At 41.3% G+C, this 259704-nt stretch overlaps 1 protein-coding gene and 1 long non-coding RNA gene across 2 annotated transcripts; one reads left to right on the top strand and one right to left on the bottom strand.

The window, feature by feature from the left end:
- Nucleotides 1–16357: 16357 nt before the first annotated feature.
- On the top strand, nucleotides 16358–127429 carry LOC124613076. Its single transcript, XM_047141660.1, has 12 exons — nucleotides 16358–16488; nucleotides 29550–29611; nucleotides 37030–37059; nucleotides 52113–52264; nucleotides 62275–62360; nucleotides 62495–62608; nucleotides 70660–70761; nucleotides 76750–76824; nucleotides 85362–85473; nucleotides 100280–100335; nucleotides 101580–101658; nucleotides 126630–127429. The coding sequence occupies exons 1-12, from the start codon at nucleotides 16452–16454 to the stop codon at nucleotides 127096–127098; spliced, it is 1374 nt and encodes a 457-aa protein (XP_046997616.1). The 5' UTR covers nucleotides 16358–16451; the 3' UTR covers nucleotides 127099–127429.
- A 116750-nt stretch (nucleotides 127430–244179) lies between these two features.
- Nucleotides 244180–256430, bottom strand: LOC124613931. Its single transcript, XR_006979658.1, has 3 exons — nucleotides 256363–256430; nucleotides 253665–253815; nucleotides 244180–244344 (listed from the first exon to the last, which is right to left on the bottom strand). It is a non-coding gene; the product is annotated as an uncharacterized LOC124613931 (long non-coding RNA).
- Nucleotides 256431–259704: the final 3274 nt, after the last annotated feature.

Raw genomic sequence — 259704 nt, 5'->3', positions numbered from 1 at the left:
GATTTTCGGAAACGTAGTCTTATTCTAACATTGAAATGTCAAGATCAGTTGGGGTGTCTACTTGAAATGAAATTTGTTGTACAGTCCCTTGAATATTGTTGTACAGCCCCCTTGAATAGTGAAGACAATGTCTATTATAGTACGTTGATACACTATTCACTCAGGAGTTTTAACAGTCAACATGCAAGAATACAACTATGTAGCCATTGTAAAAGGAACATGGATAATTTTTGTTAATACAATTGTCTTCTTCTATAACAATAATGGTTTGTTGAAAGTAGTTCAGTAAACCAGTATGGTAAGGAATGAGTTCTGCGTCATGATGTTCATGCAAATGTTAATGGAGTTTACTGCAGAGTAGCAGTGGGCAAGTATTTCTCTGCTAGATGTTGGTGGCGGAGGTGGCAAAGAAGGCAACCAGTCAGCTGATACAACACTTCATTAATGAACACAAACAAATATCTTTCAGCACATCTGAAATAGACAGACTTCAGATGACAGGAGGTGATCCTTGGACTCCATCACACCAGTATAGTCATGCTGATGCCGGCATTTCATGTGGACAGTAGAGGTGTCCCAGCTACCACAGCATGCTGGCAGATGGTGGCTGATGGCTGACAGCTATGAGATAGTGGCATGGCAGCAAGATGATGTTCCAGTGCCTGGGTTGGACAGTCAGACAGCAGTCATTGGTTTGTAGCTCAGGGGAGGCAGTGTCATAGATAGGGTGACAACAGAGACAGCCTGTGCATCATCAGATGGCATAGCTGTGATGACTTGCTGATGGGCTGGTTGTGGTAGTTTAGGTCCTGTTTTCACATGCTGACAGTTGCAGAAGGTCTCCTGTATTGAGACCACATCGGAACAACTGGAGCAATGTCGATCTCCTGGTGGGATGTAGTCGGCAGGTTGGTCAATCATGTGGCAGGAGTGCATGTGACATCCCTCACATGGAAGTGCTGGCTGCAGAAGCTGTGTTGGCTGATGCAGCTGACGTGGCAGGGATTCATACTTTCTTGATGCACAACAGTCCACACAGCTGCTTAAACAATTCAGACATTAAGTTTGTGCCTTGGTCTGTCTTTATGGCTTCTGATGTGTCGAATTTCAATAGCCAACCATTAACAAAAGCTTGAGCACTGTGTCTGCTTGATGGTTTGATATGGCTTTAAATGATGATTGAAAATACTACAGTCCTCTATGTTTCATGCACATAAGGATCATGAGAATAACATAAGAATAATTACCACATGCATAGAAGCATTCAAACAATCATTCTTTCCACACACCATATGTGAATGGAACATGAAGAAACCCTAATAACTGGTGCATTGGGATGGACCCTCTGCCATGCACCTCATGGTGGTTTGCTGAGAATAGATGTGATGTAGATGGCCAGGTAACGTGAAAAAGATCAGTTATGGTTAGTACAAATCAGTTTCCCACTGGTGTTTGGGCAAAAGGGCCAAGGACATTGAGGTCGATTAATTGAAAAGGTTTCTCTGCCTCAGGTAGTCTGTTCAGTGGTATTCGCTAATGACTCAGTTTGGCTCTTTGAGTGTAAGGAATGCAAAGTTCTTTATGAGCATTCAACATATTGCTTCCTCTGTGGCCACCAGTAATTTTCCACAATGTGGCAGTCCCGTGGTTCATTGTCCATTATGCCCAGCTAGATGGAATCATGGGCTTGGTTCAACACTTCATCCACAATGATATGACGGCTGCATCATCTTTGCTTGTAAAGCAGTATGTCCTCAGAGCTGAACTGCCCACTTTGCATATCGCTGATAATTGGGGTCAGTGGCCTGAGCTCTGCGCCTCTCTTCTGTGCTTATTTGATGCATTCTATGGTGTGTACCTTGGACTTAATCCGTCAGCACAGCCATGAGACTTCCCTGAACAATACACTACATAAAGATCAAATTTACCAAGTCCTAAGGTCTAGTGGATTAGCCTACTGGTTTGATCCTTTAATTCTGAAAGCCATTTTAATGCAGTGTGATCTTTTATGACCTTAAAATGCCTCCCATACAGATAGCAATGAAAATACATGATCCCAAAAGTTAGTGCCAGCATTTTCTTTTCTGTTCCCCCAGCGGTATCCTTACCTTGTTGTTATGGTGGGGCTTGGGTGGTCAAATGATCGTGAGAGCTATGCCAGCAGTAGCTTAGCTACCGGTAGGGCCTCCCAAGCTGGACAGGGCAAAGGTGATGATACAGACTAATTGGGATACCCTGGTTCTCCAGGTTGGGGGTTGGGTGTGGGGCTAACAATATCACCTCGTAAAACCAGTTGTGTTACAAAAGTCAGAGAGAAGCCTCGGGTACAGAACAGACAGCCAATACAACGAATCAAGCATAGAAAAGGACTACGATTTGGAACATGGAACATACAGTCTCTGAACAAACCGGGGGTGGAAATAACTTTAGTTAGAGAATTAGAAAAGCAGAAAACACTGGTGGTTGCCTTGCAGGAAGTTCAGTGGGAAGGTACAAGGACAATAGATTTTGAAAATTACATAATATTCTTTGGGGATGAAGTCAAGCGCAGTTTTGAAACTGGTTTCTGTTTTAAATAAGGCATTTTACCAATGGTAAAGAATTTTATGGCAGTGAACACATGAATCTCAGTTCTAACTTTATCAGTGAAAAACCAACAACTTTGTGAACTGTCATGCACCAACAGAGGAAAGTGAAGATCAAGTAAAGGATATATTCCATGAAGAGCTGGAAGATGTTATGGATTCCATCCCTAAAAACAGCTGCAGAATTCTCATCAGGGATTTTAATGCCAAGATTGGAAAGGAGACCAGCTATACTCCCAAATTAGGTCTTCATTGTTGTTGTTGTTGTTGTTGTGGTCTTCAGTCCTGAGACTGGTTTGATGCAGCTCTCCATGCTAGTCCATCCTGTGCAAGCTTCTTCATCTCCCAGTACTTACTGCAACCTACATCCTTCTGAATCTGCTTAGTGTATTCATCTCTTGGTCTCCCTCTATGATTTTTACCTTCCACACTGCCCTCCAATGCTAAATTTGTGATACCTTGATGCCTGAGAACATGTTCTACCAACTGGTCACTTCTTCTTGTCACATTGTGCCACAAACTCCTCTTCTCCCCAATTCTATTCAATACCTCCTCATTAGTTATGTGATCTAACCATCTAATCTTCAGCATTCTTCTGTAGCACCACATTTCGAAAACTTCTATTCTCTTCTTGTCCAAACTATTTATCGTCCATGTTTCACTTCCATACATGGCTACACTCCATACAAATACTTTCAGAAACAACTTCCTGACACTTAAATCTATACTTGATGTTAACAAATTACTATTCTTCAGAAATGCTTTCCTTGCCATTGCCAGTCTACATTTTATGTCCTCCCTACTTTGACCATCATCAGTTATTTTGCTCCCCAAATAGCAAAACTCCTTTACTACTATAAGTGTCTCATTTCCTAATCTAATTCCCTCAGCATCACCCGGCTTAATTCGACTACATTCCATTATCCTCGTTTTGCTTGTGTTGATGTTCATCTTATATCCTCCATTAAAGACACTTTCCATTCTGTTCAACTGCTCTTCCAAGTCCTTTGCTGTCTCTGACAGAATTACAATGTCATCGATGAACCTCAAAGTTTTTATTTCTTCTTTGTGGATTGTAATACCTACTCCAAATTTTTCTTTTGTTTCCTTAATATACAGATTGAATAACATCGCGGATAGGCTACAACCCTGTCTCACTCCCTTCCCAACCACTGGTTCCCTTTCATGCCCCTCGACTCTTACAACTGCCATCTGGTTTCTGCTGTACAAATTGTAAACAGCCTTTCGCTCCCTGTATTTTACCCCCGCCACCTTTAGAATTTGAAAGAGAGTATTCCAGTCAACATTGTCAAAAGCTTTCTCTAAGTCTACAAATGCTAGAAATGTAGGTTTGCCTTTCCTTAATCTTTCTTCTAAGATAAGTCAGAGTCAGTATTGCCTCACATGTTTCAATATTTCTACGGAATCCAAACTGATCTTCTCCGAGGTCAGTTTCTACCAGTTTTTCCATACGTCTGTAAAGAATTTGCGTTAGTATTTTGTAGCTGTGACTTATTAAACTGATAGTTTGGTAATTTTCAGATCTGTCAACACCTGCCTTCTTTGGGATTGGAATTATTATATTCTTTTTGAAGTCTGAAGTTTTTTTGCCTGTCTCATACGTCTTGCTCAACAGATGGTAGAGTTTTGTCAGGACTGGCTCTCCTAAGGCCGTCAGTAGTTCTAATGAAATATTGTCTACTCCCGGGGCCTTGTCTCAAATCAGGTCTTTCAGTGCTCTGTCAAACTCTTCACGCAATATCATATCTCCCATTTCATCTTCATCTACATCCTCTTCCATTTCCATAATATTGTCCTCAAGTACATCGCCCTTGTATAGACCCTCTATATACCCCTTCCACCTTTCTGCTTTCCCTTCTTTGCTTAGAACTGGGTTTCCATCTGAGGTCTTGATATTCATCCCTGCTTAGCCATTTTGCTCTTCCTGTCGATCTCATTTTTGAGACGTTTGTATTCCTTTTTGCCTGTTGCATTTACTGTGTTTTTATATTTTCTCCTTATCAATTAAATTCAATATTTCTTCTGTTACCCAAGGATTTCTACTAGCCCTCGTCTTTTTACGTACTTGTTCCTCTGCTGCCTTCACTACTTCATTCCTCAAAGCTACCCATTCTTCTTCTACTGTATTTCTTTGCCCCATTCCTGTCAATTGTTCCCTTATGCTCTCCCTGAAACTCTGTACAACCTCTGGTTTAGTCAGTTTATACAGGTCTCATCTCCTTAAATTCCCACCTTTTTCCAGTTTCTTCAGTTTTAATCTACAGTTCATAACCAATACATTGTGGTCAGAGTCCACATCTGCCCCTAGGAATGTCTTACAATTTAATACCTGGTTCCTAAATCTCTGTCTTACCATTACATAATCTATCTGACACCTAGTATCTCCAAGATTCTTCCATGCGTACAACCTTCTTTTATGATTCTTGAACCAAGTGTTAGCTATGATTAAGTTGTGCTCTGTGCAAAATTCTACCAGACAGCTTCCTCTTTCATTTCTTACCCCCAATCCATATTCACCTGCCATGTTTCCTTCTCTCCCTTTTCCTACTCTCGAATTCCAGTCACCCATGACTATTAAATTTTTGTCTCCCTTCACTACCTGAATAATTTATTTTATCTCATCATACATTTCAACAATTTCTTCATCATCTGCAGGGCTAGTCGGCATATAAACTTGTACTACTGTAGTAGGCATGGGCTTTGTGTCTATCTTGGCCACAATAATGCGTTCACTATGCTGTTTGTAGTAGCTTACCCGCACTCCTATTTTTTTATTCATTATTAAACCTACTCCTGTATTACGCCTGTAGGCCTTCATAGTCTGCACGAAAATAATGACGACAATAGAATAAGGCTAATTATCTTTGCTACGTCCAAGGGCATGTTTATCACTAGCACCAACTTCCCACACAGACAGGTGCACAAAGGAACATGGGTATCCCCAGATGGGAAAACAGTCCACCAAATAGACTACATAACACTTAACACAGAAGCCAGGCATTGGATTATGGAAGTAAGAAATTCCTTTGGGGCTGAGTGTGGTTCCGACCATTTCTTGGTTAAAAGTCAACTTAGGAGTCGCTCTGAAACCAAACAAAGAAGTAAACTAAAGAAGGTGGCATGCTTAGAAATAGAAAAAGTAGCACAGGAAGAAACCAGAAATAAACTTCAAGTTGAGATCAGGAATCATTATATAGTACTGCTGGAAAGAGAGGACTCAAATGTAAATCAGCAATGGGAATAAATTGGAAATGTGGTTACAAAGGCTGCAGGAGCAGTCATTAGAAAAAGAGTGGCGAGGAAGAAGCAATGGTTCAATGTGGTCTTTGAAGAGGCGGTCAACAGGAGAAAAGAAGCCCGTGACAAGTGGTTACAGTCAGCAACTGATCAGGGCACTGAGACAGAATTTGACAGAGTCTGAAAACAAACACAAGCAGTATTGTGGAGAGAAAAGAGGAAGTTCATGAGTGGGGTTATTACAGAAGCAGAAGAAGACTTCCAGGGAAGGATGGTGAAGAACATGTACAGAAACATCAACTATCTGAGGAAATCCTATAAACCCACTGAGAAATTCATAAAAAATGCCAAAGGAGAGATGCTAACTAATGAATATCAAATTGCAAAGAGATGGGAAGAATATTTCAGTGACTTCTTAAATTGTGAAGATCCAACGACACTCTTTAACTTTCCCCTACCACAGACAGCAGACCCTGAATACCTACCTCCAACTATAGAAGAGATCAGGGAGCAGATAAAAGGCTTCAAAAGGACAGAAGCCCAGGATAAGATGGGATCCACACTGAAATAATTCAGGAAGCGAGTGAATACCTTGTTGCGAGGATTCACAAATTAATAGAGACCATTTGGAACACTGAAAACATTCCAGAAGACTAGAGGAATGTACTAATCTTTACCACCCACAAGAAGAATGACTGAATGGCATGTGAAAACTACCGTGGTATCGCTCTGCTCAATATCTGTTATAAGATCTTCTCAAATTGTCTTCTAGATCGAATCCAACCAGTGGCAGACACCATTATTGGAGAATATCAAGTAGGATTTCATCACAGGAGATCCACTATTGACAAAATCTTTGTCCTATGCCAGATCATAGAAAGAAGGTGGGAGTTTGGCCAAGAACTATACATGCTGTTTGTCGACTTCAGAAAAACATACGATTGCATTCATCAGGAAAGTATGATGAGGTGTCTGGAAGAGACATTAGAGAAGGTAATGTGAGAGATGTCATCTGATGAACTCTGAGGAGCCCACACCAGGGATGTGAACATCAAGTACCTCAGATTTGCTGATGATATAGTGCTGCTGTCTTGGTCACAAGAAGAATCAGGGGAAACGGCTGACATCCTGGAAACAACAGTGAGGAAAATTGGACTTCAAATTAATTGTGACAAGGCGGAACACATGGTTCTGCACTGTAGACATAATGAAAGTCAAGAACCACTTCCACCCTTACAGACAACTGAAGGTTCTTATTGTCAAGTCAGGGAGTTCAAATATCTGGGTGCAGTATTCAGAGATGAACCATCCAGTAAAATGGAAATACAGGCAAGACTACGGGCAGGTAATAACTGTTACCACAGCCTTAATGCTCCCCTCAAAACCGGAAGTTTGTCAAGATGTTTCAAAATAAACATCTACAAAACACTCCTACAGCCAGTAGTATATGGATGTGCCACCTGGAGTACAACCAAGGAAGATTTGAACAGACTGATGATATTTGAAAGGAAAGTACTTGGAAGATTTTTGGACCAGTTTATGACAATGAGAGTGAACAATGGAGGATTTGTCACAATACGGAGTTGTATGATATTTACAAAGAGACGAACATCGTGGCTATAGTGAAGACATGACGACTCCAGTGGGCAGGGCATGTTGCTTGAATGCAGGACAATAAATGGCTGAAAACTGTACTCAACACCAAGCCGACCAGCAGAAGGTCTGTAGAAAGACCTAGAACTCGATGGAGTGACTGCGTATCCAAAGATCTTCAGAGAGTGGGACTGCTGGAAGGATGGCAGAAAGAAGCTGAAACAGGCCGAAATGGAGGCAATCTCTCAAAGCAGCACGAGGTCCATTGGGCCTGATAGTGTAAAGTAAGTAAGTAATTCCTTTCTGTAGCTGAGTAGTTTTCTTCTGCTTTATTAGATGCCTGGAGGCATGGGCTATTGGGTGTTCCTTCCTATCCACCTCTTGGGTCAGGACACAGCTGAGGGCATGGTTGCTCAAATCACAGGACAAGATAAACAGTTTTTGATACAATGGAAAAATGAGAACAGGATTCAGGTCAATAAACCCTTTAACTGTTGAGAAGCTTCTTGACAGTCTGGAGTCTAACTGAATTTTACACCTTCTTACAGCAAAATCGTAGACGGAGACCAAGAGATGAATACACTAAGCAGATTCAGAAGGATGTAGGCTGCTGTACATACTGCAGCAAAATCGTAGACGGAGACCAAGAGATGAATACACTAAGCAGATTCAGAAGGATGTAGGCTGCTGTACATACTGGGAGATGAAGCAGCTTGCACAGGATAGAGTAGCATGGAGAGCGGCATCAAACCAGTCTCAGGACTGAAGACAACAACAACAACAACAACAACAACAACAACAGCAAATGTATAAGAGGTCTTGCTACCTCTGCAAAGAAATTTGTGATCCCAAGACGTGACTGAACTTCTTTTACTGTGCTAGTCATTGGTATACTTTTACCACTTACACAAGCCAAGGGTTGGTGCATACTCCATCCTGGCCAATAATGTGACCCAAATAGCGGAGCACCTGCAGTACGAAGTGACACTTTTCTAAGCTGAGAGTCAGCCACGCCACACGCAACTATTCAAATACTTCATGTTCCGCTGGATGTTCTTGGATTGTACTGTTATTTTACCTAGATACACTAGTCACTGCTTCAGTTTCAGGCCACATAGAACTCCATCTAACAAGCACTGGAAAGATGCCAGCACATTTTTCAGACTGAAAGGCAGGTGGATTAGGTGGTGGTGGGTGTTGTCCCAGGTGGGATGCGTAGAAGGAGAGAGTGGCGGGAGACAGAGGGGGGGCTTGGGGCTGAGTGGCTAGTGACCCAGTGGGGTGGCAGCCAGTTTTCCTGCTATGAATGGGGGAGGAAGGGGTGGCAGGAGCGCAGGCTAGACTTGAGATGCACAGGTGTTGGAGAAAGTAGGGAGTGGTGTATGCTAAAGGTGACATCAGGACATGCATTTGGGAAGGAGTTACAGGATGGAGGAAGGGGAAACCAGTGGGTGGAGGATGTGGGGACAGTGGGTAACTGGACACTGATACCAGGATGATTACAGGAATCAAGGATGTGTTGCAGTGATAACTTCCATCTGCATAGTTCAGAGAAGCTGGCGGTGGAGTGCATATTATTTGAGATTTTCTTTCCTGAGGTGCTTCTCCATGATTTTCTTCTTCTTCACTTTCAGTGACAACTTAATTACTTGTTCCATAAATCTCATCATAAAGGAGTATCTTCAAGAACATGGAAAAAGTCAAGTTATACATGAATAAGCAGCAGCAGCCACTACAGGCAACTTCTGTACAGCATGCTAACAACAAATTATGACTATTATAAATCTGCTCATACTGAAGATCATGGCAATTACTTCTAGGTTACTTTATAAACGTATTTGTGGTGAAAAAATGTATCACCATTGTTATTCAATCTTTACAATGAGCAAACTGTGAAGGAAACCTAGGGGAAAATTGGGAAGTGAATTAAAGTTCAGAGAGAAGATATAAAGAAATTGAGGTTTAATTGTGACATTGTAATTCTATCAGGGATGGCAAAGAACTTGGAAGATTAACTGATCTGAATGGACAGGGTCTTGAAAAGAGGTTAGAAAGGGAACATCAACAGAAGTAAATCAAGTGTGATGAAATGTAATCGAATTATATCAGGGGAAGTTGAGAGAATCATATTAGGAAATGAGACACTAAAAGTAGAAGATGAGTTTTGCTGTTTGTTAAAGTGACCTTTTGGTTTTTGGTGATAAGATACAACTCCATCCACTCAATGGAACTACCTTTAACAGCATATTATTTCAGTTTCCCTAGTAGGAGTTTGTGATCTACTTAACCAAAGGCCTTGGTAAGGTCACAGAAAATGGCAACAGAGTAATTTTTCTTATTAGTTCTATGGGAACTGAATTCATTAGATCATATATTGTTTTCTGTAGAAAAACCTCCATGAAAGTCAAACTGGGCTTTGTTAAAAGTTTATTGTCAGACAAGGCAGTTCAATAACTATTGTAAGTTACATTCTCAAAAATCCTGACAACATGAGAAGGAAGAAGATGGGTCTGTAATGAGACGCTTTTGTAAATTAATGTTACTACCACATACAACAGTCTTTCAGGACTCAATTCATTAAAAGATTGCAAAGGTAACTAAAGAGGGGAAGAGGGGTGGAGGCAAAAGATTTTAGTACTTTGGCTGAAGTACCATCATAGCCAGAGGAGCTACTACTGTTCAGTGACTTAATGATTTTTGTACTCTTTTACAACTGATATAGTAAATCTGTTGTTTGGTGGTGGAGTACACAATATCTGTTTAAGTAATTCTAATGGATCTGATTTTGATAGTTGGTTCTTTTCCCTTGTATTTTCAGCTACTATTAGAAAGAAGTCCTTGGTTTTAGTGCCTGATCATTTTGATTTAACATTACGTCTTGCTACTACTGTCAGCAGGAAGTTTTATATTATTTTCCTTACCAAGCTTGTTTGTTTGTTTCGTGTCTGATTATGCTCCAAATTGCATTTCCTTTACTCTCAGAATTTTCTTTATCTTTTTTGTGCACAATACTTGGTATTACTTTTTGAAGACACAGTGAAAAATTTTGCTATACCATTTGTAGAGTATTTTTAAGTACTGTTTAGAGATAATCCTCCATGATCCCAGATGTTAGCAACTCTTTCTCTTGGCCTCCACTGTAGTTGCCATTGACCATTAAAAAAGGACAATTGGACTCATAATGGTGTAAGAATATTTTTAAGAGAGAATTAAATTTCCTATTTTTTATATGTCCTTGGTAAAACTGTTCCCCCTCCATCCCTCTCCCATCCCCCTTTTTCTTTCCAACTGTCACTACAGATATTCAGTAACTTTGTCTCTCAGAAATATTTACCTCAAAAAGTTATAATCTTGCAACTTACAAGGATAGGACAGACAGTTTCATAATGAATGCTTCTGGAATCTACTCATGCAAGTAAATTCTTATCAGAAACATTCAGAGGTAAGTAAAACTGATGAAGTTTTAAATGTTTCGATGTAAACTTTCTCTTGTTTTTTGCATTGTAATTTCCTTAGATGCTGGGCCATTTCTACCACTAGGCAAGACTAGGTGGCCACATAGGGCAGCAAAATATTAGGATAAAAAAAATATTGAACAAAAAGTGAAAACATTGACAAATGAGGAGAACAAATGAAAAAGAGGAACAATTAAAACACCAAATTGTTTTCAAAAGTGTACAAAACAGTTACTTAATAAGTCTTCATTTACTTTGAAGAAAATAAACACATTGCCTCTACCTAACTCAAAACTAAAGCAGCCACTACTGAGTACAAAATGGAAACAAATATGACACTGATTCATCTATGATGAGAGTTGGAGTGGGGCAATGTGCCTGCTCGCGATCATGTTGTGACTTGATACTATACCTCCCTCAGTCCCTCTTTCTGTTTTTGTCCCTGCAGATCATTTGTCATAGATCAGTTGAATTAAGGAGTCTCCAGAAAAGGAGGACACCTGGTCACATTAGTTTAATGAGTAAAAGTATTGAGGTTTGCATAGTTGTGCCTTTGTGTTGTTGTTGTTGTGGTCTTCAGTCCTGAGACTGGTTTGATGCAGCTCTCGATGCTACTCTATCCTGTGCAAGCTTCTTCATCTCCCAGTACTTACTGCAACCTACATCCTTCTGAATCTGCTTAGTGTATTCATCTCTTGGTCTCCCTCTACGATTTTTACCCTCCACGCTGCCGTCCAATGCTAAATTTGTGATCCCGTGATGCCTCAAAACATGTCCTACCAACCGATCCCTTCTTCTAGTCACGTTGTGCCACAAACTCCTCTTCTCCCCAATCCTATTCAATACCTCCTCATTAGTTACGTGATCTACTCACCTTATCTTCAGCATTCTTCTGTAGCACCACATTTCGAAAGCTTCTATTCTCTTCTTGTCCAAACTAGTTATCGTGCATGTTTCACTTCCATACATGGCTACACTCCATACAAATACTTTCAGAAACGACTTCCTGACACTTAAATCTATACTCAATGTTAACAAATTTTTCTTCTTCAGAAACGCTTTCCTTGCCATTGCCAGTCTACATTTTGTATCCTCTCTACTTCGACCATCATCAGTTACTTTACTTCCTAAATAGCAAAACTCCTTTACAACTTTAAGTGTCTCATTTCCTAATCTAATTCCCTCAGCATCACCCAATTTAATTTGACTACATTCCATTATCCTCGTTTTGCTTTTGTTGATGTTCATCTTATATCCTCCTTTCAAGACACTGTCCATTCCGTTCAACAGCTCTTCCAAGTCCTTTGCTGTCTCTGACAGAATTACAATGTCATCAGCGAACCTCAAGGTTTTTACTTCTTCTCCATGAATTTTAATACCTACTACGAATTTTTCTTTTGTTTCCTTTACTGCTTGCTCAATATACAGATTGAATAACATCGGGGAGAGGCTACAACCCTGTCTCACTCCTTTCCCAATCACTGCTTCCCTTTCATGCCCCTCGACTCTTATAACTGCCATCTGGTTTCTGTACAATTTGTAAATAGCCTTTCGCTCCCTGTATTTTACCCCTGCCACCTTCAGAATTTGAAAGAGAGTATTCCAGTTAACATTGTCAAAAGCTTTCTCTAAGTCTACAAATGTTAGAAACGTAGGTTTGCCTTTTCTTAATCTTTCTTCTAAGATAAGTTGTAAGGTTAGTATTGCCTCACGTGTTCCAACATTTCTACGGAATCCAAACTGATCTTCCCCGAGGTCCGCTTCTACCAGTTTTTCCATTCGTCTGTAAAGAATTTGCGTTAGTATTTTGCAGCTGTGACATATTAAACTGATAGTTCGGTAATTTTCACATCTGTCAACACCTGCTTTCTTTGGGATTGGAATTATTATATTCTTCTTTGTATGTAGTGGAAAATGGGGGAGATATTGGGGAGACTGATGTTAGTAAAAAAGAGGGGGTGTAACTTTTCAGTTCTCCCCTAAGGCGGCAAATCACCTAGCAACTGTGTTTAGAAGGAATAAAAGTAATTACCTAATACATGTAAATCACATTTCTCCATGAACAGATTTTTTTAATTTTTTTAACTCCCCCCCCCCCCCCCCCCTCCTCCGCAACATAAAAAATCACTTGGTGGCACATATCAGTCTTACACTTTTTAAAACAATCGGTGGAAAATTTGGGATGAAATAAAGATATGCATATTAAAGTAGAATGCTACTCATTGCTTGGGGAAGACAATGAACAGCAGACAAGCACTTATATAATAATAGAGTTTTCTGTTATATATTATATTACTGAGTTATATGTGGTGTAAACTCAAGAACATCCTTCAGAAGCCTATTTAGGGAACTAGGGATGCTAACTACTGCTTCCCAATATATTTACTCCTTAATGAAATTTGTCATTAAAAATATCACTTTTTCAAACCAACAGCTCAATTCATGGAATCAATACTAGAAATAAGAATAATCTTCACAAGGATTTAAAGTCACTTAGTCTTGTACAAAAAGGTGTGTATTATTCAGGAACACAGATTTTCAAGAACTTGCCAGCAGCCATAAAAAGCTTAACAACCAATGAAATTCAGTTTAAGAGAAGCCTAAAAGATTTATTGGTGGCCAACTCCTAATCCATTGATGAATTTCTCAGTAGAAGCAACAATTTCAGTGCAGTAATGTGTTCATTGTAAATAAGTTTTATAGTAGTTGTATTACATGTTGATTACCTTATAAATAAATAAAAACTTTTTTATTTTAAATTCAGTGCATTAGTATTTGTAAAATGACTCTTTCATATAGTGTTCATTAAAAAATGACGATCATTCCACTTGGAACCTGTGGAATGGTACATTAGCTTATTTGTTTTAGTTGTAAATATTTGTCATGTATTGTTGTTTTTCTGACATGTTCTACATCCTGGAGGATCTCCTCACTACGGATCAGTTGGAATGAAAGAAATCTAACCTAATCTACATTGATGGGAGTTATCCTTTCAACACATCCTTTGCTCACATAACCTTCCTGTTCTCAGTCTCTGGTAATCAGTGTCCCCACATGCTCTACTCAACAGTTTCCCTTGCCTCTATCGTGTCACCCCTTCCTAATCCATGCCTCCACATCATCTTCATTGTGCACTGCATCTCACTGGCTATGGTACCCATATATCACATGCCTAGCCCATACACCTGCCACCCCTCTCTCCCACATTACCAGCCAGGAAACCAGGTTTTTGCTGCCTCCCTCTGTGCCTCTAGCTTCCCAGTCCCAACCCCTCTTTCTGCTCTCAACTCTCTCATCCTCTGCCCACCATACCCGACACAACTCCCATTCCCACCCTAGTCCATCTGTCAAAATGAATCACGGCACTGTGTGTCAGGTATATGGATATGAAAGATGAGGAGCAGTTCATGGTGCCTGTTGTGAGCTTCACGTAGTATACTAAATACGTGATGACCCACATTAGCTGACTGCTAAGAGTTGTTTGAGGAATTTTAGGGTGTTAGTTGATTGGACAGGATGGTTTTAAGTGGTGTGGCAGAAGTCATGAAAGTGGAAACTGTGGATGATTATGACCTCTCAGTTTTACTTCGCGGGATTGCTGTTTTATATCTTGATTGTTTTCAAATTCCCGCAGTGGTCGCTGAGGCACAGCTGACTTAGGCAATCAGATGTTCTGTAGAGAGGCTCACTGATCAAGTGTTAGGGTGATGTTGATTTTAAATTTCCGTATGTGTTTAGTTTTCTTCATGAGGCAGAGTCTTTGGTCCGTTGTGCTTCCACCTGATTACAGTTTCCCAGATTAAGAATAAAGACACTGTAGTATTCCAGCAAGTCGGTTTCCAGTGGGATTGTGTAACTAGGAATTCAAGCCTGGAGCGAAGCGTATGATGCTTTTGGCTGGTTAGTATGGCCTGAAGACACACACAATTTTTTCTCGTGCGGTGCCCCGCTATTACTCACTGAACGCAGTTGCACAGATTTTATCCTTTCATTTGTTTGCCCTTGTGTGCGTTGCCATTTCCAAGCGTCCTTGATTTCGCTGTTTGGCGCTTAGTTGCGCTGAATTGGGTTGAAGCCGAAGTCGCTTCGTGAGTGGGTGTTGTAGACTGAATAGCTTTTGGCGGGAAAGTAGTTCCGTCGCGGGCGTCATACCACAGTTGTAATTGCCCTGTGGACACGAGAAAAGACGAAACGAGGTGTTCGCAGTATTTTCCGAAGAATGTAGCCAATGTTAGTTGTAGAGCCTAGTATTTGCTTCAAACTTCGAAATACAGCAAAATGTACAACCAAAACTATTCGTAACTCAAAATTACACAGTGAGCAGAATTTTGAAAACTACTACATAACTGTAGATATTGTTGTTCAGGTCTTTAATGATGCAAATAGGTGACGCAACTCGGACAAAAAAATCTAGATGTGTTGTTTTAGCATAAGACATATTATTTGTAAAAAGAACTTTGAACAAGATTTTATGTTTCACATTTCAGACGAAAGAAAGCGACAACAAGAACTGAATCTAGAAGCTCTACTACTGTACCTATACGGTTGACGTTTAGTAGAATATGTTACCTCACCATTTTTTCATAAATCGTAAGAATAATAAGACATAACAAAAACTGTTTATGTGCTTCTTAGTAAGCCATTTTTTGAGAGTAGCCAGGACTGTGGTTGCAAATAATGGTCCTGACGGACCTTGTGATTTATTACATTGCAAGGAAGCTCTGTCGCACTAGCAACATTTATTCAGAAGAAATGTTTATATTTCTTATCCACGAAGATTGTCTCTTTTAGAAAACGTGGAACTTACTCGTCACACTCCAAGTTCAGATTACAGTGCATATTAACCTGCAAAACTATTTTTTAACTTCGACTGGAATGTCTCATGAAAGAATTTCTGCACTCGAATATAAATATATTTAAAATAGTATTCAGCAAAAGCCAATTGTTCTTCTGCATTCTCCAATTCCAATGTGGATAGGGAGGTGACGCAGCTCCACGTAGGGTTATCCCACACGGGTTCTCAGAGAGCGCAGCACTAGCCACTTTAACTTAAGAAAAATCCACACGAAAAAGTTTTTGTATTTATATCTCTGTAATTAATTAAATTTATTTCAATGCGTCTTTTGGCCTCAAAGTGGAAAGTTAACAGGGTTGCAGTTACGCAGCTGTAGCGTCCATTATGTCTCGACCATTTGGCGTACTAGCAACCATGGCTACGACAGGCTCAGACTTGCCCGGCGGTCCGTCGCTTGAGCATAGCGCCGATTGGCTTCTGCAGAAGTGGTAGTGTAGTGCTACCGTAGTGACGGGAAGTGCATATTCTTACGCGTTGCATCAGAAATTAGGTAAGCTGATGTAATACATTTGTGTTGTGAATGTGTTATATGTAATACTGTTCCCGCACAGTGTTTGCCGCCGCATCTGTTTGTTAATAAGACAACACGTACATGAATTCAAAATCATTTGCTTAACATACACATATACCTCTTCTGGGAATAAATGTAGTGATGAGGTTTGCGTCTACGAAATTCAGAAGTTGGAAGCCTCATCTTGTCATTTTATGTTACTTGTTTCGATGGAGAGAACTTTTGTAAACGGTACGTAGATTTTGTAAAATTATGATCAACATGGTTTTTCACTATATACGAAATAATCTTTTGCCTCATTGCTTGGATTTGGACATGCATGCATTGCTAATCAAGATTCTTGTAACTATATTGCTGTACGAATGTACAGTTAATTTGCAGTGAAGAATTTGGGACTCGGATATTAAAGATGCCAACACCTTTTTTCGCAATGTTTGAAGGTGGTCTCTTTTACTGTTCGGTGAACTTTGTATTGCTCTATGCTCATTATATCAGTTTTAAGTCATATGTAGCTGTTTTCTCGAAACCGAACGACTTGGCGGAAAGACACTAGATTCACGTGTGGGATAAGCGCTGTGCAGATTCCCCGTTCAATCGTTTAGACTTAGTAGTTTTCTAATTCAATTATGGCGAATGCTAGGATGATTCCATTTCCTTCACATCTTTGTCCAATTGTAGCTGGTACTTCTTCATGAAAACGCTTAGCGTACACAAAACCTAATCTTGTTTACCCAGTTTCCTTTCTTTCCGCGAATCATCTATCAGGTGGTTTCCGGGTGAAGCCGTTTCCCTTCTGTAACTAACCGCAGATAATCTCTATCAGGCTAGACAGTTGTTATTTTTGTGTCTCGTTCTGTAAATGCAGTGTGCTATGTGTATTAACAGGCAGAACTTTAAAAAAAATTGTGTCATTTGCTAGTTCATTACAAGTCCGTGAAAGGACTTTTTTTCTACATTCTTCCATTGTTGTTGATAGTCTGGGTTGTTTTGCCTCATCGGGGAAAAACTGAGAATGCACGCATACACGATTCTGTTTGATTTTAAATGGTTTGTTTCTTTCTTTTTCGATAGAGAAAGAACTATTGAATCAAAAGATGTCGATCCCGTAATACAATTTGCACAGTTTCCCCAAAAGTTGACTATCACTATCATTGTGATAATTAGAGCCCGGATTTTCATCACTACCAAATCGAAAAACCTGCATGCATTCAGGCAGTGTCATATATTTAAATATACACAGTGATATACAAGAACAATTTAAATAAGCGGTATCAAAATTCATTTCTGTAATTACTTCTATTTCATTCTACAACAGCACACAACAAACAATTTTATTAGACAAAAATTTTTGTACATGAAAAAGACCTTTCTACATCACAAGACATGAAAGGTGCATATTTAACTGAAGAAATGTTGGAAAAATCAGATAAAGTCTTTTTATATTTTCGCTAAAAAATATTTTTGTCAACTTAATAAGCTCAAAATCAGGATTTCATCAGATAATTTTATTTATCTTATTTTTTGCTGCAATCATGGCTGCAACACCCACCACTAGAAATAAGGATGATTGCAAAGATTTTTCGCCTCTTCAATAATTGCCAGATTCCATCTGTTACCTGTGGTTCCTACGCTGTTACTGCCGCAGACAAATGCGCAAAATTTGATTTGATACAAATGTGGTTTTTTTTCAGTCTGTTTTCCTAAATGCCACTTCCGCAATCTACATTAGTGGCTTAGAAAGTGTCTACAACCCAAAACCGGAAAAAAGAGCTAGTGAGCGGTAACTTGAGGCTTTTCCATAGAACGAAGCAAACAGATGATAACGTCTATAATACTACGGTAATTTGCAGTCTTTTGCCGATTTAACTTCATCAAAATTACTACAGTAGAAGATGGCAGCATTTGTCCAGGTACAATATCTGGCTAAAATAAATCTGGCAGTATATCTCTGAATTTGGCAGCACGGACATTTCCTTTATAGAATACGTTAGGTAAAAAAGATGCATGACAACTAATCGTAACAGAGTTATCAAATCTTTGTACTTTGTGCGTCCATTTACCTTGTTTGTAGAGGATATCAGCGTCCCTATTTCAGCTACACGATGTAGAGCAGGAGTTAATATGTAACGTGCCTCAGGCTATGATAAATTATTTTCTGCCCCAGCCTTCATCCTATACGGGGATAGCATCGCCTAACAACAATAGGAATTTAGTAATTCTGTTGGCACGAAGTACTGTATATTGATCGGAGCATTGCTTTATTGAGTGCGCTATGAAGTTTACAGACTGTAACAAAATTATTCATGTTATGCACTTTTGGCAATTACATATAAAAAACCTCAGTAAAAGGTGATCTCATGGAAGATATTGCAATATATGCACTGATGCCACAAAATGATATAATATGCGTTGTAAACATCTAAAATGAAATCTTCGAAATATGCATTTATTCCCCAAATGGCAAACACGCATTTGCATGGAAATCCGGGCTCATGTGATAATATTTCGCTTTGCACGGAGGAAAAGTGGTTATGCTCCTAATGTGGCTGATAAGAAATAATCATGACATTAAGCAACTACCTTGCACAACCGTTGAGGCAATAACTGGTTTTTAAATCATATATGAGTATAGGGACTTAATTGGCAGTTCACTCAAGTAGAACAAATTGCTTATAACTTTTTCTGTCTGTAGTACTTTGCACCAATTGTTGGGTAAGGCGAGAGCGGATCAATGCGATATGTGCTGTTTCCAAATTGTATTATAGAAGTTTGAATAATATTCGAAAAATCGAGAACGCCACTATAGTAGTGCACAAAGGGAGGGTTGAAGGTAGCACCAGACGCACAAAAAACAGTGATTAACGGTGGGTGGTTTCACTCACAAAAACCTTAATTTATATGAATTGATTAAATGAATCGAATATAGTATCACATTTCAAGGTTTCGTTGTGTTGGGCCTACAGTAGACGAGACGAAGACTAAATTCAAGTACCTCCTCGCAATGTTGGAAAAACAGTTTGTTGAGCCGTGAGAGCTGATATTGGTCCACGGATTTCTTTTCGAACACAGTGTGTTATTTCTTTTGCCTTATTGTTTGCTATGGCTATTACAGTAACTACAGCGACATCTTTATTGCAGCCATCTCGTGATCACATTAGTCTCATACATTCACTTACACATAAAAAATAAATGATTAAAGAGACTGGAAGCTCATGCATGTGAACTTTTCTGGTGCGCAGATCATTCCTCTTATTTCTGAACGTTGTGATATTTGTGTATTGGAAAGAGACAACACAGCTGGGTTTTTAGGTGCAAATTTGTGCATTTATATTGTGTATACTGGTTCAAGAATACTGCTTCAAGTTGAGATTGCTGCACCAGGAAGGATAGCAAATAACGAAATGTTTGCTTATTGTGCGTATACAATATAGTAGGAAATAAGCATTATTAAATTTTTGGTCAGTATGAGGGTGTGCAAGGTGCAAAAATTTGCAGCACAAAACTGCCCCTATGGCAGCAACAATATGACGAAGAGAATGCGATCAATGGCAACTTTCTTTCTCCTCGGAACTTCTACAGACAAATGGTCGGCTGTCGGTCGGTGTTGCTCACAAATAGATGTTGTCCACCGTCTTGGTGCAAACAAGCCTGTTTCCCTCCTGAAGTAAGCGATGTCGCTGTACGGACACTGCACGGTCGAGCAAACGTCTGTCCACTCTTGAGCTAATCGCGTGAGAGCATCGAGAGAGCCTTCATGCCATTAAGTATGGTCCTCCAGAACCCGGTGATTCCATATTCAATATACCAGCAGTATCACGGAACGGTAAATCGCAGTCTCGATAATTTATATGATGTTACTCTTGCCAATTTTGTGAGATTGTGCTGAAAAGCTAATCATTTGCATATCCAGGCATGATGTTGCAATTTTGATGGCTAGGATTACCACAAAGTTATATAAGACGTGCTTAATCACATTTTTTCATGTTTAGGGAGTTAAAATTATTCTGAAAAGTGATTCATCACCTGTGCCATAATTCTTGTTTCTAAATTACGACCACATTTATCTTCTACACTGTTCTCTAAAGACTTCTGTCTTACCTTGAAATTAGCATCTGGAAAGGTATGCAACGAACAAAACGTGCTTGTCATATCATATGTAAAAAATTACTCTGTGAAGTAACTCGCGAAATCGTAACTTTGTAAAGATTTCTCGTATCTTAAAAGGAATGGCTGAGAAATTTGTCTATATTTCTATCAGTTGTGCGTTAGGGGTATTGGTTAAATGCTGAGAGTATACCCACAAGCGTGTGGCTTTACACTAGCGCTAGAAGCGGCAGCGGCATAACGTTACTGACAGTCAGCTGTCGCATACGCTACTGCCGGAGCTACCAACATTCAACCTCGTACCACACAGCTACTAGTAAAAATAAGATGATGATGTTTGCCTCTAGGACTTCCACTCGCAATGCTCATGAGCGCAAGGCACTTTCCTCTTCCATGACCCCTGCCCCTGCGACAGCTGACATATCATTGGTGCGACAACAGCTTTTAATTTCCTGTACGAACTCGAAGTATCCTCTGCACCGGTAAAAGTCTTACGGTAGAAAGAATAGGGTATAATATCACGACGACGGCGACGAGGTTGTTAAGGCAGTGCTAGGATGTGCTAGAAAACATGAAATTTCCATTTAATCCTTTCCGTCGCGGCATTCGCCTTCGTAAACTTGCAGAAGCCACGGAAATATCAGTTCCGAATGGCCGTACCGTGATTTGAAACACGTTCCATCTGAATGCGTGTAGTGTCTAAAACCACTGTGCAACCTATCTCGGTAAAACTCAGCGGAGGCCAGTGGGTCCATTATGTATGAATTTTTTCTTCTCTTGGTAACAGAGAAAGGCTTTGCTCTGTAACCGACGCTGGATTTTGTTTTTTGAAAGCAACTAAGAAAGCTCTTTTAGTCGCAATTGAATTCGTAGAAATTAGCCACGCATAATTATTATCATAGAGCCAAAGTGACTGCCCTTAATTTCGCAATCGTTAAATTTACAATTTGTACAGAAACCAGATGGCAGTTATAAGAGTCGAGGGACACGGAAGGGAAGCAGTGGTTGGGAAGGGAGTGAGACATGGTTGTAGCCTATCCCCGGTGTTATTTAATCTGTATATTGAGCAAGCAGTAAAGGAAACAAAAGAAAAAATCCATGTCGAAGAAATAAAAACTTGGAGGTTCACCGATGACTTTGTAATTCTATCAGAGACAGCAAAGGACTTGGAAGAGCAGTTGAACGCAATGGACAGTGTCTTGAAAGGAGGATATAAGATGAACATCAACAAAAGCAGAACGAGGATAATGGAATGTAGTCGAGTTAACTCGGTTGATGCTGAGGGAATTAGATTAGGAAATGAGACACTTGTAGTAGTAAAGTAGTTTTTCTATTTGGGGAGCAAAATAACTGATGATGGTCGAAGTAGAGGGGATATAAAATGTAGACTGGCAGTAGCAAGGAAAGTGTTTCTGAAGAAGAGAAGTTCGTTAACGTCGAGTATGGATTGAAGTGTCAGGAAGTCGTTTCTGAAAGTATTTGTATGGAATGTAGCCATGTATGGAAGTGAAACATGGATGATAAATATTTTGGACAAGAAGAGAATAGAAGCTTTCGAAATGTGGTGCTACAGAAGAATGCTGAAGATTAGATGGGTAGATCACATAACTAATGAGGAGGTACTGAATAGAATTGGGGAGAAGAGGAGTTTGTGGCACAACTTGACAAGAAGAAGGGACCGGTTGGTAGGACATGTTCTGAGGCATCAAGGGATCACCAATTTAGTATTGGAGGGCAGCGTGGAGGGTAAAAATCGTAGAGGGAGACCAAGAGATGAATACACTAAGCAGATTCAGAAGGATGTAGATGGCAGTAGGTACTGGGAGATAAAGCAGCTTGTACAGGATAGACTAGCATGGAGAGCTGTATCAAACCTGTCTCAGGACTGAAGACCACAACAATAACAACAACAACAACATGAAAGTGACTGTAGCTGTAAATAACGAAATCGTCCCTGTCGACACGAACATCCCGGTTTTCGTTTCGAACTCGCATGTGAGCTTGGATACGGTAGTGCCTCACCAAGTCATTTATGAGGACTTGACACTGAACTTCATCTCAGCAACCGCCTCCTGTTTTTCCAAGAAGCCTAAAAGGCCCTTTTTTTAATTCTTCGACCTTCCATGAATAGCTAGTTTGCAAATACCGGTGCTGAAGTGGTGTTTAAGTTGAAAGATGTTGTCACTAATTCCGCCGCATAAAATTAGCGTGGCAAAAATGCAAAGCTGTAGAAAAATTCTCCAGTTGAAATTACATGGTTTTCTGATACCGTGCTGCGTGTGAAACAACTGGGTAAGATTGCTCCAAACTAAAGAAATGCTTTTGCAATGATGAAGAAATGCTTTTGAAATTATGATTTACATCATTCCAGAAGCACCCCATTTTTAGTTTACCGTACGGAATGTATGAGAACCGTTCTGAGAGTTTAGTCTGACTAGATAAGCCCCCTCCCGCGGAGTCTAATATAAATAAGACCATATTTCAAGTCAAGTAATCGAGAAAGCCTTTTACTTGCTTTTGCGATCATAGATAATCTGCAATAAATTTCAAGGTATTGTATGATTGAGACTGTTAAGGTCCGAGGGAAAGTGTGCATAAGACACTCAGCAAATATTTTAGAGGCGAAAAATCACTAAAACCAATTATTTCTTATAAAACCAAAATGTGTCGCAGAACCTCTTAGTGAATACCAAATAACAACCAAAAAATTCGCTCCTGCGAACTGCTTCAAAAATTTCTGATGTCAGGGAACGGCAACTTTTAATGACAATGCGCGTTAACTGGTTGTCTAGTACCTATTTATCCGTAATTGTATGAAAAAATTTAAGAGAAATTTGCACTTACTACTTGGCCAGGGGCTTAACCAAAGTGACAATGGCTACACTCCATTCGTATTGTGTACATTGGGAAACAATTCCTGTACAAATCTGTACTGATGTTCTGTGTGTTCAGTTCTAATATAAGATGTCTACTCCTCGATATTGATTATTGTTATTTAGAACAAATATTCACCACAGCTTAAGGAAACCAACAAATTGCTTATGAAACCAAAGCATTTTTTTGGAACTGAAATGTAAGCTGTAGATTATTCTTTCAAGACGTGGTTGATGGTAGATCAAACCTTGTCCGAAAGTCATAACCGCAAATTGACACGCCGCATGGAGTTTTCGGGATAACCGAGCACTTGAAAAGGTGTTAGAAGAGAACGTCTAATGTCTCAACTGTGGCAACAGCGTAGGAAGTGCGTACAGGATCCCACGCGAAGCCATTGAACTTTATGACCTTGACTTAAATACAGTGGGTTTCCCCGCTATAGTGAGTCATGTCACTAGTTCCGTGCAAGACGACGCAGAGATTTTTAGGTCGTAAACTTCAGTGCCAATGTGATGGGAAATCACGCCATACTGGATTAGGAAATCCCACGCCGCAAGGCGGGGTTTGCTGTTGCATCATCCATAGATCCTAGTTACTGCGCGTATCAAAATGTTCTATACGAAAAAAATTTCCGTATTCTAGCTTAGACTAGGATAGTTGGTATCGTTTAAGTCTTCCGTTTTCCAAAGTCATTCAGCTAATATTTCATGACGTATTTAACGATAGTCAGAACGATTCTGTTTGTACCCGTAAATAGTTTATAACGTCGACATATTTGAAGTAATTTAACTGGGTAAACACTAATATCGCACTGTCACTGACTGCTAATTTACTTGATACATTTCAGTAAATCAGATTTTGTACCATACAAAAAGTCACCTTCCCCATACGCTGTGTGGACGTTTTGTGCCCCATAGACATACTGCAGTTGCGAACTTAGTGAAGAGAAAGAAGATGCTTGGCTTGCAGCAGGTGTGAACTATGGAGGGTGTATTATAATCAGTGGCCTAAACGCATACTGTTGGAAGTACACGCTACTAGAAATGAAAAGGTCTAGTAAACATATGCTCCAGAACGCATACCTGAATAGTTGTGGCCACTTCTTCATCTTAAATACTGTGAAATAAATCTCTATTACTGCAAACTCTTTGCTTTCCATACTTTCCATATTTTGAGAGGTATTAGTGACCACCAAAACAGGAAAAAAATCCAATAAGCATGGGTCCTAGAATGCATACCTTAAGATCTATGCGCTCTTGTTCAGTAGAGGGGATGGGTTTCACATAGCTCTTAAGGTGTGGATATTAGAGCCCATATTTTTTAGATATTTTATTCTTGCCTTGGTCCATACTATGTATTCCCAAAATATAGAAAACAAGAGGCTTGCAGTGGAAGAGGTTTGTTTTACACTATCAAAGATGAAGTGCCCATTGCTCTTCAGGTATGCATTTTAGATCCCAAATTTGCTATACCTTTCTTCTAGTAGTATCATGTGTTTGCAGTTGTATGCATTTATGCCATTAATTGCATAATCACAACAACTAAAAAAAAATAACAGTGCTGAGACAGATTTGCTCAGATAATCTTCTAACATAACACACAGCTTTCTATCTTGCGAGATCAGAATGTAAGCCAGCCCGGGATTGATTGTATCTGGGTGGTGAATGACAGTGGCTGGTGCACTGGCCACACTGAGGGTTGTTTTTAGGTGGTTTCCCATGCTCATTTAGGTAAATGCTGAGCTGGTCCCGAATTTCTGCTTCATAAAATATGACATGCAGAATTCCCCTCCCCACCCCCCCCCCACCCCCCCCACAGACAGATGGGGGGTACAACTTCTCACTTCACATGTTACATCAAGTAGCAACAGTAAGGGCATTTGTCTGTAAAGTTTAATAAAATGTGTTTACCAAATCTTGAGTACAGCGGTCCTCATACCAGAGGGAGTTAATGCTGAGAAGAATAAGTTACAAATGCATATGTTAGTATATTTTCTGAACTAAGAGAACTTGGTCAAAAATTCCTGCTTGGGGCTAGCCAGCTACATGCAATACTGAAGTAAAGATATGGCTCCTCACCTCCCAGTTCTCTAACACAATGAATAGTTCTTTTGTCTTTCGATCACATATTTTATTGATTTAAACAATTATTGGAAGTTTAAATGACAAAATTTTATTGTAAGTAGATGTGGAAATACGTTTTATTATATTTCGATTTTATGTAATGTTTATGGTTTGGAATTGGGAAAGTAGTAGGATTTAGTATGTTAAGGCATTCTTTCTATGAAAATACTTACTAATCAGATCATAGAAAACCCAGATAATATCTTCTGCATGAAAATGTGACTCTTGGCACTTTGGGTCGTAACTGTCAATACAGTTTTGTATTGGAATGAATATTACTGGATAATAGGAAAAACGTAATAGTTCTGTTTTTATATGCCCCAAGCTTTCCTTATAAGTCAGCCAAAGCTTTAATGAATGAATTAATAAATGTCCACAATACAAATATTCGAATGGAGTGGCACTGTGAAAAATCAAGCACTGTTACGGTACCACCTTTCAGCGTCTGTATCATTGGAAAGGTGTATTATATAGCAACAAACCTTAGGCATAGTGAAAAACAACAAGAACCACCAAAACTCAAACAAGTGCTAAGGCACAATGAACTCCCCATCAGTTTTTGTGCCAAAATTGCAAATGAATGGGCTTCACTTCAAACTAAATTTGAAGCAGACACCTAGGTCAGAGATCTGTTAGAAACAACTTGAAAAGATAACAAGAAAGTCAGCATAATTGACACATGGAATTAATTTTCCCATTCATCTCTATCTGTAGCAAAAAGTGGAGAATGTTGTGTTGAGGCAAAATATGATTATCATGGGAGAAAACTACATGAAAATGGAAATACTTATGAATTGAGTCTGGGAAACCAAAATACTTCATACTTTATATCCTGAGAGGCAGGCAGAACTAAATTTTCTGAGGAGACTGGAATATTAAGACTGAGTTCATTATTTTACTAAAAGAGGTTAATGAATGTACAATGGGTAGGACATTGTTGTAGGAAGAAAAAAGCATTATTTGTCAGGAGAAAAGGACAGGCTCATTTTGTTGCAGAAAACTTCATCACATCTGTTTGAAGAGATGAGAGAGTTAGAATCATTTGAAGACACTGGCTGCAAATTCAGAAGTAGATTATTGAGCTTGACAGAGCTACTATATATGGTGATGCAAAATAGTAATAAAAAAAGAACTTTCCCTAGGCACAACAACAAAATTTTTTGTTGAGAAGATTGGCAAAACATTTATGTTCATAACAATGTTGACAGCATATTTTTCAGAACATCTGTACTACTTTAATGTAGCATTTCCTACATAATTAAAAATGTTAAACCTAATGACATAAGCAGTAGCTAACTAAAAACATAAACATTTCCAGTGGGAGAAACAGACTTATGCACCATTGTTGTAAAAAATATAAATTTACCTAAGGAATTTGCAGAGTATTCTATAAAGCCTGCAAAACAATCTGTGTTAGGGTACTCAAATAGGTAAAATTATGTGGAATAATAATTTGATAAGACACTCATCAAACAAAATGAGATCAATGTTGAGAGTAGCTCAGTACCAGAAAGAAAGGATGTGTGATTTAAACTAGAGAGCTCAAAAGGCACAGACTCAAATTCGCTTGTGAAAAAATTAAACGAATTTCATGTTATGGAGCACAGCAATCAGTTGTCCTTTACTTTTAGGCTTTATGAAAGCAAATCTAAATTTCAGCTAGTGCCTAGCCATTATCAATGCACTATTTCGTAGTCTCAATACGTGTCCTCATATGTTCTAGACTGACATACTAGGACATGTATTGAGACTATGAAATAGTGCATCAATAATGGCTAGGCGCTATCTGCAATCTAGATTTGCTTTAATAAAGCCTGAAAGGAAAGCACAACCGATTGCTAAGTCATATCACAGTTGTTGAGTGCATTCCACATTCCTAATGGAAGGTAACTTGATGAATTCAATGAATTCTTCACTTCACTAATTGAAGATCTCATTCAGGTAAACATATAGGACCAGTCATCTGTTTTTCCAGTAAGATGGTGATCTTGGATGCCTCTATGAATAAGAAAGATTGGCAAAGCATTTATATTCATAACAATGTTGACAGCATAGTTTTCAGGACATCTTTCTGTACCATTTTAATGTAGCATTTCCTACATAAATAAAAACATTATATCCTAACAGTAAGCAATGTCTAACTAAAAACATAAAAATTTCTAGTGAAAGAAACATTTCTGCAACATTGTTGTAAAAAAATGTAAATTTACCCAAGGAATTTGCGGATTATTCTAAAGCCTACAAAAGAATCTTATGTTAAACGGGCTAAAATTACATAGATTAACAATTTGATAAGAAACTCATCAAAGAAAATGAGATCCGTATTAAGAGTTATAAAGAAAGAAACCTGTACCTCGGTACCAAAAAGAAAGAATGTACCATTTACACTAGAGAGCTCAAAAGCAACAGACTCAAATTCAATTGTGAAAAACTTCAATGAATTCTTCACATTGCTAGCTGAAGATCTCATTCAAGTAAACATATAGGACCAGACCCTGTTTCTCCAGTAAACTGGTGATCTCAGATACCTCTATGAAAAAATGGTTGTGCGGCATTGATGGGTGGGAGACCTCTTCTGGGGTTGTTTGCCTGATGCAACTCTGTCTATTTGGAATCATTTTAACAGCTTCCACAATTTTGTGGCGAAGATGAGACAAGATGATTAGGACAACACAAACACCTAGTCCCCAAGCAAAGAAAATCTCAAAAGCCAGCTGGCAATCATACGCAGGACTCAGTGATCAAGAAGCAGCAAAAATGAACTGTGGACAGGATGCCTCTATGCATGTTCATAAAACAAATTTCCATGAAATTATAAGTAAAATTGAATCATTAAGTTATAAATGTGTAGTGGCCATGATGAAGTACCTGACTTCATGTTAAATACTTGGGCTTATTGCATAAAAATGCCATTTGCAAAAATGTTCAGCTTTTCTGTAGAAACAGATGTCTTTTCTGATGTTCTGTAAATAGCAAAAGTTTTACCACTGCTAAAAAGGTTTTTCTGATACAATACAATCTATTGACCTGTGTCACGATAAAGTCTCATTTCAAAAATTGTGGAAAAACATTTTTATCAAAGACTCATCAATTTCATAAATAAATATTCACCTCTCATCATACAATGTCATGGGTATGGAAAGATCAAATCTATACAAACAACAATTTTTGAATTCTTTTAACGTGCTATAAAATCTTTTGATCAACATAATTATCTGCAGGTATTTTCCTAGATTTTTCAAAAGCCTTCGATGTCCTAAACCATAAAACCTTGCTTGAAAAATTAGAAAGACAAAGTGTAAGAAGCACACGCATTACTTGTAGTGTTAATAGCTGAAAATTGCAAGCAGAAGGCATCAACAAACCCATTATAAAAACTGAAAAAAACTTGTGTGTGCCAGCTTTCACTTATTTCCACCATCTAAGTAAGTTCGAGTGAGATTAAAAAAGATCCTCTAGAAAATTTTTTCGTATGTAGATTAAGAGGACTTAAAATGGGATATGCATGTAAATAACTTATCAAAGAAGCTCTCCTCACCCTTATTCTATGGTCTAAGAATACTGATGACTACAACAAGAAAAAACTGTACTAGAAGCATACTGTGCACAGTTCTACTCATTGCTCCATTATAGGATAATTTTCTGGGGACATTCAACTCATAGCATAAATACTTTTAGAATGCAAGTTATTTATGGCCCTAAAATCATGAAATTTTTGCAAATTTGTAAATCGGATATATACCAGAAATATTCCAGAACAACCTCCTATTAAAGGGCTAATTAATATTAGTATCATACTTCACAATAACATACCATAGGAAACAGAAATTGCTGTGTATTCAATAAAATGAAACTAGAGGCATTTATAATAAAGCTCTGTTTTTATTCTATAAAATTATTTTTGAATATTTGAAAATGCATATTACTTAAACAATTGTAAGAATGGGGGCCTAATTTTATTTTTAACCACTTTATTGCTGATTTTATGTATTACTGTGTCCTTATTCTGACCTGTCCTTAAAGAGTATATGATAAACTTACAGAGATGTCTAATAAAACTGGACCAATAAAAAAATCAATCAATCAATCAAAGACATATGTAGGCCTGCAAAACAAAACACATTTTACTTTGTTTGAAAGGAAATAGGTAGCAACTTAACAATTAAATTTTATGATTTTATTGTGTTGCAGTTGACAAGAACATGGAATCTGCCAAAATCTTACCACTGCTTCTGGTCTCCGCGACACTATCAGTAAGTAGACGTATCACTTTTAAATACCACCAAAACGTTACATCTCCCAGAATAATGAACTGCTTTAATACTATAAAAGAACTGTAACAGTGTCCCAAGCATTACTTAATTAAGCAATAAACACACTTGTCTGTTATTGCATGTAGTACACGATAGTGAACTGGTGTCCTTCCAGGTTTGTGTATTCTGTGAGTTCTGCATGATACTCTGATCAACACTACTCAACTTTCACTTTCATTTGTTTGTTTTTGAAGCTCATTTTGCTAATCTACATCTACATCTACATCTATACTCTGCGAGCCACCTTACGGTGTGTGGCGGAGGGTACTTATTGTACCACTATCTGATCCCCCCTTCCCTGTTCCATTCACGAATTGTGCGTGGGAAGAACGACTGCTTGTAAGTCTCCGTATTTGCTCTAATTTCTCGGATCTTTTCGTTGTGATCATTACGCGAGATATATGTGGGCGGTAGTAATATGTTGCCCATCTCTTCCCGGAATGTGCTCTCTCGTAATTTCGATAATAAACCTCTCCGTATTGCGTAACGCCTTTCTTGAAGTGTCCGCCACTGGAGCTTGTTCAGCATCTCCGTAACGCTCTCGCGCTGACTAAATGTCCCCATGACGAATCGCGCTGCTTTTCGCTGGATCATGTCTATCTCTTCTATTAATCCAACCTGGTAAGGGTCCCATACTGATGAGCAATACTCAAGAATCGGACGAACAAGCGTTTTGTAAGCTACTTCTTTCGTCGATGAGTAACATTTTCTTAGAATTCTTCCTATGAATCTCAACCTGGCGCCTGCTTTTCCCACTATTTGTTTTATGTGATCATTCCACTTCAGATCGCTCCGGATAGTAACTCCTAAGTATTTTACGGTCGTTACCGCTTCCAATGATTTACCACCTGTGGCATAATCGTACTGGAATGGATTTCTGCCCCTATGTATGCGCATTATATTACATTTATCTACGTTTAGGGAAAGCTGCCAGCTGTCGCACCATGCATTAATCCTCTGCAGGTCCTCCTGGAGTATGTACGAGTCTTCTGATGTTGCTACTTTCTTGTAGACAACCGTGTCATCTGCAAATAGCCTCACGGAGCTACCGATGTTGTCAACTAAGTCATTTATGTATATTGTAAACAATAAAGGTCCTATCACGCTTCCCTGCGGTACTCCCGAAATTACCTCTACATCTGCAGATTTTGAACCGTTAAGAATGACATGTTGTGTTCTTTCTTCTAGGAAATCCTGAATCCAATCAAAAACTTGGTCCGATATTCCGTAAGCTCGTATTTTTTTCACTAAACGTAAGTGCGGAACCGTATCAAATGCCTTCCTGAAGTCCAGGAATACGGCATCAATCTGCTCGCCAGTGTCTACGGCACTGTGAATTTCTTGGGCAAATAGGGCGAGCTGAGTTTCACATGATCTCTGTTTGCGGAATCCATGTTGGTTATGATGAAGGAGATTTGTATTATCTAAGAACGTCATAATACGAGAACACAAAACATGTTCCATTATTCTACAACAGATTGACGTAAGCGAAATAGGCCTATAATTATTCGCATCTGATTTATGACCCTTCTTGAAAATGGGAACTACCTGCGCTTTCTTCCAGTCGCTAGGTACTTTACGTTCTTCCAGCGATCTACGATAAATTGCTGATAGAAAGGGGGCAAGTTCTTTAGCATAATCACTGTAGAATCTTAAGGGTATCTCGTCTGGTCTGGATGCTTTTCCGCTACTAAGTGATAGCAGTTGTTTTTCAATTCCGATATCGTTTATTTCAATATTTTCCATTTTGGCGTCCGTGCGACGGCTGAAGCCAGGGACCGTGTTACGATTTTCCGCAGTGAAACAGTTTCGGAACACTGAATTCAGTATTTCTGCCTTTCTTCGGTCGTCCTCTGTTTCGGTGCCATCGTGGTCAACGAGTGACTGAATAGGGGATTTAGATCCGCTTACCGATTTTACATATGACCAAAACTTTTTAGGGTTCTTGTTTAGATTGTTTGCCAATGTTTTATGTTCGAATTCGTTGAATGCTTCTCTCATTGCTCTCTTTACGCTCTTTTTCGCTTCGTTCAGCTTTTCCTTATCAGCTATGATTCGACTACTCTTAAACCTATGATGATGCTTTCTTTGTTTCCGTAGTACCTTTCGTACATGATTGTTATACCACGGTGGATCTTTCCCCTCGCTTTGGACCTTAGTCGGTACGAACTTATCTAAGGCGTACTGGACGATGTTCCTGAATTTTTTCCATTTTTGTTCCACATCCTCTTCCTCAGAAATGAACGTTTGATGGTGGTCACTCAGATATTCTGCGATTTGTGCCCTATCACTCTTGTTAAGCAAATATATTTTCCTTCCTTTCTTGGCATTTCTTATTACACTTGTAGTCATTGATGCAACCACTGACTTATGATCACTGATACCCTCTTCTACGTTCACGGAGTCGAAAAGTTCCGGTCTATTTGTTGCTATGAGGTCTAAAACGTTAGCTTCACGAGTTGGTTCTCTATCTATCTGCTCGAAGTAATTCTCGGACGAGGCAGTCAGGATAATGTCACAAGAGTCTCTGTCCCTGGCTCCAGTTCTGATTGTGTGACTATCCCATTCTATACCTGGTAGATTGAAGTCTCCCCCTATTACAATAGTATGATCACGAAACTTCTTCACGACGTTCTGCAGGTTCTCTCTGAGGCGCTCAACTACTACGGTTGCTGATGCAGGTGGTCTATAGAAGCATCCGACTATCATATCTGACCCACCTTTGATACTTAACTTAACCCAGATTATTTCACATTCGCATTCGCTAATAACTTCACTGGATATTATTGAATTCTTTACTGCTATAAATACTCCTCCACTATTGGCGTTTATCCTATCCTTGCGGTATATATTCCATTCTGTGTCTAGGATTTCGTTACTGTTCACTTCCGGTTTTAACCAACTTTCCGTTCCTAATACTATGTGCGCACTATTTCCTTCAATAAGAGATACTAATTCAGGAACCTTGCCCTGGATACTCCTGCAGTTTACCAATATTACGTTAACTTTTCCTGTTTTTGGTCTCTGAGGACGGACGTTCTTTATCAACGATGATAATGTCCTCTCTGGTAAGCCGTCAGGTATTTTATCGTTTCGCCCAAGGGGGGGTCCCTCTAACCTAAAAAACCCCTGTGTGCACGCCACACGTACTCTGCTACCCTAGTAGCTGCTTCCGGTGTGTAGTGCACGCCTGACCTGTCTAGGGGGGCCCTACAGTTCTCCACCCAATAACGGAGGTCGATGAATTTGCAACCATTATAGTCGCAGAGTCGTCTGAGCCTCTGGTTTAGACCCTCCACACGGCTCCAAACCAGAGGACCGCGATCGACTCTGGGCACTATGCTGCAGATATTAAGCTCAGCTTGCACTCCGCGTGCGATGCTGGTTGTCTTCACCAAATCAGCCAGCCGCCGGAAGGAACCAAGGATGGCCTCAGAACCCAAGCGGCAGGCGTCATTCGTAGCTCATTATATATATAGTATGGTGTCAGAGTTGCGAAGTTTTGTTTTGCAAGTAATGCACTTTTCTGTGCTGAGTACTAATTCTAAAAGTTTTTTATTTATGTGTCCACTTCAGTAGTATCTTGCAGTTTTTTTATTTTCTTCATTAAATTTTAATTTGTAGTTAGTTTACAAATGAAATCCATCCCACATCCTATCTATAAAAACAGGAAGTTGTCTTTGCAGTGGCACGTAGATTCTTCAAGCTATAACTTGTGAAATAACTCATTCATAACACAGCTATGTGGGATGAGTATTAGTTGAAATTTTGATTGGACTGTTCACTGTCCATTTTTCCGACTATGTTGTCGTACTTACTTTTATAATACTATTGTGTATATGTGGTTCTTCTTGTCTTTTATGATAAATAGCTCAAACATTACTGACATACTAATGTATGTTGTGCATTTCACTGATATAATGCGTTTAACTCCAAATAAAATCCAAGCAATCAAATTTTTCTCCGAGATACTTTTCTTAGCCCCCTTTTTTGTGCAACACTTGCTGTTATTCTCCCCCCCCACCCCATACCCCTCCCTCCCACTCCTTCAGATGTTTTGCAGAAGATGTTTTTGGTTGGTTGGTTGGTTTGTGGGGGTTGAAGGGACCAGACTACAAAGGCCATCAGTCCCGCAGATGTTTTTAAACACATGATTTGGAAAATAGATGTAGGTCTTTGATGTTGGCTTCATACCCTTCATGCTACTTCCCTACAAGATGTGTACCCCATGATATTAATGATTTTAACTCTAGCAAATGGTTATAGTATACTAGCATTGTGCTTAAAATTTCTACAATCTGTTATTTACTTATTTTGTTAAGTCCTTTTCAGATTTGTGGGGAGCAACGGTAGCACAAATGTGCTACAACAAAAATATTAAGAGATGAGAAATCATATTGAGGAAAAAACAATAATAATGCTAAGAAATAAAATTTTGTTTTGTGAAGACAAGTACTCTGCTGCATGCCCCTAGAACTGATTTAGGTGCCAAACCATGGAGAAAGTCTTTCAAACATACATTAGTAGATGGCACATAGTCTTTGAGCCAAGCTGTGCTTCTTTCTTCAAGGAGTTCTTCTGGTTAAAAATATAATGCTGTATTTCTGTACTTGTATTACCACAAAGAAAATGTCGTGCCTCGATGTTAATGGCACTTGGAGCAAAAACTTACTCCTACTATTCTGTTGAGAAGTGAAATTTTTGAGACTATATGTACAAAATACAAGTGGATTCTTACAAAGAAGAAAACAACAACTAACTCCTGTTAATAATGCTACTTATCTACACAAATGGTGCTGTTACCTCCTTTGAATTGACAGGTTCATTGTCAGATGGCTCTTAATGTTTTTATTACATTTCAAGACCAGTAATGGTGCTATTTGAGTAAATAAATAGCATTATTAATAGTGCTGTTTGCTGTTTTCTTCTTTGCAAGAATTAACATGTAAAACTTTCTCATTGGCACTTAAAACCAGTCAGCTTCCTGGTATGGCACTTTGAATGTTTTTAATAAAGCATTTATTTTATAAATTTTCTCATTATTTTTTGATGTGGTGGGCCGTTTGGTACAAGCAGAGATACACTGCATTTTCATGCTCCTGAAACAAATGTTCAAACTGGTACCTAAACATCTTACATTTCCATTATTCATATGTAGTTATAGAGACTGTTTGTTGTACTGTGAATACTAGATTCTAGTCCGTCTAACAATCTGCCTGGTGATTTTACACATATCGTATTTCAATATGTGCATTCAATTTTGCCTTCTAAGTTCTAAATTCTCTTCTGCCTCCTATTTAATAATGAGTGTACTAATTTTGAGCTGGCCGGAGTGGCCGTGTGGTTCTAGGCGCTACAGTCTGGAGCCGAGCGACCGCTCCGGTCGCAGCTTCGAATCCTGCCTCAGGCATGGATGTGTGTGATGTCCTTAGGTTAGTTAGGTTTAATTAGTTCTAAGTTCTAGGTGACTGATGACCTCAGAAATTAAATCGCATAGTGCTCAGAGCCATTTGAACTAATTTTGAACTTAGTTAATTGAACTAACTGAAGTGCGATATAATATCAGTACGCAAAGGTTAATGGCTTCCTTTTTGATACAAACCAGTGAAGAATCCATGGGTCAATCTCAATATTCACATCCTTTACTTTATTCCGTCTGCTGTATTCATATTTTAGTGCTTTCATATTTCAATGCTTATCGGAATCCTAAAATGAACAGCTACAGCAAAAGGTGGTGGGTAGGAATTAGTAACTTACATCTGTACATAAAAAAAAAAAAAAAAAAGGAACCTTAGACATGTTCAGCATTTAGCCATATTTACAAATTAATTTGCGATGTGGTTTTAAAATGACTCATTCCACATCTATGATTTATTGTGCATAGAACGCGAAACTAAGTAACACTTTCCTTCTTTTAATAGTAGATTATTTTTAATTTCCCTGGACATAAATAGCTAACATAATGTTAACTGAAAATGGATTGTAAAATATTTTCAAGTTGTTTCTATTGAGGTAGTTAGCATTTGTCTCAAAACATTAGCTAATTTGAATGTGTGTCTTTTGTTTCAACCTTTCTGTACATGTTTAATAATTATAAATCATTGTCTATGCTCTCATTTTCTTACTGTATGCACTAATCATATTTAGTATAGATTCTACACACTGATTTTGTTGGTGGTCTTCTTCTTGGATAAACCACACTATCTTTCAAAATAACTGAAACCTGTGACAAGCCTTCCATGCACTTTAGATTATATTATCTCATCCTATCATTAGTCATAGATATTGCCTTTCTGTGCTGTGAGTCACCTACATTTGAAATTATCAGTGAAAATTGTCCATAATTTTGTGATCTGAGTTGGGAAATATACCTTCATGTCTTGAGAGAGAGAGAGAGAGAGAGAGAGAGAGAGAGAGAGAGAGAGAGAGAGTCCAGACATTAAAAACTATGGAAAGATACTTTGTCTGTTGTAGTTTGATGTGATACTGAATCAAATGTTTTAGGGTATATTAAAGATGTTGTAGAATCTGCATCAGTACACCACATAGTAACTATATTCAGCCTGATGTACTCTGTGCAAAGTTCCTTGCAAAATTCTAAAATACATAATTATTAATATCATAGGTTTATAACTTTGATCTAACTTTTTGGGGTCTTTACAGGCTTTTAATTTTCAACAACTGCCAGTCAGAAATTAGTGTAGAATGTAGCAGAGATGGCAGCTGTTTCAATGGTCTAGTCTTTTTTAGTGTATTGATGTTTATATTAGTTTGTATTCTTTTTTTTACAGCTTCACAAGGAATATCTTTCATGTTGTATGTTATGTTTCAACTAAATGTTATAATTGTGATATGTTGCTTACTGTTATCAAAATGACCAATGGATAAATAAATAAGTAAATAAATAAATATATGCAGTCCTGCACTGTATTTGGAGCTCACTACCTTTTCTTTGTAGTTAATGTGGTTTTATAATGTTGGAACTGTGTCATATTTAAATATTCTTCTATGTTCAGTTTCTCCTAGAGGGTGACTAGCTTTGTTCTAGATGAGCCTGTAAAATTTCTCTTCATTTGCCTTACCTGTATAGGCTAAAGTATTCAATACAAAGTACATTCTATTGATTTTTAAACTACTTTGCTGTTGATCTGAAGATGCAGAGCTTAGGTCTTTGCTGTAGCATAAAAACAACTGAACAAAATCGAGTTTGATCCTGGTAATGTAAACACAGTACATCTGTATTCTTTGATAAACATGTAGATCAGCATTGGTGTATTTTGAGCAAGGATCAGTGGATGAATCGTATCTGTAAACCACACTTTTGGTATGAAATACAGTGATTATTTCTTCTGTTTCAGGAAGTGGGAGGAAAAAATCTTATTATTGAGGTGAGTAATCCTAGTGCATCCATCCTATTATTATATAAGTATGGATTCCTAGCATTAGTTTTTACACATATTGTAATACATAGCGTGCTGGGTCTATCAGCTCATGTGGAACTTATCCAACACAATATATGGTAAATCACAGTAGTTTTGCAAACTTTATTTTTTTCTGAACTCTGTTGTATTTGGATAAGCATAAAATCATTTTTTGTGGAAATTGTGAGTCTTCTAAAATTTTAATAAAATAAATGCTTTAAGGTGTAGATCCAAGCAAATATCTCTCACAAGAAGGCTGTTTACTTGGAATCAGCAGCAACAAATAACAATCTGTGTCAGTCACCTCTTCTATCAAACCTACCACTATAATCTCACCTCATCTATGCAGTACAACTACTAATAACTACCTAGACCATTAGTTGCATCCCAAAGTTCGTCACCTGAGTGCTTCTCCCTTCCTGTACCTACTTTTACCAGCTCCCAGCCTCAACAAACCTGTCTCCTCTTCCTGTGGGCTGCCCCATTATGGATGGTTAGTGCATAGAAAGATTCTCTGCTTGGGCTCACTAGTGAATGTTTACAGATTGCACAGGATGGTGGACAGTGACCATCTCAGCTATATTACTTTATTCCTGTTTATTATATTCACTCGTCCATGCTGGTGGTTGTCAGGGTCATGTGAACTAGGCAGGGTAGGGGTCTTGGTTGGCACTGCACTTGAGAGCTCTTTTATTGGTGGCCTCTAGAAGATGGGGATTTAAGTATCAAAAATCAGTTGCATGTGGGGTAGGAAAATTTTCAAGGGATACAGGAGCATGGGCAAGTGAATTTAATAAACAGAAGTCACTTTTGAGAGTAATCTATTCATGCAGCAGTTGTTGTACAGGGTTCCATGTGCATATTACTTATATGCTGTCTGCCCTCGTGAATGACCAGTCTAAACTGTGGCTAACTGCAAAAATGACAACATAATTGATGAACAAGCGACATACATTATTTGAAACCTGACCCCCTCTACCCTTCTCTCTGTCTCCAGTACATTCCTGTTTCTGCAGTCCCCCTGGCCTAAACTTCATCTAGTCATCATCCTTACTGTTTCCTTTCCACTCCCTGGTATACCAATGCCTCTTCCATAGTCTTCTTCTTGTTTCTTCTCTATCCCGGCTTCTTGAGATCTCTTGTGAAGAGACACAATACAACATGTTCAGTAGTGGTGAGGGACAGTCAATGAAGTTACACAACAGTTAGTAATTTAACTTTTATTGGCATTTCTGGAAATAAAATCACTCATATTCTCGTGCGGTCAGCAAATTTTGTGTAACAGTTGTTGCCCTCCGTGAATGCTAAATGCCGACTCACTCGGGCTTTGTGTGCAACACTCATTTAAAGACGCATGTAAGACAGAAATTACAAAATGTTGAAAGCTATTACATTTTAAATATTAACTTGAGACGGAAAATAATATAGAATAGATTCACTTTAAACACAGTTGTTATTGGGGTTCACATTTGGCATGCACTCAGATCTACAACAGTCTGCCAAAAATTTTTTGGAAACGTAATTTTATTAATTTGCATATTTCATAAACTAACCTGTTATTTTAGTAAAAGCATCAATTTTTGGGAACAGAAAAAAACTAGTAACACTGGTATTTCAAAGGGCTAATATTTAAACATACTGATTTTGAATAAAGATTACTTTTGAAATACAAAGTTATTTGGAAAAAGTAAAGAGTTTATTTGAAAGAGGAGAACAGATTCATTTAAATAGGGAATGTAAATGCTAAAACAAATAATTATTAGTGAGGTCTGACTCTGAAGTGCATGTGGTTTGTGTGACTCCAAAACTGTGAATATTTCTTTAACTAAAATGTTTAAATATAAAATAATTAACACTGTTATTTCCAGTGGTCTGCAAACTACACATTTAATGGTAAAAGTCAGCAAAATACATCTTGACAAGAATCTAGCAATGGTATGTTAATATAGTTTATGCCTTTTAGTTGAGTATGAGCACTGATGACCACACTGTTGAGTGTGCCCTATACATACCACCACAAACACCATCTTATTTGTAGAAGAGGTGGACCGAGTGAGCTGGCACAGTGGTTAGCACACTGAACTCGCATTCGTGACCAGCCATCCAGATTTAGATCTTCCATTATTTCCCTAAATTGCTACAGGCAAATGCCAGGATGGTTCCTTTGAAATGGCATGGCCAATTTTCTTCCCCATCGTTGCACAATCCGAGTTTGTGCTCTGTCTCTAATGACCTCTATGTTGATGGGACATTAAACTCAATCTTCCTTCCTCCTTCCTTCTGTAGAAAAGTTATCCGAAAAACAAAAGAAAAGCGTTTATTTAAGAAATGGGATTATAATAATTGGAGTCACTGCACCTTGCTAGGTTTCATAATGTTCTATGAGTCAGGACATGGGATGTCAGAAGCTTGAATGTGGTAGGGAGGCTAGAAAATCTGAAAAGGGAGATGCAGAGGCTCAATCTACATATAGTAGGGGTCAGTGAACTGAAATGGAAAGAAGACAACGATTTGTGGTCAGAAGAGTGTAGGGTAATACCAACAGCAGCAGACAGTGGTATAATGGGAGTAGGATTCGTTATAAATAGGAAGGTAGGGAAGCCAGTGTGTTACTGTGAACAGTTCAGTGATAGGGTTGTTCTTGTCAAAATTGACAGCAAACCAACACTGAATGATAGTTCAAGTATACATGCCGACATCACAAGCTGAAGATGAAGAGATAGAGAAAGTATATGAGGATATTGAAAGGGTAATACAGCACGGAAAGTGAGATGAAAATCTAATAGTCATGGGGGACTGGAATGCAGTTGTAGGGGAAGGAGTAGAAGAAAAGATTACAGGAGAATATGGGCTTGGGCCAAGGAATGAGAGAGGAGAAAGGCTAATTGAGTTCTGTAACAAACTTCAGCTGGTAATACAAAATACTTAGTTCAAGAATCATAAGAGGAGGGGGTATGATTGGAAAAGACTGGATGACACGGGAAGATTTCAGTTACATTACATCGTGGTCAGACAGAGATTCCAAAATCAGATACTGGATCATAAGACGTACCCAGGAGCAGATATAGATTCAGATCGCAATAGAGTAATGATGAAGAGTAGGCTGAAGTTTAAAACATTAGTCAGGAAGAATCAATATGCAAAGAACTGGGAGTACTAAAGAATGACGAGATACGGTTGAAGTTCTCTAAGGCTATAGGTACAGCAATAAGGAATAGCTCAGTAGGCAGTAAAGTTGAAGAAGAATGGACATCTCTAAAAAGGGCCATCACAGAAGTTGGAAAGAAAAACATAAGTATAAAGAAGGTAACTGCAGAGAAACCATGGGTAAAAAAGAAATACTTTAGTTGATCGATGGAAGGGGAAAATACAAAAGTGTTCAGGGAAACTCAGGAATAAAGAAATTCGAGTTGCTGAGGAATGAAATAAACAAGAAGTGCAGGGAAACTTAAGACAAAATGGCTGTATGAAAAATGTGAAGAAATCGAAAAAGAAATGATTGTTGGAAAGACAGACTCAGCATACAGGAAAGTCAAAACATTTGTTGGTGACATTAAAAGCAAGGGTGGTAACATTAAGAGTGCAATGGGAATTCCTCTGTTAATGCAGTGGAGAATGGATAGATGGAAAGAATACATTGAAAGTCTCTGTGAGGGAGAAGATTTGTCTGATGTAATAGAACAAGAAACAGGAGTTGATATAGAAGAGATAGGAGATCCAGTATTAGAATCAGAATTTAAGAGAGCTTTAGAGGACTTAAGATCAATTAAGGCAGAGGGGATAGATAAGAACATCCCATCAGAATTTATAAAATCATTGGGTGAAGTGGCAACTAAATGAGTATTCGCATTGGTGTATAGAATATGAGTCTGGTGATATACCATCTGACTTTCAGAAAAATACTATCTACACAATTCCAAAGACTGCAAGAGCCAACAAGTGTGATAATAATTGCACAATCAGCTTAACAGCTCATGCATCCAAGTTGCTGACAAGAATAATATACAGAAGCCTGGAAAAGAAAATTGAGAATGTGCTAGATGATGATCAGTTTGGCTTTAGAAAAGGTAAAAGCACCAGAGAGGCAATTCTGATGTTGCGGTTGATAATGAAAGCAAGACTAAAGAGAAATCAGGACACATTCATAGGATTTTTTGACCTGGAAAAAGCATTTGATAATTTAAAATGGTCCAAGATGTTTGAAATTCTGAGAAAAATAGGGTAAGCTATAGGGAGAGACGGGTAATATACAAAATGTACAAGAGCCAGGAGGGAATAATAAGAGTGGATGATTAAGAATGAAGTGCTTGAATTAAAAACGTGTAAGACAGGGATGTAGTCTTTCTCCCCTAGTGTTCAATCTGTATATCAAAGAAACAATGATGGAAATAAAAGAAAGGTTCAGAAGTGGAATTAAAACTCAAGGTGAAAGGATATCAGTGATAAGATTCACTGATGACACTACTATCCTGAGTGAAAGTGAAGATGAGTTATATGATCTGCTGAATGGAATGAACAATCTTATGAGTGCAGAATATGGACTGAGAGTATATCAAAGAAAGTAATGAGAAGTAACAGAAATGAGAACAGGAAGAAACTTAGCATCAGTATTGATGGTTACGAAGTAGATGAAGTTACGGAATTCTGCTACAGAGGCAGTAAAATAACCGATGACAGATGGAATGAGGAGGACATCAAAAGCAGACTAGCAACGGTGAAAGGGCATTCCTGGCAAAGAGAAGTCTACTAGTATCAAACATTTCTGAGAATGTATGTGTGGAGTACAGCATTGTATGGTAGTGAAACATAGACTGTGGGAAAACCGGAACAGAAGAGAATTGAAGCATTTGAGAAATGTATGTGTGGAGTGCAGCATTGTATGGTAGTGAAACATAGACTGTGGGAAAACCGGAACAGAAGAGAATTGAAGCATTTGAGATATGGTGCTACAGACAAATGTTGAAAATTAGCTGGACTGATAAGGCAAGGAATGAGGAGGTTCTGTACAGCACTGGAGAGGAAAGGAATGTATGGAAAACAGTGATGATATGACATCTGTTAAGACATGAGGGAATGACTATCATGGTACTAGAGGGAACTGTAGGGGGCAAAAAGCGTAGAGGAAGACAGAGATTTGAATACATACAGCAAATAATTGAGGACGAAGGTTGCATGTGCTACTCTGAGATGAAGAGGTTGGCACAGGAGAGGAATTATGGTAGGCTGCATCAAACCAGTCAGAAGACTGATGATCCAAACAAAAGGACCCTTTTGTAAATTGCTGGATATTGATGTTACTGTGAATTTGGGTGTTGAATTGACAAATAACTTTAACTAATTTTAGTTAAAGTTAATTTAATTTTGTTGTGTCTAAATATTTCAGAACTAAATTTTGTGATTATTTTCAGCTAGCTTTTAAAAATCCTTTCTCATCTGCGTTCTCATATGTTGGTATTATGCGCGCGCACACACACACACACACACACACACACACACACACACACACACACACACACACTCTACACATATTTTGCTGATTTTCACTTGTAAATAACACTTTTGCACTTTGCAAAACACAATGTTATTGTTGCTGGTATGTTTCCAGTCCCTGTTGATGCTCACTTGCTCTGATGGCAGATTGGTGCCAAATTGCTTCAGCTATGCTGTCCTCCATCAGCTGACGTAGATTCCATTTCTGGACAGTTTCTTACCAATTGAACATTGACATGAAATTGTAAAGTTTCATTCACCTATCTTAGCAACCTCCTTAAAGTAATCTCATGTGACACAACTTTTACACTTTGGGAACATAACAGAAAAACGTAATTTCTCTAATGAATTTTCTTTGGGATGTGGCAAGTAAATTTTCTTGAATGTGTGCTGTGGTTGTCCCATGGCTAAGCGTCAGACTACTAACACAAAAATTCTGTGTTTTATCTGCAGTTGGCCTTAGAAAGTTCTCACACAAATGAGAACTTTCTAAGGCCAACTGCAGATAAAACACAGAATTTTTGTGTTAGTAGTCTGACGCCTAGCCATGGGACAACCACAGCACACATTCAAGAAAATTTACTTGCCGCATCCCAAAGAGAATTCATTAGAGAAATTACGTTTTTCTGTTATGTTCCCAAAGTGTAAAAGTTGTGTCACATGAGATTACTTTAAGGAGGTTGCTAACAAGGGAACATCCCCATCGCACCCCCCTCAGATTTAGTTATAAGTTGGCACAGTGGATAGGCCTTGAAAAACTGAACACAGATCAATCGAGAAAACAGGAAGAAGTTGTGTGGAACTATGAAAAAATAAGCAAAATATACAAACTGGGTCGTCCATGTCTAAGATAGGCAATATTAAGGGCGATGTGAGGCGAGGAGCGCCGTGGTCCTGTGGTTAGTGTGAACAGCTGCGGAATGAGAGGTCTTTAGTTCGAGTTTGCCCTCGACTGAAAATTTTGCTTTATTTATTTTCGCAAAGCTATGATCTGTCCGTTCGTTCATTGATGTCTCTGTTCACTGTAATAAGTTTAGTGTCTGTGTTTTGCGACAGCACCGCAAAACCGTGCGATTAGTTGACGAAAGGACGTGCCTCTCCAATGGGAACTGAAAACATTTGATCGCAAGGTCATAGGTCAACCGATTCCTCCACAGGAAAACACGTCTGATATATTCTATACGACACTGGTGACATGACAGGAGTATGTTGTCGACCCACCTAACTAGCACACTTGGCGAATGGGTAAAAAGATTCTTCTACCTTGCCCGATTTAGGTTTTCTTGTGGATGTAATAATCACTCCAAAAAAAGTGATGAAAACATAAGGGTTTGTCACATGAACTGAAAATAAAAAGTTAAAATTTTCGGTCGAGGGAAGATTTGAACCAATGATCTCTAGTTCCGCAGCTGTTCACGCTAACCACAGGACCACGGCTCTCCTCGTCTTAGATCGCCCATAATATTGCTTATATTACACATGGACGACCCAGTTTGTATACTTTGCTTATTTTTTCATAGTTCCACACAACTTCTTCCTGTTTTCTCGATCGATCTGTGTTCAGTTTTTCAAGGCCTATCCACTGTGCCAACTTATAACTAAATCTGAGGGGGGTGCGATGGGGAGGTTCCCTTGTAAGATAGGTGAATGAAACTTTACAATTTCATGTCAATGTTCAATTGGTAATAAACTGTCCAGAAATGGAATCTATGTCAGCTGGATACAGCTGAGGGAGGACAGCATAGCTGAAGCAATTTGGCACCAATCTGTCATCAGAGCAAGTGAGCGTCAACAGGGACTGGAAACATACCAGCAACAATAACATTGTGTTTTGCAAAGTGCAAAAGTGTTATTTACAAGTGAAAATCAGCAAAATATGTGTAGTGTTTGTGTGTGTGTGCATTGTAGTTTGAATACCATGTCAAACTTTGCCCCGCAGCATCTGATTGGGTCCAGTTTTATATTGCTTCTGTTAGGATCACAACTAGTTAACCAGCTTACTTTTTTTTAAAAGTAGAAGATTAGTTTGTTGATTTTCAAGCAAGCAAGCACTCACTGTCTAATCTTATAATCTGTGGTACAAATAATGGGTACTCTCTAACACCATTACAGAGTTTGCATTGACAGTATGAGAGACTGAGACAATGTGCCATCTTCAAGAAACTGGAGCATGTTTTAGAGAAATGTGAAAGACCCTTGTTTAAAATAAATGTATGTGAGAAGTTGTCATTAAGTTTTAATTATCACTTTGCAAAAATAAAGTTATTTAATTAATCTTTTGTTTGAAATTTCCTGGCAGAATAAAACAGAGCACTGGACTGAGAGCTGAACTCGGAACCTCTGCCTCTGCTCTTTCCACCGAGCTATACATGCACAAGTCAGGATCCATCCTCACAGCTTACTTCCATCAATATTTCATGTCAAATCTTCCTCTTTACAGCTGTCCTGCGAAACTCTCAGGAAAGCGCTCCTGGTAGAAAGGATATTGTGGAGACATGGCTTGACCACAGCCTAGAGAATGTTTCCAGAACGAAATTTTTCCTCTGCAGTGGAGCATGAATTGATGTGAAACTACCTGGCACATTAAAACTGCATTCCAGTAAGATTCCGACTCAAGACCTTTGACACTTGGAAGGTAGGCGATGAGTTACTGTTGGAAATTGGCCTGGGAGTCATGCTTGGGTAACTCAGTTGGTAGAGCACTTGCCCACAAAAGGCGAAGGTCCCAAGTTTGAGTATTGGTCCATCACACAGTTTTAATCTGCCAGGAAGTTTCATATCAGTGCAGACTCCACTGCAGAGTGAAAATTTTGTTCTGGAAACAACCCCAAGGCTGCGGCTAAGCCACTTCTCCACAACATCCAACATCCTTTATTCCAGGAATGATAATCCTGCAAATTTCACAGGAGAGCTTCTGTGAAGTTCAAAAGGTAGGAGGTGAAGTACTGGCAGCAGTAAAGCTTTGAGAATGGGTCATGACTTGCACTTGGGGTGATCAGTTGGTACAGCAATTTTCCCATGAAAGGGAAAGGTCCCGAGTTCAAGTCTTGTCCTGGCACATAGTTTTAATTTGCCACAAAGTTTCATATCAAGCACACTCCACTGCGGAGTGAAAATTTCATTCTGGAATCTCTTGTTTGTTACCACATACAATGTCTGCAGTCCTGGTACAAATGGAAATCCCCACATTACAGTGTCTTAGCATTCTGCTTGGGGAGCCAATGCTAAATGTTGCAGCCCATCTCCATTCTACCAATGGGCTATGCCATTTTGCTTTGGCTCCCCAAGCAGCTTGCTGAGAAACTGTGGTGTGGGGATTTCAGTATGTCCAGGACTGCAGACGTGTGCTTGCAAACAAACAAAAGTGAATTATGTAACTTTATTTTTTTTTTAATTGTTAGTTAACACTTTATCTACCCCTCTTATTTCATCCTCTGTCATGTATCAGTGCAACCTTTGCGAAAGCTTGTCCCGTTGCCTTCCACTAAAGGAGTGAAGTGCTGTTGTGTCATCTTTAATTGGCAATTTTATCTGTTATAATTTTACAGAAATTACCACTACTGTACATGGATGAGCGTGCTTCCTGGCTGTGTTGTCACATCCAGTTAATCTTCAAATGCATATTTGGGATGCTGGTGTTATATTTGATACTGTTCTGACTTCCTCCTTGAATTGTGTATTATTGTTGAATGGTTGTGGATAAGTACCACTATTCTTTGTGTCCCTTAAGTCAAAAGTGGTTCTACGTGCTACTAGCGACAGTAAAACCACATTTTTATGTTCCCACACTTAAAATTTTCCTGTTTTTTATGTTAATTTTTGTCTGTCCTAACAGAAGTCATATTCTCTCAATACAATGATTTCCTGTCATTTGACAATTCCGTGCTACAACATTCCTGCATTTTAAGCTTTCTTTGACATTGTCTCGACCTTTAATGTTGATTTCATTCAAATTTCTGCAAAAAGTGCATCATATTCATGCTCAACGTCAGTCTTGGAACAAAGTGAAAAGTGCAAAATATACGCAAAGTTATTGATCCTGTAACTGAATGTTAGTATGGTACTCAAGATTTTCATTGTCAGCATGTTGAATCATGGTTGCCTGTGTTACAAGTTCACAGTGTTGGAAAGGGTGGGAAAGTATGCTGAGTTACTGCTTCAGTGATAATCACGATCTGATGATAGTGACTGTTGTAGCAACCTTCTTTCTGCTCATTGCATTGTATTAAAACAGCTTTAATTTAATTTTACAGTCATCTATACTAATAAAAACTGCTTTTGAAGATGGCTGTCTCTATAATGGGCTTTCAGGAATTATTGTGACTTCCACGTGAAACATGTTAATTCTAGGTTCTCAGTTTAGATTGGTATGACCTGATGTCAGATGTAAACATTCCTCTTCAAGATTCTCCATAACATGACGGCAATTTCCACCCTCTTTGTCACCTAGAACGTCCCTGAACCGAGTGACCACCTTGTAACCATCAAGTTGTAGGTTTTGTGCCTGTTCTTCTCCATTTACAAAGACTGCCAACTTTGGTGTTTGAATCAGTATTGTGTTACAATTATTTACCATAATTTTTATTGATTATCAGTAAAAAGTCTCACATTAGAGTATGCATAGCTTTTTAATGTGGTATCAAGTAAGACTTTTGCTTCTGTGTTTTATTTACACATTGGCCATGATTGGAACAGTTCAAGCCATTGCACTGGTAGTGCATGAGGTGATGATTGTGTCTGATGCATTGGATACTGTGGAGAGACAAGTAGTGCTAACTGCTATTAGAAAGAAACAAAAACAATTAATTATTTCAGATTTTTTTAAATAGCCAAAATTTAAATTGTTTTAATTTCATATTTTGAACAATATAAAGAGAATGACAGTAAGTGTAATTTATTAATTTTTGTTGTTGTTTCCTTTGCCTTCCTGTGTTTAACACTTCCCTGCATTTTACACTCTTTAGGGTCGGTCCACTGAAAATTATAAAAAGGGGGTTTTACTGTAACTTAAATGCTCAATTAGCTATTTATTTTTTGAGATTGTTTACATAAAACATATTAACCCTGCTGGGTACTAGTATACATCTTGCTGGTAATAGTAGTAGTAAATGAAAAAAAAGGTGGTGACAACAAATACTCAAGAGAATAAATTTGAAGGCTGTAGAATTTAATTCTTAATGAAATTGATTTGAACAGCTTTTTGAATAATGTGTCATAGCAGTGAATTTGACAACATGAGTCAGTAGCAGTTAGCATCTTATTTTCTCATAGTAGCTGATTGAACATGATTTGTTGGCTCTGTGGTAAAGTGTCCGACTACAAATCCAAAGGTCTCAGGTTTGATCCCCGCTTAATTTTGGGAGTTTTATCTGCCATTCACCACTTCTTTCACCTCTGGCAATGTTTGTTGATGTGAAAAATGCTTAGTTGCACCATGGTTCAGAATCCACGTTAATTTGAAGGTTCCCCAATAGCTGGCTCGGTAGGTCACTTCAGAGGTCGGAGGAAGACAAGCACATTCCACGTCCAACATTGTTATGCCCAGTAAAGTACTATGGTGTTCAAAACAATCTTCAGCTTGATGATTGCTTTACATACATTATTAATAGTGTCATGGTGCCTACACAATGAATAAGTTGTACTGGAGCTGGTAGTTGTGCAGTGTAAACATTGTAAATAAGAAGAAAGTTTGGTGTTTATCGGCGAACTATAAAAGTATAATAGCTTGAATAAAATAATTTTATGATTGAAAGACCGCAGTGGTGAGGGACAGCATAGCTGGCATGCAGCTGGATGTGCTTGACAGTGCTCTGCATTTACCTACAAAAGAGGCAATACAGCAACCATGTGCTTTTCTATAAAAAATAAGATTGGCTAGCAGTGGCCCCTACCATTTGACTCACTTAAACATCAATCAGATTTTTTAATAGGTTGTCAAAATGTGATACATGCCTTCCAGGAGAGGAGGGGTCTTGTAGTTCTGTTGAACGTATCAATGGATCAGTTGATATAATCATCCATATGTTCAGCGAGCGAGATCCAGTGGAGTATAAACCAACCGATGCCAGATCATGAGGATAAACAGCAGCAGCTGATTTAAGGACTACCTTGGACCATCTTGGTTGTACTTGGCTCAGCTTGCCAATGTATACCACCTGCTCTCTTGTGGAAAATCACCTTATGGTAATTGAATATCCTGTGGAGACTGATTTGTGCTGTTTTATTCCACACCATAGACATTTGGCTTCCATATGGACAGGCATGGTATGGGCATGTTAAGAGGATGCATGGGCAGAGACTCCCCAAAATTATGGAAGAACTAAAAATGGATGGGAAAAGACCTAGAGGGCGCCCAAGAACACGGTGGAAAATGGGAGTGAAAATATCTGTGGAAAGGAGAGGTGTGACCTGACAGCAAGTGGAGGAAGAAAAGTGGTGGGAGGATCAAGCCAAATGGAGAGGACTCGGCAGCATGCAGACCCGGCAATAGCTGGAGTGGGATCTGGATATAGATAGATAGATGGACAGGCCTTGTTTCCTACTGAGGTACTGTCATTGTTCTCTATTTGACCGCATGTTGTGCCTATTATGAGTACTTACATTTGAGTTATTCAGGAAATTTCCAGAGTAGTTTTTACTGCCACGATGTATTCACCGCTAGAAGTCTTGGTTTTTGTTTATTTCAGTAAGAGTCATGATTTATTATTGCCTGTGGTTTGTTTATACTTAATTGGTATGCAACAAAACTGGCATTCTTCAAGAAGCAGACTTGTAACAGAGGGAAAAAGAGGGGGGGGGGGGGAGTTGAAAATATTCATATAATTAAAAATTACAAGTCATTCTGAGTTTATAAACTACCTATAATACATATTGGATATTTATTTAGATTTAAAAAATATCCATTTGATGGCATATATTTGTTTTGCTGATAATAGCAGTGTGCAAGAATTTTCTGCTTGTCATGGAAATGACTACCCCCAAAAGGATTTTTGGTGTCATCAATATTTTCATTGCTGAAAGTGCAATTGCTTGCGATAAATGTAAGGGAAAATGTGAGGGACTGTACTGGATTATGATAAAGTCAAAGCTCCCACTCAAGAAGCATTATGAACCCACTGTATGATCCACCAAGAGCAAAGTATAGTGAATGAACTAATGTAATGTAAAAAATCTATTCACCAAGTGGTGGCAGGAGAACGTGCTTATAAAAGATATTACAATTTGCAAGCTTTCAGAGCCAGTGGCTCCTCCTCCTGGCAGAAGGGTTGAAGGGGAAGGAAGGCTGGGGTATAAAAGGACTGATGAGGTTTAGGTAAAGGGGTAGAGTTCGGAAAAGTCTCCCAGAAACCCGGGTCAGGGGAGACTTAGCAGATGGGATTAGAAGAAAAGACATTGTTGGGGACTGCACTGGAAGAGATTTGCAAACCTGTGTGAAGCAAAGGTGGAAGATTGGGTATTATGCCAGAAAGAGATTAGTGCAGGAGTTAATAAGAGCAACAAGCTATATGCATTGTATGTGATAGAGGTAAGAGGGTGACAGTGAAAAATGGCAGGTCAGAAAATGAAAGATTTAGAAAATTAAAAGACAGTGAGGAAAGGAATAGTTCTCCGAAGAAATGCTTAGACCAAAGAAAATAACATGAATTAAGGCCAGGTGGGTGGCGTAAACTAAGGACATGTAGCACCAGTTTCCACCTATGGAGTTCTCAAAAATTGGCATCTGGGGGAAGAAACCAGATGACACATGTGATAAAACAGGCACCAAGGTCATGACTGTCATGTTGTAGAACATGCTCTGCAACAAGATATTCTGTTGCCAGAATACACCCTCTACTTACGCCTATTCATCCTAACTTGGGGGTAGTCATGCTGATGGAAAAGACCGAACAGTGTTTACGTAACAGCTGGTATATGACATGTCATTTCACAGGTGACCCTTTCTTTGATAATATTTGTTTTTCCAGTTACAAGGCTGATATAGGTGGTGCTAGGAGGGCGCATAGGGCAAGTCACAGGAGTAGGAACCATAGGGTAGTAAGATGGGTGCAGAAGGAGCATAGAGTCTGACAAAGATACTGTGGAGATTGGGAGAGTGACAAAAAACTATTCTAGGTGTGGTTGGCAAAAATCTCACAGAATGGATCTCATTTCAGGGCATGATTTGAGGAAGTCATAATTTTGTCGAAATAGCTAATCAGCTATCAAGACCAGGATAATACCGAGCGACAAGTGGTGTACTCCTAAGTTGGTTTTTGGAGGGACCAGCAGTACCAGAATTGGATGTGATGGCCTGAGAAATTGGGTTTTGAACTAGGCTAGTGGGATAACTACATCCAGTGAAGCTGAGGTGAGAACGGTGGTGTGTTGCTTTAAAGAATCTGCATCTGAACAAATATGTTTGCCTCAGATGCAGAGACTGTGTGGGATAGAATGTTTGACAGGGAAAGGATGGCAGCTGCAAATATGAAAATACTGTTGTTTGTTAGCAGGTTTAATGTGAACAGAAGTATGTAGCTGACCTTTGGTGAGGATGAGATCAACATTGAGAGAGGTGGCATGAAATTTGGAATAGAACCATGTGAAATTTAATTTGGAGAATTTATTTAGAGATTCCAGGAATTTTAACAGGTCAGCCTGACCATTTGTATTTATCCAGTACATTATATTCTCAAAAAATTATTATTTTTGTTGATATATTAGCCTGAGTAAATGAACTAAGTGTGAGTCTTACATAACGAAATGTCGTTTTGATGTTATGTTGCAACCAGTTTCGGTGACTCAGTACACCATCGTCAGGCTTCAATGACACTGAGGGGATGAACTCCAATTGTATGTATGATCCCATCAGTAGCCACCATCTGTGAACTGGCTTACATAGAATACTGTAAATCAATGTTGTGTTTGCATCCATCAGCCGTGGAAGCCAGTTCATAGGTGTTGGCCACTTATAGAATCATGCATACTATTGGAGTTCACCTTCTCAGTGTCAATTAAATCCTGAAGATGGTGTTTCGAGTCACTGAAATGGTTTGCAATATAATAAAATAACATAAGAATGACAGCTGCAGGTGTTCCATTTTATTATGTAAGTGAACGGCTGAAGTCCCACACAAAAAAAGTGTGACTCGCTCTGCTGTTGTACTTCTTAACTCATTTCACAACCTTGAAGGTTCTTTCTCACCGTGGCGCCTCTGGTATACCGATATGTGTTTCACATTTGAAACGGTGACCAATTTCATTTGCCAGAAAATATTTTGTTAAAAAACATATTGTCTTCAATCTGAATGCTGCAGTTATAATGTGATCTGCTATATTTGCATTTAACATGATGTATTGCAACATTTGTGAAAAGAACGTATTGTACATCTTAACAGATAGAAACCGTAAATCTTATTGTTTACTTTCTAAAGTCATAAAATGGCGTGTGAAGTGTTTGATACCATATCATTGTCATGTTTGTCATAAAAGTTTATCTTTTGATAATGTAAAATTATAAATTAATCAATTCAAATATGTTCATTGTTTTTCAGTGTGAAGAGGATCATGAATGTGGAGAAAAGAAATTCTGCTATCAAACTGGCCTATGTGCCCCCTGCACAAACTGTTCCACCTATTTTAGGATGCCACATGAGTGGAAATACTGTTCAAAATCTCCAAATGAATGTGGACCGTGTCTCCCTGGGTAAGTTAATGCAACATTGCAATGAGTTAATTTAATGAAAAATATCTGAAACCTAAACTGATTATGGAAATTAGGAGTGGGGGCAACAAGTTTGAACTTACTTAATTCTCTTCTTCATTTCCTCCTATCTCTTCATCTGTTCACTGCGGTTTCTCTTGCATTCCTTGGTCTGTCTTGTATTTCATTCAGCAGGCATCACAGCAACTCATCATCATTCATCCTCATTACCGGCATGCAAGTCACCCACTGTGGCGTTGACTGCAATAAGGCTTGCACTTGGCAGTCGAACTTCCCCGGGGGGTCCTCCCGGCCAACAATGCCATACGCTCATTTCCATTTATTAGATAAGAGTTTTCAGTTTTGATCTCTTCATCAATGATTTCGTGACAAGTGCAGTTTTTTTATGTCTTTGTGTTGCTATTAGCTATTTATTGATAATTTTCATTATAAGGCAAGCCTTAAATTTTTGATGAGTCTATTTGTAACCCTTCTAAATGGGTGACTTTAAAACTGCTGTCATCCATTCATGAAGGTATCTATCAAGGGCCCTAGTTGGGTTTGATAGCCTGAAACATTACTTGTACACTCGTGTGCAAAACTTAAGGACAAAAGTAATTTTTGCATGGTGTGACACTGCCAAGTAACATAGCTCAATTAAACTTAGACCATACATACAAAGAACTGCTATGGTATAGTGCAGAAGGTAAATGAAAAAAATATGCAATGAAATGAACAGAAATAACACTTTTCTTCAAAGACAATAATTATGCTGGGGTCTCTGTGATTTATTATGTCCCCCTGGACATTATAAAAGGTGAGACATGGTTCTTAATAGCTTATGTGAGCACAACAGATGGCACATTATTCTCTGCAACATGTTCCCATGCTGGTCATGAGGTTGGTAAGGAGTTCTTGTTGTAGGGTGTTCCATTCTATCACCAGTACACTTGACAACTGCTGGAAGGTCATTTGTGCATGTGGAAGTGCTGCAGTACAGCTCCACAGTGCATCCCACATACACCCAAAGTGGTATATTTATTTTTATTTAGTTATTGGTTTATTTAACCTGGCAAGATAAGGGGCATCAGGTCCCCTCTTGAAAGTAACTGGGGATTGTACATATTTTACATTACATGTATTTCAGTAAGCATGTTATACTACATTTAAATATTACATTGATACAAATAAAAAATGCATACACACAGATATATCAACAAAAATAATTAAATATACTCACCAACTGGCTGCAGGAGGACACACATATCAAGGTATTTAAATTTGCAGGCTTTTGGAACAAGTGGCTCCTTCTTCTGGCTGAAGGGTTATAGAAGAAGGAAGAGGGATGTAGGAAAAGGACTGGTGAGGTTTAGGAAATGGATAGAGTCTGGAAAAATCGCCCAGAACCCTGGGTCAGAGTAGACTTACCAGACGGGATGAGAAGGAAAGACTTGATTGTTGGGGACTGCACTGGACGAGCCTCCAACAATCAGTCTTTCCTTCCCACCCTGTCTGGTAAGTCTTCCCTGACCCAGGGTTCTGGGCGACTTTTCTGAACTCCCTCCCATTTCCTAAACCTCACTGGTCTTTTTCCTTCTCCTCCAACCCTTCTGCCAGAAGAAGGAGCCACTGACTCCGAAAGCTTGCAGAGTTAAATACCTTTGTATGTGTGTGCTCCTGCCATTGCTTGGTGAGTAGACTTTTTTATGAATCCAATTACATTATACAGGCACAAAGTTAATATTCATACATGATAAGTACAGCAGTACTTAGCAATTAGGGTAAGGAGGGTTTTTAGTAATGTGCACTAACAGCAGTGGACACAAGAAAAAGTTGTGTAGAGGGGAGGGAAAGACGAATATGGTGACACACAGTTAAAGAATGTAAGCAAAAAGAAGATAGGGTGACTCAGAGAGGAAGGAAAAGAGAAAGGAGAACAACTGAGAGAAGACAGGAGCATTGGCTTTGCTATTTGACATCGGGGAAGCTGGCTTTATATGTTAAATTTTGAGGGAAAACATTATTACAATAGGACACCCTTCAACTTCTGTAATAGCAACAGTGCATTGAATTGCTCAGAATGCCCTCTACTTCTTAATAGCAACAGTGTGCCAAATTGTGTGCAGAGTGCAGGACAATTTGTTCCAAGAGTGTTACGAATGTTTCTGTCATGTCAGTGGGCACAGGTAGGATACTAGATAAATGGTATCTTGGATTAAGATTCTGATTACGTGAAAGTTGTTTAATCTCAGATGCGAGGTAATTGGGTGCTTGTGCTCTGAGGAGCTAGTGAAGTAGACACAGCATGTGATAGCTACATAATTTGAGAGAAGCAGAAGTCTTCCAAGATATTGCAACACTATTCTCTATCCAGGACTGGTGACCTTGCCATTTTGGTTCCATAACCCCTCTAAATTAACCAATCAATCAATATTATCTATCCAGTTGAGATGCTCATTCAATGTTACGGCCAAGTTCTCCACAGTTTTTGTATGATATTGGAATACTATCAAGCTGAACAGGACTCAGTTGTTCACAGAATTCTGGACTTAATTTCTGATGGAATACTAAGCTTCTGTGTGATTTTTTTGCATTTAGTTTAAGGCCTAGGTTTATCACATCATTCATCTAAATGATCACAGTATTTATATCGTCAGGTGTGGCACTTTGTCAAAATTGGAGATCATTAGTATGAAAATGATTTTGCAGAAGGACAGAACCAGTGAAAGGTCATTGACATATAAGGAAACAAAAGAAGGCCTAAGCCTGATCCCTATGGTACTCCTGAGGCATGTTTCCAGGAAGATTTTCATTCCCGTAGACAACACATTGCTGTCTGTTTTTCAAGCAGCTTTCAAACCACTTCATCACACTATCTGAGAAATTTAGCTGTTGCATTTTTCTGAGAAGTATGTCAAAGTTGACAGTAACAAAAGCTTTGCTAAAATCTAATACTGTCAGTATTGATGCCTCATGGTTGTTGGTGACATAGTTCAAGGCTTCAGTTACCTTAATTAGTGCAATTTTTGTGGTGCGGTGTTTACAAAAGCGGGACTGATATTTGTGACATAGGTTGAATCTGCACAAATGTTTGGTGAGAAATATATTCCAGGGCATTGGAAACAGCAGGTAACGTGCTAATTGGTCAGTAACCAATTGCAGGTTTTTGATCTTAAGGATGTGTCGGACTATACTTTTTTTTCCGCAAAGTAGTATATATTCTATTATCGAAGGAAAAATTAAATGTCAGTTGATGCAGGTACTAAGCTATTGGTGACATTATTCAAGAATGAATTTTCACTTTTCAGTGGAGTGTGAACTAATATGAAACTTCCTGGCAGATTAAAACTATGTGCCAGACTGAGACTCGAACTTGGGATCTTTGCCTGTTGCGGGTAAGTGCTCTACCATCTGAGCTAAGCAAGCACAATTCATTACCCGTCCTCACAGCTTTACTCATCTCATCTCCTCCCTTCCAGATTGGAAGATTGTGGCCATGCTGATACCATTGTTGCATGATGCTTCAGAAGAGATTTTAATTATTGCATTTCTTGTTGTATTAATTGTTGCTTGTTTGAGATGGAAAGCATTTTGGATAGTTTTGTAGTTTGGGGATTCTTTTGGGTGATAGTTCTTTGCCGCAAAGGGTTTAAGAGTTGCAGAGAAGAATTCATTCAATTTGTCAGCTGAGCCTTGAAAAGCAGTTTCTGATATCACCTTTCCAACACCCATGCTATCGAGATACTTCCACAGAGTTGTGTGTGTCGTATGCAAGGTAACGAGTGTGCCTGATTTTGGCATTACAAACGCATTGCTTTACCCTGTTTTGTAGCTTTCTGTATTTTTCGTAATGGTCTAATTTTGGATTTGCCTTGAAAGTCTATGGGAACTATCCCTATTGCTCATTATTTGAAATAATTCAATTTTCAGCCATGATGAAGGAGGATTTTTTACATGGTTTGTGCTTGTAGATACATATTTGTCATAGAGAGAAGCAAGTTTATTAGCAAGTTCATTGATTTTGCTGTCAGGCTTTCTGGTTATTTGATGCCATGAAGTTTCTGAGCAATCAGCTGTTAGAGCATCACAATTAATGTGTTCCTACAAGTTACGTAACATGATGCGAGTTCTGGGGGCTGTGCAGAGTATACTGGGAATATTACTTCATCTGCTGAGAAACCTGGAGCTGGACTTTGACCAATATCTCTTACTTTGTCAATCTTTTTCATTGCATTTACTTCTTTCAGAACGTGACTGTGTGCCACATGATGTGTAGCTTGTAATGGAAGAATGATCATGTTGTTTTAAGTAAACAATCTTCTTAGGATTTACGTCAAGGAAATGATCAGGCCAGTCAGTGTGCCAAATATCTTCTCATTCCAAGAGCTGGTCCACCAGTGCAGTTCAGTGTGGTTGCATATTGTCATACATAAAAATGAAGTCAGGGCTGAATGCACCTCTGAAAAGATGCACAGAGTAGTGTGTCTCAATAATGCTGACAGGTGAGTGTACAGTATTCAAACATTTGGAGGTCAGAATGCCCATGTGCTCCCATACTATAACACCTGGGCCACCAGAATGATCATGTTCAACAGTATTCCTGGGTGCATTAGGTGTCTGCATCCCTCACCAAATGAGGGTATGTAATGCACCCAGGAATATTTTCAAACGTAATCATTTTGGTTGTCCAGGGGTTGTGGTGTGTGGAGGCATAATGTTGCATGGGTGTACTGACCTCTAAATCAAAATTATTTTAACACTATACTCCAGCCACATGTGCTTTTTTTTTCAGGGATACAGTCAGCCTTGAATTCATTTTTATGGATGACAATGTGTGATCGCATTGAGCTGTGCAGGTAGAGGTGCTCTCGGAATGAGGGAATATTCACTGAATGGCCTGGCCTGCCCATTCCCCTGACTTAAATCCCCTTGAGTCTATGTGGGATGCATTTTAGAGACATATTTCAGCATGTTTACATGCACCAGCAACCATCCAGGAGCTGTCAGCCATGCTGGTGGAGGAATGAAATTACCTATCACAAGAACCCCCTTAACAATTTTGTGGCTAGCATGTGAGCACATTGCAGTGCATGTATTGCTGTCCATGGTATCGCACACCCTATTAAAAACCATGTCACACTTATTTAATGTCCAGGTGACCCCCATGAATTGTGGTGACTGCAGTGTAAATATTGTCTTTCAATAAAAGTGTCATTACTGATGTCAGTCTTATAATATTTTCATGTGATTTTGTAGGTGTTGGGTATAGTCTCACTGTTCTCTTTATTTTCCATACCAACTTGTGCCTTGAAGTCTCTCAGTAATATTATGATGTGTACAGGAATTTTGTTACTTCTTCTAGAAGTTCCTAGAAGTCATACAGTTTTCGTGAGTTTTTCATTTTGAGATGGTTTTTGGAAAGAGCAAATTGATTACTGTGTATGTCTTGTTTCCTCATTTGATGTGAAAATGTGAAAATTAACACTGAACTGGTGAAATTTTCTTTAAGCACAAACACTTGTCTCAAACCAGTGGTTCATTGGAAGCATTTGTGGCTGGCTTTCTTGTATAGATCCTGTAAATCTCCTGATCCAGAATAATTTTTTATGCCTATAGCAGCTTTCCTGATGTGTTAAAATTTGAATGTCAAGTATATTTAGCACATCCATTAATAACTTTACTTTGTTATTTTGAGTATTGACTTTGATAATTAACGCTTGAGCAGGTGCGCCTATGTATAAAATGCGCCAACCGCAAATAACAATGTCTTGTACTGTTTCATTGTTGTTGTACAGTCATGATCCCATATCTATTCCTTCATTATTGCTTCAGCTAACACATTGATGTGCTGTATTGTCATACGTCCAAGAGAGCACCAGTAATATAAAATAAACATTGACATCCACATTTATACTCTGCACACCACTGTGAAGTACATGGCAGAGAGTACATCCCATTTTACCAGTTATTAGGTTTTCTTTTTACCATTCCATTTACATATCAAGCATGGGAAGAATGATTGTTTGAATGCCTATGTGCATGCTTTAATTATTCTAATCATAGCCTTATGATCCATATCTGCACCATACATAGGGGATTGTAGTACATTTCCGTAGTCATCATTTAAAGCCAGTTCTTGAAACTTTGTTAGTAGACTTTCTAAGGATAGTTTACGTCTACCTCCAAGAGTCTGCTAGTTTAGTTCCTTCAGTATCTCTGTGACATTCTCGCATGGATCAAATGAAAGCTGTGACCATTCATGGTGCCCTTCTCTGTATATGTTCAATAGCTCCTGTTAGTCCTATTTGGTATGCATCCCACACACTTGAGCAATGTTGTAGAACCGGTCACATGAGTGATTTGTAAGCAATCTCCTTTGCAGATTGATAGCACTTCTCCAGTATTCTACCAGTAAACTGAAGCCTACCATCAACTTTACCAATGATTGAGCCTGTGTGATCATTACATTTCATGTCACCACAAAGTGTTTTACCCAGGTATTTGTTTGAGTTGGCTGATTCCAACAGGGACTCATTGATATTATCGTCATAGGATACTATGTTTTTTTTTTTTTTTCTTTTTCATTTAGCTTCTTTCAGACAGTACATCATTATAGATAATTGCATCATCTGCAAAAAGACTCAGGTTACTATTAGTATTGTCTGCCAAGTCTTTAATATACAACATGAACAGCAAGGGTCCTGACAAACATTCTCGGAGCACACCCAAACTTACTTCTGCATCTGATGATGACTATCCATCCAAGATAACATGCTGCATCCTCCCTGCCTAAAAGTCCTCAACCCAGTTACATGTTTTATAACAATGAAAACAATCAATTATTGACAAAATTATTTAATTGGATGGATAAAAAATCTATTCACCAAGTGGCGGCAGAACACTCGCATAAAAGGCAGTTGTAATGGGCAAGCTTTCAGAGCCATTGGCTCTTTCTTCAGGCAGAAAGGTTGAAGGGGAAGGAAGAGGGGTGAAGGAAAAGGACTGGGAAGGTCTAGAAAAAGGGGTAGATTTCGGGAAAGTCACCCAGAACTGTGGGTGAGGAGAGACTTACCATACAGGATGAGAAGGAAAGACTGATTGTTGGGGAATGCATTGGATGAGATTTGAAAACCGGAGAGCTTAAAGGTGGAAGACAGGGTAATATGCAGACAGAGATTACTGCTTAAACATCATGCATGAGTTAATAAGAGTGAAAAGCTAAGTGCATTGTATGTAACAGGGATGGGAGGGGGGTGGTGAAAAATAGATGGGAAAGACAATGAAAGATGTAAAAAACTAAGGTGAAGCAGTTGCTGCACCCATTTCCCTACCCTTTGTGTCCTACCCCCTTGACCGTCCCTTCTGCAAGATTTGCTCTATCCACCCTTCTACCACCACCTATAATAGCCCTGTAACTGGCAAAACAAATACTATCAACAGGAGAGCCACCTGCAAATTGACACGTTGTATACTAGCTGTTATGTAAACACTGTTTGACCTATTACATCAGCATGACTACCACCAAATTATCAATTAGGATGAATGGGCATAGGCAGTAGGTGTATACTGGGAACTCGCAATATCCTGTTGCAAAGCATGCTCTACAACATAACATTCATGACCTCGGTGCCTGTTTCACCTCACGCACCATCTGGATTCTTCCCCCAGACACCAGTTTCTCAGAACTCCACAGATGGGAACAAGCACTACGACACGTCCTTGGTCCTCGCCACCCACCTGGCCTTAATTTATGTTAATTTCTTCTGTCTCAGCATTTATTCACTGTATATATATTCTTTGCTTCACTTCATTTTAGTTTTATACGTCTTTCATTGTCTTTCCCGTCTATTTTTCACCGCCCCCGTCCCAACTCTGTTACGTACAATGCACTTAGCTTTTCACTCTTATTAATTCATGCTTGATGTTTAAGCAGTAATCTCTGTCTGCGTATTACCCTGTCTTCTACTATTAAGCTCTCAGGTTTTCAAATCTCATCCGATGCAGTTCCCAAAAATCAGTCTTTCCTTCTCATTCTGTATGGTAAGTCTCCCCTGACCCGCAGTTCTGGGTGCTTTTCCCAAAATCTACCCCTTATCCCGGACCTCTTCAGTCTTTTCCCTTCATCCTTCTTCCTTTTCCCTTCAACCCTTCTGCCTGAAGAAGGAGCTACTGGTTCCGAAAACTTGCCAATTACAACAGTTTTTTATGTGTGTGTTCTGCTGCCGCTTAGAGAGTAGATTTTTTTTATGTATCTTGTTACATATTTTGTCTGATATACCATAGGATTGTATTTTTGATAATAAGCACAGGTTTGGTACTGGGTCAAAAGCTTTTCAGAAATCAAGAAATATTGCATATATCTAACTGCCTTGATCCTTAGCTTTCAGTATGTCATGTGAGAAATGTGCAAGTTTCATATGATTGATGTTTTCGGAATCTGTGCTGGTTGGCATAGATGATGTCATTCTGCTCGAGCTATGTGAAAAAATGAGGCAGGTGTCTATGAGATAATATGTGATTGAATAAGTAGTTGGGGCTGGGATCTGATGCAACTGTATGATTTAACACTTCAAGTGGGTCATTACTGTGAGATAATACTTGTAACAGCAGCAGAGTCATATAATAAAAGTTTATTTTATCAGTGTTGAATTAAACTAAGATTGAACTGTGATTTTGCTCACACATGTTTACCTTGGTAACACAGACAGCTATTCTTCACTTGTGTACAAAGTACGCCATGCGCCCACTCATGTTTTGATAAAGGCATGCCTGCTTGAGGGCTAAGTACCTGTGAAGCACTTGCATTACAGAGCTTTGGGAAACAAAGATGCATTTTTACGTGATGGTCCTGGTCTCCTAGTATTTAATGATGGAAATGGCGTAGTATGTCTTCGGAGTCTGAGATAGTTGCATCATTTGCAAACATATCCTTTATGCTAATAGGTTCAAGATGATGAAGAAAATTTCAATCAAACATAAAATGCGTACACATGCACACATATACAGATATGCCTCCCTTCTTCCGTGCACACACACACACACACACACACACACACACATACACACACACACGGAAAGACTAACAATTCTGTTAATAAGTTGTTGTCTGGATAGACACATGTGAGGGGCAGAGGAAAGTATTGGGCAACTCTGTGATGGGAACACACTTGGGGCAAGGTGAGTACAGTGAAGGATATAAAGCAAAGAGAGGGTATAGAGCAGAAGAGAGGTGGCTGTCAGCAGCAGTTGCTGAAAGGCCCTCCCCTACACCATTGACACTAGTTGGAGTCTAGACTCTTATATTTTGCATACCACTGCTTTTTTTTAAAAAAAAATTTAAGGTCAGTCATTAAATTTCTTTTGTAAAGTTGAAGTAACATCCTCTATCTTACTTCCAAAAAGGAAATCCTTGGTGCTAGTCATATTCAAACTGGAACTTTTGTTGTAGGTTATTTTAAATTTAGGTGAATATAGTTCATTTCTACTTAAGTTAGCTGTTTTTTGCTGTTTCTGTCCCATTCCATTTTTTGTTGCCCTTGAATGTTTGTCTGTACCTGTAACATTATCGGCTTTGGGCACAAAGTAAGCCTTTCCAAAAGGGCTAAAGTACATTGTAATCAGTCATCATCTTTATATTCCATTTCAACTTTGTGCTCCATATCCATTGCTTGAGAGAAACTTTTGAAAGATTTAGTCTTCAATTTCCAGCTTTTAACAGTAAGCTAATGGACACATTTTGTAATGTCTAGTATTTGCATGTATAATAAAGTGAATTTGATTATTTACAGTTTTATTCAATACACATAAGTATTAAACTTACTTGTATTACATATTCTTATTCCTCATTACATTATTGATTACATATGGCAATTATCAGGCTTTAAGCAGATGCAATTTTGGAATGGGTTTAGATACTTTAGTTTTTGAACTGTTTGTCTTCCTAGTATCTGATTGTAGAAATACTGCATGTGAGGGATTAATGAAAGTTTTCACTGCTTATTTCATTCTTTCAGTTATGCAGCAGATCCCCTGACAGATGGCAGGGAGAGAGAGCTCTGCACGCAAGTACAACAATCAGACGGCAGCCGAAGTATTCCAGGTATGACATTTGTAATTCACTGTCATCATTTGTCAAGGCCATTAAAAAAGTTCAGATATAATGTTAAAAATTTACATTGAAAAAATTGTTTCATTGCATAGTATAACAGAATTATATAACAATATTTGTTTTAGGTGACCAGTGGTCTCACTGGCTTTCTGGAATCATGGTGATAGGAATTCCATTAGCAGTGTTATGTGTCATCCTGCTGATCTGTTGGAAAACTGGCGCATGTCGAATCAATAGAGGTAACGTACTTTTATTTTATGGAGAGATAGACTTTGAGATGTCTAAAAGTGGTTCCTTTTATAACTGGCAGAGAGCTCAGTAGAGAGAAACAGAATGAATAAATATATTTTTAACACAAGTAGGAAATGTAGTCCACTCCAGACTGGAGTACAGTGTAATGGTGGCCATTATCGTGGTTAATCTTCACTTAGTATCAGCCCATTTTTCAGCAATGTGACACATCACAGGATAGAAAAGTAAGTGATTTAATGTGTACTTCAGTACTCAACTCTTTATTTTGATAATCAAAACATTATTATTATTATTTACATTGAAAAGCTTAGTATTACCTCTTCTGGCATAGTTCCTTAGTTTCACAAATGAATGGTTCACTCAGCTAGGATATTTTGATGGTGCACTTCTTTATACTCTTTAAATGCTTGGAAGTTGCTGTAACCATTAACTTCCACCAGGAGACTTATTGCTGCCCATAGAGATTGTAGTGACACACAGGATAAATCCTGGCCTTTCTTGTTTGTCAGTTTGAAAGTGTAAAGTTAAAAAAATGTATGTTTTGTTGCATTACTGTCATTATCATTATCATCATCATTAAAAATGCCTTGATATCATCCTTTTAACACATCTTCACCAGAACACTGTGCACCAATGTCCATGTATATTGTACTACATGCTGATTTTCTAAAGGTTGCATCATATATACAGGTAACCGTCAAAGTTTGGCGAGAATGGGCAAAAACCCAAGGATTTCTGCTTCACCTGTGGGGAAGTCCTGCAGGATAGAGGTTGTCTATACAGAGCATAAAATCAGAATCAGAAAACAGCCTACTGACCCAAACAGTGCAGTCCAAACACATTGTGTGTGCCAAAATTTCTGTTGGTGTTTGGCTCTAGGATGTATCTTCCTGCTGCCAGTGAATTGTGTAATTTTCTGACAAATCTTATGTAAGAATTTATTAACTGTTCCCGAGGATGAGCTCTGGTTTGGGCAGATAGAGAATAGAGAATGCCAGGACAGAAATAAAAAGAACAGATAGAAGGCTGACAGTGAGACTGAGAGCAAGATTGATTCAGATACCTGGAAAGATGAAGTAGTCAGTAAAATTAGTAATACCATGAATGACTACCAGAGTAAAAAGACAGTAAGGACCTTTTCAAATCAGGAGTGACCTCTGACAGTAGTAACTGTGGTTCTGTTAAGATAACACTTGTAGTGTCTCTCAGTGTTCCCTTTCTTGTTTTTAATTTGTCCTCATTACTCCTAGTTCATGGGGAGAAATTAGTGCCTGTATACTAACTTGACCAATGAAAGCTAAAGACAAATTAAGACCAGGGTCAGCTTAAGGTCCAAATGACTCAGACATCTGCTTGTGACACCAAGCTGAAAGGCGTATCAGAGGTGCAAATTTTATGTGCAGACTGTATTGTAATTAATACTAAAAACAGACACAGGTGAAAGTATATGATAACAGATTTAAAAATGTTCAGTAAACAAGGGTCCACAAATGAGACAACTAAAGTCTGAGGTAGGAAAGGGCAGGATGTGAAATGGATATGCCATTTGTGTGAAAAAAATGTTCTCAAACCAATCCTGGTAAACACATTCTTTTCATGTGTTAATTAAGAGAGAGAGAGAGAGAGAGAGAGAGAGAGAGGTAATTTTCCGGACAAGATTTAATGCACATTGTCAACTGGCAACAGTTTTTCTTGGGGACTGTCTGTTTGTATTTAGTGATAAGTTTCATGACAAATGTGGCAGCACATGGTTTTGAATTTGACACGCTTCGTCGATAGCACAAATACTATTTGTGGGAGTTTTTGCTTAGGCTGTATATGGACAGAATGTTTATTTTAGGTGTGATTAGCTCTGCCATACTAGTATAACATGCTTACTTATCTCTCTTAATGATGAAAATTGTTACAAAAAAGTTGTTTCCTGTGGTATTTTTGTTCTGCCTGCATCTACACTATGGTGTAACATGTTTGTTAGTTATTTGCCTTGTTCTATATATTATATTTGAGGAGTAATTGCTCCTGTTATAATGTGGAATGAGTTCATTTACCACTGTAATACATTTTTTAGGAAAAAATGCAAACATGTTGACCATTTACATGATAGAACACATTTCAGAAATTCTTGAGCACAGTGGGAAGTGATGTTAAGCAGGACATTATTTCAGTTTGTATTTGAAATTAATTTGTATTATCTGTTAGATAAAGCTCGGTTACCGCTCGGTATGTGGTCAGAGTTTTGTTCACTAAATTGCTTACTCCTTTCTGTGCAACACTAATGCTGGGTGCTGGATGGTTTTTAAATTTTTCCTCTTTCTAGAATTATTTTTATGAGAATTTCTGTGAGTGTTATCAGTACACCCAACTATTTAGAGTTGTACACAAGAACACCACATACCATCTTCAGTACGTGCTTCTGTACCACAAACCGTTTCTTCTCAATGAAAAGTTACACGAGAAAAAGATGCCATAGCTGATTAATGAATGAAAATTGGATAAATAAGTCAATTCTACATTCAGATCTATGGAGTCAGTTATCTGTAATGCAGAAATGACAATCTATAACCTATGGCTTGCAGTTCAGGTTTTTTTATTATACAGGGTGAGGCAGTGAAACGGCACGATTTTGTAAAACCACCAAAGATTTATTTACAAGTAAAATCATAATAGTTGAACATGGATCTCAAGTACAAGAGTGGAAATTAAAGATTTAACTTAAAAACAATCATTTTTTAAATATGGTGTCAGTGAGGTGTCGTCCTTGGTTTTGCACACATTGTCTAAGCCTGAGATGAAATTGTCCCATGACGTTTCGTAGCATCTGTACTGGAATGTTGTTAATTTCCTGTCGAATTCGCTCCTCCAGGTCTTCTTTTGTTCTTGGTGGATTTTCCTGGAAGACTTTGCACTTGAGGTAGCCCCAAAGAAAAAAGTCTGGTGCCGTCAGATCTGGTGAACGGGCAGGCCAGGGGAAATCGCCATTCCTGCTGATTAGACGTCGTGGAAATGCAAGTCTGAGCAATTCCATTGAGACATTAGCAGTATGGCTTGTTGCACCATCTTGCTGGAAGAGTGTTTCAGCATCTGGATCATGTCGATCAATTCCAGGCAGACCAAAAATGGTCAACATGTCAGCATAACGTCCAGAGTTTACCGTCACTGTGTTGCCATCTTCATCTTCAAAAAAATAGGGCCCCACGATTCCACGAGATGACATTGCGCACCAGACTGTTACTTTTTCAGAATGGAGAGGTTTTTTCATGAAGATCGTGCGGGTTATCTGAGGACCAATATCTGAAGTTTTGCTTATTTACGTACCCACTAAGATGAAAGTGGGCTTCATCACTCATCCATAAGTTATGCACTCTTTCTTCATTTCGTTCAATAACGTTAAGCATTGACTGGCAAAAGCGTATACGGTTATTGTAGTCATTAGGTTTAAGGGCTTGCACTACCTGAATTTTGTATGGATGATAGTGAAGGTCACTCTTCAAAATCCGTCTTACTGATCGATTGCTGAGACAAAGTTCTGCGCTGTGCCGTCTCGCGGATTTTCGCGGACTTCGTCCCAACGCTTCGCGCACACGATTAATGTTCTCGGGTGTCCGGATTGTTTTTGTGCTGCCGCCTCTTTTCTTTGTTGTGCTAGCAGTAGCTTCAAAGGTTTTAACCCAAAGGAGAATGGCTTTCCTTGATGGCATGGGAGCCCGTGGCGGCAGGTTGAATTCACGACGAAAGGCGCGTTGAGCACCAACCACACTATCCGCGTTTTTGTAATATGCCTTTACGGCATATGCACGTTGCGCACTCGACCAACGCTCCATGGCTACTGAAACTTCCACCACTCTAGACGCCCAAGGTCACTTCCCCAACTCTCGCAACCCCCCTCCGCGCCCGACAACCACTATCGAAATCGTGCCGTTTCACTGCCTCACCCTGTACTTTAAAAACGCTTTCCATGTTGCACTGAGGCATCATTTAGTTCCTGTATGATGGATGTAGAAGATTTATGGGCAAGATTTAAACAGTTTGTAAATTGTGCTCTGGAGAAGTATGTACTGAGTAAGTAGATTGTGGATGGAAAAGATCCACTGTGATTTAACAACGAAATTCAGAAAATGCTGAGGAAGCAAAGGTGTTGCACTCTCAGTTCAAAAGGGAAAGCACAAATGACGACAGGCAAAAGTTAGTAGTAATTCGTGCATCTCTAAAAAAATTTATGCACAAAGTATGCAACATCGGATACCTTCATACCTTGGCAAAAGATCTTGCCAAGAATCTGAGAAAATTCTGGTCCTTCCTAAAACTGCTTAGTGGGTCTTAAGGCCTCTATCCAGTTATTTGTTGACCAGTCTGGTGTTGCAATAGAAGATAGCAAACAGAAAGCTGAAGTTTTCGGTTTTGTATTTAAGATAATGTTCATACAAGAGGAGAATCTTAACAGACATACTGTCATTTGACTATCTCACAGACTCCCTTATGGGGGACATAATAGTAAGCATCTCCAGCTTAGAGAAGCAACTGAAAGGGTTAAAAGCAAATATGTCTCCAGGTCTATAGGGAATTCTAATTTGCTTTTACAAAGAGTTCTCTATGGCATTGGCCCCTTACGAAGCTTACATTTATTACTAATCTTTTACCAAGCACGAAATCTCGAGCTATTGGAAAAAAAGCATAGATGACTCCGGTATATAAGAAGGACAAAAGAATGGACCCACAAAATTACAGATTAGTATCCTTAACATCAGTTTGCTTGAAAATTATTGAACATATTCTCAGTTCAAATATAATAAATTTCCTTGAGATGGAAAAACTTCTGTCATGAATCAGCACAGGTTTAGAAAGCATCACTTGCGCGAAACTCATCTTAACCTTTTCTCATGAGATACCCTGCGCACTATGGATGAAGGGCAACAGGCAGATTCCATCTTCATAGATTTCCGACAAGCATTCAACATGGTGCCCCAACATGGTGCCCCACTGCAGACTGTTACCAAAGGTATGAACACATGGAATAGGTTCCCAAATACATGAGTATGGCTCGAAGACTTCTCAAGTAACAGAGCCCAGTATGTTGTATTCGACAGTGAACAAGGGTGTTGTCAGGAGTGCCCATGCAAGTGTGATAGGTCCACTATCATTTTATATCTACTTAAATATAAATGATCTGTTGGACAGGGTCAGCACCAATCTGTGATCATTTGCTGATAATGCTGTGGTGTGCGGGAAGATGTCATTGTTGAGTGACCAAAGGAGGATAGAAGATGACTTAGACAAGATTTCTAGTTGGTGTGATGAACAGCAGCTAGATTTAAATGTAGAACAAACCTGTAATGGTTGAAAACAGCATTAGTAGTGTGCTGCTTGACACAGCCATGTCAATCGAGTATTGAGGCATAATGTTGCAAAGTGATATGAAATAGAATGGGCATATAAGGATTGTAGTAAGGAAAGTGAGTGGTTGACTTGGGTTCATGGGGAGAATTTTAGGAAACTGTGGTTCATCTGTAAAGGGGACCACATATAGGACACTAGTGTGACTGATTCTTGAGTACTGTTTGGCTGTTTGGGATCCACAACAGGTCAGATTGAAGGAAGACATTGAAGCTATTCAGAGGCGAGCTGCTAGATTTATTACTAGTAGATTCGAACAACATGCAAGTATTATGGAGGTGCTTTGAGAACTCAAATGGGAAACTCTGTAGGGAAGGCAATGTTCTTTTTGAGGAACACTGTTGAGAAAATTTAGAGAACTGGCATTTGGAGCTGACTGCAGAACAGTTCTACTGCCACCAACATATGTTTAGCATAACTTATGAATATAAGATAAGAGAAGTTAGGGCTCCTATTAAGGCATATAGAAACTTGTTTTACCCTCATTCTGCAAGTACACACCGTATGGTGGCTTATGGAGTAGATATATAGATGCAGAAGCAAGAGACTATAATATAAAGTGAATATTATGAACCTTCAGAAGACAGATATTTTTGTTTAAAAATTACAAGGAAAATCAGTACCGACATGGTTATGGAAAAGTGTGAATGGCAGGACATGTAAAAAGTGGCTGTAAAGCTAAACTGAGGGACTAGTATATATATTTTATGTGCACTCATGAGCAGTAAACAAATAACATTTAACTGGAGCTATTGTCTTGCCACCCTTGATCTTATAGATTGGTGTGTTGAAGTTTTTGGCTTTTCTTTTTGGTGTGTTTCTTATTCCTTCTTTGGAAACTTACCCTTACAGTTGTGATTACAGTGAAACCCTTATTTTACGTTTTTGTGTGGTTCAGACTTAAAAAACGCAAATCAAAATTGATGAAAAAGTTAAAATCCCCAAAATATTAGTAAAAACAGATGTAACTGCCATATATGATTAAAACTTATTATCATCTCCAATACATTGTACAAAATCTGTGTAAGTGAAGAAAACTAAATGTTCAATACAATCTTTATATAGTAATTCGTGATAATGAATGTCATCAGTTCTTAAAAAATCACAGACATGTAACGGCAAGTAAAAACTCATCAAAAAATTGAAATTGGTACCTGGGTACAAGATAATTGAGCTATTTACGAACATGCGGACTACAAATCATACGTTAAAATTGTTTTTGAGAGACCTTTTCATTGTGCTCACCCAGAAAAAAGCAAATATTGATGAACATGGTGAATTAAACTGGAAACTGTGAAGTACAGTGAAAGGCATCAGAATCTAACATGTGGGAGTGTTTGTTTTTTGTTGTATAGCCAATAGCAGTGCAGCATGCTCTGGTGATGTTAATGCATTGACCCCTAGTGTATCCAGCATGCGAGCTCACTTTACATGTGTTAAAAACCCCTTTTATACAGTCAACTTCCTTGTCTCAATTCCCATGAAAAGTTCGTTCTACAACTGAAATTCTCCTGTCATTAACACATCCATAAACATCAACTCAGCACTATAGCAATTGGCAAATTGATAGTCTTGTTTCTGGTCACCTTCAAGGTGCCACTATGTCACGATTACATCAGTTCCTGCAAAAAGTAGTGTGAAATATACTTGATATGACCTATCACATTCTTCGAGACTGAGTGTTTGAATTTAAAAGATTGATGATTGAAATTGTTGCTGAATACAGTACATTGGAAATACACGCAAAAAGACAAGACTGCATTATAACTGACACAATAAAAAGTGGTAGCTGGGCAGTCCAAAACACTTCACATTGACTGTCCTGTTTTTTCATTGCTGCTACCGCCTAGCAGTAGTTGTATCATAATTGCACAGTAAAGCTAAATGTTGCAAGTTTGAACCATCTGTCTTTTGTGCCACTTATAACTCCTTCAGTCACATCAAATGTCAATAGGATGAAGTAAAGTGAGGTGTCAAGTAAGAACATAGAATTGAGGTAAACTTTATTAGGAAGACACGCAAAATTGTGTAATTTTCAGCATTGATCTTATGGGTTTTCCACAGGTGATATGAATTTATGGTGTAGACTCACAAAAAACCTAAAATTGGAGAATGTAAAATCGAAGTTCCACTGTAATGTGTGTTGAGTTTGCCACCTAGATGTTCCCATAGTGACTGAGGTCGATATCCCCATTCATAATTTGTCATATTTTAAAAATTGTTTTAGTGTATGGTACAATATATGTACTTAAGACTCTTGTCAAAGTGGCTGATGAGAGTTGCAGAGTAAAAGAAACTCAGATGACATCAATCACTGTTTGGCTGATTTCTTCCAATCTTTAGCAACCAGAGAACAGTCTGTTTGATGCATCTATGTCTATGAAAGAACAAGTGACAGGAATTACCTATCATTGAAATGACAGGAGGGGCTTTGAAAGCATCTTGTAAATGATACATTAGATACTTTAAATATTACATAATCCACAACTAACACTTATTGCAATCAGAAACTGGGCGGTACCAGTCAACATCATTTGCTTTCTATTGACTCAGCCACTTCCATCAAGAGTCTTCTTGGAGTGCAAGATTAATGTATGATGTACTTATTTCCTGTAATCATACTTGGTTATACAAATCTTGTTAACAGGTGAAGTTCTGAAAACTGAGCGACCTTTATCAGGGCCTGTTAACATGCGGCCACCACCTTATAGCAGTTGTGGAGGATCACCACTTCTAACAAGACATACAGGTAATGAATTATATTTGTGAATGAATCTGAGCTTACTTGAACAGTTTTATTTTATGACTAGAGAAACCCCGCATTGCTCGGGTTATTTATTTATTCCAATCTTCTATTAGTGTATCTCCTGCTCTCCCCTTTCTCTGTTTATCTCTTCCTCTTCCCTTTCTCCATCCTTTTCCTTCTCTGTCTGTTTATCTCCTCCTCCCTTTTGTAGTGTGTGGAGTAAGTTGAGAATGTGAGTCTGCTGAGGCCTGCTTGGAGTAAGACTGCACAGCCACATTAATTTCTGTGTTCTTGGTTGCTTAGGGGTTAGAATGACTTCCTAGTAAGCAGGAGATCCTGTGTTCAAATCCTGGTCGGGCACAAATTTTCAACTCTCCCTGTTGATTCTGTCCATCTCCCATACATAGCTGATGTTTGTAATTCTTTGAAATTTCATTCTTCACAGCTGTCATGCTCCACCATTTTGTCTGTTCTTTCTGACATGTCTGAAAGAACAGGTACCATACACATATATAGATGCAGACTCAGACATACCTCACTGCCTGTTTCCTCCTCCTCCTGTCTTTGCCCATCTTCTCCTCTTCTCTTTCTCTGTCTATTTCCTCCTCCCCTCTCTCCTCATTTGTTCACTTCCTCCTCCTGAATCTCTCTGCCTGTCTCCTCCCTCCGCTGTCTCTGCCCATTTCCTTCTCTTCTCATCTCCCTGTCTATTCCCTCCTCCCCTAACACTGTCCACTCTTCCTTCTCCTGTCTGTGTTTATCTCCTCCTTCTCCTTGTTGTTTCTTTGTCCTCTTATCTTCCTTTTCTCTCCACATTATCACACTCATCCCAATCGGAGGCTGGTGGTTCTTACTTCTACAGTATTTCTTTCCAAACTGTAACAAGTATGTGTGCTGAATTTGCTTGAAATCATTCCAGGGCATTAGGATAAGCTTTTTGCCTCTGGCTTTGCTTGTTGCATATTTGTGCACGTATTTCAATTGTATGTCTAGTGAATTCCATCCTGCACTTTCATGCAGCTTAATGTTTGCGATGTCATATCTGCTGAACTATGCTGTACAATGATATAATTTTGCAGGTATACCCAGTGATATATGTGCCTACTGCCTGCAAAATGTGTTTATTTAGAGTTAATAATAAAGAAGTAATAAATTAAAACATAATGCTTGTTGCAACAGTTTCTCATGCATCTCTGTGTTTTTGACGCTACATCTCCTGAACTGTGCCAAAAATATATATTTGTGTAGGAACCCCCATGAACCATGGACCTTGCCGTTGGTGGGGAGGCTTGTGTGCCTCAGCAATACAGATGGCCGTACCGTAGGTGCAACCACAATGGAGGGGTATCTGTTGAGAGGCCAGACAAATGTGTGGTTCCTGAAGAGGGGCAGCAGCCTTTTAAGTAGTTGCAGGAGCAACAGTCTGGATAATTGAATGATGTGGCCTTGCAACACTAATCAATACGGCCTTGCTGTGTTGGTACTGTGAATGGCTGAAAGCAAGGGGAAACTACAGCCGTAATTTTTCCCGAGGGCGTGCAGCTTTACTGTATGATTAAATGATGATGGCGTCCTCTTGGGTAAAATATTCCGGAGGTAAAACAGTCCCCCATTCGGATCTCCAGGCGGGGACTACTCAGGAGGACGTTGTTATCAAGAGAAAAAAACTGGCGTTCTACGGATCAGAGCGTGGAATGTCAGATCCCTTAATCGGGCAGGTAGGTAGAAAATTTAAAAAGGGAAATGGATAGGTTGAAGTTAGATATAGTAGGAATTAGTGAAGTTCGGTGGCAGGAGGAACAAGACTTCTGGTCAGGTGACTACAGGGTTATAAACACAAAATCAAATAGGGGTAATGCAGGAGTAGGTTTAATAATGAATAGGAAAATAGGAATGCGGGTAAGCTACTACAAACAGCATAGTGAACGCATTATTGTGGCCAAGATAGACACAAAGCCCACGCCTACTACAGTAGTACAAGTTTATATGCCAACTAGCTCTGCAGATGACGAAGAAATTGAAGAAATGTATGATGAGATAAAAGAAATTATTCAGGTAGTTAAGGGAAATGTAAATTTAATAGTCATGGGTGACTGGAATTCGAGAGTAGGAAAAGGGGGAGAGGGAAACATAGTGGGTGAATATGGATTGGGGGAGAGAAATGAAAGAGGAAGCCGTCTGGTAGAATTTTGCACAGAGCATAACTTAATTATAACTAACACTTGGTTCAAGAATCATAAAAGAAGGTTGTATACGTGGAAGAATCCTGGAGATACTAGATATCAGATAGATTATATAATGGTAAGACAGAGATTTAGGAACCAGGTTTTAAATTGTAAACATTTCCAGGGGCAGATGTGGACTCTGACCACAGTCTATTGGTTATGAACTGTAGATTAAAACTGAAGAAACTGCAAAAAGGTAGGAATTTAAGGAGATGGGACCTGGATAAACTGACTAAACCAGAGGTTGTACAGAGTTTCAGGGAGAGCATAAGGAAACAATTGACAGGAATTGGGGAAAGAAATACAGTAGAAGAAGAATGGGTAGCTCTGAGGGATGAAGTAGTAAAGGCAGCAGAGGATCAAGTAGGTAAAAAGACGAGGGCTAGTAGAAATCCTTGGGTAACAGAAGAAATATTGAATTTAATTGATGAAAGGAGAAAATAAAAAAACGCAGTAAATGAAGCAGGCAAAAGGGAATACAAACATCTCAAAAATGAGATCGACAGGAAGTGCAAAATGGCTAAGCAGGGATGGCTAGAGGACAAATGTAAGGATGTAGAGGCTTATCTCACTAGGGGTAAGATAGATGCAGCATACAGGAAAATTAAAGAGATCTTTGGAGAAAATAAAGCCACTTGTATGAATATCAAGAGCTCAGATGGAAACCCAGTTCTTAGCAAAGAAGGGAAAGCAGAAAGGTGGAAGGAGTATATAGAGGGTCTATACAAAGGTGATGTACTTGAGGACAATATTATGGAAATGGAAGAGGATGTAGAATAAGATGAAATGGGAGATACGATACTGCGTGAAGAGTTTGACAGAGCACTGAAAGACCTGAGTTGAAACAAGGCCCCGGGAGTAGACAATATTTCATTAGAACTACCGATGGCCTTAGGAGAGCCAGTCCTGACAAAACTCTACCATCTGGTGAGCAAGATGTATGAGACAGGCGAAATACCCTCAGAGTTCAAGAAGAATATAATAATTCCAATCCCAAAGAAAGCAGGCGTTGACAGATGTGAAAATTACCGAACTATCAGTTTAATAAGTCACAGCTGCAAAATACTAACGCGCATTCTTTACAGACGAATGGAAAAACTGGTAGAAGCTGACCTCGGCGAAGATCAGTTTGGATTCCGCAGAAATGTTGGAACACGTGAGGCAATACTGACCCTACGACTTAACTTAGAACATAGATTAAGGAAAGGAAAACCTACGTTTCTAGCATTTGTAGACTTAGAGAAAGCTTTTGACAGTGTTGACTAGAATACTCTCTTTCAAATTCTGAAGGTGGCAGGGGTAAAATACAGGGAGCGAAAGGCTATTTACAATTTGTACAGAAACCAGATGGCAGTTGTAAGAGTCGAGGGGCATGAAAGCGAAGCAGTGGTTGGGAAGGGAGTGAGACAGGGTTGTAGCCTCTCCCCGATGCTATTCAATCTGTATATTGAGCAAGCAGTAAAGGAAACAAAAGAAAATTCGGAGTGGGTATTAAAGTCAATGGAGAAGAAATAAAAACTTTGAGGTTCGACGATGACATTGTAATTCTGTCAGAGACAGCAAAGGACTTGGAAGAGCAGTTGAATGGAATGGACAGTGTCTTGAAAGGAGGATATAAGATGAACATCAACAAAAGCAAAACGAGGATAATGGAAAGTAGTCAAATTAAGTCGGGTGACGCTGAGGGAATTAGATTAGGAAATGAGACGCTTAAAGTAGTAAAGGAGTTTTGCTATTTGGGAAGCAAAATAACTGATGATGGTCGAAGTAGAGAGGATATAAAATGTAGACTGGCAATGGCAAGGAAAGCGTTTCTGAAGAAGAGAAATTTGTTAACATCGAGTATAGACTTAAGTGTCAGGGAGTCATTTCTGAAAGTATTTGTATGGAAGTGAAACATGGACGATAAATAGTTTGGACAAGCAGAGAATAGAAGCTTTCGAAATGTGGTACTACAGACGAATGCTGAAGATTAGATGGGTAGATCACATAACTAATGAGGAGGTATTGAATAGAATTGGGGAGAAGAGGAGTTTGTGGCACAACTTGACGAGAAGAAGGGATCAGTTGGTAGGACATGTTCTGAGGTATCAAGGGATCACAAATTTAGCATTGGAGGGCAGCGTGGAGGGTAAAAATCGTAGAGGGAGACCAAGAGATGAATACGCTAAGCAGATTCAGAAGGATGTAGGTTGCAGTAAGTACTGGGAGATGATGAAGCTTGCACAGGATAGAGTAGCATGGAGAGCTGCATTAAACCAGTCTCAGGACTGAAGACAACAACAGCAACAACAACAACAACAGGAACATTCAGCAGCATACGTGGATGCTGTCTGCAAAATGTGTTGTCAGTTGAGTTAGTAGCAACAGGATAATATATGTAAACATATTGCATGATGTGGTAGTTTTTCACACAGTTAGTGTTTATTATGTTGTTATCTCCTGAAGTAAATGCTGTACAGTGAAGTACCTTTTGTGGTACATTCAGTGGTATATGTGAATACTGTCTGCAAAATGTGTAACAAGTACAGCTAGTAGTAAAGAAGCAATAAATTGAAACGTCACACTTCTTGTGGCAGTTTTACTGCATGAACAGTGAAAACATAGTAGATGATAAACATTATTCCATTGATCATTTTGTGGGTGTTGTCAGGGAGGAAAAGTTACATAATGGTTTGAAATTATGTGTAAAGTTTGTTGCTTGTCCCTAATGCTCTTACTTTCAAATACTGGATGACTAAAGTATGGATATTCTCGTGTTGTGGGCTACACTGTTTCTTCACCCCTAACCACCCCTTTGATAGGTGGGTGGTTTTTACCCCCACAGTGACTCTTTACAGAGAGAGTAAATGATACGTGATCCAAGTTTGGTTGAAACTGATCCAGTGGTTTAGGTGGTGCTGTGGAACTTACATACATATACATTTGTGTGTTCAACGATTTTTATAATTTGTATGGATTTTACTGGCCAATGGAACAGATCTTTCCTGGATTAGTGGATCTAGCTTCTTTTAATCAATGTATACTGATTTAATCACCTAGTTCTTCTTCGTATCATGTGTAACGGAACAAAATATAACAGTCCAGCTCTCTGGTAGAACTGGACTGTGCTTACGAATAACATGCTGTGGAGATGGGCTGATACGTGCTTCACAACTTGAAGCTAGATTCCTAAATATAAAAATAAGAAGTAAGATTAAGAGAAGACAAGTACTAGAAATAATGAAATCTGTTAAAAGGCCTTCACTAAGGGAGACACATGATGTGGAAATGAACATGAAATAATAATGGCAGACTAGCAAAACACACATGTTTGGAGTGTTGGTACATGAAAACTACAAATAAACTTTCTGCACTGGAAGAACACAACGTGTCTGCTTATGAGCATACTATGAAACATATCTTGGGTGTTGAATTAACCGCTCGTGGTATTTGGGTGCATCTTCCCCTTTACCACAACACGATTACTGGACTCTACACCTGGGAACCAGCACTCCTGTATACACTTGACTCTTGCCATCTGTGTGGTCTGAAGTTTCACTGGCTTCTGGTCTGAAGTTCCATTGGCTTTTCTTTCCCATCATCATTCTCTTTCACAACCTTCCTTCATCCTTTGTGCTATTTATCAGCAGTATTTCTCTGTATTTCATTTTCTGTATTGCACTAATGAATGTTTTTACTTAAATTTTTGCCACAAATTTGTGTTTAGCTTCATACCTTACAGAACAGTTACAACATTCCTATTAGAAATCATTAACTTTTGTAGGTGAATCAGAGTACTATTGTGGCAGCGTGTGGCATACTGATCACAAGATGAGCGGCAGCAGCTACCATGATAAAGGTGTGTATGTTTGAAATGAACTAAAACAATAAACAGGTTTATTTTGATGAGTCATTTACTATTCCAAGTTTTCAATTATGATTTTTATTTGTTGATACTAAGATTTCACAATTTTAGTTGTAAAATTTTTTAGTAATTGCATACTAAGCATGGGAAAGGGGGTGGGTGGGGGAGGGAGAGAGAGAGAGAGAGAGAGAGAGAGAGAGAGAGATATTGGTGGGGCTGTATAAAGTAAGTATATGAATTTTTTACTTTTACATTGTGTGATTAGCAAATGAACCGCTTACTTCAAAGTTGTCATCCTCTGTTATGCCGCAGGTCTATCAATTTTTGTTCAGGACAATGAAATTGCTGGTACTCAATAAAGGTATGAGAAATTTGATACCTATAATGGCATTATAATTTTTTCTGACAGCAGTTTGGTTACAGTTAACTGCATGACCTTGTTGTTTCTAGCCCTAAATCATGGTTAATAAATCCCATACCTATTGTAAATGTGGTGCAAATCAAGAAGCTGACATTTTCTGAAATTAAGCAAGTTAAATAGTCACTTAATGTAATCTGTGTTAAATCACCATGATGGACATATACTAAGTAGTAGTTTAAGCAGGTGTATTGTGTGAAAGTATTCTCTTACAGACTCATTCTTTTCTAATTTAGTTTCATTTCTGAAGGGTGCATCATAACTGTAGCATGAAGTGTAACTAATTATCTCCAGAATTCATGTTGGATGTTAACAATTGATTGGTCTTATATGTCACAAGTATTGAAAAAAAAAAAAAAATGACCATACATCTGTTCCTATTGTAAAACTATGTTCCCTCATTCGCAACTTCAAAAAGATTTTTTCTATTTATTGTTATTACTTTCCTGTGCTTGATTATTTAGACTGTGAGTTGTTTCACTGTGTTCACCATGTCTCTTATGTAGTTTTGATGCTGAAGTAAACTTGCAATTTTGCAGAAGTGATAGGAATCAATTACGTTTGGGGGAAAATGAAATAAGAGAGATTTGTATGAAAACAACTTGGAAAAGAACCAAAGTATTTGAGATAAACAGGACTGTCGGATGACATGGGGAAGGTAAGAGGCGGTTACACTAAGGAAGAAAGGGAGAAGGAAAGGAAAGAAAAGGAAAAAATCCAGATAAGTGTGAGTAGAACAGGAATCAAGTATCTCTAAGATCTCTGCTTGTTACTGGTATTGAAACTGGCAAGATGTCAGTCCCAGGAATTCCAAGACTTTCAAGAATGACAAAAAACATTTCTTTTGTGGGATACAATTACAAATTAACAGTCTTCATATTTTTTCCTCTGCTTTTACTGTGAAAGCTTACTGCTTGCCAAATTTGATGGTTCTAGGTTAATGGGAAGTATACTACAGGTTTTGATGAGCAAGTTTGTGAGTATCGAGATATGTGACAACAGGGTAACAATTATTGAACTATATGAAATAAAATCGTCATAACTTCTGAATGGTTTGTGTTAGAATGTTCAAACTGCACAGTTAGCTGGGGGACATGATGGAAATTAGGATGCGCATGTATTGTTTGGTTTAGCTATGAAGCCCATTTTCATTTGGATGGTTTCATCAAAAAGCAAAATTCGCATATTTGGTGGGACACATTTCGTGATTGAGAAGTCTTTTCACCCTCAATGGGTGGCTGTGTGGTGTGCAATGTTCAGTCATGGAATAACTGGTGCAATATTCCTTGAGTGACCACCAAACAGAATGTGAAGGTTTTGGAAGATGATTTTATCCCCATTATCCAAAGTGACCCTAATTTTGACAAGATGTGTTTCAAGAAAGATGTAGCTTGACCCTATTGAAGCAGGAGTGTTTGATGATGTCTTGGAGGAGCACTTTGGGAACCAGGTTCTGGCTCTGGGGTACGCAGAAGCCACTGGCATGGGCCTCGATTGGCTGCCACGTTCTCCAAATCTGAACACAGATGACTCCTTTTTGTGGGACTATATTGAAGACATGGTGTACAGCAATAATTCCAAAACCATTGCTGAGCTGAAAAGAGCCATTCAGGAGGTCATCGGCAGCATCGATGTTCTGACACTTCCCTGGCTCATGCAGAATTTTACTTTTTGTCCGTGCCACATCACTGCCAATGATGGCAGGCATATCGAACATGTCATAACCTAAATCTGAATATCTGTAGTGACATTTACATATTGAATAAAGTGTGTGCATGTTGTAGTTTATAACTAATTTACATTTTTTCATATAGTTCAGTAATTTTCATCCTGTAAATGGCTTTATCTTTTGAATATATTGACCTGGAAGCTTAAAATTATTTCACTGCAGAGAGACCATAGTTCTCCATATGTGACATAAATCTTGACTTAATACATCTTCCAGTTCATAAGAAAAAGGTATGGAACCTAAAAAGAGGGCAACGTATGCAGTGAAATATATATATATATATATTTTTTTTTTTTTTTTTAATGATTCACTGCTTAGATTTTCCTTCCATTTTCTTTTTTTACAGTCTTCACTCATTATCCATCCATGATGGAGAACAACCAAAATGTGTTTACTCTTCACTTCTTTATCTCCTTTCATCATATATTTTCTTGAAACTGTATCACTTTTAGACCTATGTGTATTTATAGGTATGTTTATCCTTTTGACTGCTTTAGATGAGTTAACTCCTCATACTCCGCCAGCTCCTGCACTTCCCAGGAGCTGTTGATGAGTTTAAATGCAACCTCAGAATTTTCATGGAGAGCAGTTGATGAATTAACATGGGCACCATTGCCAATCCCTGAGCCACCATTCAGGCACCTGTGTGTTGTTGAAGAATTCAACCATACAGCAGATTTTCCACCTCATATCTCAGTATCTCTTTCTCCCCCTCAGATCTCAGTGTCTCTTCACAGTTCTGGTCACTAAGCGTTGTTTGAGTACTTCATCTATTGTGATCGTGTTTTTCTACATCTACGTCTACATGATTACTCTGCAATTTACAATTAAGTGTCTGACAGAGCTTTCATCAAACCATCTTCAAGCTATTTCTGTATCGTTCACTCTTGAACAACGTGCAGGAAAAACGAGCACTTAAATCTTTCTGTGCATGGTCTGATTTCTCTTATTTTATTATTATGATGTTTTCTCCGTATGTAGGAGGGCGCCAATGAAATATTTTCGCAATCGGAGGAGAAAGTTGGTGATTGAAATTTCATGAGAAGGTGCTGCCACAACAAAAAACACCTTTGCTTTAATGATTGTCACTCAGATTCATGTATCATGTCTGTGGCACCCTCTCTACATCTACATCTACATCTACATTGATACTCCGCAAGCCACCCAACGGTGTGTGGCGGAGGGCACTTTACGTGCCACTGTCATTACCTCCCTTTCCTGTTCCAGTCGCGTATGGTTCGCGGGAAGAACGACTGTCTGAAAGCCTCCGTGCGCGCTCTAATCTCTCTAATTTTACATTCGTTATCTCCTCGGGAGGTATAAGTAGGGGGAAGCAATATATTCGATACCTTATCCAGAAACGCACCCTCTCGAAACCTGGCGAGCAAGCTACACCGCGATGCAGAGCGCCTCTCTTGCAGAGTCTGCCACTTGAGTTTATTAAACATCTCCGTAACGCTATCACGGTTACCAAATAACCCTGTGACGAAACGCGCCGCTCTTCTTTGGATCTTCTCTATCTCCTCCGTCAGACCGATCTGGTACGGATCCCACACTGATGAGCAATACTCAAGTATAGGTCGAACGAGTGTTTTGTAAGCCACCTCCTTTGTTGATGGACTACATTTTCTAAGCACTCTCCCAATGAATCTCAACCTGGTACCCGCCTTACCAACAATTAATTTTATATGATCATTCCACTTCAAATCGTTTGGCACGCATACTCCCAGATATTTTACAGAAGTAACTGCTACCAGTGTATGTTCCGCTATCATATAATCATACAATAAAGGATCCTTCTTTCTATGTATTTGCAATACATTACATGTGGTACTACAGAAGAATGCTGAAGATTAGATGGGTAGAACACATAACTAATGAGGAGGTATTGAATAGAATTGGGGAGAAGTGGAGTTTGTGGCACAACTTGACGAGAAGAAGGGATCGGTTGGTAGGACATGTTCTGAGGTATCAAGGGATCACAAATTTAGCATTGGAGGGCAGCCCTTCTTTGAACTTTTTCGATGTCTTGTGTTAGTCCCATCTGAAGCTGATCCCACATTGCACAGCAAAATTCCAGAAGAGGGTGGACAAACATGGTGTAAGCCATACCTTTAGTAGAACTGTTGCACTTTCTAAGTGTTCTGCCAATAAATTGCAGTCTTTTACATTATCTATGTGAACATGATTGAAATCCCTAAATACTTAGTTGAATTTACAGCCTTTAGATTTTTGTGACTTATAGCGTAACAGAAATTTAGCAGATTTCTTTTACTACTCATATGGGTGTTTTTTCACACTTTTCATTATTTAGAATCAATTGCCACTTTTTGCGCCATGCAGATATCCACTTCTTGCACTATACAGATATCTTGTTGAAATAATTTTGCAGTTGGTTTTGATCATCTGATGACTTCACAAGGCGATAATTGACAGCATCATTTGCAAACAATCTAAGAGGGCTGCTTAGTGTGTACCCTACATCATTTATGTAAATCAAGAACAGCAGAGGGCCTATAAAGTTTCTTTGGGGAACACATGGTATTACTTCTGTTTTACTCAATGACTTTCCATCAGTTACTACAAGCTGTGACCTTCCTGGCAGAAAGTCATGAATCCAGTTGCACAACTGAGGCAATACCCCACAGACATGCTATGTGATTAGAAGTCACTTGTGAGGAATGGTGTCAAAAGCATTCTGGAAATCTGAAAATATGGAATCAGTTTGACATCCCCTGTTGATACGACTCATTACTTTGTGAGAATAAAGAGCTAGTTTGTTTCACAAGAATCATATTTTCTGACTCCATCCTGATTATTTGTCAATAAATCATTTTCTATGAGGTAATTCATAATGTTTGAACACAGCACATGCTCCACAAGCCTACTGAAAATCGATGTTAGTGATATGGGTTTGTACTTCAGCAAATTACTCCTACTTTCTTTTTGGGTATTGGTATGACTTATGGAACTTTTCATTCTATAGGTATGGATATTTCGATGAGTGAGTGGTTGTATTTGATTGTTAAGTATGGAACTATGGTATTAGCAAACTCTGAACAGAATCTGCTTATATACAATGTGGATGAGACACCTTGCCTTTATTAAGTGATTTAAACTGCTTTGCTACACCTGAAATAGTAACTTCTAACACGTAAGTTAACATAAGTTGGCAGTTGTTCTAGATTTGAATTCTGGAATATTTACGTTGTCTTCCTTTGTGCACTTTACTTAGGTTTCTACCTCACTGCTTATCAGGATTGGCATCAGTGTTTTTCTCATCATATTTTCCATCAATAAAAATGATAAGTGGTTGCACTGAGCGAAAGATCATGGAATTATGAAAAGTGATAGTGAGGATAAATTTTTAAATTTGAATGTAAGAGATAACTCTTGCTTCAATTCTGAAAAAAAAAAGTCTGTCAGCAGGTGTAACACTACAGACTTCCTTAGTAAGAAACAAAAAATCAGTGACAAATTTGATTGGGAAGAAAAAGATTTTTGTCCACTTAATCACATGTTCGATTATTTGCTATCAGTACATGACTGTATACAAGGTATGTCAGAACACAGCTGTCAACTAGGGGATGATCCAAGCATTCTGTCATTCTTCGTGTTATTTTTGACGGAAGATCTGGTGACGTTCATAGCCAATGAGATTCATTTATTCATCTAGGAAACTACTCCAGGAACAGTTCGTTCTTCACCTTCAAAGTGGAAAGATACAGAACATGAAGAAACATATTGTTTCATAGCTATTTGTCTTCAAATGCCCCTCTTGTAAAAGCTAAAAATTAGCAAACATTTGTCCACATACATTCTTCTGAAAACTCCAATTTTCAGTTAAATTGTGTAAAGAGACCATTTTTTGTTATTTTTGAGATTGTTATGTTTTAATGACAATTTGCTGCCAGCGGAGGACACTGATTATTTAAAATCAGGAAGATTTTTGATGAAGTTTGTATGGCATTCCATTGCATTTAATCTACATCAGTGTTGTTTGATTGTCAGAATGTCTCTCTCTTAGATTTCACTGAATACACAGGGACAGCAACAGAAACTGTGTTCCACTGTTTGGGGAAAAATCATAACATAGTGGCAACAGTTAACGAAGCCCTATTTGGAATGTGGGCATATTCTTTGTTGACAATTGATATGCTGGCCCAGATCTGTTTCCCTGGCTTGAAAAAGGTAGCATGGACATATATAGTGCTGAAATTTGACATCTGGAAGTTTGCCTGAAATTTCATAGAACATATGATGCTGTTTGTAGCAATGAACAAAACATGCCAAAATTTCAGAAGAAACTCAAATGAGGAGATATTCAGTTTACACCAACTAATATGATGCTTTCCATTAAGCAGTGTGACAAAAAGGAAGTGTGGGTATTGACCACTTATAACACCATACAAATGCTTGAAACAAGAAAGACTGACAGGAATATTAGAGCGGAAATTAAGAAACTGCAATGCATTGCAGAATAAAACTTAAATATTGGAGGAGTTAAATGTCATAAAAGTCCTTTTTTCATGTTCCGAATGTGTGTGTGTTAAATGTTTCATGTTCTGCAGAGGTCAGTAGCAGGCCAAAAAACATCAAGTGCAAAGTTTCATCTGTTGCTGGAATGCGAACTTCTAGAAATGTACACAACAGATTGCAAAAAGTTGACAGGGGAGGTACTGTGGTGATAATCTTCTGCAGATCTGGGGAGCCATTTTACAAATGTTATAACAGTTTAGCACTCCAAGAGAGTTATGCTAAAGTGAAAATGTACAGTTTGCTCAAAACAGAAAGTATGCCGAGAAACTGAATACAAATGCAAAACTACCAAGGCACTATTGTACAACAGTCCGTGTTTCAAGTCTTACCATATGAAGATGAATTACTAATTTTTATACCTGTAATAATGTTCATGTCAGTGGTGACAAATCTTAGAATGAAAGGAGATGTTGCAGAAAGCACACCACAATTATTAAGGACAGGGTGAGGCAGGCCCAGGTAGAAGCCTAATTGCAAGCTGCTTAGTGTAGGCTCGGTTTGTGCACTCTAAGCTGATACTCAATGTTGTGGCAAATGGGAGAAAGCTTAAATGATAGATTCCTTAATGGTCACTTCCATTAGCCACTGTGCTGAGTGTCACCTTGGAGTGCACAGATAGTAGACACATTACTTGATATTGACACAGTTCTCAACTTGGCATGTAGCCATTGACTAAGTGAAAAGGTGGTTTCAGCTTAACCATTGTGAGAAGTTGTGTATAGAGGGGAAGGGTCACATGTATTGCTGCTAGAGTGTGCTGTGTAGCATATGACAGTGTCGCAGTACACTAACCAGATGAAAAGGTGGATCTGAGCATTCAGTTGCATGGTGGAGACCACATCAGCATATTGCACATTGAATGCCATGTCCTGGGTGAAGGCAGCTAAAGTTCAGCAACCTAGAGAGATAGTGAACTTGCTGCTCAATATCTCAGCGGTGGTTAGGTATGTAGCTCTGTAGGGTAATCACTGGGGAGTAGTAATAGTAGTAGTAGTAGTAGTAGTAGTAGCAGCAGTAATGGTTGTGTTCATTTGTGGATCACTGTATTAGACATATCTTGGTATTGACCTGCTTTTATAGCTTAACATGCAATGTGCTATCTTGCAAGACGGGGAGGTGACCCAGCTGAAGATTGAATCCGCATGGTGATTCATTGGCACTGGGCTGATAACTGGCAAGTGTTAAGTGTGGTTTTATGGTGGTTTTGCCTGCTCGTTTAGGTAAACGTCCCCAAATTCCACCTCAAAAAATACATACACAAACAATTAAAACATGATAATACACAAAACACACTTTATATGATTCAGAGACAGATGGCCTACACACCTTACCTCCGTTATGGTACCTTGATGACTGTGGCATGAGGAAGGGCATACAACTACAAAGTTAAACAATGAAATAAAATTCAACAAATGCTGCCAAGGTAGACCCCATGCTAGGCAGGATAAATACTGGGCAAAAGAAGAAGATTATATATCTTTTGGTACTACAGTTTCAGGAAAAAAACATAATTCATATATACAGGCATTTACAAACAGTAGGAAGTAATTTAAGGAACTCACAGAAAATCAAAATCAGGATGGCCAGTTGGGAATAGATCTTCCATCTTCCTGAATACATGGCCAGTTTAAAACAGCGCTTCATTTGTTTCAACCCAAGTGTAGAAGTTTGTATTATTTATGCATTCTTGCAAAGAAGTTATTTTATTGTGTAAAAAGACAATGCAACACTATTCATTCCTATCTTAACAGCAGTCACTGCATGCACTATTTCATAATGAATTGGCAGTAATTTTTTAATCTTCTCAAAAGATAGGTAAATAAAAATGAATAAATAATTTTTCAGAACCTGTGAAAACCAGTGTAGTGGAGAAGACCATAGACGGGGTCCAGCAGGCTACGCCGTTTGAGTATCAACCAGATGAACTGCAAAAGATTAATCCTCAGTCAAGGACAAGGTTTGTACTTGTTATGTACAATAATATTACAGGATGTAAACGATTAATCAAACCCCAAATGGCCATTGATACATGGACATGAGTAACAGATAGGGAAACTGCACTGTGTGTGAAGTGAGCTATCACTGTTTATTGGAACCAAATACATACTCTCTCAAATGCACACCCCTGTGGCAACAGCAACTCTGTCACTCACTGCAGGGCGTGTGTGTGTGTGTGTGTGTGTGTGTGTGTGTGTGTGTGTGTGTGTGTTTGTGTGTGTGTAGCTGTAAGGAAATGTTATGCTGCACTTTATACTTTTCTTGAATAATTATGCAGGCATCTTAGATATATATAATTATGTACAAATAATGTTGTCCACAATCATGTGAAACATCCTTTGTATGACATCAATTGTCAAATCAGAATGCCCAACATGAAAACACTACATACAGATTTATCCATGCAATGATAGAATCAGAATGGCGTTTCATTTTATTTTTTTGAGTCCAATCAAAGGTACATATTTTCTGAGGATTTTGCACTTCTCCAAAGTAAGCCAATGATGCCAGAAGCTCATATATTTGCGTCCATGCAGGTACTTTCTCTTGCCAAGTAATTGTGATTGCTGTCCCTCCTTGTAAAGACATGCTTCGTCCCCTGGCATGATTCTCCACGTGCAAATAAAATAACAAATCGACACAATATTTGTGCTCTCCTCTGTGATCATTTGTTTCCTCGTCTTCAATTGTAAGTTCCATTCATTGGTAAGAATACACAGGGATACACATCAGTCCTCTAGAATGATATGTAGTACCATATGTCCCCCTCTCTTAGTGAATGATCTCGCGATAAATATTGTTACTTTTCTTAGTTCATAAGTCAAACTTCTACCATTTTATAATCCTTTGATACTATCAGTAAATTCCTTTGATAAATATTTGTAATGCTATATTATAAAGGTAGTAAGCCTTATCATGTGAGAATAGTACTATGCTTCTCATTTTTGCACTACTGGACATTTCATCTCCATTATTATTGTACTGTTAATTGTGTCTCAGTTGTAATTGGAGGAATATGCATTTATCCTTGCACCTAACATTTTCTTAATATGATAAATGTTCAAATTTGTTTTAATATGCCTGTATACCGTATTTACTCGAATCTAAGCCGCACTTTTTTCCGGTTTTTGTAATCCAAAAAACCGCCTGCGGCTTAGAATCGAGTACAAAGCAAGCGGAAGTTCTGAAAAATGTTGGTAGGTGCCGCCACAACTAACTTCTGCCGTCGAATATATGTAGCGCTACACAGGCATGCTTTGTAGGCACAAAGATAAATACTGGCACCAAAACCTATATAAATAAAAAACAAAAAGGTGGAAGACGAGCTTTTTTCTCCGCCCCGAGTTTCACCCACTGCATTTTGATACATTATTCAATGAAGTAAATACAAATTCCGTATTGTTCATCTTCGAATGTAGCAGAATTTCAATGTAATACGAAAATCCGACTGGCAAGACTGTTTGGGATGTTTGTCAATATGGCCAACTCTACGTTCTGAATTTTTTCCTACCTGTGAGAAGAGATGGTTGCTAATAGGAACCTGATGAAATGTGATTCACATGCAGTATTCTCTTCACCATAAGAATAATACGAATATAAACATTTTGCCATGTATTGTTTCGTGTTTGCTGCTATCTCATTTAAATCCTGTCTGCCTAATAAACTACGAAACTAGAGTGAGACAACAGCAAACGTGGAAGAATATACGTATCGTTTCATGTATATATTCGTAATATTCTTATGCCTAATAGTGATACAGTCAGAAATGAAGCACAGCAACTGACTAGATTTTTAAATCTAAGATGACTCTAATTTCTAAGCAGAATGTAATGTACTAAAGAGGCGTCTGCAAAGATTTTCAAAAGGAGAAAAATTTTCAGTAAACTCTTGTTTAGAACATCTTCTATCATACGCAGTCTGTTACTTGGTTCTTGTTGATCATTATCAAAGAAAGCATCAGTGCAAATAACAACAAACAGCAGTCTCTTGCCATTGTTTCGCTAATGAGACGATTCCTCTCTCTCTCTTCTTCTTCTTCTTCTTCTTCTTCTTCTTCTTTTTTTTTTTTTTAAGTGGCGGTAGCGCGCACAAAAGCAAGCCATGCCGCGAGCCGCGACAGGCCGTAAACACGCACTATCAGAATGCGACAAACAATGCATGACACAGTACAGTAATGCATTTTCAGCTTAGAGTGACGTAAACACCTATAACAAAGAAAACGACACTTATCAGATCAAAGCAAAATAAGCAATCGATTCAAACCAGACGAAGCACGTGAAAAGTGGAAGGGTACCCGTATAAATACGGACAGAGCGCCTGACGCATAGCAATGGCTACCTGGTATAGCTTAACTGCTAAGCTTACTACTCGAACCAAACTACTGTAGCTGCATCGTCATTCATTCGACCTAAATTGTGTCTCATATTACAATGGACCAACTTTGTTTCGATTTGGAGGTGCGGCCTAAAACTTTTTTCTCCCCTCGAATTTCGAGTCCCAGATTTCAGGTGCGGCTTAGATTCGAGAATTGTTTTTTCCTTTATTTCGAGTCTCATTTTTCAGGTGCGGCTTAGATTCAAGTGCGGCTTAGATTCGAGTAAATACGGTATTTGGATATAATACTGCTTTATCATTGTAATATTTCTGTTACATGGAGACAAACAATTTCATACCTTTAATAGTTTCCTGCTTGATTATATTCCTTAATCTTTTACAACTCAGGCAAGTTCCCATTGGAGTAAATTTCAAAATATTAAATATTCTACATTTATAAAAATTGTCGTTCACACCTCTTTTCTTAGACACAATTATTATCTTTACCTATTCATATTCCTTCTTTACTTTACGGAGATGGTGTCTTCCTTGGTAGACATATACCATTTCCTACCATACTACATATATTTGGGAACAGCATCCTATTTAAAAAGCATGTCTCTGTCCTTGCTCTTGCTCTTGCTCCCTGCTTCTTGCTCCTTGCTCCTTGTTTCTTGCTCTTCTGACATTCTTATTTTGCAAAAACTTTTACCAACTGGTTGCCTGATTTTGTCTCATCTCCATTTTCTAAGTACCCATTTAGACCACTTTAGCCAGCTATCCTTGTAATTAATTCACATCTACATCATATTTGTTAGCACTCCTTGCCATTAAGTCACTCATTATAAAATTATAACAGTCTGTTATAATGTTATATTTGCAGTAACAGAGGCACATCATTACTGTTAATTTCACTACTGTATGTTGTTGTTGTTGTTGTAGTCTTCAGTCCTGAGACTGGTTTGATGCAGCTCTCCATGCTACTCTATCCTGTGCAAGCTTCTTCATCTCCCAGTACATACTGCAACCTACATCCTTCTGAATCTGCTTAGTGTATTCATCTCTTGGTCTCCCTCTACGATTTTTACCCTCCACGGTGTCCTCCAATGCTAAATTTGTGATCCCTCGATGCCTCAAAACATGTCCTACCAACCGATCCCTTCTTCTAGTCAAGTTGTGCCACAAACTCCTCTTCTCCCCAATCCTACTCAATACCTCCTCATTAGTTAGGTGATCTACCCACCTTATCTTCAGCATTCTTCTGTAGCACCACATTTCGAAAGCTTCTATTCTCTTCTTGTCCAAACTAGTTATCGTCCATGTTTCACTTCCATACATGGCTACACTCCATACAAATACTTTCAGAAACGACTTCCTGACACTTAAATCTATACTCGATGTTAACAAGTTTCTCTTCTTGAGAAACGCTTTCCTTGCCATTGCCAGTCTACATTTTATATCCTCTCTGCTTCGACCATCATCGGTTATTTTACTCCCTAAATAGCAAAACTCCTTTACTACTCTAAGTGTCTCATTTCCTAATCTAATTCCCTCAGCATCACCCGACTTAATTTGACTACATTCCATTATCCTCGTTTTGCTTTTGTTGATGTTCATCTTATATCCTCCTCTCAAGACACTGTCCATTCCGTTCAACTGCTCTTCCAAGTCCTTTGCTGTCTCTGACAGAATTACAATGTCATCGTCGAACCTCAAAGTTTTTATTTCTTCTCCATTGACTTTAATACCCACTCCGAATTTTCTTTTGTTTCCTTTACTGCTTGCTCAATATACAGATTGAATAGCATCGGGGAGAGGCTACAACCCTGTCTCACTCCTTTCCCAACCACTGCTTCCCTTTCATGCCCCTCGACTCTTATGACTGCCATCTGGTTTCTGTACAAGTTGTAAATAGCCTTTCGCTCCCTGTATTTTACCCCTGTCACCTTCAGAATTTGAAAGAGAGTATTCCAGTTAACATTGTCAAAAGCTTTCTCTAAGTCTACAAATGCTAGAAACGTAGGTGTGCCTTTCCTTAATCTATTTTCTAAGATAAATCGTATGGTCAGTATTGCCTCACGTGTTCCAACATTTCTGCGGAATCAAAACTGATCTTCCCCGAGGTCAGCTTCTACCAGTTTTTCCATTCGTCTGTAAAGAATACGCGTTAGTATTTTGCAGCTGTGACTTATTAAACTGATAGTTCGGTAATTTTCACATCTGTCAACACCTGCTTTCATTGGGATTGGAATTATTATATTCTTCTTGAAGTCTGAGGGTATTTCACCTGTCTCATACATCTTGCTCACCAGATGGTAGAGTTTTGTCAGGACTGGCTCTCCCAAGGCCGTCAGTAGTTCCAATGGAATGTTGTCTACTCCCGGGCCCTTGTTTCGACTCAGGTCTTTGAGTGCTCTGTCAAACTCTTCACGCAGTATCGTATCTCCCATTTCATCTTCTTCTACATCCTCTTCCATTTCCATAATATTGTCCTGAAGTACATCGTCCTTGTATAGACCCTCTATATACTCCTTCCACCTTTCTGCTTTCCCTTCTTTGCTTAGAACTGTGTTTCCATCTGAGCTCTTGATATTCATACAAGTTGTTCTCTTTTCTCCAAAGGTCTCTCTAACTTTCCTGTAGGCAGTATCTATCCTACCCCTAGTGAGATAAGCCTCTACATCCTTACATTTGTCCTCTAGGCATCCCTGCTTAGCCATTTTGCACTTCCTGTCGATCTCATTTTTGAGATGTTTGTATTCCCTTTTGCCTGCTTCATTTACTGCGTTTTTTTATTTTCTCCTTTCATCAATTAAATTCAATATTCCTTGTGTTACCTAAGAATATCTACTAGCCCTCGTCTTCTTACCTACTTGATCCTCTGCTACCTTCACTACTTCATCCCTCAAAGCCACCCATTCTTCTTCTACTGTATTTCTTTCCCCCTTCCTGTTAATTGTTCCCTTATGCTGTCCCTGAAACTCTGTACAACCTCTGGTTCTTTCAGTTTATCCAGGTCCCATCTCCTTAAATTCTCACCTTTTTGTGGTTTCTTCAGTTTTAATCTACAGTTCATAACCAATAGATTGTGATCAGGATTCTTCCTTGTATACAACCTTCTATCATGATTCTTGAACCAAGTATTAGCAATGATTAAGTTATGCTCTGTGCAAAATTCTACCAGACGGCTTCCTCTTTCATTTCTCTCCCCCAATCCATATTCACCCATTGTTTCCTTCTCTCCCTTTTCCAACTCTCGAATTCCAGTTACCCATGACTATTAAATTTTCGTCTCCCTTTACTACCTGAATAATTTCTTTTATCTCATCATACATTTCTTCAATTTCTTCGTCAGCTGCAGAGCTAGTTGGCATATAAACTTGTACTACTGTAGTAGCCATGGGCTTTGTATCTATCTTGGCCACAATAATGCGTTCACAATGCTGTTGGTAGTAGCTTACCCGCACTCCAATTTTTTTATTCATTATTAAAACTACTCCTGCATTATCCCTATTTGATTTTGTATTTATAACCCTGTATTCAACTGACCAAAAGTTTTGTTCTTCCTGCCACCGAACTTCACTAAGTCCTACTATATCTAACTTCAACCTATCCATTTCCCTTTTTAAATTTTCTAACCTACCTGCCCGATTAAGGGAACTGACATTCCACGCTCCGATCTGTAGAACTCCAGTTTTCTTTCTCCTGATAACGATGCCCTCTTGAGTAGTCCCTGCCCGGAGATCCGAATGGGGGACTATTTTAGCTCTGGAATATTTTACCCAAGAGGACGCCATCATCATTTAACCATACAGTAAAGTTGCATGCCTTCGGGAAAATTACGGCTGTAGTTTCCCCTTGCTTTCTGCCATTCGCAGTACCAGCACAGCAAGGCCGTTTTGGTTAGTGTTGCAAGGCCAGATCAGTCAATCATCCAGACTGTTGTCCCTCCAACTACTGAAAAGGCTGCTGCCCCTCTTCAGGAACCACACGTTTGTCTGGCCTCTCAACAGATACCTCTCTGTTGTGGTTGCACCTACGGTACGGCCATCTGTATTGCTGAGGCACGCAAGTGGTTCATGCTGCTGTACCACATAGAATGTCACACTAATCGGTTCCCCAACCACTTTCTTCAAACACCATACTGCATTGTGTGTCGAATGGGTACAGAGCATTGTGAATAGGTTTCACTCTCTACGTTTTTGTTTAATATCAATGGCCAAATATTCATAATAATTATCGATTGTTCTGTAGCCATTGGCAGTTGTTCCTGAGAAAGTGTCGTTCCTTAGCAATTGTGAGGCAGTTTACATTGTCACTTAATATGAATTTTCAGTGTGGTGTACCTAGAAACAATCTTCAAAACAAAGTTCCCCATCAAAGTCTCTGCAGCATAATGATAATTGCTATCATTCTGCATCACACTACACATCTCTTTATAGGACTGTTCTTCTGTGTGGGTGGTATATTCTCAATGAAATCCCATGCTGTGAGCCATTCAGGCATAGATGTTTTTGAAGGCTGCCCACATTGAGGTGAAATCACATCCTTTCCATTAGTTTCCAGCAGTTATGATACAAGAAACAACCTGAAATGTACATGTGATTCTTCCTTTGTCTTCTCACTGGACTTGTAAACAATAGCCGGCCGGGGTGGCCGAGCGGTTCTAGGCACTACAGTCTGGAACGTCGCGACCGCTACGGTCGCAGGTTCGAATGCTGCCTCAGGCATGGGTGTGTGTGATGTCCTTATGTCCTTAGGTTAGTTAGGTTTCAGTAATTCTAAGTTTTAGGGGACTGATGACCTCAGAAGTTAAGTCCCATAGTATTCAGAGCAAATTTTTTGTAAACAATAAAAACTATTTGCATGACAATATTCATCAGCCTTGTGAACATTTTCATGTACAACTTTGTGCCTCTCTTCCTTTCTATGAGAGAAGGATATACACTCCTGGAAATTGAAATAAGAACACCGTGAATTCATTGTCCCAGGAAGGGGAAACTTTATTGACACATTCCTGGGGTCAGATACATCACATGATCACACTGACAGAACCACAGGCACATAGACACAGGCAACAGAGCATGCACAATGTCGGCACTAGTACAGTGTATATCCAGCTTTCGCAGCAATGCAGGCTGCTATTCTCCCATGGAGACGATCGTAGAGATGCTGGATATAGTCCTGTGGAACGGCTTGCCATGCCATTTCCACCTGGCGCCTCAGTTGGACCAGCGTTCGTGCTGGACGTGCAGACCGTGTGAGACGACGCTTCATCCAGTCCCAAACATGCTCAATGGGGGACAGATCCAGAGATCTTGCTGGCCAGGGTAGTTGACTTACACCTTCTAGAGCACGTTGGGTGGCACGGGATACATGCGGACGTGAATTGTCCTGTTGGAACAGCAAGTTCCCTTGCCGGTCTAGGAATGGTAAAACGATGGGTTCGATGACGGTTTGGATGTACCGTGCACTATTCAGTGTCCCCTCGACGATCACCAGTGCTGTACGGCCAGTGTAGGAGATCGCTCCCCACACCATGATGCCGGGTGTTGGCCCTGTGTGCCTCGGTCGTATGCAGTCCTGATTGTGGCGCTCACCTGCACGGCGCCAAACACGCATACGACCATCATTGGCACCAAGGCAGAAGCGACTCTCATCGCTGAAGACGACACGTCTCCATTCGTCCCTCCATTCACGCCTGTCGCGACACCACTGGAGGCGGGCTGCACGATGTTGGGGCGTGAGCGGAAGACGGCCTAACGGTGTGCGGGACCGTAGCCCAGCTTCATGGAGATGGTTGCGAATGGTCCTCGCCGATACCCCAGGAGCAACAGTGTCCCTAATTTGCTGGGAAGTGGCGGTGCGGTCCCCTACGGCACTGCGTAGGATCCTACGGTCTTGGCGTGCATCCGTGCGTCGCTGCGGTCCGGTCCCAGGTCGACGGGCCCGTGCACCTTCCGCCGACCACTGGCGACAACATCGATGTACTGTGGAGACCTCACGCCCCACGTGTTAAGCAATTCGGCGGTACGTCCACCCGGCCTCCTGCATGCCCACTATACGCCCTCGCTCAAAGTCCGTCAACTGCACATACGGTTCACGTCCACGCTGTCGCGGCATGCTACCAGTGTTAAAGACTGCGATGGAGCTCCATATGCCACGGCAAACTGGCTGACACTGACGGCGGCAGTGCACAAATGCTGCGCAGCTAGCGCCATTCGACGGCCAACGCCGCGGTTCCTGGTGTGTCCGCTGTGCCGTGCGTGTGATCATTGCTTGTACAGCCCTCTCGCAGTGTCCGGAGCAAGTATGGTGGGTCTGACACACCGGTGTCAATGTGTTCTTTTTTCCATTTCCAGGAGTGTAGTTTCTAAGCCTTCATATCTGCACCACCCATAAAAGAATTGTATTTTTTAATAAATTGAGGCTTTCTCATCTCTTTGCCCCATTTGGTTGTTGTAGCAGCTGCATCATTATGGAATGTTGAAATAAAAGTCACCTGTTTTTTATCCTTCCATTTCAGCATCGTAATACCCAGTGAATGATTTTACCTTTCTTGAGTGCATCAGGGCATCAGGTACATTCTTCCTATTCAGCCAAAGTGTGTCAGCTACATTTGTACCCCTTTCCACCAAACGGTAACACAAATGTGTGCTTTGTAATCTGACACAAATGTACGCTTTGTAATCACTGTCCGCCCAGAGTTTATGGCCTAAGTTAAAATGAGGCTCAGTAAGTTCTAATACTGTCTGACTTGTTTTCAGGGTATCTGCAGAAAGAAATTTTGTTTCTTTCTCAGTGGGACTTTATGTGTAAATAACTGCCATAAATATTGTGCGGGGGATTCACAGATCTTCTAGGTCTTTATTCCAAAATTTGATGTTTTTCTAGGTGGGCAGGTTTTTATTGCCAGCCTTCCTTTCCATAGCATAAGGGATTCATTCACCCAAGTGCTTTCTCCCATTTTATATATATTTTTAAATGTATCATTCAAGTGCTGAATGACCAAGTGCAGCTTGGACAATCTTTTATTTTTCTCAGACGCATTCACTTTCTCATAATTGCATCTACAAAGTATCTCAAATCTGTCTTGGTGCATAGTCTGGTTTGTTTCAGTCAGTATAATTGTCATCAGTAATATCTAGGTCACTCCCATTGTCATTTATACAATTTGTTCCTTGGTTCACTGATAATTGCAAGATTTTGCTCCGATGTAAGACTGCTCTAAGTATTTGGCTGTGTAGTTTAGCATTCGAGGGCATCACTCCGATTGTAAGATACAACACATTGTTTCGTCTGACCTGTTCACTTTCTAACAAAAATGTTAACGCTAGGTCAGCACAGACCTTTTTACAGTTAGCTGATGAAACAGTATCATTGGTTGTCAACAGAAGGCAAAGTAATGTAGTTTCACCTGCAAGAATGCACCTGGTAAGTATGTGATCAAGATAAAGCCAATGCAGATGCTCGCAACACACAAATTCATACTTGAGGTGCTGGCTTGAGGAGTTAATGCTAAACTTTACTTCGAAGTACATTGTTATTCAGTTTTGTATTTGTCACCTTAAAGATAAATCAAAAGTGGAATAAGTTTTTGGCGCATCATTTTAACCCATTGTGCCAGTGCCATTGAAAAATATATCCGAATACCCTTCTCAGCATACATCAGTTACCCTACTTTTCTTATTTTACTTATTGTAGGCCTGAGGCCTCGTACCTTCTTTGTCGAATTTGTTTCTTCTTTTCTTTATATTTGTTTTCCCAAGATAATTAATTTTCTCTTTGTTTGTGCTGTACGATCTAAACTTACATGAGCAACTGAATCTTATTCTTTGGCACTCATAAGAGTTTTTTTTTAAGCCAATGTTAAGTTATCATTACATAATTGTATATCAAAATTTAACATTCCACACAAACTGACTTAAAACACCACTAGATAAGCAAAATCATTACAGCTAATTCTAAATTGTCCACAAAAAATATTTAGATATATTTTCTCCACCAGTTCAGCTGCACCTGTAAAATAAATTTAAATAATTTTCCCGTATAGATTCTTCACATGCAATATAATTAAAGCTATTTTCTGCTCTTAAATTTAAATTACATACTTCAGTTTTCATATTGTTAACTGATGAATGAGGTTTACTGTTACCTGATTTGGCCTTTTGTTCATTTAAAATATTAACACTTTCTTTCAGCATTTGTTAAATTGGAACATAATATTCCTACTTCATCTGAGTCTGTACATTATTCTGAAATATTAAGTCTGGCAATAGTGTCTGAAGTTTGTTTTAGATCTGTATTTAATTCATCAGACTGATTGTTTACCTTTTTCTTGATCAAATCAGATTGTTCTGTTATGTCAGAATGTAAGTCTTCAAGTAAATTCAATATTGTAAATTTCTATGTGTAATAAATTTCTGTTTGTCTCTATGTTCCCTGATGTGATTCATCAATTTGTTCATCTAATTATTAACTTGTGTATGTGTCTTTCATTAGTTACATCAAATTGATTGGTGTGTTCATGTATTTTGGTGTTGGTTATATCTAATTTAGAATTTAGCTCAGTAGTTGTCGGAGCATTTGTCTTGAGAAGAACTTCCTCAGGCTGCTTTAGTTCTGCCCTAAATTGTTCTTGATCTGCCTTAAATTTTTCAGTTAGATTTGTCAACAAATCTTTCAAATGAGGTTCCATATTTGTAGTTAATATGGGCATACAGGCACACTGCTACTGCTAATAATAATAATAATAATAATAATAATAATAATAATAATAATACTGAAAAGCTTTTGATAGTGCACCCCACTCATGGTTACTACAAATATTGGAAATACACAAAGTAGATCCTAAATTGATACAGTTCCTAAACACAGTAATGAAAAATTGAAAACCACACTTAATATCCAAACAAATTCAAATAACATCACATCACAGCCAACACAGATTAAGTGTGGAATATACCAAGGAGACTCATTAAGTCCTTTCTGGTTCTGCCTTGCTCTGAACCCACTATCCAACATGCTAAATAATACAAATTATGGATAAAATATTAATGGAACATACCAACACAAAATCATGCATTTGCTATACATGGACGATCTAAAACTACTGGCAGCAACAAATCAACAACTCAACCGATTACTAAAGATAACAGAAGTATTCAGCAATGATATAAATATGGCTTTTGGAACAGACAAATGTAAGAAAAATAGCATAGTCAAGGGAAAACACACTAAACAAGAAGATTACATATTGGATTACCACAGTGACTGCATAGAAGCGATGGAAAAAACAGATGCCTATAAATATCTAGGATACAGACAAAAAATAGGAATAGATAATAAGATAATACAAATATTAAAGAAGAACTGAAAGAAAAATATAGACAAAGACTAACAAAAATACTGAAAACAGAATTGACAGCAAGAAACAAGACAAAAGCTATAAATACTTACGCTATACCAATATTGACCTACTCATTTGGAGTAGTGAAATGGAGTAACAGACCTAGAAGCACTCAATACACTTACACGATCACAATGCCACAAATATAGAATACATCACATACATTCAGCAACAGAAAGATTCACATTAAGCAGAAAGGAAGGAGGAAGGGGATTTATCAACATAAAAAACCTGCATTATGGACAATTTAAGAAAATTGTTTATAGAACGAGCAGAAACTAGCAAAATACACAAAGCAATCACTCATATAAATACATCAGCTACACCATTGCAATTTCATAACCACTTCTACAACCCTTTAGATCACATAACATCAACAGATATGAAGAAAGTAAATTGGAAAAAGAAAACACTACATGGCAAGCACCCATATTATCTAACACAGCTACACATTGATCAAGACACATCCAACACATGGCTAAGAAAAGGCAATATATGCAGTGAGACAGAAAGATTCATGATTGCAATACAGGATCAAACATTAAACACCAGATATTACAGCAAGCATATTATTAAAGATCCCAATACCACAACAGATAAATGCAGACTTTGCAAACAACAAATAGAAACAGTAGATCACATCACAAGCGGATGTACAATATTAGCAAATACAGAATACACCAGAAGACATGACAATGTAGCAAAAATAATACATCAACAACTTGCCATACAACATAAACTAATAAAACATGTTCCCACATACAAGTATGCACCACAAAATGTACTGGAGAATGATGAATACAAATTATACTGGAACAAAACCATTATAACTGATAAAACAACACCACATAACAAACCTGAAATTATACTCACCAACAAAAAGAAGAAATTAACACAACTAACCGAAATATCCATACCCAATACAACAAATATACAGAAGATAACAGCAGAAAAAATGGAAAAATACATCCAACTGGCTGAGGAAGTCAAGGATATGTGGCATCTGGATAAAGTTGAGATTATACCAATTATACTATCAACTACAGGAGTCATACCACACAATATCCACCAGTACATCAACACAATACAGCTACATCCAAACGTATATATACAACTACAGGAATCTGTAATTATTGATACATGTTCAATTACCCAAAAGTTCCTAAATACAATGTAACATATACCGTACAGTTAAAAGGAAGTCACGCTTGATCAAGGTCCGCTTCACTTTCCATTTTTAACCAGACATAACGTCTGAGAAAGGAAAGAAATAATAATATTTTAACAATACTTTTCTAATAAACGATTCACCGACTCTTTGTTAGAAAATTTCTACTACAAATCAATTAAGTCTTGAGAGAAGGAGAGAGAGAGAGAGAGAGAGAGAGAGAGAGAGAGAGAGAGAGAGAGTTTTGTCGTGCAGCATGCAGCACTGTAATGTGGAATGCACAGTGCAACTGCAACTCAGTGACATCATGAAGTTGTTGAGCAACTGCCACCTGCACTGCTAGACACCATAGAATTGTCAGTCATGAGTTGATAACAGTCACCATTGGTAAAAGCTGCCGGCCACCAATCATCTGACTCACTGTGTTAATAACCTTCTTTGTTGTATGTAATGCTATCAATTTTAACTGAATTCCCTTGAGAATATATTTCATTCTTCTAAATATCTGGTTTTTAGTGCATGTATTGATATGTGCACTTCTTCTCACCGTTCAGTTATTTATTTGTATAATTGTTCAGTATTCCAGTTTATGTCTGCCCTCCAGCAATAATTAGCTCTGCACCCTCCAGTAGTGCACAACAAGTGTGGGGTACTTGTTGAGTTAGATGTGGATTAATTAATGAAGATTTCCTGTTTTTCTAGTTTACCTCTTGCTTTGCTGAACTGTTGCCTTGAATGGAGCAATAAGACATCTCCTCCTTTACTGTTTTGTACTGCAAGGAAAAATTTAATACTGCAAATACTCTTTTTCTTGACTAATTTTGCAGACACCTTATGTGTATGTAATAACATCACATATCAAATCAGAATGTCCAACACAAAACCTCATCATATGAGATAGAATCAGAATGACATTTCATTTTCTCGAGTCCAGTCATAAGGATTGTCAGAGTTACATATTCTCTGAGGATTTTGCACTTCTCCAAACTAGGCCAGTGATGCAATGAGCTGATATATTTGCTTGCTTCCAGGAACTTCCTCTTGTGAAGTTACTGCAATTGCCATCCCATCTTGGAGACTTACATTGTCCTTAAGTGTGATTCTCTGCATGCAACTAAAATAACAAATCTGTCCAATATTTGTGCTCTCCACTATGATGACTTGTTTTCTAGTCTTCATTCACAAGTATTTTTCCTTGGTAAGAATACGTAAGGAACACAGCACTCCTCTGGAGTGATATGTAACACTACACTGTGCAGACTTCAATCCAACATGCCGAAATCTGTAATTTATGACGATATCCACTAATTTCTGACTCTGAGAAGAAGCTGTTATGGGTCTGAAAATTAATTCTTTTACACCGTACGTAGTGTTGACTGTGGTGATTGTATGTGTCTGGTAAATACACGAAGAAGGGTACCCAAGAGAGCTGTGTTGGTGTAAAATCATTTATCTAGCATCATATTTTGTGACCATTTGCAAGTCACTAACATTTAACATTTTTTAACCAGTTCAGGGTGCAGCAGTTTGATCATAACTTCCATTGGTATTTAAATTTACTCGTCCGTAATGAACAAGTGTGGGTGGACACATTATTATTATTCAGAAGAAACAGCTGCCACTTGATTTTATCATATTGTTACAACAAATGAGTGGTGGATAATTGTATTCCAAATTACAACTGTGTTAAGTGTTTATGGACTACCAATTTCAGTTGGCTATGGTCCCAGTTTTCTGTCACTGTGTTGCTCTTATCTTTACAGCAAATATACTGAATTCATAAATGGTAAATGTGTGTATGGATACATTAACAGAGAGAATTGAAAAGATAACTACTCAGTAAAACAATCTCTAATTAAAGATTTTAAATTCCAGATCATCCTGCCGACCAAATGATGGCTGCCGACCAAATGATGGGACAGATCATCATGGTAAGTTGCCAGTGCAGTAAACAGTTAATCATTCGAAACTGTTAAATTAATAAGTCCTAGTAATGGAAGAAGGTTATAATAGTAAAAATAATTCTGGTTTTACACAAGAATCCATAAGGTGTCATACAAGGTGCATAGAAAAATTCAGTGAAATAAGAGTTCCAAACAAAATACCTTTACTGTCCCTCAGAGTAATCACCATTGGTTACAATACACTACTGAAATTGGTTGTAAAGCTGTTGAAAACTGTCTGCAAGCACCACGGTCATGTTTTGTCAGATATCTAGAACATTCACAAGTGTTAATGAACGATGTACTTACACTGTCTCTGCTTATCTTCAGCTCTTCTGCTCTCATTCTCAAAGGGAGCTGCTGAACATGCACAAGCAGCTGTGCACTTGTTCAGTGTTGTCTGGGACTGTGCTTGTTGATCTGAATGCAGTTCATCCTCAACACTGTCCTTTCCTTCTCTAAAACACAGTTTTTTCTCACTTCTTCAACACTGTACACTTGCTCTAACATGGCATGAGTCTCCATTGCCGTATTCCCTAATTTGAAGCAAAACTTCATGTTAATGCATCGCACCATTTTGCAATGACACATGTGCAATGGTTTCTTGTGGATGAATGGTGGCTGTCTTTGAGAATGAGAGAAAAACAGTTGGAGTTAAGCAAAGACAGTGCAAGCACTATTGTTCACAAACATTTTTAGACAATTCTGGATATCCAACAATGCTTGATCACAGTGCTTTGAGTGATTCAAAAGGAGCATTTGCTGACAGTTTTCAACAGCTTTACAACCAATGTCAGAAGTGTGTTGTATCCAGTGGTGGTTACTTTGAAGGTCAGTAAAGGTATTTTCTTTAAAACTTTTGTTTCCTTTATTTTCTGTAACCAATCACTGAGCATTTCTGAAGCATCTTCCGTGTGACAACTGTTTAATGTAGGAAAGCTTTGTAGTGTTGTGTTATCATTCAAGCTACTTAAGCCATTAGAACTGCAGTTCTGAGTAGATTATGATACATCATTTTTGTCTTGCACATTTTTTGGTGCAGGCATTGTGTACTAGCTATTTTGTGTGCCCTTAAATAGCTATATACAGCATCTCCTTCCTGAGTTTGGAAACATGCAACATATATCCACATGGGTGGGCAGGTGGAGAGGTTGGTTATATTATATTTTTTTCTTTTATATGAAGCCACCTACGTATTTTAGTGTTTAATATGAAGATTTTTTTTTTTCCAGATGAGGATGACGACAATGAAGATGGACTGAGTGTTACGTTTGACAATGGGGTTAATGAAGTGGATCCCTGTAACTCTGGGTAATTATTTCTTGCTATCTTTGTTTATATTATGATCTTTATGTGTATTATATAATACATTTGAGACATAAAACACAAATTACTGTCTTGGTCTCACAGAATACTGGGTGACATAATTATTAATCATTACTATTATAAAAAATGTAAATTCCACTAGTTAAAGTACATACTATTTTCAGTAATCACCATTTTGAGAATGATGACACGAGAAGTTCTTGCTATTTTTTTGAACTCAGGATCTTGTGTGTGTGTGTGTTCTTGTGGATCTTTCAGAAAAGGGATTTTTTTCCAGGGTCTATAAGCGGACAAGGAAAAAAAAATTCCCGGCTATCCCATTTAAAAAAATATACTTTTTCCCAGTCGAAAATACACTTTTTGCATGCTAAGTGACAGTAGATTTTCCATAGATTTTTCCTTTGAAACTGTAAAAATTATCAATTTTTTTGGGTGGGGAGGAGGGTGGGATGGGCGGGACAGGGGAGAGAAGTTTTGAAAAGAGTTTTGTTGAAAAAAAAAGGAGATAAGTTTTGGAAAGACCTTTGATGTGCAGCAACATATATGCTGCATATTTTCGTATTACGAAAATATAAATTCGAATTTTACGAAACACAGCACTTTAGTTCCCAGAGCATTAAAATTGAGATTGCGATGTCCTTTTGTAAGCCAGTCATGTCTCATACTGGGTGACATAATTATTAATCATTACTATTATAAAAAATGTAAATTCCACTAGTTAAAGTACATACTATTTTCAGTAATCACCATTTTGAGAATGATGACACGAGAAGTTCTTGCTATTTTTTTGAACTCAGGATCTTGTGTGTGTGTGTGTGTTCTTGTGGATCTTTCAGAAAAGGGATTTTTTTCCAGGGTGTATAAGCGGACAAGGAAAAAAAAATTCCCGGCTATCCCATTTAAAAAAATATACTTTTTCCCAGTCGAAAATACACTTTTTGCATGCTAAGTGACAGTAGATTTTCCATAGATTTTTCCTTTGAAACTGTAAAAATTATCAATTTTTTTGGGTGGGGAGGAGGGTGGGATGGGCGGGACAGGGGAGAGAAGTTTTGGAAAGAGTTTTGTTGAAAAAAAAAGGAGATAAGTTTTGGAAAGACCTTTGATGTGCAGCAACATATATGCTGCATATTTTCGTATTACGAAAATATAAATTCGAATTTTACGAAACACAGCACTTTAGTTCCCAGAGCATTAAAATTGAGATTGCGATGTCCTTTTGTAAGCCAGTCATGTCTCATGCTACGTGACCTCACCAGCAGATGTTCAGAGCATAATACACGTGTTATAGTCAGCCAATAGCAAGATCCCAGTTATGTAGCGTGAACATCCAAAGAGGAAAAGTTAATGGTTTACATTAATACAGGGTATACATAAAGTCCGGGAACACTTTCAATTATTTATTGCTCAAGAATCATACATTGTTCAGAAATATCATACATATGTCAATTTGAAGAGAAACCCTGAAAGTTTTTTTTCCCCTTTTCCATGTATACCGCCACAGTGTAGTTTGGTAATTTGCCGATAGTAAGCGCTAGTCACAAACATGGCGCATTCAGGTGTGGAGCGAGCTGTCTGTGTTTTGGAGGGAACAGCTGTTTCATGAAATGGCCTCCCCGATCACCAGATGTGACATTTTGCTGTGGGGACACATTGAAGATCTGTCGTATGTACCATCTCTACCATGTGATGTAGCAGAGCTCAGGGAGAGAATACGAGAAGCGACTGCCACAGTCGACGATGCCATGCTGGGACAGGTATGGCAAGAATTCGGTTACTGTATTGGCGTCTGCTGGGTCACTCATGGTTTGCATATCACATGTTTAATTAAAAAAATTAATAATAATAATAATAATAAATCAGAGTTTCTCTTCAAAATGCAATGTGTATGACATCAGTACAATGTTTAGTTTTTGTGCAATAAATAATTGAAAGTGTTCCTGGACTTTATGTACACCCTGTAGTAAATTTAAAATAATGACATAAATGTCTGGTCTTCTGAGCGCGAAATTCTTGTAAGTGGTTGGTCCTCAAAGTATTCAGTTTTAAACGCTCTGTGATTTAAGAAATTGATCCCACTTTCTCACACGTAACATAATTCATCTTGGGTAAAAAGAAATTTGCTTTGAAAGTAACGCTTTTTGAACCATCATTCGCAATGCTATCCTGAGACTGTTAGAAATAGGTTCGATTTAGCAGTTGCCAGAGAGCGCGTGAAAACAGGCATATTGTGTGTGTGGAGCTACAGTGGTGTATGAAGCCCTCATGTTCCTATGTATAGCACTAAGAGAGCTTACATTACACCATAAAAGAAACAAGACATCAGGGGATACTCCAAGAGCATTGGAATTTTGTAAACCATACTAAAATGCGTATTTCAGCTTGAAGTGCACATCAGTTTTTTTCCAGATTCACAATGCAGTAGGTCCCATCTGATATTAAGCTTTTCAGTGTGGTTTTTGGAATGTAAATTTTCTTGGAGTACCAGTACTATCTCATACTTGGTTCTTTATTATGGCATAATGCCATAGTGGCAGAAGATGAAAATGTGCACTTGAAATTCAGCAAATAGTGAACTAGCCAATACTATGGAACAAAACATTTCATTTCAAATACATTGATTGCCTCAGCAGAAAGATTAATAATGCCAAATTTCTTTAGCAAACTGACAAAAATTACTTCATTGTTCTGCAAGGCGATTAATGTTTGACTGCTAATAAGTTGGAAATAAAATAGAATCAGAAAACTGAAACTAATAATATATTTTTGCCCTCCATACTTATGTGACTGTATTATAATTCGCTTGAGAGCTCCCAGCCGCAGAAATCCGTTTTGGTTTCATTTGATGTGGGATCTGTAAATGAAGAGGAACACGTAACGCAAACAGGGGTCAGGTGGTGACTAACCCCCTCCCCACTACAACTCGGACAACACTGCATGTGCATGAATCTGGCAGCTAGGGAGCGCGAGAAAATTTTTTCTCATTAGCATCTGGTTGCTTGCTGTTACTGCCGATACAGTTAACAGCCACACTTCAAGTAGTGGGAAGTGGGAGAAGGTACTGCTCATACACGAGTCAACTGCGCCTGCGCATGAGTCCACTGGCAACTGGTCAGACGAACCTAATGTAAACGGTTGTGATGTCATGCTCATAGAAAGCAGTTTATTGTTACGAAGTATTACATAATCTTCGCCCTAAGGCCTTTGACATATTTTTGCTGTTTGCAGATGCTTGTTTGTGCACAGTGTTTTGTTGTTGTAAATGATGCATTTCCTGTGCCACTAAAGTTATATTTTTTCCCCTCTTGTTTATATTTTATTACTGCAGTATCATTCTCCAGTAGCAGGATACAGTAACATTCTTTGCTAGAGAATCAATTCTTACCAGCGTAAATCACAAAATTTTAACTGAAAGCTAAAACAATGAAAAATTCCCAGAATCCTGAAAAATTTCCTGAGGTTTTCCCGGTTTTCTCCGGGATGAAAAAATTCCCAGATTTTTCCCAGCTTTCCTGGTTGTCCTGGGTCGTATACACCTGATGTTTTCATGTGAGGCATTGATTACCTTTTTGTTATTACATTTTACTGAGCTGAGACATATTCCCAGTTTAATGACACATTGCAAACAAGTGAGCAAGAGTTGGTCGAGACTGATAAACCAGTTTGTTTGTGGAACATGGAGTGGCCTTTGGACATGGAAAGATTAGAGGCAACCAGCAGCATGATGATGTAGTAGAAAGCTGAAATTACTATATTAAACATTCAGATGAAATGTACAGAAGATATTGTGTGTTTTAATTCCATGACTTCCACCAGAGGAAAATGTCTGGATATAAATTAACTACCTCCTCTGCAGTGAGTCCTTTGGATGCAGAGTGCTGACTACACCCATGTCAGAAGGAAAGCATACACAACCAATATTCAGTGAATTAGTTCAAGGAATTATAGATCTCCTAGAGAACTAGAAAATCTAAAAAGACAAATGAGTGGAAGTTATAGATGGTAATGGTCAGTAAAGTGAAGTGAAATGAACTGGCCAATTGATTATGGAATAATGGTTTCACCATCAGATAATGACAACAGAAGTTGCAGCAATTATATATGAGTTAGGGGGGCACAGAATGAGTTCAAAGTTGAGTACTGTATGGATGCAAGTGGGTTGTTCCACATCAAGTGTCATAGGAGTCCCCACTCAACCATCTCAGATTCTGTTTATAGGTGGAGGAGTCAGATAATTGGTGAATGCCTGGTGCCAGGTAGTAACTGCGATTAATAACAACAGCGGTGCAACCTTTGTCTGCAGGTAGGATGTTTAGGTTGGGATATGTCTTGAGGTTGTGTGTTGCTGTTCTTTCTTCTTCTGAAAGGCTGGCATTCTGAGGAAGTGACCTGGGGAAGGATGGTGAGGCTAAGTTGGAGGTAAGGAATTCCTGGAAGGTGACCGTGAGTGGGTGAGGGGTGGAGGGGGGGGGGGGGGGGAGGATCATGGTTGGATGGTGGTGTGGACTGGAAGAGATGGTGTTCACTGTTGGAATTAGGGTGGTTTTGGTTTGAGAGATTGGCAGCATAGAAGTTCTTCCACTGCAGAGATTGGGAGAAGGGGAGTAGGTCTTTGACAAGTCCAGCGTAGTTAAATTTGGGTGTAGAGCTAAAGGTGAGTCAAACATCTGTTGAGCTGAGAGTTTTGTTGGAAAGGTTAATGACAGTGTTACAGGAATGTTTTGGCTCTGGATTTGGTAGGGAGTTTTTGGGGATGTGGCAGGTTAAAAAAAAAAAAAAGTCAGCTAGGCAGTGATTAGCTGCTAGGAGGGGTGGACAAGGAAGGAAACAGTGGGTACGTTAGGGCTTGGATAGTGGTGCCCCAAGGTGGCAGTAGGATGTCAGCAGGTTAGATAACTTAGGGAGGTGGTGTCGGGAATGCTCCTTCAGAGCAAGGGATTCAATTTCAGAGGTGTGATGTATGGAGTAGGGATTGCAGAATAGTAGTATCTTATGGAGGGAGCAAAGGTGGTTCTGGGATGCCTGTGCCATGGAGATAGGTTTTAGAAGTACCAGGCCTGTGAGGGTCAGTAATTGTGGAATCTAGAAAGGTGTGGATCATCATGAGAGGATGGGTGGGATCCAGAGAAAGGAATCTTTACGGTTAGGCTGTTGGGGGGGGGGGGGGGATTCCATGGTTTAGGCAGCATTTGAGAAGCAGGACATGGGACTGGGTTTTAGCCAGGGAAAGGTATACTTTTCTGACCTGGTGTAGAAAGTTGGAGCAAGGGTCCATTGTGGTAGGAATGGTGTAAAGGAAATGGAAATGGCAGAAATGGGCAAAATACGTGTTGATGATTGTGAGAAGAGCCAGATATGCAAAAAGATGAGTAAAAATGCATAAAAATATGTAAAGACACACAGAAACATGCACAGATGTGTCAAAATAAACACAGATATGTAAAAATACATGCAAATATGTAAAAATATGCAAAAACATGTGAAACCACATGAAACTATGTAAAAATATGTACAAATACATTAAAAATGTACAGAAATGTAGGAGGAAAGAAACAATGAGTTATGGGAGTGTGTGTGTGTGTGTGTGTGTGTGTGTGTGTGTGTGTGGGTGTGTGTGTGTGTTGTGATGAGTGGGGAGAGAGAGAGAGAGAGAGAGAGAGAGAGAGAGAGAGTTGTGGGGGGGGGGGGGGAGAGGGGTTAGGACGAGGTTCTAAGTTTGTGTGGCATGGGCAGGTGTGGAAAACAAACTGCTAAAGTATGTCAGGATGAGGGATGAAGTGGGATTATTAGGAATAAATATAATTAAAACTATCAGAGGAAAGAATCGGGGGCATCAGCTACTGCATCAATAATCCGCACAGTCGCGAAGTGTGTGTTGTGCACTGATGATCGCTGGTACAGTATGGCTCATAAGTAGATGTGGTTTAGAAGGCAGTGAATAAACACAGGAAAGAAGAGAATGATGGATACTGAGAAGAGTTATGCTATAGAGAAGAGTAACAAAGGAAAGCATCACAGGATTGTAGGATGGAAGAAAGCTGTTCGGCAAAATCAAACAATGGAAACCTCAGGTAGGAATATCAACAATGTAGGAAAAGACAGTTTGCTACTTACCATAAAGATGAATTAAATTGGACACAGGTACACTTAAAATACACTTACATAAAGCTTTCAGCCAGAGCCTTCATCACGAAAAGAGACACACACACCACTCATACACACAAACAAGCACACTTCATGCGCACATGACCTGCAACTCCAGCCTCTTGGGCCGGAATGCAGTTATCATGTAGGATGCAAGCGGCAGTCTGAAGGGGGAGGGGTAGGGGAAGGGGAAGGGATAGGGATAGGGATACGGATAGTAGTGTATGGGTGGCAAGAGAGATGAAAGATGTGTGGTGGAGTGTGCAGGGGGTTGTGGGGCAAGGAAGTGGGGGAAAAAGGAGCAGAAAAAGAGAGGAGTGGGGGGAAAGACAGCCAGATTCATTGGCAGAGGGCAGCAAATACACAGTGGAAGGTGAGAATGGAGAGGAGGTGAGAGGATAGGGAGTGGAAACTGTTGGATTTAGGGTGTGGGGACAGTATGTTACTGTAGGTTGAGGCCAGGATAGTTACAGGAGCGGAGAATGTGTTGTATGAATAACTCCCATCTGTGCAATTCAGAAAAGCAGATGGTGGAGGGAAAGAGCCAGATGGCTTGGGATGTTCAGCTGCATGTTGTGCCACAGGGTGGTGCACTTGCCCTTGGTCACAGTTTGGCAGTGGCCATTCACCTGGTGGACAGCTGGATGGTGGTCATATGAATATAAAAAGCTGTGCAATCATTGCAGCAGAGCTGGTAAATGTTACAGCTGCTTTCACAGGGGTCCCGGTCCCTGATGTGATTGGATAAACCGGTGACAGGGATATGATCCTTGTGGCAGGGGGTTGGGATTGAGAGTGGCAACCAGGTTGGGTGGGTGATGAAATACCTCTTTAGAAGGGGTGGGAAGTATCTCAGGTAGGATGTCCCTCATTTTAGGGCATGATGATAGGTAATCAAAGCCTGGGCGAAGGATGTGGTTCAGTTGTTCCGGTCCGGGGTGGTGCTGGGTGATCAAGGGGACACTCTTTTGTGGCTGGTTCTTTGAAATGGTGGGAGAATTGGAGAACTGGAGGTGTGAGAGGAAATGCCACAGGAGAGCTGTTTACAGACTACGTCTGGGGTTAGTGCCTGTCTGTGAAGGCCCTGGTGAGACCCCCAGCTCACTGAGCAAGGGAGTTTTTGTCACTGCAGATATGCCATCCCCAGCTGGCCAGGCTGTATGGGATGGATTTTTTGGTGTGAAAGGGATGGCAGCTGTTACAATGCAGGTACTGTTGGTGGTTGGTGGGTGTAATGTGGACAGGAGTGTGGATGGAGCCATTAGAGAGGAGGAGGCCATATAGATTGTGTTGAGGAGGACCACTGAAGTGGATGGGAGAGAAGGCATTCAGATTGTGGAGGAACGAAGATATGATGTCTTGGCACTGCCCAACCACGCACCCAGTACTTCCTATTCCAGTCCTGTCACATGTTTATCCTACCTCATCAGGGGCCAGGCCAACTGCAAAAGCAGCCATATCATTTACCAGCTCTGCTGCAATCACTGCACAGCTTTTTGTATTGGTGTGACTACCAACCAGCTGTCCACCAGAATGAAAGGCCACCACCCAACTTTGGTCAAGAGCAAAGTAGACCACCATGTGGCACAAGATGCAGCTGAACGTAAAGCACTTGAGTTTAATGGCTGCTTAACTATGCGAGCCATCTGGATCCTCCCTTCCACCACCAGCTTTTCTAAACTGCACAGATGGGAGTTGCTGTTACAACACATTCTCCACTCCCATAATTATCCTGGGCTTAACCTAAGGTAACATACTGTCCCCACACCCTCCACCCAAAAGTTTCCACCCTCCCATCCTATCACCTCCTCTCCATTCTCATCTCTAACACTGTTCATTAGCCACCCTCAGCCATTGCATCTGCCTGTCTTCCCCCCCCCCCCCCCCTCCACCCCCCACACCCTCACTCTTGTTTTGTTCCTGTTTTTCCCACCTCCCTGCCTCAGAATCTCCTGTTGCTGTGCCTGTTGGTATTCTGGTCCACCACACAGGGTTCATCTCTCCCGCTCGTGCTCTACTATTCCCTTTCCTTCCCTATCCCCTCCAGATTGCTGCTTGCATCTCATGTGATAGTTGCATTCTGGCATGAGATGCTAGAGTTGGAGGTCACATGTTCATGAGGTGTGCTTGCTTGTGTGTATGAATGGTGTGTATCTCTCTTTTACTGCTGAAGGATGTGGCTGCAAGCTTTATGTAAGTGTCTTTTAATTGTGCCTGTCTACAACTTCATGTGTCTTCTTTACAGTAAATGGCAATCTGTCCTTTCCCACATTGTTGACATAGGGGACTATGTCATAATTAATGTTCAGTATAAATTCAGTGATGCCATCAGCATTTCTCTTAAAAATATTTGCATTTACACAATGCAATGTGTATTAGTCAGAAGTGCAGCATGTTAACATGATTTAACATTATGTTGAATTAACATAATTAGAAAAATGAATTATGTGGTTAATATGTAACAGTTTGCAAGATGTCACAACATCTTGTAACATGACTTTGAGTGCTCCATGGCAAGAAAATGTTCTGCACAAAATTTTACAAAATCCTTTTTAGAAATTATGACAGGACGTCATAACTTGAAAATATCAACAATGTGACAGACTACGTTGTATTAAAACATGATCGTAATCAGCTGCTACTTCCTCCTGTGAATTATGTGGGACAACTTCAGCAGCTGTGGCCAGGTGCAAACCTACCATCAGAAATCTGACATACCAAACAGATTAAAGTGGTTTTCAAGGATTTAATATCTGCAGATGCAAATAAGACTTGCAAATGCAGCACGGATAGCACGTGTCTTATCTACGTAGATCTATAATTTATTTATTTATTTATTTTATTTTTTTAGCTTGCATTTTATTACATTCATGACATAGGGCTTTCAAAATACAAGACACTATAAAGTTTTACATATTTACATTCATTTACACAGTATAGCCACAGGTAGGTTGTAGTATTATATCTAGACTGATAGATTTCTTACGGACACATCCTGATTGATTGTAGTAAAGTAAACAACATTTTACATCTACATCTATACTCTGCAAACCACCATGAAGTCCATGACAGAAGGTACATCCCATTGTTCCATTTATTAGGGTTTCTTCCCATTTCATTCCCATATGGAGCACGAGAAGAATGACCGTTTGACTGCCTCTGCGTGTGCAGTAATTACTCTAATCTTATCCTCATGATCCCTACATGAGCCATACATTGGGCTGGTAGTTTATTCCTAGAGTCATCATTTAAAGCCAGTTCCTGAAACTTTGTTAATAGACTTTCTCGGGATAGTTTACATCTATCCTCATGGGTCTTCCAGTTAAATTTCTTCACTATTTCTGTGACACTCTCCCACAGATCAATCAATCCTGTGACCATTCACGATGCTCTTCTCAGTATGCATTCAATATCCCCTGTTACTCCTATTTCATACGCACCCCACTCTAAGCAGCAATATTCTAGAACCAGTCACATGAGTGATTTGTAAGCAACTTCCTTTGTAGACTGATTGCACTTCACCAGTATTATACCAATAAACCAAAGCCTACCACCTGCTTTACCCACAACTGAGCCTAAGTGACAGGGTGATTCTAGAAGTTGGTCAAGGGGGGGGGGGGGGGTTGGAATATTGCTTAACAAAAAGAGAGTTGGGATCCTCCACTGACAAATGGTAAAATTTGGTGTTGCTTAAAGTATTTTTTGGTAACTGTTTTGGAGTTCAGGGTAAAAACCTGTCTACAGAATGTGTGTGCCTGGGAAAATAATGTGATTTGATGCATATGTCCAGCGACTTCAAAGTTTTTGTCTGGGTACAGCAATTTAAGTGTTGTTAGGCATACGCGGCGTATTTAGCTTTCTTGATTATTGTAAGTGGTACTCGTACATTAATATACATCCAATGTACAGTATATTAATAAATAACGAGATGCCCATTTTAAGTTAAATTAATAGATAGTAAATAATAGATAGTAAGCTATTTGCCGCTATTGTTCTTTTGTTAAAATGTGTTTGAAATACCGTATTTACTCGAATCTAAGCCGCACTTTTTTTTCCGATTTTTGTAATCCAAAAAACCACCTGCGGCTTAGAATCGAGTGCAAAGCCACCGGAAATTCTGAAAAAAGTTGGTGGGTGCCGTCACAACTTACTTCTGCCGTCGAATATATGTAGCGCTACACAAAGATAAATACTGGCGCCAAAACCTCTGCGTCAGTAAATAAATTAAAAAAAAAGGTGGAAGACGAGCAATTTTCAATGTACTACGAAAATCCGACTGGCAAGACTGTTTGGGATGTTTGTCAATATGGCCAACTCTACGTTCTGAATTTTTTCCTATTTGTGAGAAGAGATGGTAGCTATAATAGGAACTTTTATAAATTGTGAATCACATGCAGTATTCTCGTCACCATAAGAATAATACGCATATAAACATTTTGCCATGTATTGTTTCATGTTTTTTTGCTATCTCATTTAAATCTGGTCTGCCTAATAAACTACGAAACTAGAGTGAGACAACAGCAAACATATCATGTCATGTTTATATTCGTATTATTCTTATGCTTAATAGTGATACCATCAGAAATGAATCACGGCAATTGACTAGATTTTTAAATCTAAGATGATTCTAATTTCTGTGTAGAATGTAATGTACTAAAGAGGCGCCTGCAAAGATTTTCAAACGGAGAAAAATTTTCGCTAAACTCTCGTTCAGAACATCTTCTATCATACGCAGTCTATTATTTGGTTCTTGTTGATCATTATCAAAGAAAGCAGCAGTGTAAGTGACAACAAGTACCAGTTTCTTGCCATTGTTTCGCTAATGAGACGATTCTTCTTTTTTTTTTTAAAAAAAAAAAAAAAAAAAAAAGCGGCGGTAGCGCGCACAAAAGCAAGCCATGCCGCGAGCGGCAACAGGCCGTAAACACGCACTATCAGAAAGCAATAAACAATGCGTGACACAGTACAGTAACGCATTTTCAGCTTAGTGACGTAAACACCTTTAACAAAGAAAACTGCGCTTATCAGATCAAAGAAAAATAGGCTATCAATTCAAACCAGACGAAGGACGTGGAAAAGGAATGGTATCCGTATAAATACTGACGCATAGCAATGGCTACCTGGTAAAGATTAACTGCTAACTTATGACTCGAACCAAACTACTGTAGCTGTATCGTCATTCATTCGACCTAAATTGTGTCTCATATTACAATGGACCAACTTTGTTTCGATTTGGAGATGCAGCCTATAATTTTTCTCTCCCCTTGAATTTTGAGTCTCAAATTTCAGGTGCGGCTTAGATTCGGGAAAATGTTTTTTCCTTGATTTCGAGTCTCATTTTTCAGGTGCGGCTTAGATTTGAGTGCGGCTTAGATTCGAGTAAATACGGTACTTGAAATACATTGCAACCTATATTGCTAAATAATTATAAAATATGATGAATCTGTTGAAGTAATATATTCGCTGATTTCTGGTCATTTTATCCAGTGTAATATGATACTCCATTGGGGGGGGGGGGGGGGGGGGGGGCTATAGCCCCCATAGCTCCTCCCCCCGACACCACCCCTGCTAAGTGATCACTTCATTTCACATCCCTACAAAGTGTTACAGCCAGGTATTTGTATGAGTTGGCTGACTCCAAAAGTTTCTCATTGATATTATAGTCGTAGGATACTACATTTCTTTTTCATTTTGTGAAGTGCACAATTTTACATCAGCACAATTTTACATCAGCAAGGTGCCAATCTTTGCACCACTTTAAAATCTTATGAAGATATGACTGAATATTTATGCAGCTTCTTTTAGACTGTATTCCATTACAGAAAACTGCATCAATTGCAAAAAATCTGAGGTTACTATTAATATAGTCTACAAACTTATTAATACACAACATGAACAATAAGGGTCCTCATACAATTGCCTGGGGCACACCAGGAGTTACTTCTACATTTGGCAATGACTATCCATCCAAGATAACATGGTGTATCCTCTCTACCAAAGAGTCCTCAATCCAGTCAAAACTTTCACCTGATACCCCATATGATTATGCTTTAACAATAAGCATAGGAGAGGTACTGAGGCAAATGCTTTTCGGTAATCAAGAAATACTGCATCCACCTGACTGCCTTGATCCAAAGCTTTCAGTATGTCACATGTAAAAAGTGTGAGTTGGATTTCACATCATCAATTTCTTCGAAATCCATGCTGGTTGGCATTGAGGGGGTTATTCTGTTCAAGATACCTCACTACGTTTGAGCTCAGAATATGTTCTAAGATTCTACAACAAACCAGTGTCAAGCATATTGGACAGTAGTTTTGTGGATCACTTTTGCTACCCTTCTTGTAGGTGGGTGTGACCTGTGCTTTTTTCCAAGAACTGGGTGTATTCATTAATGCTGTAGAAGCAGTGGATTATGTTATATGTAAAACATAATCCTGGTATGTTGATTTTGTGGATACATCCCTCTTTCTTGTTTCAGAATTGTGAATCCCACCGTTCAAACTTGAAAACTTTTGAAGGGCCTTAATGAAACGGATACTTTTACATATATAGATGGCTGTGTCATGATCTTTAATTCTTTAAAAATACCTCTACATGATTTTCTGTGAGCAACAGCTTTCTTCTGAAGCTTAAGTGACTGTTTTGCAAAAGTAGTATTTACCAGAATGGCTATCATATCTTAGTAGACTAAGCAAAACACTGTTTCAGCATTGCAACAATATTTGAACATTCTTAATATGTAACAACTCTTGAATAACTTTGTGTTAAGTTTTTCCTTCAATAGGTGTTCATCCTCCCATTATCCTTTTTTTTCCCCCCAATGAATGTGGCTTGTCACTATCGCAACCTTTATGTTGGTTGTAGCTTTGTTTTTTATATGGTTGAAGTTCATCCATACAGTTTTCTCATCATTAACAACTAGACAATCATCTTTAAACCATTTTTTCTGTTACTTCTGTTGTTTTGTCATTTTTTATTGCAGATCTTAATCATTCTTCCCTATCATAAGAAAGCTGGTAGCCTGTGTAAATGCTGTGTTTATGCCATGAATAGTTTTTATGATAGGTCATTAATAAAAACCATGAACAATAGTGGGCCCAGTACTGAACTCTTGGGCTCCCTGTAATTACCTTTTTTATATTCAGAATTGTGCACTTTACCTTTCTGACAAATTTTCGCTCCTTGTTACCTGTCAAGTAAATATGACTAAAACCACTCATAGGAAATGCCACACACACCTTAATGGTTTTAAAAATACTAGATCATAATTTGTAATTTCAGAAACTTTGGGAAAGTCCAAAAACAATACACAGTTTAATGAAATTCATTATCATCTATAGCTTTGGAAACAAGTTTTAGGAAGTTGAAGAAAGCTGTTTCCACTGATCTACCTTTTCTGAAACCAATCTGTGCATTAACAAGAAGTCTGAAGTTTCTAATGTCAAACTTTTCACCACTTTTACAAATTAGTATTACTGTTGATTGCTTAAGTCTGCATGGAAACACTCCTGTTGCAAAGTAGCTATTGATTATGCTAACAAGTTGAGAAACAATATTAGCAGCACTATATTTAATAATTTTGTTAGGGATATCGTCAAATCCACAGATCATTTTACTCTTTAGTTTACTTATAGCCCTTTGTATTTCTTTGGGTGCTAGTGGATATATGGACAGTGTTCTTCCACTACTGGAATTTCTTCCTTGTGTCTGGATGATATTTACTTTTGATCAGGTTCTGAACTACATTAATATAATGGTAATTAAATATATTGGTTATTAGAAACGGATCATAAAAAATTTCAATTCTGTGCTGTATGGTGAATGTATTACTTCCTTTATTGTGTTTGTATGAATGATTACTTATAACTTTCCACACTGATTTCATTTTGTTGCTGTCCTTTCTGAAGTATGGATCATTGTATTGCTTTTTTGCTGCTATTACAGCTCCCCTATACTTTTTCCTATAGTACTTCACACATGGTTTCAAAACAATATGGCACTTTGAAAATTTATACAGCATTTGGAGATTTTCTAATGACTTTGATTTTGCTTGTTATCTGTGCATTTGATTTTTTGTTAATTTTAACTCTCTTCAGATTGAATGAAATAGCACAGCTGCATTTATAATTAGACAAGAATGTGTTGAATCTTACATGTACAGATCTATTGGTTTCCTTGTCCCAATTTACATTTTTTAATGTGAGATTAAAGAATTTAATTCTGTCTTCTTTAATTAATTTTCTCTCTGCATAATTATCATTGTCACATTGCTTGGTAGATTTATAAAAAAATCAGTTTGTGCTTCTTGATCAGTAAAACCTGAATCTGTATCTTCAGCTTTATAGCCACATTTTGATTTATCAGCAAATGTTAGTCAATAGCAGTTTCACTTTTGCTCCAATACCTGGTGGTATGTTCTATAATTATATCCCTATTATATGTTCCTTGCCGATTAACCAGTTGCTCGCCTTTTGTACAGTTATCCCTGAAATTAACATAGAAATCCACAGACACAATTGTGTATTTTGACTGTTTTAAATAGTTTACATTTAAAGAGGTTTTCTAAATTATCAGAGAACACTTTAAAATTGCCAGATGGTGATTTATATATACATGTAATCATAATATTACTTTCTGTTAGCTCAGATAAACAGCACTCAAAACTATACAGGGTGAGTCACCTAACATTACCGCTGGATATATTTCGTAAACCACATCAAATACTGATGAATCGATTCCACAGACCGAACGTGAGGAGAGGGACTAGTGTAATTGGTTAATACAAACCATAAAAAAATGCACGTAAGTATGTTTTTTAACACAAACCTACGTTTTTTGTAAATGGAACCCCATTAGTTTTGTTAGCACATTTGAACATATAAACAAATACGTAATCAGTGCCGTTCGTTGCATTGTAAAATGTTAATTACATCCGGAGATATTGTAACCTAAAGTTGACGCTTGAGTACCACTCCTCCGCTGTTCGATCGTGTGTATCGGAGAGCACTGAATTACATAGGGATCCAAAGGGAACAGTGATGGACCTTAGGTACAGAAGAGACTGGAACAGCACATTACGTCCACATGTTAACACCTTTTTATTGGTCTTTTTCACTGACACACATGTACATTACCATGAGGTGTGAGGTACACGTACACATGTGCTTTCCGTTTTCAATTATGGAGTGGAATAGAGTGTGTCCCGACATGTCAGGCCAATAGATGTTCAATGTGGTGGCCATCATTTGCTGCACACAATTGCAATCTCTGGTGTAATGAATGTCGTACACCTCGCAGTACATCTGGTGTAATGTCGCTGCAGGCTGCCACAATACGTTGTTTCATATCCTCTGGGGTTGTAGGCACATCACGGTACACATTCTCCCTTAACGTACCCCACAGAAAGAAGTCCAGAGGTGTAAGATCAGGAGAACGGGCTGGCCAATTTATGCGTCCTCCACGTCCTTTGAAACGCCCGTCAAACATCCTGTCAAGGGTCAGCCTAGTGTTAATTGCGCAATGTGCAGGTGCACCATCATGCTGATACCACATACGTCGACGCGTTTCCAGTGGGACATTTTCGAGCAACGTTGGCAGATCATTCTGTAGAAACACGATGTATGTTGCAGCTGTTTGGGCCTCTGCAATGAAGTGAGGACCAATGATCCGGTTGCCAATGGTTCCGCACCATACATTTACAGTCCAGTCGCTGTCGCTCTACCTGTCTGAGCCAGCGAGGATTGTCCACGGACCAGTAATGCATGTTCCATAGATTCACTGCCCCGTGGTTGTGAAACCCGCATTCTCTGTTAATGCCCATTGACAGAATTGCACTCGATGATTAAAGTCATCACCATGTAATTGCTGATGTAGCGACACATGAAACGGGTGAAAGCGGTGACGATGCAGTATGCGCATGACACTACTTTGACTCAGTCCACCAGCTCTCGCAATGTCCCGTGTACTCGTGTGGGTTCATGGCCACAGCAGCTAACACACCAACTGCACCTGCTTCTCCTGTGACGGGCCTGTTACGGACCCGTTTGCGTGCTACGACCATACCTGTTGCATACAGTTGGCGGTAGATGTTTTGCAATGTGCGGCACGTTGGATGCTCTCTGTCCGGGTACCGTTCTGCATAAACCCTGCAGGCTTCAGCTGCATTTCGTCGACACTCGCCATAGATGAGTATCATCTCCGCCTTTTCAGAGTTCGAATACACCATGGTCACAGTTCCTACAACACTACACTATCACAGACGTCTGGTAACATGGTGTACTACAGTTGGTCTGCGTGCGGAGACGAATGCAGAATAACAATAGCAGCAAGCGCTACATGCGGACACTGCGACAGCTAGACCAAACCACAACAGTGCACTACAGCCACACTCGTAAACACAGTCGTCATCGTAAACATGTCCCTGCAGATGCTGCTTGCCGACCGTGGCCCGTGTTTGTTACAACACGCTACTGAACGTCGGAGGTTTCAAGCATCAACTTTAGGTTACAATATCTCCGGATGTAATTAACATTTTACAATGCAACAAATGGCACTGATTACGTATTTGTTCATATGTTCAGATGTGCTAACAAAACTAATGTGGTTCCATTTAAAAAAAAACGTAGGTTTGTGTTAAAAAACATACTTCCGTGCATTTTTGTCTGGTTTGTATTAAACAATTACACTAGCCCCTCTCCTCATGTTCGGTCTGTGGAATCGGTTCATCAGTATTTGATGTGGTTTACGAAATATATCCAGCGGTAATGTTAGGTGACTCACCCTGTATATACATGCAATTATTCCTTTCTGTTAGCTCAGATAAACAGTACATTTTTTAAAAAAAGATTTAATACCTGTTCTTGCATAGACACATGTTCCACCCCTTGTGTGTTTCCTTGCAAAAGCTACAAACCTTTTGGAAGTCTGATATTCTAGCAGTACATTTTTGTTTTTGTTGCAGCAAGACTGAAACTTCCTTCAAAGTATTAGTCAAAAGAAAATCTTTTTACAAACTTGATAGTCATGCTCTATACATTATGATGTAGCATGTTTAGCTAATTATAAAGTGCTTTCTTTCTATATTAATTCTTTGAAGTGAAAAGTCCTGTATTCTTTTTGTTTCTGTAATGAGTTTCACACCCCGGGAGTCCTGGCTGTAATCTTCATTGTATTCTTCTGCAGGGGTCTGGGTCATTAGAAATATCTTCCATGTGATGTTTGAAAGCTGTGCTCTGCTGTGTTATTCACCATGATTTTTTTGGCACTGCTTCTTCCCCAGCTCCTTTCTTCTTCTTCTTCTTTTTTTTTCGTGCGACCGCTACGGTCGCAGGTTTGAATCCTGCCTTAGGCATGGATGTGTGTGATGTCCTTAGGTTACTTAGGTTTAAGTAGTTCTAAGTTCTAGGGGACTGATGACCTGAAAAGTTAAGTCCCATAGTGCTCAAAGCCAACCCCCCCCCCCCCCCCCCCCCCCCCCGCCCCACAAGGTTATTGTTTTCTGTGCTGCCTCTTTTCCAGTTATTTGTGCCACCGAAGGTGTAGTTATTGATTATTTTGCTGTTGTTGCTTGTGTTGTTTTGTCAGACTGTGAGTACTCAGTTTTATGGCAGTCAGTTTTTTCTATTGCAAGCAAATTAACTGAGATCAATGGAATAGTGATAGGCTGTCGCATAGCTGAATAATGTAGGTTTGTGCAATTTTTTTCTTTTCCTTTCATAACCAGTTGCAGTTCATGTCTCATGTAATTACTCCTCCTTAAATACTTTATAATAACCACTGTGTTAGCATGACTATACTGGGTTGTGCTTTCCATGAAGAATTTGTTTTTTTTTAATATATTCTATTGTCTTGGTCTGCCCAGTCAAATCTGTAGGGTACTGTACACAGATTCACTTTTCTGTCAGTTGTTTTCAAAAGTAGCTTGTTCACAATGTACTGGGATTCTCTGAAATCAGTTTCTGTGTCATTTTCTCCAGGCAGAATGATGAAACAGTTAAGTTTATTGAAGTTCTTATCTTTTCTCCACTGTTGCTAGAGAGAGGCTGGAAAAATTGATGAAGTAGAATGCCATTCCAGTGCCATTCAGAAGGAAAAAAAAGAAGACATACTTAAAGAGTGAGGTAGAGAAACAAACATAATTGGAAAAGCAAGGAATGAACAGAAGAGTGTGGGGGGCTGAAGGAAAGAAGAAGACATGTGACAATTAGAGCTAGCAGAATGGGTATTCCTCTATACATTTGCCAGATCTGAAGAAAAACCAAGGCAGGGTGTATACGGGGACAAGGAAAAAAAAATTCCCGAATTATTCCCGGATATCCCATTTAAAAAATATGCTTTTTCCTGGGCGAATATACACTTTTTCCATGTTAAGTGACAGTAGGTTTTCAGTAGATTTTCCCTTGGAACTGCAAAACTTATCAATCCTTTGAATGGTTAACATTTTATACAATCGCTTAGAACTTCCGGGAAAAAAAAGAAAAGACGGGGGAGAGAAGTATGGAGAGACTTTTAATTAAAAAAATGAGAGAAGTTTTGGAAGGACCTTTAATTTGCAGCAACATATACGCTGCATATTTTCGTATTATGAAAGTATAAATTCGAATTGCACCAAACACAGCGCGTTAGTTTCCAGAGCGTTGAAACCGAGGTTGTGACGTCATTTTGTAAGCGAGTCGTATCTCAAGCCACGAGGTCTCGCCAGCCGATGACAGCAGCTATTCAGAGCATAAGACATGTGTTATAGTCAGCCAATAGCAAGATCACTGGTTACATAGCGCGAACACACAAGAGGAAAAGTTAACGGTTTACATTAATGTACACAGTACCGTATATCTACAAGAAAAGCTAAGCTTTCACACATTATATTGGTCTCTAAGATTAACACGCTACAACAGAAGTTAAGCTTTCACATGTAATATTGATCTCTTTTGCGTGTGTTACATTTTAAGATACATCACACAACTGTGCCAGTAAATTTAAAATTATGACATAAATGTCTCGGCTCGAAATTCTTGTAAGTGGCTGGTTCTCAAACTGTTCAGTTTCGAACGCTCTATGATTTAGATATCCATCCCACTTTCTCACACTTAACTTATTTCATCTTGCATAAAAAGAAATTTACTTTGAAAGTAACGCTTTTCTAACCACCGTTCGCAGTACTATCCGGAGACTGTTAGAAATAGGTTCAATTTACCAGTTGCCAGAGAGCGCCAGAAAACAGGCATTATTGTGCGTGTGCAACTGCAGTGGTGTAGGAAGCCCACATGTTAGTGTGTATAAAGCACTAAGAGAGCTTACATTACACCGTAAAAGAAACAGGGCATCAGAGGATACTCCAAATTGGAATTTCGTGAACCATACTAAAATGCATGATTCGGCTTGAAGTGCAAATTGGCTTTTTCCAGATTCACAATGAAGTAGGTCCCATCTGATATTAAGCTTTTCAGTGTGGTTTTTGGGATGTAAATTTTCTTGGAGTACCAGTACTCTACGATCTCATTTTTGGTTCTTTATTATGGCATAATGCCATACATGGCAGAAGATGATAACGTGCACTTGAAATTGCACTTGAAATTCAACAAACAGTTGGAACTAGCCAATACTGTAGAATGAAACACTTCATTTCAAATAAAATGACTTCCTCAGCGGAAAGATTAATAAAGCCAAATTTCTTTAGTGAACTTGCAAAAATAACTTCATTGTTCTGCAAGGCGATTAATGCTTGACTGCTCCTAACTTGGAAATAAAATAAAATCAGAAAATTGAAATTAATAATATGTTTTTGCCCTCCGTAATTATGTGAATGTATTTTAATTCAGTTGATAGCTCCCGGCCACAGAAATCCGTTTTGTTTTCATTTGACGTGGGAGCTGTACACGAAGATAAGCAGCGAAGTCACTTAACGTAAACATGGGTCACGTGGAGACTAACCCCTTCCCCACTACAACTCAAACAACTCTGTGAAAGTGCGAATCTGGCAGCTATGGCACGCGAGAAAAATTTTTCTCGTTTGCATCTGGCTGCTTGCTGCTACTCTCGATACAGCTAACAGCCAAACTTCAAGTAGTGGTAGACGGGAGAAGGTACTGCTTATACGCGATCAAATGTGCATGCGCAACAGACCGCTGGCAACTGGTCAAACGAACCTAATGTGAACAGTTGTGACATCATGCTCATAGCAAGCAGTTTATTGTTACAAAGAATTACAGTCTGCGCCCTACGGCCTTTGACATATTTTTGCTATTTGCACACGCTTGTGCGTGCATGGTGTTTTGTTGTTGTAAATTGCACTTTTCCTTTGCCACTAGATTTATTTTTTTCCTTCTCGTTTATATTTTATTGCTGCAGTATCGTTCTCCAGTAGCAGGAAACAATAACATTCTTTGCTAGAGAATCAATTCTGCCGTCAAAATTACAAAAATTTAACTGAAAGCTAAAGCAATGAAAAATTTCCGGAATTCTGAAAAATTCCTGGGTTTTTCCCGGTTTTCTCCTGAATGAGAAAATTCCCGGGTTTTTCCCGGATTTCCCGGTTGTCCCGGGTCGTATACACCCTGCAAGGGTAAAACTTCCATTGTTTTTGCATCTGTTTGCTATTTAGAAACTTTGATAGATCTTATGCTCTTCTTTTTCTTTTAAACACAGTCACAAAACCTTTATTTAATAGTGACCAGTTTTTGGCCATCTTCAAAATCCGTAAGTATGGTGGCATGTGGTGAACAAAGCATACATGAAATTTTTGTAGTACTATATACTGGAATTTTCTGTTGTCTACCATAGGCCTACGAATAACAAGTCACTTCCTTCATATTTAATTAATATGCTATAAAATTCTAATAATTATTCATTGCCAAAAGTGTGCCAATGAGGTTATACACTATGTGATCAAAAGTATCCAGACACACCCAAAACAATACATTTTTCATATTAGGTGCATTGTGCTGCCACCTACTACCAGGTACTCCACATCAGCAACCTCAGTAGTCATTAGACATCGTGAGAGAGTAGAATGGGGCACTCCTCAGGACTCACGGACTTCGAACATGGTTAGGTGATTGGGTGTCACTTGTGTCATATGTCTGTATGCAGCCTTTCCACATTCCTAAACATCCCTAGGTCCACTGTTTCTGATGAAATAGTGAAGTGGAAACCTGAAGGGACACAGGCCGACCTCATCTGTTGACTGACAGAGACCGCCAGCAGTTGAAGAAGGTCTTAATGTGTAATAGGCAGACATCTATCCAGACCATCACACAGGAATTCCAAACTGCATCAGGATCAATTGCAAGCACTATGACACTTAGGCAGGAGGTGAGAAAACTTCTATTTCATGGTTGAGCAGCTGCTCATAAGCCACACATCACTCCGGTAAATACCAGACAGAACTTTGCTTGGTGTCAGGAGCATAAATATTGGACGACTGAACAGTGGAAAAATGTTGTGTGGAGTGACGAATCATGGTACTCAATATGGCAGTCCAGTGGCAGGGTTTGGGTATGGCGAATGCCCAGTGAACGTCATCTGCCAGCGTGTGTAGTGCCAACAGTAAAGTTCGGAGGTGGTGGTGTTATAGTGCGGTCGTGTTTTTCATGGAGGGGCTTGCAACCCTTGTTGTTTTGCATGACACTATCACAGAACAGGCCTACATTGATGTTTGAAGCACCTTCTTGCTTCCCACTGTTGAAGAGCAATTTGGGGATGGTGATTGCATCTTTCAACATGATTGAGGATCTGTGCATAATGCATGGCCTGTGGCGGAGTGGTTACACGACTGTAACATCCCTGTAATGGACTGGCCTGCACAGAGTCCTGACCTGAATCCTGTGGAACATCTTTGGGATGTTTTGAATACCGACTTCATGCCAGGCCTCACCAGTACCTCTCCTCAGTGCAGCACTCTGTGAAGAATGGGCTGCCATTCCCCAAGAAACCTTCCAGCACCTGATTGAAAGTATGCCTGTGAAAGTGGAAGCTGTCATCATGGCTAAGGGTGGGCCAACACCATAATGAATTCCAGCATTACGGATGGAGGGTACCACGAACTTGTAAGTCATTTTCAGCCAGGTGTCCAGATATTTTTGATCATATTGTGTATGTGCCTTACATCATCAAGCTTTCTGTAGGCAATTACAAGAGCACGTGGAAAAGCAATGCCTCCAAATTTCTGATTCTGTTCTTAATATCACTTGAGGTATTACATGTCATGCATTCAATGAAGCAAGTTGTGACCTTCTGCCTCTAGAGAACTCTGAATTGTAGTGCATAATATGGCAGTGTGTAATTTAACTTCGTTGGCATGTGAGAAACAGCATGCTGTAATTGAGTTTCTAACCACTGAAAATGTGTCTCCAATTGAAATTCATAGAAGAATGGAAACTGTGTATGGCAATCATTGTATCAACATCAGTAATGAGTGACATTGGGTTGTTAGTGCTCGTAATGTAGGAAATTGTGGTACCAACCTCAACTTGTGTGACAAAGCTCAGACTGGACAACCACATACTGTAGCCAATGAGACTCATTCTAACTGGGTAGATGAACTCATCAGAAAAAACTATTGGATAACATTGTGACAGGTGATGAAAACTGGGTTCACCATTTTGATCTCCGAAACAAATGAGCATCAGTGAAATTCTGCCAGAAAGTGATCACCAATGCCAAAAAAGTTCCAGACCATCACATTAGTAGGCAAAGTCATACTCCCAGTGTACTGAGATGTTCAGGGTATGGTACATTTGGAATTAATGCTTAATGCACAACTGTAAACTTCACAGGGTATTGTGAGGAGACCCTCAGAAAATTCAAAGTGCTAATTTGAAGAATTCATTCACACATGGACCACCCTCTCTTTCACTATGGCAATGCCAGTTTACAAATTAGTACTGTGACATCTGCGACAACCCAACAGCTTGTGTTTACTGTCACCGATCATACTTCATACAATCTCAACTTTGCCCATCTGATTTTACATCTTTTCAAAACTTAAAGAACACTTTTGACGACTTCGTTTTGATAGTGAAGAAGCAGTGCAAGCAGAGATGAGGTTGCGGCTCTGTCAACAGAGTCAAATATTCTACAGTGACAGTATCAGCAAACTGGTCTCTTGTTGGGAGAAATGTGTTCGTTGCGAGGGTGACTATGTTGAGAAATCAATAAGTAGAGATGACGAATAAAGATGTAGAGTGTTAATAAAGTTTGTTATATTTAAAAAGCTCTAAGAGTTTTCACATAAATGCAGAGGCATTACTTTTCAGCCCACCCTCATATTAAAGCAACTAGACAAAACAACATCAAATTAACAATTTATTTAGTCCTAAATGAACTTTGTTGTTGCAACTGTTCAGATTTTCTAAACAGTCATCATTACATATAGAACATGGAAAACAATGGTCTCCACTAGTCATGATTTAATCTGACTGATGTAGAAAGTGGCATATTAAACAAAAATAAGAATATTTCATATCTTCCTTAGTGTATTAATGGTGCTGATAGGTGAGTAAAGCAAGTTAAAATAATTAAAAGTATAACTGAATTACATTCTCCGCCAGGGTTTTGATTACCTCTTGTCATGCCCTGAAATGAGAAATATCCTACCCACTGTCCTTCCCACCCCTCCTACCGTGGTATTCTGCCGTCCACCGAACCTACACAATATACTTGTCCATCGTTACACAACCCCTGCTCCCAATCCCTTACCTCATGGCTCATACCCCTGTAATAGACCTAGATGCAAGACCTGTCCCATACATCATCCTACCACTACCTACTCCAGCCCGGTCACTAACATTACCTGTCACATCAAAGGCAGGGCTACCTGTGAAGCCAGTCATGTGATCTACAAGCTAAGCTGCAACCACTGTGCTGCATTCTATGTAGGCATGACAACCAACAAGCTGTCTGTCCACATGAACGGCCACCGACAAACTGTGGCCAAAGAACAAGTGGACCACCCTGTAGCTGAACGCGCTGCCAAACATGATACCCCTCATCTCAATGACTGCTTCACAGCCTGTGCCATATGGATCCTTCCTACCAACACCAGCTTTTCTGAATTGCACAGGTGGGAACTTTCCCTGCAATACATCCTACGTTCCCGTAACCCTCCTGGCCTCAACCTTCATTAGTCACTGTCCTCACCCATCCAGCCCCCTCTCTGTTCCCATTCCAGCACTACATAGTCGTCATTTCACCACCACACTCAGTCTTTTAATTTCTTTTATTTTTATGTCTCTCCTTTCCACTACTTACTCACTCCCCCCTCTGCACCTTCTCTCCTACCCTCCGTCTAAACTGCAACACTTCTCTGTCCACCGCTCCCACCATACTAACCCTCCCCTCCCTGCACCAGCCTCCTCCTTATTCCCACCCAGTCGCCGCTCCCATCATGCACTGGTGCTGCTGCTCGCAGTGTAGTTTCAGCTCTCTGAGACTGCGGATGTGTGTGCAAGTTGCGCTTGCGTGAGTGTGTGTGTGTGCGTGTGTGTATGTTTGTCTACTGCTGAAAAAGGCCTTAATGGCCGAAATCTATGATTGTGTGAATCTTTTTATTGTGTCTATCGTGGCTCAGCATCTCTGCTATATGGTGAGTAGCAACTTTCCTTCTCTCGGATTGTAAAAGTATGTTTGCTAGATAGTCCTTTCTGCTCCATAGATTTTTTCACTGAGAAAAGTGTCATTTTTTATAATTAATTGACATATTCCATACTCAAGTGAGACATTACAAACATGAAAATAACTAATTAATTGTATTTTGTATGTATAGTTTGTGATGAAATTTACTTCTTTTCTATATGTCACTTTTGTTTGTTTGTAGGTTATCAAATAATACTGAACATATGGAGGTGGATCTGAATCAGAGTGAAGAAGCCGCAGCTCCCAAACAAGGGGACATAGTGGTTGAACCTGCTTGTAGGAAGTGTGCTTTAAATAGGAAAACAGGCAGCAATGAACACATGTTTGATACTCATGGTTCTTTGTGTAACATTGCCTTGAGATCAGATCATTCTACTTATAGCTTGTGTTCGGTGTCTGACATAGAGGGTAGTTGTCAAGTACCTGTACAATGCTCATGTAAAAAGAACATATTGAAAACATTTTTTTTACCATCCAAATATGATTCTGGATTTATTTCTAAGTCTTCTGTCAAATTTGAGGAATTACACGATGATACTTCTAGAGAAAATACACAGACTAGAGATAAACCACCCTCCACAGAGGGAGGATCTATAAATATTAATCTTCCTGTAAATATAAACATATTAAATCATGTTAATATTTGTTGATAATGATAGTGACATGACCTATTCATTCACTTTCTTTACAGCGAGTATTTTTAAGTAAAATAAGCACGTATTGTAATACAATATTGTGCAGCGGACTGGATGGAAGTGCTCAATGTAATTGTCGTCTATCTCAGTAAGGTCGTACTTAATCCTTCCTGTGACTATCAGTATTTTAAGATACTTTATGTGTATATATGATTATTGTACAGAACAAACATAAAATGTTTCTTAGTGTATAGAACTTTTTATGTTATATTGTTATAGTTTTTTAATTTTTTTAATAAAAATGAGTTGAATTGTGTGTTATGGAATAAAGATCCAATAAAAGCAATTTCTTGTAGCAGAAAATAATTTGTCTGCATTCCATTCTCTGGGTGTGCACTATATTTTCACGTAGAATCTGGAACCAAGTGCCACTTACAAGTGTGGGATTGTCAACAAGAACTAACACTTTACTCCAAAAACAGGTTTAATCAGTGCACGTGGAGCTTAACTGTCTGTCTTAGCAGAGTGTTACTATTTATACATATAGATAAAGTTCTAGTATATTAAATTATTCAATAAATAAGTTCCGAACCCTCCATAAATTGCAACTCTATCAATCAACATTTATGCTCCACAAACCATAGTGAACTGTGTGGCACAGTATGTGTGTCTTGTACCACATATTAAAATTTTTTCTTATTTGATTTGCATATAGAGCATGTGAAGAGTGACTGCTTAAATGCCTTTATGTGCACTGTAATTAGTTTAATCCTGCAGGAGATTGTAGTATACCCTGTATCTCAAGCTTCCTTTCTTAAAATTGTTTCTTAAGTGTAGACACTGTAATTAATTAATCTTACATGGAATTTTAGTATATTCCAAACCTTTTCCCTTGATACTGGTTCTTGAAAATTTGTAAGTAGGCTTTCATGGACTGACGCATACTATCGTCACGTGCCTGTTACTTCAGATTTTTTAGCATCCCCGTGCTGCTTTCCCATGGATCAAACAACCTGTGAGCATTCACACTGGCATTCTTGACTAATGTTCTGTAATGTGTTGCATGAATGACTTTGTAAGTACTTTCCTTTCTACACTTGTGATTGCATTTTTCAGTATCTTACCGATGAACTGAAGCCTACTGCCTGTTGTACCTGCAATTGAACTTATTTAGTCATCCCATTTCATTTCCCTGCAAACAGTTACATCAGAAAACCTGACTGGACCTGATGGTATATGTATATGATTCTACATAGAATATGTGAGAGAGCTCACTCATTTTCTACAGTAATCTGTCATAGGCAGCAGGAGGAACAAAGCGTTCCATGTGAATGGAAAACTGCAGTGGTCATTCCAGTTTTCAAGAAGGGTAGTCGAACAGATGCACACAACTATAGGCCTACGACACTAAAGTCAATAAATTATTTACTGTAGAATTTTGGAATACACATGATGCATGCTTATTATGACTTTCCTGGAATTCAAAATCTCCACTGCAGGAATGACACAAATTCTGCAAACAATGATCATGTCCAATCTTTTACTCTGTTCCTCCACAAGACACAAAATGCAATGGAACTGTTCCTTGACTTACAGAAGGTGTTCGATACAGTTCACATTGTTGCCAACGGAGAAAATATGAGGGTGCATAGTATCAGTCCAGTTTTGTGACTGTATTGAACAGCTCCTTGCAGATAAAACACAGCTTATGATTGTCAATGGAGAGAAATCTTAAGACGTAAAAAGTAGCTTTGTGAGAGATCCAAGAATGTGTTACATAGGAGCATTACTGTTCACAATACGCTATGCCCCAAGTTGTGCTATTATATCTGACCATGAACGGCACCTGAGTTATGTCCTCAATACGTTGCAAGTGCCAGTTGTAGTGTGAGAGCATTACGTTGGAGCTAAGTGAATTCCAGTGTGGGCAAATTGCTGGTGTCCATATGACGGGTGATTGCACAGCTAAGGTAGCTGAAGTGTTTGGTGTTTCGAGAGGCCCCGTATTGAAGATTTATACGACATACAGGGAAAAGTGAAAAAACATCGTTTGCTAAGTCACAATGCAGATGAAAGGGTATGTTGAGTGATGATGACAGACAGTCACTGAAGAAGATAGTGATGAAAAATAAAGAGGACAACAGCTGCACGAAGCACTGCCGAACTGAATGTCGCACTCGTGAACCCTGTCAGTACAAAAACAACACGAAGGAAAGCTGAAATGCCAAAACCAGTCATCAGTCATGCAAATGCCCATAACAGCAAAACATGATGCCAAAGCCATAAAACCTGGTGTCTGGAGCAATGGAAGGAAATCATTTGGTCAGATGAGTCTTGTTTCGTGCTGTTTCTAACTTCTGGCCGAGTTTACGCCCTGAGAGTGAAACATGGGGGGGGGGGGGGGGTTGATGATGATTTGGGGGGGGGGGGGTTGATGATGATTTGGACACCCATATCGTTGTATTCCATGGGCCTATAGGTACTCCGCAAGGTCTCATTACTGCCAAGGATTATCTGATCCCTTGGCTGATCACGTCCATCCCAGGGTACAATTTAACTGAAGGTAGTCACATGGAGAAAATGAAAAGAGTGATCTATATATAATGTGGAAAAACTTTTTATAGCCAAGAGAACATTGATTAATATTTGTTATTGATGACCAGTTTTGACAGTTGGAACTATGTTCTTCTGATCTTCAAAAAAAATTTTGGTTATAAATCGTGTTCCATTAGGAGTTTATCACTCATGTTCAAATGGCTTTGAGCACTATGGGACTCAAGCGCTGAGGTTATCAGTCCCCTAGACTTAGAACTACTTAAACCTAACTAACCAAAGTACATCACAAACAGCCATGCCCGAGGCAGGATTTGAACCTGCGACCGTAGTGGTCGCGCGGTTCCAGACTGTAGCGCCTAGAACCACTCGGCCACTTCAGCTGGCAATTTATCACTCATGGCATATTTTCATTATGGTGGAGGATATACAGCACATTACATGTAGGTTTGTCAGAAGTAAAACCATATACAGATAAAATGGATCTCGTGACAGTGGGCATGTTTACATGTGTAGTACTCCACTGAGGCTTGTTTGTTATTACAATGCATGATGTGTAGCACAAATACAAATATGTACAAATGTTTACATTTACATGACATGTTGTATACATCATGGATACCTCTCAATCTAAGTATCAGTTGAAAATCAGAAGATGACAGTTTCAGAGGTCAAAACAGGTAGTTAACAATAAATATTAACTAACACAATTTTGACTATAAAACATTTATTCCATGGTACAATGTTTTGTATCCCACCTGGAAGGCGGCGTGTGAGTCTGCTCCTGAAAGCTAAAGGGTAGGCCGAATGCAGGAAGCTAGGAGGAGCAGGTGAGGTAGAACACCGGTACTGCAATTAGGGTATAACTCTTTTTACTTTTGTATGAACATCTACAACTGATAATACTTAGCTCTGGCTGAGATGAGCACATAGGTGCAAAGCTGTACATCAGTCAAATCTAATAGCTACTGGTAGCTGGACAAACTATCATTGAAGTAACTGAAGTAACAAAGTCTGCAATGACTAGCCCCCTATGAAGTAGAAACTAAATTGCTTGGTCGCCGGCTCGGAATCAAATGGGCTGAATCCAGAGCTGCACAGCACTGACTAGAGGGCGCTGTTGTCGGTGTCAGTGTCGTAGTGCCAACTTATGAACTTGCACCTATGCTGTGGCATCTTAGCTATTGATACCACATCCCTCCCCCCGAAACGATCCCCCGAAACGATGCACTGTCGTTGAGTAGGGCTTCCAACGGCGGGTTGAGGGACCCAGGGGTGGCGCAGCTGAGGGGGCGGCCAGTGGAACCGCCGGAGCACGCTGTCGACCCGCATCTCCGAATTGCTTCTGAGAGGGCAAGGAAAATGTCTCGTGGAAACCCTGTCCAGGCCGCGCACTGCCACTTGGGTACGCTCGGATGAGGAGGCGGAGCCTTGACCTCCATGACCGACAGCGGCAGCGGCAGCATGATGGCAGCCTCAGCATCCATTGGTTCCAGCACTGCGGAGGAACATGACGGCGGTGGTGGTAGCCAGAGGTGGGGCGTGGTGCCGGCGAGAGGGGCCCGTCTAGTGCAGGTGACCGGGCCGGCAGCGGTGACGACGGCAGGTGCACTCGCAGCAGAGCCTCCATCGGTGGAGTCATGGGCTGAGGCGGCGGAAGCCGTGAAGCCTCCAATTCTGCTGGAGAACAGCCAACGGCAGAAAACCAAGAATGGCACAAACGGATCTGATTCCAGTGTTGCTTGACAGTGCCGGAAGGACCAGAAACGACAAATAAGGCGTGGCCAATCTGCCAAAGAATGCGCCCCTGCTCCCAGCCCTGCCTGCCAGAGAAAACATGATAGAATGCCAAATCCTGCGGCGCCAAGCCAGAACGAGGTGAAGCGGTGAGAGCACACGGCAGCGGGTGCGATAGCTGCAGGAGTGACCGATGGCACAGTCGTGTAGCAATTCCGCTGGGGAATGGGTGCCACATGGCTGGGAGTGATACGAAGCATGGAAAGTCCAGAGCTTGCGCTCACGAGAGTGCATGGCATGCAACTTGCTCATCTGCAACTCCACCGACGGAGGCTTCACCATGAGCGCATCTGCCATCGTTGCCGCTGCCGGTCCAGTCACTTGTACTGGATGGGTGCCTCTCGCCGGCGCCATGCTCCACCTCTGGCCGCTGCCACCATCATGTTCCTCCACGGTACCAGAATCGATGGACGCTGAGGCTGCTGTCATGCCGCCACTGCTGCTGCCGCCATCAGCCATGGAGGTCGTGGCTCCACCTCCTCATCCGAACATACCCAATGGTGGTGTGTGGCCTGGGTAGGTATGCACAAAACGTTCAGCCTCACTGTTCGACTGGGGGTGGAACGGGCTGAGGTCAGATAGCGAATGACATTAGCAGCACAGTACGCTTCAAACTCAGAGGACACGAATTGGAGGCCATTGTCGGAGACAATAACTTCAGGACGGTCCTCAATACAGAAAATAGATGTCAAAGCCCGAATAGTACTTGCAGATGTAGTAAAAGACATAGGTACAACAAAAGGAAAGTTGCGGTACGCATCAGCCAGCTGGTGTCCCAGAAAGGACCCGCAAAATCAATATGAACAAGCTGCCAAGGCGCAGTAGGAGTCGGCCACGCAAAGAAGCACTGTCGGGGAGTGGATTGATGGTCCACGCAAGAGCGACAGTTAGCAAGCAAATCCTCAATTTATTTATCAATGCCGACCCAAGTGCAGTGATGATGCGCTAATTGCTTCATCCACACTATACCCCAATGACCAGCATGCAGCAACTGAAGGATTTCCGACTGCAACGAACGAGGTACAACCACAGGAGACTGATCATTGTCAGTTCGTAACAAGCTAACACCGTGGTGCACAGACAAGTTGTGACGTTTCCCAAAGTAACGCCGTACAAGGGGATCACTAATCTGGGTAGCAGATGGACGCCACTGAGTATGAATATACAGCAAAAGAATCTGCAAAGAAGCATCGGTAGCTGTCGTGGAAGCAATGCGACGAAAATCCACTGGAAAACCATCAGCTAATTCCGTATCTTGCGAATCAATAAACATGCATGACAATTCGGAAGAATCAAACACTTCGTCATGACCATAGTTAGATGAGAGAAAGCATCAGCATTGCCATGCTGGGCCATAGTTTGAAACAAAATTTCGTAAATGTAGTTAGACAAAAACAATGACCAATGTTGCAACTTTCGTGCAGTACGGGCCGGAACTGGCTTTGTCAGGTGGAACAACGACGTCAGAGGCTTATGGTCGGTGACCAAATAGAACTTTCGACCGTACAAAAAATCATGAAACTTAGTCACTCCATAGACAATAGCTAAAGCTTCTTTCTCGATCTGAGAATAGTTTTGCTGGGCAGAATTGAGCAACTTACACGCGAAAGTGATCGGGCGATCGACAGAATTAATGCAATGCGAGAGAACCACCCCGATGCCATGAGAAGATGCATCGACAGCCAAAACAACTGGTTTGGAGGGATCAAAAGGAATGAAACAGTGATCACTCAACAAAGCAGATTTGAGCTTGTGGAAAGCAGCGTCACATTCCGAAGACCAAACAAAAGGAATGTTCTTACGCCAAAGGCAATGCAAAGGAGCTGCAATCTGCACTGCATTTGGTATAAACCGAATATAATATTTAATTTTGCCCAACACAGACTGAAGTTCTTTCAAGTTCCTGGGTGCAGGCAAGTCTCTAATCCCATGGAGATGTGACGGTGAGGGATGGATACCCTGTCCATTAATCGTATGTCCTAAATACTGAATGTCAGTTTGAAAAAAATTGCACTTGGCTTGGTTACACTTGAGTCGGCCAGCAAAAGTACAGTAAATAAGGCACGCAAATTCTGCAAATGTTCGTCAAGGGTGTGACCTGAGACAACTATATCGTCCAGATAATTGGAACAACCAGGGACTGTGGCACACAACTGCTGCAAGTAAGACTGAAAAATAGCAGGAGCCAAAGCACAACCAAACGGAAGGCAGCGAAACTTGAACAATCCAAGGTGGGTGTTCATCAAAAAATAGCACTGCGACTGTTCGTCGAGCGTAATCTGAAAGTATGTGTCCCACAAGTCAACTGTGGAAAAGAATTTTCTTGCGCCAAGCTTATCAAAAATGTCTTCAGGACGTGGTAAAGGAAACATAGCTACCACTGTCTGGGGATTTACTGTAGACTTAAAGTCAGCACAAATACGGAGACGACCATTTGGTTTCTTCACACACATTATAGGTGAAGCCCATGGTGAAGCAGAAACAAGTTGAATGACACCACTGTCTTGCTATGGCGTCGCGCAGTGCGTGCAGTACCGGGCGTGCTCGCCGGAAAATAGGCGTGGCATTGCCTTTAACTACAATGTGTGCTGCGAAGTCTGCGATGCAACCAAGGCCATCAGAAAAGAGGTCAGCAAAATCATCGCATAGGGCGGCAACACTCTCTGCATGGTCACTAGCGCTGATGCAAAGTACATTGTCCTGAATTGTGAGGCCAAAAAGTTCAAATGCATCCATGCCAAATATGTTCATAGCATCACTAGAGTGGAGCACATGGAAAGACACTGTACATGTCGTTGCACCATACGTGGCTTGCAAACAACACATGTCGAGCACTGAGATTTCTTGTCCAATAAATGCAGTCAGCGTGGAAAGCGAACAATGAAGCAGGGGCGAACCAAGCAAGTCATACGTTGATTTGTTCCGTAAAGAAACTGACGCACCAGTGTCCAGCTGCATGTGAACAGAACGTCCACAAATGTTCAAAGTCATAAAAAATTTCCTCGCATTGCGCTGAATGCGAGAGGAAGTGGCTAGCAAAACTTGATTCAGACGATGTGCTGTAGAAGCACGTGAAACAAAAGGCTTTGAATATATGTCATTAACGTCCATAGGCTGATGTGAATCACGAACACGGTGGTTTCCGTTGCGTTTTTTTTTTTTTTTTTTTTTTTTGTGGGGTTTTAGAGCGCTCAACTACTGAGGTCATTAGCGCCCAGTCACAAATATAAGTGCACATATAATCTGGTAAAACTCAAGGGGGGGAACACCAGAAGGTTCTTACAAAGACACAGATAAAATAATTAAAAGAGTTAGATGTCTTTGGACAAGTCCGTCAAAGTAATAAAACGAAGAACACGAGCAGCTGCTCGAGCGTCATCAGCTAAAATTTCCTGTAAAGTAGATGGCAGAGACAGGACAACACGAGATTGATTAAATCGGGGACACGACAATAAAACATGGCGCACTGTCAATGCATGACCACAGGGGCACTGCAGGGCGGGTTCACCGGATAGCAGGTAGCGGTGGCTAAACTGGCAATGCCCAATCCGCAACCTGGCCAAAAGGACCTCCTCTCGCCGAGATGGTCGGGAGGAGGTTGTCCAAGCTGTTGGGAACGGTTTTATGGCCCGGAGCTTATTTTCTTGAAGTGACGACCAAGTATCCCACCATAATGACACAAGCCTCTTACAAACAACCCCACTAATGTCAGACGATGGGACACAAAGGGAGGCTGGCCGAGGCAGGAGGACTGCAGCCTTGGCTGCAGCATCAGCAGCCTCATTCCCAGGCTCTCCTACATGGCCTGGAACCCACATAAAGCTAACAGGAGAGCCATCATCAGAAAAGGAATGGAGGGCTTGCTGGATCCGTTGCACCAAGGGATGGACCGGATTGGAGCTCCAAGGCTCTGAAGAGCACTGAGTGAATCAGAGCAGAGTACATACGGAGAATGGCGGTGGTGGCGGACATACTGAACTGCCTGATTGAGAGCAAAAAGCTCGGCCGTAAAGCTGGAACACTGGTTGAGGAGCCGGTATTTAAAGGTGATGTCCCCGACGACAAAGGCACAGCCAACACCATCATCAGTTTTGGAGCCATTAGTGTAAGTAAAGGTGTTACTGGCAAGCTGCGCACGAAGTTTGACAAACTGTGAGCAATACACAACATCCGGAGTACCCTCCTTCGGGAGCGAGCTAAGGTCAAGATGAATGTGAGCCAGAGCCTGGAGGTAAGGTAGTGTCGGGCTCTCACCCTCTCTGAATGTGGTAGGGAGGGAAAAATCCAATTGTTGAAGCGGGCGACGAAAGTGGACTCCAGGGGGCAGCAGAGCAGACACATACAACCCATACTGACAATCGAGAGAATCGGCGAAGAAGGACTGATAAGAGGGGTGGTCGGGCATTGACAACAGCCAGCAGGCATACCGACAAAGCAGTATGTCGCACCGGTAGGTCAATGGTAATTCAGCAGCTTCAGCATAAAGACTCTCGACATCGACTAGTATAGAATGCTCCGGTCGCAAGACGTAACCTCCGATGATGGATGGAGTTGAGATGGTGTAAGAGGGATGGCCGAGCAGATGAGTAGACGAGGCTCCCATAATCCAGCTTTGATCAGACTATGGACCGATATAAGCGAAGCAGGACAGTGCGATCCGCTCCCCAAGATGAACCACTAAGAACACGGAGGACATTAAGGGAGCGTGTACAACAGGCAGCCAAATAAGAGACATGCGGAGACCAACAAAGTTTCCTGTCCAGTGTGAGCCCTAAACACTTTGTTGTCTCCACGAATGGGAGAACAACGGGACCGAGATGTAAGGATGGTGGAAGGAATGCTTTATATCGCCAAAAGTTGATGCAAACCGTCTTCTCTTCAGAGAACCGGAAGCCATTAGCCACACTCCATGGGTATAGGCTGTCAAGACAACGCTGGATGCAGCACTCCAGGAGGCATGTTCTCTGGGCACTGCAGTAGATCGCGAAGTCATCGACGAAAAGAGAGCCTGAGACGGTAGGTGGAATGCAATCCATAATTGGATTGATCGCTATGGCAAAAATGGCTACGCTCAAAGCGGAACCCTGAGGCACTCCATTCTCCTGGAGGAAGACGTCGTACAATATGGAACCCACACGTACCCCAAACATTCGATCTGTTAAAAATGAATCAATAAAAAGGGGCAGGCAACCACGTAGGCCCCACCTGTGCATAGTGCAGAGGATACCTCCTCTCCAACAGGTATCGTAAGCCTTCTCCAAATCGAAGAACACAGCTACCGTTTGGCACTTTTGCAGAAAGTTGTTCATGATGAACATCGACAAGGTCACAAGGTGGTCAACAGTGGAGCGGCGTCGACGAAGGCCGCATTGAACATTGGTAAGTAGCTGTCGAGATTCAAGAATCCAAACCAACCGAGCATTAACCATGCGCTCCATCACCTTACAGACACAGCTTGTAAGAGAAATGGGGCGGTAACTAGAAGGAAGGTGTCTATCCTTCCCAGGTTTGGGTGTGGGAACGACGACGGCCTCACGCCAATGGATGGGGACCTGACCTTCGGTCCAGACGCGATTATAGGTATGAAGAAGAAAGCATTTGCCTGCCGGAGAAAGGTGTGTCAGCATCTGAACGTGAATGGCATCTGGCCCCGGAGCAGAGGACCGGGACATTGGAAGTGCACGTTCGAGTTCCCGCATGGTAAAGGGGGCATTATAATCTTCCAGATTGAGTGAGTGGAAGGAAGGTCGCCGAGCCTCTTCAACCTCTTTTCTGGGAAGGAAGGCAGGGTGGTAATGGGCGGAGCTTGAAACCTCCGCAAAAAAGCGGCCGAAGGCGTTGGAGACATCCACAGGGTCCACAAGTACCTCATTACCTGAAGTCAGGCCAGGTATCGAGGAGTGGGCCTTAGTGCCCGACAGCTGGCACAGGCCACCCCAGACGACAGAAGAGGGAGTAAAACTGCTAAAGGACCTTGTGAAAATAGGCCCAACAAGCTTTTTTTCTGTCTTTGATGACTCGACAACATTGCGCTCGGAGTCGTTTATAATCAATACAATTCGCCAGTGTAGGATGGCGGCGAAAGGTGCGTAAGGCACGTCGTCGAGCACGGATAGCGTCTCTGCAAGCCTCATTCCACCAGGGGACTGAAACGTGATGTGAAGAAGAGGTAGTACGAGGAATGGAACGTTCGGCAGCATTGATGATAACAGCCGTGAGGTATTCGACCTGACTGTCACAGCTGAGAAAATCTTGGTCTGGAAAGGTCGCCAGGGAGGAGTAAAGTCCCCAGTCAGCTTTCAGTATGTTCCAGCTTGAGGGACGTGGGGATGGGGTGTGGTGCAGGAGACGAACGACACAGGGGAAATGGTCGCTCAAATAGGTGTCAGAAAGGACATACCACTCGAACCAATGGGCAAGAGTGGTAGAACAGATCGAGAGTTCCAAGTGAGAGTAGGTATGAGTAGAGTCCGAGAGGAAAGTTGGGGCGGCAGTATTGAGGCAGACAAGATTGAGATGGTTGAAAACATCCACCAAGAGGGAGCCTCTCTGACAGGATGCAGGAGAACCCCAAAGTGAATGGTGGGCATTGAAGTCGCCAAACAATAAAAACGGCGTAGGAAGCTGAGCAATCAGGTGCATCATGTCAGCCCGACTAACTGCAGATGACGATGGAGTGTAGACAGTACAAACAGAAAAAGTAAAGGCAGAAAGAGTAATATGAACAGCTATTGCTTGGAGTGGGGTGGTCAATGGGATGGGATGGTAACAGACATCGTCCTGAACGAGCAACATGACCCCACCATGAGATAGAATACCGTTCACAGGGGTTAGGTCAGATCACTCGGAGGTATAGTGGGTAAAAGCAATACGGTCAGTTGGGCATAACTTCATTTCCTGGAGACCAATGACGAGTGGACAGTGCAGGCGGAGGGGCAGTTGTAATTCCTCCCGATTAGATCGAATACCTCTTATGTTCCAATGTAACAGAGCCATCGCGAATCAGAGAAAGGGGGAAAGAAACGGGTGAAGAGCTGGTCACCTCGACGGTCATGGAGGGCCAGGTTTCGAGGGAACATCGCTACAACCGCTGGGAGGCGGATCCTGTTCCATCATAGCCAGCTGCGGCCACATTCCTGGGTTGCGCAGGAGGGGCAGAATCGTCCACCGCCGATGACAGGCCAGCTGAGCGCCTGGCAGCAGAGCATCCCGGCGAAATTGAGGATGGCCGGGAGCAGCGACTGTCGGATGGAGCATCAGACGAAACGCACCGGGGTGGAGAGGGGAAGAAAGACTTCTTCTTTGAGGCATTCTTGGAAGACCAATGAGTCACAGGGATGGTGGGCTGTGGGGGCTGGATCTGAAGAAAGTCCTCACACTCAGGGTCCTTTTTGGAATGCTGGACCTTGGAAGCCGGGGTCCGTAACATTTGCCCGATGGATGCCTGAGAAGATGATCGCTTCTCAGGCGGCGGAGGAGGAGGAGGAGGAGGAGGAGGAGGATGAGGAGGAAGGGTGACCCCTGGGGCAGAGGGGGCAGGGGACACGAGGGAGGAGGATTTGGAAGGGAGGGATTTGGGAGGCGGAGGCATAGACCCCGGATGGGGTGAGGAGGTGGAGGGGGAACAGGATAGGGGTGAGGATACTGCAGAAGGAGTGGACATGACTGAAGTAAACGACATTGTCAACATCACGGGATTGAGGCAGTCATATTTCTTCCTGGCCTCAGAATAAGACAGACGGTCCAAAGTTTTCAATTCTTGTATCTTCTTCTCCTTCTGATATGCGGGGCAGTCAAAAGATCTAGGCGAGTGGAGGCCAGGACAATTGATGCACCGAGGTGGTGGGGTGCATGTATGTCCCTCACGAAGAGGACGTCCACAATCACCACAAAGGGGCTCAGCTTCACACCATGACGACATGTGCCTGAAGCGCAAACATCGAAAGCATTGCATAGGAGGTGGGACGTAAGGCCACACGTCGCACCGGTACCACATCACCTTTACCTTCTCTGGGAGAACATCCCCCTTGAAGGCGAGGATAAAGGCACCAGTGTCGACGCGACAGTCTTTGGGGCCGCGCTGGACTCGCCGGACGAAATGCACGCCACAGCGCTCCAGGTTGGCCCTGAGCTCCTCATCAGATTGCAGCAGGAGGTCTCGATGGAAAATAATCCCCTGCGTCCTATTAAGTTCCAGATGTGGGACAATGGACACTGGGATGTCCCCTATTTGGTCGCATGCCTGGAGCGCCGCCGACTGTGTAGTGGAGGTGGTCTTTGTGAGAATGGACCCCGAATGCATATTGCTGAGAGCCTCGATTTCTCCGAAGATATCCTCGATATGCTGTACAAAGAACATGGGCTTGGAGGTGGTGGAAATCCCCCCATCAGTCCAAGAACCGACTAAATAGCTGGAGAAGTATTTCGCCCCAAGCCAGCGGGCCTGTCCTTCCTCCCAGGGAGTGGCCAAGGGGGAAATGGCAGAAGTACCAGAACCAGAGACAGAGACAGAACCTTTCCACTTAGAGGAAGCGGCCGCAGAGTGTCCTGATGCATGTTGATGTTTCATCTGCGATACATCCGCCCCGATACCACCCACTCCGACCAGGGGCTCTCCCCACAGGCGCCACCCAGCCTCAGCAAGGGCCACCTGGCAAGATGACCGTTGCCGGGAGTCCTGATACCCCAGGTAGACGGGCATCTACTCCTTGGCTGACGTGGGGAGGGTGCAGCTCAGGTATTGGCAGTACGATCCCTGTGTTGTCAGGGGGCTACAACCTAGAGGGTACATGACGACCCCACCACAATGGGCTGGCTACCATGTTGGATTTCGGGTGCCATGGAAAGTCCATCGCGATCGTAGGTGCAGATGGAGACGCACTATGGGCATAACTTGTGCAACCCATCAGGTGTTTAGGCCCAAATTAATGAACAGTGGGTGCAGTTACGACGCCGTTAAGATGATGAGTGCCAAGGTCTTAGTGCACTGAGGACCGGTGATACACCACATAAGGTGTCCTTCCCCAAAAGGCTCATACTTCTGTAGAATTTTGAAAAATGCAGGTCAAACCCCAATGGGGACCATCACATTGAAGGCCGAAATGGTTGAAACTCCTTTTAGTCGCCTCTTATGACAGGCAGGAATACCTCGGGCCTATTCTTAACCTGGACCAGCAGGGGGATACCGTTGCGGTGATGCCCACCGGAGTTATGCGAACGTGAGACATGTGAATTAGAGTTTCTCTTACTACATACAGCTTGCACATGTGCTTCCTTATTAGAAAAATAACACTGTGCATGATGGGATGGGCAACTGTCCCATGTGTGGGCACAAACACAGTTTGGACATGATTTCAGTTTCTGAGTGGATGCATGGTGTGAAACTTGTTTACACGCGCGCGAATGGTGCAGCGTGGCTGGCTGTGCTGGGGCCGGGCAGGAGGGCACATGTTGTGCCATGCTAACAGTACACGCATCCAAGGTCACGCCGAAAGTGGAAGTAGCCATGTCTAATGTATCTTGTCTGTCTAGCAAGTCCACTACTTCCTGCAAAGACGGGTTTTTACATTAGAGGATTTGCCCACTGATTCGGTGATCTGCCACATTCTACGCAATAGCCTCTCTAATCATTATATCCACATATGAGCGTCCACATGAGCAATTAGTCACAATCAGAAGTTTGTCCCTGAAGGTCTGCTAACCATGATTTATTGGACTGAGTAGGGCCACGCCGGAGACGAAAGAATTTGTAGCATGCAGCTACCACATTGGCACTATCACGGAAGTGGGAGCTCAAAGCATCAATCACTTCGCCGTAAGTTTTAGTTCTGGGTGGGTGGTGGGAAACAATTTCACGAGCACACGGCACAACACAACACCCACGTTGGCAACGAAAAAGGCAAGCCGCACTGTGCCTAGTATGTTGTATGTTGCGAAGTGTGCCTCGAGCTGGGCGATATGTTCTGGCCAGTGTTCAACATCAGGATTGTAGGCACGAAATGGCGGCACCGTCGGCAACGGCGTCGCTACAGGTGGTGGTGTCGGAGGAGCCGAAGTAGCTGCTGTTTGTAGTGTGACCAGTCAATTTATGCCAGCAAGCAGCTGCGTCATTTGCTGAGCCTGAAAACGTACAAGATCGGACAGCGAAGCTTGTTCCTGTGGCGAAGCCATGGTTTACACAAATGAGTCTTACAGAGAATGGGGAAAGCGGTCTTACACTGAGGCTAGCACGAAAATAAAGCAGTACCGAGCAAAAAAAGAAATGGTAGGAGAGGGAAAAAAAAAGTTTTTAGTCCCTGCTCGTCGCCACTTTTTGTATCCCTCCTGGAAGGCAGCGTGTGGGTCTTCTCCTAAAAAATAAAGGGTAGTCCGAATGCAGGAAGCTAGGAGGAGCAGGTGAGTTAGAACACTTGGTACTGCATTAGGTTATAAATCTTTTACTGGTGTATGAACATCTATAACTGATAATACTTAACTTTGGCTGAGATGAGCATGTAGGTGCAAAGCGATACATCAATCAAATCTAACAGCTACTATAGTTCAATTCATTTATCTTGGCGGCTCGCGCATGCCCGCCCAGACGCGGGAGATTGCAGCGTTGCCAGTTGTACGCGCCAAGAGAAGCAGCCCCGTAGCAGTGTAGTTCTCAAACTTACGTTTAGGGGGGAGCGCGCAGTTTATGAAGTAAAGCCACCACGGCCGCATTAAACCTTTCGCTGCTACAGAGACGTGCTCCCCGCATTCCACGCCGTGCGCGATTTTGTAACCACTGCACTGCTCGCCTGTGCAGACACATAGTGTTCCGACTGCTTTGACACACTTATCATTCGATTTCACAAAAACTATTTGGCCCAAAAATTTGATTTTGACACATCTTCTTGACTGATACCTTCCCCCCATAAATGACTTAATTTTGTTTAGATTTTCAACGCAGTTATATTGCAGCATTAAATGTAGTAAACCATTGCACGAAATTTTGAAGAGTTTGCAGAGGTAAAGTTCATAGCGTATACTTTCCGTATGTTCGATTGTAGTTACCACAATGTTGAGAATGAAATGTGGACAAGATACCTAAATTTCATATAAAATTTACTGTATAACAACATCTCATTTAATTTAAGTACCAGATTGGTGTCGTATGTAATATTGAGAAATATTCCGTCTTTCGCGACTGTAATAAAAGTTTTATTTACACCGGGCGCGTTTGACTTTATTTTAAAGCACTTCAATCAATCAAAAGGAAGTACACAAAATACGTTAAACAAAACTGTGGACTTACAAAAACATTAGGACTTGAATATACTGTGTATCAGTGCTCTGAGCTATGTCAAATATAATTTTTGTGTGTGGCACACACAAAAAGCATTTATTTGCTAAAACACTGATCGGCCGACACAAACGTTGAATATTGTGTTACCTCAGCACAAAACTACGAAAGGTGACTTGGCAATGGAGGAGACAAAATGCTGTCCAATGAAGATGCTTCAAAAGAGAAAAACGCGTCTGGTCTAAATAAGACGCTTATTACAGTTGGAGAAGAGGAATATATTTCAATACCATTGGTAAAATTGCAACTGTGGAACAAAAACAAGAAAGAGAACATGAGTATTATTGTGTATGTGCCTTACCCTTCATTGTTGTCAATCGCTGCGATAGTCTTCTGCATCGCTGTAGTCAGTGTCGCAGTCCGAATCATCAGGTCTTAGAGTTATGACGATGGGTTCAAGCAGATTGTCAATTACAATTTCCCTGTCCATGTCCTCCTCCTGTAGCCTTTGTGCATGCCGAACACATTCAGCCCATGCTGAAGAAGTAATTCTGTCAAGTGCTTCGTGCAGAAGCCTTTCTGTATCGGCAATTTTAAATGTCACGTTTCGTTCTGCGACATACCCTTTCACTTGTGCCCAAATTAACTCTATCGGATTGTATTGGCAATGGTACGGTGGCAAACGCAAAACTGTGTGTCCATGTTCCTGTGCAATACAATCGATTTAATAAACTTTTGTGCGAGGCTTATGAAGCACTACAAGATTCAACATTTCAGCACGAGTTTGGTTGGCAGTATGTGGAATATTTTTACTTGCAAACCATAACATGATATCGGCTTTTTTTGTACTTGTTGTGGGTGTCTTGTCAACAACAACAGAGTGATAACTCGCATTGTCCATTACAATCACCGAGTTTGCAGGCAAGTAAGGGAGAAACTGATCCCTAAACCACAATTTAAATGTCTCAGAGTTCATTTCGGAATGATAATCCCCTGAATTTCTCTTTTTTGCCCGGAACACTAATTTGCTTTCTGGAATGAATCCAGAAGCAGAACCAGCGTGAAGCACAATTATTCGTCCACCTTTATCAACTGGTACTTTAAACCCACCCGAACCATCACTCATTTTCCAACACGCTTTCCTTGTGTGATTTTGGTTCACCCATGTTTCGTCCAAGAAAAAAATGTTATTATTCCCGGATTTTCTTACTTCAATAATACGTCTTAAAAACTGTGCCCTTGAAGCAGCGATATCACTACGTTCCATTAAAAACTTTCTTCCGTCATTTGTATGTACATATTTGAATCCAATGTTTTTAAGTATTCTATTCATTGAAGTCATGCTACCTTTAAAATTTATGGTTTCACGCATTTTCACAGTGATTTTTTTTACAGTAGGAAATTCGCCTGTGTTGTACATGTTGAGCACTTCTCGTCTTAGAACATCTTTGTCGAAATTATCTAAATTAGTTACAGTCCTCTCACGAGTGCGATATTTCCCTGGCGATCTGAAAAGTGGGCTTCCACAGGTCTCCGTAGATAACTTTCCTTCATTGGCAATCCGCTGAACGGTTCTCAAGCTAACGCCTGTCGCTTCTGCAGTGTGTTCCTGAGATCTGGCGACATCCGTGATAGGTCCACCGTTTTCTGCTTCGCGCTTGAAAAAAGCGTGAATCCGGTAAATTATGTCCCTCGCCTGTTTATGGAGAGTTTGTCGCTTACCACCATTATCAGCCATGACAACTTCCAACAAATGCGATAAAAATTCACCAAAGAATAACTACAATCACATTTAACACTCGCACTCGCCAAGACATTCCCAGCAGACCGTTCAGAAAACTACTGAACACTCATTGGCTGTCAGCGGATGCGTGACGTCAGGTGCGTAGAACGAGCCTTAAATCGACCGCAGTCGTTCATGGTTCCAACTATACAGAGTGTTCATTTTAATTGGAGACATTGAAATATCCGCAAATCTACACATCGGATCAAACAAATTTATAACAAATTTTTTTTTGTCTCAGGGGGGGACATCCAATGATACCAAATTCGACGAATTTGTAGTCAAATTTGTTATAATTGGATGTCCCCTTCCGGGAGGAACTAATTTTCATTAGGATTCCTTTTGGCTCTGTGTGTCGTTTTCAAGAGATTTCAATGTCCCCATAAAATGAACACCCTTTATAACATAAACAGTGTTTATAAATTGGGAAATATTCTATCTTTAGCAACTGTAACAAAACTTTCTTTATACCAGAGTCATTTCGCTTTTTTCTAAAACGTTCTGATTAAAACGAAGTTGGCGAAGTACACAAAACTGAATTTTGGACGTAATAAAACATAAAACTAAAATATATTGCCAGTGAGGCACAGTGCGCAAACATTTTGTTTTTGTCACAACGGACAGCAAATACTTGCCAAAACATAGATCAGTCGACGAAACCATTGAATATGATGTTGCCAAAGCAGCGAAGCAAAGAATTCCGTCAGACAATCAAATAGCTCGGCAACGTACGAGCCGAAATTCTGCTCTAAATAATACTTTTAATACTGCCGCAAAAGAATATATCTCAATATGAATAGTAAAACAGCGACTGCGGAAGAGGCGATATACAAACAAAACGGATAACATGAATATTGTATGTGTGCCTTTTCGTTGTTTTTAATTGCTGTGAAAAGAAATATTGGAGGAGAAAATTACAAAAACTGATAACTTATTATGATTATAATGAAGCACAGGAAATTTCAAAACATTACATTCAAACGAATAAAATTCATTAAGTAAGACACTTCGCTATTGTTTTTAAATAAATAAAATATTTAGTATGCAACAAGCCTTGAACTAAGAATCTTCCGATTAGCAGCCCAACACCTGAACCATTACACTAACGCAATTACTCACTTCTGGCATCTCCTGGAGCACTCTAAACGTATGCAAAATACCGACAAACACTGTTGGGATGACTATGAATTACTCACGTTGCGTCGAAGTACAATAGGAAATAAACAATTACCGCTGTTCTTTATTGCGAAAAAGCGGTACGTGAGACTGATACAAACACCTTTCCTTGCTATCGCCTGAATTAGGAGGCTTATTGTTTGTTTGGTTTAATTAATTAATAGAATATGAAGCAATTGGTGTAAAGAATGCTTTTTCCAAACTTTCTATAAAAGAAAGTCTGCTATCAAGACATTGCTTTTGTTCAATTACGTCATTTATGACTGAACGTTTCTAAAATTGAAGACACTCGTCCGTGCTCTGCACTGCAGTCGAGATCTGGCAACGTCGTTCTCTGTTCATTGGCTGACTGTGATTTGTGACGTCAAATGCGCAGAACGAACCTAAACTCGGCCGCCAAGATATATGACGCGCACCTTAGTAGTTGGACAAACTATCATTGAAGTAACTGAAGTAACAAAGTCTGTAATGACTAGCCCCCTATGAAGTAAAAACTACGTTGCTTGGTCGTCGGCTCGGAATCAAATGGGCTGAGTGTGGAGCAGCGCTCGTAGAGGTGCGCAGTGCCGGCTAGAGGGTGCTGTCGTCAGTGTCGGTGTCATAGTGCCAACCTACGAACTTGCACCTACGCCGTGGCATAATAGCTATTGATACCACACAATGTTTGTTCCCCAAAGGTGGTGCTGTGTTCCAAGATGATAGGGCCCTTGTTCACACAACTTGCATCATCCAGGACTGAGGATGAATTTTCACGTCTCCCCAGCCACCACTGTCATCAGTTCTCAATGTTATTGAGACTTTGTGGTCTGCTTTGCAGAGAAGGGTGCACGATTGCTATGTACCTCCATTACCGATATCTGAATTTGGCACTGTTTTTCTGGAAGAACTGTGTAAGATTCCCTCAAGGACCATATAGCACTTGTGTTTATCCAGTCCAGGACAACTGAAAACTGTTTTGAATGCCAATGGTTTTCCTATATCGTATTTTATATTAGGGCTGTTATAGTCATGGTAACATCTTGTGTTTTGGTGTTTAAGTGTTTTTGTCTCCCCCCTATATAAATGACATAGTGGATAAGCGAGAAACTTGATAAGGCTCTTTGCTAATGTTGTTGTATAAAGAAGACTCGAAATTCTGAGAAATTAAAACAAAATGAAGGCTGTAGTGCAGAGGATTGACGGTTAATACAGCGATTTGCAATTGACTCTCAACATACACAAAATACAGAGTCGTTTAATATGGAATGAACACACAAAACTAATCGTAAGAAAGGCAGATGTCATACTGCGATTAATTGGAAATATCCTCAGAAAGTGTAGTCCACTTAAGAAGGAGGTAGTGTACAAAACACTTGTTTGACCTGTACTTGAGTTTGTTCCTCAACGTGAGACCCTTAGAAGGTATGAATTGTATAGGAAATAGAGAAGATTCAAAGACTAGCAGTGCTTTTTGTTAAAAGTTTCTTTTAGTAATTGTCACAGAGATGCTCATCCAAATCCACTGGCAGACGCCGCAAGAGAGGTGACGTTCATCACGGTATGCTCTACTGTTAAAATTCCGAGAGCGTAAGTATCTAGAAGAGTCAACCAATACACTGCTTTCTGCTACATATGTCTCGTGTAAAGACCATGAAGATAAAACTAGATTCGAATTACACAGAGGCTTACCAACAATCGTTCTTCCCATGTGGCATTCGCGGATGGAACCTCGGAAGGTGATAAATGGTAGTGGACCCAGGAGTACCCTTCGCCACGCAACGTGACGTGGCCTGCATATGATGACGTAGATGTACAAGGTGTGTGAAAAAAGTAATGAGACTGACAACATTGCGAGCGATCAGTGAATGCTGTGTTTTTCTATTTATGCAGACCGGTGTGTCCATCCCTTCCAGATGCTCAGTCCAAGTTTCAGTACGTACAGACATCATGTGATTTTTCACAAGATTTTTGCTGCCATAAACCATTTGTGGAAGGCTGAGAACACGTTGAAAATGAACCTCGCTCAGGAAGACCTTCAACTTAAAAAACTGACAATAACATCGAATGTGTGCATGCTCTCATGAGATCAGATCTCCAGGACAAACTGTCAACCAAGTGTTTTACAAAGATGTCTGTGAAAGGCTCAGGAAAAGGGCGAATTGGATGAGACCAGACATTGCAGACAGAAGTTTAAAGATGGCGTCAGCTGTGGATGTTTTTAATTTAGAGGTTCGAGAAAATAATGTTAGTAATAGTCAATCTTGCAAAAAGTCAGCAAAAACTGTTAAAAATGGCTTAATTTGCGTTCAGTGCAATCAAAAATTTCATTTTCAGAAAGGTCAACCTCTCAATGAGAAGTGACGATAACTATGCAAGTGTGTGAAACTGTGTAGAGTGTAAACAAAAAGCAGCGACCATTAATGGCCAAGAAATGTGTACTTGTGAGGCAGCTAGGACGATCAGCAATATCAAAAAGGAAAACCTAATGTTTATTTCAATTAACAGAGTCTTACAGAACGAAATTAAAAAACTACAAGAGAAATATGAAATAAACAGAACAATGAAAACCGTTACTGTTGATCCAACAATGAAGGATGATGAAAAACAGACGATTGATTGGCAGTGTGGAGAGTGTAAATTGAAACTGTCGCCAGATCGGATATGTTTCAGAAAAGAAGAAACAGCAAATCAGTGCCACAGATCAGCTGCATAGAGGACCGGTCCACTTGCAGCTGGCAGTAAGGGCAACAGAAGTGTAAGGCACATTTTCAGCATTAATACCCACAACAGTGAAGCTAGCAGCGTTCGTTCATCGCAGAAGTAGTGCAATTTATTGAAGAAAATGTACAAGAATGCAGAACATGTAAGTCCCACATCTTCACCAGTGCTACCTAAGAACGCAGCCCAAGATTCAGATTATGAAGCAACTATTAGCACAGGCAAAACAACATACAAGATGTCCAACAAAGTTCTAAACAGTAATGTTTAAGCACCAAGAAGAACAAAATAACTCCTAATTTACGCTGACAACCACGGAAAAGGCGTCTCTGTTTGCCTTCATGAAAATATGAACTCAAATTATTTGGTGTTTGCTAAGCTCAAACCTGGAGCTTCATTCAATTCTGTGGTAGAAAACGTAACAATAGAAACAAACAAACTCAACAAAGATGACTGCATCGTGATTATAGGTGGCACCAATGATATACGAGTATATGGAAATGAAAGCAAGTCAGCACTGAGAAGTTTCAGAAAGTTATTGCCGGAATTACACCACACTAATGGCACTGTAACAAATGTACCAGAGTGGTCTTGTGTTAATAGAGAAATAGAAACTCACAATTCAGTGTTACAAATATTTTGCGAAAAATTCACAATGTAAAGTTAATAGATGTTAGCAAAATGAACCGAGATGAACACACCCATCATGGACTACACTTGAACCGTAAGGGAAAATTAAAGTCAGTGAATGAAATGAAAGTTCTCTACGTCCCAGTCACCTACAAGAAGGAACCAATAGCACTAGGTTATAACCCTGAAGTTTTTTTAGAGAAAAGAACCATTACAACAGTGATCAAAAATGCAAATTAGATGTGTGTGAGCCTTGTGCACTCAGTGTAATCACACATGTAGCAGATAAGTACAACAGTGAAGATAATCTTGGTCCACTCTCACAGAACACAACAACATCCGCAGAGAAGAAATCCAGGCATCACTTAGCATGATACATCTGAATGTGCAGTACCTTAGGAGGAAATTCACTGTACTAAAGGTATTTGTAAATGAGCATTTGCCACGAATGTTAGTATTAACTGAACATGAAATGTAATGAAATTAACTGTTATAAACTAGATGGATATGTATTGGCAAACAATTATTGTATGAAACAGCATAAGGGTGGAGGCATGACAATCTTTGTGAGATAAAATTTTATGTGTAAGAAACATTTATTGAGCAATTCAGTAAAGAGAGGATATTAGACTCATGTGGTATTGCGACTAAAAGAGCATGGAGTCAATGTAGTAAAACATAAAGTAATAGGAATATACAGACCACCTTATGCAGATGTAATCCATTTTCTCAACAGCTTTAATACCATAATTAGGCGAACTGGACCCAATGACCTTACTATACTTGGAGACATTAACATTGATGCAAACTCCAACAGCATTGCTAACATAAAACTTGTAGATTTATTAACTTCATACAATCTTAGAAATATAGTTATCATGGATACCGGAGTCTCAGTATCTATGTCTACCAGGAGAGATTATGCAATAATTAACAAAACTGTTGAAGACACTGCTAAGTTTAGTAACGTAGACTTTCATTACTCAGACCACCTTGCACAATAGATAGAATATGGAAAAACAGATCATAAAATAATGTCAAAAATGTTTGAAACGAAATGAGTTATGAACAATAGTAACATCAGCTCTCTGAAAATTTAACTGGCTGAGGAGAAGTGGGATCAAATCTACCATGTGGAAGGATCAGATAGCAAATCGGATGAGTTTTATAACATCCTACTGAGATACTTTGATTCCTTTTGTCCCATTAAAGAAATGCAGACAGGGTCAATACATAGAGTGGAAGAAATAAGAAACTCAGATTTCCACCCAGCCTTGTTAAAGTCAGGCAAAATATTCATGACCTGGATTTCCTGTACAAATCAACAAGGCTTCATTTTCAAACAAAATTATAACACAGCTAAGCAAACCTTTAAAGCAGAACTTCCAAACGTTAGAAAACAAGTCCACAGTAATGAAATCTCTCAATCTACACATGTAAGCAAGACATCATGGAAACTGATAATAAGTATTAAAAAAACCTCCACAAATAGGGGCAGTAAACCATTATGCATTATACAGGATCGTAATATTATAAAAGAACCCAAAGCATTATGTAGCCTTTTTCATAAACACTTCATATCACCAACAGGAAATCCAACACACACTTGAGAAATGCACCGAGAGATACTGAAGCTCACACCTCAAGCAGTGAGTTTTGAATTTAATGAGGTTAAAGAAAATGATATTAGAAAGATAATCCTCACATTAAAGAACAAGAACTCAGCTGCGTGGGATGAAATGTTGAGTGTAGTAGTTAAAAAATATATCAAAGAAATAGTTAAACCACTAATGTACTTCATAAACTGTAGTATTGGAGAAAGAACTTATCCTAGTAGTTTAAAAATAAGCATTGTTAAACTGGGATTACAAAACAGGTTTCAAACTACCGCCCATCATCATTGATCCCTATTTTTAGGAAGGTTTTTGAAATGGTTATCCTTTCTCAGCTCTCTGTTTATTTTAAAAAGAACAAATTGCTAACGGAAACACAGCATGGCTTTAGGAAAGATCGGTGCACAACTACTGCAGTTGCTGAATTTCTCCATAAAGTGTATACGTTCCTAGACCAAGGTATGCAGACACCGGGCATATTCTTAGATCTTTCCAAAGCCTTCGACTCGGTCAGCCATGGGTTGCTCATTAAGAAATCGAAGGACTCATCTATGCAATTACTGACCACGTATTTGACAAATCACAAGCAGTGTACTAAACTTTCACGTAAAATAAATAACAAGGTAATAGATTTCCAAACTTCTAGAGATCCAGGGGGTATCGAAGGGATCGACCCTTGGTCCCTTTTTCTTTTTGGTTTATGTCAACGACATGACACAACCGTTTAACTCACATCTAGTAACCTATGCCGATGACACTCCCCCTCCGCCCCCCCCCCCCCCACTTTTATTTTGTGAAAAAGACTTGGAGACATCCATTTGCAACTAAGGGTGTGACGGAAGTAACCACATATTTTCTACATCAAGGTCTAAACACCAAAATCAGTAAATGCCAGCTACTAACATTTAAAACACGTGGTTCTCATGAGGCTGAAATAAACAATATATGTGCTATTACATCAACAGAAACAGGTAACATTAAATTTCTTGGTGTCCACCTGGACAAAAATCTCCGTTGGGTAAACCACATTACTTCTTTGTGTGAGAAAATCAGCAGTAGCTTGTATCTTATGAGTCAGTTGGGAAAAGTAGCGTCAATCCGAACACTAAAAATTGTTTACCATGGAACAGTTTATCTATTTCTTAATTACGGTACTGAACTGTGAGGTCGTGTGGCAGACCTGCACCTGAACAGAATATTAGAGTTACAGAAAAGAGCCATCAGGTTAATGCACAGCCTAAAGGCCAGAGAGTCCTGTCATGAAACCTTTTTCCAATATAAATATTTAACAGTATATTCCTTTTTTATGTGCAAACGTATTATATTTTTTCAGAATAGTAAAAACAAACTAAATAAGTGCAATGAAACACATAATTATGATACTTCAGGCAGAGGACAAAATTAAAAATAACTGACAATGGCAGAGCTGTTCAACAAGCTGCCACAAGCTTTGAAAACTTGTGAACCAAAGCTGTTCCAAATGAAGTTCGTTGGGTGTCTAAGAGAGCACATCCAGAAGATACGCCCCTACTGCCATCCAGGCATGGCACCGGCCTGCTGTTCGTGCACAGGGGTTGGGTTGTTTTGGGGGAAGAGACCAAACACCGCGGTCATCGGTCTCATCGGATTAGGAAAGGACGGGGAAGGAAGTCAGCCGTGCCCTTTCAAAGGAACCATCCCGGCATTTGCCTGAAGCATTTAGGAAAATCACGGAAAACCTAAATCAGGATGGCCGGACGCGGGATTGATCCGTCGTCCTCCCGAATGCGAGTCCAGTGTGCTGACCACTGCGCCACCTTGCTGGGTTCGTGCACAAGGACCTCAGCTCGTGCTCTCATGTGATGCTATGTAGTGATGGCATCAAACCGGCTCTCCAACCGCCCTACGGCGATCCACACCAGGTAGAGGACACCGCACACTGGACACTCTCCTGAACGGGAAATGTACCACTGTCACTATCGACAGAGTCAGGCTGGCCTTCATTTTCCACGAGCCACCCCCAGCGAAGACTGCTTGTTCCATCAACGACCCGAGCAACAGAAAAGACCCGGTCACCCGCACCGACTATGCCAACAGCTCCTGCAACACAACCCGGTGCACAGTGAAGCTGTTTTCTAATGGCATGGCAGAGTCACAGGACCTTATTCATTTACACTGCGGCTAAAGTGGTGGTGACACTGACGTGATCTGAACACGCAATCTTCTGATTTGGAGTCAGAGTCTCTCTCGCGTCGGCAGCGTCTCTACACTGGACTATGTGACACACACACACACACACACACACACACACACACACACACGCGGTAGGTGCCGAGGGGGCTGATGCAGCGACCTGCAGATGTGTGTGTGAGTACTCGAGTGTCACATAGTCCAGCGTAACAAAATGGTTCAAATGGCTCTGAGCACTATGGGACTCAACTGCAGTGGTCATAAGTCCCCTAGAACTTAGAACTACTTAAGCCTAACCAACCTAAGGACATCACACACATCCATGCCCGAGGCAGGATTCGAACCAGCGACCGCAGCGGTCGTGCAGTTCCAGACTGTAGCGCCTTTAACCGCTCGGCCACTCCGGCCGGCCCCAGTATAACACACACACACGGTAGGCGTCGAGGGGGCTGATGTAGCGTCGCGCAGAAGTGTGTGTGAGTACTCGAGTGTCACATAGTCCAGTGTAAAACACACACGGTAGGCGCTGAGGGGGCTGATGTAGCGTCGCGCAGATGTGTGTGTGAGTACTCGAGTGTCACATAGTCCCGTGTAATACACACACGGTAGGCGCCGAGGGGGCTGATGTAGCGACGCGCAGATGTGTGTGTGAGTACTCGAGTGTCACATAGTCCAGTGTAACACACACACGGTAGGCGCTGAGGGGGCTGATGTAGCGTCGCGCAGATGTGTGTGTGAGTACTCGAGTGTCACATAGTCCAGTGTAACACACACACGGTAGGCGCTGAGGGGGCTGATGTAGCGTTGCGCAGATGTGTGTGTGAGTACTCGAGTGTCACATAGTCCAGTGTAACACACACACGGTAGGCGCTGAGGGGGCTGATGTAGCGTCGCGCAGATGTGTGTGTGAGTACTCGAGTGTCACATAGTCCCGTGTAATACACACACGGTAGGCGCCGAGGGGGCTGATGTAGCAACGTGCAGATGTGTGTGTGAGTACTCGAGTGTCACATAGTCCAGTGTAATACACACACGGTAGGCGCCGAGGGGGCTGATGTAGTGACGCGCAGATGTGTGTGTGAGTACTCGAGTGTTACATAGTCCAGTGTAACACACACACGGTAGGCGCCGAGGGGGCTGACGTAGCGTCGCGCAGATGTGTGTGTGAGTACTCGAGTGTCACATAGTCCCGTGTAATACACACACGGTAGGCGCCGAGGGGGCTGATGTAGCGACGCGCAGATGTGTGTGAGTACTCGAGTGTCACGTAGTCCTGTGTAACACACACACGGTAGGCACTGAGGGGGCTGATGTAGCGTCGCGCAGATGTGTGTGTGAGTACTCGAGTGTCACATAGTCCAGTGTAATACACACACGGTAGGCGCTGAGGGGGCTGATGTAGCGTCGCGCAGATGTGTGTGTGAGTACTCGAGTGTCACATAGTCCAGTGTAAAACACACACGGTAGGCGCCGAGGGGGCTGATGTAGCGTCGCGCAGATGTGTGTGTGAGTACTCGAGTGTCACATAGTCCAGTGTAACACGCACACGGTAGGCGCTGAAGGGGCTGATGTAGCGTCGCGCAGATGTGTGTGTGAGTACTCGAGTGTCACATAGTCCAGTGTAATACACACACGGTAGGCGCCGAGGGGGCTGATGTAGTGATGCGCAGATGTGTGTGTGAGTACTCGAGTGTCACATAGTCCAGTGTAATACACACACGGTAGGCGCTGAGGGGGCTGATGTAGCGATGCGCAGATGTGTGTGTGAGTACTCGAGTGTCACATAGTCCAGTGTAATACACACACGGTAGGCGCCGAGGGGGCTGGCGTAGCGACGCGCAGATGTGTGTGTGAGTACTCGAGTGTCACATTGTCCAGTGTAAAACACACACGGTAGGTGCCGAGGGGGCTGATGTAGCGTCGCGCAGATGTGTGTGTGAGTACTCGAGTGTCACATAGTCCAGTGTAACACACACACGGTAGGCGCTGAGGGGGCTGATGTAGCGTCGCGCAGATGTGTGTGTGAGTACTCGATGTGTCACATAGTCCAGTGTAACACGCACACGGTAGGCGCTGAGGGGGCTGATGTAGCGTCGCGCAGATGTGTGTGTGAGTACTCGAGTGTCACATAGTCCAGTGTGATACACACACGGTAGGCGCCGAGGGGGCTGATGTAGTGACGCGCAGATGTGTGTGTGAGTACTCGAGTGTCACATAGTCCAGTGTAACACACACACGGTAGGCGCCGAGGGGGCTGATGTAGCGTCGCGCAGATGTGTGTGTGAGTACTCGAGTGTCACATAGTCCAGTGTAACACACACACGGTAGGCGCTGAGGGGGCTGATGTAGCGTCGCGCAGATGTGTGTGTGAGTACTCGATGTGTCACATAGTCCAGTGTAACACGCACACGGTAGGCGCTGAGGGGGCTGATGTAGCGTCGCGCAGATGTGTGTGTGAGTACTCGAGTGTCACATAGTCCAGTGTAATACACACACGGTAGGCGCTGAGGGGGCTGATGTAGCGATGCGCAGATGTGTGTGTGAGTACTCAAGTGTCACATAGTCCAGTGTAATACACACACGGTAGGCGCCGAGGGGGCTGACGTAGCGACGCGCAGATGTGTGTGTGAGTACTCGAGTGTCACATAGTCCAGTGTAAAACGCACACGGTAGGCGCCGAGGGGGCTGATGTAGCGTCGCGCAGATGTGTGTGTGAGTACTCGAGTGTCACATAGTCCAGTGTAATACACACACGGTAGGCGCTGAGGGGGCTGATGTAGCGATGCGCAGATGTGTGTGTGAGTACTCGAGTGTCACATAGTCCAGTGTAATACACACACGGTAGGCGCCGAGGGGGCTGACGTAGCGACGCGCAGATGTGTGTGTGAGTACTCGAGTGTCACATAGTCCAGTGTAATACACACACGGTAGGCGCTGAGGGGGCTGATGTAGCGATGCGCAGATGTGTGTGTGAGTACTCGAGTGTCACATAGTCCAGTGTAATACACACACGGTAGGCGCCGAGGGGGCTGGCGTAGCGACGCGCAGATGTGTGTGTGAGTACTCGAGTGTCACATTGTCCAGTGTAAAACACACACGGTAGGTGCCGAGGGGGCTGATGTAGCGTCGCGCAGATGTGTGTGTGAGTACTCGAGTGTCACATAGTCCAGTGTAACACACACACGGTAGGCGCTGAGGGGGCTGATGTAGCGTCGCGCAGATGTGTGTGTGAGTACTCGATGTGTCACATAGTCCAGTGTAACACGCACACGGTAGGCGCTGAGGGGGCTGATGTAGCGTCGCGCAGATGTGTGTGTGAGTACTCGAGTGTCACATAGTCCAGTGTGATACACACACGGTAGGCGCCGAGGGGGCTGATGTAGTGACGCGCAGATGTGTGTGTGAGTACTCGAGTGTCACATAGTCCAGTGTAACACACACACGGTAGGCGCCGAGGGGGCTGATGTAGCGTCGCGCAGATGTGTGTGTGAGTACTCGAGTGTCACATAGTCCAGTGTAACACACACACGGTAGGCGCTGAGGGGGCTGATGTAGCGTCGCGCAGATGTGTGTGTGAGTACTCGATGTGTCACATAGTCCAGTGTAACACGCACACGGTAGGCGCTGAGGGGGCTGATGTAGCGTCGCGCAGATGTGTGTGTGAGTACTCGAGTGTCACATAGTCCAGTGTAATACACACACGGTAGGCGCTGAGGGGGCTGATGTAGCGATGCGCAGATGTGTGTGTGAGTACTCAAGTGTCACATAGTCCAGTGTAATACACACACGGTAGGCGCCGAGGGGGCTGACGTAGCGACGCGCAGATGTGTGTGTGAGTACTCGAGTGTCACATAGTCCAGTGTAAAACGCACACGGTAGGCGCCGAGGGGGCTGATGTAGCGTCGCGCAGATGTGTGTGTGAGTACTCGAGTGTCACATAGTCCAGTGTAATACACACACGGTAGGCGCTGAGGGGGCTGATGTAGCGATGCGCAGATGTGTGTGTGAGTACTCGAGTGTCACATAGTCCAGTGTAATACACACACGGTAGGCGCCGAGGGGGCTGACGTAGCGACGCGCAGATGTGTGTGTGAGTACTCGAGTGTCACATAGTCCAGTGTAATACACACACGGTAGGCGCTGAGGGGGCTGATGTAGCGATGCGCAGATGTGTGTGTGAGTACTCGAGTGTCACATAGTCCAGTGTAAAGATGCTGCCAATGCGAGAGAGACTCACGATGGCACCACCACTTTAGCTGCAGTGTAAATGAATTAGGTCCTGCGACTCTGCCATGCCGTTAGTTAAACAGCTACGCTGTGCGGCAAAAGATTGCCGTTCTCCCATCAGTCGACAGCTCATCTAGCGGGCATTTTGGCGAGCAGTGTCGCTGTTTTACTGATAAAAAATCAGTCTCATTACTTTGCTCACACACCTAGCATGAAATTCGAACAATATTTCATCCACGCACGACCATTACTTCTGTTCTACCGTTTCTCATTTTCCACCAGTGTATTAATATTGGACATGGACTGGAACATGATACACCACGCAGTCCAGAAGTTGCCGGGGAATGGTTGGCGCAGCAGAAACGCTTACGTCGCACAACGCCTCTCAGAAATGGAAGGCTGTGGAGAAGCATTAGAATTCACTAATAATCGAATAGCTTTCACAATATCTCCGCTGGCAATTTATATGAAATCATTTCTTCTGAATGTTTGTGAAAAGAAGGTGGGCTGCAGAAAGCAATTTCTTTATTCTCTCGTCAGAACGCGACAAATAACCTTCCATTGTATTTTTTCGGCCGTCGCGATCGGAGAAGCCTTTGCAGTGCTCATCTGTAAATGAGGCCTGTGTAATTGCGGGGGAAGGTGCGGTGAAACGGCGAGGCAGGCGAAAGGGTCGGCGTATATAAGAGGGCGCGAGGCAGTGGCGACCCACACGGCGACAGCTCTGCAACCAGGCCGCTGTTTCGCCTTCTGTTGCAACCGGCTCCCCAATAAAAAAGGTGAGCTATCTGCATGTTTACACAGCGCTTTCAATGTGTACAAAGATAAATGATTTCATCATTTTTCATGTAGTGTGCCATAGTGCGCCAAGTGGGTCAACATTCAGACATGGAAGGTGTCCCAAACGTTTGGTCAAAATTCTAGTGACGGCAGATGATTATGAAGATGACGATGTTGAACCTAGGACGTACAATAACACGGTTATCGGCGCTCTTACTGGATAGCAACATACACTTCTCGCAGACTGAACGGTATCTGTTCCCACAGGCGAAATTGTTGCGATGATTCCCAAGGAACACAAGTTACCAGTTTTCTTCAGAAAGTCAACATAAATATGTGGTTTGCCGCTGACAAACTCAACTGATTCATTCCCTTCTCATGCATTAAAATCTGCCAGCCATCTGGAAAAAGTCCTTATGACACACACTAAACTATGAATCCTAAAACATTCAGCTCATTGTTTCCACGGTGGGCAGTTAATTAGCATCTGCACTCACAATGGCGTATTTTTTTAATTGAAGAATGCTGTAGTAATTCTGACTTAAGATGCTACTTAACGGAAGAATCAGCTGAATAAAACTGCTAAAACTGCCTGTTATATGTGGACGGCTGATCACAAGCGCCAAGCCGACTCGGAACTCATTGACTTCCTCTCCGCGACACTTTAGGTGGGAGTCCCGATATTTAAAAACGATTTAGGAATGCGTGATACACTGTTGCCTTTAACGCTAAGGTGGTGGACATACATCCAAGCAAACTGAGGGTTTCTCTTGTGTAAGCATACAAAAGTGGCCGGCCGATGTGGCCGAGCGGTTCTAGGCACTTCAGTCCGGAACCGCGCTGCTGCTACGGTCGCAGGTTCGAATCCTGCCTCGGGCATGGATGTGTTTGGTGCCCTTAGGTTAGTTAGGTTTCAGTAGTTCTAAGTCTAGGGGACTGATGACCTCAGATGTTAAGTCCCTTAGTGCTTCCAGCCATTTGAACCACACAAAAACGGACGACGGTTCAAAGCCACGTCCGGCCATCCTAATTTAGGTCTTCCGTGATTTCCCTAAATCGCTTCAGGTAAAAGCCGGGATGATCCCTTTGAGTGGGCACGGCCGACTTCCTCTCCCATCTTTCCCTAATCCACTGCGACCGATGACCTATCTGTTTAGTCCGCTGCCCCAAATTAACAAACCAACCAACCAACCACCGAATACAAAAATGGTTATTCCACAACCTCGCCGTACTGCTGTATGATCCGGACGAAGAGGAAACAGTATGCCAGTGTACAGGGTCCCCTTCTTAACCTAGTGGTCATTACGTTATATCATAGGCGTGATGTTCACCACGCCTGGACGCTTAATTTGATTCGCTGAAGTTTGTTTAACCGTTTCCAACCACTCATCTACCTACAGACGCATGATCCTTTTGTCCAACAGTGAGATGACACCGTGGCACACCGAAACACAGTGCCTCCTCTGTACACTTATTTGACTACTTTGTCAGCTGCATGGTTACCCATATCCCGACGTGTCCAAATACCTGGCAAAATGACACGGTTTTGCCTTGGTTTTTATGTCTGCTGTAAGTCCTCTTGGTCAATTTCAATAATTTTTTCTGCTTACTACATTTGTTGTGAGGGGCTCTGAGAGAGTCAGAGCATATGAGGAACTTCCTAAAAACTGACCTTTTGGGAAACATTCAACATCTTGTGGTTGGGTGTGACGGTAGTAACAGTTACTGTATTGTATCTTTTGTTTTTGAATTAATATGAGGGATCTCACTTTAGTATGTAGTTGTTTATAAGCTGTAAAATGTGTCTTAAAATGGGATACTAATAAAATTAAGTTCCTTATAAAACTTGGTATTAGGGTTTTGGAAGAATAAATCTACCCACTTACCGTAGATAACACAAGCACTTCATTGACCAGCAATGACAACCAAGAACTCTAGAAGCCCTCTGCAAACAATGTATGTGTAAAAGCAAGAAGGAGACATACTGAACATTTTTTCTGTGGTTATGACTTGAAAGATTCACAAAATTTTCTTCCAGTAGTAAGTAAAAATCAAGAATTTTCGAATATACGTTAATGCAGAATTTTTCCTTGTTTTGGTGCGTGGAATTCCCATTCCAAAATTAATTGACGTATTCCTGATGTAACCTACATACAAGGTAAGAAAGTACTACTACTAGAGACAAACTGACAGACATATAAAAGCAATCGCTCTACTTCTGCCTCGAACAATAATGTCAACCGCTTCCACCATAATCTACGTTAAGCCTAAGAAATTACCGTAGATAACACAAGCACTTCATTGACCAGCAATGACAACCAAGAACTCTAGAAGCCCTCTGCAAACAATGGATGTGTAAAAGCACCCTTCGAACAAATGTAATAGTAATTTTTAGCTAGTACTTGTCATCCAATTGCTACTCACGATATAGAGCAGATGCTTAGTCGCAGCAATCTGTCCTTTTCATAATATTGCCGTTATTCCATGCTGGATTTTCCATTGTTTGATTTTAAACGACGCTCATTCTGACATAGGAGGGTGACCCAAGATATTACGACAGCCTGTTTAATAGAGTATTGGTTCTTCATTTAGTATGCAGTACAGCAGTGATTCTGCTTGGAATGGACCGACAGGTATGTTTTTGGAGGTATGAGGCACCAGATGTCTAGGTACAGGTCACAGAATTCCCTGAATGTAAAGACTGGTGGATCGTGCGCTCGGAGCTGGTCGTGCGCTCGGATGCTAGATGTGATCCATCGGATTCATAACAGGAGAATTTGGTGACTAAGACATCAACGTGAGGTTGCTATAACGCTCATCAAACCACTGTAGTACCATTATGATTTTGTGTCACGGAAATTTGACTTACTAGAAGACGCCAATGCCGTTCGAAAAAAATGGTTCAAATGGTTCTGAGCACTATGGGACTTAACATCTGTGGTCATCAGTCCCCTAGAACTTATAACTACTTAAACTTAACTAACCCAAGGACAGCACACACATCCATGCCCGAGGCAAGATTCGAACCTGCGACCGTAGCAGTCGCGGGGTTCCGGACTGAGCGCCTGAACCACTAGACCACCGCGGCCGGCCCAATACCGTTCGGCAAGACACCAAGCATGAAGGGATGTAGGTGGTGTGCAATAAAGTTCGCTTACTCTACAGCGCCATGGTAGCCCAGATAAATGCCCCTCATAGCACAGAAGAGCCCCCAACAGTGTGCGTGCACGGCGCACTGCATGTTTTAAGCAACTGCTCGCCGGGATGAGGGCGTATACGGACACGACCATCGATATGGTGTAACAGGGAACGTGGTTCATCGTACCAGGAGACCGTTTCAACTAATACACGATCTAATCTCCATAATTCCGTGCCTACTGCAGTCGTAATTGACGATGTCGCTGGGTCAACATGGGAACATATAGGGGTCGTCTGTTGCAAAGCCCCATGTTCAACAATGTGCTTGCTCAAAAACACTTGTGCTTCACCAGCATTGTACTCTGCCGTTAGATCTGGCACAGGTCACCACCTGCTCTGCTTTACACAGTGAATGAGCCTCTGACCTTCAGATTCTGTAATGAGGCGTGGACGTCCAACTCCTAGTCACCTTCTTGTTGTTCACCATCCTTCAATCACTTTCCATAGATGTTCAGGAACGTAGCATGCGAACAGCCGACCAGATTCGCCGTATCAGAGATGCTCCTTTCCAGGCACCGGGCAAAAACAGTCTGACCTTCGTCAAAATCGCTTATGTGAGTGAATTCCTAAATTATGGCCCTTATCGCCGTCGGAATGATTCCCCATTCGTCTGCATCCGGAAAGCCAGCTGCAGGCAGTCAATACCACGGCGGACAGTGATCGCGATGGTTTGTCTTATCAGTATATCTTGTTGCGGTTTAGCACAAGTACTCGTAAAGTCTTCGCTGTTAACAAAAAGTATTGAATTCCTCGATGTTATCTGCCACTGGCTGTTTTCAAAGAGACACATTATGCACAATTTTGTCCCTGTTCCTTACGATTTGTTCTGACCTGCAGTACTCACCGACCGCACTGGTATCCAGAAGCACAGTGTAATTCTTGAAATAAAAATTTAACTAAATGACTGCATTCATCAAAAACGTATGTGCATAATATGTTTATCTGGATGACCATTTTCTTTATTATTTCAGCGTCATAGTAAAATTTGCAGTAAACACAAGACGTAAATAAATAAAAATTGATGCATGTACATGCACCAAATAGCAGGGGAAGGCCAAATGAAGGAAAACAAATTTCTACTTTTACTGGAGTACTGCGTCCGCCGTTCTGTCTATAATCTCTTCGGCATATTCCAATCTCACTTTCTTTCACAGCAGTTATCCTCTACTGTTCGTTTCATTACCACATTAGGTAACAATTAGGATGTGCTGAAACGTTTGAGGTCAGCTACTTATGCTATTAGGGTCATTGCAAATTTTGGCGATATACATCTCAGTAAATGAGCTTACCACTCCTATTTTCATTCTCTGCTATCGTATGGCATCATATTCTGGGGTAACTCATCATTGAGTAAAAGAATGTTCACTGCACAAAAGCGTGTAATCAGAGTAATTGCTGAAGCTCATCCAAGTTCATCCTGCAGACACTTATTTAAAGGGCTAGAGATCTTCTCTGTAGCCTCACAATGAATATATTCACTTATGAAAGTTGTTATTAACTATCAGAACGAATTCAAAAGTAGTAGCAGTGTACATGGCTACAACACTAGGAGAAAGGATGATCTTCACTACTCAAGGTTAAATCTAACTTTGGCTCAGAAGGGGGTAAATTATGCTGCCATAAAAGTCTTTGGTCACTTACCTAATAGCATCAAAAGTCTGACAGATAGCCATATAGCATTTAAAAGGAAATTAAAAGAATTTCTTAATGGCAACTCCTACTCATTAGATGAATTTTTGGATATAGTAAGTGGGTAATTTCCCAAACCCCCACAAAAAATTAAAATATTAAGTGTCATGTAATATTTTGTGTAATGTAATATCTTGTATAGACACCTTTTATTAACCTGACATGTTCCACATCATTATGAAGTGTCTTATTCATGATACATGGAACAAGTACTAATATAGTCTAATCTAATCTAATTAGTACATCTTCCAAAAAATTGTTCTATCTGGTGTTGAAAGTTTCCAAGAAGTTCATTTCTTATTTTGTCTATCCGCCCGATTACAGAACAAGCATATTTCAATCTTTCTTTTTCCATTTCCTCACCCTCTCCTGTACTGCACTGCCCTCCACGTATACAATATAAACTCCTTAATTAATTTAACAGTCGAGGTAAAAACCGTGACTTTTGGTTTCTTGAATTGTGTGTGTTCTTTCTCTTTGCTATTACTCTACTCGAGCGATTGTGGCAGGATGGAAAAAAAAGCTAAATACGAAATTTTCCTAGAAATTTTTGGTACGTCCGGTCGAAGAAAAGAACTATCGTCAGTGACAAACTGACAGGAGATAGTATTCGTCGCCATCAAACAGAGAATAAAGCAGCATCGAATAAACAGACGCTGAAATTAATTAAAATGATGCATTCACTCTCTTTCAACACATTCGACCATACGCGCTATGAAACGATACATAGTATGATATACAGTAACCATAGTCATATTAATAATAATAACTTCATTAATTCTGCTGTCCAACTTAAGCGCAGTGAGGCGGGCAGTGATTCGCCAAACGATTGTGGAAATTATTAATTTAGATATTGTGGTAGAAAAATAAATGGAAGAAATGCGAGTCATTGGCAAGCCGGAATTATCATAGCCTGCTGCTCAGTTACGCGACACAATCATCTGATGCATGTTAGCTTCAGCAGGGTTAGGACTGTGACACAACGATAAGGCACACACTCATTTTGAAAATCAATTAAAAATACTGTTTCATTTTTCATGACTCTAAATGAGGGTGCAGTTACATATGTGACGTGATCATGGCGTTTCTGGGAAGGTGGTAGTGCTGCAGCATAGGGATGGGCAAATTCCTAAAAACATTGATATATATTATATCGACATTCATGAAATACGGCGACGTTACCGGGACGAAATATTGATATCTCGGTCAACATTTTCAGCATTTACAGGAATAAAAAAAAACTGATCAAAGTTAATTCAGTTGATTAACAAACTTTAAAAATTGACACTGATCGCCGGCGAAAAAGATCTTCATGTCATTGTTTTTATCACTGAGAAACCTCGGACCTCAGTTCAGATATACTGTTTAATCTTGCCACGAGACAGCCATCTTACTTCAGTATGAAGAAGCAAACTTTTAAATTTACCTTCAAAATATTCATCCATACATTCAAACAGTGCTATAAATAGCTGTGAATTTAGAGCCCATCCTTACCTTGTGACGTTTATGAGCTTTATAGAATCCGTCAAAACAATACGAAGATTTTCACACATAATCTTAGAATCCAATGCTTCTCAGTGTATTATACAGGGATATTCTAAATGATGGACCCATTCTCAAACCTTCGTATTTATTCAAGTACGAATCCAAATGAACAAGCCTGACATCAATGAAAAGAATAAGTTTCTAAGTTTCTTTCATAATGTTTGATATCAGTTTAATAATTTGTAATTAATTAGTTTTTAATAATTATTTAATAATTAGAAATGTGATAACTGTCATGTTCAATGTGGCCACCGTTGGCTGCACAGCAAATATCGACACGGTACCCACACTTGTCCCACACACGCAAAAGCGTATCTGCTGTTACTGAGTGCACAGCAGCAGTGATCCAGTTCAGCTGATCGTTCAGAGTGGTTGCTAGAGGCGGTACATAAACAGCTTCCTTCGCATAATTCCATAAGAAATAGTTGCAGTGTGTGAGGTCAGGAGATCTTGGTGGCCAGAAGTGCAGAGCCAGATCCTCAAGTCCCCTGCTACCGATCCAGCGCTCAGGAAGGGAGTCATTCAAAAATCATGGTGCCAATGGGGCGGAGCTCCATCCTGTTGAAAAATAAAGTCCTGGGAAACATCCATAACTTGAGGGAACAGCCATTGTTCCAACATGTCCAGATACGTGATTCCCATTAAAGTTCTTTCCACAAAGAAACATGGTCCATAAACCTTTAAACGGCTCAGAACACTTTGATCTTTGGTGAGTCTCTTTCGTGCTGCAATGGTGAATGTGGATTTTCCAAACCCCATATGCGAACTTTGTGTCTGTTGACTTTCCCACTAAGGTGTAAAGTCGCTTCATCGCTAAAAATTGCACGCTGTAGAAATGCGTGATCCTCCATCTTTGCTAGCACGTAACCACAAAATGAGAGACGCTTCTCTTTGTTGGGGTTGAGAGCCTGCACGAGTTGTAATCCGTAAGGCTTGTACTGCAAACGCAGTCTCAGAACTTCCCATACAGTTGATTGGAGTCTTCCATGTTCTTTCTTGAATCCATCGGACATTATCCTCTTGACACACACGGCCGACCTGTGCATTTTCCTTTGCACACACTCTCAGTCTGTTTAAATTGCTTAAACCAACGACTAATGCTTTTGCGAGTTGGAATACCGAATTTGGTACGAAATACCTGCTGCTCTGCAATTTGCGACTCACTTGTTGCGAACTCAAGAACGCAGAAAACCTTGTGCTCCACAGTCGCCATCTCACTCACAACTGACACTGAAACGGAATGACGACTCCATTACGGCGCGAATTCTACCGGCCGCTTCTGAAACTATAACGCCCGCCCGCCGCCGCCGCCCGCCAAAAACTTTGAAAATTCCTCTTTTCATTGGTATAAAGCTTCTTCATTTTGGATTTGTACTTGAATACATACGATTTTTGAAAATGGGTCCATCATTTAGAATAACCCTGTACAAGACCCTTCTGACAACCAGGTGCAATATTCCTCACTTTCGCTGTCACGCCTGTTACATTGCCCCGGTCCTGTGTGTACATATATATCTACTCGACTATTCTGCTGGGACTTTTTTTTCCACAGAATACCTACTTTTAGCCAATAAAGACTAATTATATTGAAATTGTTTTCTGTTGTAGTATCTGGCTTAAGCGGTTTGCAAAACAAAAATTCTTCTCTTATGTTTTCACGATAGTAAAAACGTACCAAAACGAGTAAATGCGCCAAGTTTGTGACATATATATTCTCATCTGTTTGAAGAGCGAAATAGTGCACTCTTGCAGTTGTAACAACATTTCTTTAGTTCTCCTTTTTACCGTATTGTTGGATAACGGATTTTTTTTATTTCTTTGGCCACCTTTTCGCCAAAAACTGCTTGTACCATGTCTCTAGCTGTGCGACTAAGAGAGACTCACCAACTGCGTGAGGTTTTCCTTCTTTTGCAAGTCTGAACATACCAGGTGTGAGGCTTTTATGAAATTAGTATCAGTATTAGTAAAATTTATCATGCATTTGGATTCTTTTTTACAAAACGCAATTTTCTTTGAAAAAAGTCAAAAGGTTTTAAAAATTCTATGACTTTTTAATAAAGAAGACGTCATGCTTTGATTTGAAAGCGATTATACACATACAACACACTGGGGAATTGGGTTATCACTGGTTTCTGCACCGGCCTTTACTGAAAAGCCCTACTGCAATTAGCTTGCATTATACTTGCTGTTAGGTGTTGGTACAGGTTTTATAACTGCATCCTTGGAGGTACAAGGAGCTTCCGGGCTTCAAAATCGCTCCATAGCCAACGTAAAACACGTATATGTCACACAAGTAAGTTTAAGTCTACACTTCAATTAGACAAGAATCAGGTCGTCTCAATACGCGCACTTTAGACTAAAGCTTTCTTTCGTATCACAATGCAATTTAACGTAACGTCCAAGAAGCGGCAATAACAACAACAAAATGTTCACTGCGTAATGACTACTGCAGCACACTGCATAAGATGGTAGCAGTTAGGAAGAAGCACGAAAACTTTCGAATAACCACCGACAAGACACGATCAGAATATCACCAACGTCAAAACAAGACGAATCATTCTCGGCCAAGACAACTGGGACTAATGAAAGGAGGGGTGGGGAGGCTACGATCCGGAACAGACATTCTGCATAAATCCATTTTCTTTAACGTTGTACAGATGCTACTTTTATCAATCGCTTTCCGCATTATCACTTTACTTTAAAAATGAAGTAACGTAAGAGACTATTTTTACTTATATCAGTATATGGTTGGTTTGCTTGTATGCGTACCATCTGAATTGTCCTTGCGTACCGCCAGCGATGTTATGTTTCACCGTCTGGGAACACCTGCTCTAGGCCGTATCTTATCACGAGGACTCGGACAAAGAACTTTCCTTAGTCCATCTTTTCTTAATTTGCCTGGCATGATCTTTGTCCCACTACACTTTCAGTTATTTGACAATCACGATTATTTCTTCAAATAATTTAAGAATAAATATTTCCAAGAAATGTTTAACGTTAATGCTCAATAAAAAGGTCTGTGTTTGCAAATTCAAGAAATTAACTTTTTGAACTGCTTGGCAAATTGCAATTATGTGCCTCACTAACAGAATGTAACATGGAATTTAGTCTTCTACAGGTACAAATGTTACTTAGTACGTGTTCATTACTCACGTCACTATCCGTCACAAAGGTTCACACTATCGATACCTCTCATCAACGTGTGCACTCAAACGCAAATATCCACTTTGTGCTAACTACGATTACATGGCACATTCTGCGACATAAGCAGATAGGCGATGGTAAAGCTGCTGGTTCATACCTTTTCCGGTGAATAGGTTGTTCCTATCTTACATGCGAATTTCGCTTCGTAAAAAGCTTCCAAAGGACCTGAGAGAAGGTCCGTTATGTAATCAAAATTGACAATTCAATATTGAAACTTCTTCCTCTCTATTACAGATTACACGGACCTTATCGACACAAGAAGCAGTAAGAGCACCGGAATAATATTAGGCAACGACGCTTTGGGTAATATTACATTATTAACGAGTGCCCCCTGGAATCTACATAACTACTTGTACATTTACACATCAACGACAATAACTGTAGACTACACTATAATGCGTTACTGATCGTCTGATACAGCTGTTCTATAAGTGTTACTGTTTAGAACAATTAAAGAAATAGGAAACCGCACATCATTGAGTAAGGAAATTATTACATAGAGTTTTGAAGGACCTGTTCAAAAACAAAAATGTATATAAACATCTATGACAATGTCTTACACATTGCATGACGGAATGGTTTTCTTTATTAGAAATAGATGTACTTAAGAGCTTTTACCGAGAAATGTTCGGAAATCTGTGTAAGAAGTGTGTTAGACAAAACGTGAAATACTGATATTTACCCTTGTTAGAAAGCGTAGCATGGAATAGGATTGCAGTAGCTATGGTCATTGGGAAGGGAAATATATTCGTTTACTGTATGATTCGAATTTTTTATTACACACAACTTGACAAATGCAGCTCGTCGTAAGAGGTCCATGACAAAGGAATTTATTGCTAGCGCACTCGAGCAGATCTAATATCGATGGATTGCTCTCGCGCTGCCTGCGATATGTAAGCTATAAGAGAATCTCAGACCAGAGAGCAGTGTTGGCTGCAGTAAGAGCAGCGTCAGTAGGAGTAAGTAGTTGCTAGCATTCGTGTGTATGAAGTTGGGTGGGACGGTCGTGGGGAGCGATGGCGGTGTCTATGTAGTATAAGGTAAAAGCAGCCGCGCGCATATGTAGTTTGTTACAACTAACTTTGTACTATTGTTATATCAAGTCCCATGTAAATGTAAAAAAATCTTTTAATAATAATCTTTTTTATAAAAGCAACTCTTTGACAATCATTCATCTGAATTTACTAATTTCTGCAATCCATGGTCATCCCGATTATCGTAAAGAAAAATCTGTCGTTTCCTGTTATACATGACAAATCTAGCGGCCAGCATTGCACTGGGCTGTGCCAAAAGAAATTCGTATAGGAGCAGATATATACGCATTATCCGGCGACTTCATTGAGGTAAGATTTTTCAATTTATTCAGAATGATCTTTCAGGGCCACGACGCAGCACTGCTGACGTCCAAATTTAGCAGTTTAGATTCACAGTCAGTTAATTATTGAAAGATTATAAGTGAGCCACAATTTTATTGAGAGGTTAGTCACGTTATCATTGCGAGATTACGGAAGTAAACTGTTGGGGAGGTTACACTGAATGTGAATGTTATACATTATACATATTTTATCTGTGGGGAGGCTACACCGTATACTGTGACATGAGCGCAGACAAGGCTGGACTGTATACTCGTATATCTGGGACCTATCGTACATACAAGTGTGTGTCCTGTAACTCTGAAGGTGGTTACTACCCACGAGATAACAACAACCGTCGCTGTTGCGAAGCGAGTTACTATTTGAGACAATTACACACATCAAAAAAAGTTTTGCATCACCTCGGTTCTGAGAGTTCTGGAACCTGTACAGAAAACTAGAATAGAGATCAACATAAACATCATTTCCGCCCTTTTTATTGCTCATGAAAGCCGCACATTGCATGTTGTACTACCATACAGCGAGACCTTCAGAGGTGGTGGTCCAGATTGCTATACACACCCATACCTAGTAGCACGTCATGTTTCATTGATGCATACCTGTCTTCGTCGTGGCATACTATCTACATGTTCATCAAGGCACTGTCGCTCCACATTGTTCCACTCCTCAACGGCGATTCGGCGTAGATCCCTCAGAGTGGTTGGTGGGTCACGTCGTTCATAAACAGCCCTTTTCAATCCATCCCAGGAATCCAGAATGAGATTTTGACTCTGCAGCGGAGTGTGCGCTGATATGAAACTTCCTGGCAGATTAAAACTGTGTGCCCGACCGAGACTCGAACTCGGGACCTTTGCCTTTCGCGGGCAAGTGCTCTACCATCTGAGCTACCGAAGCACGACTCGCGCCCGGTCCTCACAGCTTCACTTCTGCCAGTATCTCGTCTCCTACCTTCCATACTTTACAGAAGCTCTCCTGCGAAACTTGCAGAACTAGCACTCCTGAAAGAAAGGATACTGCGGAGACATGGCTTAGCCACAGCCTGGGGGATGTTTCCAGAATGAGATTTTCACTCTGCAGCGGAGTGTGCGCTGATATGAAACTTCCTGGAAGATTAAAATTGTGTGCCCGACCGAGACTCGTACTCGGGACCTTTGCCTTTCGCGGGCAAGTGCTCTACCATCTGAGCTACCGAAGCACGACTCACCTTGCAAGGTTCGCAGGAGAGCTTCTGTAAAGTTTGGAAGGTAGGAGACGAGATACTGGCAGAAGTGAAGCTGTGAGGACCGGGCGTGAGTCGGGCTTCGGTAGCTCAGATGGCAGAGCACTTGCCCGCGAAAGGCAAAGGTACCGAGTTCGAGTCTCGGTCGGGCACACAGTTTTAATCTGCCAGGAAATATCCCAGGAAAGTTCGATAGGGTTCATGTCTGGAGAACATGCTGGCCACTCTAGTCGAGCGATGTCGTCATACTGAAGGAAGTGATTCACAAGATGTGCACGATGGGGGCGCGAATTTTCGTCCATGAAGACGAATGCTTCGCCAATATGCTGCCGATATGGTTGCGCTGTCGGCCAGAGGATGGCATTCACGTGTCGTACAGCCGTTACGGCTCCTTCCATGACCACCAGCAGCGTAGTCGGCCCCACATAATGCCATCCCAAAAGAGCAGGGAACCTCCATCTTGTTGCACTCGCTGGACAGTGTGTCTAAGGCGCTCAGCCTGATCAGGTTGCTTCCAAAAATGTTTCCGACGATTGTCTGGTTAAAGGCATATGTGGCACTCGTTGGTGAAGAGAACGTGATGCCAATCCTGAGCGGTCCATTCGGCAGGTTGTTGGGCCCATCTGTACCACGCTGCATGGTGTCGTGGTTGCAAAGATGGTCCTCACCATGGACGTCGGGAGTGGTTGCGCATCATGCAGCCTCTTGCGCACAGTTTGAGTCATAACACGACGTCCTGTGGCTGCACGAAAAGCATTATTCAACATGGTGGCGTTGCTGTCAGGGTTCCTCTGAGCAATAATCCGTAGGTAGCGGTCATCCACTGCAGCAGTAGCTCTTGGGCGGCCTGAGTGAGGCATGTCATCAACAGTTCCTGTCACTCTGTATCTCCTCCATGTCCGAACAACATCGCTTTGGTTCACTCCGAGACCCCTGCGCACTTTGCTTGTTCTGAGCCCTTCCTGGCACAAAGTAACAATGCAGACGCGATCGAACCACGGTACTGACCGTCTAGGCATGGTTGAACTACGTACAACACAAGCCCTGTACCTCCTTCCTGCTGGAATGACTGGAACTGATCGGCTGTCGGACCCCCACCGTCTAATAGGCGCTGCTCATGCACGGTTGTTTACAGCTTTGGACGCGTTTAGTGACAGCTCTGAACAGTCAAAGGGACTGTGTCAGTGATACAATATCCAAAGTCAATGTCTGTGTTCAGGAGTTCTGGGAACCGGGGTGATGCAAAACGTTTTTGATGTGTGTCTAATGCTTCGAAGCTGCGAGTTTAAAGACTTACGCCTTCGATAACATGTGACAAAATTTACAACTTCATTTGGTATCATTTCACTAACTTACTGGTTTCCCGCCTGGCCCCAGACATAGCCTAGCGTTCACGGCTTACATCGGGCAAGGGACTAGTAAGACGTCAGAAGTTCATTGCGGGGACCGCATGTCCCGTTGGCCCCGGAATGCCTTCTGATGGCATTGCGGACACGTGACGCTGCAAGAAAAGTATATAAGTGTAAAGGAGCAGAGTGCTTACACACCACTCCACGAACAGGAATAAACACAGATGACAAAACGAACACTCGCTATAGCGAAACTGTGATCCCCCTATAGTTATCTACCGCCACCTCAAGGAATGTCTCAGAGTCTGTCAGAAACCCTTGCCACCTCTTAAATACGATCGCATGCACAGATTATTATCCAGTGCAGTGGAAACCATCCGATGTCCTACTCTTTCTAAGACCTGATAAACCACCCTCACAGACCTCGTCCTATCGACCTGTCAGCCTCTTGTCAGTTTTCAGCAAAATCATTGAAACCACCTTTACTCAACGGATCCATTAGTACCATACAACACACCTACCCATCCGCAACATCAAATGTTTTGATTTCGTCTCAACTATTCCATCTGCTACGGTCGCAGGTTCGAATCCTACCTCGGGCATGGATGTGTGTGATGTCCTTAGGTTGGTTAGGTTTAAGTCGTTCTAAGTTCTAAGGGACTGATGAACTCAGATGTTAAGTCCCATAGTGCTCAGAGCCATCTGAACCATTTGAACTACACTCCTGGAAATTGAAATAAGAACACCGTGAATTCATTGTCCCAGGAAGGGGAAACTTTATTGACACATTCCTGGGGTCAGATACACCACATGATCACACTGACAGAACCACAGGCACATAGACACAGGCAACAGAGCATGCACAATGTCGGCACTAGTACAGTGTATATCCACCTTTCGCAGCAATGTAGGCTGCTATTCTCCCATGGAGACGATCGTAGAGATGCTGGATGTAGTCCTGTGGAACGGCTTGCCATGCCATTTCCACCTGGCGCCTCAGTTGGACCAGCGTTCGTGCTGGACGTGCAGACCGCGTGAGACGACGCTTCATCCAGTCCCAAACATGCTCAATGGGGGACAGATCCGGAGATCTTGCTGGCCAGGGTAGTTGACTTACACCTTCTAGAGCACGTTGGGTGGCACGGGATACATGCGGACGTGCATTGTCCTGTTGGAACAGCAAGTTCCCTTGCCGGTCTAGGAATGGTAGAACGATGGGTTCGATGACGGTTTGGATGTACCGTGCACTATTCAGTGTCCCCTCGACGATCACCAGTGGTGTACGGCCAGTGTAGGAGATCGCTCCCCACACCATGATGCCGGGTGTTGGCCCTGTGTGCCTCGGTCGTATGCAGTCCTGATTGTGGCGCTCACCTGCACGGCGCCAAACATGCATACGACCATCATTGGCACCAAGGCAGAAGCGACTCTCATCGCTGAAGACGACACGACTCCATTCGTCCCTCCATTCACGCCTGTCGCGACACCACTGGAGGCGGGCTGCACGATGTTGGGGCGTGAGCGGAAGACGGCCTAACGGTGTGCGGGACCGTAGCCCAGCTTCATGGAGACGGTTGCGAATGGTCCTCGCCGATACCCCAGGAGCAACAGTGTCCCTAATTTGCTGGGAAGTGGCGGTGCGGTCCCCTACGGCACTGCGTAGGATCCTACGGTCTTGGCGTGCATCCGTGCGTCGCTGCGGTCCGGTCCCAGGTCGACGGGCACGTGCACCTTCCGCCGACCACTGGCGACAACATCGATGTACTGTGGAGACCTCACGCCCCACGTGTTGAGCAATTCGGCGGTACGTCCACCCGGCCTCCCGCATGCCCACTATAAGCCCTCGCTCAAAGTCCGTCAACTGCACATACGGTTCACGTCCACGCTGTCGCGGCATGCTACCAGTGTTAAAGACTGCGATGGAGCTCCGTATGCCACGGCAAACTGGCTGACACTGACGGCGGCGGTGCACAAATGCTGCGCAGTTAGCGCCATTCGACGGCCAACACCGCGGTTCCTGGTGTGTCCGCTGTGCCGTGCGTGTGATCATTGCTTGTACAGCCCTCTCGCAGTGTCCGGAGCAAGTATGGTGGGTCTGACACACCGGTGTCAATGTGTTCTTTTTTCCGTTTCCAGGAGTGTATTTCATCGACGACCGACTTCTTCACCTTATTCATCTTATCTCCCGTCAATTAAATAAACGAGGATTCACCACATCCTTGTCCCTTGGCACCCAAAAAGCCTTTGATCAGGCATAGCATTTAGGACCGCTCTTGAAGCTACAAACCTATGCACCCCTTGTTAACTACGTTCACTTTATAGCGTCCTTTCTTCACCACCGCACTACATACGCTGCAATCAACCACACCTACTCCAACAGCTTTCATCCATCTCAAGGTGTGCATCTAGGCTCTGTCCGACCCCTGCTCCTTTACACCCTACACACTGCGGACATTCCTAAATCACCATCACCCATCTACTTCCTGCAGTTTGCCGACACCACCTATCTAGCTACCCACCACATCTTTCAACTCCCGTTTGCCTCCCACGAACGCCACTTGAATTTCATTGTCGAGTGTTGCAACAGGCCATGCAACACTTTTACAGCATCAGCAGCGAAACTAGTGAACTGATACTCGACGGGAAGAAAGCAAAGGAATGCCGGTGAAACTACTTTGAGAGAATTTCTACCGAAGAATTTCTCCATCCATGTAAGCTGCTGAATGACAAGGAAATTAATATTGTTGAAGTTGCGGTTGCTCTGAAGGAGATGAAGAGAGGAGATGAAAAGAGGGAAAGCCACTGGCCCTGATGACCTCCCAGCAGTGTTATCGTGTTCTCAACAGTGGAATGCTTTTATTAAGTGATTAAAGCTGCTTCACTACTCCGAGGACATCTACTTCTAAGTTACTCATGTTCTTGATTCGAATTCTGGAAGCTGTTCTTGATTCGAATTCTGGAATATTTACTTTGTCTTCTTTTGTGAAGGTGTTTCGGAAGGCTGTGTTCAGTAACTACTTTGGCAGCACTGTCTTCGATAGTACCTCCATAGCTATCGCGGAGAGAAGGCAATGATCGTGTCTTGCCGCTAGCATACTTCACATACGACCAGAATCTCTTTGGATTTTCTGCCAGATTTCGAGACAAAGTTTCGTTGTGGAAACTATTAAAGCATCTCGCATTGAAGTCGCCATTAGATTTCGAGGTTCTGTGAAAGACCGCCAATCTTAGAGATTTTGCGTCTGTTTAAATACGGTATGTTTTTTTCGTTGTTTCTGCAACAGTGTTCTGACCCGTTTTGTGTACCAAGGAGGATCAGCTCCGTCGTTTGTTAATTTATTTGATATAAATCTCTCAATTGCTGCCGATTGAATTCAAGCCACATCTGGTCTACACTTACATTGTTAATTTGGAAGGAGTGGAGATTGTCTCTCAGGAAGGCGTCCAGTGAATTTTTATCTGTTATTTTGAATAGGCATATTTTTCGTTTATTTTTGGAGGATTTGGGGGTTACAACATTTAATCTCGCTACGACAATCCCTGTGTCCGTTTTGATGCTGGTTATTAACTCAGGATTATTTGTTGCTAAGAGGTCAAGTGTGTTTTCACAACCGTTTACTATTCGCGTGGGCTCATGAACTAACTGCTTGAAATAATTTTCAGAGAATGCGTTTAGCACAATTTAGGATGATGTTTTCTGCGTACCTCCGGAATGAAACATGTACTTTCGCGAACATATAGAGATCAAATTAAAGTCACCACCAACTACATCTGTAAGAATCGGGCATGCGTTTGAAATCAGGATCAAGTTTTCTTTGAACCTTTCAGCAAGTGAATCATCTGAATTGGGAGGTCGGTAAAAGGACCCAATTATTATTTTATTTCGGTTTCCAAGAATGACCACTACCTATAATAATCCACAGGAAGTACCTAACAACAACAAACACGCCACCGCCAACCGTGTTTAGCCTTTCCTTTCGGAACACGGTTAGGTTCTTCGCAAAAATTTCGGCTGAACTTATCTCCGGCTTTAGCCAGTTTTCAGTGCCTACAAAGATTTGAGCATCAGTGCTTTCTATTAGCACTTGTAGCCCTGGCACTTTCCCAACACAGTGACGACAATTTACAATTGTTATATCTATGGTTCCTGTATCTACGTTCTTTCTGTGTTCGGCCTGGACCCTTTGTGACTGAAGCCCTTTTTGTGTTTTCCCGAGACCCTCTAACCTAAAAACCCGCCCAGTCCACGCTACACTGCCCCTGCTGCCCATGTAGCTGCCTCTTGTGTGTAGTGGACTCCTGACCTATTCAGCGGAACCCGAAAACCAACCATCCTTCATTTTAAAACTTCTATTAGATGTGTACAAACTATGGCTGAAGAGTGCTTTTATCCGGTGCCACACGGTCCCTCTTTGGGAAATTCGAATGGCAATAAAGGAAAAAAAAGTGGACTCATTATAGCTATGACAAGGTCGGAAACTGGGAAATCCGCTGTTACTCTTGTCTCTGATAAAAGACGAAGGACATATTGTTATGTCAAAGTGCCTGGGAACGAGCATATCAGAAACGTCAAATCTGGTCGGCTGTTCAGCATGATACTGTAGTGAGCATTTATGGAGAGTGGTTGAAGACTGCGAGTAGGTGACAAGGTGCTGGACGTCTAAACCACAGAATGTGTAGGTTGGAGGCCTTACCCCTCTTTAAAGCAGGGTATGTGGTGTTCCGTGGCAGATCTGACGACAGAGTACAATTCTGGTGACGGCGCAAGTGTTTCAGAGCTCATCGTTCAGTGCACATTGTTAAAAATGGGGCTCCAGAGTAGTTCCCAACTTGCCCCAATGACGCCGTCAGTTACGATTGCAGTGGACATGGGAACATCGAAATTGGAGTGTTCCATGGAATCGTGTCGGCTGGTCGAATGAATCATGTTTCTTGTTACACCAGGCGAGTGGACGCTCCATGTACACAATTTGGTGGGGAAGTATTTTGTTGTGGGGAACATCCATTAAGTAGCACATCCATCTGGGCAATCATTGGACCAATGGCAGTAATCCAAGGCGCCATAACAGCTGTGGACTATGTGAACTTTATTGCAGCCCACTTACACTCTTCATGCATAGTGACCTTTCCAACAACGTTGGCATCATTTATCAGGACAAAAGTCCGTGACACCTATTCAGAATTATGATACAGTGGTTCGACGAGCATTATAATGATCTCACGTTGATCTCGTGGTCACCAAGTTCGCCTGATCTATACGCGATTCAACACGTGTGGGACACTAATGGATATCAGCTCCATGCGACCTGCGCTTACACATTTGTTGTGCTACTTACCTGTAGAAATCTACCAAGGACAATTCGAAGCCATACCATGCAAAATCAGTGCTGTATTGCGTTCCGAAGGTTACTTCAGCAGTGTACGATTCGTGACACATTTTACAGCAACGACCACAGGCAAATTCGGTGCTTTACACTGGACGGATATTCTTGGACAGAAACAAAATGTCGCGTGTACACCAACTACTTGGTATGCACAAGTACAGCCTAAGACAAAAAGAAGACGACGCACCGCGAAGGAATTATCTGAAAGAGATGAAATCGTTAGATGTCATGTGCGTGTAGAGACAAACGATTACAATTTAAGAAAAATTGGATGACTTATTCAGGAGACAGAGCTTCACAAGTTGAGCAAGTCAATAACTCATTGGTTCACCTCTGGCCCTTATGCAAGCAGTTATTCGGCTTGCCATTGATTGGTAGAGTTATTGGACGTTCTCCTGAGCTTTCTGGGGCGTCCCCAGACACGTCTTTGGCCTTTAATCTCATTGACTGGAGAAGAATTGGCATCAGTTATGAGTCCCACTTTTAACTAAGCCCCGATGACAAGCGAATCGTATGGAGACGTCCCAGACACGGTGGGATACCAACGTGACCGTCGCCCGCCGTACTGCCATGATGGTCTGGGGTGCCACTTCTTTTCATAGCAGGACGACTTTCGTTGTCATGCGTGGCACACTTACAACACAGCGGTACGTCGACGATTTGTACGTCATGTTTTGTTGCCCTTCATGGCAAGCCAACCTGGGATTAAATTTCAGCAAGATAATGCCAGCCCAAACACGGCGAGAGTTTTTACTGCTTGAGTTCGTGCTTGCAAACAATACCTTGGCCAGCAAGATCGCCGGATTTCTCTCAAATTGAGAACGATTGCAGTATTATGGGCAGGACCCTTCACAAGCTCGGGATTTTGACGATCTAACGAGCCAACTGAACTGAATTGGGCACGAAATCCCTCAGGAGGATATCCAACAACTATATCAATCAACGCCGAGCCGAATAACTGCTTGCATAAGAGCTACAAATGGACCAACGCGTTATTGACTCTCTGAATTTGTAGAGCTCTTTCTCTTGAATAAATCATCAAAGTTTTCTGAATTTGTAATCATTTATTTGTCTACAAATGTACATCACAGATGCTGGTCTCCGTCCCATTTTGTACTGCTGTCACCTAGAGGAGGCAGTTACACTTAAAACATTTGACATGCAAGAAACAGAGAATAGGCTCGCACAGACTTATCAGTTGGGATTACCAGGACTATTAGTTTCATTGATGACGATGCTGTTGTCTAATAGGAAGTATCGCCGTTAGGCAATCGAAATGAAATGCAGAAAGATTTTAGTCGAAATCTCCATTTGAGAATGACAGCTTTTTTCAACTGTAGATAAATTTAAGATAATGGGTGTAACAAGGAGTGGGAATAAAAAGAAATCCGGAAACAAGGTTAGTGATGGACATCTAGATCACCCCTGTTTAGGGGCAATGTAAAGGAACGGTATGAAACGGGACGACCACGTTAAATTAGTATAGAGAAGGTGAGCAGAAGACTTAGAGATGTTGGAAGGATTATGGGAAGGTGTGGTGTATCTCTAAAGGAAAATCGCGTACGAGATGCTACTGCGACCAGTTCCGAAGTATTGCATCAGTACTCAGAGTCCTTATCAATTAGGCTTGACAACAGAAATCGAAGAAATGTAGAGAAGCGCTTCTAGGATTGAAACAGTTCGGTATATACCATAAGAAAGTGTAACAGAAAAGCCCAGGCAACATAAATGGGACTATTTGGTAGAAAGACGAGTAGTTATCACGAAGCCAGTTGAGGACTTTGCTACCTTTATTCTGCTCTTCGAGTCACGCACATGCAATGTGAGATCTGTGACGCATTGCATGTCCTGATGGTAGAAGCCATCGTACCGAGGAAAAACAAACTGTATGTAATGGTGGGCATGGTCCCCAGGGATGGATGCATATTTTATATTGATCTCCTGTGCCTTCCGTAACGACGAGATCACCCCGACCATAATGCTCCCTCCTCCACGCTGGACTCTTCCAACTGTTGTTACACGGTGTTTATTTTCAGACGTTTCACGCCGCACACGTCAATGGCCATCTGTCCGATGGAGCATGAAAAGTGATTCATCTGAAAAGTTCACCTATCGCCACTCTATGGACGTCCGGTAGCGGTGTTGGCGTGCAACTTCCAGCCTTCGTCGCAGATGGACGGCAGTCAGTATGGGTGCATGAACCAGGCGCCTGCTTCAGAGGCCCATGCGCAGCAACGTTCGCTGAACGGCCGTTGATGAGGCACTGTTGGTAGCCCCCTTGGTTCATCCAGTTCTAGACGGTCAGTTTCTCAACAGTTGGTCGTCTAAACGCCGGAACCCATCTCTGCAGTCGTCGCTGACCGGTGTCATCTATTGCCTGTGGTACACCACAGATGCATCGGCTCCGGTTTTGGATAGCACCATTCTGCCATGCGTCGAATCAGGCGGCACGCGAACAGTTTACGAACTTAGCCATTTCGGAAATGCTTCCACCATTGGCCCGAAAGCCGTTGATCACGCCATTTTGGATTTCGGATAAATCGCTCCTTTACCCATTACGACAACGACTGTGGTGTTTCCCGCGTCCAGACAGATTTTTATTTATCCTCTACTGCTAATGCTGCCATCTGTGAGTGGATATTGCACGCTGACATCGAACATAGGCGATGGTCACATTACTGAGACTGAACTGTGTGCTCTTCTCCTTGTATTGCGATGTGGATTGCAGAGTATACACCCCGCTGGTTGGGGATCTGGCCTCCCTGCCCTCATCAGCTGAGAGGTACTCAGCGGTGCGCATGCGACTTTCGTTAGGGGTGTCCAATAGGACACCGCCACAGTGCGGACAAGGGCAGTAAGTAACAGCAACCATCTGATTATGTCGAGCAGTTGCCTCGGGAAAATATTATTGAGTTTACGCAACATCATCAGGCAGCCAACGCGAGAGCCGTATATTGGATAGGTATCCTAACAAAAAGATTTTTTAAGACTTGAAGATGACAGCAAAGCCTGCTGAAACCGGCTGTCTCAAATAAAGAAATATTTCTGCAATCTAGGCTGTTGAATGTTTTTAGCAAATTAAAGACATCGCTCCTGCGGTCTTCTTAAAATGAGAAAATTTAATCACAATCAAATTAGACATTAAGCCGGACATTTAAAAAAAGAAAAAAAGGTGAAACTTGGCGGAAACGTTCAGGAAAAAATCCGGATCAAAATCCCAAATGTCAGAAAAATCCATTTTGGGGAAAGTCCACCATCTTGAAAAGGCCATCGCCATCTTGGAATTTTCGATGTTTTCACTACAGTAACTCAAAAACCCGTCCAATTGAAATCATTTTTTGCTCCAAATTAATGAGTTTACGCACTACTATCGTCTAAAAAAATAACATTATTGTACTACAGTCCTGTTTTGCATTTCAAGAAACAATAATATTTACTTTAACTCAACTAGTGTTGAAAAGAAACTGCCCAAAAATCTTCAACTTCTGATCATATGTTGTTGATATTTTCTTAATTGGGAGTAATGTTGTAAGGTATATTGAAAACAAAATGCAATTTAAATAATTAACCCGAGACGGGAAAAACAGCAACAATAATACATTGTTTTTCATGAAAGTGAGCAGGGCTGTTGTAAGTTCGAATGGTTCACTGAACCGGTGCTCATTCACTGGTCAAAAAATTTATGACAAGAAGTTTTTATCTGAAAAGAAACTAACGTTATATTTTCTTTTGTAAAAATAAAAAAAATGGACATGACTTTCTACAATTTGGGTTATTTATCGTTTTTATGTAAACATGACATTCTTCGATGTTTGAGCCTGCAAGTCCATCCGATTTGTGCACCTGTGGCCAGCGCAACAGCCGCATATACTTATACAACTTAAGCTGCATGTCCTGCATATGAACTTTTTTCCACAACTGTGAAATACTTGCTCCAGTGCTGGTTCGTCTTCAGTCAGATTTGGTTTAAATTAATCAGCATGCACTTCCCATTCCCATTCTTTTTCCGGAAAGTGATTTGTCATCCATACTTGAACCTAAAGATAATGATGCAAATCAGTTAAAGATGCAAGGGTTTATGTTTATATTAGACGAAATTAATGATGATATTGCCTACCACACCTGGTGATAAACTCAATACGAATATTGTTTAGCCGCTGCGGATGTTGGTGGAGGTGCAGCCACAGCAAATGTTGCTCCCGAGGACTGCCTTGCAACCGTCCTGTAGTCGATGTCTGACGCTGTTTAGGTTGTTTTCAACACCACAGCCGTGCAAAGCTAAAAGGAAACGTTCTCCAGCTGCTGTGATATCCGAGTGTGTAGCATTCGGTTTGTTGAAGACGTATACTATTTTCCTTAAACAGACATCGTATTTCATCTTCTTGAACGATCTCTTTTTGTCTTTTCCGGACGGATCAGAAGCTGTGACGCATCCAATTGCTGCGTGGAAAAAAAGAAGGTAGTTACGAAGATCTCCAAGGGTCGCAATGTGCTCTTCACTGTTGAAAACCCAGCATTAGGACGAGGCGGTCTGTGTCTTTGCCTACCACCACTGTGTTCTCACCAATACTGGCATTATGCATAGCAGTCTTCACCACCTCAATATCCGAATCCCCGGGAGCTCGAATCATCTCGATCACAGTTTGTGCTAGATGTCTCGATAATAGAGCGATGAAGTGCACTGTTTTTAACTTTAGCCAAAAAGGCTTCTTGAGGTGATGTTGATGGCGTAGCATCGTCAATTACAGCCTCTGCCGACGTTCTGCTCACTTTGCTTTTGGTGTGTTCTTTCGGCACTTGGAGAGCTCTAGACGTCGAAGACCACAGTGACGTCCAGATTGAAATGATTTTTGACGTATAGGAGACAGAGTTGGCTCTAATTAGCTGGCGGGACGACGTCACCCGATGGAACACGAAACCGCCCTGTAAACATTGCACTGAATGGAAAGTCAGTTTTGGGTGGCGCCTTTTCTTCGATAACGTCGACCATGAAACTAGGTAATAGCTTTAATACAGTGGACGTCAAACTGCAACCCGCTGGCCAAATGTGGTCCCAACCAAATATCCGTGCGGTTCGCGGATCTCAGCAGTTTTTTGTAATACATATGTATCTAGCAATTAACAGCCATATCCAAAAGACACAACTAACATTAAGAGTTTCTTAAGTGTGTAGGTCTACTGCTCAGTAAGAAAAAGAAATATTAGAATCAGTGATGTTTTAACATGTGAGCAATTTTAATTGACTTTGGTGAATTCGACCGTGAACTAAGAAAGTTGGCCGCTTACCTCAGGAGGAGAGGGGTCGACTGCTCAACCAGTTCGGCGTTAGATGACGGGAAAGTTTCATTGTTTGTGTTCCGTTACTGACAACTGTCGGCCGAGAGTAAGTCCTACTGGTCATTTGCTATGGTAAAAATTATGACACAGAAGTAACATGGATTCGTGAACGCACGGTATACTGAGTGAAGGAAAATTCGCGTACTCGGACTTCGCAGCACGATAACTTGTATACTAGCAGTACAAGAATGTCTCTCACAAAATTTCATCGTGCGCATATTTACGGCAGTAGCCGTTAAAGATGGGGAATCTGGTAACACTGTAATCACATGTGTGGTAACTACGTCTGCCAGCACGAAGTAGTAGTGCTATGCAGCTGGTGCAGCAGATAGTGTTTTGGGTAAGTATGCAGAAGGTCGAGGGTTCGGTCCTCGGTGGAGGCATATTTGTTTTCATTTGCTGAATGTAATCTGCATAGTACGGTATCATAGAGAGATTACGGTGGGTCTTCTACAAAACGTTTGCACTTACGTACCTGTACTACAAACACAGATACGAAACTACAAACGTTTTCATTGGTCAGCTTTTAAAGAAACCTTTTGCAGCTTGTGGACGCGAATTGTTTCGCATCACTGAATCTACTAGATTCCAAACTCGTTTTCTGTGTACCCTCCCCCAATGAGCCCATCGATTAGTACCAAAATATTATTCATACCACTTTCAGGTCCATTTCATTTCGTTAGAGTCTTATGTCACCAGCAGGGTTAGCGATGTGCTTTGCAAATTCACTGGTGTCCAAAATTAAAGCAACAAACTGATGTTCCACGTCCCGTGTCTAATTCACGATATAATCGTACAAACTGTCAACAGATGTCGTTACGATCGTGTTTTGCACCGAAGATGGCATTCCGATCAATGGACAACCAATCCGGCAATGATGTTACGGCACCTATCAAGCGGGGTAGTGTTTGCAGGGTAGTTCCACATCCACAGTCGCCGTGTGCGCAGTCGCAGACGGTGCAGCACGGCACAGAGAAGACGCCTACAGGCTCTCTGCTGTGAAGGGCCAGAAGCAGGAGAGTCGCAAACTGATGTGGCCCGTTGGCTTAACGTGAATCGTTGGCAGGGCCGATCACGCATGATATCAGAAAGAGTGGACTGTTATTTGGCTGTAAGGGCACGACGGTACAGCCTCAGTACTGTACGGCAACTGGCATCCAGTATCGCAGCAGCCACTGTATATGTTGTATCGAGGCAAACGGTGTACAGAAGGCTTCAGCAGAGTGGCCTTTCTTGTTGGAGACCTGCTGCCTGCTGTGTCTTCACAGAAGGGAAGGTCTAGAGTGGAGCCGTCAACATGCCACCTAGACGATAGAACGGCCGGCCAATGTTCTTTTCACAGATGAGTCCCGATTTGGTCTGGAGAGTGATTTTCGACCGATTCGCATCTGGAGGGCACGTTGAGATCCCTTGCTATACCAACAGGACAGGACAGATAGTTTAATTTGTGGAAGGGTCCAAAATGAGTGGTTGTCAGTTGCACTCGAACATACTACTTTATTCATTTGACAAACATTACAATAGTAAAGAAAACATTAAAAAAACATAGTAAGCCAAACATTAATTTTAGAGCTTAATTCCCGCTTAAATTCGCCATTCAACCTCACGCCTCAAGGGCAAAACAGCTTTAATTTAAAATCGGCTGAAGGCCAATAACTTAAGACTCAAAAACAGGAATTTGAATTTAAAAGGCAGAAGGCCTTATCTTAAAACAAAAAATGGTTCAAATGGCTCTGAGCACTATGGGACTCAACTGCTGAGGTCATTAGTCCCCTAGAACTTAGAACTAGTTAAACCTAACTAACCTAAGGACATCACAAACATCCATGCCCGAGGCAGGATTCGAACCTGTCACCGTAGCGGTCTTGCGGTTCCAGACTGCAGCGCCTTTAACCGCACGGCCACTGCGGCCGGCTTATCTTAAAACATTTCTCTAAATTAGGCTGAAGGCCCAAACAATCTCACGCCTTAAGGGCAAAACAACTTTAACTTAAAATCGGCTGAAGGCCAGTAACTTAAGGTTCAAAACAGGAATTTGAATTTTAAAAAGCAGGCGGCCTTATCCTAAAATTTCTTTAAATCAGGCTTAAGGCCCAAACAGTCTCACGCCTTAAGAGCAAAACAACTTTAATTTATAATCGGCTAGAAGCCATATATAAACAAACAACAAGGACAAATAAGAAAAGGCAGCACATCAAATGGCGCTCAGAAGTTTCCAGGGGTCGGCCTGGAATTCAGACACTAACGTTCGCTTAGGTGAGACAGGCAGTCAGCCCAACAAATTCTCAATCCGACGGCAACCCAACCGACAGACAGTCAACGGACCAAGCGACAGGATAACTCCCGCTTCACCCGACCGGCACACAACAGGGAGTTCAATGGAACAACGCTGAAGGTATCGGCGCCCACAACGAATTACACATTCAGCTGTCAAACTACACGCTGTGCTGGACAGCCACAACACAACGAGGAAAATACATTGCCTGAATTTACGTCAACATCCAGGGCAGGTAAGCAGAACGTTAACGGCCACAAGACAGAAGATTCCGCTGGTGCACTTAAACTCAAAATAATCAAGTTAAGTTAAACTCCACAGGAGGGCTGCTAGAATTTCGCCAACTTCAAAACACACGTTGTTGCTCGTGGGAATGTCCTAACAGTCCACAATGAAATTCAAACGACATAATGTGAACAGTTGGCGCTGGCTGGTAGATTAAGTAAACACTCAACTTTCGTGTCCGGGACCAGTCAGCCACGGACCTCGTAGCAATGGGAACAGCCCCTCACACTCCGACTGCGCATGGACGCCGCCAATGGGCCCGGCCAGACATGCACCACAGAGACTTCCTCGCTGTTCCACGCCAAGCAACCAACTGACCAGGCCCGGAAACGGTGAAAGAACCAAATGTACGTCGGCCGATGAGACGACCAACGGAACTACCAACCAACGGTCGTCCCGTTCCAATCTGCATCCATCGGACAGCTCATGTGTGTCGCCAGCGGTCGGCGAGCACTGGGTGTCGGGGCCTCACCAGCGCTCCGCCCCGACTTCACTGCTGCTGTGTCCCGACTGCACTGCTGGTCCATCTCCTACTGACTGCCAGACACACGACAACCCTGAGATACTATCGATCGCTCCAGTGGTGGTACGACAATGCACTTATCGATACGCGCTGCTGCTGCCGCTCACCGGAAAGAGAGGCAGGAAGTTATTGATGCCAGTAAATGGAATAAGAAAACGAGGCGGCAGTACCGTAATAGAAGATGACAAACAGCAAATGGCATGAACACGAGCCGTGCACGGCTCACACGTGGAACACGATTTCGCGACCCAAACACTGTGGAAAGAGACCGATATCGAGGAGGTTTCCTAATCGAGTGGGCAGGGATTATCTTGACCACTGGAACACCTCTTCATGAAATTGTACAGGTGCATCAGTATGATTAAACTGCTGTCAGATACCGTGAGGAGATCTTGGGATCTCATGCGCGTTTATTGCGAGGTGGTGTGGGGTCAGACTTCGTACTAATGACGATAATGCTCGACCTCATAGAGTACCACGGGTGGTTGATGTTCTTTGGAAACAGAGCATGTTTGGAATGCACTAAGGGGACGGGTTGCATCACGTCAGCATGCACCAACCACTCTCCAAGATTTGTGAGCAGCTCTGCAGGAAGAATGGGCATTATTGCTTCAACGTGAGATTGATGTGTTCTTTACATACACTACTGGCCATTAAAATTGCTACACCACGAAGATGACGTGCTACAGACGCGAAATTTAACAGACAGGAAGAAGATGCTGTGATATGCAATGATTAGCTTTTCAGAGCATTCACACAAGGCTGACGCCGGTGGCGACACCTACAACGTGCTGACATGAGGAAAGTTTCCAACCGATTTCTCATACACAAACAGCAGTTGACCGGCGTTGCCTGGCGAAACGTTGTTGTGATGCCTCGTGTAAGGAGGAGAAATGCGTACCGTCACATTTCCGACTTTGATAAAGGTCGGATTGTAGCCAATCGCGATTGCGGTTTATCGCATCGTGACATTGCTGCTCGCGTTGGTCGAGATCCACTGACTTTTAGCAGAATATGGTATCGGTGGGTTCAGGAGGGTAATACGGAACGCCGTACCGGATCCCAACGTCCTCGTATCACTAGCAGTCGAGATGACAGGCCACTTATCCACATGGCTGTAACGCATCGTGCAGCCACGTCTCGATCCCTGAGTCAACAGATGGGGAAGTTTGCAAGACAACAACCATCTGCACGAACAGTTCGACGACGTTTGCAGCGGCATGGACTATCAGCCTTGAGACCATGCCTGTGGTTACCCTTGACGCTGCATCACAGACAGGAGCGCCTGCGATGGTGTACTCAACGACGAACCTGGGTGCACGAATGGCAAAACGTCATTTTTTCGGATGAATCCAGGTTCTTTTTACAGCATCATGACGGTCGCATCCGTGTTTGGCGACATCGCGGTGACCGCAAATTGGAAGCGTGTATTCGTCATCGCCATACTTGCGTATCACCCGGCGTGATGGTATGGGGTGCCATTGGTTACACGTCTCGGTCACCTCTTGTTCGCATTGACGGCACTTTGAACAGTGGACGTTACATTTCAGATGTGTTACGACCCGTGGCTCTACCCTTCATTCGATCCCTGCTAAACCCTACATTTCAGCGGGATAATGCACGACCGCATGTTGGAGGTCCTGTACGGGCCTTTCTGGATACAGAAAATGTTCGATTGCTGCCCTGGCCAGCACATTCTCCAGATCTCTCACCAATTGGAAACGTCTGGTCAATGATGGCCGAGCAACTGCCTCGTCACAATACGCCAGTCACTACTCTTGATGAACTGTGGTGGCCGAGCAACTGGCTCGTCACTACTCTTGATGAACTGTGGTATCGTGTTGAAGCTGCATGGGCAGCTGTACCTGTACACGCCATCCAAACTCTGTTTGATTCAATGCCCAGCCGTATCAACGCCGTTATTACGACCAGAGGTGGTTGTTCTGGGTACTGATTTCTCGGGATATATGCACCCAAATTGCGTGAAAATGTAATCACATGTCAATTCTAGTATAATATATTTGTCCAATGAATACCCGTTTATCATCTGCATTTCTTCTTGGTGTAGCAATTTTAAAGGCCAGTAGTGTAGTTTCTACGTTAATGTCGTATTTTTATACTGTCTTGTGGCAAAATAAACGCAACCTTGCAAAATTTCCGTTTGTTGCCTTAATTTTGAACACCAGTGTAATTTCCAACTTGCTTATCATTTCTATATATTATCATCATGGAACCACTAATTACATATTTCGACATTGAGTCTGATAAGTGCATGTTGTTTAGTAAGTATCTCCATACGTTTCCGTTGGGGGAGGGTACACAGAAAACAGATTTGGAATCTAGTAGTTGTAGTTTGTGAAACAAATCGCGTCCACGACATACAAAAGGCTTCTTTAAAAGCTCACCAATGAAAACGATTGTAGTTCTATATCTGTTTTCGTAGTACGTTAGTACAAAAGTTTTGTGGAAGACCAAATGTAATCGCTGTATGATTATTAAGGCAGCAGATACCGCACCATGCAGACCACATTTAGCAAATAAAAACAAATTTGCCTCCATCCAGAATCGAACTCTCGACCTTCTGCATGCTTAACCAAAATGATATCCGCTGCACCAACTGCACACCACTAATAGTTTACGCTGGCAGGTGTTGTTACCCAACATACCCGCCAGGGTAGCCGAGAGCGCTAACGCGCTGCTTCCTGGGCGCGGGTAGGCGCGCTGGCTCCGGATCGAATCCGCCCAGAGGAGTAACGAGGAGGGCCGGTGTCCGGACAGCCTGGATTTGGTTTTTAGGCGGTTTTCCACATCCCGCTAGGTGAATACTGGGCTGGTCCCCACGTTCCGCCTCCGTTACACGACTGGCAGAAATTCGAATATATTCACACTATTCCATGGCTTACACTAGACGTAGACAGCTGGAGTACACTTATTCTGTTCCAGGGGGTACGGGGTGGCGACAGGAAGGGCATCTGGCCACCCCTTAAAATTAACATGCCACGTCTGTTTAACCATAACAGCAGACCCTGCACCGTCAGGATTATTGCTTGGGAAGAGAGGGATGTAGTTACCGTACATGTGATTACAGTGTTACCAGACTGCCAATCTTTAACGTCCATTTACCGCCGAAAACATGCGCAGGACGAGATTTTGTGACAGTCATTTTTGTACTGCTAATATGTGAGGATAAGAAGTCCTAATACTCGAATTTATCTTCAACCTGTATAGACGGCCTCTTCAAATGCGCCACATATTAATAGCAAGGAATACGAAACTAAGTTAAGATTGTTGTAATACAACGCAGTGACTAGCAGAAAAATGACACTCAGAACATTCTACACACATGCGTGATCGTGTCTCCTGTTGCATAAGGCATTCAGCCATAAACACAATTACTGTTATTGATCAATTAATCATCTTCCCACACAATCCATCCTCAGGTTTTACAGCGTGACACATTCATCGTCGCTGAGGGTGGCAACAGCATGAAACAGAGAACAATCGATGCAAAGTGTTCCTAATGGCGGCGACATTTAACGATGAGTATTCGGGAACGGGCGGCTAATGTACCGCGCATTTACCGTAGCTAGTCGTATCATTCTAATTTATCTAGTTAACCATTTAATAATAAGATCAGTATATACGCGGCCAGAGGTTCCGCTCGACAATGTCAGGATTGGCTCTTGAGCAAAAACGATTGACGACCATTGCTTTATTCCTTTTCTACATATTTATCTTTCAGCTCGACACATTTTCCGAATGGTACATGATTTGATGGAGACCTTGCTTGCAGAAGTCTGCAGCTTGGCTGTTCAGCATCGAAAATCGACTGGTCGTCATTCTAGAAATAACTGCCACACAAAGGTTTTATCATCGGAGGAAAGAGAAAGAAGTCACTGGGTGCCGTGTGCCTAATCTGTCGGGGAATTAAGTTTAATAACTCAAATAAGCAGCATGTTTGATTGCCTCCTGTGCAGATAAGCTGGTGCGTTGTCGTGGAGCAGAAACACCCCCTTCTATACCTTTCTGCAACACAGCTTCCCGAGACCTTGTCGGGAGATTTCGGTTGTACCCTCCTACGATCGGGTGCACCTTATGAGCATAACCTGTTAACACCTCTGTGTAAGAGTCAGTATCATGTTGCCTGATGAAGGTTGTGTCTTCGTTATTTTCGGCGTTGATGAATGCTCATGTTTCCATAGCTTATTTTGCTCCTTTGCCTCGGGTCGTTGTGATACACCCAGCTCTCGTCCATGGTGATTAGACAGCCACATCTACACACATACTCTGCAACGCACCTCATGGTGCACAGCGGAGATTACCCTGTACCACTAGTAGTCATTTGCATTCCTGTTCTACATACACACAGAGCGAGTGAAAAATGAGTATCTACGTGCCTCCGGACGAACAATAGTTTCTCTTATCTCCGTGGTTCTTTGTGGGTTCAAACGCCGGTTCTTTAATCATCTGGATGGGCGTGACGCAGCTGCATTTCCGCTGCTGCCACCGTTCAAATGGTTCAAATGGCTCTGAGCACTATGGGACTTAACTGCTGAAGTCATCAATCCCCTAGAACTTAAAACTACTTAAACCTAACTAACCTAAGGACAGCACACAGATCCATGCCCGAGGCAGGATTCGAACCTGCGACCGTAGCGGCCGCGCGGATTCAGACTGTAGCGCCTAGAACCGCTCGGCCACTCCGGCCGGCTGCCACCGTTCGCTGGAAATTATGAACAGGTGTGACCAGTTACAGAAGTCAATGGGTAGTGACCTTCGCCACGTTCAACATGTCGTGTAATACGTTGACAACTGACCCACGACTGGCTGTCACTTTTTCCACTGTCGCTTCGATTGTGACACGCCTATTTTCGAGCACGATGGCCACTTCTTCCACTTCGGCTCCCGCTTCTTCGCACAGAAGTGGTCTGCTACTTCGTTCTTCATCATTCAGAATTATGTGAACAAAGTGGAAGCGTCTGCGCTACCTACCACTGTGTCATAGGATGGTGTATTGTTGCCATACACTTCCATCAGCTCAACAAGATATAAATTATGTGTCACTTGGAAGTCAGATCCGGAAGCTGGAGAGGTCTGGAGAGATGGAGTAATAGTCTCTGACCGTTCTTTCCACCAACCTGTCATCTTCTAGTTGTGTCCCCAGCGCAGAAGACAGCTCGTCGGTCGTGCGGGCTTCTTCGGCGGAGGCAGCTACACTGTCAGTTTGAAGCTGTGATTGTGAATTTTGCGGGATGCCACTTGCCCAGGTTAGCTTCTCTATCTACAGAGGGCAAGATCTGCAGTACTGACAATGACGGTACGCGACACTTCTCATGAATGTATCCTGTTTGGTTATTATTTAAATACTCACACATTTACACTGTCTTTTACAACACTCGACATAGCTTTCTCAATTGTATGGTAACTTATCTATCCTACTTCCGAAATATGATAAATATATGCGGCCCTCCAACATGCACTAGAATACTGAGTATTACAAATTCACAACTAAGTTACGACGGATGTAGAGTACATGTCCGCCTCTGAAGAACACCCGAAACGCCGGCCGGTGTAGCCGAACGGTTCTAGGCGCTTCAGTCTGGAACCGCGCCATCGCTACGGTCGCAAGTTCGAATCCTGCCTCGGGCATCGATGTGTGTGACGTCCTTAGGTTAGATAGGTTTAAGTAGTTCTAAGTTCTAGGGGACTGATGACCTCAGATGTTAAGTCCCATAGTGCTGAGAGCCATTTGGACCATTTCTGAACACCCGAACAAAGTGGCTATTACATATTCACATCTAAGTAACGCAAGATACTGAGATACGTGTCCGACATTTCAGAGCGCCGAAACAGAGTGACTAGCGCAGCCAAACTACTTCGTCTCCCAGGCGCATCAAAGCCACCCGAAGGTGTCCGAAGCACTTCGGTTGCAATATCGTTACTCTTATGTTTCTCAAAACAAATGAAATTTAATAAACAAAAACAGTAGACACGTAGGGTAACAATGAGAGATGGACATACTAAAAACTGGGTTAATTACAATGAAAGATATATAAATAATTAATAAGAGAAATTCGGCGTTTTGGCGCCTAGCACCCGAACGTGCTGACCAATCAGAAGCAACCTCAGTACAATTAGCGTACACTCCCACAGGACTGGTCCATACTGTACCATCTGTCCCTTGTACCTCACTCCACTTTTGTACCATATGCTACGTCACGTGTATCAAGTTGCATCAAGGCGTGTTTCTAGCAAAATAAAATACTGCTGCCACAGCCAGGAATATCACTAAGGATTGTCGCAGCATTGTTTCTAGGGACGCTGGTTATTGCTGAAACAACCGGTTTTCGGTTGTGTTGGTTTTTTTTTTTCAACGTCAGTTTTACCCGACTGTTAAAACCGCTCAAAATAACCGGTTCAGAAATAAACGATTGTCGGTGTTTTTTATTCCTGTTATTTTCTGTAATAAACTGAACAAAGATAGAAAAATTCAACTCTCTCAGTTTCAAGATACAAAGAATCAAAATGTTAAATCAAAAGGGCAAAGATAAAAAACTTAGTGCCTCCACTGTTCGCTTCTAATCTCGAAAGTGATGAGTGATTGAATACTAAGAAACATCACCAGTATTCTCCTGCTGGTTATAATTTTTTGAAACCCTGCTAAAAAATCATGATGTAACAAAGGATAATACCACTGTTTGGGCGTTATGAATAGTCAGTGCTGAAGGGTGGGCTCTTTTTTGTGTTAATTTGTCCGTTTTGAAGGATTACAAGCAGATAAAGGCATACTGTGTAGTCACAGGCAGCACATCATCTACTTTTCATTTTCATTTTAAATTGTAAATGTATAAAGTTTTCTCCTTGTATGAGGTCGCAAGTTTGTTGTGACTCCTCCCATATTTATATTTTAAAGCAAATGAAGCGTTGTGCTTCACTGATACCGCACTTGGTAAAATGTTTTCAGTCTACGAATGGTACTGTTCTTTAATATATCTGATGTCCAATGACGACAGCGAGAAACTACCGTATAGACGAAATGGGGCAACTCGTGCACACTGTATAGCATATGTACCATCTAATAGGCCACACAACATGGTTTCATCAATGATGCATCGATTTTTATGCCATGTGTTTTTCGCTCGTTGCTGCCGGCATTGTTATTAAAATAGCACTGACCACTTTTCCTATTTTCTATAATAATGTGATATATTAAAACACTGTAAGTTTTACGAATGAAATTACTCGTTCTTTAAAAAAAGTTTTATTTAAAAACCAAAAATTTTAGTACTGCTGCTATGACTAAATGATATTTTGGTTTTTTACCACGTTGTTAATAGAAACAAAACACAACCTGCTACACCTGTTATAACCGAGACCACAAAAATACCGGTTATTATGAACATCAACAAAAGCCAAACGAGGATAATGGAATGTAGTCGAATTAAATCGGGTGATGATGAGGGTATTAGATTAGGGGGAACAAAATAACTGATGATGGTCGAAGTAGCGAGGATATAAGATGCAGACTGGCAATGGCAACGAGAGCGTTTATGAAGAAGAGAAATTTGTTAACATCGAGTATAGATTTAAGTGTCAAGAAGTCTTTTCTGAAAGTATTTGTATGGAGTGTAGCCATGTACGGGAGTGAAACATGGACGATAAATAGTTTAGACAGAAAGAGAATAGAAGCTTTCAAAATGTGGTGCTACAGAAGAATGCTGAAGATTAGATGGGTAGATCACATAACTAATGAGGAGGTATTGAATAGAATTGGGGAGAAGAGAAACTTGCGGCACAACTTGACTAGAAGGAAGGATCGGTTGGTAGGACATTCTGAGACATCAAGGGATCACCAATTTAATATTGGAGGGCAGCATGGAGGGTAAAAATCGTAGAGGGAGACCAAGAGATGAATACAGTAAACAGATTCAGAAGGATGTAGGTTGCAGTAGGCACTGACAGATGAAGAAGCTTCCACAAGATAGAGTAGCATAGAGAGATGGATCAAACCAGTCTCTGGACTGAAGACCACAACAACAACCGGTTATTCAGAACTAAAATACCGGTATCGGTTTTAACTGGTCGGTTTTTCCCATCGCTAATCGTTTCCATTGAAAAACAGAAAATATATTGCTTCACCATTCTCCGCTTTATCAACGGGCTGCTCTACTTTTTTTGGATCTTCTGGCACCGTGGTACCATAGTTTGATGCAGGGATTCCATTGTGTAGCAGGACTGCAGACATGTACCCGCAAGCAAACGAAAAATTACTTAGGTAACTTTATGTTTTCGTAAAAACGGCTTGTGTTGCAGTGTGAGCCCGCAGCCTGACGCACTGTGTTGACGTGTGACGCTGGTTGCGTGCCGCAGGATGCGAGGCGCGGGCGTGCTGGCGGTGCTGTTGGCGGCGCTGGTGGCGGCGGGGTGCTGCGCGCTGTGCTCTGCGCAGCTGACGTTCACGCCCAGCTGGGGGAAGCGCGCCCCTCCAGAGGCCGCGCCCGCCTACCCCTCCGCCGAGCCCTTCCTCTACCTCTACAAGCTCATACAGGTCAGCCGCTCAGTGCTCTGATGGAAACTACAGAGCGTGGACAAAAAATACGGAAACACCTCGAGAAATGTGTGTCTGAACATAAATACAAAGGCTAGCCAAGCTTGCAGGTTGCACTGTTGTATTTGACCACGAAAGACACTTTGCAATGTCCTGAATATAAATGTCAGACATGGTCAGAACAGTGTTATCTATAGTTGGGAGTGTATTATGTCAGAGCTCAGTGCATTCGATCGTCGGCAAATTGTTTGGCGCTCGTATGGCGGATACTTCCGTAAAAAAGGTACCCGAAGCGTTTGGTGTTTCAAAAGGCACTGTATCGAAGATTTAATCCGTATACAGAGAAAGTGTAAAAACATCCTCTAAATCACAATGTGAACGAAAGTGTGTACTGAGTATTCGTGATGGATGGTCATTAGAGAGGACTGTGTCGTTAAATAAGGGGACGACAGCTGCAAAACTCACTGTAGAACTGAATATCGTACTCATGAACACTGTCAGCCCAACTTCGTATCGGCCATACTAGGTTGGACCATGATTTTCTACCCCGCAATGGGCCACTCCCCCCCCCCCCCTTTCGTAGTGCGTCCCCCCCCCCCCCCAAACTCACCATGTTCAATAATTTGCTGGACTACCTTCGCCTTTTGGCCCTTTGTACTAAATACGCCCTCTCACCTTCCTTGTTCCGGGTGTTAGCGGATAATCATCGGGTTTCTTCGTTTAAGTGGTTTGTCCTCGCAGGTTTAGGTCCATGAATTCCCCTGTGGAATTGTGGTCCCTCAATTAGCGTTGGCGTTGGTTATGGTGGCCTTTGCCTTGCCTCCTCACCAGCCACGTTTCCCCTCCCGTTTTCCCTATGCTTCGTCTGTCTTTGTTGCCGTTTTGTTTTCCCTTCTCCAGTGTCTTCTTCCCTTCGTGTTGTTCCCGTTCTGTCACGATCATGGTATGGTGCGGGGATCGGAACAGGTCGGTGGCAATGCTGGTGCCTCAATGTGTGTAGCGTTTCTGGGGCACCCACGCTTTTACCATTTCCTCCTACCTCCCTCCCATTCTTTCATCTTCCTGTTATCCTAACTTTTCTTTTAGCTCTTTTTTGTTTGCCCGCCTTCCATTCCCTTGACTGGACTGTGCTGTTTGCGTGTATTCTCCCTTGGTTTCTGCCATTTTAGATCATGGGACCGATGACGTTGCTGTTTGGTCCCCTCCCTCAATCAACAAACAACCATCTGTCACGCCCAAGAAACACTGAGGGAACTCCATAATCATGGAATTATGTGTTGTTGTTGTTGTGGTCTTCAGTCCAGAGACTGTTTCATGCAACTCTCCATGCTACTCTATCCTGTGCAAGCTTCTTCATCTTCCAGTACTTACTGCAACCTACATCCTTCTGAATCTGTTTAGTGTATTCATCTCTTGGTCTCCCTCTGCGATTTTTACCCTCCACACTGCCCTCCAATACTAAATTGGTGATCCCTTGATGCCTGAGAATATGTCCTACCAACCGATCCCTTCTTCTAGTCAAGTTGTACCACAAATTTCTCTTCTCCCCAATTCTATTCAATACCTCCTCATTAGTTATGTGATCTACCCATCTAATCTTCAGCATTCTTCTGTAGCACCACATTTCGAAAGCTTCTATTCTCATCTTGTCCAAACTATTTATCGTCTATGTTTCACTTCCATACATGGCTACACTCCATACAAATACTTTCAGAAACGACTTCACTTAAATCTATACTCGATGTTAACAAATTTCTCTTCAGAAACGCTTTCCTTGCCATAGCCAGTGTATATTTTATATCCTCTCTACTTCGACCATCATCAGTTATTTTGCTCCTCAAATAGAAAAACTCCTTTACTACTTTAAGTGTCTTATTTTCTAATCTAATTCCCTCAGCATCATCCGACTTAATTCGACTACATCGCATTATCCTCATATTGCTTTTGTTGATGTTCATCTTATATCCTCCTTTTAAGACACTGTCCATTGCGTTCAACTGCTCTTCCACATCCTTTGCTGTCTCTGACAGAATTACAATGTCATCGGCGAACCTCAATGTTTTTATTTCTTCTCCATGGATTTTAATACCTACTCCGAATTTTTCTTTCGTTTCCTTTACTGTTCGCTCAATATACTGAATGAATAAACAATACAAATACATAGACAACCCATCTATCATTTAAAAATAATATTGTGGGATTTTCCTAACTTAGGGCTGCATGAAAATGCGTTGAGCGTTATTGTACATGCGAGGCACCTACCAATTTTCTGATTTTTTTCTTCTTTGTAGTTGTTTCAACCCCTTCACTCCATTTGGACGGGGTGGTGGGTTGTCAGCAGTAGAAACATCCTGTTCTTCAGCCAAAATGATTAAAACACCATAAAGCCGAAAGAATATATTAGCAGATGAAACGTTTACTTCTTTTTAAAATTAATAAAAAATTTTCATTAGTGGTATCAAATAAAATTAAACTTTTGCCTCTCTTCATTGTTAATTAAAATCAAAAACTAAAAGGAAACTAATAATAATGAAGAATAATGTGGAAGATAGTGGAGGGATGCAATTTTCATTTTCGTTCAGTTAGAAGTTACAGTCTATGGTGGCTGTTGGGTGGTTAGCAGTTGGGATTTGTCTCAGTTGTCAGTCGAGCATTATTATGAAGTATTTTAGTGTGTTTGTTAGCAGGACAGGATCAGACCAATACCTGATTACAGTAGAACTCATTTAGTGAACAAAGTTTTCTTTTCCTTTGCCTATCTCTGATGTCTTTATTACTTCTGTCAGCCTGCATAATCTTCCTTTCTAGACAGGAGAATCCTCTCACGTCTTCCATTACTATGCTGTTACTACTTTCCTGTTAAGCGGGTCATTTTTCACCTTTTTACTAAACTTCAACACTCCTCTTTGCTTTCTTTTTTCTTAAGTCACGTTTTGTGTTACACACTATAAAGTACACCTTAACACTGTGTGAAAGTATATTAGTCCAAGATTGTTGCACATCAGTGTGTACCACTGCTACAGCAATGTTTGTAAGTAGCAGTTAAAAGGAAAACTTTATAACGAAAATATATCTTTTACTTAGCTTGGAGTTGGCGTCAGTGTCCACGGTTCTTGCTTCGAGGATAACCTTCATAAAAATTTATAACGATCCAGGGTTGTTTTTTCCGACGCACTGAACTGTAACGCTTTAATTTTGACATATTCACCTTTTATTTTCTTATCTTTACATCCAGTAAACACATCATTAACATTTTTCGTATGAAATGAAGTCACATATTTCGTAATAAAAACTTAGTGCGTTATAAGTCTTTGTTATATCACAACCAAATTAAAGAGTCTGCAGTGTACAGCATATGTGAACGGACTAGATAAGCAATTGGTAGTGGCTTAGACTGCAAGTTACTGTATATAGCAAACAAATAGTGTTCTCAAAGCTTCCAGAACTAAAATGAATGATTCAAAATAAAAGTTACACATTTTCGCTTTTAAAGGTAAGTATAAATCGATATTAGTTACTGTCTTTCACACACGAAAATATTTTCAGATAATTATGAGGATAAAAGATATTTCCTAGACTGATAAGTAAATAAGTTTTTTTTCAGAAATGAAGATGCTAAGTTGTCATAAAATCAGCTCAATGTATGTTGTTAAATTAATCAAAACTTAAGTTACGTTTTTCATAAACGACAATATTTCGACTTTAAAAAATAAAGTTGAAAACAAAGTCGTAGTTTAGATTTTGTTATGGCATTTATAGGAACATTAAGACCTATTTAAATACCGATATACAAAATCAGCTAACTATATGTACAGAAGATTATAAAACATTGTGTAAATATTCAGAAACTTGACTCGTATACTATACATCACAAAATAAGCACCTCCATGACCGAAATCTAAAAAAATCTAAAAAGTTACATAAGATGTTGGATTATCATAACACGCTGTCCCTAACTTTCAACAGTTCTCCTAAACCTTGCCTACACCCACTCACGAGGCTCATGTCGCCTGCGAATTGCAACAGTCGTATGTGTTCCCCTTGCACTTTTATTACTCTTCAGCAATTTTATTTCACTTTCTTCACTGCTCCTTGGACGTTCAAAAGTCTGTGACACATTTATAAGAGCATATATGAAGTCTTCACGGTTTGTCAGCCGAGTAGCGTCGTCGTCTCGTAGCAACGTTTCAATGGAATGCGTCTCCATCAACCTCGCCTGAAGATGATGGAGACGCATTCCATAGAAACGTAGCTACGAGACGACGACGCTACTCGGCTGACAACCCGTGAAGACTTCATATATGAAATTCGCCGAGAAAGTCTGCACTCACATATAACATTTATAAGAGGTATCAATGATGATCTATCATATTCTATACGATCAGAAGTTTCTGCACATCTGTTAGTGGTCACTGATACAGCGTCCATCCTTCACCTTTATGACGATTTGAACTCTGATAGGGTTTCAGTGAGGTGTCTGAATGTCTGCAGAGTTATGGCAACCCATTCTTGCTCAAGAGCCGAAGCCAGAGGAGGTCTGGAATGATGTCGACGTTCTAACTCATCCCAGCGGTGTTCCATTGGGTTAAGGTCGGCAATTTTTGCAGACCAGTCCTATTTCAGAAATGTTATTGTCAAGAAACCACTGTCTCACACATGCTGCTTCATGACGGGGTGCGTTGTCATGCTGATACAAGCAATCATAGTCTCCGAACTGGTCCTCTACTCTATGCAGTACTACACAATGGTGTAAAATGTATTCGTATTATTCCGAACTCTCTGCAGACAGTTACTGTGCTAGCTGGACTGCAGTGGCATTTTGAAAATCGCGAGTGATTCCTTCCGCTGATTTCATGAGATTCTTCACAACTGACCTCCGCATTGCTCGACGATGCCTGTCCTCCTGTACAGGAAGTCTGTCTTGTTTTGGTTAAGCTGTGGTTGTTCCTTCTTATTTCTGCTTCACAAATACATAGACTCGGGGAACTTAGAGAGATTAAAATGACCCTGATGGATTTGTTACTCAGGTGACATCCTGTGACTAGTCCACTTTTCAAGTCATTGAGCTCTCCTGATCTACCCATTCTGTTTGTCTACTTGACGATACTCCTGCTTCCTTTTATATTAGCGGGACCGTCTCTTGTGATATCTTTAAGTCCCATAGCGCTTAGAGCCATTTGAACCATCTTGTGAAACCTTTTAGTCAGTTCTGCATTACACAGAGGATCTTGGATAATATTGATCAAAGGCATTTGCTTTTCTTCTTTTAATGGTGCAGTATAGTAAACAGCAATTTAAAGTGACAAAGAATGGAAATGAAAGTGAAGCTAATTCCTGTTCACAAAGTGAAACACAAGAAAATAACCAAATGGCTTCTGCATAAAATGCGAAAAACAGTTGTATCTTACCATTGCCTCGAATATTATTTTATCAGAAGCTAAAGTTGTTTTCGAGTCTGTATAATGGCCAGTTAAAACAGAGCTAAGCCCATCACTCAGCAAAGACTCTTTCCCTCTGAGGCATTTTCTGTCGATAGGAAACAGAAAATAATTGTTTAAATGAAAGTAAACTTTTAATATAACACGTTTTTAAATCGGACTAAAAAGTATAAAATAATTTATCCTAGTGCCGCACGTGGTTAGTGGAAATGGGTTTTGCTGTGAACTGGAAAGTGTGAGGTACCATGGAAGTAACTAAACTTTTAGCACTGTTCTGCCAAATATTGTTTCACGATTAGAGCTGGTGACGAGTCTCTCTCCCATTTTGGAGGGTACCATCACGATTAACGAAGAAAATGTACGTGTGGAGATGTGCAATGTCTCAGTGAGGTGATACCAAATGTATTGTAAGTAACCATTTTTTTAATGACGAGAGAAGGAATTGAGGGGGTGCCAAGGGAACATACGCCAGACCATCTATATCTACACACTGCAAACGACTGTGTAATTCATGAAGGAGAACAGTTCCTACTGTACCGCATATTAAAGTTCTTCCTGTTGAATTAGCATGTCGGGTGGGTGATGAATGCTTGCTAAAATACCTCTGTGTGCGCTGTATTTAGTTTACTCTCCTCTTCGCGATCACTGTGCGAGTGAGTGGTATAGGATTGTGGCGTATTCCTAGATTCCTCAACCGACAATGGTTCTTGACTTTTGGCAAGTGGGCTATCGCGGGGTAGTTAGTATCTATCTTCATGTGTCTGCCATTTGAGGGTTTACAGCATCTCAATGACGCTCTTCCGTGGGTAAAAAAAGAATCTGTGACCGTTTGTGCGGTCCTTCACTGTATTGTTGCATTTCTCTGGTTACTCGAATTTGCGATGTATCACACACACTTGAGCAACATGCTAGTGTTGTGCAAGCTGTCACCTGAATTTTCCCATTATCCTACCAACGAAACGAAGCCTATCACATGCTTTACCTTTGACTGAATCTATGTGACCATTTCATTTAACAACCTTACAAACTGTTAGACGCAGGTATTGGTATGAGTTGACCGAATTCATTACTGAGTCACTGGCATTTCGGCCGTAGCATAATACTAATATTTGAAAAAATACTTCAGAGCCAAGATCGCATTTAAATATTTATTTTGAATTGATGACCGGTTTCCAACGTATTTTGCTATCATCTCCGGATCTCATCTTTTTCAAAATTATGCCATGTATTTTGACAGTGTTAAAAATTTAAATAGTTTAGAAATGCAAGCTCTGCTAGTAGGTAGATCACAACCAATTAAAATGTAGAGCTCGAATTTCCGAACTATTTACATTTTCAATATTGTCAAAATATGTGACATATTTTTGAAAAAGATGAGACCCAAAGATGACAGCAAAGTACTATTGAAAGCGGTCATCAAGTCAAAATAAATATTTAGATGAGATCTTGGCTCTGAAGTATTTCTTCAAAATATACAATCTGCAGATCGCCCCCTGTTCAGCATGTCTGTCCTACATAAGTAGAATAATACGTTTTCACATTTTGTGAAATGCAAAATCTGGCATTTTTGGACATTTAAAGCAAGTTACTAATTCCCACAAGATCAGATTAAATATTTGTGCAGTTTCTTTCAGATAGTATTTAATTATACAGGGTGTATCATAATTAATAGCGAAAACTGACACTATTTAACGTATTCGATAATATAAGCCAAAAGTTTCCAGTAAATTCGGGTCTGCAAATAAGCCGTTTGCTAGATAACTGCGAAAGTATGGAAAGGCCAGCCACTGACAGATGTATTTGAAATATTAACTTTTCGATTAAACCCTTATCTTATTGGGCTCAAATTTCAGCCGTCGCTTATGGTTGGGGAATGTGATAGATGCATGATTGGGCACCGGCACTGTTTTACGGTTGGTGTGAGACGACATCTAAGTTGCCACTATGGTTCAAGATGGGTAGGTCGATCACGACCTGTGCCTTTGCTTCCAAGTTCACCTCACGAAAGTTCTTTCCTGTCTGGGGTGATTTCAGAACTGGAACAGCGAATTGTAGAGTATCGTCCAGATTTACAAGACGTTCCGGGGGTGTTGAATAATTCGTAAATCACTATAAAGACGAGTGCAGTATTGCAACCAAATACGAAGTCAACACGTAGAATATCTACTTAAGAGGTACAAGTGTACAGAAAGTTTTAACGCACAACATGCTGAAGTAACAAAGTAATACTTATTAATGTAGGCCATGGGTGAAAAGTGAGCTTAGTTAGATGGGAACATAATCGAAAAGTTTACTCATAAAATACGTTTATTCTAACTGGAACAATACTCCATTCTGTAGTCAGTAGCGGCTCGCAAGCACACAATCTCAACTACCTCACAAATTACTTGTTCACGATCGCGTGTTTAATGTAATGCTTGGTATTGCTATTGTATATTTTAAACCACGTCAGGTTTGCTACTAATTACGATACATTCTGTAGATAAATGAAAATATACAAAACGAGTGGCGTTACAGTTAATATTGCATGCACGGTCATTAATATACAACGTCCTCAAGATTGACGATCTTTTACAGAAGCTCGAAATTTAGCATGGACTTCAGTACGAGATGCTTGTAATACACACATCAAAAAAAGATTTGCGTCACCTTGGTTCCGAGGGTTCCCGAACGTGTACAGAGAATTGGAATAGAGATCAGCATAAACATCATTTCCGCTCTTTTTATTGCTCATGAAAACCACACATTGCATGTTTTACCACCATACAGCGAGGCCTTCAGAGGTGGTGGTCCAGATTTCTGTACACACCGGTACCCAGTAGCACGTCCTCTTGGATTGATGTATGCCTGGATTCGTCGTGGCATACTATCCACAAGTTCATAAAGGCACTGTTGCTCCAGATTGTCCCACTCAACGCGATTCGGCGTAGATCCCTCAGAATGGTTGGTGAGTCACGTCGTCCATAAACAGCCCTTTTCAATCTATCCCAGGCATGTCCGATAGGGTTCATGTCTGGAGAACATGCTGGCTACTCTAGTCGAGCGATGTCGTTATACTGAAGGAAGTCATTCGCAAGATGTGCACGATGAGGGCGCGAATTGTCGTCCATGAAGACGAATGCCTCGCCAGTATGCTGCCGATATGGTTGCACTATCGGTCGGAGGATGGCATTCAAGTATCGTACAGTCGTTACGGCGCCTTCCACGTCCATCTGCGGCGTACGTCAGCCCCATATAATGCCACCCCAAAACAGCGGGGAACCTCCACCTTTCTGCACTCGCCGGGCAGTGTGTCTAAGGCGTTCAGCCTGACCGGGTTGCCTCGAAACACGTCTCCGACGATTGTGTGGTTGAAGGCATATGCGACACTCATCGGTAAAGAGAACGTGATGCCAATCCTAAGTGGTCCATTTGGCAAGTTGTCGGTCCCATCCGTACCGCGCTGCATGTTGCAGTGGATGCAAAGATGGACCACGCTATGGACGTCGGTAGTGAAGTTGCGCATCATGGAGCCTATTGTGCACAGTTTGAGTCGTAACACGACGTCCTGTGGCTGCACGAAAAACATTTTTTCAACATGGTGGCGTTGTTGTCAGGGTTCCTTCCAGGCAAGGTCCGTAGGTAGTGATCCACTGCAGTAGTAGCCCTTGGGCAGCCTGAGCGAGGTATGTCATCGACAGTTCCTGTCTCCCTGTATCTCCTCCATGTCCGAACAACGTCACTTTGGTTCACTCAGAGACGCATGAACCGTACCTTGTGACTGTATTGGTTAGACTCTAGACGAATGGAAGGCAGTGGCCTAGCCAGATGAGTCCCGATTTCAGTTGGTAAGAGCTGATGGTAGGGTTTGAGTATGGCGCAGTCCCCATGAACCTAGGTTGTCAACAATACAGTATGCAAACTGGTGGTGGCTCCGTATTGGTGTGGGCAATGTTTACATGGAATGGACTGGTCCTCTGGTCCAACTGAACTGATCATTAACTGGACATGGTTATGTTCAGCTACTCTGAGACATTCATGGACTTCAATTATGGATGACAATGGGCCATGTCACCAGGCCACAATTGTTCGTGATTGATTTGAAGAGCATTCTGGACAACGCGAGCGAATGATCTTGCCACGTAGATTGCCCGACGTGAATCCCATTTGTGGGATATAATCGATAGGTCAGTTCGTGCACAAAATCCTTCACCGACAATACTTCCTCAATTATGGACGGCTATAGAGGCAGCGCGATTCAGTATTTCTGTAGGGGACTTCCAACGTCTTCTTGAGTCCATTCCACGTCGTGCTGTAGCGCTACGCAGGGAAAAAGGGGGTCCAACGCGATATTAGGAGGTATCCCATGACTTTAGTCACCTCAGTATATTTCAATTCCTGTAAGCCGCTGAAGTCTTGATTTCTATTAATACTGCCCATATGATAATACTTTCAATTATAAACAGCAGTGTGGTACTGAGTCGAATGCCTCCGGAAGTCAAGAAGCAGTGCATCTATCTGACTGGCAAGCTCCATGACATTCAGGATGCCATTTGCAAAAAAAAAGGTTCAAATGGCTCTGAGCACTATGGGATTTAACATCTGTGGTCATCAGTCCCCTAGAACTTAGAACTACTTAAACCTAACTAACCTAAGGACATCACACACATCCATGCCCGAGGCAGGATTCGAACCTGCGACCGTAGCGGTCACGCGGTTCCAGACTGAAGCGCCTAGAACCGCACGGCCACACTGGCCGGCTTGCGAAAAGCACGATTTGGGTTTAGCACGACCGATGTTTCCGGAATCTGTGCTTTTTGGTATGGGGGAGATCATTCTCTTCGTGCTGCCTCTCTGACCCTGTCGCCATACGTTCTTCCAACCCACTTGGAATGAAGTTGATATTTCATCTTGCTATGAATTTTCTATCTCTGTCCCTCAGTCGTTGTAACACACACAGCAGATCGTGTAAACAGGAGTAGCCGTTTCACAGTCCATGCTGGCCCAATGCTAATATGTTTGTAAAAATTTTCTTCTAATTAAAGATTATCTGCACTAAACACTACCAAAATGTTGACTTGTAAACAAATATACGAGTATTTCTAAGGTAATGAATAAACTGTAATCTCATTAGACCAATTATGCTGTGCTCAACTGAGATCATGTAGAGCTATAATTTTTTTTGTTTTAGCTAAAAAAATAATTTGGTATATTTTCAGCAGGCTTATGAGTTCACATCCTAGAATCTATTCCTTAACTATAAAGTATAAAGATGTATCTTACCTGCTGGCACACAAGAGCTTGGTCTACGGCAGGACAAACAGATTGAAAATTTTATATGGAAATTTTGTAGATCTAAATACTTATTTTACACATTCACAGTCTGAAAAATCTCTCTATTAATGCTGTTTCAGGCGGAAGCACAAAAAATGGCTGGATGTAGCAAGTTCCCCAATTAGTAACACAACATTCAATTGGACGACGTGGCACGAGAACTGGTCTTGATGGTAAAGCTACTTTATTCTGTACAGGTGCCACATATTAGGTGTGTGTACTATGTTCTGTGTTGTGAAAGCAATTAAGCAATAAAGCTCTATAATACAAAAGTGCTTTTTTTATTTCCAGAAAGATACCAGATCCATTTCCATACCAAAATATATGCTGAAATCAAATAGAGCAAAGGCAAATACAGAAATTTGTAAATAACGTTCTTATTATATTTGTTAACTGGTTTCCAACAAAAGACTAACACCAAGCATGTTAAGCTTAATATTCTGAATAGATGAGATCATCCCTAAGTGTACTACACCAACAAGAATGAGATATTTGGGCAGCTTTTTAAGTTTCGAAGTAAGTGATGAGTGCTTGAGCTAAAAAAAGGAGCTTGTTGATAACCTGTTTTGCTTCTGAAGTAACTATCAGATTTAGGGATATAGGATATAGTTAGTTAGCCTGTTTTTCGTTTATCCATCCATCCACCTGCTTGTGAATAACATATCATGCTGAGGGAGGAAGTGTTCATTATTAAAAATTAAGTAATTAGAGACATGCTTGGTGTTCAAACACATAAATCTTGAATGATGTCTTATTACACAATTATTCTGTGATGATATTTGTTATCAACATCTATCCCATTTTGAGGACAATGGTGGAGTAAGAAGACACTAGTTGTCGAACTGTAACAACGAGTGTTCTGTAAACATGAGAGGGGCCTGTCAGGGGATGGAGCTGTCACCGGCCGACGAGCATGCAGGTAGGTTTGCTTCGGCCGTCGTCTGGGCTTCTCCAGAGTAGTGGGAAAGGGAACATGACGGTTGGAATATCAGCAGTGTTGAACGTAGCGAAGATGGCGGACTCCGGAACGTGTAGGGTAGACGGTTACGACCGATAAGCGTGAAACCAAGTAATAAATCATATGAACGCCCTATCAGAAACACAAATTAATCAGGGTGATCACGACAGTGAAGAGGGAGCATTGTCATTTGAATGATAATTGTGCTACAATAACAACAGAACTTACACTGACAGAAATGCATGAACACTATTAGACAACTCTTTAAAAATTAAGAAACAGTAAACGAAAGGAGTAGTAACTACTGCTGTAATGTTATTAAGCCTAAAGCACATTATGAACTCTCTGACACCAATTGGTATCAGTAATTTAATTCGTAAGACAATAACCTCTCACAAAATTATTTGTACGAAAATGTCGTATTTGAGTTTACCTTCTATGTGGTCAGAATTATTTTAAATGTATGTGATACGAAACTACACTCCTCGAAATGGAAAAAAGAACACATTGACACCGGTGTGTCAGACCCACCATACTGGCTCCGGACACTGCGAGAGGGCTGTACAAGCAATGATCACACGCATGGCACAGCGGACACACCAGGAACCGCGGTGTTGGCCGTCGAATGGCGCTAGCTGCGCAGCATTTGTGCACCGCCGCCGTCAGTGTCAGCCAGTTTGCATATGGAGCTCCATCGCAGTCTTTAACACTGGTAGCATGCCGCGACAGCGTGGACGTGAACCGTATGTGCAGTTGACGGACTTTGAGCGAGGGCGTACAGTGGGCATGTGGGAGGCCGGGTGGACGTACCGCCGAATTGCTCAACACGTGGGGCGTGAGGTCTCCACAGTACATCGATGTTGTCGCCAGTGGTCGGCGGAAGGTGCACGTGCCCGTCGACCTGGGACCGGACCGCAGCGACGCACGGATGCACGCCAAGACCGTAGGATCCTACGCAGTGCCGTAGGGGACCTCACCGCCACTTCCCAGCAAATTAGGGACACTGTTGCTCCTGGGGTATCGGCGAGGACCATTCGCAACCGTCTCCATGAAGCTGGGCTACGGTCCCGTACACCGTTAGGCCGTCTTCCGCTCACGCCCCAACATCGTGCAGCCCGCCTCCAGTGGTGTCGCGACAGGCGTGAATGGAGGGACGAATGGAGACGTGTCGTCTTCAGCGATGAGAGTCGCTTCTGCCTTGGTGCCAATGATGGTCGTATGCGTGTTTGGCGCCGTGCAGGTGAGCGCCACAATCAGGACTGCATACGACCGAGGCACACAGGGCCAACACCCGGCATCATGGTGTGGGAAGCGATCTCCTACACTGGCCGTACAGCACTGGTGATCGTCGAGGGGACACTGAATAGTGCACGGTACATCCAAACCGTCATCGAACCCATCGTTCTACCATTCCTAGACCGGCAAGGGAACTTGCTGTTCCAACAGGACAATGCACGTCCGCATGTATCCCGTGCCACCCAACGTGCTCTAGAAGGTGTAAGTCAACTACCCTGGCCAGCAAGATCTCCGGATCTGTCCCCCATTGAGCATGTTTGGGACTGGATGAAGCGTCGTCTCACGCGGTCTGCACGTCCAACACGAACGCTGGTCCAACTGAGGCGCCAGGTGGAAATGGCATGGCAAGCCGTTCCACAGGACTACATCCAGCATCTCTACGATCGTCTCCATGGGAGAATAGCAGCCTGCATTGCTGCGAAAGGTGGATATACACTGTACTAGTGCCGACATTGTGCATGCTCTGTTGCCTGTGTCTACGTGCCTGTGGTTCTGTCAGTGTGATCATGTGATGTATCTGACCCCAGGAATGTGTCAATAAAGTTTCCCCTTCCTGGGACAATGAATTCACGGTGTTCTTATTTCAATTTCCAGGAGTGTATGTAAATGTATTTTCTACTAAATTTTCTCTAAATTTATCTAGACGATGTTTATCAGTCAATGTAAACAGAGTCTATACCAATGATGTGTATAATTAGAATCTTTGCCTAAAAATGTACTCATTGAACTTTCTCGCTAAACAGGAAGAGCTGTTATTCTAAGAGAGTCTTGAGAAGATTGTTGATGTTTTGTGTAGGCGTAACGAACAGTTAGAAATTTGTAGCTCATTTGAGCAGGTGAATGTCTTATTAACGTAGCAGTTCTATATTATTTTTGAAGCAGTCGTCTAAGAATTCTAAAATACAGAAGCATAAAGGAACGATATATTATTACTTCGTAGCTAAAGTGACCCAAAAAATCATACAGAACGGAAAATTCTAAATTTCTTCGTACAGTTACAATACGGAGAAGAAGACAACAGAGTCGCCATAAAAACCAACTAAGTACCATATATAAAAATTATTTAATGTGATTACGTCCACCTTTAAAATTCCGCACTCTGACATACATTTGTAGCTACTTTTGGCAATGATGGTTTGAGCTTTTGTCGAAAGCGGCATGTACTCAGAATGTCAGATGGTAGTTGAGGGAGTCAGTTATGGAATCTGGTTGTCTCATATCGCTAACTAAATTGTAGCATATTTTAATTGTAGGCAATTACAAAACTGTGTCAGTATGCCGATTCCTCCACACTTGCTTTCATGTTGAATGCAGCAAGTTGTATATGTAACCTTGCCCTATTTTCCAATGCGTCATATGTATAGTTCTTTACTTGATTTATTAGCTAATTAATTTAATATTCACTGGACCATTACTAAAAACGCAAGTCATTTGATATTGGTGCAGCTTATGCAGTTTATGTAACAATTATTAAAAATAACGCACGAAAAGACGCTCCTTGTGAATAAGACATGCTACTTTATTTTCTTTTATTCCAATGGACCTACGTTCTGTTTGTAGTACGAGAGCGTGTAAAGCGTACGTACATTGTTTATGAATAACTGAATCCTTAGTATTAGGTTATCGTGTGATGGTTGTGGTCTTCAGTCAGAAGATTGATTGATGCAGCTCTTCACGTGCAAGCCTCTTCATCTCCCAATAACTACTGCAACCTACATCCTTCTAAATCAGATTACTGTGTTCTTCTCTTGTTCTCCCTCTATGATTTTTAGCCCCACACTTCCCTCCACTACTAAACTGGTGGTCCCTTGATGTCTCAAAAAGTTTCCTATCAACCTACCCCTTCTTCTAGCCAGTCTGTGCCACAATTTTTTCTCTCCAATTCTGTTCAGTACCTTGTCGTTAGTTACGTCATCTACCCATCTAATCTTCAGCATTCTTCTGTAGCCCACATTTCAAAAGGTTCTATTCTTTTCTCGTCTACACCGTTTATCGGACGTGTTTTACTTCCACACTTTCAGGAAAGACTTCCTAACATTTTAGCCTATTTTCTATCCCAACAAACATCTCTTCTTCAGAACCGCTATTCTTGCTATTGTCAGTCTATATTATATATCCTCTCTACTATTTTATGTCTTCTCTACTTCTACCATCATCAGTAATTTTGCTGCCCAAATAGCAAAGCTCATCTTCTACTTGAAGCCTCTCGTTTCCTAATCTAACTCCCTCTGCATCACCTGATTTAATTAAACTATTTTGCATTATCCTTGTTTTACTTTTGTTGATGTTCATCTTATATCTCCCTTTCATGCAACCGTCCATTTCGTTCAACTACTCTTCCAAGTCCTTTGCTGTCTCTGACAGAATTACATTGTCATCGGCAAACCTCACAGTTTTTATTTCTTCACCCTGGACTTTAATTTCTTCTCAACATGGTTTCCTTCTCAGCTTGCTTAATGTACAGGCTGAATAACATCGGGGATAGGCGACAACCTTCTTTCTCTCCCATCTCAAGCACTGCCTCCCTTTCGGCCCCCTTGACTTTTATAACTGCTATCTGGTTTCTGTACAAGTTGTAAATAGCCTTTCGCTCCCTGTATTTAATTCCCACTACCTTCAGAATTTTGAACGGGGTATTCTAGTTAACAAATGAAATGCTATCTGTAAGTCTACAAACGCTATAAACGTAGGTTTGCCTTCCCTTAACCTATCTTCTAAGAGAAGTCATAGCGTCAATATTGCCTCACGTGTTCCTTTATTTCCCCGGAATGCAAACTCATCTAACCGAGATCGGCTTCTAGCACTTTTTCCATTCTTCCGTAAGGAAATGGTGTTAGCATTCTGCAACCTTTTAATAAACCGATAGGTAAACATTCACACCTGTCAGCACCTGCTTTCTTTGGAATCGGAAGTAATTATATTCTTTTTGAAGTCTGTGGGTATTTGGCCTGTCTCAAACATCTTCCATACGAGGTGGAAGAGTTTTGTCAAACCTGGCTTGGCTATCAGTAATTCTTACGGGATGTCGTCTACTCCCGGGGTCTTGTTTCGTCTTAAGTCTTTCAGTGCTCTGTCAAATACGTCTCGCACTATCATATCTCCATTGTCATCTTCATCTACGTCCTCTTCCATTTCTATAATATTGCCCTCAAGTATATCTGCCTTGCATAGACCCCCGATTTACTCCTTCCACCTTTCAACTTTCTCTTCTTTGCTTAGTGCTGGTTTTCCGTCTGAGCTCTTGATATTCATACGGTTGCTTCTCTTTTCTCTAAAGGCCTCTTCCTGTAAGCGGTACGTATCTTCCCCCTAGTGATACATGCTCCTCAATTCTTACATTTGCCCTCTACCCATTCCTGCTTAGCCATTTTGCAGTTCCTGTTAATCTCACTTTTTAGACGTCCGTGTTCCCTTTCGCCTGCTTCATTTACTGCATTTTTATATTTTGTCCTTTCATCAGTTTAATTCAATATTTCCTACGATCTCTAAAGATTTCTAGTAGACCTTATTTATTTGTCTATCTGATCAACTGCTGTCTTCACTATTTCATATCTAAAAGCTACCCGTCCGTCTTCCACTGCATTCGTTTCCCCTGCTCTTGTCAGTTGTTGCCCAATGGTTCCTCCGAAACTCTCGACAACCTCTGGGTCTTTCAACTTATCAGGGGCCCATCTTCTTAATTTCCTACCTACTTACAATTTCTTCAGTTTTAATCTTCAGTTCATAACCAATAAATTGTGGTCAGAGTCCACGTCTGACCCTGGAAATGACTTACAATTTAAAATCTAGTCCCGAAATCTCTGCTTACAATTATATAATCAGTCTGAAACTTTCTGATGTCTCCAGGTCTCTTCCATACATAGAACCTTCTTTCATTATTCTTAAACAAAATGTTAGCGATGATTAAATTATGCTCTGTGCAAAATTCCACCAGACGGCTCCGGCTTTCATTCCTTTCCCCAGGCCATATTTACTTGCTATTTTTCCTTCTCTTCATTTTGCTACTATCGAACTACAGTTCTCTGTCACTATTAAATTTTCGTGTCCCTTAACTATATGAATGATTTTTTTATCTCATCATACATTTCCTCAAATTTTTCATCTGCGGAGCTAGTTGGCATATAAACTTGTACTCCTGTGGAGGGTGTGGTCTTTGTGTCTATCTTGGCTTCAATAATGCGTTCACTATGCTCTTTATAGTAATTCTTCAAGCTTTCCCGCTGAGGCGTTGTCATGTTGATAAATCGGGTTCCTGCCGGTTATTCGCGGCTTTCCTGCACGGTATTTCAACTGCGTGACTTGAAATATTCTTCAGGTGCTGTCTGATACTGATTCCAGGGTGGAACGAGTCCGGTATTAATGCCTACGTTGTGCTAGGCGTTCCCTCTGCGGTCCGCGCCGCGTCTGGCGCTCTGTCCGTGGTGTGCGGCGACCAATAGCAACGGCTGTAGCGTTTCCTTCTAGCCGCGGCTGTTCCGCACGCTGTGCGCGTACTTTGTGGTTATTATCCGTTGACAGTGTAGCTGAATTAAGCTCTGAATTGCGTCCAAGCTGTCCTAGATTGTTGTCATTTGAGTCCTTCTGTGAATTAGGACTTTCTGTTACCGTATTGTGTCGTGTTAAGCGTTCCGTCCGAAGTTCTTGCCCTCCCAGGAGCGGCTGTAATGTTATTTTCATGCCGACTGTGTTCAAATTGTCGTTCGAGACTCGGGAGAACGTCCTCAGTTACTGTGTCTGTTGTCTGAGGTGCCATTTCACGTACGTCCTTTGTTACATGTACTGGGCTGTTCTCTCTAATTCCATCTCTATACTTGTGTCCCTTGGAGTCTGGTACGTTGCGTCTTCAGAAGATCGAGTGCTGGGTTCCAAGCAGAGCTCAGCTGGAAACCTGTGTTCCGGTTAATGAGATTCTCTACAACCTTAATTTCAATAGATTCTTTGATGATGCTGTCCCAGAGTCTCGAAATTTGTGTTAAAATCTTGGCATCATTATACTTCATAGAACGATTGAGTTTCAAACAATGTTTGGCAATCGCTGACTTGGTTGCCTGTCTTAGTCTGGCATGCCTGATGTCAACGGTCCTGGTCGTCTGGCCGATGTATTCCATCCCACATTCACATGGTACGTGGTAAACGCCGGTTTCTGTGGACGCAGGTCATCCTTCACACTCCCTAGCAGAGCCTGAATCTTGGTGGGTGGATGGAACACGCTTTTAATGTTATGTTTGCGGAGAATTATGCTGAGTTTAGCAGATATTGGCCCAACACGTGGCAAATGTGCAACCTTCTGCGTTTCTTCTTGTATCTCTTCAGGAACCTCTCGTGGGGGAGGTTGTAATAGATTACCGAATTCTTGTTTTCTTATGCATTATTAAACCCACTCCTGCATTATCCCTATTTGATTTTGTATTTATAATGCTGTATTCACCTGACCAGAAGTCTTGTTCCTCCTGCCACCAAACTTCATTAATTCATACTATATCTAATTTTAACTTATCTACTTCTCTTTTCAAATTTTCTGACCTGCCTGCGCGACTAAGGGCTCTAACATTCCACACACTGATCCGCAGAACGCCTATTTTGTTTCTCGTTAGTAGTCCCCGCCCAGAGAGCCTAATTGGGGACTATTTTACCTCCGGAATGTTTTACCCAAAGGGTGCCATCATCATTTAACCATACACTAGAGGTGCATGCCCTCGCAAGAAATTACGGCTGTAGTTTTCTCTTGCTTTCAGCCGTTCGCATCACCAGCACAGCAAGACCGTTTTGGTTGAGGTCTGTTCAGTTATCACGTGAGTTATGTCTCCTAATGCGCTATAGGACTTCATATTACGCGATTTTGGAGTGAATAGTTGTTTGAGGGAATCTGCCTGCACTTGAATCACACATACACGAACTTTACTGCACATGTAATGTTATCATTGTTTGTACCTTTGAATAGCGTGCTAGTATCATCAGGGCACATAATAGTTTCTGAAGCACTCTTTGGAAGATCGTTAATGTGGATTACGAACAAGAGCGGGCCCAGTATCGATTTCTACGAGATCCCATACTCTATGTTCCTTCATTCCAAGCTTCACGGCTGTGAACATAACCTGTCAATGAGATCTACTTTCTGTTACGAAAAGACACCACCCACGCAAGAGGAATGTAAAGACCATAAGGGTTTCTGTATTAGATTATCCGTGTTTTCCTGAAATATTAATATTCATAATTACAAACACATCATCTGTGCATTAATGACCTGATCTAATTTCATTTTGTTCCTCAGAAATAATAGCTTCTGTGGTATTCTTCATGTGGTTGTTGATTATTTTTGTTCTGGTTTGTAGCTAGTGTTTAGAGGACTGACGCCACGATAGTTTTTACAGTCATTGCATTTCCTTTATTTGAAAAAGAGAGATTACTTCTGCTGTTTATAAAGGGTTTAAAACCTTGCAGTTTCTCCAACATTCATTTATCTATTGTAAAAGCCTTTTATCTAGTGAAAAGCCTCAATATTTAATTAGTTCTGTACGTATTGCGGTAGCTTTACTCTTCTTCATGCCTTTCAAAGCTGCTTGTGGCTCCTCCATAGTAATTAGATTTACTGTTTCATTGTATATGCTCTTTCCAGTATCATCTTCGGCCTTCTGTGCACACCATACACCTGTATAATGATTTATCCGTTCTTCATGGGGTATAATGTTCAGTGAGGCAGTGTCTTTTTCTTCCATGTTCAGTGCGTTCATAATTTTGTGTGCACTTTGCTACGTACCGAGTATATCGTGTTCTAAGACGCTTATGTGCTAGTCCCACGACTCTTGGTATGCTTTGCGCACAATTTGTTTCACAACATTCCTTTTTATTTTGTATGTTTCGCAGCTCAATAATGTTTCTGTCTGTGGAAACTTAAAACAAGCTACCTTTTTTTCTTTAACGCTTTCTGTAATTTTTATGTTCCAAATTCTGAGTCATTTTTTCCATCTCTTTTTTTCCCTTTCCTGATAATAATGGATAGGAAGTACGCCAAATTGCCTCTTTTAATAATTTTAACATTACTAATACATTTTACGGAAGAAAGATGTTCACAAATCTACATGGATTGCACGAGGATCAAAGTCTGTGGTTGATTATATACTAATTAATGTTAAAACTGAGAACCTTGGGCAAGACATGCTTGAGGGAGCGGTGCAGGTAAGCGACCACTTTTCAGACAGAAAGATAAGATTGCCATCAAAATGGAAGAAAACAAAGACACTCCAAAAAAAGCCACAACAAGTGTTGTTCAAGGTAGGCCTACATCTCCTGTCGGAATTCAGTATTACAAAACCTTATCAGCACATACTAAAAGAAAAGCTTGCTTCATTTCCAGTCAATTAAGACATCGGTATAGAATGGAATAACACTAAGACCTTTTCCTTCTGTCAAAATTATTATGTTTGGAGGCCTCTACGGCCTGACTATACATGTGCACATGATAATGCATTGTTGGCTCGGCTAAATCGCTCTCGTCTTGCTGAATTCCATTTCGTGATTTCGATCTTGGAAAAGATGTGCTACAGCCGATCTGTTAGGATTTCTCAGGCAGCAGTTTATTTTGTGTGATCCTGCAGTCAACATTCTAAGTGTGTCAAATTTGTGAATTAAACATAGGTTGATAAATGATTAATAATTCTGACAAAGCTTTAGGATCAATAATGGTAGGCTACGCCATTGATCATAAGTTTTGAAGAATTGTTTATTTATGAAGATGATGAAAAAATCCAGTTGCAACTGGTTGGCTGGTTTTTTCAACCTCTTCAGATTTACACAGTTGGTGTTTCGCAGCCATGTTTAAGATTTTGTTTTTTTATGCTTCAGTTAAATCCACAATCAACAGAATGACGACCTTACAGAAAGAATTTAGATACAGAGCCAAAAAAAGATTATAACATTACATGTGCAGTAAAGTTCGTGTATGTGCGATTCGAGTGCAGGCAGATTCCCTCAAACAACTATTCACTCCAAAATCGCGTAATATGAAGCCCTATCGCGCATTAACTATTCATAAACCAGCAGCTAGCCCACACAGTTAAAATTTAATACTTTGTTAGGCAAATTATGAATTTTCTTAAGCATTAACAATTAAGTAACAATTATCAAAAGCAGCTGAAATAATTTCAATCCCATGCTGCTCAGAGTTTAACACCCGCAAAAGTTGCAAGTGGGGGTCAGACTCAGTTCAAACCGTTAGCACTTGCAGTAAATTCCCAAAAAAGTTGAAGTGCCGAGTGGCCACCTGTCGCCAAATCTCTGTCACTTCACAAATCAACTCGTGAAACCTTCCCGTCTCCTCTATATCTCTTTTGTTCCCTTCTACAATAACCTATGAAGCCTTTCCTTAGGACTTCTATCTCTTGCTTAATAATAACAAATGAAATCTTCCCTTTGAAATTAATTCTCTTTCTCGATCTTCGCATACAAATTTAATTGCTGCTTATTAAAAGTGATTTTCTGATTATTTCGACGAAACATATAATGTGTCATCGTCGTGGCCCCCAGTCGTTATCTGCAATAACCCAAAACTGTTCCTTACCTTTTTTACTGTTACTGGATCGCCATCTGACTGCTACATCGAACTGCGATATGAATATACTTACTCTGTTTTACTATACTCTATTAGCAGCTGGTGGGCTTTCATAATAAGTGGCTATATTTATTACCAAAGCCGACGTTATTCTTTAATAGCAAAGCTGACGTATTCTTTAATTAATTTGACTGAAGTTACGTAATTCATAGTTACACTTTTTCTTGCCAACAATAAAATTTTTCAAAGTTTTACGTTGATGGTTTTTGGGATGGATTATAATTAGAAATGCAATATTGCTGGCAAAAGTTAATTATATTTTGAATGTAATGATTTTACAAACATTCAAATGGGACTTACTTTTTACAGTAATCTTACAACTAGCATTGCGCAAACATACCTTCAGTAGTCTTGAGTTTCGCAAAGAAAGTAGTTCAATAATATTAGTTCCTCTTATGATAATAGTTAGCTGATGTCTCTGTACATCCATTTATAATTCCTTGTAAATCATAGCTGGTGGCTGGCAGGCTCAGTGCTCCTCTCAACCTATCGCTTCAGACCTGTTACCGACTCGCTTCACTTCTCGCTTACTACTGACTTCCTACGAACGCTAAAATGCGGTCTCTCATGCCAATAATGCTTTCTGGTGCAGACAATCCCTGCTACCATTACAAAATGTATCAATGCTCGGTCTCTCCCGCCCTTTTTAAAATTATATCAATTTGCGGTCTCTCTTGCCAACAATTCTTTGGTGCAGACATTCCCTGCTACCACAATTATTTCCAACATGACAAATATTAATTGTTCCTACTTAATCCTATGCTAACGGTTTGAACTGAGTCTGACCCCCACTTGCAACTTTTGCGGGTGTTAAACTCTGAGCAGCATGGGATTGAAATTATTTCAGCTGCTTTTGATAATTGTTACTTAATTGTTAATGCTTAAGAAAATTCATAATTTGCCTAACAAAGTATTAAATTTTAACTGTGTGGGCTAGCTGCTGGTTTATGAATAGTTAATGCGCGATAGGGCTTCATATTACGCGATTTTGGAGTGAATAGTTGTTTGAGGGAATCTGCCTGCACTCGAATCGCACATACACGAACTTAACTGCACATGTAATGTTATAATCTTTTTTTTGGCTCTGTATCTAAATTCTTTCTGTAAGGTCGTCATTCTGTTGATTGTGGATTTAACTGAAGCATAAAAAAACAAAATCTTAAACATGGCTGCGAAACACCAACTGTGTAAATCTGAAGAGGTTGAAAAAACCAGCCAACCAGTTGCAACTGGATTTTTTCATCATCTTCATAAATAAACAATTCTTCAAAACTTATGATCAATGGCGTAGCCTACCATTATTGATCCTAAAGCTTTGTCAGAATTATTAATCATTTATCAACCTATGTTTAATTCACAAATTTGACACACTTAGAATGTTGACTGCAGGATCACACAAAATAAACTGCTGCCTGAGAAATCCTAACAGATCGGCTGTAGCACATCTTTTCCAAGATCGAAATCACGAAATGGAATTCAGCAAGACGAGAGCGATTTAGCCGAGCCAACAATGCATTATCATGTGCACATGTATAGTCAGGCCGTAGAGGCCTCCAAACATAATAATTTTGACAGAAGGAAAAGGTCTTAGTGTTATTCCATTCTATACCGATGTCTCAATTGACTGGAAATGAAGCAAGCTTTTCTTTTAGTATGTGCTGATAAGGTTTTGTAATACTGAATTCCGACAGGAGATGTAGGCCTACCTTGAACAACACTTGTTGTGGCTTTTTTTGGAGTGTCTTTGTTTTCTTCCATTTTGATGGCAATCTTATCTTTCTGTCTGAAAAGTGGTCGCTTACCTGCACCGCTCCCTCAAGCATGTCTTGCCCAAGGTTCTCAGTTTTAACATTAATTAGTATATAATCAACCACAGACTTTGATCCTCGTGCAATCCATGTAGATTTGTGAACATCTTTCTTCCGTAAAATGTATTAGTAATGTTAAAATTATTAAAAGAGGCAATTTGGCGTACTTCCTATCCATTATTATCAGGAAAGGGAAAAAAAGAGATGGAAAAAATGACTCAGAATTTGGAACATAAAAATTACAGAAAGCGTTAAAGAAAAAAAGGTAGCTTGTTTTAAGTTTCCACAGACAGAAACATTATTGAGCTGCGAAACATACAAAATAAAAAGGAATGTTGTGAAACAAATTGTGCGCAAAGCATACCAAGAGTCGTGGGACTAGCACATAAGCGTCTTAGAACACGATATACTCGGTACGTAGCAAAGTGCACACAAAATTATGAACGCACTGAACATGGAAGAAAAAGACACTGCCTCACTGAACATTATACCCCATGAAGAACGGATAAATCATTATACAGGTGTATGGTGTGCACAGAAGGCCGAAGATGATACTGGAAAGAGCATATACAATGAAACAGTAAATCTAATTACTATGGAGGAGCCACAAGCAGCTTTGAAAGGCATGAAGAAGAGTAAAGCTACCGCAATACGTACAGAACTAATTAAATATTGAGGCTTTTCACTAGATAAAAGGCTTTTACAATAGATAAATGAATGTTGGAGAAATTGCAAGGTTTTAAACCCTTTATAAACAGCAGAAGTAATCTCTCTTTTTCAAATAAAGGAAATGCAATGACTGTAAAAACTATCGTGGCGTCAGTCCTCTAAACACTAGCTACAAACCAGATCAAAAATAATCAACAACCACATGAAGAATACCACAGAAGCTATTATTTCTGAGGAACAAAATGAAATTAGATCAGGTCATTAATGCACAGATGATGTGTTTGTAATTATGAATATTAATATTTCAGGAAAACACGGATAATCTAATACAGAAACCCTTATGGTCTTTACATTCCTCTTGCGTGGGTGGTGTCTTTTCGTAACAGAAAGTAGATCTCATTGACAGGTTATGTTCACAGCCGTGAAGCTTGGAATGAAGGAACATAGAGTATGGGATCTCGTAGAAATCGATACTGGGCCCGCTCTTGTTCGTAATCCACATTAACGATCTTCCAAAGAGTGCTTCAGAAACTATTATGTGCCCTGATGATACTAGCACGCTATTCAAAGGTACAAACAATGATAACATTACATGTGCAGTAAAGTTCGTGTATGTGTGATTCAAGTGCAGGCAGATTCCCTCAAACAACTATTCACTCCAAAATCGCGTAATATGAAGTCCTATAGCGCATTAGGAGACATAACTCACGTGATAACTGAACAGACCTGCAAGTGATCCAAAGTTAACAGCTTGAATCTCAATCTCACAGAGAGTCATATTATGCAATTTCAGATAAGTGAAACTGTCCTGTCTGCACCAGAAATGATTTTCACTTATCATAATTAAATGAAATTGCTCTGTGTAACATTGATTTTGGTCCATTTGGATAACCTGGTGGTTCGATGAACCCTCTGCCAGGCACTTAAATGTGATTTGCAGAGTATCCATGTAGAAGTAGACATGGATAAGCTAATCGAGAAATTCAGTTCAGTGCGTTTTCCCTTTATTCCCGTATGAGAATCTCTCGTTGTATTAATCTGATATCAAGTATATGAGCTTACTTTTCATATTTTCATTCCATGTTGTCTTATGGAGCTACTCTCTGGTGTAACTGCACTTTACCGTAAAATTATTTGCTGCGTTGCTTTAAAATATTTTAAAAATGACTTTTAAAATAATAAGATAAATCAACGTCACTTAGATTTCAGTAGGGAAACAAATTTAGCTGAGTTGATAAAGTAACAGCGACGTAGGTCAATGATAAAATTGGGAATTAATTAAATTTGAATAGAATTGTTATTATTAGAAAACGTAGAACTAAAACTATGAGTTAGTCTGGTGCATTCTAAATGCCAATGAAATCCAGCCATCCCATTGTTGATGCAATAGACGCAATGCATTGGATCACCATAACAACAGTACACCTCCTTGACGTTATGAGAGGACCGTCTTGCTTCTTGCAGAGGATATACGGACGAAATATTTGTTGAGAAGATTTTTCATCACTTACCCGTTTCCAGTCGCACTTCAAGCCATTTCTCTCTCTCTCTCTCTTTCTCTTTGTAATTACATTAGCCGACGACGCACTTGACTCGCTAACAGCGCAGGAAAGACGATATGTCTATCTACTTCATCGATTCAACTTCGACTTGTTTTTTTCCCAATTCTGATTGCAGACAGACTCTCTCCAAAGATATTTCTTACCTAACCTACAATCCGATAGTGTCTGCATTGTACATTGCTGGCCACCGTAAATGCAACACCCTGAAGGAAGCATCCGAATCAAGTGAAATTTACACCATGAGTTTGCAGCGATGAGATATGCAACTGATTAGAATTTCAGCGCAGACGCACATCACGCGCGCCTGTGGCGCCACCTCATAGCGCCATTTAAGGCTTGGCGATATCGACGAGTGTACGTTCGGCACGTGTGTTTACCTTGTGGTTGTTTCACAAGACGATCAGTTATGCCTTGTAGACAACAGCGAACATCTTTTGATCAAGTATCCGAGTTCGACAGAGGAAGGATAGTGGCTTACCGAGATTGTGGATTATCATACAGAGAAATCGCTAGTCGTGTTGGACGAAACCAAACAACTGTAATGCGGATATGTGACCGTTGGATGCAGGAGGGTACGACGGACCGACGTGGTCGATCGCATTCACCTCGGAGCACCACTGCATGTGCTGATAGGCAAATTGTGCGCATGGCAGTGACGGATCGCTCAGTGACATCCCGAACCATAGCACAGCACACTGCGTCTGTAACGCATTATCCAGTGTCTGTGCCTACCATTCGACGCCTTTTACAGCAGAGTGGTCTGTCCGCAAGACGTCCATTGCTTCGTCTACCATTGTCGCAGAACCACAGACGTCTCCGTCGCCAATGGTGTGATGACAGACGGATGTGGACGGCAGAATGGAATGACGTTGTCTTTACTGACGAGGCACGCTTCTGTCTGCAGCACCACGATGGTCGGATTCGAGTGTGGAGACACCGTGGAGAGAGGATGCTGGACGGCTGCATTATGCACCGCCACACTGGTCTTGCACCGGGTATTATGGTATGGGGCGGTATTGGATATTACTCTCGCACGCCTCTAGTGGGCATTGCCGGTACTTTAAATAGCCGGCGCTACATATCCGAGGTGCTGGAGCCAGTTGTCCTTCCTTACCTTCAGGGCTCGGCCACAGCCATATTTCAACAGGATAATGCGCGACCACATGTGGCACGCATTGTCCGAAGGTTCTTCGTCAATAACCAGATTGAATTGCTTCCCTAGCTGGCTCGCTCTCCGGATCTTTCACCGATAGAAAACATGTGGTCCATGGTTGCTCAACGAGTGACCCAGATTACATCGCCAGCTGCCACACCAGATGATCTTTGGCAACGTGTGGAAGCTGCTTGGGCTGCTGTACCCCAGGAACACGTGCAACGTCTCTCTGACTCAATGCCGAGACGTGTGGCAGCGGTGATCTCCAACAATGGCGGCTACTCTGGCTACTGATTCTGGCAGGAACCACATGTCACAGACGTCTGTAAATGTAATCATTTGATACTTGGTCAGCATGTTATCTACAAAATAAATTTCGTTGTGCTACCTCTTGTCTTTCTTGGTGTTGCATTTACGGTGGCCAGCAGTGTATATAATACAGTCTCTGTGACGTAACTTAGTTTAATGTAAGCCTGAAATTTACAACGTTTTAAAGAGTAAATACAAATTTTCACTACTACTAAAGTTATTTGGAGCGGGTAATAGATACAAAATATTATCAACAATGAGGCAACAAAAATCGAGAACAAGCATTTTATCCGAAATCATACCACATCTGTGATGTCGTATTTAAAGATGGAGTGATGTAATTAACGTAAAAAACATATTCGGTGTTAGTCGACTGTGACTGTTGGTTAAAATTTATAAAAAACCGGTTCAGAGATCGCTACCAGACGCAGTCTCCTTTTATCTTGCTCAGATCATTTAATATTGCAACATATTTCGCGTTATAACCTCATTATTAGGCAAAATATATCATGTTGTCTTTTAGGCCACTCTACCGCAGTCGCAGTTTCACAAGTAATATGGGATGTATTACGTCTTTGTGACTGTAATAAAAGTCTTACTTAGATCTAACAGTTTCGCTTTATTTTAAAGCATCTTTAGTGGTAACTGTAACTGTTATTGTTTTTTCTTACAAACAGAGGTCGTAAACAGTTATTATGTTTTCAGTTACTATTAGCAAACATTTCTTATGTTTTAAATTACTATTGTTACTCAAGTTTTTTGGCTCTTATTGTATTTCTTAACGTTCTTCTACATGTAGGTGTTCGATTTATATCATGCTGCACTTCCCTGATACAAAATACGTTATAGTTTTCTTGTTTCGCGACATAGAGCTCGTGTAATCTGTTTTGATCGCTCTGAATGTGATCATCTTTTGGAGTTAGTGTTCGTGTGTGTGTGTGTGTGTGTGTGTGTGTGTATGTGGAAAATGTTCTGAGAATGCTGAACTGTTCGTGTCATGTTTATATGCTTTCTTATGCCTTTTGTATCCTATTTCAGATGTTATACTGGTCAGTCCTGTTTGCAGATCATCGCAGTTGTCACTTCGCCAGTCTTTTGCTCCAGTCGTGAAATGTTTGCGGGAAGAATGCTTGCTGGTTAGCCTCTGCCTGAGCTCCAGTCTCTCTGACTTTGCCTTCACGTTTTTTTCATGAAATATATTAAGGATAAGCAACATGTTGGTTTGGTCTTCTAGGAACGTACCCCTCGTAATTTTAGCAGTCAATCACACCAGGATGCAAGACGCCTCTCCTGCACCGTCTGTCGCGTTGGCTCAGCATCTCTATGATGTCTTCCCTCCTATTAAACGAACCTGTAAGGAAACACACTGCTCTTCTTCGGACCTTTTATATTTCCTCTATAAATCGTATCTGGTACGAGCATTATTCAAGTACTGGTCGAACGAGAGTAGTGTGGCAGAAGAAAACTTTCCCACACCTTGTGCCTTACGCCTGCGTCTCCTTATATTCAGCCGCGACAGGTGGAAATTGCCTATTTAGCCAATATCTTCTGCAGACACAGTAGGATGTTAATTCCCTGATTTTTTCATCAAGCGACCCATTTTCGTAGAAACATTCTTGCGGAGCAAAATTCGTCGCAACTTCAACGGTGGTCTATTGAGTCGGACAGGACATCTAAGATGTCAAGAGTCGGTGGTTTGATTAACTGCTAAATTTTAATTTTCAGATAAGGTATTTAGAACAACTTCAAATGATTCCCTGTCCTTACTGCCCTCCTTACTCACTTGAGTCTCCCAGTTTATAGCTGATACTTTGAAATCTTCACCTAATACCATAATATGATCAGGAAATATACGCGAAATATTCTCAAAGTTTCCCCATGAATATTCCACCACTACCGGTACTGAGTTGTGGGGAGGGGGGGGGGGGGGGGAGGTTGCATCCATAAAAGAATCCGTTTACCAAGTTTCAACCATCTTTAACACTTTCGTTCACTCAAAGCATAAGAAGCTTGTACTGACTTCACTAAATATTATCATATTGCTTACAGCTATAAATACAACCATTGGCGTTTAACCTATTTTTACGATATACATTGTAGTCGTAATTTACACTTTCATTGTTATTAACATCTGGTTTCAGCCCCTTTCTGGCCTAGTACTGTATGGGCAATGTTTGCTTTTAAAAGCGAGACTGGTTCTGGGTCCTTTCTGTAGATTCTCCTGTGGTTAAGTACTAACATTTCATTTCTCCAGTCTGCCCCGTCTCTAATGACCTCGATGTCAACGAGGCATTAAACACAATCTTGCTTTCTTTTCCCATCTGCCATGATGAACGCTACTCTCTTAAATTAATGAGGATAGTATTCTTCCCTGTGTGAAGTCAGAATATGTCTTATCAGGCCTGTGGGGGGATTTCTCTGTCCCAAAGGCGGGGGGGGGGGGGGGGGGGGGGGATTGTACAATTCTCCAACAAATAGTGGAGGTCAAGAAAGCAGCATCTGAGATCGCTATACAATTGTCCGAACCTCTGGTTTAAACCGCCCACTTGCCTCCAAACCAGAGGACCGCAGTTGGTTTTGGAAACGATGCTGCAAAAAGCTGTCTCTGCTTGCATCCAACGAGAGAGACTGGCTGTCTTTAGCATAGTAGCCAGCCACCTGTAGGAACCGAGGATGACCTCTGAACGCAGGTAGCAAGCAGCATTCATCGTTAACAAATTTATGTCTGTATCACAAGTAACATAACATTAACCAAGGAGTCTGTGGGCGCAATCTACGTTCTGTAGCTACCCTGCTTCTGATTTTTACGACACCATTTTCACAAAATGTAAATGCACTAAAATTTCGATTGAAACTTAGAATAAGTTGGCATACACTCGTTAATACAGAACAATGTAAATACGCAAGTTACTTCTTCGCCGAAACACCTGAGAACAAAACCTAAACTGAATTCTGTATATAAACAGGAACAACTAGTGTTGCTGCAAGACCGCGGCTACACTACTTTCAACATTTTTGTATAGAGTTATTCGTTTGACAGGTTTATTTATTTCTTGTTTCCTTAGGTTGTTAACAAATTTATTTCCATACGTATATACCAGCTTGTCTGTTGACCTTTAATGTTATGTTCTTGTTGTGTAGTAGTGTTGTTGTTGACCTGTGTGTTGGTGAGGAGTGTTGTGGATCCCTTCATCTTTTACTTGTCTAGTTTGTTTTATCTTTACGTCTTACTGCGTATACTAATTCAATTTTATGACTAACGATTCTCGGCTTGTGTTGTTTTTTGATATTGGAGTTATTATGTCTGGCTCCTTATTGTAGCTTTATTCCTCTAGTGGTACTGTGTAACCTGTTGAGCATGTATCCGAGAGCTGCTTATTTTTGAGACTGTGAGTGCTTTGATGATTGATGTAGTACTGTATCTGTTGTGGTGGTTTTACTGTAAATACTGAATGATTGTTGGTTGTTTTTCTTTGTGATAGGTATGTCTAGGGAGTTTATTTGTTCTTCTTGTTGTTTCTCTATACTAAACTTTATGATTCGTGTTGTGTGTTTATGTGCAGAAAGCCTAGGTTTTTCGTTCGCACCAAGCATCCACGTATTTCCATCAGTATAGTAGATTGTGTTTTCGTGGTACCATTCCCCTCCTCCCCCTAGAAACAAACCAGTGGAAACATGTAAGCCGGCCGAAGTGGCCGTGCGGTTAAAGGCGCTGCAGTCTGGAACCGCAAGACCGCTACGGTCGCAGGTTCGAATCCTGCCTCGGGCATGGATGTTTGTGATGTCCTTAGGTTAGTTAGGTTTAACTAGTTCTAAGTTCTAGGGGACTAATGACCTCAGCAGTTGAGTCCCATAGTGCTCAGAGCCATTTGAACCATTTGAAACATGTAAACATACACAGGCACAGCAGACACCGCAACAGCCACACTAACAAACATAAAGGCGATGGCATTCTGCACGACCAAAACGAAGTACGAGAGTTGCATGTGGCAAAACATGAAAATTATAATATATTCTGCGTAAGTGAAGTGCAGTGTGATATAAATCGACCACCTGTGTGTAGAAGAACGTAGGAAATGAAATAAGAGCCAATAAGGCGAGTAATAATAATAATTTAAAACAGAAGAAATTTTTAATAATACTAATTTAAAACATAAAAAAATGTTTAAAACGCATATTTGAACAATCAGCTGTTTTATTTTATACATTAGTGTTTTATTTTATACATTGCTTCATGGCTGTTGGCAGACATCTCCCAAAAATGTTATAAGAAATGTTTACTATTTCACAAACAGATCTGTACGAAAAAACAATTGTTACAGTGACCACTGAAGATGCTTTAAAATGAAACGAAACGTGTCTGGTCTAATTAAGTATTTTATTACAATCGCAAAGACGGAATATTTCCCATATTACTTGTAAAAAAATCAATACTACAACATTTAACACGAAGTACTCGTATGTTAATGAAGCAGTTTTCTGTCTTGGTACTTATTGTCGCCTGACTGTGGGGAAAGGGAAGTTTAATCCACATGAGAGAGAATTTACTTCGTTTGATGGTCTGTTACTAACACAATAAACCTAAATAAACGCTCACTCTGTTCATCTGAAATATTTGTCTTCTTAGAGTGTACTCATTTTCATCCTTTGCTATTGTTACCTGGATGTTGTTGTGCACTGTTTACAATTTTGTAAAAGAACACTTACAACACTTTGTTTACTATAATCTCTATTACTGTGTCATAGGAACGAAATGACACCAAAACAAAGTTTTGTTCGATTTCACTAATGATGTGTAGATCCTGGCCTTTATTGTCGCTTTGTATTGTCTTCATTACATCTTTTATGTTAGCAGAGAAATGTGTTACGGTAACACACGATGTAAGATAGTTGCTATTACTAAAGACAACATAAAAATACTCACAAATTAAGAAAATGTAGCTTCTGGACATACAGGCTCACGCGTACTGTTGACCAGTAAGTATTTTCTAATTTAACAGCATTGAATTGAAGTCGGTGAAGAAGTCTGAATTTATGAAATCTGTTATTTCATTCAATATGTCTTTTTTGCTACTGGTCATGGGTGAATACACCTATTTCCTTAAAGATGCCCATTTACGGCTCTTCCATAAAGTTCATACGAACTATTGTAACACTGTTTGCTGTTTCACCTAATTTTCAGTCAGAGCTGATTTGTTGTATTTGTTCAGTCTGAATCTGTCAACATGTTCCTGGAAACGTATTTTAAAAGTTCTGCCCATTTGGCCTATAAGAACTTGTTGCAGTAAGTGCATCTCACTTTATACGTTCCTGGCTTGCTTGCTCGTAGTTTCTCTGTTCGTTGTTGGTGACAAAAGTAATTCTGATTCTCTTATTTTTAAACAGCTTAGCCAATTTGTCTAAGATTGCACCTAAATAGGGTATTCTTCTGTATGTAGGTTGTAACTGTTTTATTTGTTTTGTTTTGTACAACGGTCCCCTTTTCTTAATTTTGTGTATGTATTGCAATGTGAACGTTCTTCCAACTGAACAATGCAAATGGTATGCTTACGCAAACGCTAACTGATGAAAGGAGCTGCCAAACCCATCTCTATTTGAGTAACTATATTCTAATTAATTTTAACTAAAACAATAAAAAGATCTTACACCGTTTGCTGAAGAAGTTATCATGCGAATCTTTATATTAAGCATAGCAATGAACAGTGCTACAATGCGTGACGTCACAGTATGCATCTTGCAATTATAACACAAAAATTTAACAGAGTAAAAATTTTGCATGACATTACAGACTGAACTTGCAAAGAATAAAGGCCCAAAATGCTTCTGTTTAAATGCCCTACAAATTTACGTGCCAAAACTAAGTAAAATTTCGGACACCGAATTACACAGTGCGAACATGCAACACAGCACCGTAAAAAATAAGAGTGTCTATCAAAAGAAATGAGATCTGAAGTAAACTTTTACTGAACTGACCCCGATGATAATTTTTAGTACAGTGTTACACTGTAAATAATCTTATTGCGTCCTAACAGTGATGTTAAACTTTCGTGACTTAGCTTGTGGCAGCGGAAACTCGATACTGCTCGAAGTGGTGTGTTTTAGAATGCAGCACGGCAGCAAACCAGCTAAGGAAAACCTAGCCCAAGTGCAACGCAAGGAAAAGCAACTGTGCTAAGCACATCACATTTTAAGCGTTAAGTAAGCATGTTCCGCTAAGTGCATTGGAGAGACACTCGATTATAAAATAAAACTTTAGTAAGGGAAGTAACCGACCCGAATCAATAAAGAAAAATCATACCGAAAATTCGTTTTTATCCAACTCGTATATGATGACCAAGCAATGCAGCGGCAACATTAGCAGAGTATATTCATACCTCTAAAATTAGTCTTTACGAACTGTATTTCCAAAAACCAACATCCGCTGTGTCTGCACCTCTGTGTTCTAATAGTTATTCTCCCAAACCGCTCAGCAGCGTGACCTACATAAGACTCTCTCACTTAATACACTCGAACGCTACACTGGCAACGACAAACTACTGACAATTGCTTGTTCTCAGAACCTCTGTGGCGTAACATATCGATTATTAAAGACATCTGCCTGAAAAATACCCAGTGTACAAGTGTGAAGTATGACTCAACGATTTAAAACGAGAACTCAAATCACTCTCATCAACTACCAAAAGTAAGCTAGAGGCCTCCACCACTTTACAAGGTTTGTGAATGATGTTGTTGGTGGTGGCGTCTCAGTTTGCTCAATGTCGTTTCTTTTCACGTGCTCTAATGGCATGGCAAAGCAGACACCATTACTAACCATCAAGGTCGCTTCTGCCACATAATGGTTCGTGCTAGAACTATAGGCTGTGTTCTACCAGCACCATGGCCAGCGTAGAGTCAGGAAAGCTTATTCGTTATAAACGTTCTGTATGTAACATGATTTCCGTAAACGAGGTTGGTAGCGACGTCTTGGTGACGAGTGTAGCCATCCAGGCAGCGATTGTTACTTAAGGATAATTCGTGATGGCATGCTAGGTCCCGTGATAGTACGTGTGTAAAAAAATGGTGCAAATGGCTCTGAGCACTATGGGACTCAACTGCTGAGGTCATTAGTCCCCTAGAACTTAGAACTAGTTAAACCTAACGAACCTAAGGACATCACAAACATCCATGCCCGTGGCAGGATTCGAACCTGCGACCGTAGCGGTCTTGCGGTTCCAGACTACAGCGCCTTTAACCGCACGGCCACTTCGGCCGGCAGTACGTGTGTATTCTGGACAGTGAGATGCTGCCTCGGAGGAAGAGCAGTGGCTGGCGAGGCGGCTGTGCTAACGCAAGGATGGGGTTCCCGGCAGCCGATGAGCTTTGCGGGTGCTGCCGTGAACAGCATACGCCCAGTGCTGAACCCAAGAAGCCTTGGAGTCGCCCATATTGCTAGACGAAGACGCTAGAGACCACAAAGGAGATCCATATACTCGGTTTAATCTCGTCACTAAGTCCTGTAACGTCACCTCCGAACTCGACAGTCAGTGCTACTTTAAAGCAGCAAGATCGTGTACTCATTTTCCTTTCCAACAATAATTCGCGACTGGTTGTGCACTCTGCATGCTTCAGTAAGAGAGAACGAGTCTACGTGAATGAAGCGATTGCAGCGCCACAATTCTCACAAGGGGACAGTACGAACTTCCTCTCACCTATATGTTTCTTACTGACACGATGTGTGGGGGCACGACTAGGTCTCCAACAGGCGAAAGTAGGAACTCTGAATTGTTTTGGAGAAAATCGAGTCTGAAAATGTTAGGGCAGCTTATACAGGGTGGTCCATTGATCGTGACCGGGCGAAATATCTCACGAAATAAGCGTCAAACGAAAAAACTACAAAGAATGAAACTTGTCTAGCTTGAAGGGGGAAACCAGATGGCGCTATGGTTGGTCCGCTAGATCGCGCTGCCGTAGGTGAAAGGATATCAACTGATTATTTTAAAATAGGAACCCCATTTTTATTACATATTCGTGTAGTACGTAAAGAAATATGAATGTTTTAGTTGGACCACTTTTTTCGCTTTTTGATAAATGGCGCTGTAATAGTCACAAACATGTGGCTCACATTTTTAGACGAACAGTTGGTAACAGGTAAATTTCTTAAATTAAAATGCAGAACGTAGGTAAGTTTGAACATTTTATTTCGGTTGTTCCAATGTGATACATGTACCTTTGTGAACTTATCGTTTCTGAGAACGCATGCTGTTACAGCGTGATTACCTGTAAATACCACGTTAATTCAATAAATGCTCAAAATGATTTCTGTCAACCTCGATGCATTTGGCAATATGTGTAACGACATTCCTCTCTACAACGAGTAGTTCGTCTTCCGTAATGTTCGCACATGCATTGACAATGCGCTGACGCATGTTGTCTGGCGTTGTCGGTGGATCACGATAGCAAATATCCCCCAACTTTCCCCACAGAAAGAAATCCGGTGACGGCAGATCAGGTGAACGTGCGGGCCATGGTATGGTGCTTCGACGACCAATCCACCTGTCATGAAATATGCTATTCAATACCATTTCACCCGCACGCGAGCTATGTGCAAGACATCCATCATGTTGGAAGTACATCGCCATTCTGTCATGCAGTGAAACATCTTGTAGAAACATCGGTAGAACATTACGTAGGAAATCAGCATACATTGCACCATATAGATTACCATCGGTAAAATGGGGGCCAATTATCCTTCCTCCCATAATGCCGCACCATACATTAACCCGCCAAGGTCGCTGATGTTCCACTTGTCGCAGCCATCGTGGATTTTCCGTTGCCCAATAGTGCATATTATGCCGGTTTGGGTTACCGCTGTTGGTGAATGACGCTTCGTCGCTAAATAGAACGCCTGCAAAAAATCTATCATCGCCCCGTAATTTGTCTTGTGCTCAGTGGCAGAACTGTACACGACGTTCAAAGTCGACGCCATGCAGTTCCTGGTGCATAGAAATATGATACGGGCGCAATCGATGTTGGTGTAGCATTCTCAACACCGACGTTTTTGAGATTCCCGATTCTCGCGGGGATTAGCCGCGACAGCAGCTAAAACACCTACTTGGGCATCATCATTTGTTGCAGGTCGTGATTGACTTTTCACACGTGGCTGAACACTTCCTGTTTCCTTAAATAACGTAACTCTCTGGCGAACGGTCCGGACACGTGGTTGATGTCGTCCAGGATACCGAGCAGCATACATAGCACTCGTCCGTTGGGCATTTTGATCACAATAGCCGTACATCAACACGATATCGACGTTTTCCGCAATTGGTAAACGGTCCATGTTAACACGGGTAATGTATCACGAAGCAAATACCGTCCGCACTGGCGGAATGTTGCGTGATACCACGTACTTATACGTTTACGACTATTACAGCGCCATCTATCACAAAGTGACAAAAGTGGTCCAACTAAAACATTCATATTTCTTTACGTACTACACGAATATGTAATAAAGAATGGGGGTTCATATCTAAAAAAACGCAGTTGATATCCGTTTCACCTATGGCAGCGCCATCTAGCGGGCCAACCATAGCGCCATGTGGTTTCCCCCTTCAAGCTAGACTAGTTTCGTTCTTTGTAGTTTTTTCGTTTGACGCTTATTTCGTGAGATATTTGGCCCGTTCACTATCAATGGACCATCCTGTATACTTTGTCTGGCCACTAATGTGTAATGAATACGCAGACGAGCGAGTAACCGCTTAGTTTCATATGCGCGAGGTCTGGGATCGAATTTCGCTGCCGATACTGCTTACCGTTGTGGATTATCTGCACCAACATTCAGTGCTATGCTTCGATACGCGTGGTACTTCGCGAAATTGTGCGACGACCGAGAACGTTTATGAAAGTAAAGGAAGTTCGTTTTGTAATACACGCACTGAAAAAAGGCAATGGACATCCAGAAATTCGGTGTGCCTTACATCTGCCGTACGTCGGCATAATTTTCGTTTTCCATGTTTCTACGGTCATTATCATCCTGATCCGTGCAGTGCTGTATGGGTTACACGTTACACACGGTGAACATTAATAAAAGCGACAACCTGCAGGGATGGATTTCTGAATGGAAATGGAGGAAAAGAGGTGCTATGAACATGAGTTCGAAAATGCATCGTTGACACGGTAGATGGTGCTGACGAATGACAGTTCCTCTGACGACGTGCCGCGTATTCCTTGTGTGTTGCAGGATGTGTGATTGACGCAGCGTACTGTGATCAGTAGAATAGTCCGTATTCATATCGGGAACAAGCCGAGATGGTGTTTGTGTACGGCCAAGCAGATAGAAACGGTCGTGAGGCAGCACGGCTATACCAAAACAAGTACTCTCACACACACCAACCGGACAACGTTTCAAGCACTTATTGAGTATTTGTGTGGTCGTGGGTCCTTTTAGAACGACGAACGTGCAGGGAGGTGGTGGACTGTGCGCACCAGATTTGGTGGAACGATACTGAGGAGAAGCCTAGTACAAGCTCCAGGCAAGTGGTCCGCCAGTAAGGCTAAGCCAAATTACGATTATGTGTGTCCTGCATGGCAACCACTACTATCCCTATTACCTGCAACTCACAACAGACGGCGCCGAGCGAGGTGGCGCAGTGGTTAGCATACTGACCTCGCACTCGCGACGAGGACGGTTCAATTCCGCGTCCGGCCATTCTGATTGAGGTTTTCCGTGATTTCCCTAAAGCGGTTCAGGCAAATGCTGGGATGATTCCTTTGAAAGGCACGGTCGACTTCCTTCCCATCCTTCCCTAATCCGATGAGACCTCACTGTTTGGGCTCTTCCACAAATCACCCAACCAACCAACCGAACACAGGGGAAGTGGTCAGAGGAACTGTCATTCCTCAGCGTCATCTACCGTGGCAAAGACGCATTTCTGGACGATTGTTCATAGGAGCTTTCTTCCTCCAGTTTCAGTGAGGAATTCGCCCCTGCAGTTTGTCGGATTTATTAATGTTCACACTGTATTTGTCACAAATGTAGATAAAGTAATGTAAATAAAATGACTACACTTATTTGACTGAAAGTTCTCTCGTATCCTTTTTTTGATTTCTAATCTCCGTAAGAAAAAAGCCTTTTTTCCCTTTCTCATGTTAAAGCTGTCGTTAGAAATATTTGGGATTGAAAAGTGAACTACCGGCAGCGAGATTCGATCCAGAGATCTTCGCTCTCCTTGCATATAAGCGACCATACAAGGTATATAAGCACGCCCAAAATTTGCGAACTCGATTTTCTCTAAAACGGTTGACAGTTTCGTTTCCCTAAAAAATGGTTCAAATGGCCCTGAGCACTATGGGACTTAACATCTGAGGTCACCAGTCCCCTAGAACTTAGAACTACTTAAACCTAACTACCCTAAGGACATCACACACACCCATGCCCGAGGGAGGATTCGAACCTGCGACCGTAGCAGTCACGCGGTTCCGGACTGAAGCGCCTAGAACCGCACGGCCACCACGGCCGGCTGCGTTTTCCTACTTATACATGTTGAAGTCCTAATCGTGCCCTACACATCCTGTTAATATGAATCAAATCGGTAGTGGGAAGTCTGTACTGTCTCCTTGTCAAATTAGCTATACTCGCTGAAGAACAGCGGAAATGGAGGAAGCCCTTTAGCACTGACCTAACAGCAGCGCCCTGATTTGTGACGTATGCAACCCGAACGTTAGACTCGTACTCTCTCCGTTTCTGTCTCTAGAAGACACCCTAGAGGTGGTCTTCTCTTGGAGACGGCTGCTTGAGACCCAGGACCAGCAGGTCTGGTGGTGGCTTCCAAATCAGCGGCTAGCTAACACTGCGAGGAGAAGTTGAAACTGCTCGTTCCCAGATTGGACCGACGGCCGGCGTGGAGACAAGTCACAGCATCGGCCGTTGACAGAAGTCCAGGAACCGGTCGAAGAACAAATACAAGTACTGACTGCCAGTGGATGCCCGACGAGCATTTATAGTCGCTCTAGCCAGCTATGTTGTGACATGAGCCTGTTTCCGGTCACCTAAACGGCTATGGAAACGTAGCGTTGTGTCGTGACAAGTGGAAACCCGGCACACCACTACGGCGGACTGCGGTATTGCAGCATGGAGTGCCAGCAGTATTCTAGCGCGCAACAGCAGCATTTTCTAGGCGGCTTTGTCTGCACGATTCCCGACACGTTGCAAAGTACGATCTGTGGTTGTTACCCCGAAAGTGTGATAAAAGTCATCGTTTCACTTTCATGTTATCCACTGCTACATCCTAATGATTCGTTGATTTTTATTTCTACACTCCTGGAAATGGAAAAAAGAACACATTGACACCGGTGTGTCAGACCCACCATACTTGCTCCGGACACTGCGAGAGGGCTGTACAAGCAATGATCACACGCACGGCACAGCGGACACACCAGGAACCGCGGTGTTGGCCGTCGAATGGCGCTAGCTGCGCAGCATTTGTGCACCGCCGCCGTCAGTGTCAGCCAGTTTGCCGTGGCATACGGAGCTCCATCGCAGTCTTTAACACTGGTAGCATGCCGCGACAGCGTGGACGTGAACCGTATGTGCAGTTGACGGACTTCGAGCGAGGGCGTATAGTGGGCATGCGGGAGGCCGGGTGGATGTACCGCCGAATTGCTCAACACGTGGGGCGTGAGGTCTCCACAGTACATCGATGTTGTCGCCAGTGGTCGGCGGAAGGTGCACGTGCCCGTCGACCTGGGACCGGACCGCAGCGACGCACGGATGCACGCCAAGACCGTAGGATCCTACGCAGTGCCGTAGGGGACCTCACCGCCACTTCCCAGCAAATTAGGGACACTGTTGCTCCTGGGGTATCGGCGAGGACCATTCGCAACCGTCTCCATGAAGCTGGGCTACGGTCCCGTACACCGTTAGGCCGTCTTCCGCTCACGCCCCAACATCGTGCAGCCCGCCTCCAGTGGTGTCGCGACAGGCGTGAATGGAGGGACGAATGGAGACGTGTCGTCTTCAGCGATGAGAGTCGCTTCTGCCTTGGTGCCAATGATGGTCGTATGCGTGTTTGGCGCCGTGCAGGTGAGCGCCACAATCAGGACTGCATACGACCGAGGCACACAGGGCCAACACCCGGCATCATGGTGTGGGGAGCGATCTCCTACACTGGCCGTACACCACTGGTGATCGTCGAGGGGACACTGAATAGTGCACGGTACATCCAAACCGTCATCGAACCCATCGTTCTACCATTCCTAGACCGGCAAGGGAACTTGCTGTTCCAACAGGACAATGCACGTCCGCATGTATCCCGTGCCACCCAACGTGCTCTAGAAGGTGTAAGTCAACTACCCTGGCCAGCAAGATCTCCGGATCTGTCCCCCATTGAGCATGTTTGGGACTGGATGAAGCGTCGTCTCACGCGGTCTGCACGTCCGGCATGAACGCTGGTCCAACTGAGGCGCCAGGTGGAAATGGCATGGCAAGCCGTTCCACAGGACTACATCCAGCATCTCTACGATCGTCTCCATGGGAGAATAGCAGCCTGCATTGCTGCGAAAGGTGGATATACACTGTACTAGTGCCGACATTGTGCATGCTCTGTTGCCTGTGTCTATGTGCCTGTGGTTCTGTCAGTGTGATCATGTGATGTATCTGACCCCAGGAATGTGTCAATAAAGTTTCCCCTTCCTGGGACAATGAATTCACGGTGTTCTTATTTCAATTTCCAGGAGTGTATCTCCTAGTCTGCAGCACTAACTGGAAATTCCTCCGCTCTGCATTACAAAACACTCAGTGCGTCTTTTTTATGTGAGTCGTGAGTGAAAGTGTCTGAGTTTGTTGGTTTCCTGTATACATTCATGTTGCGGGTTTTTTTGTATTAATTGTGGCCATGCCTAAAAAATGTTTTGTTGTCTATCTGGTATTCTATGAAGAACTAGATATTTTCTGTGAACTATTGAATTTAAGCAATGAAGTTTGCACGAGTATATCTGAGGGTATTTTATTCACCTAGTTACAAGAAAAAGCGTGTTTTTCTCACTAAAAGCATTTATCTTTATAGAAGTAAAGAATCATCAGCGGTCTGTAATTAAATATATTTACAGTCTGATTTGTTTTATAGGTAGAGAAAGAGTTTGTTAACAAATAGTTGGTATTTACATACGGTAATTTCCGATGGGTTTTTCGAGCGCATCAGGAAATGCCATTGCGAACACGTCTTTGGTTTCTTTCATTGGCCAACTGTTTATTTTGTGTTAATGCTTTGGGCATGTGGAAATTTTCTTGGAAAGGGAGGAGTTTCTGTCTGTACTGATTCTTATGATGTTCATGTCTTTTTCAATAGTGCTTGATGTGTGGTATCCCTGTATACGATGGCCTACAAATGGTTTGTGCCCTATTTCAGTGCATTGATGTATTCTTTATATCTTGTTCCAAATGTTTTACCAGACATTCGGCACGTATATTTTTTTACAGTCTCTCCAACTGAGTTGATAGATACCAGATTATTGGTATCTGTCTGGTTTTGATTTCGGTTTTGGGATATGTTTTTGTATTGAAATATTTGTTTTGTAAGCAATAGTTATGCCTTGTTTTTTGAATGTGTTACCCATCTTACGTGTGTATTTGTTATGGTAGGTCATTGTACGCCATTTTTTGTGATTGTGCGGGTTGTATGTGTTGATGTGGTTTGGTTAGCTTTTCCCATTGTTTGTGCCTTTATTTTTCTATTTAGTTTGTCTACCAGTGGTTCTTTGGGTCCATTTTTCATGCTATTTGTTTTATAATGGCTAGCACGTTTTGGTAATCAGAAGTGTAACGGGGATCCTGTTCAGTCTGTTTACCATGTACCTGATTGCGGTTTGTTTCTGATTCTGCAAGTGGTTTGAGGTTATATTTCATATAGTGTCACTTTTGTGTGTATGTGATTGTCTTTTCTTATGGTTATGTCTAGAGAGGAACAGGAGTACTACAGAGCAAGCACTATTGAAAAACATATGAACATCATTAGAATCAGTAAAGACAGTCATCTCCCCCCATTCCTAGAAAATTTCCACATACCCAAAGCATTAACACAAAATAATCAGTCGCTCAATGAACAAATAAATATTGGAACCTGATACTATATAAAATGGTTGAAGAAATCACATAAAAAAAGGAAAGGGCCTTTAGCATACTTTAACCCCTGTCTCCAATCCCTTCATTATTCTTACACAATACATAAATACATAGTAACATAATTAAATAGAATAATACGCATGTAATGAACTACACAGAAAGAAAAATAGTACGGGTCAAAGAAAAACTAGTGGCAACGTTGGCAACACTAAAAAACAAAATACGCACTTAGAAGTTTGCAAATAAACAATGAACACTAATGTACAAAATTGTGATGTGTTAAACTTTAAAAGCCATAGTTCTGAAAAGCAGCGTAAAGTGAAACCACAGTTATCAGTTCCTAACGAAGAAAGAAAAGGTGAACTGGTTTTTTATCTAGAAAACAAATAAAATTGTAAATGTCATTCATTACAGACCACTGATGATTCTTTACCTCAATAAACCGAAATGCATCTGGCGAGAATAAACACGCGTTTTCGTGTTGTTGTAACGACGGTACAAATATACCCTCAGCAACTGTAAAGCAACTACGGACAATATGGCCACACAAACGAAAAATTTAAGTTTCTGTTTCTTCAGTCCCATTATACAATGAAGAGCCAAAGAAACTGTTACACCTGTAGGTCCCCCGCGAGCATGCAGAAGTGCCGCAACACGACGTGTCATGGACTCGATTAATGTCTGAAGTAGTGTCGGACGGAACTGACACCATGAATCTTGCAGGTTGTCCATAAATCCGTAAGATACGAGTGGGTGAAGATCTCTCCTGAATAGCACCTTGTAAGGCATCCCACATATGGTCAATAATGTTCATGTCTGGGAAGTCTGGTAGCCAGCGGAAGTGTTTAACCTCAGAAGAGTGTTCCTGGAACCACCCTGTAGCAATTATGGACGTCTGAGGTGTCGCATTGTCCTGCTGGAATTGCCCAAGTCCGTCGGAATACACAATGGACATGAACGGCTGCAGGTTATCAGACAGGATGCTTACGAACGTGTCACCTGTCAGGGTCGTATCTAGACGTATCAGGGGTCCCATATCATCCAACTGCACACGGCCCACACCATTACAGAGCCACCACCAGCTTGAACAGTCCCCTGCCGACATACAGGGTCCATAGGTTCATGAGGTTGTCTCCGTACCCGTACACGTCCATCCACTCGGTACAATTTGAAACGAGACTCGTCCGACCAGGTAACATGTTTCCAGTCATCAACAGTTCAATGTCAGTGTTGATGCGCCCAGCCGAGGTGTAAAGCTTTGTATCGTGCAGTCATCAAGGGTACACTAGTGGGTCTTCGGCTCCGAAAGCCCATATCGATGATGTTTCGTTGAATGGTTCGTACGCTGACACTTGCTGATGGCCCAGCACTGAAATCTGCAACAATTTGCGGAAGGGTTGCCCTTCTGTCGCGTTGAACGATTCTCTTCACTCGTCGTTGGTCCCGATGTTGCAGGATCTTTCTCCGGGCGCAGCGATGTCGGAGATTTGATGTTTTACCGGATTGCTGATATTCACGGTACACTCCTGGAATGGTCGTACGGGAAAATCTGCACTTCATCGCTACCTCGGAGATGCTGTGTCCCATCGCTCGTGCGCCTACTATAACACCACGTTCAAACTCACTTAAATCGTAATAATCTGCCATTATAGCAGCAGTAACTGATCTAACAAATGTGCCAGATACTTATTGTCATGTATAGGTGTTGCCGACCGCAGCGCTGCATTCTGTCTGCTTACATATCACTGTATTTGCATACGAATGCCTATACCAGTTTCTTTGGAACTTCAGTATATATTATCAACGTGTCATCAGTGTAATCTGCAGTAATACAGTTCTCTAAATGATGTTATCTGCATCTCCATCTCCATCAATATTCTGCATGGGAGAGGGTATGTCCCATTTTGTAACCGTTATTAGGCTTTCTACCCGGTCCATTCACGTATGGAGCGCCGGAAGGATGGTTGTCTGAATGCCTCTGCGCGTGCCGTAATTATTCTGATCTTTTCCTCACGATCGCTGTTTTAGCTATACCTAGGGGGTAGGATGCCACTTGAATCTTCTGACAGGAAGCACCAGGGGGCTGTAGTGTATTGCCAGAGTCACCATTTAAAGCCGGTTCTTTAAACTTTCTTATGAGACTTTCTCGGGGTAGTTTATGTCTGTCTCCAAGTCTGCCAGTTCAGTTTCTTCAGCATCTCTGTGACACTCTATCACGTGTCAAACAAACTTTTGACCATGCGTATTGCTCTTCGATGCATACCTTGAACATCTCCTGTTAGTCCTATTTGATATGGGTCCCACACACTTGAGTGGTGTTCCGAATGAACCACAGGGGTGATTTGTAAGGAATCTCCTTTGTAGAATGATCGCACTTCCCGAGTATTCTATCGTAAACCAAAGTCTACAACCTGCTTTAGCAACGACTGAGCCTATGTGATCATTTCATTTCGTATTCCTGCCAAGTGTTACACCCAGTTATTTGTATGACTTGTCCGATTCAAGCTGTGACTCACTGATGCTATAGTCGTGGAATGCGACCTTCAGAGAGGTTATTTGACGATGGCGCGCTTAAAAAACACAAGCGCGACAAGCTGTAGCTGCAATTCCTTCCTTCTTTTTCATTTTCAACAGGGAGGCCAAGAACCTTTCTTGCATTGCTAGAGAAAGTGTGTTTAACGGAAGTGTTTTCGAAGAAGTAGGTTCGACTTTTGTAATGTTATATCTAAACAATAAGTTTATGAAAGGGAAATCATTTGCAGGCGAATGGTCTCTTTACAGCAAAAAAGATGTCTTGTAGAAGCAGAGACGAAGGGTGGAGACAAACTTGCAATGGAAGCATACATCCAGCGAGTCACTCCTTTGGACGATTGTAATGCACACGTACATTTAACAAACGATGCTCTAGTAAGACACAATTCTTAAGCGTTTTCGAGTCATTGAGGTTCAAGGCCTGGCCGGCCGCTGTGGCCGAGGGGTTCTTGGCGCTTCAGTTCGGAACCGATCTGCTGCTACGGTCGCAGGTTCGAATCCTGCCTCGGGCATTGATGTGTGTGATGTCCTTAGTTAGGGGACTGAAGACCTCAGATGTTAAGTCCCATAGTGCTCAGAGCCATCTGAACCATTTTCAAAGCCTGTTGAAAACAACAGTACTACCCGCCGAGTAGCGGCGTCAGCGCAACCGATTAAGGCAGCAGACTAGAAATCTGTCCATACTGCGTTCAAGTGTCATTTTCTTTTCCTTGTTCTTCTAGCAAACACTTGCGTTGCTACGACGAATCATGTTTCTTCGGAAAGGAACAAAAATAATAACAATAATAATAATAACAGTAATAATAATATCCATAATGGTAAATTCGCGGCGCTATATACACTGTCTCAACAAAAGTATCCGGACTTCTATTACTGGACATGAATATGGAGTATGTCCACCCCTCGCCTTTATGACGGCTTGAACTCTGCTGAAGCACTTTCAGTGTTTGTGGAGCCCATTATTCCCCAAGAGCCGAAACCACAGAATGTAATGATGTTGGTCATTGGGTCTAGAGCGAAGTCAACTCTCCAATGCATCCCAAAGGTGTTCCATTGGGTTCAGGTCGGAATCTGGGCAGGCTGATGCATTTCAGGAATGTTATTGTCACAAACCACTCTATCACTGTTGCAGTTGTATAGCATGGTTCACTGTCGTGCTGACAGAAACATCTTCGTCTCAGAACTGTTCCTCCACTGTGCGTACAACATGCTGCTGTAAAATGTGTACAAATGATAAAACATTTGGCGTTTTCTTAAGTACAACAAAAGGACCACAGTCCAACAACAAAAAACACACCAACATCGTAACATCACCTCCTCTGAACTTCACTGTTGGCACTACATACGATGGCAGGTTACGTTCTCCAAGCAATCGGCAAACACAAACCCTTCCATCGGATTGCCACTGTGTGTAGCCTGATTCATCACAACAAAGGCACTCGTTTCGAGTCATCCACTGTTGAATGGCACTGTTCTTTACACCACCTCAAGCGTCGCTTAGAGTTGAGGGATGCTCGACCATTGCAACTCATTATTTTTAACTCCATACGCACAGTCATTGTGTTAGCTCGTCTACTGGTAGCACTTTGGAATTCCAGAGTGACACTTTCCTCTGATTTCGTGCCATTTTTTACAAAAACCGTCCTCAATGCTCGACGGTTCCTGGCCATTAGTTCGTGAGATCTGCCTGGCCTTGGTTTAGGCATGGTTATCCCTCCGCGTTTCCACTTCACAATCACGTCACCGGCAGTCATCCTGGGAGCTTTACAGGAGTCGAAATGTCCCTGATACATTTGTTTCACAGGTGACATCCAGTGACTAGGCCACGTTCGAAGTAGCTTGAGCTCTCCTGGCCGACGAATGCTGCTATTACAGCTTCTCATCTGACAACACAATACACCACGCCTTCTTTTACAATGGCGCGTTGCATAGGAGTGTCCGGATACTTTTGATCAAACAGAGTATTGGTGGTATAATAAGGGATCGTGATGAAATGAACATTTAATTACCAGTACCTTTATGTGACAGCTGCAGTTAAGTCATACTGAACCGTATCTTCTTCGATTAGCGCACACAATATCTGAATTGTTTTGCAGCACCGGCCGCTGTGGCCGAGCGCTTCTAGGCGCTTCAGTCCGGAACCACGAGGCTGCTACGGTCACAGGTTCGAATCCTGCCTCGGACATGCATGTGTGTGATGTCCTTAGGTTAGTTAGGTTTATTTAGTTCTAAGTCTAGGGCACTGACGACCTCAGATGATAAGTCCCATAGTGCTTAGAGCCATTTGAACAATTTTTGTTTTGTTTTGGAGCATCAATAAAAAGCAGCTGCATCCTCAGTCTCTGAAACAAATCAATGATACCTACTTTTATATTGGTTGTGTTGAAGATCACTGTATTTCAGTACCGGAAGTGATCAAATTTAAGTAACCATTTCGTAAGTGATTAAGATACTCGTTCATTTCTGTACACTGTAACAATACGTTTAGTTTATAATGACTTTACAACGGCAACATTTCAATAAGAGCGCTAGTGTACGATAAATAAATATTTTATTATGATTCCTCGACATACATCGCTACGAGTGTATCACTATCACAGGTGTTTTTATTATTGTTCCTTTCCGAAGAAACATGATTCGCTGTAGCGACATGTGTGTTGGTGGAAGACTGGAAAAAAATTATGACACCAATGCAGCAAGGGATGACCTCTAGTCTGCCGTATTAGGCAGTTGCGCTGTTTCCGCTGCCCGAGTGTAGGCACTCTCGTATGCTATTCAACTGAAGGTATTCAACTGACTCATGTTGTTGTTGTGTTGTTGTGGTCTTCAGTCCTGAGACTGGTTTGATGTAGCTCTCCATGCTACTCTATCCTGAGCAAGCTTCTTCCTCTCCCAGTACCTACCACAACCTACATCCTTCTGTATCTGCTTAGTGTATTCATCTCTTGGCCTTCCTCTACGATTTTTACCCTCCACGCTGCCCTCCAATACTAAATTGGTGATCCCTTGATGTCTCAGAACATGTCCTACCAACCAATCCCTTCTAGTCAAGTTGTGCCACAAACTGCTCTTCTCCCCAATCCTATTCAATACTTCCTCATTAGTTACGTGATCTACCCAAATAATCTTCAGCATTCTTCTGTAGCATCACATTTCGAAAGCTTCTATTCTCTTCTTGTCCAGACTATTCATCGTCCACGTTTCACTTCCATACATGGCTACACTCCAAACAAATACTTTCAGAAACGACTTCTTGACACTTAAATCTGTACTAGATGTTAACAAATTTCTCTTCTTCAGAAACGCTTTCCTTGCCATTGCCACTCTACATTTTATATCCTCTCTACTTCGACCATCATCAGTTATTTTGCTCCACAAATAGCAAAACTCCTTTACTACTTTAAGTGTCTCATTTCCTAATCTAATTCCCTCAGCATCACCCGATTTAATTTGACTACATTCCATTATCCTCGTTTTGCTTTTGTTGATGTTCATCTTATATCCTCCTTTCAAGACACTGTCCATTCCGTTCAACTTCTCTTCCAAGTCCTTTGCTGTCTCTGACAGAATTACAATGTCATCGGCGAACCTCAAACTTTTTATTTCTTCTCCATGGATTTTAATACCAACTCCGAATTTTTCTTTTGTTTCCTTTACTGCTTGCTCAATATACAGACTGAATAACATCGGGGAGAGGCTACAACCCTGTCTCACTCCCTTCCCAACCACTGCTTCCCTTTCATGTCCCTCGACTCTTATAACTGCTATCTGGTTTCTGCACAAATTGTAAATAGCCTTTCGCTCCCTGTATTTTACCCCTGCCACCTTTAGAATTTGAAAGAGAGTATTCCAGTCAACATTGTCAAAAGCTTTCTCTAAGTCTACAAATGCTAGAAACGTGGCTTTGCCTTACCTTAATCTTTCTTGTAAGATAAGTCGTAAGGTCAGTATTGCCTCACGTGTTCCAATATTTCTACGGAATCCAAACTGATCTTCCCCAAGGTCGACTTCTACTAGTTTTTCCATTCGTCTGTAAAGAATTCGCGTTAGTATTTTGCAGCCGTGGTTTATTAAACTGATTGTTCGGTAATTTTCACATCTGTCAACACCTGCTTTCTTTGGGATTGGAATTATTATATTCTTCTTGAAGTCTGAGGGTATTTCGCCTGTCTCATACATCTCGCTCACCAGATGGTGGAGTTTTGTCATGACTGGCTCTCCCAAGGCCATCAGTAGTTCTAATGGAATGTTGTCTACTCTTCACGCAGTATCTTATCTCCCATTTCATCTTCATCTACATCCTCTTCCATTTCCATAATATTGTCCTCAAGTACATCGCCCTGGTATAAACCCTCTATATACTCCTTCCACCTTTCTGCCTTCCCTTCTTTGCTTAGAACTGGGTTGCCATCTGAGCTCTTGATATTCATACAAGTGGTTCTCTTCTCTCCAAAGGTCTCTTTAATTTTCCTGTAGGCAGTATCTATCTTACCCCTAGTGAGACAAGCCTCTACATCCTCACATTTGTCCTCTAGCCATCCCTGCTTAGCCATTTTGCACTTCCTGTCGATCTCATTTTTGAGACGTTTGTATTCCTTTTTGCCTGCTTCATTTACTGCATTTTTATATTTTCAGCCTTTCATCAATTAAATTCAATATTTCTTCTGTTACCCAAGGATTTCTATTAGCCCTCGTCTTTTTACCTACTTGATCCTCTGCTGCCTTCACTACTTCATTCCTCAAAGCTACCCATTCTTCTTCTACTGTATTTCTTTGCCCCATTCCTGTCAATTGTTCCCTTATGCTCTCCCTGAAACTCTGTACAACCTCTGGTTTAGTCAGTTTATCCAGGTCTCATCTCCTTAAATTCCCACCTTTTTCCAGTTTCTTCAGTTTTAATCTACAGTTCATAACCAATAGATTGTGGTCAGAGTCCACATCTGCCTCTGGAAATGTCTTACAATTTAAAACCTGGTTCCTAAATCTCTGTCTTACCATTATATAATCTATCTGATACCTTCTAGTATCCCCAGGATTCTTCCAGGTATACAACCTTCTTTTAAGATTCTTGAACCAAGTGTTAGCTATGATTAAATCATGCTCTGTGCAAAATTCTACAAGGCGGCTTCCTCTTTCATTTCTTCCCCCCAATCCATATTCAGCTACTATGTTTCCTTCTCTCCCTTTTTCTACTGACGAATTCCAGTCACCAATGACTATTAAATTTTCGTCTCCCTTCACTACCTGAATAATTTCTTTTATCTCGTCATACATTTCATCTATTTCTTCATCATCTGCAGAGCTAGTTGGCATATAAACTTGTACTACTGTAGTAGGCATGGGCTTTGTGTCTGTCTTGGCCACAATAATGCGTTCACTATGCTATTTGTAGTAGCTAACCCGCACTCCAATTTTTTTATTCATTATTAAACCTACTCCTGGATTACCCCTATTTGATTTTGTATTTATAACCCTCATACTGACTCATAAAACTTTGAAACTCGGTTTATCGAAAACGCTTGAGAAACGCATCGTACTAGACCGACATTTATTACAGATAGCGTGGGTACATTGACAAAGATGGGGAAATTCGGTGACCTGTTGGGTGTATGCTTCCCTTGTTGGAGTATCTTACATGGTGCTGTATTCGCTCGTCCTCCACATCGGAGAAGTAACTCAAATAAATGTTAGAGACAGTTTCGAACTGTTTGTCCGAAAGAATAAACAAGTACACAATTTGACTGCATCAATTATTTTTATTGGTTGATTTGAGAAGCACACATAGTTCGCAATTAAGGAAAACAAATCATAATAATTATACTTGTAGTTCAAGTGTGCGGGCTTCCTCGACGGTATCTGCAGAGTTTAATTTGAGCAGCCGGCTAACTTCCTCGCCTCAATCTGTAACAAAATCAATGGCATGATTCAGAAAAATGTGACAGGAAGAAAATGCAAAATATAATTTTATTTTCTGGGTTTTGTTTCGATGATGTTAACCATCAGTGGGTTTCTCTTTATTCTACTGTACAAGTAAATACTGGATGAAAATACATCAAGTTGATGTTAGGATCATTAGATTCACAAAACTGTTTTTAGCAAGACATGTTTCTTTACAGATCATTTAGTTGTTCGTTTTGTTGCCCGTCTTGTGCAATACACTGGTGTTTGTACACAGGTTTTTATCTGGAGCTAATAACTATATTTTACGTTGCTACATTAAGGGTCGAAAATTTAGATGTAAAATGGAACTACTGGTACATGCGCTACTTTTTTCGCTTTGATATGATTATTTATCTGACCGCTGTTATTTACTTATTATTATTGTTGTCTCTTTCCTACGTTAAGTCTCTAGTCAAATGTGTGTGAAATCCTATGGGACTTAACTGCTAAGGTCATCAGTCCTTAAGCTTACACACTACTTAACCTAAATTATCCTAAGGACAAACACCCACATCCATGCCCGAGGGAGGACTCGAACCTCCGCCGGGACCAGCCGCACAGTCTATGACTGCAGCGCCTAAGACCGCTCGGCTAATCCCGCGCGGCTAAGTCTCTAGTCAATCCAAAATTTTTTAGGTTGTTCGCGAAAATGCATCGGCTTCTCTCTTGAGAAAGGTGTTACTTTCGTCGCAAGATGTAAATTTGTGAGAACAGAAAAGTATTTTTAATCGCTACGTTAACTTATTTTTTGTGTTGTTGGTTTCTCGTAACTGCAACTACATAAATTATATACCTATCTGTGGGAGAGAATCAAAGATAGAGTGGCAAGTGCTTTATATTGTTTGATTTTGAACGTCGTTCTCAGAACAGAAAGACATTTCAATAACAGAGAAGTAAGCACTCATTTACTGTTTCCTGTGCTTCTACTACGGCTTTTTTTTACATGGCAGCTCTATTATTATTATGCATCGAGAGTTGTTATTGCATTTAAGACTTTTTTTAAAAAAGAAATGAATAAATTTTCAACCATCGTGTATTTACCTTTTACACTAGAATAAAGTGGAGCCCTCTAATGAATGCACAACTTCAACGAAACATATATGGGTGAAGAGAAGAAATCAAGAAACCTTTTTTCTCAATGCAGAACGCTCAAATTAATTTATTGTTCAAGCAAACACGGACACAACTAATTTCCTTTTTGAAGAAAATCACCTCACTACCTCACTATGAGCGAAAGTTAAGTCTGTACTGTTATTTTACAGTAAGATGCATTACCTAAGCACAATCGATGCAGCGACACCTCAGAACCAGATTTGTGACACTTCCTCCATATAAGCTCTAAAGGGAGATCACTATTCAGACAGACATTTCGCTTTCCGGAAAGCTGTTGGCAATCCATTTACAGATAGCAGGACAGATGCTGCCACCATCCAGCAGTGTTATTGGGAAGTATAATCAAATGAAGTAAGAGTCAAGTATGTATCAAACTTTGTGAAAATGTTCACCATATAACGGACATTAAATGATTAACTTTCATTCCAATTGGAACTGACATCCATCAAGAGCAGTATGAGGTATGACCACCATTGCCAAGAACATACTGTTGTATTTCTTGTGCCATGGAAGCAAACAGCCTCCGGCAGTCACCTTGGGAGATTTCTCGCCATGTCTGAAACATACGCTATTTCGGTTCATTCACCTTGCTGGCTGGAGCCTGGTATGGAAGTATATCTTCTTTCATCGCATCCTAGTGTTACAGGACCGGGTAAGCCAGTCACAAATCCACACATTCCTCAAGGTGTTTGTGATGTGAAGTTCGGCTCTTACATCATCTTTCTGAAATACGCCATTTGTACCATGGTCATGAAGAGCATGAGAACGTGCTTTCCCGTTCTCCAAACACTGGTGAACATTCAGTATCCCTTCAACAGTTACCAATTTAGTCCTGCTGTCGTATGCAATATCTATAGCTACATCTACATCGACGTACATACTACGCAAGCCCGCGTACGGTGAGTGGCGGGTGGTATCCTGTGCCACTGTTAGCCATTTCCTTTCCTGTTTTCAATAGCGCTCCTCGGAAAGAACGTCGTCTTCCCTCCAGTCACTCCAATTTGAGTTCCTCAAGCATCTCGCTGATACTTGCATGTTGTTCGAACTTACCGGTAACCAGTCTAACATCCCGCCCCTGAATTGCGTCAATGTGTTCCTCTAATCCCATCTGGTGCGGATCCCAAACACTCAAGCCGTGCTTAATAAAAGGCAGCACTATCTCCTATACGCGGTCACCTTTACAGATGAAACACACTTTCCTAAAATTCTCTCAATAAACCGAAGTCGATCCTTCGCCTTCCCTACCACTATCCTCACACGCTCGTTCCATTTCAAATCGCTTTTCAACTTTACGCCCGGATATTTAAAAGACGTGACTGTGTAAAGCAGGATACTACTAATGCTGTACCCGAACATAGCGGGCTTGTTTTTCTACTGATCCGCATTAACTTACATTTTTCTACATTTAGAGCTAGCTGTCATTCATCACACCAACCGGAAATTTTGTCTAATTCGTCTTGTATCCTCCTACAGTCAATCAACTTCGACACCTTACCGTACACCACAGCCAAACAACCGCAGATTTCTGCGCACCCTATGCACCAGATCACTTTCCCCTGGGGCTCTCATGACGATACGCTTGTCTCTGGTGACGGACACTCGCCGACGAGGACAACATAATGGATTTTATTACTTAAGAAGTCTTCGAGTCAGTCACATATCTGGGAACCCGTTCCGTATGCTCGTAAATTCATTAACATTCTGCAGTGTGGTACTACGTCAAATGCTTTTCGGAAATCTAGGAAAATGGACCTACCTGTTACTCTTCATCCTTAGTTCGCAGTACATCACGTGAGGAAATAGGAAGCTGAGTTTCACACGAGTGACACTTTCTAAAACAGTGCTGATTCTTGGATACAAGCTTTTCGGTCTCTAGGAAATTTATTATATTGGAAGTCAGAATATGTTCTAGAATTCTGCAACAAACCGATGTTAAGGACAGAAAGTGAAAAAAATTGAAATTACTGAGATAACATTAATTCTACACCACACGTTGTTGTATAGTTTTGTAAGGTTTATCCTCCTATAAATCGTGAGTAAGAGAGAGAGGGTAAAACAATTAAAAAATTACAATTTTTCAGGTATCCCAATTTAGGTACGCTACACTGTGAACGATCTTGATGTGTCGACCAGTCGAAGAATTACGTTTATTGTTGGGCCATGCTGATTGTTTTGTTCGGGTACATTGTCATGTTGGCGAAGACGGCTGCTCGAAACATGCACTGCTCCTTGGACGCAGGTTGGCGGGGACAGTATTTTGGGGGACATTCATTTATGCTTCCATGCGACCTTTGGTAGTAATAGATGGCACCAAGACAGCTGTGTACCGTGCGAACGTTATTTCATACTACGTGCTCCCCTTTGTGCTAGATGTTTTCCTCAACAGTGAAGGCATTCTCCAACAGGATATTACCGTGGTTTGAGGAGAATGACGGTGTGAAATCACGATGATATCTTGACCACTACTTTCGCCTGATCTGAACCCGACGGAACACACCTGGTACGCTAAGTGTGTGACCTGTATGTATGCTCTTGGTGCCACACACCTTTGGCAACCTACTAAGGACTTATCTAATTTACGCCACACAGAATCACTGCTGTATTGTATTCCAAAGGTGAACCAACCTGCTATTGCACATGTCATCACAATGTTTAGCCTCATCGGTGTGTTTATCACAAATATCACATAGGATAAATAAAACCAAGACAAAGTTGATGAAGTGTAAAATGGTTCAAATGGCTCTGAGCACTATGGGACTTAACATCTGAGGTCATCAGTCCCCTAGAACTTAGAACTACTGAAACCTAACTAACCTAAGGACATCACAAACATGCATGCCCGAGGCAGGATTCGAACCTGCGAGCATAGCGGTCGCGCGGTTCCAGACTGTAGTGCCTAGAAATGCTCGGCCACCCTGGCCGGCGATGAAGTGTAGTATAAAGGGGTATGACAATTTAGTTTAACATCAAAATTGGAAACGATACAACAGTAAAATGTAAATGTCGTGTGACTTGGGCCTCCCGTCGGGCAGACCGTTCGCCGGGTGCAAGTCTTTCGATTCGGCGACTTGCTCGTCGATGGATATGAAATGATGATGATGATGAGGACAACACAACACCCAGTCTCTGAGCGGTGAAAATTTCCGACCCAGTCGGGAATCGAACCCGGGCACTTAGGATTGACGCTCTGTCAGGCTGCCCACTTTTTTTTCTTTTTTTGAGTTTGGTCGTTGCAGATGTCACGTAACATCCGTTCAAGTTCGTTGTTGATCTTTTCATTCAGTTTTTTATTACAGAGGCTAACCGGCCAACCAGCCCTCTGACCGAACGCGCTGAGCTACCGTGCCGGCTGCCACTCAGCTACCGGGGGCGGACGACACAATAGTGAGATAAGTGAAGTAATTTCTCTAACTAGGAAAAAGATTGCCTAGGATGTTCGAAGCAAAGAAGATAGCAGATGTAAATTAAGATAGAGGAAGAAAGAGTTTTTGAATAAAAAAGCTTTACAGGTGTCAAATATTATACAGAAATGAAGAAGTTCCAGGAAAACTGTGTCTGGAGCACAGCACTGTATTAAAGTAAACGACTAGCGGAGATTTGGAGCAGACGAAACTTTAAGCATTTAGATTGTGGAGAGACCCTTACCAGATAAAGGGACAGATTAGTCAGAGATCTGCTTCGCAATCCAGGCATAGGCAGCAAAGGCGGAAAATGACACGGGAAGACCAAGGCTAGAATACACAAAACAGATTGTAAAGGGTGATTGGTGTGATAGCTACACCCCTGTTACAGCAATATGTAACAAATTGTCCCTGTTACAGCAAAATTGTAACCAAGCACCCTATATGTCGTCATGTTGTAGCAAAAATTGTAACAAATTACTCATTGCACTACTGTCTTATAGCAAAATTCGCTGAAGGCGTGTGAGCTGTAGAGTTTCAAAAGTGCTGTAGGTCTGACCACAGGCGCAACACGATAGGTCAGTACAAGTTCTGCTTCACACACGTACCTATCAGGTTGATATGGGGTATTGACAGTTGGAGCGCCGTAGCTTTCACAAGTGTTTGGTGCTGTTAGCAAAGACGTCTTGGCTCTAGGTCATATCCTTCTGGCTTTTCCCCAGGAGTCATGGGATGCAAAGGTTGTGAGATCTACAGTAGTCGGAGCTTATAAATCCATATGTGGTGCAGGCTGCATGGTTGTCAGATTTCACTTGTTGAATTGGGTTTTTCTGTGACATCACAGTAGAAATAGCTCATTTTTGCTAAGTATAGCTGAGAATACTACCACAGGATGGGAATAAATGGAGGACAGCATCAAGTCAATGAAAAGACTGACGGCTTTAGAAAAAAACTCTTTCCAGACGGCGAGACGCTGCCCCTCCAGCTGCCTTCTGGACTTGCAATGGTGCTGACCAGTCAATGTGAGCGCAAGGACAGAATATCTTGGCTGTCTGAGTGGCTGTCATGTCAAGGACAAAAGTTCTATCTTTTATTCGCAATGAATGAAAAACATTCAAGAAGCGGAACAAGATTTGCCAAACATGCGTCTGGGGCTACCATAATCTCTTCACTAGACTCAGGAAGCTTTCCGGCAGCAAATTCCTTTAAATAAGGGAAATAGATGGAAACAGGGATATGAAATCTCATGAATGAGTTGAAAGACAACTCCATTGACCACCCTGGTTGTTATACAATCACTGTCATTTATGTCAGGTCAGCTGATTTCGGCTGTTTGCCATTTACAGGCTGTTCCCCTATACTTGTACTTGAAACCAGAAAACAATCGAAATCAGCTGATCGTGACATAAGTACAGTAACTGTATAACAAGCAGGGTGGAGAACGGAATTGTATTTCAGTAAATCTATGACTGTGGCACCAGAAAAAAGCTTATGGAGAGCAAGTGCCAAAGGACCTTTATCAACAAGGAAAACTATCTAACTGAAGGTGATTTTTTTCCTTGTGTAGTCTTGTTTCCTTCTCATGTACTTTTTAGTCCTGAGGATCAGGAATTTTTGCCCAATATTCGCTAGTTATTGTTTCACGTTTGGGAAGCTCCCATTCACTGCTTTGATCGTTGTCTCGTGTTTCGCATGAAGAGGTTGTCCCACATCCCACATACTACTAATAGTTTATAGTAGTCCTGCTGGTAGTAGATACATATTGAATGTGGTTATTTATAATGAGTTACTTAGGACCCTGAGATGGACAATTTCATGAGCTGGACAGTAAAGTAATACAGCTAAAATGAAAACTCTTTATACAACGATATCCCCGAAAATGTACATGTTCGATCTATTGACAAGGCAATCATTTTCCTTAAGATGCCATTTTTTTTTATAAAGGCTGTGTAGATAAAGTGGTAATGTCGAGTCATCACTACAGGCATTACGTCCAGGACAACGATGAGAGGATTTACTTAGTCTTGTGTAATGCTCTGTCCACATCAGATAATTATGAGGACGTGTTTGATTTGTATGAGCCTGTCGCGGGAGGTCACTGTGTCTTGTAGGATTCTGGAATGCGTCTGATTTATATGAGTCTACAGATGTATAAGTAGACACACAACATAGGCAACTCGTCAGGCAGTATCCGCACTCTTCGGCGTTGCAGAGAATCTTCACTGGTGCCATCTACAGGCTGCCCCGGCAAATAATTTTGTAGCAAGAAGTCGTCGAAAGACTACCTCAAGTAATAATCATATTTATATTCCTGTCATTATTTTACAGTGTAAATATTGGTCTTTTGTTCAATGTTAGTGTGCGAAACAAGCAGAATGTGCAGTATTAATGAGAATTGTAAACTTGGGAGAGCTACGCTCACGAATTATGCGAGCCTTTCAGGATCATTTGTCGTAAGTGCTGACGAATCGTTCGGATTGTATGGTCGTCATCCATTACGCTTCTTCGTTCCTGACGTTTCGTCCAGAGACACGTTTGACGTCTTCAGAGTTGGTCCTGAGTCTTGTCGGTAAGACTCAGCGGAACCAGAAGCACCTCTGGAGATATCCGACGTAGCTCTAGACGAAACGTCAGGAACGAAGAAGTGTCATGGACGACGACCAACAACCCGGAAGACTCACCGGCAGCTATACCCAGCAATGTTGATAATCCACCATGCAAGAACAAGCTACAGTCAATGGGGTGTAATTCGGGCAGGCAGTCTAGATAAAATAGAGGCTTTACGTGGGAATACTATCTTACAGAATAAAGTTTCGACCGCCAAGGTGAAATGAGGTGTTTGGAAAGCTCTCATATGGAAATGGCAACAGGGAAATTTTCTGTGAACGTCTGAGACGAGAGGCCGTTTGTCTAATTCATTTTTGCAACCAAATGCAGCAGCATACTATGAGCCAGTAGCAGCTTGAAGCTGGATGAGGCACGTGCTGCAAAGCATGAAGAAATCTCTGCCAGTTGTGTCAAACTACTAGCACTGTTCGTTTTTTTACTGCGTTGAGGATACTTGTACCAGAGGAAAAGTGTGGTTGTGAGTGATTGTGGTTTTACTACACAGCCTGGCTTCCTCTCCCCCTCAGTTAACATGAATGAATTGAAGAGAAGAGAACGGTACATGCCTATTTGTATTTAGGGCCTGACTTATCCTATCCGACAACCGTTAATTTCGTGTTTGAAATAGATTACATAGGTGGTATAAAACATTACCATTGAATTAAATTGAGATTTGTATCGATTTACAATTTCAATGACAGATTTTTGTAAAGATTTCTTTCCCTTGATGGAAAGAAGTTTGTAATTTTTATCGACTCATGTTGGTGTATAATCTGTGTGTTAACTTTGTAAATGTTTATCGCGGAAAAAGATTCGTTTTTCTACTGTCTAGGTTTCATCTTTCTTGTTGCTAAAGTCCTGTAAGGTTCATGAAAGTTAAGCTCTGTATCTTAATTAGCCGAAAAATTAATGTTATCGTCACCTATACTGCCGTGTCTTATTTCAATTCTCTCACCTAACAAAGACCTTTTTTGCACATAGTATAAATTGTGTTTTTGTAGAACTTTATTTCAGTCTTAAAACCGGAGAAGTTGGTGACAAATTGTTGTACGGAAAACGACTGAAAACCAATCGCATTTTCTCGTGGCATATGTCTTTAAATTAAACTAAAAGGTCCCTGAAATATTTCGTACCGATTATTTTTCAGTAGCTTCCACGATAGTCTTGTAAGTGTTGCAGTAAGTTGATCGGTCACCCGTCTTCTAACAAGCGCGTTAACCAATTTACTCACTGGTCTAATACGAAAGCAGAGGAAGAGGGCGACTTCGAGCTGAAAAGGCGCTGAATGAATATTAACTACCTATTTCGCACTGAGCTGTAAGGTGTATTCAATTAGATTTCTAGCGCCCATCTTCAACGAAGCTCGATTCCCCGTAAAAGACATAGAATCTTAAGAATAGTTGCGCTTCGGGTATTTGGTGGATATTTTTAATAGCGTATTGTCCAATTTGCTACTCACTGAACACACCAGCGACAGACTTTCTGAATTCGTAGGGTTGATGTTTATATATTCTAATTACGATTACCGAAGGCCTGTTGCAGGACATGTATGACGTGTAATAGGTAGGTCCCGTTGTCAAGTAGAATGCTAGGACTCATATGACCCGAATATATCTATAGAGGTAGGACTCAGTGTGCGATGGTTCTTAACATGCACCTGGCCTGTATGAGTCTTTAAATGTAGGCTTTGGGTGGGGTGGTATTTTGGGATGTTCGTTACCTTTACGGTCCTGTGAATGTATGTCATAAAATGTGATGAGTTGTTGGGGTCTGTCTGACGTGTATGAACTTGTAGAGGTACATTGGAGGGTGTGATGGGTTCTTAGGATGAGCCATGGGTGCTTTGGGTGAGGTGACGTTCCTGACCTGTACGAGACTTTACAGGTAGGCTCTGAGAGCGATAGGATGTTGGGGTGTGCTGAACCAATATGAACGTGTAGAGGTATGTCATAAAATGTGAGGAGATGTTGGGATGTGGTTGACCTTCATGAGCTTGTAGAGGTATACCCTAAAGTGTGATTGGATGTTGGGGCATGGCTGACCTTTATGAGCTTGTAGAGGTATACCCTAAAGTGTGATGGGATGTTGGGGTGTGGCTGACCTTTATGATCTTATAGAGGTGTGTCCTAAAGTATGACTGGACGATGGTGTGTGGCTGACCTGTATGAGCTTGTAGAGGAACGCCATGGGGTCAGCGTTGGGATCTGTATAGCGCCGACCCCAACCGGTGGAGAAGTTGAGCTGCGCCGCAGACAGCGCTGCGCACACCGCCACCACCAGCATCAGAGTTAGCGCACAGCCTTGCCTCATCCTGAAAACGAGGGAGTACGCCGTTACAGCCGGTTAAGGCAGCCGACTAAGCGTTACAGTTTTAGAACCATCCTGTCAACGTTGCAGCTATTGTAGGTATCACAAAAAATATATCGGATAAAACAATGGTTCGCAAATATATTTCTGTAAATTATTAACTTTAACTGAAGGTGGTGGCACTGTTTTGCCCGAGATGGCTGTTATCCTATGTTATTATTTTCTGAACAGAGTAGTCTGTATCATGTGTTGTGTTAATGAAACACACCAGTTGACGTCAATGGTAGCCACAGTTCTCCTTTTTATACCTCAAATGGCTTAATTAAGCGGAAACTTAAATAAAAACTTGACTAATCGGCTTTGTTCATAAAATAATTATACGTAAGTAGGAAAAAAAGCACTGTATCATTGTGGAATGAGTATGCAGAATTAGGGTAGTTCCACTAAGATGTACAAACGATATATTGAATACATCTAATGGTGACCGTCGTTCGCCAAACACATAGGTTTATTATACAGTTCAGTCATATTAATGTGACCACCTGTCAAAAGCTCGAATAACCACCTTTTGCAGCGTGGAGGTGCAGGTAGAAAGTCAATGAGGTTCTGGAGAGTACCGACATAGATGTGGAGCCAACCCACTCCGATGCCGCGGCGAGCTGCGCCATGTTTCTCTGTTCGGGATCCATGGCGCGAACAACACGATCCAGGTGGTCCCACAGGTTCTCGACTAGGTTCAAATTCAGAGAGATTGGCAACCAGGGGTGGACCGTAAACTCATCCTGCGTCTCTTGGAACGACGCATGTGCACTGCAAACTGCGTGACACGATGCATTGTCCTGCTGGTAGATGCCATCGTGCCGAGGGAAAACAAACTTCATACAGGTGTGGGCAAGGTCACAAAGGATAGCTGCATACCTGTATTGATCCATTGTGTCTTTCAGAATGGTGAGATCACTGAGTAAATGCCACGAAAACATTCCCCAGACCATAACTCTCCTTCCTACGGGCTCCTCCCCTTCTGACGGCTGTCGCAGGGTCGTAAACGCCAACGGACATCTGCTTGAAGAAGCATAAAACGTGATTCATCTGAAAAGGCCACCTGTCGCCAGTCTGTGGACGCCCAGTAGCAGTATTGGCGTGCAGTTTCTAGCCTTCGTCGCTGATGAACAGGAGTCAGCATGGCTGCATGAAGCAGGTGCCGACTGCGTAGCCCAATACGCAGCTACGTTCACTGAACGGTCGTTGATCGTTGAGGAGACATTGTTGGTAGTCCCCTGGGCGGTCAGTTGCTTAACACTTCCACGTGTATCAAAACTAGACATGATTGTCTTCATGGGATTTCCGCGATCGTTCATTAAATAAAAATATGGCATTTCAGTCTTTGATCGCTATTTTTTTTGAAAATAAAAAAAAATAGTGATCAAAGACTGAAATGCTATATTTTTATTTTACTTCCACGTGTATTCGCCCATACACATCTCCGTAGCTGTTGTTCAGTCCTGTCATCTATGGCCCGTGGTGCACCATAGTTACCTCGGCATCGGTTTTGGACAGCGCCATTTTGCCATGCACGGTGAACTTTAACCACGGGGGCATGCGAGAAGTTTACAAACAGCCTTTTCGGAAATGCTTCCACCCCTGACCCGAAAACCAATGATCATGCCCTTTTGATCAGATAAATCACTCCGTTTACGCACTTCGAGAACGACTGCATTGTTTTCCACGTCACCCCGACATCCTTATTTAGCCTTCACCCCTAGTGTTGCCACCTGCCGTCTGTGAATGGTTATTGCATTTTGACGTCGAACAAGGGTGGTGGTCACATCAATATGATTGGACCGTGTAACAGTTCTTCAAGGATTTTTAATCAATGCTACGCACCATTATTAGGTTCTATGACTTCATTCTAAAATATTAATAGTCATTGAAAACTATTACCTATTCATTTACAAAAAATGGTTCAAATGGCTCTGAGCACTGTGGGACTTAACTGCTGAGGTCATCAGTCCCCTAGAACTTAGAACTACTTAAACCTAACTAACCTAAGGACATCACACACATCCATGCCCGAGACAGGATTCTAACCTGTGACCGTAGCGGTCGCGCGGTTCGAGACTGTAGAACCTAGAACCGCTCGGCCACTCCGGCCGGCTATTCATTTACACATCTGCATTTTAAATACGGCATTTTCCCTACTTCTTACTGCAACACCTGTGCTGAGTAATTTCCACAGTTTACTCCTACATAGGTGAAACCAATTTTTACCAAAAGGTTCAAGCATTCGGCACTGTGAGACTTCTTACTTTACTTTTTTACTGAATGTGCACAGCAAAGTTATAAGGATGGTAGACTATCCTAAACAATATTCTGCAGGAAGGAGCCAGTGATCGGAAATTATGTGCAGTCGGTAAAAGTTATCGAATGACTAACGTGTGAGAGACATGTTTTGATAAACTGCAAGCTTTGAATGCAACGCAGAGTAAGAGGATGTTACGCTGAGGAGGCCTCATGTTCGTCCGTATCTGAAAAGAAGGGCTCCGCGACTGACCTGCTTCTGTTCCGCTGTGTGTTAATTCTTCCCTGAGTCCAAGTCGGCTGACGTCTCCACTGGAAGCTGCGGCCTGAAGACAGCCAACTCGCCCTTTATACTCTGTCCACCGCCACGGAGAAGACGTCACACGGAGCCCATGCTGATTCCCGGAGGTAATTGAGACAGTGCAGCCAGATGGCTTCACTACAGCTCCGACGTCTTTATCTGGCTGCTTTAATTAGCTGCTCTATTTCGTCAGGATGTGCGTCTGAATCAGCGTTCAAGACAAAACGACTGAATTTAGCAAATAGCATATGCAGATTTACGTGTTCATCCATACACTCGAGTTGTAGCCCGTCCACTATGCTATCTGGAAAAGCCGATGGCACTGTAATTCTGCCATGACGGAAGGGCGTGGAATATCAGTTAAACGGAATTAATATTGTCTTGAAAACATGCTGCAAGACGAATATCAATAAAACAGGGGTGTTTGAGTGTAAGCGAAGTAATTCGTAAAGATACCGTGGGAAAGAGCTTTTTCCAGCCTGGGTGGTCGAGCGGTTCTAGGCGCTACAGTCTGGAAACGCGCGACCGCTACGGTCGCGCGGTTCGAATCCTGCCTTGGGCATGGATGTGTGTGACGTCCTTAAGTTAGTTAAGTTTAAGTAGTTCTAAGTTCTAGGGGACTGATGACCTCAGAAGTTAAGTCCCGTAGTACTCAGAGCTATTTGAAAGAGTTTTCAAAATGAGTCTTTAAAAGTAGCAGACATGTCTTGCTATTTGTTCACTCAAATAATCGATTACGGCAGAAGTAAAGTGGATATAAAACACAGACAGGTGACAACAAGAATTGCTTTTATGAAATGTGTAAATAAACACTTATGTTAACATGAAGTATGCATTTTAGTTTTAGGAAGTCTTTTTTTTTAAAAATATTTATCTGAAGTGTAGCTTTATATGGAAGTGAAAATGGACGATAAACAGTTCAGACATGAGGAGAATAGCTTTAGAAATGTAGAGCTACAGAAGAATCTTGAAGATTTGATGCGTATACCAGGTAACTAATGTAGAGGTGCTGTATCGAATCGAATAGAAAAAGAGCTTTGTGGTACAATTTTACGGAAAGTAGGAGCATTACCGCAAGATGATAAAATTCTCTCGGGCTTCCAGCCGCCTAAGTGGTTTTTCAAAATAGTTCAAATGGCTCTAACCACTATGGGACTTAACATCTGAGGTCATCAGTCCCCATACATACATACATACATACATTAATCTTTGTTCCATAGATCATGAATACGACATTTCGTAATGATGTGGAAATTGTCACTTTAATATAAGTTTTCTTTACACAAAATAATTAATTAATTAATTTTTTTACAGTTACTACTTCATATCTAAGAATTCATCTGTTGAGTAGAAGGAGTTGTCATTCAGAATTTCTTTTAATTTGCTTTTAAATGTTGGTTGACTATCTGTCAGACTTTTGATACTATTTGGCAAATGACCAAAAATTTTTGTAGCTGCATAATTCACCCCTTTCTGTGCCAAAGTGAGATTTAACCCAGAATAGTGAATATCATCCTTTCTTCTAGTGTTGTAGCTATGCACTTCGCTGTTATTTTTGAATTGGGATGGGTTATTAATGACAAATATCATAAGTGAATATATGTACTGCGAAGGTACTGTGAATATCCTGAGTTCCTTAAATAAATGTCTGCAAGGTGATCTTGGGTGGGCTCCAGCTATTATTCTGATTACACACTTTTGTGGAATGAATACTTTCTCTCTTAGTGACGAATTGACCCAAAATATGACGACATATGAAAGCAGTGAATGAAGATAGGCGCAGTAGGCTAATTTACTGATATGTTTATCATCAAAATTCGCAATAACCCTAATAGCATAAGTAGCTGAACCTAACGGTATCAGCAGATCACCGGTGTGTTTCCTCCAATTTAATTTCTCTTCAATGCACACACCCAGAAATTTTGAATATTCTACTTTAGCAACAGACTTCCGTTCACAGTCTATATTTATCAATGGTGTTATGCCTTTTACTGTGCAGAATTGTATAAAATGTGTTTTCTCAAAATTTAGTGAGAGTCCATTTGCAGAGAACCACTTAATAATTTTCTGAAAGACATTATTTGCAATTTCCTCAGCTGATTCTTGCTTCTTGGGTGTGATTACTATACTTGTATCATCAGCAAAAAGAACTAACTTTGCATATTCATGAATATAGAGTGGCAAGTCGTTAATATATATTAATAACAGTAAGGGACCCAAGCCTGAATCCTGTGGGACACCATTCTTGACACCTCCTGAGTTAGAGATCTTTGGTGGTTTTTGTAGACTATCTGTACTGTTAATTTCAACCTTCTGCATTCTTCCAGTTAAGTATGAATTAAACCATTTGTGCATTGTCCCACTCATACAACAATACTTAAACTCATCTAGAAGAATTTCATGATTCACACAATCAAAAGCCTTTGAGAGATCACAGAATATCCCAATGGGTGATGTTCGGCTATTCATTGCATTTAATATTTCATCAGTGAAAGCATATACAGCATTTTCTGTTGAAAAGACTTTCTGAAAACCAAACTGACATTTTGTTAGTACTTCATTTTTACAAATATGTGATGCTACTCTTGAATACATTACTTTTTCAAGAATTTTGGAAAAAGCCGTCAGAAGTGAGATTGGGCGGTAGTTGTTAGCATCAGATATATCCCCTATTTTATGCAATGGTTTAACAATAGCAGATTTCAGTCTATCTGGAAACATTCCCTGTTTCAGTGAGCTACTACATATGTGGCTGAGAATCCTACTTATTTGCTGGGAGCAAGCTTTTAGTACTCTGTTGGAAATGCCGTCAATTCCATGTTAGCTTTTACTTTTGAGTGAATTTATTATTTCCCTAATTTAAGTAGGAGAGGTGGGTTGAATTTCAATTTTATCAAATTGCGTAGGTACTGCCTCTTCCATGTACTGCCTTGCATTTTCTAATGACTTAGAAGTACTTAAACCTAACTAACCTAAGGACATCACACACATCCATGTCCGAGGCAGGATTCGAACCTGCGACCGTTGCAGCAGCGTGGTTCCTGACTGAAGTGCCTAGAACCGCTCGGTCACAGCGGCCGGCTTCAAGTGGTTTATAAATCCACGAGCTTTCGGCCTAGTACTTTTAGGTCACTGTCAAGTGGCGGCTGTCTTATGATGCTGCTATCGTCCTTATATAGCCGCGCTGCCGTCTGCGAGCACTGGTGATCCCTCCAGCGGTGTATAAGGCAATGTTCCCGTGAGTTCCCGCTGTGCCCGCTTCAGTGCTGGCCAGGTCCCAAACCGTTCTGAACT

Source organism: Schistocerca americana, chromosome 4 (assembly GCF_021461395.2).
Source record: "Schistocerca americana isolate TAMUIC-IGC-003095 chromosome 4, iqSchAmer2.1, whole genome shotgun sequence".
Taxonomy (NCBI): Eukaryota; Metazoa; Arthropoda; class Insecta; order Orthoptera; family Acrididae; genus Schistocerca; species Schistocerca americana.
The sequence above is the reverse complement of the archived record's forward strand: the minus strand, read 5'-3'. Positions and strand labels throughout refer to the sequence as shown.

What these genes read in the sequence shown, in the direction of transcription:
- LOC124613076 (XM_047141660.1), top strand. Translation starts at nt 16,452, where the DNA reads ATGTTACTTGTTTCGATGGAGAGAACTTTTGTAAACG. An exon ending in GGAGAGAACTTTTGTAAACG is followed by an intron (nt 16,489 to 29,549) that starts GTACGTAGATTT and finishes ATTGTGTTGCAG; the next exon opens with TTGACAAGAACATGGAATCT. An exon ending in CGGCAGCCGAAGTATTCCAG is followed by an intron (nt 62,361 to 62,494) that starts GTATGACATTTG and finishes TATTTGTTTTAG; the next exon opens with GTGACCAGTGGTCTCACTGG.